This window comes from Melanerpes formicivorus, unplaced genomic scaffold, assembly GCF_026170545.1.
Source record: "Melanerpes formicivorus ecotype bairdi unplaced genomic scaffold, bMelFor1.0.p_v2 SCAF_95, whole genome shotgun sequence".
In the NCBI taxonomy this organism is placed as follows: Eukaryota; Metazoa; Chordata; class Aves; order Piciformes; family Picidae; genus Melanerpes; species Melanerpes formicivorus.
This window is the reverse complement of record NW_027142447.1, coordinates 883,778-1,096,797: the sequence shown is the minus strand read 5'-3', so window position 1 is coordinate 1,096,797 and position 213,020 is coordinate 883,778. Positions and strand designations below refer to the sequence as shown.

Below are 213,020 nucleotides of genomic sequence, written 5' to 3'. Positions count from 1 at the left end.
TTTTACATCTGGATAAACAACTGTAAACAAAACCAACCCAAAGCAAAAAGGTCACTGCTCTCAACCCCTGAGAGTGAGAGCTTTTGGACTGGAAATGCTAGTGGCAGGACACAAAGTGGATAGGAAGCTGTGATTGCAAACTGGATGAGTTGTCCCAGGAGAACAGAAACTGTAAGAGCAGTGTGAGCAAGCTCAGATATTGTACTCATTGCTCTGGGCCAGTGCAGTGCTGCAGAAACCATTGAAATATGTGAGATAGGAAAGGAAGGGAGACAAGAGACACATTTCTAGCAGTACAACTGACTGGAAGAGGCAAGCAAAGCAAGCCATGAGCAAAAAGAAAAGAGGAAAGCACAATCAGAGCACTTGGAAAGAGAGGCAGGCAGGTTCCAGATGAATGGCAGAGTCGGAGGGGCCTGCCTGTCAGTGGGAGGCTGAGGGAGGGGGTGAATGTGCAGCATCTCCTGCTTATAGCCCAGCTGGACGATCAGTGTTCACAATTTCATTGACTTTACACTAAAGCACTTCCACCCTTAGAAGTGGAGTCTGTCTGCTGTGTCTGAACCTCTGACTCCAGTTATGTCTGTGTCAATGAGTTCCCACAAGAGCTGCAGCCATTTAGCAATAGGTCTGGTAGAACCCAGAATGAGTCTCTCCAGTATTTTTCACAAGCTTGCATCAATCTCCATTTAGCAAGGCCTAATGTCATCTGCTCCAGGCAAAGCATCCAGCTGAGCAATTTTGGCTCCTGTGGGAACCTAGCTCAGTTTGGTGGGAGAAGCTTAGCTGACTGGTGACACAGGCAGGTCTGGATGGAGCCACTCTTGGTAACTGCCTCTATGCATCAGAAATAATGTGGCCAGCAGGAGCAGTGAAATCATTGTGCCCCTGTGCTCAGCACTGGTTAGGCCACACCTTGAGTACTGTGCCCAGGTCTGGGCCCCTCAGTTTAAGAAGGACATTGAGACAATTGAACGTGTCCAGAGAAGGACAACAAGGCTGGGGAGAGGTCTGGAGCACAGCCCTGTGAGGAGAGGCTGAGGGAGCTGGGGTTGCTTAGCCTGGAGAAGAGGAGGCTCAGGGGAGATCTTATTGCTGTCTACAACTACCTGAAGGGAGGTTGTAGCCAGGTGGGGGGTTGGTTTCTTCTCCCAGGCAACCAGCACCAGAACAAGAGGACACAGCCTCAAGCTGTGTCAGGGGAAGTTTAGGCTGGAGGGGAGGAGAAAGTTCTTCCCAGAAAGAGTAATTGGCCATTGGAATGTGCTGCCCAGGGAGGTGGTGGAGTCACCATCCCTGGAGGTGTTCAAGAGGGAATTGGATGTGGCACTTGGTGCCATGGTTTAGTTAGTCCTGAGGTGTTGGGTGACAGGTTGGACTTGATGACCTCTGAGGTCTTTTCCAACCTTATTGATTCTGTGATTCTATGCAAAGCTGTACATGACAGACAGGAGGTTGGGCTAGAAGCTCCAGGGCAGGGGGTGTTAGAGGCCTCACCCACCATCCCACGCCACAGGGGAGACCAAACCTGTCTCAGAGGTAGCGCTGAGCCTGGAAATGACAAATTAGCATGAGCTGTGAATTTACATACTTTTCAGCCACTTATGGCCTTGTCTGAGCCTAGTAAAAGCCATGGGCCCTGGAAAATTTGGGCTCATTTGTCAGCAAGGCATTCCAGAGAAAACATCACGTGTTGGATTTGCTAAGTGAAATAGGATCTTTGTTCTGCAGGCTTTCTTTGCTCCCCCCTTCTCCTCAACGAGGCAGTTTTGCCCTGGGATTACAAGCCAATGTTCCAATCCCTCACAGACGTTTCCCATTATCAGAGCTGCCTCTTGTCCTCCAAATAATTTTCCACAGGACTCCTGTTAACTTAGGCTGGGAACCAAAGCCAAGAGCTCAGAAGAAAGGACCCTGCTGACAAGACCGAAAAATGCTGCAGGGTATTGCTGGGACCACACAGCCTGAAGCATCCTCAGCAGGGGAGCAGGTGAAAAAGATACTAGTGGCAGCACAAAGCTCACTCTACTACTGTACAAGCTTTTAAGCAGGTTGGTGAAATAACTTTGATGAGGTATAATCACACTGTGTAGAACCGGCTGCAGAGCCTGTTGGTGGACAAGTGTGACAGATGATTAACTCTGTGGTGTGCTGCACAAAGGGCTTTTGTGTTGCAGCCTTAAGACCTACTCAGACTTTGTAAGATCCTCCTGTCTGGGGATCAAATTGCCTCTGCTGTAGAAAATTACCAAAGGGGTTGAAGGAAAGGAGAGAAAACTCAAGTGATGTTTTCTGTTTGGATTTCACTTCCAGCCCCTCTCAAAGCATCATCCTCTGCTGGAGAGAGCCACATGGAATCATAGAATCAATAAGGTTGGAAAAGAACTCAGAGATCATCAAGTCCAACCTGTCACCCAACACCTCAGGACTGACTAAACCATGGCTCCAAGTGCCACATCCATTCCCTTTTTGAACACCTCCAGGGACAGGGACTGCACCACCTCCCTGGGCAGCACATCCCAATGGTCAAGTACTCTTTCTGGGAAGAACTTTCTCCTCACCTCCAGCCTAAACCTCCCCTGGCACAGCTTGAGACTGTGTCCTCTTGTTCTGGTGCTGGTTGCCTGAGAGAAGAGACCAACTCCCTCCTGGCTACAACCTCCCTTCAGGTAGTTGTAGAGAGCAAGAAGGTCTCCCCTGAGCTTCCTCTTCTCCAGGCTAAGCAACCCCAGCTCCCTCAGCCTCCCCTCACAGGGCTGTGCTTCAGACCTCTCCCCAGCCTCATTGCCCTTCTCTGGACATGTTGAAGAGTCTCAATGTCCTTCTTAAACTGAGGAGCCCAGAAGTGGGCACAGTACTCAAGGTGTGGCCTCACCAGTGCTGAGTACAGGGCAGAATGACCTCCCTGCTCCTGCTGGCCACACTGTTCCTGATGCAGGCCAGGATGCCATTGGCCTTCTTGGCCACCTGTGCAAGCTATGACTTTGGCTTCCCAGAACAGCTTGATAAAACCCAAAATATAGCAATAGAAATGCCATGCCCTGACATCTCTTATACCAGGGCAGCCCCTGATCATGGAACAACAGAGCCCAACTCCTTCCTGGGTAGGGTGCTGACAGAGAAGCCCTGGCAAATCTTCCTGCAATATAAGGAGTGCTTATAAATATGCTTTACATCTTTGCTTTAAATTGATTTCAGTTTCTGGAGCTGATTTTGCTGGAAGAGGCCCCAAGTTTCATTCACTTCATTTCTGGATGATTCTTATCTAGTGGCTTCTTAAAAGCATGATATAAGGCACTGCAAGCTTTCCTTCTCAAGACAGATGAGATCATGATGTTTGGAGAAACACTGAGAGAAGACTCCAAGAACCAGAGTGTCAAAAAAGGGTTTTTGTCAAAATGATCTGGGGATGCTGAAAAGGGCTTCTTAGGTTCTTCAGATGGACCCTGCTGGCTTGGTAACCTCCTCTGCACCTGAGCTTGATGGGATGGGAAATCTACAGAGTAGAGCCTGATGCCATTCCAGTAGCTGTTTTCTGTTTGTAGGAAGGAGCTTCCTTGAGTCTGTGCAGTAAGTAGTTGCATATCTGTGTCCAGTTCTGGGCCCTCAATTTAAGAAGGACATTGAGACTCTTGAATGTGTCCAGAGAAGGGCAATGAGGCTGGGGAGGGGTTTGGAGCACAACCCTGTGAGGAGAGGCTGAGGGAGCTGGGGTTGCTTAGCCTGGAGAAGAGGAGGCTCAAGGGAGACCTCATTGCTCTCTACAAGTACCTGAAGGGAGGTTGCAGCCAGGTGGGGGTTGGTTTCTTCTCCCAGGCAACCAGCACCAGAAGACACAGTCTCAAGCTGTGCCAGGGGAGGTTTAGGCTGGAGGTGAGGAGAAAGTTCTTCCCAGAAAGAGAGATTGGCCATTGGAATGTGCTGCCCGGGGAGGTGGTGGAGTCACCATCATTAGAGGTGTTTAGGAAGAGACTGGATGGGGTGCTTGGTGCCATGGTTTAGTTGATTAGATGGTGTTGGGTGATAGGTTGGATGATCTCAGAGGTCTTTTCCAACCTGGTTAATCCTCTCCTCCTCCCCTCCCCTCCCCCTCCCCTCCCCGTCCCCTCCCCTCCCCTCCCCTCCCCTCCCCTCCCCTCCCCTCCCCTCCCCTCCCCTCCCCTCTTCTCCCCTCTCCTCCCCCTCTCCTCTCCTCTCCTCTCCTCTTCTCCTCCCCTCTCCTCCCCTCTCCTCCCCTCTCCTCCCCTCTCTGAACCTCTCTGAACCTCTCTGAACCTCTCTGAACCTCTCTGAACCTCTCCTCTCCTCTCTGAACCTCTCTGAACCTCTCTGAACCTCTCCTCTCCTCTCTGAACCTCTCCCCTCCTCTCCTCTCTGAACCTCTCCTCTCCTCTCTGAACCTCTCCTCTCCTCTCCTCTGTAGTAAAACCTATCAATTTCATTCAGACTAATGGTATACTGCTTCTCCTAACTGAATCCCTCTCCCCTTTGGAGGTCATAGATTGTTCTTTCTTTTCCTGCAAACATAACACTGCAATGGTAAGGTAAAAAAAGTTAAACCTATCTTAGTTGCATTATTTATTCAGAGCAAAGATCAGATGCTTTCTCCAAAGCAATGGTGATTCTTTCTTTGGCTGCCAAGAAGCACTGCCTGTGTAAAATCTGTTCTGTTCCTGGTAAGGAGGTGATAGATCATTTGTCTGTTTACACCTGTTTAAGGAGAGATACAGGACACCCCAAGGAGAGATACCAGCTCTTGCAACTAAGAAAGAAGAAGGGCCACGAGGATGATCAGAGGGCTGGAGCACCTCTCCTGTCAGGACAGACTGAAGGAGTTGGGGCTGTTCAGTCTGAAGAAGAGAAGGCTCCCAGGTGACCTAATTGTGGCCTTCCAGTATCTGAAGGGGGCCTACAAGAAGGCTGGGGAGGGACTGCTCAGGATCTCAGGGAGTGATAGGACTAGGGGGAATGGAATGAAGCTGGAGGTGGGGAGATTCAGGCTGGTGGTGAGGAGGAAGTTCTTCCCCATGAGAGTGGTGAAGCCCTGGAATGGGTTGTCCAGGGAGGTGGTTGAGGCCCCCATCCCTGGGGGTGTTTAAGCCCAGGCTGGATGAGGCTGTGGCCAGGCTGATCTAGTGTGGGGTGTCCCTGCCCATGGCAGGGGGATTGGAACTAGATGATCCTTGTAGTCCCTTCCAACCCTGCCTGATACTATGGTACTAATAGGAAAGAAGCAATAAGGGAAAAAGTGGGGAAATTCAAAGGAAAATACTGGTTTTAGAAGGAAAAGCAACAAACCAAGAGGGAACTGAAGCAGATAAACTGGGAGAATTCAGATCTGGAGGGATGCACCAGGGAGTGAATACAGGATAGGTGCTAAAAGCCATGGAAAGGAAAGAACTGAAATCAAAGGTGTTATCTGTCCTTCAGTGGGAGGGTGAGCACTAATGAAGCAAGAAAGTAGTTAAACAGAACTAGATCAATGCAACCTACCTGCAGGAGACCTTCTGTAAAGAAAGAATTAAAATGTGTTTCTCTCCATTTCAGTATCTTCATCACTGGTTCCTGTACAAGACCTCAGGGTTGGGGTCTTGCTGTCCTTTCAAGTTACATATGCAGGAGAGCCACGCTGCTACCCACTGAGCTCCGTGGTGAGGCATAACCTGCAGGTACCTGCAGCACCTCCCACAGCAGCTCTGAGCTAGGAACCTCCTTCTGCATTTTAGGACACCTCTGAGAACACGTTGCTGAGGAGGGGCAGGGACAGGGGGAGTCACAGGTGCTTCTTGCTGCCGGGCAGAGGCTCAGCTTCCGTAAAGCTGAGAAACATCGGACGAGACAGATAGCAAGACAGCAGAGGGCACACTGCAATCGCTGGCTCAGGAGCAGCCAGGGCTTAGACCACACAATAAGCACATGCAGATGTCTCCTGATACACCATCGTACAGGAAGGTGGTTCTGTCACCCAGAGGGAACAGGAATCGGCCCACAACAAAGGGAAGTGGGAAGCAGGGGTGTCCGAGCTCAGGTGTCAGCACAGAGGCTGGCAGGGGAGACATACAGCGCTCCTGGAGAGCAATGGTTGTGAGGGGGTGACTTGAGTTTTCACTGCAAGGAACCATAGTTTCATAGTTTCATAGTTTCATTCAGGGTTGGAAGGGACCACAAGGATCATCTAGTTCCAACCCCCCTGCCATGGGCAGGGACACCCCCACACTAGATCAGCCTGGCCAGAGCCTCATCCAGCCTGCTCTTAAACACCTCCAGGGAGGGAGCCCCAGCCATCTCCCTGGACAACCCATTCCAGGGCTTCACCACTCTCATGGGGAAGAACCTCCTCCTCACATCTAGCCTGAATCTCCCCACCTCCAGCTTCATTCCGTTCCCCCTAGTCCTATCACTACCTGAGATCCTGAGCAGTCCCTCCCCAGCCTTTCTGTAGCCCCCTTCAGATACTGGAAGGCCACAATGAGGTCACCTGGGAGCCTTCTCTTCTCCAGACTGAACAGCCCCAACTCCTTCAGTCTGTCCTCATAGGAGAGGTGCTCCAGCCCTCTGATCATCCTTGTGGGCCTTCCCTGGACACCTTCCAGCACCTCCACATCCCTCTTGTAATAGGGTCTCCACAACTGGAGGCAGTACTCCAGGTGGGATCTCACCAGGGCTGAGCAGAGGGGGAGAATCACCTCCCTCGACCTGCTGGCCACACTTCTCCTGATGCAGCCCAGGATCTGATTGGCTTTCTGGGCTGCAAGTGCACATTGAGAGCTCATTTGGGATGGAAAAGACCTAAAAGATCATCAAGTTCAACCACTATCTAACCCAACTGAGTCTGGTGCTAACCCATGTTCCTTAAGCAAACAGGTCTAAATGGGCTCCATCACTCATCTGACCTCTGTTATCAATCTACCTCATTTCTATCCATTCCAAGACAAAACATGTACTTCAGACACCTCACAGGCCTACCACGTTGGGATCTACAGAACAGATCACAGAGTGCATTGGGTTGGAAGGGATACTCAAAGGTCAGCTTGTCCAGCTCCCCTGCAGTGAGCAGGGACACCACATCTGAAATCCTCTTTGATGTCCTGATGGTTCAAAGCATTTTAACTTGGGAAGACTCTCATACCAATCATCTTCCAGAACAATAAAGTAAAACCCCACAAACCTAAATGCAACAGCAACAACAAAAGCCCATATTGCAGTATCACATGGACACCCACCAAGAGCAACAGTGGGGCCACAGCCTTTACCACTGGGGAGTAAGTGGTAGCCTCTGTAAATGGACCAGCAGGAGAGGATGCTGCCCATGCAGAGGACTGGTGCTGGAAGGAACAGAGCCCAACCATTCCATGTGACACCATAACCCAGCCCCATCTTCTCAGTCTGATTCCTTCACTCCTACCTTATCCTGGTCCTTCCTGTACCTAGGGCTGCTTTTTTGTCCCACTTCCCTTTTCTTTTCTGTCACTGCTTCCTGCTTGCTTTCTTCATTCAGCCCCCAAGGCACTTGCCATCCTTCAGCTTTGAAGCTCAGTCTCCTTTCTCTTGAACATCCATCTCCCATTCCCAGTCTTCTTCCTCCAAGTCCTTGTCTCACCTTTCACTCTCTTTCCTCAGGCTCTCCACAAACTCTCTACCTCAACTGCTTCTGTCTGTGTCTCCCCACTCCCAATCTGATCTCCCCCAGTAGTCCAGATTCTAATCACTCCTGTCCTACATATTCCTGGTTCTCTTTTGCCCCTCTGTTTCGGCACCAGGAGGCTTGTCTCAGTACAATCCCTTTTCTTCCCATCTGGTCCTCTCTACTCTGTTCTGCATTGCAGGTAAATGCCCTTTCTTCTCCAAGCTCCTTGGGCAACTGGCAACAGCATCAGAAAAGCACAGAAATAAAAGACTTCCTTCCTCTGGTTGGGAATCTAACCAGCAAACTTGTCCACCCTGGGAAGAAACTCATGCTGCTGTCACCACTCAAACCTATGGAGGTCAGAGCTGGTACCCATGTACCCACTCAGTGTGCAGGCTGTGCCAAATGACCTTCAGTTGATGGGATGCCATGGAGAGATGGACATTGTGTTCCTTTTCAGTCACAGCTCCTTTTTACTTTCTCGTGACCTTTCAAATCTGCTCTGTAGTGGAAATGTCTCCTTTTTAGTGTTTGTGTGTGTAAACATGGTAAAGCTAAACCCTCTTGTGACAACCAGCTTTGTATCCTTGGGAGAAGCAATAGAATGGAATGGAATGGAATGGAATGGAATGGAATAGAATAGACTAGACTAGACTAGACTAGACTAGACTAGACTAGACTAGAATAGAATAGAATAGAATAGAATAGAATTAACCAGGTTGATAAAGACCTTTGAGATCATCGAGTCCAACCTATCACCCAACACCACCTAATCAACTAAACCATGGCACCACGTGCCTCAGCCAGTCTCCTCTCAAACACCTCCAGGGGTGGTGACTCCACCACCTCCCTGGGCAGCACATTCCAATGGGCAATCTCTCTTTCTACGAAGAACTTCTTCCTAACATCCAGCTTAAACCTCCGCTGGCACAGCTTGAGACTGTGTCTTCTTGTTCTGGTGCTGGTTGCCTGGGAGAAGAGACCAACCCCCACCTGGCTACAACCTCCCTTCAGGGAGTTGTAGGCAGCAAGAAGGTCTCCCCTGAGCCTCCTCTTCTCCAGGCTAAGCAACCCCAGCTCCCTCAGCCTCTCCTCATAGGGCTGTGCTCCAAATCCCTCCCCAGCTTTGTTGCCCTTCTCTGGACACCTTCCAGTAACTCAACATCTTTCCTAAACTGAGGAGCCCAGAACTGGACACAGGACTCAAGGTGCAGCCTAGACAGTGCTGAGTACAGGGGCAGAATGACCTCCCTGCTCCTGCTGGCCACACTATTCCTGATGCAGGCCAGGATGCCATTTGCCTTCTTGGCCACCTAGGCACACTGCTGGCTCATATTCAGCCCACTATCAACCAGTATTATCTGCTGGGTCATTTCCTGATGGGAGATGGGAAAGGCTGTGGAAGCTGCTGGCTGCAATTTTGCATTCCTAATGATGGTACTTAACATCAACTGACCTTCCTCATAGGTAAGTTTGCATCAGAGCTTCCCATTGTGCCACAGACCTTCAGAGTGCAGACAACACAAGCTAAAGCCATTTGTTTCCCTTCCCACACAGCTGGCAAAGCCAGTCTGAACAAATTAAAGGCAGAGGGAAGTGGGCTGGAGGTGGTAAGGCTGACCACAGCAGGAGTAATTAAAAAACCAGTTGTGGCTAAAGAATTTGGCCAAAGCTGGAACGAGGGAAAGAGAGAGACAGAGAGGACAGGCATTTGGGGGGACCATACTGGACTCTGCCTGATAAAACAACTGCTACTTCTCCACTGCAACAGGCTTGCAGAGTTTTCTGCAGAAGAAAATACTTTCCAACAGACACACCTCTTTTTTTTCTCCCCCCCCCCCCCCTTAGAAATCTGCCTGTTGGTAGAGCCAAGGAGACAACCCCTCTCCTACAGCACATTACAAAACCTTGTCAGCTCCCAGCTGCCAAACATTCACCATTTGTTTGCACTGAAATTTTCCACCCGTGCTCCCCGTCTCAGACATGTATTTCCTTTTAAGTTCCTACAGAAATAGCATCTCTGCTTTCTGAAAAGGGGCTTGGGAAAAGGAGAGTTTTAAAAGTGCAGACTTGCTGGGTTTTGGTTTTTTTTTCCCCCAGCCATTCCAGAAAGGAGTAGAAATTCAGACAGCTGGAGCAAGAGCTGCAGACGAGAGAGAGGAGCTAGCACCGTTGTGGGTTTCTGTGTTCCTCAGCTGACCTTATCAGACTGCTCAGGAAGCTGTGTTTGTGTTTGGATTTATCAGCACAAATACCATTCTGTTTTGGGCTACAGCTAACTGGTAGTTCAAGAGAGGATTGGACATGGCACTTGGTGCCATGGTTGAGTCATGAGGTCTGTGGTGGTAACTGGTAGTTAGCTGTGGCTAACTGGTAGAAAAGAAAACCCTAATAGCCCCTGGCTGAAAACTGCAGATCCTGATTCCTGTGACTTTACAGAGGAGTTCACATGCTCAGATCTTGGCAGCCTGACATATTCCTTAAGACAAAATTTAAGAGCTCTTCCCTGACCCTTTTGTGCCTTTCCTTTTTCACAGAATCACACAGAATCACCAAGGTTGGAAGAGACCTCAAATATCACAGTATCACAGTATCACAGTATCACTTAGGTTGGAAAGGACCTCGAGGATCATCGAGTCCAACCTGACACCGCAGACCCCATGACTAGACCATGGCACCAAGTGCCACGTTCAATCTCCCCTTGAACGCCTCCAGGGTCGATGACTCAACCACCTCCCTGGGCAATATCATCAAGTCCAACCTGTCACCACAGTCCTCATGACTAAACCACGGTACCAAGTGCCACATCCAATCCCCTCTTGAACACCTCCAGGGATGGTGACTCCACCACCTCCCTGGGCAGCACATTCAATGCCTAACAACTCTCTCAGCGAAGAAACTTCTCACCTCAAGCCTAAACCTCCCCTGGCACAGCTTGAGACTGTGTCCTCTTGTTCTGGTGCTGGTTGCCTGGGAGAAGAGACCAACCCCCTCCAGGCCACAACCTCCCTTCGCAGTGCTGTGGCAAAGACTGTGAGATCTGGCAGGGTGCAGAAGTCAGGCAGAGAAAGAGAACTTCTTTCTTTTTTAATGTGGTCTCCTGAAAATCTGTTCAGGCTTTGAGCTGAAGTACAAACCATCAGGAATTTCCATTTCCCATCTGTGACTGGCATAGCACAGCTTGTGGTTCTGGCCACTTGCCATCACTCGCTGACAGTTTTACTGCCCTGTACAAGTCCTGGCCCTGTGTCCTGCCCTGCCACTTTCCAGAGAGCTTTGGTGTAACTGATCTATTGCCAACAGAGAATATGTGGCCAAATGACATACAAAAAACTTTTTGATGGGTGATGTTTGGGTGCATGCATATTTCTGCCCCCCCCCCACCAAAATGAATTGCTGGATTACTGGAATACTGGCTCATAGTATCCTTGCAGCCAGCACAGGGTGGTATGAACTGTATGAGTGGACTGCAAAGTGAGTGAAAACAGGTGAGCTTGAAGCATAAAGGTCAGCATTCCAATGATTAAAAGGAAGACAGTTCTGAGTAGCATTCCTCAGGTGGTCAATAACGAGGCCAGCACCATTGAACTCCCTCATCGACAGGAGGAAAAGCAGGCAGGCATCAAACTTACAGAAGTGGAAGCTATGCTGGTGTCTATGTTTAGTCCATATTTGAGGCTGAACTGTAGAAGTTCCTTCATCACCCAATGACCCCTGCCCAGCAGAGATGGGGACTCAGGAAAAGGAGAGAAAGCCCACAGGTGGAAATGAAAACAGGTTTAAACAGCCAAATTAATACCAACCCAAATACAAGAATAAACCTATATTTTTAGACTAAACCAAACCAGGTTGGAAGAGACCTTCAAGATCATCGTGTCCAACCCACCAACCAATCCAACCCACCTAAATAACTAACCCATGGCACCAAGCACCCCATCAAGTCTCTTCCTAAACACCTCCAGTGATGGTGACTCCACCACTTCCCCAGGCAGCCCATTCCAACGGGCAATCACTCTCTCTGTGTAGAACTTCTTCCTAACATCCAACCTGAACTTCCCCTGGTGCAGCCTGAGACTGTGTCCTCTTGTTCTGGTACTGGCTGCCTGGGAGAAGAGACCATCATCCGCCTGTCTACAGCCTCCCTTCAGATAGTTGTAGAGAGTGACAAGGTCACCCCTGAGTCTCCTCTTCTCCAGGCTGAGCAATCCCAGTTCCCTCAGTCTTTCCTCATAGGGCTTGTGTTCCAAACCCCTCACCAACAAGGTAACTGAAGTTGCCAGCAAAAGTGCAGCAGTTACAATAACCAGGAGGGCAGCCCTCAAGAGAAGGAAAGGGGTGATGAGGACCCAAAGCATGAACTTCTAACAGAGGCTCCCCTCTTCTCAGCTAACTTCCTGCTTTATGCTGAGTGTGATTGCCCCTACTACAAGAGGGATCTGGAGGTGCTGGAAAGTGTCCAGAGAAAGGCCAGGAGGATGAGCAGAGGGCTGGAGCACCTCTCCTATGAGGACAGACTGAAGGAGTTGGGGCTGTTCAGTCTGGAGAAGAGAAAGCTCCCAGGTGACCTCATTGTGGCCTTCCAGTATCTGAAGGGGGCCTACAGGAAGGCTGGGGAAGGACTTCTCAGGATCTCAGGGAGTGATAGGACTAGGGGGAATGGAATGAAGCTGGAGGTGGGGAGATTGAGGCTGGAGGTGAGGAGGAAGTTCTTCCCCATGAGAGTGGTGAAGCCCTGGAATGGGTTGTCCAGGGAGGTGGTTGAGGCCCCATCCCTGGAGGTGTTTAAGCCCAGGCTGAATGAGGCTCTGGCCAGGCTGATGTAGTGTGGGGTGTCCCTGCCCATGGCAGGGGGGTTGGAACTAGATGATCCTTGTGGTCCCTTCCAACCCTGAATGATCCTATGATACTATGATACTATGGTCTGGGATTCAGCTGTAGCCAACTCAGGTCACTCATCCTGGCTGACTCAGAAGTGCTAATGGCTTGCAGCCCATGGATGGCCTGGGATTCTTTCCCAGCAAAACCAGGACAGCTGGAAAGCAGTGCTGAGAGAGGCTGGGGAATCTCTTCCCTTGGAGATTTTAGGACTCATCTGGCCATAATCAACCTTATCTAGCTTTAGAATGACCCCTGCTGGGAGTGTAGAGTTTGATTAGAGACCTCCAGAGGTCTCCTCCCATTCATGTTGTTCTCTGACTCTGAATACATGCAACAGTAGGACCTCACAAATAACAGAACTGAGAGTTGCTTAAACAGACAGAGTTTCATAGCTAAGTTCTGGCCAGGGTGGGAGACTGGCACACAGCTACAGTTGGATAACTCATAACTCAAAGCCACAGGAACTGCACTCAGCTCCTGCAGTCCTGCCTGCTGTGAGAAGAGCTCATCACTGGGTCTCACAACTATTCTTGCTGGAGGGAGCTGAACAGAGTTCAACTTACAGTTTATAACCTGGAGTGGCAAGTGCATATTCCCAGACTCATCTCTCTTGTGTGACACTTGTTCTGGAGGTATGGACCCGCTTGTACACCAACTCAGACCCCTAAAACTAATGCTTGTGTTGCCTGAGCCCTCCCAGCAAAGTAACCCCACACTTCAGGAGCTCAGCCTGTAGATACCTGTCTGCTAAACCCTTTAAAGCCAGTGCAGCAGAACTGAAAGCACAGAATTTTGCTAAAGGAATCTTTTCATCTTACTAAGCACATTCCTCAGTGTCCTAAAATGCTCAAATTACAGGCCTTTGAAAATGGATGGGATGGAATGGAATGGAATGGAATGGAATAGAATAGAATAGAATAGAATAGAATAGAATAGAATAGAATAGAATAGAATAGAATAGAATAGAATTAACCAGGTTGGAAGAGATCTTTGAGATCATTGCACCCAACCTATCATCCAACACCATCTAATCAACTAACCCATGGCACCAAGCACTCCATCAAGTCTCCTTCTGAACACCCCCTATGATGGTGACTCCACCACCTCCTCAGGTAGCCCCAGTCTCAAGCTGCACCAGGGGAAATTTAGGCTGGAGGTGAGGAGAAAGTTCTTCCCAGAAAGAGTAATTGGCCATTGGAATGTGCTGCCCAGGGAGGTGGTGGAGTCATCATCCCTGGAGGTGTTCAATAGGGGACTGAAAATGGCACTTAGTGGTATGGCTTAGTAGTCATGAGGTGTTGGGTGATAGGTTGGACCTGGTGATCTCTGAGGTCTTTTCCAACCTTATTGATTCTATGACCTATGATTGATTCTATGTCCTATGATTGATCCTATGGGGAAAGCTCAGAGCATGACACATGCTGCCATTTGCTTCAAACGAGGGGCAGCTGGAGGAGGTAGTGGGCGGAAGACGAAAGCTTTGCTTTTGCATTTGAATGCTACTGTGTCATTTTGTGAGCATATCCTTTATGGCAGGAATGACCTCTCTGCTTCTGATGGTATTTCAGGGGCCAGCTCAGGAACTGTATTAACAGTACAGCAACTCTGTGCACGTCGCCATCGATAGCTGGCTCCCAGCTCCTTGCGGCCCCCCTCTGTGGCACATTAATCACACAGACAGCCCTTGACATCCCAGGAACTTCTCCTGCATTTCACCCCATTGTCTGTATCTGAAGGATTGCAGGAGTCACTGATAATGAGTTAATATTGCCTCAGCAGGATTTGACACACTGATGGGAGTTTTGTTAGCTAATGACAGAGCTAAGCAAACCCTACCTTCTAACGATAACTCATGGTAAGTAGGCTGTGCTATCTCTTCTCCTGAGTGCATCAGTTGTCTGCTGCTGCCAATAACACAAACCATGATTCATCTCTTGCAGTACAGCCCTGTATCAGGAACAGTGTGGCCAGCAGGAGCAGGGAAGTCATTCTGCCCCATTACACTGCACTGGTTAGGCCACAGCTTGAGTCCTGTGTCTAGTTCTGGGCCCCTCAGTTTAGGAAAGATGTTGAGTTGCTGGAAGGTGACCAGAGAAGGGCAACAAAGCTGGGGAGGGGTCTGGAGCACAGCCCTGTGAGGAGAGGCTGAGGGAGCTGGGGTTGCTTAGTTTGGAGGAGGCTCAGAGGAGACCTTCTTGCTCTCTACCAATACCTGAAGGGAGGATGTAGCCAGGTGGAGGTTGGTCTCTTCTCCCAGGCAACCAGCACCAGAACAAGAGGACACAGTCTCAAGCTGTGCCAAGGGGAGGTTTAGCCTGGAGGTTAGGAAGAAGTTCTTCATAGAAAGAGAGATTGGCCATGGGAATGTGCTGCCCAGGGAGGTGGTGGAGTCACCATCACTGGAGGTGTTTAGGAAGAGACTGGATGAGGTGCTTGGTGCCATGGTTTAGTTAATTAGATGACGTTAGGTGATAGGTTGGACTCGATGATCTCGAAGGTATTATCCAATCTGATTAATTCTATTCTATTCTATTCTATTCTATTCTATCCCATCCCATCCCATCCCATCCCATCCCATCCCATTCCATTCCATTCCATTCCATTCCATTCCATTCCATTCCATTCCATTCCATTCCATTCCATTCCGTTTCTGTTTGAGCAACAATGCCTGATATTTCCTTCTGTCTCTGTTTTTACACCATCTCAAAAAAATCATGTTTTCTTTTCCTATCTTTTTATAAAGTGCTAGAGCAAGATGCCCTTTACTCATCAATATCTTTTTTTCCACGTCCTCTGTGTCCATTTTGCTGGGAATCACTCTTTCTCCTTACCTTTCAGCCTTAGTCTTTTCTCTGCAGACAATGTTTTTCTCGTTCCAAAGCCTGCAATAGCCAAGGGAGCTTGTTATTTTTATGCAGGTCACTCTGCTCTTTTTGCTTCTTTTTTAAAATCCAGCACATCCCACACTCTCCTTTGCTTGCTATTTCCAGTAACTTATTTCTAGACACTGTGTGGACTATTACTGCGGATTCCTTCCTCAAACTGTTCCTCCTTTTTTTTTGTGTGGGGTCAGAGTGGCTGGAGAGCAGCCAGGCAGAAAGGGACTTGCGGGTACTAGGGGATAGTAGGCTGTACATGAGCCAGCAGTGTGCCCAGGGGGCCAAGAAGGCCAATGGCATCCTGGCCTGCATCAGGAACAGTGTGGCCAGCAGGAGCAGGGAGGTCATTCTGCCCCTGCACTCTGCACTGGGTAGGCCACACCTTGAGTCCTGTGTCCAGTTCTGGGCCCCTCAGTTTAGGAAAGATGTTGAGTTGCTGGAAGGTGTCCAGAGAAGGGCAACAAAGCTGGGGAGGGGTTTGGAGCACAGCCCTGTGAGGAGAGGCTGAGGGAGCTGGGGTTGCTTAGCCTGGAGAAGAGGAGGCTCAGGGGAGACCTTATTGCTGTCTACAAGTGCCTGAAGGGAGGTTGTAGCCAGGTGGGGGTTGGTCTATTTGCTGACGACACCAAGCTGGGGGCAAGAGTTGATCTGCTGGAGGGTAGAGAGGCTCTGCAGAGAGACCTCGACAGGCTGGACAGATGGGCAGAATCCAAGGGCATGAGATTTAACACATCCAAATGCCGGGTTCTGCACATTGGCCACAACAACCCCATGCAGTGCTACAGGCTGGGGTCAGAGTGGCTGAGAGCAGCCAGGCAGAGAGGGACCTGGGGGTGCTGGTTGATGGTAGGCTTAACATGAGCCTGCAGTGTGCCCAGGCAGCCAAGAGGGCCAATGGCATCCTGGCCTGCATCAAGAACAGTGTGGCCAGCAGGAGCAGGGAGGTCATTCTGCCCCTGTACACTGCACTGGTTAGGCCACACCTCGAGTACTGTGTCCAGTTCTGGGCCCCTCAGTTTAGGAAGGAGGTTGACTTGCTGGAACAAGTCCAGAGAAGAGCAACAAAGTTGGTGAGGGGTTTGGAACACAAGCCCTATGAGGAGAGGCTGAGGGAGCTGGGGCTGCTTAGCCTGGAGAAGAGGAGACTCAGGGGTGACCTTATTGCTCTCTACAACTACCTGAAAGGAGGTTGTAGACAGGCTGATGATGGTCTCTTCTCCCAGGCACCCAGTACCAGAACAAGAGGACACAGTCTCAGGCTGCGCCAGGGGAGGTTCAGGTTAGATATTAGGAAGAAGTTCTATACAGAAAGAGTGATTGTGCTATGGAATGGGCTGCCCGGGGAGGTGGTGGAGTCGCCGTCATTGAAGGTGTTCAGAAGGAGACTTGATGGGGTGCTTGGTGCCATGGGTTAGCTGTTTGGGTGGGTTGGATTGGTTGATGGGTTGGACACGATGATCTTGAAGGTCTCTTCCAACCTGGTTTGGTTTATTCTAATAAAGGTCTCTTCTCCCAGGCAACTAGAACAAGAGGACACAGTCTCAAGCTGTGCCAGGGGAGGGTTAGGCTGGATGTTAGGAAGAAGTTCATCAGAGGAAGAGAGACTGGTCATTGGAATGTGCTGCCCAGGGAGGTGGTGGAGTCACCATCACTGGAGGTATTTAGGAAGAGACCTGGATGAGGCGCTTGGTGCCATGGTTTAGTTGATTAGATGGAGTTGGGTGATAGGTTGGACTGGATGATCTCAAAGGTCTCTTCCAACCTGGTTAATTCTGTATTCTGAACTTCAAGAAGGAAGCTATGCTAGAAGAACTTGTTTTCCCCTGGTTTTATTCTCCAGTTCTGTTGGAATTTGCCTCATTTTAGAATTACCTACTAATGACTTGGTGGTGTAGGAGCATGAGGCTGTGGAGAACAATTCCTAGGAGACTGTGAATAGCTTGCAATGTTTGGTGTGATCCAGTGTGTGCCAGAAAAACCTCTTTGACCCCCAGACTATGGCAGACAAGTGATTTTCTAGGAATACAGTTTTGCAGCACTGGTTTCAGCTCCTCCATATGCTCCTTCTTGTTGCTCTAACTGTCTGATGTGGCATCTTCCTCCCTTTTGCTGATGTAGCCTAACTGCTTTGGAGGCCTTGTTCAAGGTTGCCCTCTTAGTCTTCCTCATTTATACCCTGCCCCTGTTCCCAAGCTGTGCATTTCTGCTGCTCATGGTATAAACCTTGATAGGTATGTCGATATTCCTGGTGCAGCAGCTGACTTCTAGAGGGAAGTGGCTGTTCATTAGCTGCTTGCTTCACTTTGAATCAGACCTGACACCTCCTCTTTCTGCTGCATGGACAAAATGATTCAGTTCCTCGCTGTGGATTTGCAATTTGCTGTGACTCAGTTTGAGGCTGCAGTCTCTGCTGCTGGTAGCTAATGCTGTTAGAGGTTGGGTGGGTTTTTGTGTGTGTGCTTTCTTTGGATCTCTCATGCATAGGCATCTCAACAAAAGTGATTCATACTTTCAGCAGTTCAGTGTTATTGTATGAATCTGGGGTGTACCTCCAGGAGAGGCAGTGTTTTAAGCTGAGTCCAAGGGCATGAGATTGAACACATCCAAGTGCCAGGTTCTGCACATTGGCCACAGCAACCCCATACAGTGCTACAGGCTGGGGTCAGAGTGGCTGGAGAGCAGCCAGGCAGAGAGGGACATGGGGGGACTGGTTGATAGTAGGCTGAACATGAGCCTGCAGTGTGCCCAGGGGGCCAAGAAGGCCAATGGCATCCTGGCCTGCATCAGGAACAGTCTGGCCAGCAGGAGCAGGGAGGTCATCGTGCCTCTGTACACTGCACTGGTTAGGCCACACCTTGAGTAGTGTGTCCAGTTCTGGGCCCCTCAATTTAAGAAGAACATTGAGACTCTTGAACGTGTCCAGAGAAGGGCAATGAGGCTGGGGAGGGGTTTGGGGCACAGCCCTGTGAGGAGAGGCTGAGGGAGCTGGGGTTGCTTAGCCTGGAGGAGGCTCAGGGGAGACCTTATTGCTGCCTACAACTCCCTGAAGGGAGGTTGTAGCCAGGTGGGGGTTGGTCTCTTCTCCCAGGCAACCAGAACAAGAGGACACAGTCTCAAGCTGCACCAGGGGAGGTTTAGGTTGGATGTTAGGAAGAAATTCTACACAGAGCGAGTGATTGCCCATTGGAATGTGCTGCCCAGGGAGGTGGTGGAGTCACCATCACTGGGAGTGTTTAAGAAGAGACTGTATGGGGTGCTTGGTGCCATGGTTTAGTTGATTAGATGGTGTTGGGTGATAGGTTGGACTTGATGATCTGGAAGCTCTTTTGCAAGCTGGTCTATTCTATTCTATTCTATTCTATTCTATTCTATTCTATTCTATTCTATTCTATTCTATTCTATTCTATGCTCTGCTCTGCTCTGCTCTGCTCTGCTCTGCTGTTCTGTTCTATTCTAAGAGGCAGCCACTTGAAATGCTGTTTTCTTAAAGTTACTAACTTTCTGTTTTCTTGGCCCAGCCTGAACCGCTCATGCCAAAATGGAGTACATGGACTGTACTTACAATCATAGAATCATTTTGCTTGGAAAAGATTATTGCGTTCAACCATTATCTAACTCGACCAAGGCTGGTGCTAAGCCATGTCCCTCAGCACCACATCTCTTAATCTCTGAAGCACCTCCAGGGATGGAGATTCCATCACCTCCCTGTGAAGCCTCTTCCAGTGTTTAAGACCCCTTTCAGTGAAGAAGTTTCTTCTAATATCCAGTCTAAACCTCTCCCATTGTGCAGCTTGAGGCTGTTTCTTCTCACTCTATCACTTGTTAGTGGGAAGACTTGCTGTAGAGTGCAGATAGGTGATCTCATCTTGGGTGTGTAAAGAGCAATAGCTTCTCTTATGCTTTCTTTGTGTCTCAATAGTCTGGGCAGAAACAGACTCCAATGAGGTTTCTCTCTTTCCCTATAATTATTGTGCAAAATCGTTTCAGTCCTTGGCTTGGCTCCTCAGCCATTTCTGAGTTGTGCTGGTGGCCAGTGGTCTCTTGCAAGTAGGTGTTCTGCTGGCAAGGAAGTCTCAAGGTAGCCTGGAAAGTCACCCTCAATAGTTCCTGCCAAATCAATTTCCCTGCAGCAGAGGAGAAATCATCCATCATCCCTGTGTGCAGCACAGCTCTGTTGTTTGACAAGTGCCCCTGTCCCACTCCTGCAGCCACAATGAAACCACAGCAGGCAGCAGCACTGCCAAAAGTGATGAGGCCAGCCTGAGGTTCATCTGGGGAGCTGACACCCCAGAGCAGGGTCAGGGCTCTCCAAACTTGTTAGAGTTAGAGAGTGGTTGGACTCTATGACCATTAAAGGTCTTTTCCAACCAAAACAGTTAGAATAGAATAGAATAGACCAGGTTGGAAGAGACCATCAAGATCATCATGTCCAACCTATCATCCAACACCACCTAATCAACTAACCCATGCAACCAAGCACCCCATCACGTCTCCTCCTGAACACCTCCAGTGATGGTGACTCCACCACCTCCCCAGGCAGCACATTCCAGTTGCCAATCACTCTCTCTGTGTAAAACTTCCTCCTGACCTCCAGCCTGAACCTCCCCTGGCGCAGCCTGAGACTGTGTCCTCTTGTTCTGGTGCTGGTTGCCTGGGAGAAGAGACCAACCTCTGCCTGTCTACAACCTCCCTTCAGGTAGTTGAAGAGAGCAATAAGGTCACCCCTGAGTCTCCTCCTCTCCAGGCTAAGCAACCCCAGCTCCCTCAGTCTCTCCTCACAGGGCTGTGTTCCAAGCCCCTCACCAACTTCGTTGCCCTTCTCTGGACACGCTCCAGCAACTCAACATCTTTCCTAAACTGAGGGGCCCAGAACTGGACACAGGACTCAAGATGTGACCTAACCAGTGCTGAGTCCAGGGGCAGAATGACCTCCCTGCTCCTGCTGGCCACACTGTTCCTGATGCAGGCCAGGATGCCATTGGCCTTCTTGGCTGCCTGGGCACACTGCAGGCTCATGTTCAGCCTACCATCGACCAGTACCCCCAGGTCCCTCTCTGCCTGGCTGCTCTCAGCCACTCTGACCCCAGCCTGTAGCTCTGCATGGGGTTGCTGTGGGCAATGTGCAGAACCTGGCACTTGGATGTGTTCAATCTCCTGCCCTTGGACTCTGCCCATCTGTCCAGCCTGTCCAGGTCTCTCTGCAGAGCCTCTCTACCCTCCATCAGATCAACTCCTGCCCCCAGCTTGGTGTCATCTGCACATTTACTGCTGATGGACTCAATGCCCTCATCCAGATCATCAATAAAGATGTTAAAGAGGATGGGGCCCAGCACTGATCCCTGGGGGACACCACTGGTGCCTGGTCGCCAGCTGGATGTGGCACCATTCACCACCACTCTCTGGGCTCAGCCTCCAGCCAGTTCCTAACCCAGCTCAGAGTGCTGCTGTCCAAGCCAGGGGCTGACAGCTTGGCCAGGAGTTTGCTGTGGGGGACAGTGTCAAAGGCTTTGCTGTTCTATGATTCTACGACTTCTATGATTCTACGACTAAGCAACCTGGTCCAGTAGGAGGTGTCCTTGCCCATGGCAGTGGGTTGGAGCTAGATGATCTTTAAGGTTCTTTCCACCCCAAACTATTCTATGACTCAATGATTGGTAGGGTACCAGCCTGGCATGAGCACAGCTGGAGCACAGCTGAGGCTGGGGCCAAGCATGAGAGAGTGATGACTTACAAGCAGTTCATGAGGACCCCTCATGAAAGCATCTCAGCAGAGCTGTGCAGGTCCACCTCCACAAAAGCTTCTTCCAGCTCTAGAAGGGGGAGAGTGTGCTCAGGGCCCTGACAGATTCTCATGAGTTGTGTGTCTGCCACTCCAGCCCATGCCTTGTTATTTCCAGGAAAACATTTGACTTTCTCTGTTGTGAGGGGGGCTTGAAGACTTTTCATCAGTGTTCTGGGACTGAAGGTGTTTGTTCCCAGAACTGTTTTTGCTGCTGTTTCTGTAGCACAGAACTGGAGATGCTGACATGTTGATGTGTACCTGCCTCAAACACTGCACTGCCCTGCTGTGCCAAATGTGTATCTCTGCAGCCCACCAGTCTCACAGGGGTGTTTAGCCTGGAGAAGAGGAGGCTCAGGGGAGACCTTATTGCTCTCTACAACTCCCAGAAGGGAGGTTGTAGCCAGGTGGGGGTTGGTCTCTTCTCCCAGGCAACCAGCACCAGAACAAGAGGACACAGTCTCAAACTGTGCCAGGGGAAGTTTAGGCTGGAGGTGAGGAGAAAGTTCTTCACCGAGAGAGTTGTTGGCCATTGGAATGTGCTGCCCAGGGAGGTGGTGGAGTCACCATCCCTGGAAGTGTTCAAGAGGGGACTGGATGTGGCACTTGGTGCCATGGTTTAGTAGTCCTGAGGTGTTTGGTGACAGGTTGGACTTGATGATCTTTGGGGTCTCTTCCAACCTTGGTGACTCTGTGATTCTGAGAACATTTAAGCAGGGGTTGCCAGCACCCCAAGCCATCCTGCTCCTCATTTCTCCCCATCACTGCACAGCAGGGCAGCCACTCAGACCAGCACAGTCATTTCCCAGGGGTAATTTCCAGCCTAGGAAGTGAGCTGTTTCACCAAACAGCCTTTCATGCCAGGCCCATGTTGGAGGATAAGAAGTGGCCAGAAGCTCCCAGGGGAACAGAAGTGGAAGAACTTCTTTTGTCAGCACTGCAGCATCAGGGCAGCTAAATGGGCCTGGGATAAATCAGCAACAAGGGGATGCTACTCAGTTTCTTTGAGCAGCCTGGTGACTGTCACAGCTCTTCTGCCTGGTGGGGAGAGCTTCAGTTATTTTCTTCTTTCTGAGCAACACTATCAGGGGACCAGCAAATGAGGCAGTTCAGAGGTAATTATGCTTTAAAGCACAATCAGGAGGAAAACAAAAGTGCCCTCTGGCTCTGCAGACATGAAGCCCAGCATTAGCAACATTGAACAAGGGCTCTGAGCCAGAACACAACTGACACATAACAGCACAAATGAGATCTGCTTCCCTTTTGTTAGCTGGGGGAAACTCTGCTGGTTTGATACCACCTTGGTAGGGGTGATGTAAAGTGGGGCCAGAGCAGAGCCCTAGGATTATGGTGCTTGCTTCATACAGGAAAGGCAGCTGAAGAAGACCAGAGGAAAGTCATTGTATTGCTTGGCACCTGCCCAAAGCAATTTCATTTTCTGCTCAGGATTAAGATGCATTAATAGCCTGAGGGCAGCACTTTCCTTGCCAAATGAATGCCTTCCTCCCCACCCTACATCCCCCAGCTTGTTTTAAATATGAGGGCTTGCAGGTCAGGAGTGAGCAAGCCAGTGAGTATTGCTTGAATGATCAAATGGAAGTGCAGGCAGATCTCTTTCCTTCGAGCAAACACTGAGTTAATTAAAATGTGCACTCTGGACTTGGCAAATTTCACATTATTCAGGGGAATGGTATGGGTCTGTCTACTGCAAAGGCAACCTAAAAATAGCCAGAGGTACAGCACCAGAACAGCAGCTGCTAAGGCTGAGCCACACTAAAAGTTCTTTTGGCAGAGCTTTATCTCTAAGAGTGTCGTTTACCCTCAGCCTGCTCTCTACTCCTGATCAATATAGCAAAGCTGGCAGAAGTCTTCATGTGAATGTGATTGTGCTGGCCAGAAAGTACTTCTGGCCAGAGAGCTGTGCTCTCACAGTATCACACTATCACAGGATAACTTAGGTTGGAAAGGACCTCGAGGATCATCGAGTCCAACCTATCAACACAGACCTCATGGCTAGACCATGGCACCAAGTGCCACATCCAATCCCCTCTTGAACACCTCCAGGGATGGTGACTCCACCACCTCCCTGGGCAGCACATTCCAATGGCAAATGACTCGCTCGGTGAAGAACTTTCTCCTCACCTCCAGCCTAAACTTCCCCTGGCACAGCTTGAGACTGTGTCCTCTTCTTCTGGTGCTGGTTGCCTGGGAGAAGAGACCAACCCCTTCACAGCCACAACCTCCCTTCAGGTAGTTGTAGACAGCAATGAGGTCTCCCCTGATCCTCCTCTTCTCCAGGCTAAGCAACCCCAGCTCCCTCAGCCTCTCCTCACAGGGCTGTGCTCAAGGCCTCTCCCCAGCCTTGTTGCCCTTCTCTGGACACGTTCAAGTGTCTCGATGTCCTTCTTAAACTGAGGGGCCCAGAACTGGACACAGTTCTCTCTTTAGGGAAACAGCACAACCTGTATGGGCCAAAGCACTCCTGCTGACAAAAGTGAGTATAGAAATAGATTGGGTCAGAGCAGTCCCAGGCACAAATCCCCCACATCCAATCCTGCCTCCAGTTCTGGTGTCCCCAGCAGGAGGACACAGAGCTGCTGGAGTGAGTCCAGAGGAGGACTACAAAGGTGATGGAAGGGCTGGAGCACTTCTGCTGTGAGGATAGGCTGAGGGAGCTGAGGGTGGGTAAAGACAGCACATACAGGAAACAAAACCTCCACAGTCTGCTTGGCCTGGAGAAGAGGAGGCTCAGGGGTGACCTTATTGCTCTCTACAACTCCTTGAAGGGAGGTTGTAGACAGGCAGAGGTTGGTTTCTTCTCCCAGGCAGCAAGCACCAGAACAAGAGGACGCAGTCTCAGGCTGCGCCAGGGGAGGTTTAGGCTGGAGGTCAGGAGGAAGTTTTACACAGAGAGAGTGATTGCCCATTGGAATGTGCTGCCCAGAGAGGTGGTGGAGTCACCATCACTGGAGGTGTTCAGCAGGAGACTTGATAGGGTGCTTGGTGCCATGGGTTAGTTGGTTGGGTGGTGTTGGATGATAGGTTGGACACGATGATCTTGAAGGTCTCTTCCAATCTGATTTTCTCTATCCTATCTCACTCACCCTAATCATGGGTGTTATTACTAAACTCATTTGGTCTGGGCTTTCCCTGCAAGCAGCAAAACTCTTCTGCTTGCTTTTGACGTGCATCTGGGAGGTGGTGGAGTCACTGTGCCTGGAGGTGTTCAAGAGGGGATTGGATGTGGCACTTGGTGCCGTGGTTTAGTAGACATGAGATGTTGGGTGATAGGTTGGACTTGATGATCTCTGAGGTCTTTTCCAACCTTACTGATTCTATGATTCTATGATCTATGTCCAAGTCAACATCTCAGAACAACTGTTAAAGGCATTTCTGTGGTGCTGTGTGACAGGCTGGTTGCTCTGAGAGACAGAGCTGGTAACAAAGCATTCAAGTGCCAAGTGCTCTGCCCTGCACTTCGGTCCAAGCAACCCCATGCCACACTACAGGCTTGAGTTAGAGTGGCTGGAAAGTTGCCCAGCAAACAAAGACCTGGGGGTGTTGATGAAGAGCTGGCTGAACATGAGCTCAAGGGTGCTCAGGTGGCCAAGAAAGGCAACAGCATCCTGGGCTGTATCTGGAGTAGTGTGGCCAGCAGGAGCAGGGAAATGGTGTCCCTGTACTCAGCACTGGTTCAGTTTTGGGACCCTCACTTCAAGAAGGGCATCGAGGTGCTGGAGCAGGGCCAGAGGAGGGCAGCAAAGCTGGTGAAGGGTCTGGAGCTGAGAACAGCTGAAGGAGTTGGGGTGGTTTAATGTGGAGAAAAGAAGGCTGAGGGGAGATATTCTTCCTCTCTACAGTTCTCTGTAAGGAAGTTGTAGCAGGGTATGTGTTGGTCTCTTCTCCCTAGTAACAAGTGACAGCAATAGAGAAAACGACCTCGAGCTGCACCAGGGGTGGTTTAGGTTGGATATTAGAAGAAGCTTCTTCACTGAAAGAGTTCTCTAACACTGTAGCAGGCCACCCAGGGAGCTGGTTGAATCCCCGTCCCTGGAGGTGTTTCAAAGACACAGCGATGTGCTGCTGAAGCACGTGGTTTAGTAGCAGCCTTGGTGGATTCAGATAATGGTTGGACTTGATGATCTTAAAAGTCTTTAGAACTGACAGAGTTCTGTGATACTTTGAAATGGTGATAACCTTGGCTGCATACTTGGGAGCTGTAATAGCTGAGCCGAGCAGTGGGAGTGGCAGGGGGATGGAACTAGATGATCCTTGTGGTCCCTTCCAACCCTGACTGATACTATGATACTATGATACTATGGTACTATGATACTATGAATGAAACTGCCATCCTGACTGGACAATGGCATGCTCAGGAACAGGCAAACTTTGGCTTGAGCACGGAAACAGGGAGTGCAGAGGGGGAGCTTACTGTATTTATGAGGTGCTTGAATGTCAAGGCCAAATATCAAAGCCTAATTTAAGGACAAATACTTTGCCGGGGCGTCAGGGTGTGCTGATCCTCCCTTGGTGCCCTTGGGCTGCACATGTGGACAGGTTTCAGACTTACTTCTCCCCTGTTCTGCCACCAGAGGGCACAGATCGTTTCCCTGCAAGGAGAAGCATCAGCCAGCAAAGGCAGAGGGACTGCCTGCTGGAGAAGTTTGATGTCCTTTTCCTCCCACCTCTCCTTTCACCTACTTTTCAACCCTTTGGCTGGACCTAAAGCCCTTTCTCAAAAGAAGAAGGTAGGTGAGAACTTTTGTTTTCACCTTGAAGTCACAGCCTTCTGCCTTATGCCCCAGGACAAACACCCCGCTCTCAGGCAGAGCCTGGGGCACGGGTCAGCAAGGCTTGCTGAAGCTCTTGACTTTCTGGGAAGCAAGGTAGGTGCTGAACCAGATGCTCAGGTCTTCACAGCTATTTCAGGAGCACAGCCATGCAGAGCAGCAAGTAACAGGACAGTGACTTTCTTCTGTAGAGAGCATGTAGTAAACAGCACATTTCACAGTGTCACAATATCACTAAGGTTGGAAGAGACCTCAAAGATCATTGAGTCCAACCTGTCACCACAGACCTCATGACTAGACCATGGCACCAAGTGCCACATCCAACCCCTCTTGAACACCTCCAGGGACAGCGACTCCACCACCTCCCTGGCAGCCCATTCCGATGGCTAACAACTCTCTCAGTGAAGAATTTTCTCTTCACCTCAAGCCTAAACTTCCCCTGGTGCAGCTTGAGACTGTGTCCTCTTGTTCTGGTGCTGATTGCCTGGGAGAAGAGACCAACCCCTTCCTGGCTACAACCTCCCTTCAGGGAGTTGTAGACAGCAATAAGGTCTCCCCTGAGCCTCCTCTTCTCCAGGCTAAGCAACCCCAGCTCCCTCAGCCTCTCTTCACAGGGCTGTGCTCCAGACCCCTCCCCAGCTTTGTTGCCCTTCTCTGGACACCTTCCAGCAAGTCAACCTCCTTCCTAAACTGAGGAGCCCAGAACTGGACACAGAACTCAAGGTGTGGCCTAACCAGTGCTGAGTACAGGGCACAATGACCTCCCTGCTCCTGCTGGCCACACTATTCCTAATGCAGGCCAGGATGCCATTGGCCTTCTTGGCTGTCTGGGCACACTGCTGGCTCATGTTCAGCTGGCTGTCAATCAGCACCCCCAGGTCCCTCTCTGTTTGGGAGCTCTCCAGCCACTCTGACCCCAGCCTGTAGCTCTGCATGGGGTTGTTGTGGCCAAAGTGCAGCACCCAGCACTTGGACCCATTGGAATGCCGAAGCATTTCATACTACCTCTTCTTCAGCAGGCACTGACAGCACAGTGTGACAAACAGCATATCCTTTGCTTTGAGGTGACAGCAGGAATCTAACCAGAGCAGCTATGGATTTGAGCCATTTTCATTTTATTCCTCCTTTTTTGTGTGCTTGGTTGGTTGGGTTTGTTTGTGGGTTGCTTTTGGGTTGGGTTTTGGCCATGTTGTTGTTGTTGTTGTTTTGTTGGGGATTTTTTTAAAGCCATAAATAAAACATAGACTAAAATCTAGGATGTTAATGATGCCTTTGGGAAGTCAGAGTAAGGTGAGTCCAGGAACAGCCACAGTAAAATGAAGAAGAAACACGACCTGCATGGTAATTTGCCCTAGCCTGAGGCTCAGCCCTGCTCAGTTTGCAGTGAGGCTTCCCAACAGCCACTGGGAAGCAAGAAATATTAGCTTGCAGTGAAGCTGAGCATCTTTCCTCTAACAAATGTATCTCCAAACCAGCAGGGGCTGTTTCTGCTGCATGAGGGCTGGGGACAATTTTCCCAGTGGTATTTCTCACTGATGAGTGCTCACCCAAGAACTTATGGAAATGTATTTCAGGTTGTGAATCGCTGCTAGCTTGTTTGTTGTGCCTGATAAGAGACATGTAGCTGGTCCCCACAGCAGTGGCATCATCATTTCTTTTGGGCTTGATGATTAGAATAATAACACTTCTTTTTTTCCTTCTTCTTTTTTTTTTCAGTGTGTGGTGGTGGAAGTTTTTCCCCCACAGCATTAACTTTGCCAGACCAACTCAATTAGAAGTAAATGAATAGAATAGAATGGAATAGAATGGAATAGAATAGAATAGAATAGAATAGAATAGAATAGAATAGAATAGAATAGAACAGAACAGAATAGAGTAGAACAGAATAGAAATTAATAGAATAGAATAGAATAGAATAGAATAGAATAGAATAGAATAGAATAGAGTAGAATAGAATAGAATAGAATAGAATAGAGTAGAATAGAATAGAATAGAATAGAATAGAATAGAATAGAATAGAATAGAATAGAATAGAATAGAACAGAACAGAATTAACCAGGTTGGAAGAAACCTTTAAGATCATCGAGTCCAACCTATCACCCAACACCATCTAATCAACTAAACCATGGCACCAAGTGCCTCAGCCAGTCTCTTCTTAAACACCTCCAGTGATGGTGACTCCACCACCTCCCTGGGCAGCACATTCCAATGGCCAATTACTCTTTCTGAGAACAAATTTCTCCTCACCTCCAGCCTAAACCTCCCCTGGCACAGCTTGAGACTGTGTCCTCTTGTTCTGGTGGTGGTTGCCTGGGAGAAGAGACCAACCCCCACGAGACCAACCCCCACCTGGCAACACCCTCACTGTATTTACATGCAAGAACTACACTCCATACTGGAATGCAATGAATATGTACAAAATATACAGGATCTACAATGTTACACAAACAGTTACAATTAGCAAACAACACAGAAGCCCTGGAATGGGTTGTCCAGGGAGGTGGTTGAGGCCCTGTCCCTGGAGGTGTTTAAGAGCAGGCTGGATGAGGCTGTGGCCAGGCTGATCTAGTGTGGGGTGTCCCTGCCCATGGCAGGGGGGTTGGAACTAGATGATCCTTGTAGTCCCTTCCAGCCCTGACTGATACTATGATACTACTACTATGATACTACGAAAAATCCCCCTGGTCAGAGACCAGGGAAGCTGCTCTGCTGCCTTGAATGTGTCCAGAGAAGGGCAACCAGGCTGGGGAGGGGTCTGGAGCACAGCCCTGTGAGGAGAGGCTGAGGGAGCTGGGGTTGCTTAGCCTGGAGAAGAGGAGGCTCAGGGGTGACCTCATTGCCCTCCGCAACTACCTGAAGGGAGGTTGTAGCCAGTAGGGGGTTGGTCTCTTCTCCCAGGCAACCAGCACCAGAACAAGAGGACAGAGTCTCAAGCTGCACCAGGGGAAGTTTACGCTGGAGGTGAGGAGAAAGTTCTTCCCAGCAAGAGAGATTGGCCATTGGAATGTGCTGCCCAGGGAGGTGGTGGAGTTGCTGTCCCTGGAGGTGTTCAAGGGGGGATTGGATGTGGCACTTGATGCTATGGTTTAGTTAGTCATGAGGTGCTGGGTGATAGGTCTCTGAGGTCTTTTCCAATCTTATTGATTCTATGAATTAAACAATATCAACCAAAGCCACCTGATAAACACCTTAATCTCCCCCAAGTGAAGCAAAACAGCAGAGATCAGGAAAGAAGCAGAATGAATTGTTTAGGTACAGCCCCTCCTTTTCTAGTTATTTACCCAGTGAATTTGTTGAGAAGAATCTTTTGTTTTCCTTTCTACACCCAAGAGTGATTTATTTATATGTTTCTACTTTTCTCCTCAAAATCTGTAACTAAATTTGAAAGGCATAGCCTGAAACCACCACACAGTGCAACGTTTTGGTTTAGTCTGATGAAAGACTGGGACTGGGGTCAGAGTGGCTGGAGAGCAGCCAGGCAGAGAGGGACCTGGGGGTGCTGATTGACAGTAGGCTGAACATGAGCCTGCAGTGTGCCCAGGCGGCCAGGAGGGCCAATGGCATCCTGGCCTGCATCAGGAACAGTGTGGCCAGCAGGAGCAGGGAGGTCATTCTGCCCCTGTACACTGCACTGGCTAGGCCACACCTTGAGTATTGTGTCCAGTTCTGGGCTCCTCAGGTTAGGAAGGAGGTTGACTTGCTGGAATGAGTCCAGAGAAGGGCAATGAAGTTGGTGAGGGGTTTGGAACACAGCCCTGTGAGGAGAGACTGAGGGAGCTGGGGTTGCTTAGCCTGAAGAGGAGACTCAGGGGTGACCTTATTGCTTTCTACAACTACCTGAATGGAGGTTGTAGACAGGCAGAGGTTGGTCTCTTCTCCCAGGCAGCCACTACCAGAACAAGAGGACACAGTCTCAGGCTTCACCAGGGGAGGTTTAGGCTGGATGTTAGGAAGAAATTCTATACAGAGAGAGTGATTGGCCATTGGAATGGGGAGGTGCCTGGGGAGGTGGTGGAGTCACCTTCATTGGAGGTGTTCAGGAGGAGACTTGATGGGGTGCTTGGTGCCATGGTTTAGTTGATTAGGTGAGTTGGATTGGTTGATGGGTTGGACGCAATGATCTTGAAAGTCTCTTCCAACCTGGTCTGTTCTGTTCTGTTCTGTTCTGTTCTACTCTAAAGAAGGTTTTGTTTCTCCTGAGCTACTGCTCATTTTTGCTCATGATGAATACAAGCATGGATGGAGTTATAACTAACTGTAATTTCCCATCTACATGAGCAGAACTCCATGCAATATAGGCAAACACAGCCTTACTAATGCAGTCACTTCATGATAAGGAAGAGCAATAGTGAACATTATTTTCATTTATATGGGGTGGGTTTATTTGCAGCTGCAATGGATAGGAGTTGGAATGTAGCCATCCACTGCTAAAAGCAAAGTAAAAGACACTCTAAGATATTACTGTGTCCCAAGTGCCAAGTATCAGAGCCTGTTGTGCTGGAAAAGGTTAGGAGTCTGCACATAACCAAGGCTGTGCTCCTAGGCAAATGACTGGGTTACTAAAAATACCAGGTGATTGAAAGGATCATCTATATCAGAAGCAGAACTGTGTGCAAACCAGCATTTCATGAAGGCTCAGCATCAGGCATCAGCAGGTCTTTCATGGGTGTCTCAAACATCTTTCCTCATCCTCTCTCCCTGACGAGTTGTCTCCGCGTGCACCAGATGCTTCTGACACTGTGGAGCTGCCAGGGAGCCAGCCCTGGAGAATGAGAAAGGCAAAGGCAATTATCATCAGCAAAGAGGAGCACAACACTGACTGAGGGGTGCCTTCCCAGGAGACTGGTGAAGTTTCTCCCAAAGGACACACAAAATTTGGGCACTGAAACTGCAGGCTGCAAAAGTGCTGCAAAAGCCCAAGACAGGGCCTCAAGGACACAGGAGGCAGATGCCCATGCTGCAATACAGCCACTGTGAGGCTGGGGAGAGGCCTCGAGCACTAGCCCTATGAGGACAGGCTAAGGGAGAGGCTAAAGCTTAGCCTGGAGAAGAGGAGGCTCAGAGGAGACCTTAATGCTGTCTACAGCAACCTGAAGGGAGGTTGTAGCCAGGTGGGGGTTGGTCTCTTCTCCCAGGCACCCAGCACCAGAACAAGAGGACACAGTCTCAAGCTGCACCAGGGGAAGTTTAGGCTGGAGGTGAGGAGAAAGTTCTTCCCAGAGAGAGTAGGGCCAAGAGAGAGTAGTTGGCCCTTGGAATGTGCTGCCCAGGGAGGTGGTGGAGTCACCATCACTGGAGGTGTTCAAGAGGGGATTGGATGTGGCACTTGGTGCCATGGTTTAGTAGTCCTGAGGTATAGGGTGACAGGTTGGACTTGACGATCTTTGAGGTCTAGCCTTATTGATTCTATGATTCTATGATACTCCTCCTCCATGCTCATTCTCTAGCCTGAGAGCTGTAGTCCCACCACAAGAAGCAACAGCAATGAGAACACTTCATGGTAAAATCCCCTGTGGTGTGAGCCATGATTTCTTTCTGTATCTCCTGCCCAACGCGAGGCAAGGAAGAACACTTGCTCTGTCCCCTTTGAAACCTGTATTCTCTAGTTGCCAAATGGCTCTTTCTGTTGTGCCAGTGGCACAATGTAGATGGTACTGAGGCACTTAGTTCTGGCAGCACTGAGTCCCACTGCATTAATTTTGGATGAAAATGTCTGGTGTTATAAGTGCTTCTATATGCATCCCCAAATATTAGGTGATGTGAGTAACTGGAAACATCCCTGGGCAAACCTTCTGAGTTAAGAAATCAGTAAAAGCAGAAGTGTCTCCTGACCTCCTACAATGAGGATCCAGATGACTCACTGGTAACATTCTCTTTCCACCCACAATTTTAGCCTGGAAGGACCTGCTCTAATGGTCCCTTTGGAGTCACCAGAGGGAATCCTTTACTGAGCTTCCCAGGGATGCATTTTTGCTTCAGCTCTTAGACATTTGGCTATGGTTCCCTTGTGACAGCAGGGTCAAACCTCAAGATGATTAGATAGAAACCATGACATTCCAAACATACTCATGGAAAACTGGACATGCAATCTCTGTTAAGAATGGAGATGTGGTCTGCTCATAGTTCCCCAGGCTGTCAACAAAAATGGATTAAAAAATATTGAGGAGAGGAGAGGAGAGGAGAGGAGAGGAGAGGAGAGGAGAGGAGAGGAGAGGAGAGGAGAGGAGAGGAGAGGAGAGGAGAGGAGAGGAGAGGAGAGGAGAGGAGAGGAGAGGAGAGGAGAGGAGAGGAGAGGAGAGGAGAGGAGAGGAGAGGAGAGGAGAGGAGAGGAGAGGAGAGGAGAGGAGAGGAGAGGAGAGGAGAGGAGAGGAGAGGAGAGGAGAGGAGAGGAGAGGAGAGGAGAGGAGAGGAGAGGAGAGGAGAGGAGAGGAGAGGAGAGGAGAGGAGAGGAGAGGAGAGGAGAGGAGAGGAGAGGAGAGGAGAGGAGAGGAGAGGAGAGGAGAGGAGAGAGGAGAGGAGAGGAGAGGAGAGGGTAGAATAGAATTAACCAGGTTGGAAAAGACCTTCAAGATCATCGAGTCCAACCTCTCACCCAACACCATCTAATCAACTAAACCATGGCACTAAGTGCCTCATCCAGTCCCCTCTTAAACACTTCCAGTGATGGTGACTCCACCACCCCCCTGGGCAGCACATTCCAATGGCCAATCTCTCTGTGAAGAATTTCTTCCTAACCTCCAGCCTAAACCTCCCCTGGTGCAGCTTGAGACTGTGTCCTCTTGTTCTGGTGCTGATTGCCTGGGAGAAGAGACCAACCCTCACCTGGCTACATCCTCCCTTCAGGTAGTTGTAGAGGGCAATGAGGTCTCCCCTGAGCCTCCTCTTCTCCAGGCTAAGCAACCCCAGCTCCCTCAGCCTCTCCTCACAGGGCTGTGCTCAAGGCCTCTCCCCAGCCTCGTTGCCCTTCTCTGGACATGTTGAAGCATCTCAATAAATGATGCAGATCTGCACAAGAGTCTAGCTTGTCACTGCAGCATTTCTCCCTGTGTGCAGCACCTCCTGTCAGCAACAGTGTTTTAAAAATCAGAGTACTTCTATCTTTGTCCTGCATTGCTTTATGCAAGGTTTCAACACTTACTGTTGCTGTCTTGGGCTTCTGCTGACCAATGCTGTTTTAAAGTCTATTATCTCCCTTCAGATATTTGTAGAGAGCAATAAGGTCTCCCCTGAAGCAATAAGGTCTCCCCTGAGCCTCCTCTTCTCCACCGTACAGGCAGGGAACCTGAAGTAGGCAACTGGAGAGTTTTCCCAAGGTCAGCATAAAGCCAAGAGCAAAATCAGGTGTCCCCTGCTTGTTGTTAAACACAACCCACTAGGATGCATCTGGTAGTGGTAAAGGATGAATGAGGACTCCCCACAAAGGAGATGGACAACCACTGTAAATGCTTACCAGCCACACTGGTTTAATGGTTAAGAATGACAGGTATCTCTGAACCTGACTGTTCCACTGGTAATGGTGATGGGAGCCATGGGCTGGATTGCATATCACGGGCAAAGTGCATCTTGCAGGCTGATGTTAACATCCTTGAATGCACCCTCAGCAAGACCACACCAAGCTGAGTAGTGCATCTGCCAGCTGAGGGGCAGAGCACCATCTAGAGGGACAAAAACAAACTTGAGAAGTGGGTCTGTGTGAAATTCTTGGGGTTCAACAAGGCCAAGTACAAGGTCCTGCACTTGGGTCAGGGCAATTTCCAGCATCAGTGCAGACTAGGTGATGAAGGGATTGAGAGCAGCCCTGATGAAAAGGACTTCAGGGTGCTGGTGAATGAAAAGCTGAACATGAGCTGGCTATGTGCACTCATAGCCCTGAGGACCAGCCCTGTCCTGGGCTGCATCAACAGCAGTGGGGCTAGCAGGTCAAGGAAAGTGATTCTGCCCCTTTGCTGTGTTCTGGTGACACTTCACCTGGAGTACTGTGCCCACCTCTGGAGCCCTCAGCACAAAAGAAGACATAGACCTGTTGGAGCAGGTCCAGTGGAGGGGCACAAAAATGATCAGAGGACTGGAACGCCTCTTCTATGGGGAAAGGGTGAGAGAGTTGGGGTTGTTCAGCCTGGAGAAGAGAAGGCTCCAGGGAGACTTTATTGCAGCCTTTCGATAGAATAGAATAGAATAGAATAGAATAGAATAGAATAGAATAGAATAGAATAGAATAGACCAGGTTGGAAGAGACCTTCAAGATCATCGTGTCCAACCTATCATCCAACACCACCCAACCAACTAAGCCATGCAACCAAGCACCCTGTCAAGTCTCCTCCTGAACACCTCCAGCAAATACTTAAAGGCCTATAAGAAAATACTCTTTCTAGCAGAGCCTGTTGCAACAGAACACTGGGTAATGATTTTAAACCAGAAGAGAGTAGATTCAGACTAGATAAAAAGAAGAAATTTATTCTGAGAGTGGAGAGGCACTGCTAAAAGTTGCCCAGAGAGGTGGCAGAAGCCCCATCTCTGGAAGCATTCAAGGTCAGGTTGGATCAGGCTCTGAGTGACTCAGTGTAGTGAAAGATGTCTGTTTCCCCTGCAGGGGGTTGGACTAGATGACCTTTAAAGGTCCCTTCCAGCCCACAGCATTTTGTGATTCTATGATTCCATGTACAAAGCCTCTTGGCATTCCCCAGCAGGCAGTAGGGCTGCACAGCCCTGCCCTGCTGAGAGCTCTTCTGCCTTGAAGGAGCAGTGCAGAACTCCTACTCACTCTTTTGTTGTGCATGGGCCTCTCAAAGCAGCCTTAAGAATGAGTTCTGACCCCATCATCAGATGGGGTTTTGACATGGGTTGACATTAATAACCTGCCAAGTCCAGGGCCTGGCAGTGCATTCTCTGCTGTTCCCAGCCCTCCCATCTGCTGCAGCTTTACAACAGGTATTGGCTCCCAGACCAAGCAGAGGGAGATGGCTTTTGGCCTTCTTACTTTGTGCTTTTTTGCAGGGCCAATACACCAGCTTGTCCTCTCTGGTGATATGTCCTTTATTGCACTTCTGATGAGATCCCAGCCTTTCTTTGTCAACAAACACCCACCAGAATCCTCTGGCAGGAACTTCTCTTCATGAATCCTCAGAGCTCTGCATCAGCTCAGCTGGAGACTTTATATATTCAGTGTTTCCTGCAGTGAAGAGAAGGCTCTGTGTAAGTAAGGATCCTGTGTTTTCATTTCCCCCCCTAGGTTGTTTGCTCTGGGAAAGTTACATAGCAGCTGGAAGACCTCTGCTGCAACCCCAATGTTATTGTCTGAACCAGATGCCTAACACAGAAGCAACAGGAATTTGCTCTGGAAGCAATGGCACTGCAGCTTCTTTCAAGTAATTAGTATTTTGGTAGCAGCTCAGGGTTAAGAATGAAGGTGTAGAAGCATTACTGATCACAGCCTACTCTGCTTAAGTGCTTCTATTATAAAGCTTTGGTTTTTTTTTCCCTCTAGGAATTTTCTTATTGGTTCAAAACTGTGGTGGGTTGAAAATTCCTCTCCCAACATTTAATTTGCCAGACCAGCTCAGCTGGAAGCAAATGAAAGCTGTATCCATAAGCAAAACTACACTCTACAATGGAATGCAAGGAATATGTACAAAACATACAGGAGTTACAGTGTTCACAGGTATTTACAATTAATAAGCAGCACAAGGACCCCCCTGGCCAAAGAGCAGGGGAAGCTACTAGCTTCTCCCTTCCCTGCATCCCCCTTAACCCCCTGTACCAAAGGGACAAGAGACAGAAGCAGAGAAGTTAATACCAATCACAACAAAAGCAGAGCAGCCAAAGTCAAGCAGAAGCAAATTGGTGTCTCCAAGCCCAAGGAAGAGAGAAGAGAGAGAGATTGCTTTGGTACAACTAGCTTAAGTCCTTTATGTCTTCCAATGGATAGAATAGAATATAGAATAGAATAGAATAGAATAGAATATAGAATAGAATAGAATAGAATATAGAATATAGAGAATAGAATAGAATAGAATAGAATAGAATAGAATAGAGAATATATAGAGTAGAATAGAATAGACTAGAATAGACTAGACTAGACTAGACTAGACTAGACTAGACTAGACTAGACTAGAATAGAATAGAATAGAATAGAATAGAATAGAATAGAATAGAATTAACTAGCTTGGAAAAGACCTTCAAGATCATCAAGTCCAGCCAACACCATCTAATCAACTAAACCATGGCACCAAGTGCCTCATCCAGTCTCTTCCTAATCACCTCCAGTGATGGAGACTCCACCACCTCCCTCGGCAGCACATTCCAAGGGCAAATTACTCTTTCTGGAAAGAATTTTCTCCTCACCTCCAGCCTAAACCTCCCCTGGCACAGCTTGAGACTGTGTCCACTTGTTCTGGTGCTGGTTTCCTGGCAGAAGAGACCAACCCCCACCTGACTACAACCTCCCTTCAGGTAGTTGTAGACAGCAAGAAGGTCTCCCCTGAGCCTCCTCTTCTCCAGGCTAAGCAACCCCAGCTCCCTCAGCCTCTCCTCACAGGCTGTACTCCAAACCCCTCCCCAGCTTTGTTGCCCTTCTCTACACTTAGTGGCTCCTCTGGAGGACAGACACCATGGACAAATCTCTCCCAGCTTTCTTCTTTCCCTTTGTTCTTATATCTGAGCTGACATCCCATGGCATGGAATATCCCTTTGGCCAGTTTGAGTCAGCTGGCTTGGGTGGGTCCCCTCAGCAGACTCTAAGGGTGGGGAAATGTTGGAGAAGCACAGCCTGGGGTTCAGGAGCAGCCAAAACACAGGTGTGTTATCAATACTCAGCTATGGCACTGCAAAGCACAGCACTAGAAGCATGCCTTGAGGAGAATTAACTCCAGCTCAGCCCAAACCCAGTACAGTTTGATGAAGGTTGGGCCAGGTGCAACACACATGCCTTTTAAAGATAGGGACAGTGGTATTCATAGGTGTCACAGTATGAGGAACTATGATCAAACCCCATGAAGTCTCAACTGAAATGATTTGCTTGACTGCTGTCAGCAGTGGGAGGGTAGAGATTGAGGTAACTCTGCTCTGAGAATGCTCTATAGGCCAGAAAGCCTTTTTCTGTCATTGCCTGGCAAAAGGGCAGCACTGTGGTCAGGAGGGGATGTCATCATATCACTTGTCTTAAAAAATATACAGGAGGTTCTTGACATTGGTGGCTCAGTTTTCCTGCTCTTCAGACAGTGAAGTAAAACAAGGAGTGGTCAAGGAGCTGATGCAGGTAGCCCCACAGGGCAAAGCAAAAGGATAGGAAATGGTGTCATGCTCTGTGCTGGGAGGAGTTAGTCCACAACTGTATCATAGTATCAGTCAGGGTTGGAAGGGACCACAAGGATCATCTAGTTCCTACCCCCCTGCCATGGGCAGGGACACCCCACACTGTAAATACAAAGTGGTTTGACTTTGGTGGTGTGGGCAAAGTGAGTGATTTATCACATTGCAAAACTTCATTTGGATTGGAGACAAATTGATTTGGGCATTTTAGCTTCTCCTGTGGGAAGGACTATCCTGGAAAGAATGAGGCAGGCTGGGTGGTGAGTCACTGCCCTTGTTCTTTCAGCTGATGGGATGTGTTCAGTCCCCAGGGAAATCATGGAGAAATGCAGGCTCCCTATTAATGGGTTCAGCAGAAGAGGCATCTGAGCCAGATATGAGAGACTGACACAGGCATGCCAGCACTAGGCTTGGCCATTTCCCTTGGACTCATTCAGTTTGTGACCACATGCCATGGGCAGCTCTAGTCACTGAAGTGACTGAGGGACCATGCCAGGAGGAGACTGTCTCTGTGGAGCAACTTGCAGCCAGATCAACACAGTAACAAAAGGTGGGGTAGCCAGGCCTGGGCCTGAGAAAAGGCAAACTCATTCCTGACAGTACAACGACACACAGAGTAAGGAAGAATTAGCAATGCAAGGCATTTCTGCAGAGAAGGATGTGCCTTCAATGTCACTGGCCTGTAAAAGTGCAAGGCTTGCTGCAGAAACTGAGTTCAATCAGCCCTCATGTGCTGAGCAGATGAGGGAACTGGGATTGTTTAGTCTGGGGGAAATGAAGCTAAGAGATCTTGCTCTTTACAACTCCCTGAAAGGAGGTTGTGGTGAGGTGGGTGTTGGTCTCTTCTCTGTAGTAAGGAGTGATAGGAGGACAGGAAATGGCTTCAAGTTGCCACAACAGAGGTTTAATTTGGCTATTAGAAGAAACTTCCTGACTGAAACTGCCTCCAGTTCTGGAGCCCCTATGACAAGAGGGATCTGGAGGTGCTGGAAGGTGTCCAGAGAAGGGCCAGGAGGATGAGCAGAGGGCTGGAGCAACTCTCCTGTGAGGACAGACTGAAGGAGTTGGGGCTGTTCAGTCTGGAGAAGAGAAGGCTCCCAGGTGACCTCATTGTGGCCTTCCAGTATCTGAAGGGGGCTACATGAAGGCTGGGGAGGGACTGCTCAGGATGTCAGGTAGTGATAGGACTAGGGGGAATGGAATGAAACTGGAGGTGGGGAGATTGAGGCTGGATGTGAGGAGGAGGTTCTTCATCATGAGAGTGGTGAAGCCCTGGAATGGGTTGTCCAGGGAGGTGGTTGGGGCACCGTCCCTGGAGGTATTTAAGAGCAGGCTGGATGAGGCTGTGGCCAGGCTGATGTAGTGTGGGGTGTCCCTGCCCATGGCAGGGGGGTTGGAACTAGATGATCCTTGTGGTCCCTTCCAACCCTGACTGATCCTATGATATTATGATACTATACTACGAAATGGTCCTCAAACACTGGAATAAGCTCCACAAGGAGGTGATTGTATCATTATCCCTGGAGGTGTTTCAAAGGTGCAGAGATGTGCTGGGGAACATGGTTTAGCACCAGCATTGGCAGTTACATAATGGTTGCACTCAATTATCTCTTTTCCAACCAAAACAATTCTGTGATTCTGTGATGGCTGCTTGCACTTCCCTTGGCTTCAGGCCACAGGAAGACTCTAAAGTACATGAAAACAAAGTAGTAAGAATATGAATACCTCTGCTCCAGAGACAAGGATAAAGGAAAGCAGAGTACCACAAGGTTGGCAATTGCTATCTGCTAAGCATTTTGCAAGTGGTTGCCACCATGGCAGGACCTTCTTGTGAAGATGCCTGGGAGAAGGTGTGTAGGATATGCTGAGGAGAGAGCAGGGAGAAGACTGAGCAGCAACTGAAGGCTGAGGAAGTTGAAGTACATTGAAGGAGTCCCTCAGAAGTGGTGGGAATGTGGGAGGAAAGGGTTGGGTAGGGCAAAAACATCTGCAGGTAAGCAGAGGGGAAGCATATGGCTGTAAGGGAATGGAGTGAGGGGCAGCAGGAGAGCAGGGAAAACAGTGTCTAAAGGGACTGTCTAAAGGAACTCTGTGTCACAACAGAGGTAGAAATCTTTCCTTTAGGGGCTGCAAATCACAGTTACTTTGGCTGGATCAGTGAGTCATGGCACTGTAAACAGAAATGGTTTATTCAAGGAGCAAGCCTTGCTCCTAAGAGGTTATCAAGAGAAGTATGGAGACGTTAATTTAGGAGGCAATTTTTAACCTTGCCAGCTGCCTTACCCAGGCTCCCCAGCAAGGCAGATGAAACCTAGCAGATACAGGGTTCTGCAGTGCTAAGGGATATTTCTTCTTCAGCTAATGTTCCTGATTTGTGCAATGATAGTAAGAGCCCAAAGAAAGAGCTGCTCTGATGCCCTGACATCCTATCTCTACAGGTCAGAAGTTTAAGGTGGGTGGGTTTTTCCCCCCTGTTTTTTGTTTGATTGATTGTTTCCTGAGCATTGAAATACCCAGGCTGGCCACTACCTATGTTTCCCCCTAGTTGGCATTCTGCAGCAACAGCCTCATTTGTATTCTGGCCTTTACCTGGAAAAAAGCCAACCCCCACTCTGCATTGCCACAACCAAGCACTTCCCCACTGCAATACACAGATTGCCAGAGAGTCACACTAAATTCAACATGTCCCTACTAACATATTTTATTCATACCAATGGTCTGCTTCACAGTGTGCTCCCAAAGACTTGCAGTAAAATTTGAGCTGCAGAATTCTAGCAAAATAAAGTGAGTATCTCTTTCTCTGTATGATAGAGTTGCCCCTCCTTCAAGGTTGATCAAGGCATAGTATCATAGGATCAGTCAGGGTTGGAAGGGACCACACGGATCATCTAGTTCCAACCCCCTGCCATGGGCAGGGACACCCCACACTAGATCAGCCTGGCCACAGCCTCATCCAGCCTGGCCTTAAACACCTCCAGGGATGGGGCCTCAACCACCTCCCTGGACAACCCATTCCAGGGCTTCACCACTCTCATGGGGAAGAACTTCCTCCTCACCTCCAGCCTGAATCTCCCCACCTCCAGCTTCATTTCATTCCCCTAGTCCTATCACTACCTGATATCCTGAGAAGTCCTTCCCCAGCCTTCCTGTAGCCCTCTTCAGACACTGGAAGGCCACAATGAGGTCACCTTGGAGCCTTCTCTTCTCCAGACAATTTTCCTGTACAAAGGAGAAATTTGTGACTTCTTAGGGAGTTATTGTTTATAAAGTCCTGTTCCTTTTCCACTTAAAAATTCATTTGAGGTTGTGAAGGAATTTTGGACTGGATGACCCCACAAAATGAGCAAACCCCTCCTGGACATGCTGAGTCCCTGGCACTTGGTGAACTGTATTCCTGTCATGAGGAGCAGGAGTGGGCATGTCAGTGAGGATTAAATTCTCACTGGCCCCTCCTGGCTGGATCCTCACACAGTAGGCTTTTGCTCACATTCTGATTTTGTTTGTGAGAGGAAATCCAGCTAAACCCATGAGAGAACTTCAAGTAAGATGTCACAAGGAATCTGATGGCTTTGGGGGCCAGAGCTGTTTTTCACAGGGCTCTCCTTTGCTGTCAGCAAGTCCAAGGTTTCACACATGGTTTTGGCAGAGCCTGGAGGAATGTTCTCCAGGTACAATAAAGCTTGTATAAGATTTGGCCCTAAGCTACATGAGCCATGGCACTATGACACATTACATACCCTGGGGGCTGGAAAGCATCTGGGATAAACGACTCTTTCCTCAGCTCATGAGGAAAGACAGGATCTCCAGGGGATGCCTCACATCCTCTTAGACATGTTTCATGGTAAGAGGACACACCTTGAGTTCTGTGTCCAGTTCTGGGCCCCTCAGTTTAAGAAGGACATTGAGACACTTGAATGTGTCCAGAGAAGGGCAATGAGGCTGAGGAGAGGCCTTGAGCACAGCCCTGTGAGGAGAGGCTGAGGGAGCTGGGGTTGTTTAGCCTGGAGAAGAGGAGGCTCAGGGGAGACCTTATTGCTGCCTACAACTACCTGAAGGAAGGTTGTAGCCAGGAGGGAGTCGATCTCTTCTCTCAAGCAACCAGCACCAGAACAAGAGGACACAGTCTCAAATTGTGCCAGGGGAGATTTAGGCTGGATGTTAGGAAGAAATTCTTCACAGAAAGTGAGATTTGCCATTGGAATGTACTGCCCAGGGAGGTGGTGGAGTCACCATCACTGGAGGTGTTTAGGGAGAGACTGGATGGGGTGCTTGGTGCCATGGTTTAGTTGATGAGATGGTGTTGGGTGATAGGTTGGACTCGAACTCAAAGGTCTTTTCCAACCTGGTTAAGTCTATTCTATGTCCCTAGCCCAGCTTAATTCTATCTGCACTTTTGCTTTGCTATCCTGATCCCTGGCTGTTTGAACCACCTCTTTGTAGTCCTCCAACATGGCCCATTCTGCCTTCCATTGCCTTTTTCCCCCAAACTAAGTCTGGAAGCATCTTGTTCATCATGCAAGCAGAGCTCACTGCTACTTTTCCCAAACTCAGACTCCCCTGAACCAGGCAGATCTGTCCTTTCTTTTGTGGGCAGAGTAAAACACCTTGGGAGGAATGGAGAAAAAGCCTTCTGCCAGTGATGTGTGTCAGGAGCAGCAGGCCAGAAAGGGTGCCTCCCCTTACCCTGTGTGAGACACTTCCTGCAACACTTGAGTTTCCTCTCTCTGATTCTTGTTAGCAGCTGCTTTTTGAATTTTTGCTGGCATCAGTACAAGTCCACTGTTGGTGCCACATATGCTCCCCATGGTCATGAGGTTGAGCACTGCTCCATGAGTGACAGTGCAGTCCAAGAATGGCAAGACTGGGCTGCTCCCCAGGGAAAAGAGAGCTGGAAGCCAAACAATGTGATCTGTACAGGTCCAGTGGAAACAACAACAATCAGCCACAGTTCAGTGATGTCCAGGCAAGGCTAAAGTGACAAGGAATGTCTGAGGTCAAGGTGGGAACTTGATGCACTGTGGTCCAAGGATAGACAGAACACAGAGCAGACAGCTTAGGCACAGCTAAGGCCAAGGGGCTGAGCTTCAACACTGTTTCTGGACCTAGAGGTGATGGAGGGTCAGGGCAATGACAGCTTTTTCATGCCCTCTGGCTCCTGACAGCCAATGTGAGGGGAAGCCTAGGAATAACATTACTCATTGGCTGGTTAAGCACTTCTAACACTTAGCCAGTAACAGGACTTACCCTCAGAAATTCAGCTTTCTAACTGCCACCACACTTGGTTCAAAGACCTCTTCACCTCTCCTGCTTCAGCACTGAGTGATTATTAATCACCTCTCCTGCAAGGAGCTGGAAGCAGAGGGAGAGCTAGGAAAATTATATTATGAAATCCTGACCTGCAAAGGAATGGAGAACAGATGGCTATGGCCAGCTTCTCCTTCTCCCACCAGAGCCTCCCAGGGAGCACCAGCCCCCTGGCTCAGGCAGCTCAGCCACAGCTCTAATTCAGTGCAAGAGAAAAAATGTATTTCATCAGGAAAAGCTGAGACAGCAGAGGGCTTCTTGTTACCATCGCTGGACAAGCCCAGGAGAGACAGGAATGGTTTGGTTAATGCTGTCTCTCATTATTCCTGGCACTTTTATGGCTCATTAAGTGTCCCAGTTTTGTAAGGAACTCCTGCTGAGCTCAACATTTGATACACATTTATGGGTGGCCTGTTGGCTGTAATTGGACTATTCATAATCCTCCTAACCATGTTAACTCCTTCCTTTGCATGCCAGCCTTCCTTTAAGCAACTGCAAGCTAAAGATAAAGAGGGACTTCAGCAGAATGAATTGCATTTAGAATAGAATAAAGCAGATTGGAAGAGACCTTCAAGATCATCGTGTCCAACCTATCATCCAACACCACCTAATCAACTAATCCATGGCACCAAGCACCCTGTCAAGTCTCCTCCTGAACCCCTCCAGTGATGGTGACTCCACCACCTCCCTGGGCAGCACATTCCAATGGGCAATCACTCTCTCTGTGTAGAACTTCCTCCCAACCTCCAGCCTAAACCTCCCCTGGTGCAGCTTGAGACTGTGTCCTCTTGTTCTGGTGCTGATTGCCTGTGAGAAGAGACCAACCCCCACCTGGCTACAACCTCCCTTCAGGTAGTTGTAGACAGCAAGAAGGTCTCCCCTGAGCCTCCTCTTCTCCAGGCTAAACAACCCCAGCTCCCTCAGCCTCTCCTCACAGGGCTGTGCTCAAGGCCTCTCCCCAGACTCGTTGCCCTTCTCTGGAGACGTTCAAGCATCTCAATATATGATGCAGGACATCTGCACAAGAGTCTAGCTTGTCATTGCAGCATTTCTCCCTGAGTGCAGCACCTCCTGTCAGCAACAGTGTTTTAAAAATCAGAGTACTTCTATCTTTGTCCTGCATTGCTTTATGCAAGGTTTCAACACTTACTGTTGCTGTCTTGGGCTTCTGCTGACCAATGCTGTTTTAAAGTCAGAGACATGGCTTGTTACCAATAGAAGAAAACACACAAACCCACCTCTGGAGGAGTGGAAACAACATATTGCCATGAACAGGCTTGAGAATCTGCTTCTCATGGAACAAGTGACACCTCTCAGAAAAGAATCCCTGTGGGCAACTTGATCCTTAGGGAGGGAGGAAGAGTTAGTGATTAGAGAGGAAATGCAAAGGGGTTTTCAGCATAGTGGCTGGCTGCTCGGGTTTCTAATATAGTACATTGCATTATTAATGGAAATGTAGCTTTGCACCTTCTGTTTCACTCCCAGTAGAATTAATTTCAGCACTGTTTGCAGGCTAAGCATGCACACCCGCAGCTGTGAGCTCCAAGGAGAGGGAGAAGGCACAGCTTGGACCTGCACAGATGAGATCGCAAAGAGTCTGCAGCAGGGCTGGGAGCTGAACCCACTGCCTTTGCCAAGTGGCTTCACCTCAAGGCCATATTTGCTTCTGCTCACAGAAACTATCCCACAGAGTTACAGACAGACTCAGAAGCCAGCAGCTTGTGGGAAAAGCCACTGGCTGTCTCAAAGTACTTTTGAAGATCTGCAGGGTCAGGAGTATTTCTGTTCCGTTCTGTGATGCAGCAAAGGGGAGGAAAATGCCCACCATTTCCCACAGAACAGCTATCCCTACCCAGTAAACTAATCCAAACTGCAACCCTGCTCCTGACAGGAATCTCTGTTTCAAGGCTGCATGTGTCTTCATCAGTAAATTTACAGAAGACAGCAAGCTGGGAGCAGGAGTTGATCTGTTAGAGCGTAGGAGAGCTCTGCAGAGGGACCTCGACTGACTGGACAGATGGGCAGAGTCCAACAGGATGGCATTCAACAAGTCCAAGTGCCAGGTGCTGCACTTTGGCCACAACAACCCCATGCAGAGCTGCAGGCTGGGGTCAGAGTGGCTGAGAGCAGCCAAACAGAGAGGGACCTGGGGGGTACTGATCGACAGCTGCCTGAACATGAGCCTGCAGTGTGCCCAGGTGGCCAAGAGGGCCAATGGCATCCTGGCCTGCATCAGGAATAGTGTGGCCAGCAGGAGCAGGGAAGTCACTGTGCCCCTGTACTCTGCATTGGTTAGGCCACACCTTGAGTTCTGTGTCCAGTTCTGGGCCCCTCAGTTTAAGAAGGACATTGAGACTCTTGAAGGTGTCCAGAGAAGGGCAACAAGGCTGGGGAGAGGCCTTGAGCACAGCCCTGTGAGGAGAGGCTGAGGGAGCTGGGGTTGCTTAGCCTGGAGAGGAGGAGGCTCAGGGGTGACCTCATTGCCCTCTACAACTACCTGAAAGGTGGTTGTAGCCAGGTGGGGGTTGGTCTCTTCTCCCAGGCAGCCAGCACCAGAACAAGGGGACACAGTCTCAAGCTGTGCCAGGGGAGGTTTAGACTCGAGGTGAGGAGTAAGTTCTTCACTGAGCGAGTTGTTGGTCATTGGAATGTGCTGCCCAGGGAGGTGGTGGAGTCACCATCCCTGGAGGTGTTCAAGAGGAGATTGGACGTGGCACTTGGTGCCATGGTCTAGTCATGAGGTCTGTGTTTATAGGTTGGACTCGATGATCCTCGAGGTCTCTTCCAACCTTAGTTATGCTGTGATACCGTGATACAACTTGTTTACTGGCAAGTTTGTTATCAGAAAGACAACTTCCCCAAATTTTTTTATGGCTCTGGAGAACAAAGCACTTAATTTTGATGGGGCAGAAACTTCCTGAAGCCAAAACCTTCAGGCCAGAGCTTGCTTTCTTCACCTTGTACTCATCTGCGGAGGGCAATTTGTGAACCTGTCAATAAAGTTTATCAGGGCAGTGAGTCACCGCACACTAATCCTGAAGGTTATCTGGCTGCCTACCCAAGCAGCCTGGCCTTGGTTAAAGAAGCAAAAAGATGATTTGAAGCTGAAAGTCAGGAACAGCAGGATGTTGCCACTTCCAGCCCATCTGTGACATGCCACTTAAGTAATATTTTGTTTCAGTGTGCACAGTCTGCATAGCAGCGGCCACCACGTCCTCCCTCAGCGCAGCACAATGCTCCTGAAACCTCAGCTCTGCCTTCCCTGAAGGTCCTTTCACAGAATGAAAGGATTTGGAAGGGGCCTCTGGAGATTACCTAGTCCAACCCTCTTGCTAAAGCAGGTTCACCTAGAGCAGGTTGAACAGTATCACAGTATCACAGTATAACTTAGGTTGGAAAGGACCTCGAGGATCATTGAGTCCAACCTATCAACACAGACCTCATGACTAGACCATGGCACCAAGTGCCACACCCAATCCCCTCTTGAACACCTCCAGGGATGGTGACTCCACCACCTCCCTGGGCAACCCGTTCCAAAGATGAATGACTCGCTCGGTGAAGAACTTGCTCCTCACCTCAAATCTAAACCTCCCCTGGTACAGCTTGAGACTGTGTCCTCTTGTTCTAGTGCTGGTTGCCTGGGAGAAGAGGCCAACCCCTTCCTGGCTACAACCTCCCTTCAGGTAGTTGTAGAGAGCAATGAGGTCACCCCTGAGCCTCCTCTTCTCCAGGCTAAACAATCCCAGCTCCCTCAGCCTCTCCTCACAGGGCTGTGTTCAAGGCCTCTCCCCAGCCTTGTTGCCCTTCTCTGGACACCTTCAAGTCTCTCAATGTCCTTCTTAAACTGAGGGGCCCAGAACTGGACACAGGACTCAAGGTGTGGCCTAACCAATGCAGAGTACAGGGCACAATGACCTCCCTGCTCCTGCTGGCCACACTATTCCTAATGCAGGCCAGGATGCCATTGGCCCTCTTGGCCACCTGGGCACACTGCTGGCTCATGTTCAGGCAGCTGTCGATCAGCATCCCCAGGTCCCTCTCTGTTTGGGAGCTCTCAGCCACTCTGACCCCAGCCTGTAGCTCTGTATGGGATTGCCGTAGCCAAAGTGCAGCACTCGGCACTGGGACTTGTTGAATGCCATCCCGTTGGACTCTGCCCATCTGTCCAGTCAGTCGAGGTCCCTCTGCAGAGCCTTTCCACCCTCTAACTGACCAACATCTGCCCTGAACTTGGTGTCATCTGCAAACTTCTGCCCCTCATCCAGATCATCAATGAAGATGTTGAAGAGGACAGGGCCCAGCACTGATCCCTGGGGGACACCACTGGTGACTGGCTGCCAGCTGGCTGTGGCACCATTCACCACCACTCTCTGGGCCTGGCCCTCCAGCCAGTTCCTAACCCAGCACAGAGTGTAGTGGTCCAAGCCACGGGCTGACAGCTTAGCCAGCAGTTTGCTGTGGGGGATGGTGTCAAAGGCCTTGCTGAGGTCCAGGCAGACCACATCCACAGGCCTGCCCCACATCCACCAGGCTGTCACCTGATCATAGAAGGAGATCAGGTTGGAGAGGCAGGATCTGCCCTTCCTAAATCCATGCTGGCTGGACCTGAGCCCTTGGCCATCCTTCAGGTGCAGTTATTGCCACCAGGATAATCTGCTCCATCACTTTCCCTGGCACTGAGGTCAGGCTGACTGGCCTGGAGTTTCCAGGTTCCTCCATCCGACATTTCTTATGGATGGGGACCACGTTGGCCAGCTTCCAGTCACCTGGGACCTCACCTGTGAGCCAGGACTGGAGGAAAATGATGGAGAGCGGCTTGGCAGCTCATCTGCCAGCTCTCTCAGCACCCTAGGATGGATCCCATCCTGTCCCATGGACTTGTGAGTGTCCAAGTGGCTCAGCAGGTCCCGAACTAATTCCTCATGGATTACCGGGGCATTACACACTCCTGACACCTCAGCTCTGCCTTCCCTGAAGGTCCTTTCACAGAATGGAAGGATTCAGAAGGGGCCTCTGGAGATTACCTAGTCCAGCCCTCTTGCTAAAGCAGGTTCACCTAGAGCAGGTTGCACAGGGATGTGTCCAGGTGGGTTTTGAGTCTCCAGAGAAGGAGACTCCACAACCTCTCTGGGCAGCCTGCTCCGGTGCTCTGTCACCCAGAAAGCCAACTGTCTCCTGGGCTGCACCAAGGGAAGTGTTGCCAGCAGGTTGAGAGAAGTGATTCTCTCCCTCTACACTCGGAGTGAGACTCCACCTGCAGTATTGTGTCCAGTACTGGAAACCCTGTTGCAAGAAATAGATGGACATGCTGGAAGGGGTCCAGAGAAGGGCCACGAGGGTGAGCAGAGGGCTGGAGCTGCTCTGCTCGGGAGACAGACTGAGAGAGCTGGGGCTGCTCAGTCTGGAGGGGAGAAGGCTCTGAGGTGACCTTGTTGTGGCCTTCCAGTGTCTGAAGGGACCTACAGGAAAGCTGATGAAGGGCATTTTAGGGTGTCAGGTAGTGATAGGGCTAGGGGGAATGGGCCCAAGTTAGAGGAGGGTAGGTTTAGATTAGACATGATGAAGTTGTTCCCCATGAGGGTGGTGAGACACTGGCACGGGTAGCCCAGGGAGGAGGTAGACACCCTAGCCCTGGAGGCTTTTAAGGCCAGGCTAGATGTGGCTCTGGGCAACCTGATCTAGTAGAAAGTATCATAGTATCATGGTATCAGTCAGGGTTGGAAGGGACCACAAAAAGTGACCCTGCTCACGGCAGGGGGGTTGGACCTAGATGAACCTTGCCTTGACCTCCCCTCTGCAAAGCGTAACACCGCCCTGCGCTCCCGACCCACCACCACCCCTGAGAGCGCTGCTGCCGCCGCGGGCTCTGCTGTCGCCCTCGCGGGCCGACAGGGGGCGCGGCGGCATCGCGAGGCTGGCACCGCCTCCCGCCGTTGCGCGTGGGGCGGGCGGCGCGCGCGGTGACAGGGGGCTAGCAAGATGGCGGCGGGGCCGCCTCCCACCGCCGCCCAGGCGTACCGGCCCAACCGCTTCGTCTCGCTGCCGGCCGAGCTCGACCCCGAGACCTACGACGCGTCGCCGGAGAAGCGCCGCGCCGAGGCCGAGCGCTTGGCTATTCGCGCCCGCCTCAAGCGGCAGTACCAGCTGCAGCTCAACAACCCCAAGCCGCCGGCCGTCATCGTGAGTGGGGAGGGGGCGCGGGCGGGGGGGGCGTGCGCACGCGGCGGGGGGGTTGTGGCTCGTGCTCGGTGCCCCCGCGCGGGGCTCGGCGCTGGGTTCGTGCGGGCAGGGCGCTGCGCTCCGCCTGACCTTGATGCCCTTCGCCGCCGCCGCCGCCGGGGACTCTGTGGGCCGCGTCTCCGTGGCAGGCCGGCCTGCGCCCAGATGCGGGGCCCCTGTAGGACCCCTGGGGCTTCACCGTCTTGGTTTTTGTTTCCAAACCAGGAAGATCCTGCCTTGATGCGCTGGAGCTATGCAAGGACGCACAACGTCTACCCTACGTTCCGCCCGACAGCCAAGACGTCCTTCCTGGGAGCTGTTTATGCTTTAGGCCCTCTCATTTTCTGGATTGCTGCCTTCAAAATCGATAGGGTAAGTTAGCTGACAGCACTGAACGTCGGTGAACACCCGCTGTAAAAGGTAGTTCTGCCCGGAGAGCTATCTTGTGTGATCTTCTGGCACCTGGAGAGGCTGAGGGAGCTGGGGTTGCTCAGCCTGGAGAGGAGGAGGCTCAGGGGAGACCTCATTGCTGTCTACAACTACCTGAAGGGAGGTTGTAGCCAGGTGGGGGGTGGTCTCTTCCCCCAGGCAGCCAGCACCAGAACAAGAGGACACAGTCTCAAACTGCACCAGGGGAGGTTTAGGCTGGAGGTGAGGAGAAAGTTCTTCCCAGAAAGAGAGATTGGCCATTGGAATGTGCTGCTCAGGGAGGTGGTGGAGTCATCATCACTGGAGGTGTTCAGGAGGAGACTGGATGGGGTGCTTGGTGCCATGGTTTAGTTGATGAGATGGTGTTGGGTGATAGGTTGGACTTGATGATCTCGAAGGTCTTTTCCAACCTGGTTAATTCTATTCTATTCTAATACCATTAAAGCCATAAGAGAAGAAAGGCTGATACAGAGCCTGCTGTCTCAGAGCCTCCTAACTGGTTGCAGAGTCCCTGTGTGCTAAGAGTACTGTGTTGCACCCAAGAGTATGGCCAGTCACAGTTTCCCCAGTCAGAATATTCTGCTATAATAAAGCTCTCAGCTGGAGGTTTCAGATCTTGGAAAGTTTATGTTGCTTCTGTGTTCACAGAAGGTGAACAGAAGGAGGTGGTGGAGTCACCATCCCTGGAGGTGTTTAGGAAGAGACTGCATGAGGCACTTGGTGCTATGGTTTAGTTGATTAGATGGTGTTGGGTGATAGGTTGGACTTGATGATCCCAAAGGTCTTTTCCATTCCATTCCATTCCATCCCATTCCATCCTACTCTGTCCTACCCTACTCTGTCCTACCCTACTCTGTCCTACCCTACTCTATTCTATTCTATGCTACTCTATTCTATTCTATTCTATTCTACTCTACTCTACTCTACTCTACCCTATCCTATCCTATCCTATCCTATCCTATCCACACCTGAAATATGGGCATCAGAATTTGGGCAATGACAGACTCTTCTGAAAAATATCTAACTACATATACAACAAAATGCTGGGTGACTGGCAGGCAGGGGCAGTTTTTTGCTAGTGAATCTGCAGCTCTTGTTAAACATTTTTGTTTCCTCTTTTGCCCCAAATGGATTAAGCCCTAAACCAAGAAGGGCAAAGACAAAATTAATAGGGAGTGTTGTTTGCTAGGATGAAATGAAAAGGGAGGGTTTAGGAAATGTCAAACTTGTTGATGTAAGTTTTAGAGACTTCAGCATCTCTGCAGTGTCTTGGCATGCAGGTTTTGTTTTTGTGATTAAAGACACACTTGAGCTTAGCCACCAAGTGTGGCTTAGCATGTGAGTGCCTGGAAATAAAACTCTGTGAGTGAAGTCCAGATGCAATTGCCTGGGAATATTTAAACTGAAGCCTTGAATGTAGTCTCCAGGACAATTTGTTTTCCTTTATTGCAGTTCTTTTACTGATGTTTCCTGATGTTTCATTGTTTTCTGGTGGTGTATAAAGCACAATAACTGTTACACTCTTTTCTGTGAGGAAGACTGAAAGAGTTGGGGCTGTTCAGTCTGGAGAAGAGAAGGCTCCCAGGTGACCTAACTGTGGCCTTCCAGTATCTGAAGGGGGCTACAAGAAAGCTGGGGAGGGACTGCTCAGTATTTCAGGTAGTGATAGGACTAGGGGGAATGGAATGAAGCTGGAGGTGGGGAGATTCAGGCTGGTTGTGAGGAGGAAGTTCTTCCCCATGAGAGTGGTGAAGCCCTGGAATGGGTTGTCCAGGGAGGTGGTTGAGGCCCCATCCCTGGAGGTGTTTAAGCCCAGGCTGGCTGAGGCTGTGGCCAGGCTGATCTAGTGTGGGGTGTCCCTGCCCATGGCAGGGGGGTTGGAACTAGATGATCCTTGTGGTCCCTTCCAACCCTGACTGATACTATGATACTATGAATATTTGTTGTATGTCTGGGAAAGCAGAAGATAAATTGCTGAATCTTTAGCTAGTCCTCTGGTTTTATCCAGCAGAAGGAATCTGGTCAGCATCTGCAGCAGCTGTGTACTGCAACAATACCTGTCAGAAAGGTACATGGCTGCAGAATGAGACACAAATGTTCTGGCAGTGAATACAGGCAGATGTAGGGAAGTTGTTAGGCTGTTTCTCCATAATTAAATCTTTGAAATGGATTATTCAACTGGAGCCAGGAGGCAGGAGCTGAATGTATAACTTAACTGGTGCATCTAGTTTGGTGAAAAATACATCACAGGAGTTGGTCTCTGCTGGCCTGAGAGAGCAGCTAAACGTGCAGAGAGGTCAAGCTCAGCATGTCTGCTGTAGCTGGTAGGTGAAGCTATGGAAAAGACAACAGCTTGCTCTTTTTTACTTTCTAAACTACAACAGCTGTTAGCAGAGCTTGAGCTTACAGTGTCATATAGATTGGGGAAGACTCTAATGATAGAATCAATGAGGTTGGAAAAGACCTCAAAGGTTATCAAGTCCAACTGGTCACCCAAGACCTCATGACTGCTAATCCATGGCTTCAAGTGCCACCTCCAATCCCTTACGTGGTGCTGCCTTCCTGTGGTCCATGCTGAGGACTATATATCACAGTCTCACAGTATCACCAAGGTTGGAAGAGACCTCAAAGATCATCAAGTCCAACCTGTCACCACAGGCCTCATGACTAGACCATGGCACCAAGTGCCACATCCAATCCCCTCTTGAACACCTCCAGGGATGGCGACTCCACCACCTCCCTGGGCAGTACATTCCAATGGCTAACAACTCTCTCAGTGAAGAACTTTCTCCTCACCTCGAGCCTAAACCTCCCCTGGTGCAGCTTGAGACTGTGTCCTCTTGTTCTGGTGCTGGTTGCCTGGGAGAAGAGACCAACCCCTTCCTGGCTACAGCCTCCCTTCAGGTAGTTGTAGACAGCAATGAGGTCACCCCTGAGCCTCCTCTTTTCCAGAGGCTAGACTGGTTTTCCCTCATCCCAGTCCTTCTCTAGAAGCTACCAGCACCAGAACAAGAGGACACAGTCTCAAGCTGCACCAGGGCAAGTTTAGGCTGGATGTGAGGAGAAAGTTCTTCACAGAGAGAGTTGTTAGCCATTGGAATGTGCTGCCCAGGGAGGTGGTGGAGTCACCATCCCTGGAGGTGTTCAAGAGGGGATTGGATGTGGCACTTGTTGCCATGGTTTAGTTAGTCCTGAGGTGTTGGGTGACAGGTTGGACTTGATGATCTTTGAAGTCTCTTCCAACCTTATTGCTTCTTTGATTCTCCTGTAATAGGCTAATGCTGAATGTTTGCTCTCTTCCACAGGACCGCCGAAAGAAGCGTATCGAGGAAGGTACTTACGTGCGACCATTCAGCGTATTTTAAGCTCCTGGAATTGCAGTGCTGCTCATGAGAGATAAATAAAATAAGACCTATTGTCTGCTGACCTTTCTCCTTCATAAGAGTAAATCTTAACTGTTTGCTGGTGATCTTGCATCTGCCAACAATGACCTTGCAGGTAGATACAGAGTGTCCTGAATTCGACCGTTGTGCTCCTTTGAGCTACACGCAGAGGCTCCTTTTATCTTGTGGGAGTTGCTGCTCTTAGGGCAGCACAGGCTTATGGCTAAAATGTTACACAAATCCAAAGTAGTTCCCAAAGAACCACTGCTTGCCTACTAGGTATTTCTTCCTGTTGTCACCTTGACTGTGTTGTTTGCCCTGCTCAAATAATAGGCAAGTTCACAGAATTGCTCAGGTGGGAAAAGACTTCTGGGATCATCAAGTCCGACCATTGACCCTACTCTGCAAAGCTCACTACTAAACCATATCCCCAAGCTCCACATCTAAATGACCTTTAAACAAATCCAGGGATGGTGACTAAACCACCTCCCTGGGCAGCCTGTACCAATGTCTGACTACTTCCTGTGAAAAAAACACTCCTGCTATCCCCTGTGAGCCTGTTGCAGTTTGAGGCCATTGCCTCTTGTTCTATTGTTAACTACCTGTGAGAAGAGGCCGGCACCAATGTTGCTGTGATGTCCTTTCAGGTAGTTCTGGAGAGTGATGAGGTCTCCTTTTTCAAACTAAACAGCCCCAGCTCACAGTATCACAGTATAACTAAGGTTGGAAGAGACCTCGAGGATCATCAAGTCCAACCTATCAACACAGACCTCATGGCTAGACCATGGCACCAAGTGCCACATCCAATCCCCTCTTGAACACCTCCAGAGATGGTGACTCCACCACCTCCCTGGGCAACCCATTCCAATGATGAATGACTCGCTCGGTGAAGAACTTCTCCTCACCTCGAGTCTAAACCTCCCCTGGCACAGCTTGAGACTGTGTGCCCTTGTTCTGGTGCTGGTTGCCTGGGAGAAGAGACCACCCCCCTCCCAGCTACAACCACCTTTCAGTTGCTCTTTGTGAAGTTTAATTCTCCACACCCATCAGCAGCTTTGTTGCCCTCTGCACTCACTCTGGCACCTTGACGTCTCTCTTGTGTTGCGGTGCCCCAAACTGGACACCATACTCGAGGTGTGGCCTCCCCAGTGCTGAGTTCTGTGACACAGTAACTTCAGGAGGCTGCCTGAGTGCTGTCTGCAAGTTGGGTTAATTTATGTTTTCCCTAATAGAAACCTGAACCCTGTGTAGGATTATTAGAATAAACCTCTGGATAAAATGACCAGAGCAGACTTGGAAACAGTGAGCTGAACGTTGTCATGCTGTGTGACTAGCATTTCCACACTGGTTCTGGTGAGTGGGCCACAAGAAGTCAAAAGACAAGGATTTTAATTCTTAGCACTGATTCCCTTCAAGAATAGAATAGAATAGACCAGACCAGACCAGGTTGGAAGAGACCTTCAAGATCATCAAGTCCAACCTATCACCCAACATCACCTAAACAACTAACCCATGGCACCAAGCACCCCATCCAGTCTCCTCCTGAACACCTCCAGTGATGGTGACTCCACCACCTCCCCAGCCAGCCCATTCCAATGGGCAATCACTTTCTCTGTGTAAAGCTTCCTTCCTCCTGACCTCCAGCCTGAACCTCCCCTGGTGCAGCCTGAGACTGTGTCCTCTTGTTCTGGTACTGGCTGCCTGGGAGAAGAGACCAACCTCTGCCTGTCTACAACCTCCCTTCAGGTAGTTGTAGACAGCAATAAGGTCTCCCCTGAGCCTCCTCTTCTCCAGGCTAAGCAACCCCAGCTCCCTCAGCCTCTCCTCACTGGGCTGTGCTCCAAGCCCCTCACCAATTTTGCTGCCCTTCTCTGGACACGCTCCAGCAAGTCAACCTCCTTCCTAAACTGAGGGGCCCGGAACTGGACACAGGACTCAAGGTGTGGCCTAACCAGTGCAGTGTACAGGGGCACAATGACCTCCATGCTCCTGCTGGCCACACTGTTCTTGATGCAGGCCAGGATGCCATTGGCCCTCCTGGCCACCTGGGCACACCTCAGGCTCATGTTCAGCCTACCAGCAACCAGTACCCCCAGGTCATAGGAGAGTTCCATTTCACTCCTGCAAATAGGCTCTGGTTTAAATCACCAAAATGCAACCACAAGCCTCACTGGACATCATGCCTGTGAAGATGCCTCCTCTCCATGTAAGAGCACATGTCTTCTGCCCAGGGCAACTGACACAGGGGGCTCTGGAGAAGATCAAGACTAGTGAAAGGCACAAGCCCTGTGAGGAGAGGCTGAGGGAGCTGGGGTTGCTTAGCCTGGAGAAGAGGAGGCTCAGGGGAGACCTTGTTGCTGTCTACAACTACCTGAAGGGAGGTTGTAGCCAGGTGGGGGTTGGTCTCTTCTCCCAGGCAACCAGCTCTGGGCCTTTCACAAGCCTTGCTGCCCTTCTCTGGAAGGTCTGACCCTCTGCTCAAGGAAGGCCACCTGGGTCAAGTTTCAGGATCATATTTAAATGGCTTTTGATGGATAGGATAGGATAGGATAGGATAGGATAGGATAGGATAGGATAGGATAGGATAGGATAGGATAGAATAGGATTAGAATAGAAGAGGATAGAATAGGATAAGAATAGAAGAGGGTAGAATAGACTATAGAATAGAATAGAGTAAAATAGAATAGAGTAGAGTAGAATAGAATAGAATTAACCAGGTTGGAAAAGACCTCCAAGATCATCAAGTCCAACCTATCACCCAGCACCATCTGATCAACTAAACCATGGCACCAAGTGCCTCACCCAGTCTCTTCCTAAACACCTCCAGGGATGGTGACTCCACCCCCTCCCTGGGCAGCACATCCCAATGGCCAATCTCTCTTTGTGTGTAAAGCATGCAAAGCCATGGCCTGCTGTGGCAATCCCATGTGTGCTCCCAGCAGCCCTCTTGCACCTGTTCTTGCAGCTTGTTCTGCTGTCTTAGCCAGAGCACAGGCAGAATATTGTCCCTGCAGCACAGCTTCTGCAGGACTGTCACAAATGATACTACAAGGTAGTGCTGTGGATCAGTGCAGAGGGGCATTGGCACATGGAGAGAGTGGTATTTAAGGAAGGAAAGAATTGCTTGTCTGAGCATGCTAAACGAACTGCCTTCGTGCTGCCACAACCTAATTTGATCTCCCAGGACCCATTTCCTCAGCTAATTGGAACCTGAGATGCCACACATGTAAATTCTCCCTCGCAGCTGCATTTGTTTCAGGCCAGTGGAGCAAATGGTTCGGGATGGACCGGGGATGAGCGCAGTGCCTCTGGTCCTTCAGGCCAGCCTCAGACTGATGCTGGCGGCAGTTGCCATGGCCCTTTCCTTTGCAAATGAGTGTCTGATGCTACATCCCTGTGGAGCTGAATGTGGTGCCTGGGGAAAGGCTGCCCTGCTTTTCTATCTCATTGTTTGCAGAATTCTCCTAGTTGTTTCCTTGCAGGAGCAAAGGTGCTGTGCTGCTGGAGGTGGTTTGAGGCAGTAGTGCTGGGTGTGCAGAGGGAAGAAAGAGGAGTTTCCCGTCAGAGTTGTAGGGTGAAGACAGAGTGAATGTGCCTCATGGAATTCCACCCTTGGCTGATGTGTTACCATCTGACTGATGTGTTTACAACTACCTGAAGGGAGGTTGTAGCCAGGTGGGGGGTGGTCTCTTCTCCCAGGTGGCCAGCACTAGAACAAGAGGACACAGTCTCAAGCTGTGCAAGGGAAGGTTTAGGCTGTATGTTAGGAAGAAATTCTTCCCAGAAAGAGAGATTGGCCATTGGAATGTGCTGCCCAGGGAGGTGGTGGAGTCACCATCACTGGAGGTGTTTAAAAAGAGACTGGATGAGGCACTTGGTGCCATGGTTTAGTTGATTAGATGGTGTTGGGTGATAGGTTGGCCTTTTCCAACCTGGTTAATTCTCCTCTCCTCTCCTCTCCTCTCCTCTCCTCTCCTCTCCTCTCCTCTCCTCTCCTCTCCTCTCCTCTCCTCTCCTCTCCTCTCCTCTCCCTCTCCTCTCCTCTCCTCTCCTCTCCTCTCCTCTCCTCTCCTCTCCTCTCCTCTCCTCTCCTCTCCTCTCCTCTCCTCTCCTCTCCTCTCCTCTCCTCTCCTCTCCTCTCCTCTCCTCTCCTCTCCTCCTCTCCTCTCCTCTCCTCTCCTCTCCTCTCCTCTCCTCTCCTCTCCTCTCCTCTCCTCTCCTCTCCTCTCCTCCTCTCCTCTCCTCTCCTCTCCTCTCCTCTCCTCTCCTCTCCTCTCCTCTCCTCTCCTCTCCTCTCCTCTCCTCTCCTCTCCTCTCCTCTCCTCTCCTCCTCCTCTCCTCTCCTCTCTCTCTCCTCTCCTCTCCTCTCCTCTCCTCTCCTCTCCTCTCCTCTCCTCTCCTCTCCTCCTCTCTCCTCTCCTCTCCCTCCCCTCCCCTCCCCTCCCCTCCCCTCCCCTCCCCTCCCCTCCCCTCCCCTCCCCTCCCCTCCCCTCCCCTCCCCTCCCCTCCCCTCCCCTCCCCTCCCCTCCCCTCCCCTCCCCTCCCCTCCCCTCCCCTTCCCTCCCCTCCCCTTCCCTTCCCCTTCCCTTCCCTTCCCTTCCCTTCCCTTCCCTTCCCTTCCCTTCCCTTCCCTTCCCTTCCCTTCCCTTCCCTTCCCTTCCCTTCCCTTCCCTTCCCTTCCCTTCCCTTCCCTTCCCTTCCCTTCCCTTCCCTTCCCTTCCCCTTCCCTTCCCTTCCCTTCCCTGTCTGCTTCAGTGATGAGTCTGTAGCAAGGGAAACCCAAGCAGGCCACTGGCTGATAATTTAGGTCCCAAACAGAAACCGAACTTTCCCCCTTTGCCAGTGAAACATTTAAACCTACTTTATCTTTGGATCAGACTGATTCAAGCAGCTTCTCTGGCACATTGATTGTCCTGAATGTCCTTTTCTGAGCTGGCTATTTTAGAGCAAACATCTCCCTGTAGATTTTACAATGTAATACTTTGCTCAAAGCTCGTGTTTTGCTGCTTTTTTTTCCCATTTTTTTCCCCAAGGATCTGGTGCAGATCCAAAACTGATGATGGATGTAACTGACTGAAGTTAGGTGTCACAGCTCTGTGTTTCCTTCCCTTTTGGAAAACTGAGTGTTTTCTCTCATGGGAAGTAAGAAACATGGATTCTGATGGCACCAAGCTGAGTAACTTTCACATGGGGAGATGAAAAAGTGCAGGCCTGAGGTGCCTGGGATAGAACAGAATAGAATAGAATAGAATAGAATAGAATAGAATAGAATAGAATAGAATAGAATAGAATAGAATAGAATAGAATAGAATAGAATAGAATAGAATAGAATAGAATGGGATGGGATGGGATGGGATGGGATGGGATGGGATGGAATGGAATGGAATAGAATAGAATAGAATAGACCAGGTTGGAAGAGACCTTCAAGATCATCGCGTCCAACCTATCATCCAACACCACCTAATCAACTAACTCATGGCACCAAGCACCCCAATCAAGTCTCCTCTTGAACACCTCCAGTGATGGCGATTCCACCACCTCCCCAGGCAGCCCATTCCAATGGGTAATCACTCTCTCTGTGTGAAACTTCCTCCTAACCTCCAGCCTGAACCTCCCCTGGTGCAGCCTGAGACTGTGTCCTCTTGTTCTGGTGCTGGGTGCCTGGGAGAAGAGACCAACCTCTGCCTGTCTACAACCTCCCTTCAGGTAGCTGTGGACAGCCATAAGGTCACCCCTGAGTCTCCTCTTCTCCATTCCACACCAACCACACATGGGAAGAGTCATGCAAGTTTTAGCATGTCACCAGCAAAACTTTTATTGCTACTTGAAAGTTAAGAACAATGGTGGGGGTTTTATTTCTTTCCCAAGTTCCATATTGATCACTTCAGTAGCTTGGTGGCTACTGGAAATACTCTTCTGTGCTGGAGCACTCTGCTTTGCTGGAGTCAATTGTGCCTCCACATGTGGGAATGCTGCACTTCCCTGCTGTCACTCACATACTGCAAGCAAAAACTACTTCCCTTTACTTGCACTTGGGGTTGAAATGGCTCTTCAGAGGTTCCCAGCACTGGTAGTAGCTTTTATCCAGGCGATTGCAAGTCTGGAGGCCCCACTTGGTGACAGCCAGACTGAGGGAAGTTTCAAACATGAAGGCCTGTTGGGAAGAGTGAAGGTAGGTTAGGGCAGGAGAGCAAAAGTGTAAATCCAGGCCAGGTGGCACTGCTCTACCACAAACAGGAGCTGTTTACATAGTCCAGCACTGCTCTCCAGCCTGATCAGCCCAGGAAGGAACTGCTTTTCAGAGCTGGCATTGCAGTGCTAGTATTAACCAGGTCTCAGGAGTGACTTTGGACTCCCTGAATGTCCACCTTGATCCAAAAGCTCTAATTCCAGGTCTGCTGATGATCATCATTAGATTTTAGGAGGTGGAGAAAGGAGGACAGTTGGGGGTTTCACTTCTTTGTCCATAGGCTAAGACCAAAATTAAATTAATCAGCATGAAAATTCCCAGCTTCCTGCTCAGGCAACAGTTTATGTGGGCAGATGATCAAAGCTGCCTGGCATTGCATAGCTCCAGGGGAGCTCCTGGTGCTGATCAGCAAGGGAGGGAAATGCTTTTCCAACTTGCCAGCAAGAAGCAAGGCTGTATTTTGAGAGTGACACAGCTGTGTTCTGCTGGGCTGTGTTCAAAGTCTTGCTGACTCCCTTGGCTTCTTACCATGGTTCCTTCTGCAACCCTCTCAGGCTCCAGCTTGGCTTTGCTTGCCTTCTCAAAACAGTCAGCATCTGGCCCATGAGGAGTCATCATGCTGTGCAAGCTGCCCCCTCCAGGCTGGAAGCCTTCCTCCTTTGCTTCATAGTGGCCTTTGATGAGCCCCATGAACTCACTCATGCAGTTCCCTGTGGGAGGCATAGAGAAGAGGTTTCAACACAGTGTGACTGGGAGGCATCACAGCTGGGCTGTGAGCTCCTTGAAACCTATGAACTAAGCTGGACCAGCAGTGGGGGTTTCTAAGCAGAGTATCACATGAGAGGACATTGTGGATCCTACAGGCCATGCTTGTAAAGCTGTGCAGGCTTTCTTCTACTCTTATCAGGATTCAGAAACAGAAAGGAAGGTACTTTCATGTTGGTACACCTATGCTTTTCCTACCACCTGGAGCTGTGTGATGTAACCTGATGTTTACAGACTTGGATAAGAGATCTTACAGTGCTGTAAAGCAAGTTCAGTACAGTCATCCCTGTGTTGCAGGTGCTTGAAGCACAAACCAGAGCAGGTTGCCTCATTCCCACCCTGGAAGGATAATCCCATGTGGAGAACTGGATGTCTAGCATCCATTCAATGCAACATGTGGCCATGCTTTGTCAAGAAGAAAGAAAGAAACAAACAAATGTCAAAAGTAAATTGACTCTGGTGATGGCAATCCTCAAACATCAACCAACTACTCTGCCTGAGAAGGAGTCCAGTTCCTGATTGCTGGCTTCTTAAATCATAGAATCACAGAATCAGTAAGATTGGAAAAGACCTCAAAGATCATCAAGTCCAACCTGTCACCCAGCATCTCATGACTAACTAAACCATGGCTTCAAGTGCCATGTCCAATCCCCACTTGAACACCTCCAGGGATGGTGACTCCATCACCTCCCTGGGCAGCACATTCCAACAGCTAAAAACTCTCTCTGTGAAGAACTTTCTCCTCACCTCCAGCCTAAACCTCCCCTGGCACAGCTTGAGACTGTTTCCTCTTGTTCTGGTGCTGGTTGCCTGGGAGAAGAGACCAATCCCCTCCTGGCTACAACCTGCCTTCAGGTAGTTGTAGAGAGCAATAAGGTCTCCCCTGAGCCTCCTCTTCTCCAGAGACACCACTCTCACTGTGCCAGAGGTACCTCTATCACTGTGCAGCAGGTAAAGAAGGGCTCAGGAGAGCCAGCTCACTGCTTTGCTGTGACTCTGATCCCACCTCCTGATGGCCTTGGGCAGTTCTACATCCCTCTGTATTTCTCACCACCTGTGCTACCATCATTTTCTCTCTCCCGTTCCTTTTCCACCTACTCTAATGAGGTATTAAGAAATTCACGGCTGGATGACAGGACAATTTCTGACAGATTTGTGCAATGCCAAGTTCAATATGTTCCCAGTCTCAGTGGGAGCCCCTTGAGTACAGATGCATCCATCTATGCAGGCACAACCAGCCCATCCCCTCTGATTGGTTTTGTGAGACGCTCTAAATAGGAACATCTTTGGTTTTGTGTGCTTGCCGAGGAGGCACTGACTGGCTCCAAGAGGCTGGCTCTGAGGCTGCCAAGGACAACAATTCAGAATGCCACATCCCTGTGTGTCCTCTCTAATAAATGGGGGCTGGCTTGCTTGGTTGTCTGTTTTTCTCTGTAGTCCTGTACTCAAAGAGCAGACATACGGTGGTAGTATGGTGGCCGGAAGGTGTTGTTAGCTACCCCCCAGCGTGGAGGAAATATCACAAAGTCAGCCAGGGCCACTCCAGGACGGGTTGTCTTGGCTGTCAGGACAGTGAAGATGGAAGGATCCTGAAAAAAAACACCATAAAATAAAAGGTGAAAGCATGAAACAGAGCAGGGCTCAGAGCTGCCAGCTCAGCTCAGCCTTCCAGTAAACCTGGCTGATGTAGGTCTCCCTTGCCAAAGGGATTCGTGATCTGGTGTGACAGTGCCCAGCATCTCAGTCCCATGCTGAATATGGCAGGAAAGAGATGGAACTGGATGGCTCTTCCTTTAGGCAGCCTTGGGGAGCAATGGAGACCTATGGAGCTGGCAGCATAGGTGTTAAGGAGGAACAGCTCTGCAAGAAGAGGTACTGCAATTGCAGGAGCAGTCTCCAGCACTCCTACACTGAACTATCACAGTATCATAGTATCATTCAGGGTTGGAAGGGACCACAAGGATCATCTAGTTCCAACCCCCCTGCCATGAGCAGGGACACCCCACACTACATCAGCCTGGCCACAGCCTTGTCCAGCCTGGGCTTAAACACCTCCAGGGATGGCACCCCAACCACCTCCCTGGACAACCCATTCCAGGGCTTCACCACTCTCATGGGGAAGAACTTCCTCCTCACCTCCAGCCTGAATCTCCCCATCTCCAGCTTCATTCCATTCCCCCTAGTCCTATCACTCCCTGAGATCCTGAGCAGTCCCTCCCCAGCCTTCCTGTAGCCCCCTTCAGATACTGGAAGGCCACAATGAGGTCACCTGGGAGCCTTCTCTTCTCCAGACTGAACAGCCCCAGGGAAAGAAGTGCTGGGTTCCTGCTGCTCAGGGAGGGTTTGAACAGCACCATGCATCCATGCAGCATTGCCCTGCCATGCCCGGCTCCAGAACTTACCGCGTGGTCAAAAGCAACAGCGTTAATGACCATGAATTTGTCCAGCTGGTACTTGTAGGGTGTGTAGTTCCCATGCCAGGCTACAACATTGAAGGGGGAGAATTCCTACCAAAGCAAAGAGACAGAGGGTTACCATGCACAACCTTCCAACCTGCTGCACGAGCGCAAAGTGGGCAGCTCCACATCCCTCTGTTCTGACATAATTTCCCTTCTCCTGTTCCTTGTCTGTGTACTTGAATGAGACATTAAGAAATTCATGGATGGATGACAGGACAAGTTCTGACGCATTTGTGCAGTGCCAAGTTCAATAGGTACCCAGTCTCAGTGCTGATGAGAGGTACACTGGCAGCCTGGAGCACAAAGTCCTTTAGGCAGAGCCCAACACTGCAAGGGAGTTGCAGAACTGTAAGGCATTTCCACCAGACCCACTCCCTGGGGTTTGGTCTCCAAGGGCAGACAGTAGTTGAACAAGGCCAGCTGCCACACTGGCTTTCTGGTAAAGAAACCATGTGTTTTTTTCCCACAGCAGCTCCTCTTTTCTACTCTGTCACTACAAATGTATGGAAACAGTGAGGCGAAGACCAGCATTGAGTCTTTGGGCAAGCACGTCTTCACCAACACTTATTTGCACCCTGAGGGGCCTCAGCTGGGAAGATGTGTGCCCCAAACAAGCAAAGGCTCAGTCTTGTCCCACTTAACCCAGCAGAACCTCCTGAGACTACATGCATGCTGCTGAGAACAAGTCTTATCAGGAGTGGCTGAGGGAAGTGGGATTGTTTAATCAGGGGAAAAGGAGGCTCAGTGTAGACCTCCTCACTCTCTGCAACTCCCTGAAGGGAGGTTGTAGCAAGATGCGTGTTGATCTCTTCTCCCATGTAACTAGCAATAGGATGAGAACAAATGGCCTCAACTTGCACCAGGGGAGATTTAGATTGGATATTAGGAAATAATTATTTACTGAAAGAGGGGCCAAGTGTTGGAACAGCCTGACCAGGGAAGTGGTGGAGTCATCATCCCTGATGGTGTTCAAAAACCATACAGATATGGCACGTCAGGGCCATGGTGTGTTGGGTTGACAGCTGGACTTGATCTTAGAGGTCTTTTCCATCCTTTATGATTTTATGAGTTGCTTATCCCAGGCCATGCACTAGAAGTTGCTGCACTTCAGGGTTACCTGTTCCCCAAGGGCATCCTCACCTGCTGGGCTGCAAACAGCTTGCCCTGGTACTTGCTGATCACTGTGTAACCTCCTGGCACTTGGCGGTCTTCATACCACGCAACGGGCACCAGGAAATCACGTGGGTTGGCCAGGCCATTGGCTCCTGTGGAAGAAAGAATAGAGTAGAGTAGAGTAGAGTAGAGTAGAGTAGAGTGGAGTAGAGTAGAGTAGAGTAGAGTGGAGTAGAGTAGAGTAGAGTAGAGTAGAATACAATAGAATAGAATAGAATAGAATAGAATAGAATAGAATAGAATAGAATAGAATAGAATAGAATAGAATAAACCAGTTGGAAAAGACCTTCAAGATCGTCAAGTCCAACCTACCACCAAACACCATCTAATCAACTAAACCATGGCACCAAGCACCTCATCCAGTCTCTTCTTAAACACTCCAGTGGTGGTGACTCCACCACCTCCCTGGGCAGCACATTCCAATGGCCAATCTCTCTTTCTGGGAAGAATGTCTTCCTAACATCCAGCCTAAATGTCCCCTGTGCAGCTTGAGATGCCAGAGCTCTTTGGGTGAGCTGCAAACACAGAGAGGCTGGCACAAATTCCTGGCTTTGTGGGTGCCCTTCTATATTTTGAATGATCTTACTGCTCCTTGCCCCACCACAAAAGCTGAAATAGTCATGTACTTCTTGTGCTTCTATGAGCAAGTAAGTGTAATACAGCCTAGTATTTAAATTTATCCTCACCTTATCCTCACAGAAGGTGAGGATAAGACAGGTCCCTTGTGAACAAGATTACTCCTCTAGGTCCCTTCTGAACAAGATCCATAGAATCATAGAATCAGTCAGGAACAAGATTCATAGAATCATAGAATCAGTCAGGGTTGGAAGGGACCACAAGGATCATCTAGTTCCAACCCCCCTGCCATGGGCAGGGACACCCCACACTAGATCAGCCTGGCCACAGCCTCATCCAGCCTGGTCTTAAACACCTCCAGGGATGGGGCCTCAACCACCTCCCTGGACAACCCATTCCAGGGCTTCACCACTCTCATGGGGAAGAACTTCCTCCTCACCTCCAGCCTGAATCTCCCCACTTCCAGCTTCATTCCATTCCCCCTAGTCCTATCACTACCTGAGATCCTAAGAAGTCCCTCCCCAGCCTTCCTGTAGGCCCCCTTCAGATTACTATGCCATCCTCAATTAAAAGCAGGGAACAAACTAGAACACAGGAGGTTTCACTTGAGCATAAGAAAAAAATCATTTCCTCTGGCCTAGAGCACTGGAAGAGGCTGCAGAGGCAGTTCTGGGCTATGCCTTTAAAATTTAGCTGCAGATTTCTAGCAGAAAAGTAGGAAAATATAAACAAATCACTGCTGGGTGTAAAAAAGAGAACAAAAGATTATTCTATGCAAATTCATTGGGTAGATGTCTGGGATAAGAGAAGCTGTATCATAACAATTCTTCACATTTCACTTCCCTTTTCATTCCTTTTCTCCTCTGATCTTGGCTGTTCTGCTTTGCCAGGCAGAAGATAATGCTTCTGGTTGACCTTGAGATAAGACTAATGCTGCTTTCTCCCAGCTTCTCTCTCTCTCTCTGATACAGGGGGATTTGGGAGGTTTGGAGGGAGGTATTGGAGCAGCTTCCCTGGTCTTTTGGACCAGGGGGGTTTCCATGTTGTTTGCTAATTGTAAATACCTGTATAATATTGTAACTCCTGTATGTGTTGTACACATTCATTGCATTCCATGGTAGAGGGTAGTTTCTGCTTGTAAATGCAGCTTCATTTACTTCTAACTGAGTTTGTCTGGCTCAAGTTAATGCTGGGGGAAACTTCAACCCACCACAGCTGCCCAGAGAGGCTGTGGAATCTACTCCTTTCAAACCCCACCTGGGCATCTCCCTGTGCAACCTGCTCCAGATGAACCTGCTCTGGAAGTGGGGGTTGGATTAGGTGAGCTCCAGAGGTCCCTTCCAACCCCTGCCATAAAAATGTAGGGTGGATTGCTTTCCTTTTCCTTTTGGACATCCTGCTGACTGGATACTTAGTCATGCAGAGGAGGCCAAACACATGTCTGAATGCTTGCATAAAGAGGGATAAAATGAGGGATACTGATACCTACAGAATCTTAGTATCATAGTATCAGTCAGGGTTGGAAGGGACCACAAGGAGCATCTAGTTCCAACCCCCCTGCCATGGGCAGGGACACCCCACACTAGATCAGCCTGGCCAGAGCCTCATCCAGCCTGCTCTTAAACACCTCCAGGGACGGGGCCTCAACCACCTCCCTGGACAACCCATTCCAGGGCTTCACCACTCTCATGGGGAAGAACTTCCTCCTCACCTCCAGCCTCAATCTCCCCACCTCCAGCTTCATCCCATTAGGGCCCACCAAGGGTGTTGGCAGCACCAGGGGTGCATTTTCAAGGTGTGAGACACCATGCAGGTGCTGACATGTTCTTTTCAGCATGAGTTATGAAGTGTTTGGGAATTTCTTGGATAAAAATGCAGACATTACTACCTGCTGCTGAGGTGTAACAGTTGATGCTTCTCTCCAGCTGTCATTTGCTCAAGTGAAAAGTGAAGCCAGAGTAAAGACAGACTGAAATACAAAGGATCTTGGTCTCTGAGGAGAAGGTGGGTAGATGGTGAGAAGAGGAGCTCTTATAATTGCCACCTCCTGGAAAGGTTTATAGGCAAGTGCACTCATTTTCTTTTCTCCAGCAAGTGAACCTTATAATAGATTCCTGCCTTCTGGAGACCAAGAGAAAAATGAAACTCCAAATCCAGCTCAACAGTGTCTGAAAAAAAATAGCTAATGGGAAACCTCATTACCAACAGGCTGAGACAGCAGTGTCAATACTCAAGTGGATCAGGCACAGAGTGCAAGCAGGTGAAGGCAGGTGACCTCAGGTGGCTGGAAGGAGAGCTGCTGAAAGAAAACCACTGGAGGCTTGATGTGGAAAGAGGTGTGCCCAGCATGTCACATGGGAAAGATGCTCAAGTGAGGTCCCATAAGTCCCATTATATAGCTGGAAATAGGACTGGTTCCCCACTGCAGGTACAAGAAGCTTTGGTTTCAGTATGGCTATGAGATGTTGGTAAAGGCCCCATAAATGTAGATGGGACATGCCAAGATTTTTACTGCTTGGTAATAGCTAGCTCAGTTTTCTTCAAGCATGCCCAGTTTTTTAGATCTACCTGAGAGCTATGAAACAAGTGCAACCCAGTGGGGGAAGAAAAATCACAGAATCACAGAATCACCAAGGTTGGAAGAGACCTCAAAGATCACCAAGTCCAAGCTGTCACCACAGACCTCACGACTAAACCATGGCACCAAGTGCCACATCCAGGCCCCTCTTGAACACCTCCAGGGATGGTGACTCCACCACCTCCCTGGGCAGCACATTCCAATGGCTAACAGCTCTCTCAGGGAAGAACTTTCCCCTCACCTCGAGCCTAAACTTGGTGCAGCTTGGCCAACCCAACCTAAAATCAAAACCAACCCATCCCAAACCACCCTTCTGATAGTGGAGAAATATTGGTGCCAGGTTTTGTGATTATTTTAGCTATTTGAATGGAAGCTTCACTTCCCTTCCCTGAGACAATCTTAACAGCAGTAACCAAGGGGTGTTTTTCTCATCAACAAAAGTTTGGAGGCAAGTATTCCAGGGATCATAGAATGGCAGAGGTTAGGAAGGAGCTCCAAAGATCATTCAGTCCATCCTACATGCCAAAGCAGCTTCACTTAGAGCAGGTTAGGATAGGATAGGATAGGATAGGATAGGATAGGATAGGATAGGATAGGATAGGATAGGATAGGATAGGAGAGAAGAGAAGAGAGAAGAGAAGAGAAGAGAAGAGAAGAGAAGAGAAGAGAAGAGAAGAGAAGAGAAGAGAAGAGAAGAGAAGAGAAGAGAAGAGAAGAGAAGAGAAGAGAAGAGAAGAGAAGAGAAGAGAAGAGAAGAGAAGAGAAGAGAAGAGAAGAGAAGAGAAGAGAAGAGAAGAGAAGAGAAGAGAAGAGAAGAGAAGAGAAGAGAAGAGAATTAACCAGGTTGGGAAAGACCTTTGAGATCATTAAGTCCAGTCCAACCTATCACCCAACACCATCTAATCAACTAAACCATGGCACCAAGTGCCTCATCCAGGCTCTTCCTAAACACCTCCAGTGATGGTGACTCCACCATCTCCCTGGGCAGCACATTCCAATGGCCAATCTCTCTCTCTGGAAAGAACTTCTTCCTAACATCCAGCCTAAACCTCCCCTGGCACAACTTGAGACTGTGTCCTCTTGTTCTGGTGCTGGTTGCCTGGGAGAAGAGACCAACCCCCTCCTGGCTACAACCTCCCTTCAGGTTGCACAGGAACGTGCCCAGGTGGGTTTTGAAAGTCTCCAGAGAAGGACACCACACAGCCTGTCTAGGCAGCCAGTGCTCTGCCATCCTCACAGGAAGGAAGTTTCTCTTTAAGTTCTAGTGAAACCTCCTGTGTTCTAGTTTGTACCTTCTGGCCCTTGTCCTATGACTGAGCACCACAGAAAAGAGCCCAGCACCATCATCTTGACTTCCACCCTTTAGGTACTGATAATATCCCTTCTCAGTATTCTCTTAGCCAGGCTAAAGAGCCCCAGGTCTCTCAGCTTCTCCACTGGATGCTCTCTCCAGTAGTTTTCTGTCCCTCTTGAGCTGGAGAACCCAGAACTCGACACAATACTCCAGGTTTGGCCTCACCAGGGCAGAGTAAAGGGTGAGGAGAACATTCCTTGGCCTGCTGGCCTCACTCTTCTTAATGCACCCCAGGATACTGTTGGTCTTCTTGGCCATGAAGGCACATTATTGGCTCCTGGTGAACTTGTCCAACAGCACTCCAGGTTCTTCTCCACAGAGCTGCTTTCTATCAGGTCAGTCCCTAACCTGCACACCCCAAGGAAGGTGAAATAACCTGAACTGAGCAGCTGCAGAGAGGTGGCAGTGAAATGACAGCAAGGAGGACGGAGCTTCAGCCGCCACGCTCCCGCGCAATATCTTTGTCACGGCAGCAGGAGGCTGTGCCTTCATGATCTGCAGCACTGCACACACCAGGAGGCAGCTGGCAGGGAGGTCTGTGATTTATGAGAGCTAGACCTGTGCTCTGTGAAAGCAGATCCACCCTGGCAGCACAACACGGGATGTGAATGCGTTGCTGATGCGAGTCCTCCGCTGCTCATTTTGTTGATTGCTAATTCTCCAAGAGGAACAGCTTCTGACACTGAAGCACTCTAGGCTCTGGAGCTCTAAGGTGCCCCTGTTAACACAGGTCAGGGGGGAGAAAACCCCCACATGATTAAACCTAAAAGGGGGCTTCAAGAATAACTGTTGCCTCTGAAACTTGCCTTTGTTTTACTGGGTAAATCATAGAATCTTAAAATCAATAAGGTTGGAAGAGACCTCAGAGATCATCAAGTCCAACCTGTCACCCAACACCTCATGACTAACTAAACCATGGCACTAAGTGCCACATCCAATCCCCTCCTGAACACCTCCAGGGATGGTGACTCCATCACCTCCCTGGGCAGCACATTCCAATGACTAATAACTCTCTCTCTGTGAAGAACTTTCTCCTCACCTCCAGACTAAACCTCCCCTGGCACAGCTTGAGACTGTGTCCTCTTGTTCTGGTGCTGGTTGCCTGGGAGAAGAGACCAACCCCCTCCTGGCTGCAACCTCCCTTCTGGTAGTTGTAGACAGCAATAAGGTTTCCCCTGAGCCTCCTCTTCTCCAGGCTAAGCAACCCCAGCTCCCTCAGCCTCTCCTCACAGGGCTGTGCTCAAGGCCTCTCCCCAGCCTTGTTGCCCTTCTCTGGACACCTTCAAGAGTCTCAATGTCCTTCTTAAACTGAGGGGCCCAGAACTGGACACAGGACTCAAAGTATAACCAGTGCTGAGTACAGGGCAGATTGACTTCCCTGCTCCTGCTGGCCACACTATTCCTGATGCAGGCCAGGATGCCATTGGCCCTCTTGGCCACCTGGGCACACTGCAGGCTCATGTTCAGCCAGCTGTCAATCAGTACCCCCAGGTCCCTTTCTGTTTGGCTGCTCTGCCACACCTGTAAGTCAGAGGCATCAGTGATGAGGGCCTTTTGAGTTTCTTTTGGTAAGAACAGGTTCAGAGACAGCAGACAGGGACTCTCAGACCAGAAAGGAAGAGAGAAAGTGGGAGAGAAGTGGTTCCTTTAGTCCCAGGGGACAATCAGCAGCACTGAGCTGGCATACTGTTCCAGGGGGATGCTTGCTCTGCTGGGGAACAGTGGTACTGGGATGAAAAGCATTTTTCTGCAGGACATCTGCTTGGAAGGATGTGTTACATAGGAGGTAAAAGGATGGGCTGAGGCTTGCAATTCCTGTCTCTTTATATAGAATTCACTGTAGGTCTGATGGGAGATTGTTACCAATGGGTCCCAGGTCAGGCAGCTCAAAATGTGCCCCATACACCTCCAGGATGTAGCCTCTGGTCTCTCCAAAACACCTCCACACTGAAGCGCATTCCTAGCTGGAAAACAAAGGGAGATAATGGCATCCTCCCAGGGCTGCCTGACAAACCATGAACAGCTGAATGCAGCAGCTGGCGTGCTCCAGTGTCAGGCTCTGGGCAGCCACAGGAAAGGTGCTGTCAGCCCTTACCTGAATGACACAGATTTCATTGGGCTCCACCATCATCTTCCCAAACTCAGTTGTGATGAGCAGCTTCCCTTGCTGGGGCACTGTGAAAATAAAGAGCAGGCAGAGAAGCTGAAGCAATGTGATGATTGCCACCCCTCCTTCCCCCCAAAGCACCCAGGCTCCAAAAAAAGAGCAATGCCTCCTGTCTGGCCCTGATTCACATCAGGACTGGGCTCCCTCTCCCATGCAGAACCTTGCAGCAGAGCTGCCCACACAGGTCTGGGGCTTCTAGACAAGCCCCACAGCCCCCATGTCACACCAGGTACCTGCAGGAGGTTAGGGCATCCTTCACTTTGTGCCTTGATACAAAGTTTATGCCACAGTCCAAAGGAGAGGCTGAGGGAGCTGGGGTTGCTTAGCCTGGAGAAGAGGAGGCTCAGGGGAGACCTTCTTCCTCTCTACAACTCCCTGAAGGGAGGTTGTAGCCAGGTGGGGGTTGGTCTCTTCTCCCAGGCAACCAGCACCAGAACAAGAGGACACAGTCTCAAGCTGTGCCAGGAGAAGTTTAGGCTGGAGGTGAGGAGAAAGTTCTTCCCTGAGAGAGTTGTTAACCATTGGAATGTGCTGCCCAGGGAGGTGGTGGAGTCGCCATCCCTGGAGGTGTTCAAGAGGGGATTGGATGTGGCACTTGGTGCCATGGCCTAGTCATGAGACGCTGGGTGACAGGTTGGACTTGATGATCTTTGAGGACTCTTCCAACCTTGGTGACTCTGTGATTCAAGTCTATTTTGGGCCATATCTGCCTGCCTCATGATCTTCACGTAAACCATGCACGTCCCCATCCTTGTTATGACTGTGGCAGCAGGAGATAGCTGGGAATAATTCATTCTCCCTGCTTCCTGAGAGCAAAAGCAACGCTTGACTAACATCTGCATTATTTTCTGTGCCTGTCCTGGCCCTGGAGAGCTCACATTTTGAATTGCAAAAGCAGCAGATAAATACAACCTGCCCCAAGTCTTTCACTTCACGGCAGCGAGGGAGGGGAGAGAGAGCAATTTAATAGCTATTTGATGAGAGGAATGTTTCTGTGGGTAACCTGAAGGCATGTTTGTCCCATGGTCAGGAAAGATACAAGCAAATGTCAGACTTCTGATATCACTCAGAAGCTTTTTCAGCATGTACACACTTTATGTGCCAGCCTCAATGCTTATCATGGCAGCCTGGCTGCCTGAGGCTGGCAGTACGTGGGAGCTAAGCTGCCGTGCCAAATGCTCTTGGACTGAAAGCAAGGAAGGCTTCTAGCTGTAAGCTGTTCAGAAATCCTCAGGTTTGTGTTTCCCAGAAAACTTCCACTGTGGTGTGCCTAATATCAGTCTGGGGAGCGCTGGGGAGGTGATCCCTGAGGAGCACACCGAGGAATCTGGGTCACTGCTCAGAAAACCAAAGCTGAGGTCTGGCACAGAGATGTGCTCTCTGCTGCACAGGAGTGGTGCAGCCCATCCCACAGCCCAGCTGCTGCCAGACCACCAAGTGTGGATGGCATGAGGGTGAACCAAGTGTTCTCTACAACTCCCCAAAAGGAGGGCTATAGTGAGGTGGGGGTTGGTCTCTTCTCCCTAGTGACAAGGGATAGAATGAGAGGAAATGGCCTCAAGCTGCACCAGGGGAGGTTTAGACTGGGTATTAGGAAAACTTTCTTTACTGAAAGTGGTCAGGCATTGGAACAGGCTGCCCAGGGAACTGGTGCAAGCACCATCTCTGGAGGTGTTAAAAATGTAGATATGGCACTTTGGGACACTGCACTTTGGCCACAACAGCCCCATGCAGTGCTACAGGCTGGGGTCAGAGTGGCTGGAGAGCTGCCAGGCAGAAAGGGACCTGGGGGTACTGGTTGATGGTAGGCTGAACAGGAGCCTGCAGTGTGCCCAGGTGGCAAAGAAGGCCAATGGCATCCTGGCCTGCATCAGGAATAGTGGCCAGCAGGAGCAGGGAAGTCATTCTGCCCTGTGCTCAGCACTGGTTAGGCCACACCTTGAGTCCTGTGTCCAGTTCTGGGCCCCTCAGATAAGAAGGACTTTGAGACACTTGAACTTGTCCAGAGAAGGGCAACAAGGCTGGGGAGAGGTCTGGAGCACAGCCCTGTGAGGAGAGGCTGAGGGAGCTGGGGTTGCTTAGCCTGGAGAAGAGGAGACTCAGGGGTGACCTTATTGCTCTCTACAACTACCTGAAGGGAGGTTGTAGCCAGGTGGGGATTGGTCTCTTCTCCCAGGCAACCAGCACCAGAACAAGAGGACACAGTCTCAAGTTGTGCCAGGGGAGGTTTAGGCTGGGTGTTAGGAAGAAGTTCTTCCCAGAAAGAGTAATTTGCCATTGGAATGTGCTGCCCAGGGAGGTGGTGGAGTCACCATCCCTGCAGGTGTTCAAGAGGGGATTGGATGTGGCACTTGAAGCCATGGTTTAGTTAGTCCTGAGGTATTGGGTGACAGGTTGGACTTGATGGTCTTTGAGGTCCTTTCCAACCTTGGTGATTCTATGACTATGGTGATGCTGGGTTGACAGTTGAACTTTAGGAAGGTAAAGTTCTTCTCCAACTGAAACAATTGTATGATTTTATGATTCTCCTCTAAATTGTGCCTGTGGGGCTCAGTGCTCTGGAAGAACAGGCAGGCAGTTGGCAACCCAGGTAGACCCTCATGGGGAAAAGGAAAAGCCAAATTATCTACTCACCAATTAGGAAGTCACCATCTGAATTATAAAGGCATCTGAAGAAAAAGGAGAAAAGGAAAGTCAAGGTGCTGTAAGCCCCAGGCACCTGTGCACACCATGACTCCAGCCAGGGAGTTTTGATCTTGGATACTGATGTGGCAGAGGTCTCCCCTTCAGCACCAGAGATTGCCTTTTGCAGGTCAGTGAATGCAGTATCCTGACTGGTGCAGATGAGGCAGGGAGCTTCAATGTGCCTGGTCTGGAAGCAAGAGGTCCTCCAGCCTCTGCAAGGTCCCTGCCTCTGTGGCCATGGCTGCCTCAGGTGTGGTAAACTGAGGAGCAGGGCTGCCTTTGCCCATGAGCTGCTGCAGAGGGGAAGCTGTGTGTGTGCTGACCTCCAGGGAGCAGCTCTGGTTCCTGTGACAAGAGCAGCTGGATCCAGCACATTCCCTCTTGCTTCATCCCCAAGTCTAGCTTCCTCCTTTTGATGGCTCCCCACTCACTCCCCCATTGGCTGGCCATGGGCTACAACCTGCTTCACAAACCTGTGCCACTGGCAGCACGAAGACCTCTGCCTCTGCACACAGGAGCACAGGGGCATGAAGACAGTGGCACTGGGAACTGCTAGGCACAGCAGTGACAAACATGCACATGCAGACAGACAGCTTGGGGCAGGCTGAGCCTGTGGTGCTGCAGTCACTGACCTGTTGAGCATGGAGGTGTTGCAGACATAAATATGGATGGCAATGCCGTTGCGTCCTCTGGGCTCACCGGCACCACACAAGGTGTGCAGTCCCTATGGACAGACCCACAGCACTGGGTGACTACAGCAAGCTGTGGGGCAGGGGCCAGGCCCCTCTCCTCCCCTTATCCCACACTCTCTCACACAATGGTAGGGGTTGGAAGGGACCTCCAGAGACCACCTAGTCCAACCCCCTTGAGTTTTGGAAGTCTCCAGAGGAGACTCCACAACCTCTCTGTTTGCCCTCAAAGGAAAGATGTTTGTCCTCAAGTTCAAGGCAAACCTCCTGTCTTCTAGTTTTCACCTGCTGCTCCTTGGTCTGTCACTGCCCTATCTCCACCTCCAATACTGCCACCAGCCTTTTGACAAACATGCTGGCTTTTTGTTTAATATATTAAGGGTTTCCTAAAATCCATGCAAGCTGGGGTATTCCAGCCCAGGGACTGGGGAGCAGTGGGAGTTGTTTGCCTTTTCTTAAGTTCCTTGAAGTTTCTTAGTCACAACAACCCCAAGCAGTGCTACAGGCTGGGGTTAGAGTGGTTGGAGAGCCACCAGCCAGAAAGAGACCTGGGGGTGCTGGTTGACAGTAGGCTGAACATGAGCCAGCAGTGTGCCCAGGTGGCCAAAAAGGCCAATGGCATCCTGGCCTGCATCAGGAACAGTGTGGCCAGCTGGAGCAGGGAGGTCATTCTGCCCTGTACTCAGCACTGGTTAGGCCACACCTTGAGTCCTGTGTCCAGCTCTGGGCCCCTCAGTTTAGGAAAGATGTTGAGTTGCTGGAAGGTGTCCAGAGAAGGGCAACAAAGCTGGGGAGGGGTTTGGAACACAGCCCTGTGAGGAGAGGCTGAGGGAGCTGGGGTTGCTTAACCTGGAGAAGAGGAGGCTCAGGGGAAACCTTCTTGCTGTCTACAACTACCTGAAGGGAGGTTGTAGCCATGTGGGGGTTGGTCTCTTCTCCCAGGCAACCAGCACCAGAACAAGAGGACACAGTCTCAAGCTTCACCAGGGGAGGTTTAGGCTGGAGGTGAGGAGAAAGTTCTTCCCAGAAAGAGAGATTGGCCATGGGAATGTGCTGCCCAGGGAGGTGGTGGAGTCACCATCCCTGGAGGTGTTCAAGAGGGGATTGGATGTGGCATTTGGTGCCATGGTTTAGTAGTCATGAGGTGTTGGGTGACAGGTTGGACTTGATGATCTCTGAGGTCTTTCCCAACCTTATAGATTCTACGACTCTATGAAAGGCAACAAACAAACCCAGACCACTGTCAGCTGGTTGAAATCTGGGATCCTCTCCCCTCCCACAGACGCTCTGCAAGCCCAGTGGTATCAAACCCACTGCAGTTCACCCAGTGCTGAGCATCCCGCATGCCCTACCAGCCCCCAAACAGAGATACCCTGGCCACCAGACTTACGCTCACGAAGTCCACCTTGTTCTGAGGGGCTTTGGGGATCTCAAAAGGTTTCCATCGCAGCTAAATTGAGGCAAACAAAAAGCAAGATAAATGATGGCAGTGGTTGTAACACAAACAGGGCTGATTGTAAAGCTCCCACCCTGCTTCCCCATCCTTTATTAGCTGAGGTAGCTTTCTCTTTCCTCTTTGCCTTGCTTAATTTGGCTTACAGGTTTCCTTTTTTCCCTTTTCTTATAGAGTTGGTTTTTTATTTTCCATTTGAATCAATTTTTTTTTAACAAAATAATGATAGAATAGAATAGAATAAACCAGGCTGGAAGAGACCTTCGAGATCATCAAGTCCAACCTATCAACCAACACCATCTAATCAACTAAACCATGGCACCAAGCACCCTATCAAGTCTCCTCCTGAACACCTCCAGTGATGGTGACTCCACCACCTCCCTGGGCAGCACATTCCAATGGCCAATCTCTCTTGCTGGGAAGAACTTCTTCCTAACATCCAGCTTAAACCTCCCCTGGTGCAGCTTGAGACTGCACCTAGTTCCAACCCCCCTGCCATGGGCAGGGACACCCCACACTAGATCAGGCTCGCCAGAGCCTCATCCAGCCTGCTCTTAAACACCTCCAGGGATGGGGCCTCATTCCCATTCCAGGGCTTCACCACTCTCATGGGGAAGAACTTCCTCCTCACTTCCAGTCTGAATCTCCCCACCTCCAGCTTCATTCCATTCCCCCTAGTCCTATCACTCCCTGAGATCCTGAGAAGTCCCTCCCCATCTCCTTGTTAGCAAGGAGATTATTTCATCTAAGCTGGTAGAAAATGACAGATTTCAGGGTTGTTTTCCTTTGCTTCCAAAGACTGCCTTCCTGACAGGAATCAGAGCCAGGGCAAAGCATGGCCAGAGGGTGCTCCAGAGGCTGCTGCAACCTTCCCTGCCTCCTGCTTATTTCATGGCAGGTGTGAAGGCCAGTGATGGCATCTCAACTTGGAAGTGCTCTTCTAATGATTGTTCTGAGCCTTCAGGACTTGGAATTGAGACCCAGTTGACAGAAACCACAATGAAATACTGACAGAAAGGACACAGAATCATAGAATCAATAAGGCTGGAAAAGACCTCACAGATCATCAAGTCCAACCTGTCACCCAACACCTCAGACATCTGAAGGGACAAAGAGAAAAGACCCTGAAGGCCAGGAGGAGATATATATAGAGAGAAAGATGTGAGAGAGAAATAATTGTTGGGTATAATGACAGTCTAAAGGGAAGGACATATTCTCACTGAGGAATAAGGAAGATGGCAGTAAGTCTACTGATGAAGGAACAGGTACAGTGTAGTTCCTGTGCAACAGCTTCATTTTCACTGTGGGACCTGCAGAGCTGTCGTTCATGTGGGACAAGCAAAGCATCCAGCCCGCTGGTCTCAGCAGAGAATGATGTCTGAGCTGAGCCCCTTCTCTGGGACACTTGCAAACTACAAAGTCACTGCAAGAAGAGAAAAATGAGCACCCTGAGACAGAAAAGGAGTCCAAGAAAGGCAGTGACAGCCAGCACCAGGTGCTTAAAATGGGGAAGATTTAGTGTTCTTTCCCTGCTGTATGGTCTGTGAGCCTCCTAAGACATGGCATCTCTGCACTTACTATTGCTTTATGGCTTTTATCTCCCCAAGATTTGTCCAATCACCTTTTGAATCCCTCTGCATCCTCTGGCAAGAAGCTTCACAGTTTATGCCTCTTTTTTTTCCCCCCTCCCTTCAATGTGACATTTGTTTTCTCCCTGCCTATCAATCACAGCTCCCTTTAGTCATCTCTGTTCCAGGCTGAAGAGCTTTCTTCTGTTTCAGCACTTCTTGCACAGGTGTCATGCCACAGAGTTTCACCACATTTGTCTCTTTTTCTCTTTCATCCCCTGTGCCTTTTTGTGATTCTGCCACTGTCTTTAGACAACATTAAAAGATATCTTCCCCCCCCCCCCCCCCCCCCCCCCCCTTTGGCTTCCATGGGCTTTGCATAAGGTGTCTCCATATGGCCATGCTTTTAGATGGATGATGACTGGGAAAGCTCCTTAAGTGATCTGGGCAAAACACAAAGCACCACAGGGGGAGAGTTGGCCTCATCCAATAAACTGAACCTGTCCCAGGACCTGCTTCAGAGGGGATGAGAGAAACCAAGAGAATTGGTTTGGTTGGAAAAGACCTTTAAGGTCTGTGATGGGTTAATGCCCATCCTGAAAACAGGGGGGGGAGAGTTTGAGAGTGCTTTGGCCTCCCTGCAGGGCGTTTTCCCCCTGGGAAACTGAGTCTGCTCCACTCCCCCTCCCTGCCCAGCTAGGGTATAAAAGGGAGGACACTGCAGCCATTAGCTCTCTTTTTGGCTCCTGCCTTTCCTGGACAAGAGTTACTGCAGCTGCCTTCCTGCTTCTCTGCCTCGTGGTCAGGCCTGATCCTTCTCCCCACTACATCCACAAGGACTACAAAGGACTCATTTTGTATTTGATTTTTTTTCCTCCATCCACCCTTATCCCTTACCCTTGTGAGCCCTAGCTGTTATTGTTACATATATAAGTGCTCAGCTACTGCATGGGGTGGGGAGAGAACTCAAGGCGCTGCAGGAGTGTCTCTGACCCCTGTTTCACTTTCTGCTGTTGGAGAAAACTGGAACTAAATCTGTCAGCACTGCCTGTATAAATCCTTCAGCTTTCTAAACCAGGAGATCTGGCCCACACACCCAGCTAACTGCACCTCAGCAGGGCAGCTCTTGGTGTGCAGCATCATCTGTAGCCCATGGCCAGCTGGACAGCCCAGGGAGGTGGCTGAGTCACCAACCCTGGATGTGTTCAAAGGTGGTTTGGATGTGGTGCTTGGGGACTTTGTAGAACAGGGTCAATGGTTGGACCTGATGATCCCAAGGGTCTTTTCCAACCTGGATGTTCCTGTGATTCTGTGAGATATATATATATATATATATATAAAAGAAAATTCTTTAGCTCTGACTCCAAATTATTTCTTGGTGGATTTGCTCCTTCCCTTCCTTTTTCCTCTCTGTTGGGCTGTTGGTCCTCTTGGCCAGCAGTGTGCCCAGGTGGCCAAGAGGGCCAATGGCATCCTGGCCTGCATTAGGAATAGTGTGGCCAGCAGGAGCAGGGAATTCATTATGCCCTGTGCTCAGCACTGGTTAGGCCACACCTTGAGCCCCTCAGTTTGGGAAGGACATTGAGACACTTGAATGTGTCCAGAGAAGGGCAACAAGGCTGGGGAGAGGCCTTGAGCACAGCCCTGTGAGGAGTGGCTGAGGGAGCTGGGGTTGTTTAGCCTGGAGAAGATGAGGCTCAGGGGAGACCTCATTGCTCTCTATAACTACCTGAAGGGAGGTTGTAGCCAGCAAGGTGTTGGTCTTTTCTCTCTAGCAACCAGCACCAGAACAAGAGGACACAGTCTCAAGCTGTGCCAGGGGAGGTTTAGGCTGGAGGTGAGGAGAAAGTTCTTCACTGAGAGAGTTGTTAGCCATTGGAATGTGCTGCCCAGGGAGGTGGTGGAGTCACCATCCCTGGAGGTGTTTACGAGGAGACTTGGTAGGGTGCTTAGTGCCATGGTTTAGTTGTTTAGATGGTATCGGCTGATAGTTTGGACTTGATGATCTCTAAGGTCTTTTCCAACCTGCTCTATTCTATTCTATTCTATTCTATTCTATTCTATTCTATTCTATTCTATTCTATTCTATTCTATTCTATTCTATTCTATTCTATTCTATTCTATTCCATTCCATTCCATTCCATTCCATTCCATTCCATTCTATGGAGGTGTGAAGCAATGAGCATTGCTTTGAGGGATGCCCTTCCTTTGATCACCCCCAGCATATGAACAACAAGTGGCAGTCAAGATCCAGCTCCTGTGTTGGCCAGATCCCCACCTCCTGACAGGTCTCCTCAGACCTCTTGCAGCTCAGCACATATGCTCAATATTTAACTGTCCTCCTGGGAGTAACAGGGTTCTTTCCAGCATGGTTACCTGGTTGGGGTCAGGCTCAACTTCATCCCAGTTGTGTGTCAAGTGGCCCTCCTGGAGAGGTTTGAAGGGTTTATGGCAGACTGAAGGTAGGATCCGATACAGCCAGCTACAAAGAAAGAAAAGACCTGGATTAACCTGGGGAGAGGTCACACCCTTTGGTGGGCTGCTAGCTGATTGAGCTCCTAAAGGCAGGTTTGACATTCCCACTGGTGACAACTGGGCCAAAATGTGTATTAAATATCAAACACAAGCTCACAGACAAAGACTTGCAGAGAGATGGCTTTTAATTACAGGCTCTGAATAGAAATACATGCTGCTATATGTAGGTAGAGGTCTATATGTGTTTGCATATAATTCCATATCTTTACATCCACAGACAGGTATATAAATGTATACAAGAAATGAATGAACCTGTAAAGGCTAAGAGACCTGGGGTTGTTTAGCCTGGTTGGACTTGGTCATCTCAAAGGTCTCTTCCAGCCTCAACAGTTGATTCTATGATCAGAATTTTACATGGGATGACACTTCCTACTGCTATAGGAGCTCTGCCATGCCTCCTTCCCTACCTGGGACTGTCATTCTCTTTCAGAGAATCATAGAATCAATAAGACTGGAAAAGACCTCACAGATCATCAAGTCCAACCTGTCACCCAACACCTCATGACTAGCTAAACCATGGCACCAAGTGCCACGTCCAATCCCCTCTTGAACACCTCCAGGGGCAGCACATTCCAATGGCTACCAACTCTCTCTATGAAGAACTTTCTCCTCATCTGCAGCCTAAACTTCCCCTGGCACAGCTTAAGACTGAGTCCTCTTGTTCTGGTGCTGGTTGCCTGGGAGAAGAGACCAACCCCCACCTGGCTACAACCTCTCTTCAGGTAGTTGTAGACAGCAAGAAGGTGTCCCCTGAGCCTCCTCCTCTCCAGGCTAAGCAACCCCAGCTCCCTCAGCCTCTCCTCACAGGGCTGTGCTCAGGGCCTCTCCCCAGCCTTGTTGCCCTTCTCTGGACACACTCAAGAGTCTCAATGTCCTTACCAACCTGAAGAGCCCAGAACTGGACACAGGACTCAAGGTGTGGCCTAACCAGTGCAGAGTACAGGGGCACAATGACCCCAGCTCCCTCAGCCTCTCCTCCTAGTGCTTATACTCAAGGCCTCTCCCCAGCCTCATTGCCCTTCTCTGGACACGCTCAAGAGTCTCCTTGTAGCCCTCTGTGTCCATGGCTGCAGCCTCTGCCAGCCTGCAGCTTCAGCAGCCAAAGTTGGGCTTTTAATCAGGTAGGAGAGGAGAGGTAACAAGAGGAATCTGAGCTAGGCAGGGCTGCCAATGCCTTTGATGTGTTAACAGCGGTGGTTGCAGTTGGGGTAGGTGGGAAATGGGAGGAGGGAGCCCTCCCTTGAGAGCTGGAAAATTTCCATCAAGGACATCTTCATGCAGCAAACAATGATTCATCCCTTTCCCACGCACACCACACGCTGGCACCGGCCTGGAGAGCAGCTAGGCAGCTCAGATGATGCATTTGCCTTTCATTTGAAGGAACAACAGAAGGGACAGAAAAGCCACTCTGGGAGAAGCAAAATGAGAGACTCCTCTTCTCCAATCTGGTCATGGCCAGAGCACAATGACCAAGACAGATCTCCAGGACATTTGCTGCCAGCTGGAACAAGCTGTCCCCTGCACTGCTGGGAACGTGGGGTGGCAAGCAGCATGCTGGCTGCTTGGTGCTGGTCTGAGCCCCTGACCAGCCTGAAGACAGGTACAGCCTGAGCTAGCACCTAACCTGCCCTGGTCAGTGTGGTGGAGTGTCCCTTAGGAGAAGGAGAAAATCCTGCTCAGCCTTGGTTCTGACACAGTCCATCAGGTGCTTGCCATAACCAGTCACAGCGGTGATCTTGCCAGAGCAGCATCAAGGCTGAGCCCTTGAGGTTGTTTCAAATAGCCCACACAACCCACTCAGAGCCATCTCATCCCTGTCCTCATGCAGAAACCCACTTTCTTTCCCATCCTGACACCTCCTTCCTCAGCAGTTTTGTATTCCAGTCACCTCACTGAAGCCTCCTCTCTTCCTCTCCATGGTTTCCTCCCTTGCCCTTCTGCCAGCGCACAGCAGAGGCTTTTCACCCACCTGGGCTCACAGAACATGCTGGTGGCACAGAGGCAACCTCCCCATCCCTCCCCAGTGGCCCACACCACCCACCCGCTCCTGAGGGTCACCATACCTCCTCTTGTTCGTGGGCCGGGGACAGGTGAAGGCAGAGCCTGAGAGCTGCTCAGCATACAGGCCATATGGGCAGACTTGTGGGTTATTCTGCATGGAAGAAGGAGGAAAAATAAGGAGTGAGAAAATTAAGGAGGGGCAGCAGCCTGGGATCTATTTATCTCTGGAGCCCCCAGCAGAGCCCCATGGCAGGTGCCCAGCACTCCACTGCTGTGAGGTAGACTGTGCTCCTAAGTCTGTTCATCAGCCCCAGTAGCTGTGTTCTTGCTCCCATGAGGCTGGGTGTCCCATGGGTACCACCTGGACCCCCCAAACCCCATTCTCACATGCCAGATACCACACACAAGTTCCCCAAGGAGTAAGCACATACCTGCTGCTAGAGCAAGCTTGGTATGGTCAGCAAGAGGAGCATCAGGGAAGAGGATTAATCCCAGCACTTACAGACTGCAAGGCACACCTTTATTATGCACATGTTTGTGAGGAGGCTAAGCAGTCAGGGAGGTTGCTCCAGAGTGTGTCTGCCTGGCTTTCCAGAGGTCTAATGAAGACCCACAGCAGCTGCACCTTTGCTTCTCCCTCCTACACTCTAACCTCCTCCTCCTGTCCTCAGCTCAGGGGAGAGGTGCCCGGCGTAGGCGTTTTGGTGGCATGCTGCTTCCTCCTGCCAGTGTTGCTTGCTGCCCAAGAGCAGGAGTGACCTGTGTGGGAGCCTTTGCTCTTCCACAGGGCTCCTGCAGAGTGCCAGTCCTTCTCTGGAGTACAAGGGGGACACTTTTCCCTTTGCAGAGCCATGGCTAGGAATAGCACTGGTTGAACAACCCCTGTGAGTTCACAACTGCAGAACAGGCTCCTTCCTTTCAGAGGACTGAAACTGAACAGTTTGATCTAAGTAGGCCAGCATCTATTTTTCTTTTGAGATCAGCAAGAAGCAAAGGTATCCAAAAGCTGCAGGAAATGCCCCAGTGGGACAGTCATACACCATCCCATCTCCCTCCTGCAAGGTCTGGTTTAGCATCCTGTTGTCCCGCTGGGGCTGAGTAGATCAGACATCCATATGGTATCAAGCACTGCCCTGGCTGGTGGGCAGAAGGAAGAAGTACAGCTCCTGGAAGGCACGTAGCTTCCAGCCCTCAAGCTCCACCTTGTTGTTATGGGTATAGAGTGAAGCAGGGGAATCAATAGCCCTTGTCATTTTTATCTTAGCCAGCACTACTGCAGATGCCAGTCTTATAAATACTGCAGAGGAGAAAGGATCCACCTCTGGGACTGGAGAATCTTGTGTTTGGGCTTTTTTCCCCTCTATCCTGTATTCTGAATTTTCTGTTAACTCTTTCCACACTGAGTCCAAACTCTTTCCAGATGAGGGGGAGAGGAGAGGGAGAGGAGAGGAGAGGAGAGGAGAGGAGAGGAGAGGAGAGGAGAGGAGAGGAGAGGAGAGGAGAGGAGAGGAGAGGAGAGGAGAGGAGAGGAGAGGAGAGGAGAGGAGAGGAGAGGAGAGGAGAGGAGAGGAGAGGAGAGGAGAGGAGAGGAGAGGAGAGGAGAGGAGAGGAGAGGAGAGGAGAGGAGAGGAGAGGAGAGGAGAGGAGAGGAGAGGAGAGGAGAGGAGAGGAGAGGAGAGGAGAGGAGAGGAGAGGAGAGGAGAGGAGAGGAGAGGAGAGGAGAGGAGAGGAGAGGAGAGGAGAGGAGAGGAGAGGAGAGGAGAGGAGAGGAGAGGAGAGGAGAGGAGAGGAGAGGAGAGGAGAGGAGAGGAGAGGAGAGGAGAGGAGAGGAGAGGAGAGGAGAGGAGAGGAGAGGAGAGGAGAGGAGAGGAGAGGAGAGGAGAGGAGAGGAGAGGAGAGGAGAGGAGAGGAGAGGAGAGGAGAGGAGAGGAGAGGAGAGGAGAGGAGAGGAGAGGAGAGGAGAGGAGAGGAGAGGAGAGGAGAGGAGAGGAGAGGAGAGGAGAGACAAGGTTGGAAGAAACCTTCAAGATCATCACATCCAACCTATCACCCAATACCACCTAATCAACTAAACCATGGCACTAAGCACCCTATCAAGTCTCCTCCTGAACACCTCCAATGATGGTGACTCCACCACCTCCCTGGGCAGCACATTCCAATGGCCAATCACTCTCTCTGTGTAGAATTTCTTCCTAACCTCCAGCCTAAACCTCCCCTGGCACAGCTTGAGCCTGTGTCCTCTTGTTCTGGTGCTTGTTGCCTGGGAGAAGAGACCAACCTCTGCCTGTCTACAACCTCCCTTCAGGTAGTTGTAGAGAGCAATAAGGTCACCCCTGAGTCTCCTACTTCAGAGTACTTCAGCCAGGAGCTGGAGGGGTTCTCCTCCTCTGGAAAGCGGTGCTAGTCTTTGAAATTGCAAGAGGCACATCCAGCGCAGCCTTGCTGCCTTGTCAGACCAGCAGCTACCACTATGGATCTCCCAGCCTGCAGGTGCCTCCTTTCTTACATTTTTCTTCTCCACCCATCTGCTATAGGCAGCCTCAGAAACGAGATGCTGCACCAGCTGAGCCATCATCCAGCACAAGCATTTGTCATCTTGTGGGCACACCATAGGCTGCAATGCAGACCTCGGGGACATATATTCATGCCTAACATCTCCTTGTGTTGTGCAGTACTGTCCACAGTGGCACACACATCTAAGCAGCAGAGCTGGGGAGATCTGAAAAAGCTACAGCACTGTGGGCTCCAGAAAACTCAGGGAAAATGAAGTGGTGAAGCTCTGTGTTTGACCTTAATCCTCCTGGCCTCTTTGCACAGAGGAAGGAGAGGAGCACCGAGGGACATCACTGACTGAGCATAAAAAGCTGCCATTCCAATCAAAGGAACTGTAGGAGATCCAGTGGAGGGCAGAGTCAGCTTCAGGATGTGTGCTGGTGTAAAGAAGAGCAGCACAAAGGGGATGAGAGAGCTTTAATTCTTCAGAGCTTCATTCTTGCCCCTGCAGACAGAGTGGCTGGCATCACACGGGCTGTGCTTCCTCTCTTCAGAAGAGAAGTATCCAACACTATTTATTTCCATCAAATGTGTTCAGAAGCTACTTACTTCTAAGAATGAATCTGTCAGTTTATGACAGGCATTCATGTCCTCTCTCTGCAAAGAAGCTGCTCTCCTGCCAAAGGCTTCTAAGCCAGCTTCAGTGAACTAAATTCCTATAGAAATTACAGGATCACAGATTGGTAGGGGTTGGAAGGGACCTCTGGAGATGGTCTAGACCAGCCTCCCTGATAAAGCAGGCTGTGAAAGCCACCTTCCCTGCTGCAGCATGCCTCTCTGCCAAGCTTCAAGCTTCTGCTCGCTGGAACAGGCTGAACAGAGAAGTTGTGGAGTCTCCTTCTCCAGAGATGTACAGGACCCATCTGGATGCATTCCTGTGTGACCTGCCATAGGTGACCCTGCTTTGGCAGGGCGCTTGGACTCGATGGTCTGTGGAGTGCCCTTCCAGCACCTGCCATTCTCTGATTGTATGATTCCAAAGGCAAAGGCTTCTTCCTTGGTGTGGCTGAATATTTAACATCTTTATTGATGATCTGGATGAGGGCATTGAGTCCATCATCAGTAAATTTGCAGATGACACCGAGCTGGGGGCAGGAATTGATCTGCTGGAGGGTAGAGAGGCTCTGCAGAGGGACCTCGACAGGCTGGAGAGATGGGCAGAGTCCAAGGGCAGGAGATTGAAGACATCCAAGTGCCAGGTTCTGCACATTGGCCAACCCCATGTAGTGCTACAGGCTGGGGTCAGAGTGGCTGGAGAGCTCCCAAACAGAGAGGGACCTGGGGGGTACTGGTCGATGGTAGGCTGAACATGAGCCTGCAGTGTGCCCAGATGGCCAAGAAGGCCAATGGCATCCTGGCCTGCATCAGAAACAGTGTGGCCAGCAGGAGCAGGGAGGTCATTGTGCCCCTGTGCTCAGCACTGGTTAGGCCACACCTTGAGTCCTGTGTCCAGTTCTGGGCCCCTCAGTTTAGGAAGGAGGTTGAGTTGCTGGAATGTGTCCAGAGAAGGGCAACAAAGCTGGGGAGGGGTTTGGGGCACAGCCCTGTGAGGAGAGGCTGAGGGAGCTGGGGTTGCTTAGCCTGGAGAAGAGGAGGCTCAGTAGAGACCTTATTGCTCTCTACAATTCCCTGAAGGGAGGTTGTAGACAGGTGGGGGTGGTCTCTTCTCCCAGGCAGCCAGCACCAGAACAAGAGGACACAGTCTCAAGCTGTGCCAGGGGAAGTTTAGGCTCAAGGTGAGGAGGAAGTTCTTCACTGAGAGTCATTTGCCATTGGAATGTGCTGCCCAGGGAGGTGGTGGAGTCACCATCCCTGGAGGTGTTCAGGAGGAGTCTTGATAGGGTGCTTGGTGCCATGGGTTAGTTGATTAGATGGTGTTGGATAATAAGTTGGACACAATGATCTCGAAGGTCTTTTCCAACCTGGTCTATTCTATTCTATTCTATTCTATTCTATTCTATTCTATTCTATTCTATTCTATTCTATTCTATTCTATTCTATTCTATTCTATTCCATTCCATTCCATTCCATTCCATTCCATTCCATTCCATTCCATTCCATTCCATTCCATTCTCCTTTTGCAAAGAAACCTGCTGTTGAGCAGTGGTAATTTGGACAAATCTTTTAAACCTCCCTCTCCACCCCCCAACATGAAACTTCTAAGCTCCTGAGTGTCTTAAAACTAGAAAATATGAATGGCAATCTTTCATTGTGATTTTTGCCAGCATCTTATTATTCCAGTCCTGCATAAAGAAGGTTGCTGGGAACTTTAGTGAAGATTAAAAGAAGCCCAGGGAACAGATATTCCCTCTGCTCTGTGTCATTTTAATGCAGCCCTTCTGAAAAGCCCAGTACCTGTCCCTCTGGTAAAGCTCCTGGACAGCGTGGATCCTCAGAAGCATGTTCATTTCCAAATCCTGACATGTACTGCAAAATAAACCACACAGCTCATTAGCATTTTGAAAAGGCAAGCAAAACCTCTCCAAACCCCCCCATCCATCACTTCCCCGTGCATCTTTCCAGGCTCTTTGTATGCACCGAGCCTTTCCCTGGTGCTCTGCTTGTGTATTGCCGCAGACCACTCGCACAGCTCCTGGGTTTGCTTCCTCAGCTAAATGCGTGGTGGGCTGGGAAGCACAGGCAGGATTTGCTCTTCTGCTAAATCTGCATGTTTATTTTGACCCCACTGTGCACCATGCACTGGAGAAATAAGCCAGATATCTGTTGCATATACAGCCAGACTCAAGAGCAATAGGGTGACGTTTAACACATCCAAGTGCCAGGTTCTGCACATTGGCCACAGCAACCCCATGCAGTGCTACAGGCTGGGGTCAGAGTGGCTGGAGAGCAGCCAGGCAGAGAGGGACCTGGGGGTAGTGGTTGATGGTAGGCTGAACATGAGCCAGCAGTGTGCCTAGAAGGCCAATGGCATCCTGGCCTGCATCAGGAATAATGTGGCCAGCAGGATCAGGGAAGTCATTCTGCCCTGTGCTCAGCACTGATTAGGCCACACCTTGAGTCCTGTGTCCAGTTCAGGGCCCCTCAATTTAGGAAAGATGTTGAGTTGCTGGAAGGTGTCCAGAGAAGGGCAACAAAGCTGGGGAGGGGTTTGGAGCACAGCCCTGTGAGGAGAGGCTGAGGGAGCTGGGGTTGCTTAGCCTGGAGAAGAGGAGGCTCAGAGGAGACCTTCTTGCTCTCTACAACTACCTGAAGGGAGGTTGTAGCCAGGTGGGGGCTGGGCTCTTCTCCCAGGCAACCAGCACCAGAACAAGAGGACACAGTCTCAAGCTGCACCAGGGGAGGTTTAGGCTGGATGTCAGGAAGAAATTCTACACATAGAGAGTTGTTAGCCACTGGAATGTGCTGCCCAGGGAGGTGGTGGAGTCACCATCCCTGGAGGTGTTCAAGAGTGGATTGGATGTGGCACTTGGTGCCATGGTTTAGTCATGAGGTCTGTGGTGACAGGTTGGACTCGATGATCTTTGAGGTCTCTTCCCACCTTGTTGATTCTGTGATTCTGTCATGTGTAGGATGGCTGCCACCATTATGAAGGCAGGGTAGGACCATTTCAGTTCAGGCTGACTTTGCTTGAATCATGGATGTTATGATACATGCAGGCTGCCTTGCCAATTCATACACTAAATCCTTCAGATGCTCAGGGATTGAAACTGGGAGCTGTTTGGTTGCCTAGTTCTTGCAATGCATCTCTATGACCATCAAGAAAAAGGTCAGGAGGTAGCTGAGATGTGGGAGGAGGGAAAAGTTGGCTGTGACTTAAACCATGCCACTGATTTGCTGTGAGTGTTGTGATTGCTCTCTCCCAGCTGAACCCTGGACATTAAGTATTGCCCATTTGAGCATGAACTGTCCACCATCACTGTCCCTGGAGGTGTTCAAGAGGGGATTGGATGTGGCACTTGGTGCCATGGTCTAGCAGTCCTGAGGTGTTGGGTGACAGGTTGGACTTGATGATCTCTGAGGTCTTTTCCAACCTATTGATTCCATGATTCTATGGGAGTGAGTAAGCAAGCAATAATCCACCAGCAGGTGATAATCTGGTGTTCTGGGTTGATGTATATCTGAGATACCCATGGATGCAGCAGACCTACATACTCTGCCATGCCTGCCCTGCCTGCAGCTGATGGCCTGAGCGTGACTGAAAGCCACAGGACCCCAGATGATGTGGCTCCCAGCTTTGCAGCACTGAGAGAAGTCCCCCTGCAAACCTGAGGCAGGCAAGGGGAGCAAGAATAATAGAGACCTTCACTTTGCCCTGACAGAAATGTCACACAGTCCCTTCCGAGCCTAAGGAAAGGCGTGAGGCAGCTCTGCTGAACTCTGTGTGAACGCAGAGGTGTTTTGGCAGCGATCAATAGTTCAGCTCCGTGGCCTAGGGAGAGAGTTAAATATTAATGCTCCCCTCTACCAGCTGCAAGCACAAGCTGGGCTGCTGGGCTGCCTTCAGACGGCGGCGCCGGGACGGCAAAGCCCAGGAGTGCCAACAGTTAGCTGACTCACCGGCGCTTGCTGCAACGGGATGGCTGCGGCACTGCGCTGCTGCTGCTCTGTGCCAGCAGCTGCCTCGGGGCTCCAGCGCTCAGAAACCTCAGCAGCTGACAGGCACCTTTCCCCCAGCGTGCTGTGACACCCTGGGAGGCAGAGGTGTGGTGTGAAGGCGGCAGGACAAATCCCCTCTATCTGCTTCATTGTCGTGCCTGCACTGTTTGCCCCCAGAGGGTCTCAGCCTTGTGCAGTTTGCAGCTCCCCCCTAGAAATGTCCCAGTTTAACAAACGCTCTGAGAGCAAGACTGAAACCTCCTGAAAATCCTTGTGCTTTCCTCTGGCACCTCTCAGTGAGCTTGCAAGGAAAGTCTGATCCCAGGGGCAGCTGGGCTGGCTGGAAAACAAACCTGCAAGCGTCTCTGCTACTGTCAGTTTAGGGAAGACAATTCTCCCCTCCTCACAAATGAACTTCCATTGCTAGGATTCTGCTTTCCACTGGGTTCTGCATGAGGAATATTGATATGCAGAGCAGCAAGTCACCTAAGCAGCCTTGGCAAATGTATTGTACTAGAGCAGAATTGTCCTTTTCCTTTTTTTTTCCATTTTCCTTCTTCTTTTCCCTCTCTCTCTCTCTCTTTTTTCTTCCCCCCCTCTCTTTTAAACAGAATTGCAGCAATATCTGATGGCACTGCAGCAGTTCCTGGCTTAACAGAGGCCTCTGCACTGAATCCTCCTCTCCCAGCAATAAAGAGATGGCTGGATCATTTGCCTGAAGGGCAACCTTGGTGAACAGGGGAGGGAAGGGGGAAGAAGGGCAGAAGGAGGGGGGTGGTTGAGGCCCTGTCCCTGGGGGTGTTTAAGCCCAGGCTGGATGAGGCTGTGGCCAGGCTGATCTAGTGTGGAGTGTCCCTGCCCATGGCAGGGGGGTTGGAACTAGATGATCCTTGTGGTCCCTTCCAACCCTGAATGAAACTATGAAACTATGCTTGTTGTCTGGAGGCACAGCAAGTGAGGCTCACCAAGCTCTGCCATTAGCACAGCCAGGAGAGTGTCAGCGCAGTGTGCAGGCTGCTCGGCTGAGCGTGGGCTGCAAAATGCTCAGGCGAGATGGTGAAGAACTGGGAGGGGAGAGTTCCTGGTTCTTGGTGGCTGTGTGTATCTTGCAAAGAGTGTGTGCTTCCTGCCAGCCTCCTGCCACAGTGCTAGGGGAAGAGGGAAGGAGGTGCCTAGATTCTGCAGGGAGAAACTGGTCTCCTGCCCTTCAGGTGACCTGCACAACTGTCCTGCCCGTCCACACAGAATCATGGAATCATTTTGGTTGGAAAAGACCTTTAAGATCATTGAGTCCAACCATTAGCTAACTCTTACCAAGGCTGGTGCTAAACCATGTCCCTCAACACCACATCTCTGCATCTTTTCAGCATCTCCAGGGAAGGGCATTCAACCCAGTCCCCCCAAATCCGCTTTCAGTATTCAGTATCACTAAGGTTGGAAGAGACCTCAAAGATCATCGAGTCCAACCTGTCACCACAGACCTCATGACTAGAGTAGGGAGGACACTACTGCCCACTGCAGGCTTGAACTCACAACCTTCCCATTAAGGGTCTTATGTGCTACCAACTGAGCCACATCCACCTGCTCCTGCTTGCTGGGCTGGGGGTAGGAAAGAAAAGCAGCCCAGCAATGAGCAGCTTGTGTGGGTAGCTGCTCCATGCCCACATTTGTGCTGTCAGGCTCAGACAGCTGGCCCTTGAGCACAACAACCCAGGCAGCTACCCACCTGGCTGGCTGGAGAGCTGTTGGTCATCCCCCAGCGAGGCAGGAGGCTGGGCAATCTGCAGCAGGGGAGCTGAGTCAGGGAAAAGGCAGTGTTTGGGAGAGGGTGGCATCACCCCACTGCCCTGAGAGCAGAGGGCAAAAAGCTGCTGCATCATTGTTTAGTCCAGTGAGTTCTTCCTTACCAAGGGAAGAAAAAAAATCCTCAGGTAGATGAGTGAGGGCTAAAAAAGAGAGAGATTGGCAGGAGTGCAGCTGCAGGAGGGGAGATGTTGTCCTAGCAATGATTTATCACCCCGAGCGTGGCTCCAAGGCTTTGCCTGGATGTGCAGCGTGGCTTTTCTCATTCATCCTTTTTGGTTTGCCTTTTCCTGTGGTAGACCTCAGAGATGGTTTTCTCCTCTCCATGCCCTTAGAGGTCAGTGTCATGCACTACTTGGGCTGCCAAAACCAGCTGCATAACACAAACTTCTCACATTTATTGGAAGTGGTGTGCCCCAGGGCTCTGAAGAGGCAAAGGAGGCACCTTGCTGATGCAAGTTGGTCAAGAGCAACAGCACCAGGGCTGTGCACACCACAACTCTTCTTCCTGCTGACCCTTCCCTCTGTGTTGCACAGGGTGGCCTCAAGCCAGGGGAGAAACAACCCCTTTCTGCCCAGCTGGCATCCACACCAGAACATCCTTTCTGGCATAAATATCTGGGCAGATGGACACCCATCTTTAAACAGAATAAAACAGAATAAACAGAATAAACCAAACCAGGTTGGAAGAGACCTTCGAGATCATCGTGTCCAACCTATCATCCAACACCACCTAATCAACTAACCCATGGCACCAAGCACCCTGTCAAGTCTCCTCCTGAACACCTCCAGTGATGGTGACTCCACCACCTCCTCAGGCAGCACATTCCCATGGGCAATCACTCTCTCTGTGTAAAACTTTCTCCTAACCTCCAGTCTAAACCTCCCCTGGCACAACCTGAGATTGTGTCCTCTTGTTCTGGTGCTGGCTGCCTGGGAGAAGAGACCAACCTCTGCCTGTCTACAACCTCCCTTCAGGTAGTTGTAGAGAGCAGTAAGGTCACCCCTGAGTCTCTTCTTCTCCAGGCTAAGCAACCCCAGCTCCCTCAGCCTCTCCTCACAGGGCTGTGCTCCAAACCCCTCCCCAGCTTTGTTGCCCTTCTCTGGACACCTTCCAGCACTTTCTTCTCCATGGCACAGCAATGGGACTTCAGTCCAAAGAGCCCTCCCTCTAGGTCCCCACCTGGCCTCCACCGTTCCTAGTCACAATGTCCAGGATGGGTAGGTCAATGGGAACTGGCTTGGCAATGGGGTTGGTGGTTTCTCCATGACACACAAAGCTCCCTGTGGCCCTTAACTTTCACCTCTGCTTTTAATTACTGTTGTTGTTTTGTTCGAGACCCTGTAGCTCTTTACGTGAACAGGAGCTCAGAGATTCATCTGGCTCCACTTTGTTTCCTTGTTTTGTCATTTTTTTCCACAAAGTGAGGCAGATGAAAGCCCAGCACAGCATAAAAAATTCAGCAGAGCTCATTGATTGGGCTGGCTGGGATGCAAAGCAGAGCGCTCCCAATGGGTGTCGTGCTCTGACCTATAAACCATAACCTTTTGTTCAGGGGATTAGACAGCAGGCATGGGGGAAACACATTTGAAGTCCAAACACATAGGCTGCAAAATAATTAAGGCTCTTCTTCAAACCTTGCATAATACATTTCCCTATCAACTGCTGCTGCAAGACACAGGGAAACAGCATCCACCTCTAGACTAAAGCTTGGCACCTGGTATCAGCTCAGTCAGCACCAGAGTAGCTGAAGCAAACCCACAGGAACAGGAACAGGAGCATTTAGGGCAAAGAGCAGAGCAGGACTTTCATCCTCTGCTATGAAGTCCACAACCTCCTTGTGGGCTAAACCCAAAGCATTCAAGCATTAGGAATAGTGTGGCCAGCAGGAGCAGGGAGGTCATTGTGCCCTGTGCTCAGCACTGGTTAGGCCACACCTTGAGTCCTGTGTCCACTTCTGGGCCCCTCAGTTTAAGAAGGACACTGAGATACTTGAAGGTGTCCAGAGAGGGGCAACAAGGCTGGGGAGAGGCCTTGAACACAGCCCTGTGAGGAGAGGCTGAAGGAGCTGGGGTTGCTTAGCCTGGAGAAGAGGAGGCTCAGGGGAGACCTCATTGCCCTCTACAACTCCCTGAAGGGAGGTTGTAGCCAGGTGAGGGTTGGTCTCTTCTCCCAGGCAACCAGCACCAGAACAAGATGACACAGCCTCAAGCTGTGCCAGGGGAAGTTTAGGCTGGATGTTAGGAAGAAGTTCTTCCCATAAAGAGAGATTGGCCATTGGAATGTGCTGCCTGGAAAGGTGGTGGAGTCACCATCCCTGGAGGTGTTCAAGAGGGGATTGGATGTGGCACTTGGTGCCATGGTCTAGTCATGAAGTCTGTGGTGACAGGTTGGACTCGATGATCTTTGAGGTCTCTTCCAACCTTGGTGACACTGTGATACTGTAAAGCTCTGCCCCAGTGCTGCAATGGTGCCACAGGGCCAATGTCCCAGCAGGAGATGCCCAAAGGATGGCCAACCTTCTGCTCTAAAAGTGCTGGAGATGGTCCAGGACTAGACTGTTCCTGAAAGGACTTGCCCACCTCTAGTGTGGGTGAGGGCACTCCATGAGGGAGGAAAGAGAGAGGCAGATGCTGGGAGGAGCAGAGGGGAAAGGTAAAGTGACAATTAAGTTGGTCAACAAGGTGTTGGGCTGATAGGCAGAAGCCAAAGCTAAAGATGGAAGATGTCACAGCCATGACATAAACCAAAATGGCCATTCACCCTGGATGAGTGCCAAGTCCAGAGCTAGGGAAATGTTTAGTAACAATGATAGAACTGAAGAATGATAGAAATAAATCATGCCCAAGCTCTTGAGATCCATTGTAGACCTGGGTGAGACCCTGCCACTCCTGCCTGCTGCAGTATTACTCACACTCTGAGGGTCCCTGGGTCTTCAGCCCCCTACAACAGCCATAATGTGCTGATGAGATGCAGAGCTGTGAGTCTCATATCCCTACCCCTGAGCCACAAACTCACCACATTCTGCCTCTCCCCAGAACTTCCTCATGCTCTGGAAAACAGTGGCAGGGAAAGCTCTGGCCAGCTGCCCCTCTCGAGGCTTGGAAAAGAGGCCAGAGCCAGAGCCCCGCTGTGACAGCATGTCCTGCAAGGGGTGCTGAGAAACCCTGGTGAAGATGACAGTTGGAGTTGCAACATCTGGGCAGGTGCTGCAAGACAGATTTCATAGGCTGAGGAGGAAACACCCCCCTGGCAGCCAGGGTGGGAGGAGGGGTGCACATGGAGAGCAGGGAAAGGACAAACCCTGCGATGAAGAGGTCCTGCCTTGGGACAGCCTGGCTGTGTACAACTCAGACCACATCTGGGGCTAAACTACAGCAGCTGCTCTGTCATGCAGTGATCCCTCCTCAGCAGAGACTGGGAAGAGAAGACCAATAGGTTGAAATAAAAATGGGTTTAATGAAATAGCCAAACTGATCCCTATGTCAATACAAGGTGTACAAAGTTATACTCAGCCCAGCAGAGGTGCAACAGTCACAGTATCAGAACACAGAACAGAATACAGAATTAACCAGCTTGGAAAAGACCTTTGAGATCATCAAATCCAACCTATCACCCAACACCACCTAATCAACTAAACCATGGCACCAAGTGCCTCAAAAGCAGGAAGGCAATCCTCAAGAGCAGGAGAGGGTAAGAGGAGCAGGGTGAGGCAAAGCCCAAGCAGGAGGCCCTAACAGAAAGCTCTTCTCTCCCCAGCAATTCCTCCTTTACACTGAGTGTGATGCTCATGGTCTGGGACACTCCTGTAGCCAACTCCAGGCAGCTCTCCTGGCTGACTCAGAACTGCTAATGGTCTGCAGCCCATGGATGGAGCAGGATTCCATCCCAGCCAAACCAGGACACTGACCTAGAATGATTTCCAAAGGAGTAGGAGAGGGAAAGAATAGACAAAATGCAGCAAGGTCCTTTATCCCCAGAGAGAGGTTTAAAACACCTTGAAACACGAATGAGGGCTATTCTAAACTGAAGCAAATGCCAAGGAACCAGAGTCAGTAGAGAAGGGGTGTCCACAGGCAGCACTGGTAGGTCATGGGCACCTGACCCCTTACCTGCAAGCCAGTCATTCTGCTCCTGGTTCTCCTCCTCTTGGAGAAGACACAAATTCCAAGCAGGTATCTAGCTGAAGCAGCCTGCCAAGCAAAGCCTGCCAAGCCGAGCCTGCTAGCTGGGTGACTGCGCCGGGTCTGTGGCAGGCTGACAGTGCTGGAGGTGAGAAAGTCCAAGGGAATTTTCAACCTGTTTGCTCAGCCCAGTCTGTGTTTAACCAAACACCAGCCCTTCTCCACAGGACCAGCCCCAGGGTCGACTCAGAGACAGCAAACAGGAGGGTGACGGGGACTGGGTTCCCTCACTGCTGCTTTTCCTCTTTAGATGTTGAAAAAGGGGCTGCAGCTCCCACAAATGGGAAGGGGGAATAAAAGAGCAAGATGTTTAATATCAAAGAAAGCCCATCCTTGTAACTGTCCTGTGACCTGGGGGTACTGGTTGACAGTAGGCTGAACATGAGCCTGCAGTGAGCCCAGGGGACCAAGAAGGCCAATGGCATCTTGGCCTGGATCAAGAATAGTGTGGCCAGCAGGAGCAGGGAGGTCATTCTGCCCTGTACTCAGCACAGGTTAGGCCACACCTTGAGTCCTGTGCCCAGTTCTGGGCCCCTCAGTTTAGGAAAGATGTTGAGTTGCTGGGAGGTGTCCAGAGAAGGGCAACAAAGCTGGGGAGGGGTTTGGAGCACAGCCCTGTGAGGAGAGGCTGAGGGAGCTGGGGTTGCTTAGCCTGGAGAAGAGGAGGCTCAGGGGAGATCTTATTGCTGTCTACAACTACCTGAAGGGAGGTTGTAGCCAGGTGGGGGTTGGTCTCTTCTCCCATGCAACCAGCACCAGAACAAGAGCACACAGTCTCAAGCTGTGCCAGGGGAGGTTTAGGCTGGGTGTTAGGAAGAAATTCTTCCCAGAAAGAGAGATTGGCCATTGGAATGTGTTGCCCAGGGAGGTGGTGGAGTCACCATCCCTGGAGGTGTTTAGGAAGAGACTGGATGGGGTGTTTGGTGCCATGGTTTAGTTGATTAGATGTTGTTGGGTGATAGGTTGGACTCAATGATATCAAAGGTCTTTTCCAACCTGGTTAATTCTGTGTTCTGTATTCTCTGACACTTTTCACATACAGCCCTCCAGAAGTGCAACAAGCACTTGCTCATCATACTGCTGAGCTGTGTTACAGTGGGAACAGAAAGGATCACATCCCCAGCCTGGTGAAGGCAGTGATAATGGTGAAACACCATGTTCAGGGATGAATTCCTGCCACTGGAGCTGAAATATTTATACTTTCAGGAAAGCTGTTGCTGAGGAAAGAGTGGCAGCAAAGTGGTTAGCTGCAGCATACTAATGAAAGTAGCTCAGCATTTCCAGAAGTTGCAGGAGGGGGGAAGATAAATTGATTTTATTGAATTGTTTTCCTTTGAATTCTCATTTAAAACAAAGGGCACAATATTTTTTCCTTTTCTTTGACTTGCTCTGCTATAAGTCCTCCTAGGAAGAAATCTCTGAGAGGCTCATGCTGAAATTCACACAGAATTGAAGCACAAGCACTATGAGGAGAGGCTGAGGGAGCTGGGGTTGTTTAGCCTGGAGAAGAGGAGGCTCAGGGGAGACCTTATTGCTGTCTACAGCTACCTGAAAGGAGGTTGTAGCCAGGAGGGGGTTGGTCTCTTCTTCTCTCTTCTCTCACCAACATTAACTTTGCCAGACCAACTCAGTTAGAAGCAAATGGAGCTGTATTTACAAGCAGAATCCACACTCTACAGTGGAATGCAATGAATGTGTACAAAACACACAGGAGTCACAATGTGATACAGGTATTTACAATTAGCAAATAACACACAGAATCACAGTATCACAGAATCACCAAGCTTGGAAGAGACCTCAGAGATCATCAAGTCCAACCTGTCACCACAGACCTCATGACTAAACCATGGCACCAAGTGCCACATCCAATCCCCTCTTGAACACCTCCAGGGATGGTGACTCCACCACCTCCCTGGGCAGCACATCCCAATGCCTAACAACTCTCTCTGGGAAGAATTTTCCCCTCACCTCCAGCCTAAACTTCCCCTGGTGCAGCACTGAAACCCCCCTGGTCAGAGAGGTGGGAAGCTGCTCCACTGCCCCCTCCCCACCTCCCTGTCCCAAGACAGAAAGGAGCAGAGAGAGAAGCAGTAGGTTAGACTTAGCCAAGGCCATCCAACAAGCAGATTGTCTCTCCCAAGCAAAGGAAAACCAGCAGAGATTAGAAGAGGAGAGAAAAAGGGGAAGAATTGTTATGGTACAGCTCCTCCTATTCCAGATATTTACCCAATGAATTGGTTTAGAATAACCTTTTGTTTTCCTCAATAGTGATTTCTTTATATTTCTCTACTTTTCTGCTCAAAACCTGTACCTCAATTCTAAAGGCATAGCCTAAACCCACCACACATGTCTACACATCTTTTATTTTAACGCCTCCAGGAGCAGTGACTGTGCCACTTTCCCTGGGCAGTCTGTTCTGATGCCTGACTACCCTTCCAGTGAAGACATCTTTCTTAACACCCAACTCCCCTGGCACAGCTGGATGCCATTTCTTCTCCTCCTATAATAAAGTATCCAGCACCTGTCATCTACCTGTGAGGCTCCTTTCCTGCTGCACAATATTTCATAGAAGCATAGAATCAATAAGGTTGGAAAAGACCTGAGAGACCATCAAGTCCAACCTGCCACCCAACACCTGATGCCTAACTAAACCATGGCTTCAAGTGCCACATCCATAGAATAGAATCATAGAATCAACAAGGTTGGAAAAGTCCAAACCCTATTTGAACACCTCCAGGGATGGTGACTCCACCACCTCCCTGGGCAGCACATTCCAATGGCCAATCTCTGTGTCTGGGGAGAATTTCCTCCTAACATCCAGCCCAAGCCAACCCTGGCACAGCTTGAGACTATGTCCTCTTGTTCAGGTGCTGATTGCCTGGGAGAAGAGACCAACCCCCATCTGGCTACAACTTCCCTCCAAATAGCTGTAGAGAGCAATGAGGTCTCCCCTGAGCCTCCTCTTCTCCAGGCTAAGCAACCCCAGCTCCCTCAGCCTCTCCTCATAGGGCTGTGCCCCAAATCCCACTCTCTGTGGAGAACTTTCTCCTCACCTTGAGCCTAAACCTCCCCTGCTGCAGTTTGAGACTTTAACTCACTTCTTTTGTGACAGAGAAGAATACATTTGACTACAGTTTTACAAAGGTGCAAAGTTTCAGGAGTTTCCATGATTCCCCCTTCTGCTGGGGATCTCCACTCAGCATGAGAGACAACATCACATTTTAGCTTACAATCCCCCTTGTGAGCCTACATTTCACCTTGCTCACACTTCTTTGCAGGCCCCATTCTCTAGTTTTCTTCCTGTGGGATAGGTGAAAATAAAGGTGTTGCTTGCTAGTCATGGGTAAGCCTTCCTAAGGCTTCCTAAGGTTGTCCTAAGGAAGGACACTGTTACACAGCTATGGAAATGGTTTAAAGCTTCTTAGGCTGCCTAGCCTTGCTTTTCCATTCCATATGGGGAAACACAAGGGCAACAAAGCTGGGGAGGGGTTTGGAGCACAAGCCCAATAAGGAGAGGCTGAGGGAACTAGGGCTGCTTAGCCTGGAGAAGAGGAGACTCAGGGGAGACCTTATTGCTCTCTACACCTACCTGAAGGGAGCTTCCTCAGCCTCTCCTCACAGGACTGTGCTCCAGACCCCTCCCCAGCTTTGTTGCCCTTCTCTGGACACCTTCCAGCAACTCAACATCTTTCCTAAACTGAGGAGCCCAGAACTGGACACAGGACTCAAGGTGTGGCCTAACCAGAGCTGAGCACAGGGGAAGAATCACCTCCGTGCTCCTGCTGGCCACACTGTTCCTAATACAGGCCAGGATGCTGTTGGCCTTCTTGGCCACCTGGGCACACTGCTGGCTGATGTTGGACATAGTCCTGGGCACCCTGCTCCAGCTGACCCTGCATGAGCAGATGGGTTAGACTGGATGATCTCCAGAGGTGAATTCCAACCTCAGTGCTTCTGTGATTGTCTTAAACCATCCCTTCAATTAGTTGCTGCTGCTCTTAAGTATAGATCTCATGAAACATTAAGTGTAGATGTACTTCATCAATATTTTAGCAACCCTCTTCATTATCACATAAATATGATTCAGAACCACAATGAATTAATGGAAGAATGAGCATTAAAAGCATTCAGTGTCTTCTTAGCTAACTTCCTGGGTTTATGACATCTCTGTCCAGAGCTTGGTTTTACATGGCCTTTGGTCCAAGGAGATTCTAGCTGAAAAATGTAATGAGACACAAAAGGGACATGTGATAAAGCATAAGACATCAAGGCAACTGTATTTATACCATGTGATGTATATGCAACTGTATGGTACCTGCATAACAGCAGCTTATTAAGGACAAAGAACAATGAATAGAATAGAATAGAATAGAATAGAATAGAATAGAATAGAATAGAATAGAATAGAATAGAATAGAATAGAATAGAATAGAATTAACCAGCTTGGAAAAGACCTTTGAGATCATCCAGTCCAACCTATCACCCAACACCAACTAATCAACTAAACCATGGCACCAAGTGCCTCATCCAGGCTCTTCCTAAACACCTCCAGTGATGGTGACTCCACCACCTCCCTGGGCAGCACATTCCAATGGGCAATCTCTCTGTCTGTGAAGAACTTCTTCCTGACATCCAGCCTAAACCTCCCCTGGTGCAGCTTGAGACTGTGTCCTCTTGTTCTGGTGCTGCTTGCCTGGGAGAAGAGACCAACCCCCACCTGGTTACAACCTCCCTCCAAATAGCTGTAGAGAGCAATAAGGTCTCCCCTGAGCCTCCTCTTCTCCAGGCTAAGCAACCCCAGCTCCCTCAGCCTCTCCTCACAGGGCTGTGCTCCAAACCCCTCCCCAGCTTTGTTGCCCTTCTCTGGACACCTTCCAGCAACTCAACATCTTTCCTAAACTGAGGAGCCCAGAACTGGACACAGGACTCAAGGTGTGGCCTAACCAATGCTGAGTACAGGGCAGAATGACCTCCCTGCTCCTGCTGGCCACACTGTTCCTGATGCAGGCCAGGATGCCTTTGGCCTTCTTGGCCACCTGGGCACACTGCAGGCTCATGTTCAGCCTACCATCGACCAGCACCCCCAGGTCCCTTTCTGCCTGGCTGCTCTCCAGCCACTCTGACCCCAGCCTGTAGCACTGCATGGGGTTGTTGTGGCTAATGTGCAGAACCTGGCACTTGGATGTGTTCAATCTCATGCCCTTGGAGTCTGCCCATCTGTCCAGCCTGGCAAGGTGCCCCTGCAGATCTCTCCTACCCTCTAACAGATCAACTCCTGCCCCCAGCTTGGTGTCATCTGTGAACTTACCCCTGATGGACTCAATCCCCTCGTCCAGATCATCAATAAAGATATTGAACAGGCTGGGCCCAACATGGATCCACTGAGTGCAGGAGGTTCCACCTCAACATGAGGAGACACTTCTTGATAGTGAGGATGATAAAACACTGGAACAGGCTGCCCAGAGACTTTCAAAACCCAGCTGGATACATTCCTGTGTAGCCTGCCCTAGGTGATCCTCCTTTGGCAAGGGGGCTGGACTTAATGTGGAGGTCACTTCCAACCCTTAACATTCTATGTTTCTGCCATTCTGTGTGACTTGTTCCCAAAGACATCATGATGGAGGTGTGCAAGGAGCTCCTCTGAGCTAGAGAGGCAGAATGAGAGAAAGTATCAAGAGGCTTGCTTGAAAACTTAACAGCTAGTGTTCATCACAGTGCTGAAGGAGCCATGAGGAGGATGGGAAAAGGCTTGCAAATAGAACATGAGGTACTTTATATCTGACCTACTTGTCTGTAGAGACTCAACTCTAATTCATAGCATATATATTAAAAGGCCTTTAGTTTACTGCTGAGGCACCTGCAAGCTCAGGTAGTGGAGCATTGCCTCGGTGAATGACCTGTGTCCCTGGAGAAAAGGGAGGGAGGGACATGGGGCAGCAGTCCCTGTGCTTCCCTACTCTCACCATTAGCATTTTCCTTTGCAAAGTGTATTTCATGCCACGTGGCAGAAGTAAGGCTGTATATCATGGAATCATAGAATCAGCAAGGTTGGAAAAGACCTCAGAGGTCATCAAGTCCAACCTATCACCACAGGCCTCATGACTAACTGAACCAATGCTTCAAGTGCCACATCCAAGCCCTATTTGAACACCTCCAGGGATGGTGACTCCACCACCTCCCTGGGCAGCACATTCCAAAGGCTAACAAGTCTCTCTGTGAAGAACTTTCTCCTCACCATGAGCTTAAACTTCCCCTGGCACAGCTTGAAACTCTGTCCTCATGTTCTGGTGCTGGTTCTTCCCTAGCCCTTTCTCTTAGGGTATGCACACTCTAGATCAGGTCTGACATCTTCATAACTTTCTACTCAAGGCTCAGCACAGTGGTCCCCAGCATGGACTGCAGTCTGCCATTGCTGCTGTGATGACTGTGACTGCTGCATCAGAGCTCACCATCACCTGCAGAGGATGGTTGTCCAGCCCCAAAAGTGAAGCTCTTCTTTCCTGTGCACAACATATAGAATAGGCAACAGAGACACAGAAACCATTTCTCATGTGGCTGTGGACCTGGTGCTGCAATGCTCCTCTGCTCTCCACAGTGATGCATCTTGTTTCCAAGAGGACCAACCTCTTGGGCAGTGACTGGCTGGAAAGCAGCCCTGAGGAGAGAGACTTGGGGGTGCTGGGGGAGGAGAAGCTCAACAGGAGCTCTCAGTGTGCACTTGCAGCCCAGAAAGCCAATCAGATCCTGGGCTGCATCAGGAGAAGTGTGGCCAGCAGGGCAAGGGAGGTGATTCTCCCCCTCTGCTCAGCTCTGCTGAGACCCCACCTGGAGTACTGCCTCCAGTTCTGGAGCCCCTATTACAAGAGGGATGTGGAGGTGCTGGAAGGTGTCCAGAGAAGGGCCATGAGGATGAGCAGAGGGCTGGAGCACCTCTCCTGTGAGGACAGACTGAAGGAGTTGGGGCTGTTCAGTCTGGAGAAGAGAAGGCTCCCAGGTGACCTCATTGTGGCCTTCCAGTATCTGAAGGGGGCCTACAGGAAGGCTGGGGAGGGACTGCTCAGGATCTCAGGTAGTGATAGGACTAGGGGGAATGGAATGAAGCTGGAGGTGGGGAGATTGAGGCTGGAGGTGAGGAGGAAGTTATTCCCCATGAGAGTGGTGAAGCCCTGGAGTGGGTTGTCCAGGGAGGTGGTTGAGGCCCTGTCCCTGGAGGCTGGCTGAGGCTGTGGCCAGGCTGATCTAGTGTGGTGTGTCCCTGCCCATGGCAGGGGGGTTGGAACTAGATGATCCTTGTGGTCCCTTCCAACCCTGACTGATACTACTATGATACTACTATGATGCTTTGCCTGGCTAGAATGCATTCATTGCTGTGCCTGTCTATTAATATATTAATCAATTCCTATTTCTGTGATCTCAGCTTCCCCAACCTGCTTTTCATCTCTGTTAACCCTCTGCATGCTGTCAAATGTGAGAGGAGCTCTCAGAGGAGCTGTCTTTGTTTATCTGCCAGTGCACTACTTCAAGCAGGGACTTCAATCTCGTATTATGATGAACCTTTCATCATAATATGAGAAAACAAAGCAATAATAGTTCTGCTGCTTTATCACTGACAACAGCTTTCTGGCAAAAGGAGCTCTTCTGAATAGCAAGCACTTTTCTGTCAAGTGGCTCTCATGAAATATGTCCTTGTCATTTTTCTGTGGCCACTCAGCAGCAGATGCCAGACAGGTTAATTATTATCATTTGTTCGTGCAGGAAAGTTCATCAAAGTTGTCTGCAGAGGAGAGCACGCACTCCTTGTTGGGAAAAAGCAGATGCTGTGTGAAAAGCGGTTGGAGAATCCACCTGCTCACTGTGATGTGATGCTTGTTTCCCCCACAGCAAACTGCTGGCCAAGCTGTCAGCCCCTGGCTTGGACAGCAGCACTCTGAGCTGGGTTAGCAACTGGCTGGAGGCTGAGCCCAGAGAGTGGTGGTGAATGGTGCCACAGCCAGCTGGCAGCCAGGCACCAGTGGTGTCCCCCAGGGATCAGTGCTGGGCCCCATCCTCTTTAATATCTTTACTGATGATCTGGATGAGGGCATTGAGTCCATCAGCAGTAAATTTGCAGATGACACCAAGATGGGGGAAGGAGTTGATCTGTTAGAGAGTAGAGAGCTCTGCAGAGGGACCTTGACAGGCTGGACAGATGGGCAGAGTCCAAGGGCATGAGATTTAACAAGTCAAAATTCTGGGTGCTGCACTTCAGTCACAGCAACCCCTTACTGCTGTTTGCAGAGTGTTGTTTTTGCAGAGGCAGCTGCAAACAGAAAGGGACCTGGGGGTGCTGATTGACAGCTGGCTGAACATGAGCCTGCAGTGTGCCCAGGCAGCCAAGAAGGCTAATGGCATCCTGGCCTGCATCAGGAACAGTGTGGCCAGCAGGAGCGGGGAAGTCATTGTGCCCTGTACTCTGCACTGGTTAGGCCACACCTTGAGTCCTGTGTCCAGTTCTGGGCCCCTCAGTTTAGGAAAGATGTTGAGATGCTGGAAGGTGTCCAGAGAAGGGCAACAAAGCTGGGGAGGGGTTTGGAGCACAGCCCTGTGAGGAGAGGCTGAGGGAGCTGGGGTTGCTTAGCCTGGAGAAGAGGAGGCTCAGGGGAGACCTTATTGCTGCCTACAACTCCCTGAAGGGAGGTTATAGCCAGGTGGGGGTTGGTCTCTTCTCCCAGGCAAGCAGCACCAAAACAAGAGGACACAGTCTCAAGCTGTGCCGGGGGAGGTTTAGGTTGGATGTTAGGAAGGAATTCTACACAGAGAGAGTGATTGCCCATTGGGATGTGCTGCCCGGGGAGGTGGTGGAGTCACCATCACTGGAGGTGTTCAGGAGGAGACTTGATAGGGTGCTTGGTGCCATGGGTTAGCTGATTAGGTGGTGTTGGATCATAGATTGGATGCTGTGATCTTGAAGGTACTTCTCCTCTTCCTCTCTTCTTCCTCTCTTCTTCCTCTCTTCTTCCTCTCTTCTTCCTCTCCTCCTCCCTTCCCCTCCCCTCTCCTCCCCTTCCCTCCCCTCCTGTCCCCTCCCCTCCCCTCCCCTTCCCTCCCCTCCTCTCCATTTAGGATAGGCTAGGATCACTTCTAGGAATCATGAGAAAGTTTCAGTCACCTTGCCCTGCTCAGTCCTTTCCCTCTGTGGTGCAGTGGCTAAAGAGGGTGCTAATTTTGGGCAGTCACTGAATTTTGTGATCTGACCTTTAAATCCGGGGCCAGACAGCCCATCGAGCCCAGAGAAGCACCAGCAGAACCAGCCTCAGGAAGAGAGGATGTCATCAGACAGCAGGATAAGAACTCTGAATGCAGTCCTAGCCTCCAAAGCTACTGAGCTGCCTTGACCTTTAATAAATGTTTAACCCAAAGGCAGCAGTGAATTTCCATTTTGTAAATGTTAACTTTCAGGTCAAAGGGAAGGGAGATGTGCATGGGTTAATCACACACACTGTGCCACCTTAAGCTCCTCCTAGTCAAAAAAAAACATGACTGAACTTTGAGTCGGATTGCCCCAAACCCCCCAGACTTTCATTCTGTTCATCTCCCAGGCAACCAGCACCAGAACAAGAGGACACAGGCTCAAGCTGTGCCAGGGGAGGTTTAGGCTCAAGGTGAGGAGAAAGTTCTTCCCAGAAAGAGGAATTGGCCATTGGAATGTGCTGCCCAGGGAGGTGGTGGAGTCACCATCACTGGAAGTGTTCAAATAGGGCTTGGATGTGGCACTTGAAGCCATGGTTTAGACAGTCATGAGGTGTTGGGTGATAGGTTGGACTTGAGGACCTCTGAGGTCTTTTCCAACCTTGCTGATTCTATGATTCTAAGTCAGGGTGTGCTTTCATTCATGAGCTTGTCTTGTATTTGACATCTTTGACAGAAGGGACAGGAGGTCATAGGGCAAAGAAAGGTGAAACACACTGAAGGAGGTTTAAATTGTGAGACAGAGAGGCTGTCTGGTGTCACAGCCCCAAGCCTGGAGGTGATTTCTTTTTTTGAGAGCTGAAAAAGGTGTGCCAAACAGAAAGGGATCTGGGGGTACTGATTGACAGACACCTAAACATGAGCCAGCAGTGGGCCCAGGCAGCCAAGAAGGCCAGTGGCATCCTGGCCTGCATCAAGAACAGTGTGGCCAGCAGGAGCAGGGAAGTCATTGTGCCCTGTACTCAGCACTGGTTAGGCCACACCTTGAGTCCTGTGTCCACTTCTGGGCCCCTCAGTTTAAGAAGGATATTGAGACACTTGAAGGTGTCCAGAGAAGGGCAACAAGGCTGGGGAGAGGCCTTGAGCACAGCCCTGTGAGGAGAGGCTGAGGGAGCTGGGCTTGCTTAGCCTGGAGAAGAGGAGGCTCAGGGGAAACCTTATTGCTGTCTACAACTACCTGAAGGGATCTTGTAGCCAGGTGGGGGTTGGTCTCTTCTCCCAGGCAACCAGCCCCAGAACAAGAGGACACAGTTTCAAGCTGTGCCAGGGGAGGTTTAGGCTGGATGTTAGGAAGAAATACCTCCCAGAAAGAGAGATTGGCCATTGGAATGTGCTGCCCAGGGAGGTGGTGGAGTCACCATCACTGGAGGTGCTTAGGAAGAGCCTGGATGAGGCACTTGGTGCCATGGATTAGTTGATGAGATGGTGTTGGGTGGTAGGTTGGACTTGATCTCAAAAGACTTTTCCAAGCTGGTTAATTCTATTCTATTCTACTCTATTCTATTCTATTCTAGCACCTGACCTTGAGAAAATCATTTCAGCTCTCACTGTCAAAGGAGCAGAGGGACATTGGTGCTGTCAGGAACTGCATTGCTCAGACATGGGTTATCTGCTATGATTATGTCTGTGCCTCATTTTCCCTGGTCATAAACTCAATGCAAACTAATAACCTACATCATTCAGGCATCTGAAAACTTCCTGTGCTCATGTTTGCAAATGGTGCAAGGCCTTGCTGGAAATGGCCTAAGGAAATGCAAAGTACCCATATTTTTAATGAGTTTGACTGGCTCACCTAGCTGTCACTTCTGTGCCTGATTAGTGGCAATAGGCAGTTTTCCATTCATTTCCAAGCAGCTGCTAGAGAAGAGCTGCAGGCAGATGTAATCTCCAGACTGCAGCTCCCTGTCAATTTCACACCAGCATGTTACTTCCTTCTATCCCCATCTGTTATTAATCTGTATTTATATCTAACTCCAGCTCTCAATTAGCCTTTGCCAGAAGCTTAACCATTAGAGATGACTGTGAGGAAGGAGGGGAAAGAAGCTGCCATAAATGAGGCTTTAACCACTCCATGCAATTAGAGTAGAATAGAATAGAATAGAATAGACCAGACCAGGTTGGAAGAGACCTTCGAGATCAAGTCCAACCTATCACCCAACACCATCTAATCCACTATACCATGCAACCAAGTGCCTCATCCAGTCTCCTCCTAAACACCTTCAGTGATGGTGACTCCACCACCTCCCTGAGCAGCCCATCCCAATGGCCAATCTCTCTCTCTGTGTAGAATTTCTTCCTAACATCCAGACTAAACCTCCCCTGGCACAGCTTGAGACTGTGTCCTCTTGTTCTGGTACTGGCTGCCTGGGAGAAGAGACCAACCCCCACCTGGCTACAACCTCCCTTCAGGGAGTTGTAGACAGCAATGAGGTCTCCCCTGAGCCTCCTCTTCTCCAGGCTAAACAACCCCAGCTCCCTCAGCCTCTCCTCACAGGGCTGTGTTCCAAACCCCTCCCCAGCTTTGTTGCCCTGATGCAGGCCAGGATGCCATTGGCCTTCTTGGCTGCCTGGGCACACTGCAGGCTGATGTTCAGCCTACTCTCATCCAGTACCCCCAGGTCCCTCTCTGCCTGGCTGCTCTCAGCCACTCTGACCCCAGCCTGTAGCACTGCATGGGGTTGTTGTGGCCAATGTGTAGAACCTGGCACTTGGATGTGTTCAATCTCCTGCCCTTGGCCTCTGCCCATCTCTCCAGCCTGTCGAGGTCCCTCTGCAGAGCCTCTCTACCCTCCAGAAGATCAACTCCTGCCCCCAGCTTGGTGTCATCTGCAAATGTACTGATGATGGACTTCTGGGGGGCTGAGAAATCATGCAAAGCCTGGGCTTTTAGGAAGAGAACAGCTTGCACAGTCCCTCAGACCAGGTCAAGTCCCCTTTACCCTTAGTACTAAATATGAAGAGGAAACATCCCTACCACAGAACTTGCCTTCTAATCAGGCTCAGTTCCTACTTTTTACAGAGGTCTGTGTAACTTTTGAGTTGCTACCCATTCTAATTCAGAGGATGTCCTTACATCTCACATTTTCTGAATATGCTAAGCCCTGAGGCTCAGTCAAACCATGTCACATTTGTCCTAAATAAGCACTGCACAAAACCCCATTTTCCCCATCAGCTTTCCTTGTGTTGCCTTTTAACGTTCAGGAAAGGACTGCACTGATTTCTGAACAGTTAAACAGGAATGGAGGTGGTGGAGTCAGTATCATTGGAGGTGTTCAGGAGGAGACTTGAGGGGGTGCTTGGTGCCATGGGTTAGTTGTTTAAGGGGGTTGGACACGATGATCTTGAAGGTCTCTTCCAACCTGGTCTGGTCTATTCTGTTCTATTCTATTCTATTCCTGATTCACTTTGTCCTCTTCAAAGCAAACATTTCAATTTAAGAAGCAGAATTAACACCACCTCTTTTCTACTCAAGACTTTTTATTAAGGCTTCAAATCTTTTCTTCACCTCTCTTGCCTACTTATGGTTATCCCTTTTGAACAGGTCTGAAGAGTGTGTCCCATGTGAGGCAACACCATTCATATTACAAAGGCTTCCTCTTATTTTCCAGACCATTCCTTAACACATCCTTACACTTGTTTTTTTCACTTTACTGCAGATTGGAAGCCCACTTGGTGTCACCTTTCCTTTAGAGGGAAGATGAATGCAATTCATCTCAGGGAGTGCCTGGAGATCCTCCAAACAGGAGCTGCAAACGTCACATACGTATTCACAGTGGATGAGGAAGCTTCCCATAGCAGTGTGAGAGGCATTCAATTTATTGCACACTTCCCCCCAAGTGTTCCCATCTATCCAGATGGCTTGCAAGCCTAAGGGACTCTCTAGGCTTCAGATTAGATTGTTCAGAAGTCCTTTCCAGCAAGAGCAGCGTCGGCAGCCTGCTCGGCCGCAGGATCGTTTTCACCCCGCTAGACATCAGCATCCAGTCAGAATGGGAATGTCCTTAAAAAGTCATCTGCCACCTCTTCATTTTTCACTCATAATGAAGGTTCTTCAGTGTTCCTCCTCCAAACCTTTTCCTTTCAGAGAAGCCAGGAATCTAGGGACAGGAAAGAGAAGTCATCATGTCAGAATGGGCGCGAGCTCCCCCCGGCCCATAACTGAGCACCACGTTACCAAGCCAACTGCAACAATGCCTCCCCCTTCCACTCCAACCCCAGCAGCAGGACTAAAATGCTGTTAGTTAAACAAGCTGCAAAGCTTGAGGATGGCTCATGTCTTACACAGAAATCCTTCAGGTTCTTTGGGGAAGGTTACAATGAAAGCCTGAATTGTTGGGGCAAATACTACACTGGTTCATTGCAGGTTTCAAAGGCCTCACTTCACCCAGATTCAAAGGCAAACAAGAATCTCTCCACTCATTGTTGAAACTACAACAGTATGACCAAGTCCTATCAAAGAGCTCTTGAGACTTTTATGCCTTCTAACCAGAGCTTGCAGCACTTCTCTGGGAGTTGAAAGGACAGTTTAACCCTGGTCTCCAAGCTGGTGACACGTGGGTGTGATGGGTGAACCACTAGATGGATACAGAACTGGCTTGATGGCTGCACCCAAAGAGTGGCTGCCCATGGGTCCATGCCCCAGGGGAGGCCAGGGACAAGCAGAGTCCCTCAAGGATCAGTTCTGGGACCAGGCTTGTTCAACATCTTTGTGGGTGCCATGGACAGTGGCACTGAGTGCACCCTCAGCAAGTTTGCTGATGACACCAAACTATGTGGTGCAGCAGACAGCTGGAGGGAAGGGAGGCCATCCAGAGGGACCTGGACAGGCTGGAGAGGTGGGCACAAGCCAACCTCAGGAGGTTCAACAAGACCAAGTGCAGGGTCCTGCATCTGGGTCGATGAAATCCCAGGCACAAATCCAGGCTGGGCAGGGACTGGCTGGAAAGCAGCCCTGAGGAGAGAGACTTGGGGGTGCTGGGGGAGGAGAAGCTCAACAGGAGCTCTCAGTGTGCACTTGCAGCCCAGAAAGCCAATCAGATCCTGGGCTGCATCAGGAGAAGTGTGGCCAGCAGGGCAAGGGAGGTGATCCTCCCCCTCTGCTCAGCTCTGCTGAGACCCCACCTGGAGTACTGCCTCCAGTTCTGGAGCCCCTATTCCAAGAGGGATCTGGAGGTGCTGGAAGGTGTCCAGAGAAGGGCCACGAGGATGATCAGAGGGCTGGAGCACCTCTGCTGTGAGGACAGACTGAAGGAGTTGGGGCTGTTCAGTCTGGAGAAGAGAAGGCTCCCAGGTGACCTCATTGTGGCCTTCCAGTATCTGAAGGGGGCTACAGGAAGGCTGGGGAGGGACTGCTCAGGATCTCAGGGAGTGATAGGACTAGGGGGAATGGAATGAGGCTGGAGGTGGGGAGATTCAGGCTGGAGGTGAGGAGGAAGTTCTTCCCCATGAAAGTGGTGAAGCCCTGGAATGGGTTGTCCAGGGAGGTGGTTGAGGCCCCATCCCTGGAGGTGTATAAGCCCAGGCTGGATGAGGCTGTGGCCAGGCTGATCTAGTGTGGGGTGTCCCTGCCCAAGGCAGGGGGGTTGGACCTAGATGATCCTTGTGGTCCCTTCCAACCCTGACTGATACTATGACACTATGATACTATAACATGGAGAGGTTCTACTGAACTCTCCAGTTCCAGCTTGCACTTTGGGGTCTTCTTAAATATGACTGTCCACTTCTTGAGATTTATTTTAAGCTTTTGAGTTGTCACTGAGGCAGAAGAAGGTAGTCAGCAGCAGGCTGTGATCTTGGGCACAGGGCCATAAGGAATATAAAGGTAATTGCTGCCTGGCCACTGAAAATGATTAAATAAGAAAAAAAACTTACATCATGCATCTAGCACTACCAGCACACAGGGAGATGTCTGCATTAAGCTACTGCTCATCTCCCAGGCAACCAGCACCAGAACAAGAGGACACAGTCCCAAGCTGCACCAGGGGAGGTTTAGGCTGGAGGTGAGGAGAAAGCTCTTCACTGAGAGAGTTGTTAGCATTTGGAATGTGCTGCCCAGGGAGGTGCTGGAGTCACCATCCCTGGAGGTGTTCAAGAGGGGATTGGATGTGGCACTTGAAGCTATGGTTTAGTAGTCCTGAGGTGTTGGGTGATAGGTTGGACTTGATGACCTCTGAGGTCTTTTCCAACCTTACTGCTTCTATGATAGTACCCCCAAGAAATGTTGACTTCCTTTTACTAGAATATGGAGAGGAAGGGAGAGAGGAGGGGAAGGGGGGAAAGGCATCATGCAGAACTGAAAGAGGGAACAATAAATTTCACAGAATCACCAAGGTTGGAAGAGACCTCAAAGATCATCAAGTCCAACCTGTCACCACAGACCTCATGACTAAACCATGGCACCAAGTGTAACATCCAATCCCCTCTTGAACACCTCCAGGGATGGGGACTCCACCACCTCCCTGGGCAGCACATTCCAATGACGAATGACTCTCTCAGTGAAGAACTTTCTCCTCACCTCCAGCCTAAACTTCCCCTGGTGCAGCTTTAGACTGTGTCCTCTTGTTCTAGTGCTGGTTGCCTGGGAGAAGAGACCAACCCCCACCTGGATACAACCTCCCTTCAGGTAGCTGTAGACAGCCTCCTCTTCTCCAGGCTAAGCAACCCCAGCTCCCTCAGCCTCTCCTCACAGGGCTGTGCTCAAGGCCTCTCTCCAGCTTTGCTGTCCTTCTCTGGACACATTCAAGAGTCTCAATATCCTTCTTAAACTGAGGAGCCCAGAACTAGACACAGGACTCAAGATGTGGCCCAACCAGTGCTGAGTACAGGGGCAGAATGACTTCCCTGTTCCTGCTGGTCACACTGTTCCTGATGCAGGCCTCTTTTTAAAAGGCATAAAAACATGCTTGAAGAAGTAAGCAGTCTGTGACTATTCTTCCCCCTCTCTCCCTAAGGGACTTTCAGCAAGGCTACATCTACTGAAACATTGGATTGTATTTCAGTGGTGCTGTTGACAGCAATTTGCAAGCACCTCACCGATGTGGTAAGTGGAACTTCACTGCTCTCTGCGTGAGACTGCATATGGGAAGGTGAGGGACACAAAAAGTTGAAGTGGCCTGCCAAAGCCACAAGAGTCTTTCTTCACCAACTGTCCTGAAAGCAGTTAATTCATTCCTTAACAGCTGGGTTAAAAGCTGGAATCATGCTGCCATTTTCCTTGGGACCTTGCTGGTGCTATAAAAACTGGAGAAGAAGAGACTCAGGGGTGACCTTATTGCTCCCTACAACTCCCTGAAGGGAGGTTGTAGACAGGCAGAGGTTGGTCTCTTCTCCCAGGCAACCAGCACCAGAACAAGAGGACACAGTCTCAAGCTGTGCCAGGAGAGGTTTAGGCTGGAGGTTAGGAGGAAGTTCTACATAGAGAGAGCGATTGCCCATTGGAATGTGCTGCCCAGGGAGGTGGTGGAGTCACCATAGTATCAGTCAGGGTTGGAAGGGACCACAAGCATCATCTAGTTCCAACCCCCCTGCCATGGGCAGGGACACCCCACACTAGATCAGCCTGGCCACAGCCTCAGCCAGCCTGGGCTTAAACACCTCCAGGGATGGGGCCTCAACCACCTTCCTGGACAACCCATTCCAGGGCTTCACCACTCTCATGGGGAAGAACTTCCTCCTCACCTCCAGCCTCAATCTCCCCACCTCCAGCTTCATTCCATTCCCCCTAGTTCTATCACTACCTGAGATCCTGAGCAGTCCCTCCCCAGCCTTCCTTCAGATACTGGAAGGCCACAATGAGGTCACCTAGGAGCCTTCTCTTCTGCAGACTGAACAGCCCCTACTCCTTCAGTCTGTCCTCACAGGAGAGGTGCTCCAGCCCTCTGATCATCCTCCTGGCCCTTCTCTGGACACCTTCCAGCACCTCCAGATCCCTCTTGGAATAGGGGCTCCAGAACTGGAGGCAGTACTCCAGGTGGGGTCTCACTGGAGGTGTTCAGGAGGAGACTTGATAGGGTGCTTGGTGCCATGGTTTAGTTGATTAGGTGGTGTTGGATGATAGGTTGGACTCGATGATCTTGAAGATCTCTTCCAACCTGGTTTATTCTATTCTACCTATACAGAAGATAAAATGCTGGCTCCAGCTGTGCACAAAAAGCCTTTTCATTGACTTTCCAGGCAGCATCTCAGCCTAAGTCTGCAATCCAGCAGCCTGAAGCTGACAGATCTGAAGTGAGATCTTATTTGCCCATTTACCTCACTCTTGCAACTTCTACTCTCTTAGCATACTTCATTATTTCACTGCCAATCACAAACACTGCAGCTGACAGAAGTCAGCCATTTCTTTTCCATGTCTCTCCAAACCAGCTGTGCTCCCACAGACTTCAAGGCTCAATTGCCAGCAGTGATTATCATACAAATCACATGAAACCCACGTTTGAAGAGGACTCTGTCAGCAGCTCACATTACACAGGCAGAAACAAAAGAAGAAGGAAAAAATGACAAACCTGATTGCCATCTCTTAAGAAGTATCTCTTCTCTATAACCTGGGAAAAACAGAGAGTGATCTCAGCAGGCACAGCATATGCAGAACCTCATCCTCCAGTCAACACTTCATATGTGAGTGGTGGAACTCATGGCTAACTGGGACAAGGTCTGGACCCACATTGTCTGCTCCAGGCCTATTGCTTTACTGCACATAGAAGGAGCTGCCCCTCCAGCTCTTCTTACTAAACCTGTGCTATCCTCAGCTTCTGCACAGCAAATCTATTCATCCCTCACTATTAATGGAGGTGATGGCTTGCATATCTCCTTACTGCATTCCCCTCCCTCTCTGCAGCTGCAGCAGTTCTGAGCACCAGATGAAGCTCATTCTGCAGGTGCATTAGAGCTCCAGTGGCTCTGAGCAGGCCCTAGGCACAGGCAATGCTTGAGAAGAGGCAGCTTGACTTGCTCACTGTGCTGAAGGATACATACAGAGGCAGCACTGTCAACCTAAGAATCAAAAAGTGGTTTGTATCACCTTACTGCTGTCTGCAACCTGTAGCCAGGCAGATGCTGGTCTCTTCTGCCAGGCAACCAGCACCAGAACAAGAGGACACAGTCTCAGGCTGTGCCAGGGGAGGTTTAGGCTGATGTTAGGAAGAAGTTCTTCACAGTAAGAGAGATTGGCCATTGGACTGTGCTGCCCAGGGAGGTGGTGGAGTCACCATCACTGGAGGTGTTTAGGAAGAGACTGGATGGGGTGCTTGGTGCCATGGTTTAGTTGGTTATATGGTGTTGGGTGACAGGTTGGACTTGATGATCTCAAAGGTCTTTTCCAACCTGGTTAATTCTATTCTATTCTAACCTAATCACCCAACACCATCTAATCAACTGAACCATAGCACCAAGCACCCCATTCAGTCTCTTCCTAAACACCTGCAGTGATGGTGACTCCACCACCTCCCTGGGCAGCACATTCCAATGGCCAATCTCTCTTCCTGTGAAGAACTTCCTCCTAACATCCAGCCTAAACCTCCCCTGGTGCAGCTTGAGACTGTGTTGGACTTGATGATCTCAAAGGTCTTTTCCAACCTGGTTAATTCTGTATTCTACCCTATACTATCTATACCCTCCTCCAATGAAAATCCAGGCCAAACCTCCTCTGAAGTGTGATCTGTTACAGGAAGTGATCTGCTGCACTATGATGGTATCTTTGTTCAGGCAATGCTTAAATCAGAGCATTCCTCCTGTTATTTTCACAGCAGACCCTGATGCTTGGTTGCAGGAAGGGAGAGTAACATCCCAAATTTCTTGATTCCCTAAATGCTTTAACTGGGATGAAGAGAGCTAACCACAGGCTTGTAACTCCACACATTGCTGCCTTAGCACACTGCAAACCTACCAAAGGGCTCCAAAAGCACACTCAGAGTGTCTTTGCATGTTTGTCAGCTCTTTGTCATTGCTCTCTGCAGATCAAGAATCAAATCTTGAAGCAGATCAGCTGTTTCCTGGGGGTGTCCAAAAGCAGACCAATATTTGGCCTCTCCACAACTGGCTTGGATCAACCCAAAAAGCAGAATGTGAAAGGAGCAGCTAGTTGTTTGATGTTCAGCTCACAGACAGGACTCAATATATAGAACAATAAAACTTAATTGTCTTGACCTACCTTATCAAAAAACCTGCTTAGTTTGACAGCATTGGATGAACCTGCAGCCAGGTAACGAGGATTGGTGCAATCCTGGAACACAACAACAAACCAAACACAAGGAAATCAATGCAGGGAAGTCAACAGACTCACCAGACACAGCCAGAGAAAACACACCTGCTGACTTCTGCTCCACAGTCTTTTTAGACAGAAGGCCAACTTCTGTTTGGTGATCAGCTGAAGAGTTCCAAATAGCCCTGTATCCTCCAGTGCTTCCTGTGTTCCAGTTTGTACCCACTGCCTCCTGCCCTATCACTGAACACCACTGAAAAGAGCTCAGCCCCCACTGAAAACTGCCAACCATCAGCTCTGAGCTTTGGGAACCTTATCCAACACCCCCTACATACCTCCCTGAAGGGAAACAAAGGCAAATTGTTTTGTCAAGTAAGGGAGAGCCATTCAAAATGGGTATGACTCCAACATGGCCCAGGAAGCCAAGAAGGCCAATGGCATCCTGGCCTGCATCAGAAAGAGTGTGGCCAGCAGGAGCAGGGAAGTCACTGTGTCCCTGTACTCAGCACTGGTTAGGCCACACCTTGAGTCCTGTGTCCAGTTCTGGGCCATTCAATATAAGAAGGATACTGAGACACCTGAATGTGTCAGAGAAGGGCAACAAGTCTGGGGAGAGGTATCAAGCACAAGCCCTATGAGGAGAGGCTGGGGGAGCTGGGGTTCTTTAGCCTGGAGAAAAAGAGGCTCAGGGGAGACCTTATTGCTGTCTACAGCTACCTGAAGGGAGGCTGTACCCAGGAAGGGGTTGGTCTCTTCTCCCAGGCAACAAGCACTAGAACAAGAGGACACAGTCTCAAGCTGTGCCAGGGGAAGTTTAGGCTGGAGGTGAGGAGAAAGTTCTTCACTGAGTCGTTCGTCATTGGAATGTGCTGCCCAGGGAGGTGGTGGAGTCACCATCCCTGGAGGTGTTCAAGAGGGCACTGGATGTGGCACTTGGTGCCATGGTTTAGTTAGTCCTGAGGTGTTGGGTGACAGGTTGGCCTTGATGATCACCTGAGTGATTCTATGTTTAGTGAGACAATCTCTAAGTTTCAGCATACCTTCATTGAGAAAAACCAGGCCTTGCCCCCATCTGAAAAACCCCAAGCAGTTATGCCAAGGATACTCACCAGATTTATCTCTTCAGCATTGAAATCCTCAGCCAAGAAAGCCGTTCTGGTCAGAACCTCATTCCGCTTCGTTTCTGGGATCTGGTCCAGCTTAGTGCCTATCACCAGCAGTGGAATCTGGTTGTCTGCAAACTGCTCACGGTCATAGTCACTGATGAGGAAACAAGCACAATGCTGAATGAGGCAATGGTCCTGCTAAGTGGGCACAGGGGCACCAGCACGATCCCTGTCCCTCTCAAATGTCCATGTCCAGCCAGCATGGATTTAGGAAGGTCAGGTCCTGCCTCTCCAACCTGATCTCCTATGATCAGGTGACTGCCTGGTGGATGTGGTCTACTTGGACTTCAGCAAGGCCTTTGACACCGTCCCCCACAGCAAACTCCTGGCCAAGCTGTCAGCCCATGGCTTGGACAGCAGCACTCTGAGCTGGGTTAGGAACTGGCTGGAGGCTGAGCCCAGAGAGTGGTGGTGAATGGTGCCACAGCCAGCTGGCAGCCAGGCAGCAGTGGTGTCCCCCAGGGATCAGTGCTGGGCCCCATCCTGTTCAATATCTTCATTGATGATCTAGATGAGGGGATTGAGTCAGTCATCAGCAAGTTTGCAGATGACACCAAGTTAGGAGCAGATGTTGGTCAGTTAGATGTCAGAAAGACTCTGCAGAGGGACCTCGACCGACTGGACAGATGGGCAGAATCCAACTGGATGGCATTCAACAAGTCCAAGAGCCAGGTGCTGCACTTTGGCCACAACAACCCCATGCAGAGCTACAGGCTGGGGTCAGAGAGCTCAGACAGAGAGGGACCTGGGGGTGCTGATTGACAGCCACCTAAACATGAGCCTGCAGTGTGCCCAGGTGGCCAAGAAGGCCAATGGCATCCTGGCCTGCATCAAGAACAGTGTAGCCAGCAGGAGCAAGGAGGTCATTCTGCCCTGCATTGGTTAGGCCACGCCTTGAGTCCTGTGTCCAGTTCTGGGCCCCTCAGTTTAAGAAGGAGATTGACACTTGAAGGTGTCCAGAGGAGGGCAATGAGGCTGGGGAGAGGCCTTGAGCACAGCCCTGTGAGGAGAGGCTGAGGGAGCTGGGGTTGCTTAGCCTGGAGAAGAGGAGGCTCAGGGGAGACCTTCTTGCTCCCTACAACTACCTGAAAGGTGGCTGTAGCCAGGAAGGGGGTTGGTCTCTTCTCCCAGGCAACCAGCACCAGAACAAGAGGACAGAGTCTCAAGCTGCACCAGGGGAGGTTTAGGCTCAAGGTGAGGAGAAAGTTCTTCCGAGAGAGAGTAATTGGCCATTGGAATGTGCTGCCCAGGGAGGTGGTGGAGTCCCCATCCCTGGAGGTGTTCAAGAGGGGATTGGATGTGGCACTTGGTGCCATGGTTTAGTCATGAGGTCTGTGGTGACAGGGTGGACTCCATGATCTTTGAGGTCTCTTCCAACCTTGTTGATACTGTGATACTGTGATCTAATTTCAAGTACCCTTAGGTATGGACAAAAACTGCCCAAACACCTTGGAGTTATTGCATCTTAATTGTTTCTCAGCATTCACATTGTTTTTCACTCACCCATTTGTCACAAGAACTCCTGTTGGAGCAACATCTCTGTTGAGTGCCTCCAGAGACCAGCGGTACAAATTCTGGGATGACTTCTTGTTGGTTAAATCATGCACTAAAATGATCCCTGCAATGAAAGGGAAGGCAGCAAGATGCTATTTAATGACTTTTAAAAACATATCTTACTTAAACCAACATCTGCAGGCTCCTACATATCTGGGAATGAAGAAAGGGAGGTACAGCCAGTTCAGCCACAGTGAATGAGTAAAGCTGAAAATGCCAGGATGCAACAGGTGTAATGCTGCTTAGCAGGAACTGGAGAAAAGCCATGAGAAAAATCTCATGGAGGAACAGAGTCAGCTCATCTGCAAGAGGCTTGCAGGCCACACCTTGAGTCCTGTGTCCAGTTCTGGGCCCCTCAGTTTAAGAAGGACATCGAGACACTTGAATGTGTCCAGAGAAGGGCAATGAGGCTGGGGAGAGGCCTCGAGCACAGCCCTGTGAGGAGAGGCTGAGGGAGCTGGGGTTGCTTAGCCTGGAGGAGGCTCAGGGGAGACCTTATTGCTCTCTACAACTACCTGAAGGGAAGCTGTAGCCAGGTGGGGGTTGGTCTCTTCTCCCAGGCAACCAGCACCAGAACAAGAGGATGCAGTCTCAAGCTGGGCCAGGGGAGGTTCAGGCTGGAGGTGAGGAGAAAGTTCTTCCCAGAAAGAGAGATTGGCCATTGGAATGTGCTGCCCAGGGAGGTGGTGGAGTCACCATCCCTGGAGGTGTTCAAGAGGGGACTGGACATGGCACTTGAAGCCATGGTTTAGTTAGTCATGAGGTGCTGGGTGACAGGTTGGACTTGACTATCTCTGAGGTTTTTCCCAGCCTCCTTGATTCTATGATTCATTGCCTGATTCTTCTACATCTAGTCCTAACAATACTGGACCTGTGTTACTGCAGCAGAGAATTCATCCTTTCTGTTTTACCTGGATAGTAAACATGATTGTCATTTTGTCATCCCATCCAAAAAGTCTGAGGGCTGTTTCTTTGTTTGAGTGAGCTTAGAGAATGCCTTTCTGAGTGTTCAAGAACTAATGGTCCATATACCGGGGGAGATATCTGACAGGAGAAACAGATTCTGACAAACTTTCTCAGTCCACCACATAGCTGCTAGAAACATGAAGTAGTAAGATTTTATGTACTGAAGAGTAAGCTTCCAGCAGTTTTCATTACCATGATCCTTCAAAATGTATATTCTGAGACAAAACCAGCCAGGCAAACCTCCTAGCTGTGCCACTAAAAGACACCCACTTCTCCGGTGGGTTAGGAACTGGCTGGAGGCTGAGCCCAGAGAGTGGTGGTGAATGGTGCCACAGCCAGCTGGCAGCCAGGCACCACTGGTGTGCCCCAGGGATCAGTGCTGGGCCCTGTGCTCTTTAACATCTTCATTGATGATCTGGATGAGGGCATTGAGTCCATCATCAGTAAATTTGCAGACAACACCAAGCTGGGGGCAGGAGTTGATCTGCTGGAGGGTAGAGAATCTCTGCAGAGGGACCTGGACAGGCTGGAGAGATGGGCAGAGTCCAATGGGATGGCATTCAACAAATCCAAGTGCCAGGTGCTGCACTTTGGCCACAACAACCCCAGGCAGTGCTACAGGCTGGGGTCAGAGTGGCTGAGAGCAGCCAGGCAGAGAGGGACCTGGGGGTGCTGGTCGATGGTAGGCTGAACATGAGCCTGCAGTGTGCCCAGGCGGCCAGGAGGGCCAATGGCATCCTGGCCTGCATCAGGAACAGTGTGGCCAGCGGGAGCAGTAAGGTGATTCTGCCCCTGTACACTGCACTGGTTAGGCTACAACTCGAGTCCTGTGTCCAGTTCTGGGCCCCTCAGTTTAGGAAGGAGGTTGACTTGCTGGAAGGTGTCCAGAGAAGGGCAACAAAGTTGGGGAGGGGTTTGGAACACAGCCCTGTGAGGAGAGGCTGAGGGAGCTGGGCCTGCTTAGCCTGGAGAGGAGGAGACTCAGGGGTGACCTTGTTGCTCTCTACAACTACCTGAAGGGAGGTTGTAGCCAGGTGGGGGTTGGTCTCTTCTCCCAGGCAGCCAGCACCAGAACAAGAGGACACAGTCTCTGGCTGCACCAGGGGAGGTTCAGGCTGGAGATCAGGAGGAAGTTTTGCACAGAGAGAGTGATTGCCCATTGGAATGTGCTGCCCAGGGAGGTGGTGGAGTCACCATCACTGGAGGTGTTCAGGAGGAGACTTGATAGGGTGCTTGGTTGCATGGGTTAGTTGGTTGGGTGGTGTTGGATGATAGGTTGGACATGATCTTGAAGGTCTCTTCCAACCTGGTCTGGTCTATTCTATTCTATTCTATGTACAGCTCCTAACTCAATTACCAACTGCTGCTGGCAAATTTCTTCTATTCATTCACACCTTCTGCAACCTGTGGGATCCTCCTCCTTCCTCCAGGTGCCAAACCATTCAGGGGCAATATGGAATCACACCCCTTCTTTGCATCAGGACTCCTTCTCAACACACTTCACAATCTGTAGATGGAGAAAGCTTATCAACTTGATCCTTCATCTTACCTCCCAGAGGTGCCACACACTACAAACCAACCACATTTTCCACTCCCCACACAACTGTGCACACTCTCCTATGAGAGTTCCCAACATATCACCACCATAACCCTATTTCAAAGCATTTATCTCAGTAACAGCATAAAAAGGCAACTCAACTGTGTGTCCACCCCCAGCATAGGGAAAAAAAGCCCTGATACAACATAGCTTGGCCTACAGGAACAGATTCATGCTGCATAATCTTAAGAGAAACACTCTCCACCTCCAGCCACTCTTCACAGAATAGCAGGGGTTGGAAGGGACCTCTGAAGATCATCTAGTTCAACCCCCTTGCTAAAATCAGAGGCACCTGAAGTAAATCCCAAAGGAACACATCCAGGTCCATTCTGAAGGCCTCCAAACTCCTCAACCTCTCTGGGCAGCCTGTTCCAGTACTCTGCCACTCTCCCAGGGAAGAATTTCTTCCTTATCTTTATGTGGAGCCTCCCCTTCCACAGTCATGTTTTTGCCTGGTCAGCCCCCTTACCTGCCTCCCTGGAAAGTTAGTTCCAGCAGTAGAAAAAAGGACTGAGTCAAGATCAAAAAAGAGCAGGCAGGACCAATGACTGCTACAGGAAATTCTCCTCCCCCACTAAGGTCTGCAAGCCACAGTCCTACTGTCCAGTCATTCTTCTAGACTATCACAGTCCACACACCAGCTGCAGGGCCACCAAAGCAGAACTGTGGTCAAACCCCAAGCAAACCATACCTAACTTTGTCAAAAACTGTCTCTCCCTGACAGCCTTTGCAGGTGCTGCCACAACCAAACATTAAAATGTCCTTTGATCTCAGGCTTTCAGACCACTTGCAAGCCCAGAATGCAGAAGCAGTCAGGCAGAAGGAACACATTCATATGCTCCTTTGAAATCAGGTCAAACAGAGGCAATTTGGGAGACATGATCTAATGAAGGAATTAATGGAATGAAAGAAACCAGAGCCAAGGCTAACTACTAAAGTCAACAGGTTTCATATGTGAGCTGCCTAATATCTTTTGGGCAGTGGAGATAAATAATTCTATTCTAGTAACATAATCAATTATAGTTCAGACACATAAAGCCAGTACCTCATCTCCTAAAGTGCTGTTGTAGGATATTTCCAAGTCTGACCTACACTCACTGGCATACTGTGGCCTTGGAGTCAAAACCCATCTTTTCATATACCAAATAGACTTGCTTTGAAGGCACAGCCCAACTGAAACCTTATTTAGAGAGGTAAACATAAGCCAGAGGTGGTGGAGTCACCATCACTGGAGGTGTTTAGGAAGAGACTGGATGGGGTGCTTGGTGCCATGGTTGAGTTGATTAGATGGTGCTGGGTGATAGGTTGGACTCGATGATCTCAGAGGTCTCTCCTCTCCTCTCCCCCAGTCTCCTCCAGTCTCCTCTCCTCTCCTCCAGTCTCCTCTCCCCTCCTCCAGTCTCCTCTCCCCTCCTCCAGTCTCCTCTCCTCTCCCCTCCTCTCCTCCAGTCTCCTCTCTTCTCCTCCAGTCTCCTCTCCTCTCCTCCAGTCTCCTCCCGTCTCCTCTCCTCCAGTCTCCTCTCCTCTCCTCCAGTCTCCTCCAGTCTCCTCTCCTCTCCTCCAGTCTCCTCCAGCCTCCTCTCCTCTCCTCCAGTCTCCTCCAGTCTCCTCTCCTCTCCTCCAGTCTCCTCTCCAGTCTCCTCTCCTCTCCTCCAGTCTCCTCTCTTCTCCTCCAGTCTCCTCTCCTCTCCTCCAGTCTCCTCCAGCCTCCTCTCCTCTCCTCCAGTCTCCTCCAGCCTCCTCTCCTCTCCTCCAGTCTCCTCTCCAGTCTCCTCTCTTCTCCTCCAGTCTCCTCTCCTCTCCTCCAGTCTCCTCCAGTCTCCTCCAGTCTCCTCTCCTCTCCCCCAGTCTCCTCTCCTCTCCCCCAGTCTCCTCTCCACCCCTCCAGTCTCCTCTCCCCCAGTCTCCTCTCCACCCCTCCAGTCTCCTCTCCTCTCCTCTCCTCCAGTCTCCTCTCCACCCCTCCAGTCTCCTCTCCACCCCTCCAGTCTCCTCTCCTCTCCCCCAGTCTCCTCTCCACCCCTCCAGTCTCCTCTCCTCTCCTCTCCTCCAGTCTCCTCTCCACCCCTCCAGTCTCCTCTCCTCTCCTCCAGTCTCCTCTCCGCAGATTTCTTCCTCCTTTCCCAGGAGGAAAAGACAGCTAATGAAATAACCACAGAGCAAACTGTGCCTATTGTATGGCTGAACACACTCTTGAAAGGCCCTCCAATGATTTGGCACAAGAGAAGAGGAGAATGAAACAGAACACCTGTGACAGGCTTGCAGAAGCAGTTGTTAACCTTGCATACACCTACTTTTAGTGAACAACCCTTGGATGCCAAGAAGTAACAACTGCCATACTGCATTGTTAAGGTTTGCAATCTCTTATTAGTGGCAGAGATGGACTAGTAGGCCTTTAAGTCTCAGCTGAAGGTACAAAATACTAGTTTCTGTATACAGCCAGGTTGTAAGATTCAATTCTTTAAAGTAATTTGGCAAATTACAGGAGCAGAGAAAAGGTGGTTGCCAGCCTACTGCAATCTGATGGGAGAACAGTTCAAATTTGCCAAGGCAGGACTGAAAGTCATTGAATTATAGAATCAATAAGGTTGGAAAAGACCTCAGAGATCATCAAGTCACCCAGCACCTCATGACTAACCAAACCATGGCTTCAAGTGCCACATTCAATCCCCTCTTGAACACCTCCTGGGATGGTGACTCCACCACCTCCCTGGGCAGCACATCCCAATGGCCAATTCCTCTTTCTGGGAAGAACTTTATCCTCACCTAGATCCTAAACTTCCCCTGGTGAAGCTTGAGACTGTATCCTCTTGTTCTGGTGCTGGTTATTTGACTGATGTGTACTTTGGAACTGAACAGAGTAGAAAGTATACATCATACTTAGACACGTTGTCCCAGCTTAAGGCAGATCCTCCCTTGCCTGCCACCGGGGCACAACAAATGAGACTCACACAAATGGATTGCAGCAGTGATGGAAAGTTCAAATGGAAAAGTAGTGGGTGTTTTACAGAGAGCTACAGGCACAGTGACCAAAAAGATCCCAAAGCATACAGAGTCCCTTACAGCACACCCAAAAGCCTCCCAGCGCTCCCCTTCTCCCTACCTGAGGGCATACCCAAAACCCCCAGGGCTCTTTCTTTGCCCACTCCACTGTTAGGCTAATCTCAGCTGGCCAGATCTGAGATTGCCCTTCCCTCTTCTCCTCCTGGCATTAGGCCTTGAGACAACTCCCCTTCCATTACCAGATGTGGGGTGGTAGGGCAAAGCCCTTGCAAGCCCTCCACCCTGTTTTCAGAATGGGCATTAACCCACCACACCAGATAGGGAGCATCTCCCACAGCAGCAGTGAGGGAAGAAAGAGGAAGTGAGAGACCCTGCTGATAGATTTATAGGGCAGAGGACATTGTGGGTATGAAATACACAGCTTCCTGTGTCCCCCCCACTGGGCTGGAGCCTCAGGACACTGGAGGTGTATCTTGTGTGGCAGTGACAGGAGGCAGCCAGCCTAAACTGCCACACGTGTATCTGGTGAGGAAAGGTGAAGACAAGTGTAGCTGGAAGGGACAACACTGTAACTTCAAAGACTCCCTCCTGTGCCAGCTGCACAAGACTTAAGTCAAAGGCAGACAAAACACAGCTGCACATGTTGATCTAAACCAGCTTTCAGTTCAAAACTCAATCCATAAAACTATGCTTCCAAATGGCATTTCCCCCTCCCCCCATATAAATGTACTGAAATCAGGACAACACTACAGCCCTCAGTAAGACCCACACAGCTCCTGCCCCAAAAGCAGGAGACAGTGCAGAACAGAAGCAGTGACAAAACCAGGCTTCTGCAAACAACATTCACACCAAGCAAGCTTACCATTCAGCAGGTTGTAGAACACTGCTCGTGTGCTTTTCACACTAGTGGCACTACCCACTGAGCCTCCAACATCCCACAGCTCAATGTAGTAGGTCTTCTCCTCTGGAGTCCCTTCCTTGTAGTCATGGATCTGAGGAAAAATTCACAGCATACATGACCAGAGCACCAGCTCACAGGAGTTAACCCCTGCAACACTTAAACATTCATCATCAGTAAATTCATCATGACACCAAGGGTACTCAGCACTGGTTAGGCCACACCCTGAGTCCTGTGTCCAGTTCTGGGCCCCTCAGTTTAGGAAAGATGTTGAGTTGCTGGAAGGTGTCCAGAGAAGGGCAACAAAGCTGGGGAGGGGTCTGGAGCACAGCCCTGTGAGGAGAGGCTGAGGGAGCTGGGGTTGCTTAGCCTGGAGAAGAGAAGGCTCAGAGGAGACCTTCTTGCTCTCTACAACTACCTGAAGGGAGGTTGTAGCCAGGTGGGGGGTGGTCTCTTCTCCCAGGCAACCAGCACCAGAACAAGAGGACACAGTCTCAAGCTGTGCCAGGGGAAGTTTAGGCTGGATGTTAGGAAGAAATTTTTCCCAGAAAGAGAGATTGGCCATTGGGATGTGCTGCCCAGGGAGGTGGTGGAGTCACCATCCCTGGAGGTGTTTAGGAAGAGACTGGATGAGGCACTTGGTGCCATGGTTTAGTTGATTAGATGGTGTTGGATGATAGGTTGGACTTGATCTCAAAGGTCTCTTCCAGCCTGGTTAGTTCTGTTCTATTCTATTCTATCCTTTAGTCCAACCCCCTTGCCAATGCTGGGTCACCTAGAGCACGTTGCACAAGAGCATATCCAAGCAGGTTTTGAATGTCTTCAGGGAAGGTGACTCCACAACCAGACTGGGCAGCCTGGTCCAGTGCTCCAGAACCCTCAAAGGAAAGAATTTTCACCTTAAGACCAAGTGAAACCTCCTGTGTTCCAGTTTGTGCATTTTGCCTCTAGTCTTATCAGTGGGTGCCACTGAAAACTGCCCTGCCCCATCTCCTTGACCTCCACCCTTTAGATATTCATAAGCATTGTTAACTTCCTCCCTCAGTCCTCTCTTTTTCAGGCTAAAGAGCCCCAGGTCCCTCAGCCTCTCCTTGTATGAGATCCTTCAGTCCCCTCACCATCCTCACTGCCCTCCAATAGACTCTCTCCAGTAATTTTTTGTCCCTGTTGAACTGGAAGCCCAGAACCAAATAAAATACTCCAGGTATGGCCTCACCAGAGCAGAGGGTCAGGGAACAACCTCCATCAACCCATCTGTCACAGTGTTCTGAATGTACCCCAGAATACCATTGGCCTTTTTGCCCATGAGGGCACATTGCTGGCTCATGGTGAACTTGTCCACCAGCACTCCCAGGTCCTTCTGTACTGGTGCAGAGGGTTACTCTTCCTCAGGTGCAGCAGGACTCTACACTTCCATTTCTTGAACTTCATGAGGTTCACCTCTGCCCAACTCTCTAGCATCCTAATTTGCTTTAAAACATTAAGTCCTTAGCAAAAAGAAACCCACTCAAAACCTAAACCAAACCCAAACAAAACCAAATATCACATTGTGAGGCACCTCTTTCTTTGGCCATAAGCTATGGAAGAGTACAAATAATTAAACAAAAAAGCCCAGGCCCTTCTCTAGGCTTAGATGTTAAGCCAGGGCTATAAAGGGGTCAGGCATGTCACCTACTCGAACATCCACCGAGCAGCCCACTGTCCACGACGGGTTTCCCAGCACCTGGTTTTGGCACAGGAGGTGAACAAGGGAAGACTTTCCGACGCCTGCAAATACACACAGAGAACAGTTCCTGGCAGATCACACAAGGGCAGGTGAGAAGCCCCCGGGCTGAAGCACTACCTAAAGGCTCGGCAGGAGCGGGTAACAGTCGCTGGCCAGCGCCCACCGGCCAGGGAAAAGCTATCATAGTATCACAGTATCAGTCAGGGTTGGAAGGCACCACAAGGATCAGCTAGTTCCAACCCCCCTGCCATGGGCAGGGACACCCCACACTAGATCAGGCTGGCCACAGCCTCAGCCAGCCTGGGCTTAAACACCTCCAGGGATGGGGCCTCGACCACCTCCCTGGACAACCCATTCCAGGGCTTCACCACTCTCATGGGGAAGAACTTCCTCCTCACCTCCAGCCTGAATCTCCCCACCTCCAGCTTCATTCCATTCCCCCTAGTCCTATCACTACCGGACATCCTCAGCAGTCCCTCCCCAGCCTTCCTGTAGCCCCCTTCAGATACTGGAAGGCCACAATGAGGTCGCCTCAGAGCTTTCTCTTCTCCAGACTGAACAGCCCCAACTCCTTCAGTCTGTCCTCACAGGAGAGGTGCTCCAGCCCTCTGATCATCCTCCTGGCCCTTCTCTGGACACCTTCCAGCACCTCCAGATCCCTCTTGGAATAGGGGCTCCAGAACTGGAGGCAGTACTCCAGGTGGGGTCTCAGCAGAGCTGAGCAGAGGGGGAGAATCACCTCCCTTGCCCTGCTGGCCACACTTCTCCTGATGCAGCCCAGGATCTGATTGGCTTTCTGGGCTGCAAGTGCACACTGAGAGCTCCTGGTGAGCTTCTCCTCCCCCAGCACCCCCAAGTCTCTCTCCTCAGGGCTGCTTTCCAGCCAGTCACTGCCCAGCCTGGATTTGTGCCTGGGATTGCCTCCACCCAGCTGCAGGACCCTGCACTTGCTCTTGTTGAACTTCATGAGGTTGGCTTGTGCCCACCTCTCCAGGTGCGAGCTGGTTAAGGAGCCTTTAAAGCCCCGAGGGCCGACAGGTACCCCCGCACTCCCTGCAACAGGTGAGGCGAGGGCAGAGGAGCACAGCCCCGGGCGACACGGCTCGGAGAGTGGGGTCCCGCCGCACCTGTCCCAAGCGCAAAAGGGGCGGAGGGAGCGACGGCGGCAACGGCGGAACGCGCATGCGCCGCCAAGTAGCGCCGGGGAGGGCACCCTCCCGCGTCCGTGGTGTGAGGGGCGATGGCGGAAGGGGACATCGCCAGCTCTCTCACGGCTCCGGAAAGCGGGGATGGTGGGAAATGGAGGGACACTCACCGGAGTCACCCAACACCAGTACCTTGACCCTGTCCAAAGCTGCCATCTTACTCCACCTCCCAGCAACCCCGGAAACCGCTTCCCTTCCCAGGGCCGCCAATCTCAGCGCACGATTCTCTCCGCCTATTGGCTGTCTGCTCGAGCGTAGGCGTCATTTTCAGTGTTGATTGGCTTAAACTTCCGTGAGGGCAGGAACTCTGGGGTCCCTGCGGGATACTGATTGGCTTGCTTTTCTGTCACTCATCGCTGACGCAGTGAGTCGGGCGCGCGGTGGGAGAGGAGGGGGTCTACTACGCATGTGCACTACAGGGAGCCCCGTTGGCCGCGATCCCCCGAGCTGCGTGACGTCACAAGAGGGCGCGGCTGTGTGACGTGCTCTGGCGGAGCCGCCGGAAGCGCTGCTTGGAGCGGCGAGAGCTGGAGGCGGCGGCAGGTCAGTGCCGGCTTCAGCGAGCCGGGGTCGTGCCCGCCCTGCGCTGCTGGAGGGGTCCCGCCGGGCTTCGCCCCTTCAGGCTGTGCCATCCTGCAGCCGGCGGCCGTTCCGGGCGGGGACTCAACGTGGTGCTGCCAGGGGAGATTAATGGCTGGGAGACCCCTCTGCCCCTCCCCCCTCCACTCGCTTCCCGGGAGCCCAGCGGCGGGTATCCGTGGTCCTCAGAGGCCCGGCACTACGTCCCCCACTCTTCCCCTAGTTCTTTTGGGTGCTGCTGACGGGCTGGGTGTGCAAGCAGCGCCCATGGGGGTCCGTGCGCCCCTCAAGTTGTCTGGCTGGGCCGCTGCTCTAGGCGCCTACTTCGCCTTTGGCTCCAAACCACTCTCGGCCTCTCCTTGTACGTTTTTTGTGGGGCTTTCCTTGCTTGGGTTTTTTTTTGGAGGTGATGCGGCTGAGCCCCTCTGGTTGTGGTACAGGAGCCTATGCAATTGGCTGTTTAAAAACACATGAAATGGGTAGGGGATAGGAAGCCGTGCAGATAGCAGTAAGGGGCTCTCCACTCCACGTGGTATTAAAGCTGAGTCTGCTCCTGTAGGAAATATGCAGTTTGAAGGAAGGTGAAAGATTATGGGAACCTGAGGAGTAACTAACACTGCAACAAATCTAGCTACTTTTGTTTTGCCAGGTTTGACCTTTGGTTGAGGCCATACAATGAATCCCTTCAATTCAGCATAATACTTCCTTTTGGGGTGTAAGTTTTCCTCTGCCTTCCCAAGCTTGCTGGTTCCCTGAAAAGCAACTAAGCATCCCATTGCATAAGGGCACTAAGCTGTTGAATTGGTTTGACTTGTCAAACATGTATCATTGCAAGTGACTCAGAAGGCATGAGGAGGCTCAGCAGTCTGCAGAGGGTGTGCAGCAGTGCACAGTTAATGCATGTTTTCATGGAATCCAGGCCAGTTAGCATATCTTCAGCCATGGAAGGTAGTTTCTTCTCTCATCTTCTCCACTGGCATCCTTTCATGTTTGCTGGTTCAATAGGTTGTTGGACTTTCCCACTAGACAATTCAGCTGTTGAAAAACCCAGTGGAGTTGGGGAGGGAGAGAAAGAAGGTATTGTTTTGCCTCTTGGTGATAGAAACTGGTGCACATGCAGGTCTCTGTGTGTGCCAGAGTTGGCACAGGAGAAGGCAGAGCAGGGGTGATGGGAGTTTCATTCCCATTTTCTGCTTCCTTTAAGATACCAGCACTTACAGGATGGCCAAGGGATCAGGTCCAGCCAGCATGGATTTAGGAAGGGCAGGTCCTGCCTGACCAACCTGATCTCCTTCTGTGCCCAGGTGACAGCCTGGTGGATGTGGGGCAGGCTGTGGATGTGGTCTACCTGGACCTCAGCAAGGCCTTGGACACCATCCCCCACAGCAAACTCCTGGCCAAGCTGTCAGCCCCTGGCTTGGACAGCAGCACTCTGAGCTGGGTTAGGAACTGGCTGGAGGCTGAGCCCAGAGAGTGGTGGTGAATGGTGCCACATCCAGCTGGCAGCCAGGCACTAGTGGTGTCCCCCAGGGATCAGTGCTGGGCCCCATCCTCTTCAATATCTTTCTTGATGATCTGGATGAGGGCATTGAGTCCATCATCAGTAAATTCGTGGATGACACCAAGCTGGGGGCAGGAGTTGATCTGCTGGAGGGTAGAGAGGCTCTGCAGAGGGACCTCAACAGGCTGGACAGATGGGCAGAGTCCAAGGGCATGAGATTGAACACATCCAAGTGCCAGATTCTGCACATTGGCCACAACAACCCCATGCAGTGCTACAGGCTGGGGTCAGAGTGGCTGAGAGCAGCCAGGCAAAAAGGGACCTGGGGGTACTGGTTGACAGCCAGCTGAACATGAGCCAGCAGTGTGCCCAGGTGGCCAAGAAGGCCAATGGCATCCTGGCCTGCATCAGGAATAACGTGTCCAGCAGGAGCAGGGAGGTCATTCTGCCCCTTAACATTGCACTGTTTAGGCCACACCTTGAGTCCTGTGTCCAGTTGTGGGCCCCTCAGTTTAGGAAGGAGGTTGAGTTGCTGGAATGTGTCCAGAGAAGGGCAACAAAGCTGGGGAGGGGTTTGGAGCACAGCCCTGTGAGGAGAGGCTGAGGGAGCTGGGGTTGCTTAGCCTGGAGAAGAGGAGGCTCAGGGGTGACCTTCTTGCTGTCTACAACTACCTGAAGGGAGGTAGTAGCCAGGTGGGGGTTGGTCTCTTCTCCCAGGCAACCATCAACAGAACAAGAAGACACAGTCTCAAGCTGTGCCAGGGGAAGTTTAGGCTGGAGGTTAGGAAGAAATTCTTCCCAGAAAGTGATTTGCTGTTGGAATGTGCTGCCCAGGGAGGTGGTGGAGTCCCCATCCCTGGAGGTGTTCAAGAGGGGATTGGATGTGGCACTTGGTGCCATGGTTTAGTTAGTCATGAGGTGCTGGGTGACAGGTTGGACTCAATGATCTCTGAGGTCTTTTCCAACCTTACTGATTCTGTGATAAATTTGATGTTTTTCATGTCCCTCCTACCCAGTGTGCTTTATCTTCACTGCTGCAGGTTGTTACTGTGCAGTGGTTTGTCTTGGCCATTGTTGTCCTTTTGTTTCTTCCCTGCCAGTGTCTCCTGATGCTCATAAATGATTAAGGTCAGTGCAGACATCATTATGAAGCAGATGCACGTCCATTAAAACCTTATTAGGAGATGTTATCTTCTTTCTTTGCACAACTAATTAATTCAGCTGTGACTTACTCCTTCAGTGGAAGGTGAAATCACTGCTCAAGGATACCCCAGTGAAGTCCCCTGCTTTTGAATTTCACACTGATAGTCTCATGGCACTGGGTACCTGTTGTGAGCTGCTTCACTGTCTGACTTACCTGATGAAAGCTAGTAAGGATTTGGAGCTCATATGCTGTAGCCTGGGACTCCTCATGGCAGAGTGGCCAGATGTCAGCTTTTCCTAGAGAAACTAGCTTTTCCTAGTTGTGGCAGTGGTGTATGCATGCTCCCCTCATGCCTTTGTTCTGCATATCCTCACTGACATGAGAATGTGATTATCAAAGGTGATACTGCAAAATATGTCCTTCATCCAGCCAGAGAATCATTGAATTGTTAGGATTGGAAGGGACCTCAAGGATCATCCAGTTCCAACCCCCCTGCCATGGGCAGGGACACTCCACACTAGATCAGGTTGCTCAGAGCCACATCCAGCCTGGCCTTAAAAACCTCCAGGGTAAAGCTTCCACCACCTCCCTGAACAACCTGTGCCAGTGTCTCACCGCCCTCCTGGGGAACAACTTCTTCTTAGCATCCAATCTGAATCTCCCCACCTCCAGCTTCATTCCATTCCCCCTAGTCCTATCACTACCTGAGATCCTGAGCAGTCCCTCCCCAGCCTTCTTGTAGCCCCCTTCAGATACTGGAAGGCCACAATGAGGTCACCTGGGAGCCTTCTCTTCTCCAGACTGAACAGCCCCAACTCCTTCAGTCTGTCCTCATAGGAGAGGTGCTCCAGCCCTCTGCTCATCCTCGTGGCCCTTCTCTGGACACCTTCCAGCACCTCCAGATCCCTCTTGGAATAGGGGCTCCAGAACTGGAGGCAGTACTCCAGGTGGGGTCTCAGCAGAGCTGAGCAGAGGGGGAGAATCGCCTCCCTTGCCCTGCTGGCCACACTTCTCTTGATGCAGCCCAGGATCTGATTGGCTTTCTGGGCTGCAAGTGCACACTGAGAGCTCCTGTTGAGCTTCTCCTCCCCCAGCACCCCCATGTCCCTCTCCTCAGGGCTGCTCTCAAGCCAGCCATACAAATCTTGAGTTGTTGACTTTAGGCCTCAATTTAGTTGATTAGATGGTGTTGGGTGATAGGTTGGACTTGATGATCTGAAAGGTCTTTTCCAACCTGGTTAATTCTGTTCTGTTCTATTCTGATGTAGGATAAAAATTGGTGTGTGATGAACATATGCCTATTCTTCTTTTCATAAGTAAGTTGGTTGTGTTCAGTGTTGTTGACCACTCTGCACCTAGCTGAAAGGAGGTGTAGCAAGGTGGGTGTTAGTTTCTTCTCCCTAGTAACAAGGGATAGGATGAGAGGAAATGACCTCAGGTTGCACCAGGGGACATTTAGATTTGACATTAGAAAAAAATCTCTTGACAGAAAGGGTTCTCACACCCTGGAATAGGCTCCCCAGGGAGGTGGTTGAATCCTCATGAAGACCTCTAGGATTGCTGAGTCCAACCATCCACCTCAGACCACCATGGCCATTAAACTATGTCCTGAAGCGCCACGTCCACATGTTTCTTGAACACCTCCAGAGATGGTGACTCTACCACCTCCTTTGGCTCTGTGGTGCTACAAGTTGTGGTTTGGTACCAGCCTTGGTAGAGTTAGATAGTAGTTGGACTTGATGATCTTAAAGGTCTTTTCTGACCAGAGCCATTCTATGATAGAACAGAATAGAATTAACCAGGTTGGAAAAGACCTTTGAGATCATCAAATCCAACCTATCACCCAACACCATCTAATCAACTAAGCCATGGCACAAAGCACCCCATCCAGTCTCTTCCTAAACACCTCCAGTGATGGTGACTCCACCACCTCCCTGGGCAGCACATTCCAATGGCCAATCTCTCTCTCTGTGTAGAACTTCCTCCTAACATCCAGTCTGAACCTCCCCTGGCACGGCTTGAGACTGTGTCCTCTTGTTCTAGTGCTGGTTGCCTGGGAGAAGAGACCAACCCCCACCTGGCTACAACTTCCCTTCAGGGAGTTGTAGACAGCAAGAAGGTCTCCCCTGAGCCTCTTCTTCCCCAGGCTAAGCAACCCCAGCTCCCTCAGCCTCTCCTCACAGGGCTGTGCTCCAAACCCCTCCCCAGCTTTGTTGCCCTTCTCTGGACACCTTCCAGCAACTCAACATCTTTCCTAAACTGAGGGGCCCAGAACTGGACACAGGACTCAAGGTGTGGCCTAACCAGTGCTGAGCACAGGGGCACAATGACCTCCCTGCTCCTGCTGGCCACACTGTGCCTGATGCAGGCCAGGATGCCATTGGCCTTCCTTGCCGCCTGGGCACACTGCAGGCTCTTGTTCAGCCTACCATCAACCAGTACCACCAGTTCCCTGTCCGCTCTCCAGCCACTCTGACCCCAGCGTGTAGCACTGCATGGGGTTGCTGACCTGAGGAATCACAGCATGGTTTGGGTTGCAAGGGATCTTTCAATGCCATCTAGTCCAGTTCCCTTGCAGTAAGCAGAGACGTCATCAGCTAGAGATGAGAGCCTTGTCCAAGCTGACCTGGAATGTTTCCAGGGGTGGAGCACCTACATCCTTTATAGGCAACCTGAACGAGTATCTCATCACTGTCAGTGTATAAACATTGGCTCTTCTGTCTAGTGTGAAGTGCCCTCTCTATTGGTTTAAAGCCATCACCCTTTGTTGTGTTGGCCTGCCCAGGGAGGTGGTGGAGTCACCATCACTGGAGGTGCTTAGGGAGAGACTGGATGGGGTGCTTGGTGCCATGGTTTAGTTGATTAGATGGTGTTGGGTGATAGGTTGGACTGGATGATCTCGAAGATCTCTTCCAACCTGGTCTCTTCTGTCCTCTTCTGTCCTCTTCTGTCCTCTTCTGTCCTCTTCTGTCCTCTTCTGTCCTCTTCTGTCCTCTTCTGTCCTCTTCTGTCCTCTTCTGTCCTCTTCTGTCCTCTTCTGTCCTCTTCTGTCCTCTTCTGTCCTCTTCTGTCCTCTTCTGTCCTCTTCTGTCCTCTTCTGTCCTCTTCTGTCCTCTTCTGTCCTCTTCTGTCCTCTTCTGTCCTCTTCTGTCCTCTTCTGTCCTCTTCTGTCCTCTTCTGTCCTCTTCTGTCCTCTTCTGTCCTCTTCTGTCCTCTTCTGTCCTCTTCTGTCCTCTTCTGTCCTCTTCTGTCCTCTTCTGTCCTCTTCTGTCCTCTTCTGTCCTCTTCTGTCCTCTTCTGTCCTCTTCTGTCCTCTTCTGTCCTCTTCTGTCCTCTTCTGTCCTTCTAATATGCTCCGTCTATGTACTGAAAGGTCAGAATAAATTCTCCCTGAAGCCTTCTCTTCTGCAGGAAAAGAAGAAATCAATGTGTAGAAACTTTAGCTGAGGGGGGAAAAAATAATGCTTTAGTAATTGAGATTAAGAAGCATTCCTGAGTCTCTAACTGTTGCTGAAAGCCAAAGGCACAATGCATTCCCTTGGTGGTGGTCTTATCTATTAGTCCTGTGTAGGTCTCCTTTCTTAAGCTGTTTGAGTGTGTTTTTTCAGGAAATGGTGCCTTAAGTCTGCTTTGAAAGCTGCTGTGGATATCTGCAGCTGTCTTCTCAGTGAGATTCTTGCAGTGGGAATGCCTTCCATCAGCTCTCAGATGAGATGTCTGGAGTGAGAGGTGCTCATTGAAAAGCATTTTTCCCTTTCTCTCTGTTTTTTTTTGGTTACAGCTGCTGTTTTGAAGGTCACTGCGCCCCCTGCAAGTCTCCTTCCCAAGTGTTTGCTAAGGAATTCTTAGGAGACAGTGAACTGATGATGAGAGAAGGGTTGGGTTGGTTGGCTGGTTTTGAGAGCAGCACTTAAAGCAGCCTTTGACTTGAAAAGTTTGACTGTTTAAAATCTCTTCTGGAGTGCCAGGTTGGCTTTTACAGTGGGTCTTTTACATTGATGATATACTGTGCTTAAGCTCTGAATAAGAGTTAATCAATTTGAATAAAGAAAGGCTTCTAGCCAGCTTCTGCCTTGACATTGATTTATGGTGTCAGTATGCTGCTGACAGGTTCAGTCAAAAGCAAGATTTATCTTTTAGTGACTGAAAGCCTTTACAAACTCCCCACAGAATGAAACTGATTCTCAGAGACAATGTCCTGTGACAACAGGCAGATTGGATCTGACTTGCAGATTCACACGTACTGGATGGCAAACTCAGGATGGGATATCCCTCACTGCTAACCCTTTTACTTGTCATCCAAAGCTCTGTAGTCTAAACTGTCCTTTGTGTGAGAGTCACAGCTAATTCACTTTGACCACTGTGAATACCACTTGGCCCTAAGAGGGGGGAAAAAAGAAGCTTGGGCGGGGAATCACCCTAAAGGAATGAAAGTGTTGGGGTTTTTCTTACCCTAAAGGGTGGAAAGACAGGGCAATACTGATTTACTCACTGTTAAGCTCTGAAAACCCACAACCTGGTTTCTGTGCAGTTGTGCTGGCTGTAACCCTTGAGAGGAACATACCTTCTTGGTTGCAGGAGAGGGTAGGGGTTAAAAGGAAGCAAAGCTTCAGTGAGTAGTGTTACTTGAGTTGTGTGAGAGGATAGGGTTAAAAGGAAGCAAAGCTTTAGTGGGTAGTGTTACTTGAGTTGTGTGAGAGGGTAGGGGCTAAAAGGAAGCAAAGCTTCAGTGAGTAGTGTTACTTGTGTGAGAGGGTAGGGGCTAAAAGGAAGCAAAGCTTCAGTGAGTAGTGTTACTTGGGGGTTGTGTGAGAGGGTAGGGGCTAAAAGGAAGCAAAGCTTCAGTGAGTAGTGTTACTTGTGTGAGAGGGTAGGGGTTAAAAGGAAGCAAAGCTTCAGTGAGTAGTGTTACTTGAGTTGGGTGAGAGGGTAGGGGCTAAGAGGAAGCAAAGCTTCAGTGAGTAGTGTTACTTGAGTTGGGTGAGAGGGTAGGGGCTAAGAGGAAGCAAAGCTTCAGTGAGTAGTGTTACTTGAGTTGGGTGAGAGGGTAGGGGCTAAAAGGAAGCAAAGCTTCAGTGAGTAGTGTTACTTGAGTTGGGTGAGAGGGTAGGGGTTAAAAGGAAGCAAAGCTTCAGTGAGTAGTGTTACTTGTGTGAGAGGGTAGGGGCTAAAAGGAAGCAAAGCTTCAGTGAGTAGTGTTACTTGGGGGTTGTGTGAGAGGGTAGGGGCTAAAAGGAAGCAAAGCTTCAGTGAGTAGTGTTACTTGTGTGAGAGGGTAGGGGTTAAAAGGAAGCAAAGCTTCAGTGAGTAGTGTTACTTGAGTTGGGTGAGAGGGTAGGGGCTAAGAGGAAGCAAAGCTTCAGTGAGTAGTGTTACTTGAGTTGGGTGAGAGGGTAGGGGCTAAGAGGAAGCAAAGCTTCAGTGAGTAGTGTTACTTGAGTTGGGTGAGAGGGTAGGGGCTAAAAGGAAGCAAAGCTTCAGTGAGTAGTGTTACTTGAGTTGGGTGAGAGGGTAGGGGTTAAAAGGAAGCAAAGCTTCAGTGAGTAGTGTTACTTGGGGGTTGTGTGAGAGGGTAGGGGCTAAAAGGAAGCAAAGCTTCAGTGAGTAGTGTTACTTGAGTTGGGTGAGAGGGTAGGGGCTAAAAGGAAGCAAAGCTTCAGTGAGTAGTGTTACTTGAGTTGGGTGAGAGGGTAGGGGCTAAGAGGAAGCAAAGCTTCAGTGAGTAGTGTTACTTGAGTTGGGTGAGAGGGTAGGGGCTAAAAGGAAGCAAAGCTTCAGTGAGTAGTGTTACTTGAGTTGTGTGAGAGGGTAGGGGTTAAAAGGAAGCAAAGCTTCAGTGAGTAGTGTTACTTGAGTTGGGTGAGAGGGTAGGGGCTAAGAGGAAGCAAAGCTTCAGTGAGTAGTGTTACTTGAGTTGGGTGAGAGGGTAGGGGCTAAGAGGAAGCAAAGCTTCAGTGAGTAGTGTTACTTGAGTTGGGTGAGAGGGTAGGGGTTAAAAGGAAGCAAAGCTTCAGTGAGTAGTGTTACTTGGGGGTTGTGTGAGAGGGTAGGGGCTAAAAGGAAGCAAAGCTTCAGTGAGTAGTGTTACTTGAGTTGGGTGAGAGGGTAGGGGCTAAAAGGAAGCAAAGCTTCAGTGAGTAGTGTTACTTGGGGGTTGTGTGAGAGGGTAGGGGCTAAAAGGAAGCAAAGCTTCAGTGAGTAGTGTTACTTGAGTTGTGTGAGAGGGTAGGGGTTAAAAGGAAGCAAAGCTTCAGTGAGTAGTGTTACTTGAGTTGGGTGAGAGGGTAGGGGCTAAGAGGAAGCAAAGCTTCAGTGAGTAGTGTTACTTGAGTTGGGTGAGAGGGTAGGGGCTAAGAGGAAGCAAAGCTTCAGTGAGTAGTGTTACTTGAGTTGGGTGAGAGGGTAGGGGTTAAAAGGAAGCAAAGCTTCAGTGAGTAGTGTTACTTGGGGGTTGTGTGAGAGGGTAGGGGCTAAAAGGAAGCAAAGCTTCAGTGAGTAGTGTTACTTGAGTTGGGTGAGAGGGTAGGGGCTAAAAGGAAGCAAAGCTTCAGTGAGTAGTGTTACTTGGGGGTTGTGTGAGAGGGTAGGGGCTAAAAGGAAGCAAAGCTTCAGTGAGTAGTGTTACTTGAGTTGGGTGAGAGGGTAGGGGCTAAAAGGAAGCAAAGCTTCAGTGAGTAGTGTTACTTGGGGGTTGTGTGAGAGGGTAGGGGCTAAAAGGAAGCAAAGCTTCAGTGAGTAGTGTTACTTGAGTTGGGTGAGAGGGTAGGGGCTAAAAGGAAGCAAAGCTTCAGTGAGTAGTGTTACTTGAGTTGGGTGAGAGGGTAGGGGCTAAAAGGAAGCAAAGCTTCAGTGAGTAGTGTTACTTGAGTTGAGTGAGAGGGTAGGGGTTAAAAGGAAGCAAAGCTTCAGTGAGTAGTGTTACTTGTGTGAGAGGGTAGGGGCTAAGAGGAAGCAAAGCTTCAGTGAGTAGTGTTACTTGAGTTGGGTGAGAGGGTAGGGGCTAAAAGGAAGCAAAGCTTCAGTGAGTAGTGTTACTTGAGTTGGGTGAGAGGGTAGGGGCTAAGAGGAAGCAAAGCTTCAGTGAGTAGTGTTACTTGTGTGAGAGGGTGGGGGCTAAAAGGAAGCAAAGCTTCAGTGAGTAGTGTTACTGGGGAGTTGTGTGAGAGGGCAATGTTGCTCATTAAAACAAACAAAACCCCCAAAGAAACCAAATCCATCAGGCCACTGTGATGCATGATCACAGATTTTGGAGTAGCCTTACCTGATGGAAGTGAGTCAGGGGCCAATCACTCTTTCTGGGAAGAATGTTCTTCTCACCTCAAGCCTAAACTTCCCCTGGCACAGCTTGAGACTGTGTCCTCTTGTTCTGGTGCGGTTGCCTGGGAGAAGAGACCAACCCCCTCCTGGCTACAACTTCCCTTGAGGCAGTTGTAGAGAGCAATGAGGTCTCCCCTGAGCCTCCTCTTCTCCAGGCTAAACAACCCCAGCTCCCTCAGCCTCTCCTCACAGGGCTGTGCTCGAGTCCTCTCCCCAGCCTTGTTGCCCTTCTCTGGACACATTCAAGAGTCTCAATGTCCTTCTTAAACTGAGGGCCCAGAACTGGACACAGTAGCAGTTGAGGGCTTGAGAAAGAGAAATAGAAAACCCCCCCATTCTTTTAGCTGTGAGTAAGGTGAATGTAAACTTCTGCAGTCAGAAGGCCTGCTAAGAGCCCATCTGCTTCTTCTTCCGTTGCAGTATACATGAAGCTTGGGATCTGAACCTGCTATGACTGACCCGGACGTCCTCACTGAGGTCCCAGCCGCTCTCAAACGCCTTGCTAAATATGTGGTGCGTGGCTTTTACGGCATTGAGCACGCCCTGGCGCTGGACATCCTCATCAGGAACCCCTGCGTGAAGGAGGAGGACATGCTGGAGCTGCTGAAGTTTGACCGGAAGCAGCTGCGGGCCGTCCTCAACACCCTGAAGGGAGACAAGTTCATCAAGTGCAGGATGAGGGTGGAGACGGCGCCCGACGGCAAGACCACGCGCCACAACTACTACTTCATCAACTACCGGCTGCTGGTCAACGTGGTGAAATACAAGCTGGACCACATGAGGAGGAGGATCGAGACCGACGAGAGGGACTCCACCAACCGCGCCTCCTTCAAGTGCCCCATTTGCTTCAGCACCTTCACCGACCTGGAGGCCAACCAGCTCTTTGACCCCCGGACTGGTAAGGCTGTCGCGCACAGTGTCGCGCGCGGTGTCGCGCAGGTTGGAAGAGACCTCAAACATCATCGCATCCACCCTGTCACCACAGACCTCCTGACTAAACCATGGCACCAAGTGCCACATCCAATCCCCTCTTGAGTCCCTCCAGGGATGGTGACTCCACCACCTCCCTGGGCAGCACATTCCAATGGCTAACAACTCTCTCAGTGAAGAATTTTCTCCTCACCACAAGCCTAAACTTCCTCTGGCACAGCTTGAGACTGTGTCCTCTTGTTCTGGTGCTGGTTGCCTGGGAGAAGAGACCAACCCCACCTGGCTACACCCCCCCTTCAGGGGAACAGAGTGCTCCTGCTCTTGCCTTCATGGCGTCAGTGCTGGACTTACAGGAAACAGGATTTTAGGCCGATTGGAAGGTCAGGTCCTGCCTGACCAACCTGATCTCCTTCTGTGCCCAGGTGACAGCCTGGTGGATGTGGGGAGGCCTGTGGATGTGGTCTACCTGGACCTCAGCAAGGCCTTTGACACTGTCCCCCACAGCAAACTCTTGGCCAAGCTGTCAGCCCCTGGCTTGGACAGCAGCACTCTGAGCTGGGTTAGGAACTGGCTGGAGGCTGAGCCCAGAGAGTGGTGGTGAATGGTGCCACAGCCAGCTGGCAGCCAGGCACCAGTGGTGTGCCCCAGGGATCAGTGCTGGGCCCCATCCTGTTCTATATCTTTATTGATGATTTGGATGAGGGGATTGAGTCCACCAGTAGTAAATTTGCAGATGACACCAAGTTGGGAGCAGGAGTTGATCTGTTAGAGGGTAGAAGGGCTCTGCAGAGGAACCCTGCCAGGCTGGACAGATGGGCAGAGTCCAAGGGCATGACATTTAACAAGTAAAAATGCCAGGTGCTGCCCTTCAGTCACAGCAGCCCCATGCAGTGCTACAGGCTGGGGTAGGAGTGGCTGGAGAGCAGCCAGGCAGAAAGGGACCTGAGGGTACTGGTTGACAATAGGGTGAACATGAGCCAGCAGTGTGCCCAGGAGGCCAAGAAGGCCAATGGCATCCTGGCCTGCATCATAATTAGTGTGGCCAGCAGGAGCAGGGAAGTCATTGTGCCCCTGTGCTCAGCACAGGTTACGCCACACCTTGAGTCCTGTGTTCAGTTCTGGGCCCCTCAAGAAGGACATTGAGACACTTGAACATCTCCAGAGAAGGGCAACGAGGCTGGGGAGGGGTTTGGAGCACAGCCCTGTGAGGAGAGGCTGAGGGAGCTGGGGTTGCTTAGCCTGGAGAAGAGGAGGCTCAGGGGAGACCTTCTTGCTGTCTACAACTCCCTGAAGGGAGGTTGTAGCCAGGAGGGGGTTGGTCTCTTCTCCCAGGCAACCAGAACAAGAGGACACAGTCTCAAGCTGTGCCAGGGGAGGTTCAAACTGGATGTTAGGAGAAAGTTCTGCACAGAGAGAGAGAGATTGGCTATTGGAATGTGCTGCCCAGGGAGGTGGTGTAGTCATCATCACTGGAGGTGTTCAAGAGGGGATTGTTTGTGGCATTTGAAGCCATAGTTTAGTCCTGAGGTGTTGGGTGACAGGTTGGACTTGACTATCTCTGAGCTCTTTTCCAACCTTATTGATTCTATGATTCTGGCAGCTTTGCAGTGTGACCTGATCTTGCTGTTGAATTGTATGACTTACTGGTAGGATGATACATATATGTGTGAGTGTGTATATATGTAAATATATATGTAGATGACTTTTATATGCAAAAAAATTGTTGTTTAGTGATGGTCATGCAAGGACAAGAGGACACAGTCTCAAGCTGCACCAGGGGAAGTTTAGGCTGGAGGTGAGGAAAAAGCTCTTCACTGAGAGAGTTGTTAGCCATTGGAATGTGCTGCCCAGGGAGGTGGTGGAGTCACCATCCCTGGAGGGGACTGGATGTGACACTTGGTGCCATGGTTTAGTCATGAGGTGTTGGGTGACAGGTTGGACTTGACGATCTATGACGTCTTTTCCAACCTTATTGATTCAATGATTCCAATAATACACAGAGGAGGAGAAAGTGCTTCACAGAGAGAGTTGTTAGGCATTGGAATGTGCTGCCCAGGGAGGTGGTGGAGTCACCATCCCTGGAGGTGTTCAAGAGGGGATTGGATGTGGTGCTTGGTGCCATGGTCTAGTCATGAGGTGTTGGGTGACAGGTTGGACTTGATGATCTCTGAGGTCTTTTCCAGCCTTGGTGGCTCTGTGGCTGAGTTGTCACTGTTTCATTTTCTTTTAGTCAGTTCACAGGTTGGACTTGATGACCTTTGAGGTCTTTTCCAGCCTTATTGATTCTATGGTTCTATGGCACATCCTTGCTTTCCCAGTGTAAAGCAGTCCCAAGGCAGTTAACAGGAGTTAATTCCAGCCTCTCTGTGGCTTGGAGTAAACAAGATTCCTTTTCAGTGTGTGTCTCAGTGGAGGTGTCTCTCCCTCATGCATATGAAGTAAGATTCTTTTCTGGGAGTCATTGTCTACAGGGGCAGTGCAAATACTTTGTCTCCTGTGCTTCTGGCCAAGGGAAGAAAAGGAAGAACACCTGCACCTGGTCCTATTTTGCTAGTCTCACCTAGGGCTGGGGGGAAGGCAGGTGGCAGGGGGTGGGTGCTAGGCTTCCATCTTCTGAATTTCTTTACTTTTTATTTTTGCCTTTGAATTGTTTGTCCTGATCCTGATTTTTCTTGAGAAATGGTAGAATGCACTGGGTTGGAAGGGACCTCTAAAGGTCATCTAGCCCAACCCCCCTGAGTAAGCAGGGACATCACCAACTAGTTCAGGTTGCTCTGAGCTCCATCAAGCCTGACCTTGAATATATCTGGGGATGGGGCCTCAACCACCTCCCTGGGCAACCTGCTCCAGTGTTCTATCACCCTCATAGTAAAGAAACTGTTCTTAATGTCCAGTCTAAATCTATGCTGCTCTATCTTAAAACCATTGCCCCTTGTCCTAGTGCTATAAGGCCTTGCAAACAACCCTTCCCCAGATTTCCTGTAGGCCCCCTTCAGGTACTGGAAGGCTGCCATACAGTCTCCTTTATAGCAGCAGTGATCTCCCCTGAGCAAAAGTCAGATGCTCTTAGGAACTTTGGAGTGTGGTGCTTTGTGTTCAGATCTCTTGAATCTTTTAATCTGGGATTACATCAGATGTCTGATCTGCTTTGGAGGAGGGGGTCTGGGGGGAAGACCAAGCAAATGTTGAGGCAATTATTTTCCCTCTTTGCTGCCTCCAAAGAAGAAGAGCTGTGAAACTCCTTTTCCTTGAACAACCATGTGCCATGGCCCAGTGTCCTGACCCAGCCCTGGGTGGTAGTGGGTTGTGTTAAGATTCAGACATTTTCCTTGGAGTAAATGAAGGTGAACTGACACCAAATGGCTGATGAGTTAGGTTTATTAGAGCAGATGAAAACTCTGTCACTTGCACCTTAAGGATGCTTGGTTGGACTGGAGCAGGGGGAAAATGGGAAGAAAAAAGAGAGAGGTGAGATCACCACCCTTGGTTCCCACAAGGTCTCACAGGTGTAGTCCAAGTTCTTGGGGGTGGGTGTACACTCCAGCAGGGTCTTATGTGGTAGATGCAACACATGCATGCTGGAATTTGCTGTCTTTTTGTACCCTTTTGTCAGGGGCTGGTCACGGTCTCCCCAAAATCACAGAGAGCTATGAATAGAATAGAATTAACCAGGTTGGAAAAGAGCTTGGAGATTGAGTCCAACCTATCATCCAACACCATCTAATCAACTAAACCATGGCACCAAGTGCCACATCCAGGCTCTTCTTAAATACTTCTAGTGATGGTGACTCCACCACCTCCCTGGGCAACACATTCCAATGGCAAATCTTTCTTTCTGGGAAGAACTTCTTCCTCACCTCCAGCCTAAACTTCCCCTGGTGCAGCCTGAGACTGTGTCCCCTGGTTCTGGTGCTGCTTGCCTGGGAGAAGAGACCAACCCCCACCTGGCTACAACCTCCCTTCAGGGAGTTGTGGAGAGCAATGAGGTCTCCCCTGAGCCTCCTCTTCTCCAGGCTAAGCAACCTCATCTCCCTCAGCCTCTCCTCACAGGGCTGTGCTCAGGGCCTCTCCCCAGCCTTGTTGCCCTTCTCTGGACACATTCAAGAGGCTCAATGTCCTTCTTAAACTGAGGGGCCCAGAACTGGACACAGGACTCACGGTGTGGCTAACCAGTGCTGAGTACAGGGCCACAATGACTTCCCTGCTCCTGCTGGCCACAATATATGCAGACGTCTGTTCCGTGGAGTTCGAGGGGAGGGAGAGGAGGAGCTGCATTGTCTCACCCAGCAGAGGGAGCTGTCCTCTTTGTACAGATGGGTTTGAGTTGAATCCTTTATTGAATGTCACAGAAGTGGAGCCTGCATTCAGGGGGATGCGTTCCGTAGCGGTGATTAATTGGCTCTCTGTGGGGAATGGCTCTCAGGTGTACCTCATACCTGTTAATCACATTTGGAAATCTAGTGTAGTGTTAGGGTTCCACTGTCAAAGTCAAGGTCAGTTTGAAGGAAAGTGTGTGACTAGAAGCTGCCAAAGGGAGAGAGTGGCTGAAGTTGAAGGACTGACAGAAATGAGGTCCCACAGTGCCTCACATTATTCAGCTCTGGGTTTCCTTAGATACTCTAAATGCCAAACTGCATCCAGGATATTCACCAGTGTTGCAGGTGAGTTTAAGGCTAGAAAGAAGATGAAGCAGTTTTTCCTCTTGTCTTTTTCCTACCTTTGCAGTGTAATTTTTGTGCAGTCTTGTGTTGCTCTTCTGTTGTTGTGAAGAAAAACCTTGCTGTAACTAGGAAATTGTAGTTACAGTTGGTCTCTCCTAGATGCATCAGTGCATGGAGTGTCCTCACTGTAATATTCACTTAGATAAGACATGAATAAATAGTGGAAAGAAAAGGATGGAAGAGAAATGGGCAATGTGAATCAGGAAGTTCTTCCCCATGAGAGTGGTGAAGCCCTGGAATGGGTTGTCCAGGGAGGTGGTTGAGGGCCCATCCCTGGAGGTGTTTAAGCCCAGGCTGGATGAGGCTGTGGCCAGGCTGATCTAGTGTGGGGTGTCCCTGCCCATGGCAGGGGGGTTGGAACTGGATGATCCTTGTGGTCCCTTCCAACCCTGACTGATACTGTGATACTAAGATGATGCTGTTGGGATGTTCTTAATTGCAGCTGTCATCACTGGAGACTTTTGTTGGAAATCATAGCAGCTAATTACTTGTCTGCTCTTTGCCCTCCCACAGTTTATTCTTGGTTTGGTAAATATTTTGGATATCACTCTCCTACTGTTCCTGGAGATGCATGGTAGTAGCAGCAAACTGCCTGAATCCCTTTCACATCCTGTGTGCTGATAGGAAACTGATTTTGGGAAGAGCAAATGGAAGGTGGCAGTATCAGTTTTGTAGGAGGGAAGACAACACCTTGACTTTCAGTTTATCCCCCTTTGTTTTCCTGCCAGTCTTTCACATGTCACTTGTGTGCCTCAGAGCTGCACATAACGTGTTCAGAGGCTGATTTTCTGTACCTGTCACAGGGCACCTTGTATCCCATTCAAGCTGCCTGTGTGCAGCTGAGCATTTGTGTGGTTGGGGCCCTGTTATTGAGGTTGGAAGTTTGACTAGCCTTTGATTTATTGACTTTTTTGCTCCATTCTTATGTGTTGACTTCTAGAGCTGCTGCCTTTTCTTCTGAGTGCTCAGCTTCTCACATCATCCCCAGTGAGCTATTCAGAACACATTTGTCTTCTCTTCTTGTTCTGAATTTCCACTTCCTCAGGCAAGTTCTACACTAGCTTTGAATCTTCCTCATTTGATTCAAATTACTTTTGAGCCTGTCCTATCTACTTGGTTAATCTTTTTTCCCCCTATGTTTCCCCTTTTCCCTGTGTTTTTGCTTTGCCTTTTCTGGTGGAGCTCTTGTGTCCATTTCTGGTGGATCTCTTTTTGTATTCTGTCCCTCCTAGTTGTTAGGAAAAATAAATAAATCACTTGGTGCTATTTATTCTCTATATAGAATAGAATAGAATTAACCAGGTTGGAAGAGACCTATGAGATCATCAAGTCCAACCTATCACCCAACACCATCTAATCAACTAAACCATGGCACCAAGCACCCCATCCAGTCTCCTCCTAAACACCTCCAATGATGGTGACTCCACCACCTCCCTGGGCAGCACATTCCCATGGCCAATCTCTCTTTCTATGAAGAACTTCTTCCTAACATCCAGCCTAAACCTCTCCTGGTGCAGCTTGAGACTGTGTCCTCTTGTTCTGGTGCTGGTTGCCTGGGAGAAGAGACCAACCCCCACCTGGCTACAGCCTCCCTTCATGTAGTTGTAGAGAGCAAGAAGGTCACCCCGAGCCTCCTCTTCTCCAGGCTAAGCAACCCCAGCTCCCTCAGCCTCTCCTCACAGGGCTGTGCCCCAAACCCCTCCCCAACTTTGTTGCCCTTCTCTGGACACCTTCCAGCAACTCAACATCTTTCCTAAACTGAGGGGCCCAGAACTGGACACAGGACTCGAGGTGTGGCCTAACCAGTGCTGAGCACAGGGGCAGAATGACCTCCCTGCTCCTGCTGGCCACACTGTTCCTGATGCAGGCCAGGATGCCATTGGCCTTCTTGGCCCCCTGGGCACACTGCAGGCTCATGTTCAGCCTGCTAGCAACCAGTACCCCTGTTTACATTATGTAGTCAATCCTGTTTGATCTTTATGCTGTCAATTCTCGTTCTGTAGATTCAGTGATCTTTCAGAACAGACATTCTGACAGCTCTGTCTGCCATGTACTCCTGTGCATGTGCAGCATGATGTTGCTACCACAACAATTTGCAGCTTTTTACCACCCAAAAAATCAGGTCTCAGGAAGTCTGTGTACATTGAGGTGTCAGAAGTTCCCCTTGACAAGGACTGGGAGCAGTTCTGTACTGAGCAACTTCAGGCTCTGTGAGGATTTCGGTTTTCATTGTTGTTAGCTCTCCCAGTGTATGTAAACACAGCAGTATGATTTATGGGGTGTTTCTTTGCTTGCCTTCACAGGCACATTTTGTTTGTCTGTGCTGCCACTGAGAGCTTTTGGCACACACCAACAGAAGGGAAGTGCCCGTGCTCGGCTTCCTTTTTCTGCTTCTATTCAAATCTCTGGCAAAAGCTCCAAGAGTGTTCCTGTCAGCTTTACTCTGCTTCAGCTTGATAAGGCCTGGAGCCCCAGGAAGGGAAAAACTGAGAAAAACAGATCAGAATTAATGCAGCTTTTTCTAAAAGTAGGAATGCTCCTTCAAATGCCTTAAGAGGGAGGTGTGTGTTACATCTGTAACTTGAACTCGCTCCCTGGAGGTTGAAAAACCTGGCTGGAAGAATGGAATAGAATAGAATTAAGCAGGTTGGAAAAGACCTTCAAGATCATCAGGTCCAACCTATCACCCAACACCATCTAGTCAACTAAACCATGGCACCAAGTGCCACATCCAGGCTCTTCTTAAAAGTGTGGCCAGCAGGAGCAGGGAAGTCATTCTGCCCCTGGACTCAGCAGTGGTTAGGCCGCACCTTGAGTCCTGTGTGCAGTTCTGGGCCACTCAGTTTAAGAAGGACATTGAGACACTTGAATGTGTCCAGAGAAGGGCAATGAGGCTGGGGAGAAGCCTTGAGCACAGCCCTGTGAGGAGAGGCTGAGGGAGCTGGGGTTGCTTAGCTGGGAGAAGAGGAGGCTCAGGGGAGACCTTCTTGCTGTCTACAACTCCCTGAAGGGAGGTTGTAGCTGGGAGGGGGTTGGTCTCTTCTCCCAGGCAACCAGCACCAAAACAAGAGGACACAGTCTCAAGCTGCACCAAGGGAGGTTTAGGCTGGAGGTGAGGATAACGTTCTTCACTGAGAGTTGTTAGCCATTGGAATGTGCTGCCCAGGGAGGTGGTGGAGTCCCCATCCCTGGAGGTGTTCAAGAGGGGATTGGATGTGGCACTTGGTGCCATGGTTTAGTCATGAGGTCTGTGGCAACAGGTTGGACTCAATGATCTTTGAGGTGTCTTCCAACCTTGGTGATACTGTGATACCTCCAGTGATGGTGACTCCACCACCTCCCTAGGCAGGCCAACACAACAAAGGGTGATGGCTTTATACCAATAGAGAGGACACTTTAGACTAGGTAGAAGAACCAATGTTTTTACACTGACAGTGATGAGACCTTTGCTCAGGTTGCCTATAAAGGATGCAGCTGCCCCATCCCTGGAAACATTCCAGGTCAGCTTGGACAAAGCTCTCAGCAACTTGCTCTAGCTGATGATGTTTCTGCTTACTGCAAGGAAATTGGACTAGATGGCATTGAAAGATCCCTTCCAACCCAAACCATGCTGTGATTCCTCAGGCCAGCAACCTGGGCAGCACATTCTAATTGCAATTCACTGTTTCTGGGAACAATTTTTTCCTAACATCTAACCTAAACCTCCCCTGGTGCAGCTTGAGACTGTGTCCTCTTGTTCTGTTGCTGGTTGCCTGGGAGAAGAGACCAACCCCCTCCTGGCTACAGCCATGAATCTCAGCTTGGTGGAGAAAAAGGTAAAGGCAGAGGTAGAGCCTGTGCAGATTGCAAGGCACTGGAGTAACTCTGAGGAGCTGTTGCCTGTAGAGTGCTGGCTTCCCTGTGTTCCACATCAACCACAGGCTGGTGTGCTGTCTCTTAGATTACAAAAAAAAAGGTATCTGATAAATGCAGAGCCTGGCTTACAATATTTCTGCCCACAAAGGACATTGTATTCTTAAAAGTGCAGGAAATAATTGCCCTTCAAGTAAAGGTTATCACCTCAACTTTTCTCTTGGCTTTGCAAATTGAAATAGATAAGAGCAGGAAGATCTCTCTGAAACCTGTGCATATTGCTGAGCCTTATGTAGTGATGAATGCTGGGCTGCAGCATTCCTGTCTTTGTACTCTAGCAACTTGCTCTGCTTTGGGAACTGCATCCTAGGTAATAGGATGCACAAGATGTGTAATTCTTTGAGGCACAGGTATCTGTAAGTCGAATCAGGAGCTCAAGGAGAATCCTATTGCCTGTCTTGCAGCCTCGCTGCTGTTGGATGCAATTTGAGGTTATGATGCATTTGTTCACTTGGTGTTTTGGCACAGGCTTCCTGGTGGAAGCTTAAAGTAAAAGTTGAAAAAAAAAGGTTCATTAATTCCTAAAGAGTTACTTCATATTGTTATATCCTTTGGATATTAGAATAAACCAGGTTGGAAGAGACCTTCAGGGTCATTGTGTCCAACCCATCATCCAGCACCACCCAATCAACTAAACCATGGCACCAAGCACCCTGTCAAGTCTCCTAAACATCTCCAATGATGGTGACTCCACCACCTCCCTGGGCAGCACATTCCCATGGGCAATCACTCTCTCCATGAAGAATTTTCTCCTCACCTCCAGCCTAAACCTCCCTTGGTGCAGCTTGAGACTGTGTCCTCTTGTTCTGGTGCTGGATGCCTGGGAGAAGAGACCAGCTCCCTCCTGGCTACAACCTCCCTTCAGGTAGTTGTAGACAGCAAGAAGGTCTCCCCTGAGTCTCCTCTTCTCCAGGCTAAGCAACCCCAGCTCCCTCAGCCTCTCCTCACAGGGCTGTGCTCAAGGCCTCTCCCCAGCTTTGTTGCCCTTCTCTGGACACCTTCCAGCAACTCAACATCTTTCCTAAACTGAGGGGCCCAGAACTGGACACAGGACTCAAGGTGTGGCCTAACCAGTGCAGTGTACAGGGGCACAATGACTTCCCTGCTCCTGCTGGCCACACTGTTCCTGATGCAGGCCAGGATGCCATTGGCCTTCTTGGCCACCTGGGCACACTGCAGGCCCCCAGGTCCCTCTCTGCCTGGCTGCTCTCCAGCCACTCTGACCCCAGCCTGTAGCACTGCATGGGGTTGTTGTGGCCAATGTGCAGCACCTGGCACTTGGATGTGTTCAATCTCCTGCCCTTGGACTCTGCCCATCTGTCCAGCCTGTGAAGGTCCCTCTGCAGAGCTCTCCTACCCTCTAACAGATCAACTCCTGCCCCCAGCTTGGGGCAGGTGTCCCTCTGTCCAGTTGTGTCTCTCTCTGCTTATTGTCTGGCTTAATTCATCCACCTTAGGACAGAAGAAAGAACTTGTCAGCTCAGAGCTGCTGAGGTTGTGCATCTGAGCAGGAGCAGAAAACAGCTCTTAGTGAGAATAGGAGCAATTTCTTCTCTTCTTTCCCAATTTAGTATTGAATTGCCTATTAAATCATTGGGTGTTTCTGACCAATCAATAACTGGATGTGTGTCTCATTCAGTCCCTGATTTACCTGCTCAAGATGAATGTGTTGGATGCTCAGAAATTCTGTTCCTTTTTTGTGTGTGTGTGCTAAAAGTGGTCTGCACCCTGAGATGAATGGGCAGCTCAGTGTTCCTCTGGATGATATCAGATGCTTCTGAAGGTGCTTCTCTTTTTCTTTCCCTCCCCTCCTTTTCTAAGACATTAAATGTTAAGTTGCTCCTCTTCTCTAATTGCAAATGCAGGTTAGCAGGAAGGGGAAAGTGCAGCATGAAATGTTGATTAATGTTGTTGTGAAATAGAAAAGGCAAAATCAGAATAGAATAGGACAGAATAGAATTAACCAGGTTGGAAAAGACCTTTCAGATCATCAAGTCCATCCTATCACCCAAACCAGTTGATATCCTCTGAGTTTTCTGGAGTTGGCTACCTAGGCTATGCCTAAGGAGTCACAGGATCACAGAACTGAACAAACACATAGGGGCAGTTCTGCTTATGTTAGGCTGGAGGTGAGGAGAAAGTTCTTCACAGAGGGAGTTGTTGGCCATTGGAATGTGCTGCCCAGGGAGGTGGTGGAGTCACCATCCCTGGAGGTGCTCAAGAGGGGATTGGATGTGGCACTTGGTGCCATGGTCTAGTCATGAGGTCTGTGGTGACAGGTGGGACTTGATGATCTTTGAGGTCTCTTCCAACCATGTTGATTCTATGAACAAGAGTATGGCCAGCAGTAGAGGGAGGTTCATCTCCTCCTCTAACCTACCCTGGTGAGGCCTCATCTGCAATACTGCATCCAATTAGGGGCTCTGCAGTTCAGTAAGAACAAGGAACTACTGGAAAGAGTCCAGTGGAGAGCCACGAAGTTGATGAGGAGACTGGAGCATCTGCATTGTGAGGAAAGACTGAGAGACCCTGCGCTGTTTATCCTGGAGAAGTAGAGACTGAGGGGAGATCTCATTAATGCTTGTGTGTAAGGAGGATGCAGCCAGGTGTCCAGGGACAGAACAAGGAGCAAAGGACACAAATTGGAACACAGGAGGTTCCACTTAAACCTGGGCTGCATCAGGAGAAGTGTGGCCAGCAGGTCAAGGGAGGTGATCCTCCCCCTCTACTCAGCTCTGCTGAGACCCCACCTGCAGTACTGCCTCCAGTTCTGGAGCCCCTATGACAAGAGGGATCTGGAGGTGCTGGAAGGTGTCCAGAGAAGGGCCAGGAGGATGATCAGAGGGCTGGAGCACCTCTCCTGTGAGGACAGACTGAAGGAGTTGGGGCTGTTCAGTCTGGAGAAGAGAAGGCTCCCAGGTGACCTCATTGTGGCCTTCCAGTATCTGAAGGGGGCCTACAGAAAGGCTGGGGAGGGACTGCTCAGGATCTCAGGTAGTGACAGGACTAGGGGGAATGGAATGAAGCTGGAGGTGGGGAGATTGAGGCTGGAGGTGAGGAGGAAGTTCTTCCCCATGAGAGTGGTGAAGCCCTGGAATGGGTTGTCCAGGGAGGTGGTTGAGGCCCCATCCCTGGAGGTGTTTAAGGCCAGGCTGGCTGAGGCTCTGGCCAGGCTGATGTAGTGTGGGGTGTCCCTGCCCATGGCAGGGGGGTTGGAACTAGATGATGCTTGTGGTCCCTTCCAACCCTGAATGATACTATGATACTATGGAAAGGCAGACATTCTTCACTGTGAAGGTGGCAGATCAGTGGAAAGGCTGCCCAGAGAGGTTGTGGAGTATCCTTCCCTGGAGGCATTCCAAACCTGCCTGGGCATGTTCCTGTGTGATTTACTCTAGGTGCTTTTCAGTTTAGACTGGGTGAGCTCCAGAGATCCCTTCCAACCCCTTCCATTCTGTGATTGTGTGTTATGTCAGTATTGGATTGGCAAAAATGTAGGCACAGCATTTGTGAGATCTCCAGAGCTTTGAGTGGATTACAACATCAGAAAGAGAGGTAAATGTATTTTGCTTCAGTTAGCCTTCTGCTGAGCTATGAGAGCTCTTGATCTTCCATTGTGTCTGAATCTATCCTGCATTTCAAAAAGGTTAGGTGTTTGATTTTAATATTGCCTCAGAAATACTCTTTAGGAACCTGGACACATGGCTTACGTGGCAACCAACTGGAGGGATCTACACTTTGGGTGCTTCTGGAGAAGAGGAGGCTCAGGGGAGACCTTATTGCTGCCTACAACTCCCTGAAGGGAGGTTGTAGCCAGGTGGGGGTTGGTCTCTTCTCCCAGGCAAGCTGCACCAGAACAAGAGGACACAGTCTCAAGCTCCACCAGGAGAGGTTTAGGCTGGTTGTTTGGAAGAAGTTCTTCCCAGAAAGAGAGATTGGCCATTGGAATGTGCTGCCCAGGGAGGTGGTGGAGTCACCATCACTGGAGGTGTTTAGGAAGAGCCTGGATGAGGCACTTGGTGCCATGGTTTAGTTGATTAGATGGTGTTGGGTGATAGGTTGGACTTGATGGTCTCAAAGGTCTCTTCCAACCTGGTTAATTCTATTGTATCTGCTCCAAATGAAGAGCATGAACAGACCTCCAGACATCCCACTTCTTCCTCAGTGATGGTTTTTGCTGTTGCCTTCAAAGAAGCAATATCAGTAACATTTAGAGGCAAATCCTTTGGACACAGTGTGCTTTTATTTTGCAAAAGGTTGCTGTGGCAATCTGTAGCAAACCTAAGAAGAACTTAGTGGTTGAAGAGGTCACAGACTTGCTGTTTGCCTCTTCCCGTGGCAGTGCCTTTGATGGGAATTGTTGCAGGCTGGGTTGTTACAGACTATATGGACTGTTCTTCCCTACTTTTCTGAGGGTGAGAGAGGAAACCACTAATGCTGTCTGAATGAAAAGTGTTACTTCTAGCCTTGTGTTTCAGAGGTTTAGTTGATTTAGTTGATTAGATGGTGTTGAGTGATAGGTTGGACTGAATGATCTTGAAGGTGTTTTCCTTCCCCTTCCCCTTCCCCTTCCCCTTCCCCTTCCCTTTCCCTTTCCCTTTCCCTTTCCCTTTCCCTTTCCCTTTCCCTTTCCCTTTCCCTTTCCCTTTCCCTTTCCCTTTCCCTTTCCCTTTCCCTTTCCCTTTCCCTTTCCCTTTCCCTTTCCCCTTCCCCTTCCCCTTCCCCTTCCCCTTCCCCTTCCCCTTCCCCTTCCCCTTCCCCTTCCCCTTCCCCTTCCCCTTCCCCTTCCCCTTCCCCTTCCCCTTCCCCTTCCCCTTCCCCTTCCCCTTCCCCTTCCCCTTCCCCTTCCCCTTCCCCTTCCCCTTCCCCTTCCCCTTCCCCTTCCCCTTCCCCTTCCCCTTCCCCTTCCCCTTCCCCTTCCCCTTCCCCTTCCCCTTCCCCTTCCCCTTCCCCTTCCCCTTCCCCTTCCCCTTCCCCTTCCCCTTCCCCTTCCCCTTCCCCTTCCCCTTCCCCCTCCCTTCCCTTCCCCTCCCCTCCCCTTCAATGTGAGTCTTCATGTGGATGCTTTGCTCCCTGGGGAGGCTCACCTTACTTTTTCTCTCCTGTGTTGGATTATTGGCCTGGGTGCTTCTCCCTCATTCTAATTGCACTGCTTTTAAAATAAAATGTTGTTCCCCTGCCTACACTCTCCAAAAAAAAAGTGCAGAGGAAGGTTTTTTCCTCTTAATAGCCTGAAAAGCAGCATTTGGACTGACTGTTTCTTCTGTTAAGGTCTCAACAGGTAACAGAAATAGCTGTTACTTGAAGGGAGAAATTCTACTGAGCCATATTGGCTGTGTGGAGAATTAATGATTGTGCTGCTGGAGTACCAAGGGGGTTTGCCATCTAGAGGTAACAGGCTCTGGAAAAATGGGAGGTTTGGGGAGGAGTAAAGAAGGCAAATGGATGTGGAGACATTAGGGAGTCCCAAATGCAAAGACAAAACTCAGTTTAGGAGGCAAGAAGCAGTCCAGTGTTCACTGTTCCACCTAACTTGCTCTTCAGGGAGAGGCAACAATAGCAAGAGGCATGGAACCTACATGGTGAAGATTTGCACTACAAAAGGCTTTTAATTCCCTCCACCAGGGATAGCCAGGAAAGGCATTTCCTCAGAGCACAGCATCCTGTCTTCAATGATTAAAGGAAATCTGGGTGTAGGAAGGAAATGGGCAGCTGCTTTGGCAGCAGGAAAAAGCTCAGCAGTACAGAATCACTCAGATAATGCCAATGCCAGTCTAGAATTGCATCATGGAAGAGTAGTTCCTCTTTGCAGTCAAATGTTTCATTCTTCTGGGCTGTTTAATGATTTCAATCTTACACTCCTGCTTGTTGCTGGAGGCTTATCTGTGGCTAAGACAAGTTCTTCATTTGTGCTTACAGGTGGAGTTCAGGCAGGATGGTTTCTATCAGGAGCAGTGTGGCCAGCAGGAGCAGGGAAGTCATCCTGCCCCTGTACTCAGCACTGGTTAGGCCACACCTTGAGTCCTGTGTCCAGTTCTGGGCCCCTCAGTTTAGGAAAGATGTTGAGCTGCTGGAAGGTGTCCAGAGAAGGGCAGCGAAGCTGGGGAGGGGTCTGGAGTACAGCCCTGTGAGGAGAGGCTGAGGGAGCTGGGGTTGCTTAGCCTGGAGAAGAGGAGGCTCAGGGGAGACCTTATTGCTGTCTTCAACTCCCTGAAGGGAGATTGTAGCCCGGTGGGGGTTGGTCTCTTCTCCCATGCACCCAGCAACAGAACAAGAGGACACAGTCTCAAGCTGTGCCAGGGGAGGTTTAGGCTGGAGGTGAGGAAGAAGTTCTTCACAGAAAAAGAGATTTGCCATTGGAATGTGCTGCCCAGGGGGGTGGTGGAGTCACCATCCCTGGAGGTGTTTAGGAAGAGACTGGATGAGGCACTTGGTGCCATGGTTTAGTTGATTAGATGGTGTTGGGTGGTAGGTTGGACTTGATGATCTTGAACTTGATTTGTCTGGTTAGACTGGCAGCTTCAGAAAGAGCATTTTTCTTGCCAAGTATTTCTTTTTTGTAGGTCTCCAAATCTGTGTATCTCTGAGCCTCAATATCCCATGTGAGCAGGACTGATGCCTTAGAAATACTAATGAGTCTCTGCTAGTCTTCAGCACTGTTCCAGAATTTCATCTTTATAGAACAGAATAAACCAGGTTGGAAGAGACCTTCAAGATCATCACATCCAACCTATCACCCAACACCTACCTAATCAACCAAACCACGGCATCAAGCACCCCAGCCCATCTCCTCCTAAACACCTCCAGTGATGGTGACTCCACCACCTCCCTGGGCAGCACATTCCAATGGGCAATCACTCTCTCTATGAAGGATTTCTTCCTAACATCCAGTCTAAACCTCCCCTGGCACAGCTTGAGACTGTGTCCTCTTGTTCTGGTGCTGGTTGCCTGGGAGAAGAGACCAGCCCCCTCCTGTCTACAGCCTCCCTTCAGGTAGTTGTAGACAGCAATAAGGTCTCCCCTGAGCCTCCTCCTCTCCAGGCTAAGCAACCCCAGCTCCCTCAGCTTCTCCCCATAGGGGCTGTGCTCCAAACCCCTCCCCAACTTTGTTTAACTGGAAGACAAAAGTATAAACAAGTAAACACACATTTCTGAGGTTCTTCTGCCTGTCTTCTCTTGGCTTTAAAGAGTCTTTATCATCTTTGGCAAAAAATTGATCTTTTATACCTTGCTTCTCACCCTTCAGATTACAGGGGATGATGATGTCTATCACAAACTCAAGTTCATTGGTGCTCTTCGCACCTGCGAAGGCAAGCAGTAAGAGCTTGGGGAGGGGTTTGACCTCTTTTCATTTTAATTGTAGCTCATTAGCTCACTTTACATCTGGTAAAACCAAACCTTAAATCTGGGCACAGTGCATTTCTAGCAGCAAGATGGCAATTTAGCTTGGAGCCGCGCCAGTTCTGCTTGTCTGACAGAAGCACGAGTGCGTGCTCAAGGAAAGGGAAAGCACAAGCAAGTAAACAGCACGGTGGGCATTCTATTTGCAACTCCCTGTGAGGGCTGAGATGTTTGCAATTAATGTCTGTGTTTGTTTATAATCACTTTTGAAACGAGCATGAAGACCCCTGGAAGCTTCTGAGTGCTGAGAGGCAGCAAATGGGGTTTGGAAATCTGTGGCTGAGGACTCGTTTATGTAGGGAGCTGTTGGGCGGTTGTTTTTTTTTTGCCTTCTTGGATCCTTGCCTGTATCAGGATGGATGTGACAAAAATGTTCAAAGATCTCTTTCATAGTATCACAGTATCAGTCAGGGTTGGAAGGGACCACAAGGATCATCTAGTTCCAAGCCCCCTGCCGTGGGCAGGGACACCCCACACTAGATCAGCCTGGCCACAGCCTCAGCCAGCCTGCTCTTAAACACCTCCGGGGATGGGGCCTCAACCACCTCCCTGGACAACCCATTCCAGGGCTTCACCACTCTCATGGGGAAGAACTTCCTCCTCACCTCCAGCCTCAATCTCCCCACCTCCAGCTTCATTCCATTCCCCCTAGTCCTATCACTGCCTGAGATCCTGAGCAGTCCCTCCCCAGCCTTCCTGTAGCCCCCTTCAGATACTGGAAGGCCACAATGAGGTCACCTCAGAGCCTTCTCTTCTGCAGACTGAACAGCCCCAACTCCTTCAGTCTGTCCTCACAGCAGAGGTGCTCCAGCCCTCTGCTCATCCTCGTGGCCCTTCTCTGGACACCTTCCAGCACCTCCAGATCCCTCTTGGAATAGGGGCTCCAGAACTGGAGGCAGTACTCCAGGTGGGGTCTCACCAGGGCTGAGCAGAGGGGGAGAATCACTTCCCTTGCCCTGCTGGCCACACTTCTCCTGCTGCAGCCCAGGATCTGATTGGCTTTCTGGGCTGCAAGTGCAGACTGAGAGCTCCTGTTGAGCTTCTCCTCCCCCAGCACCCCCAAGTCTCTCTCCTCAGGGCTGCTTTCCAGCCAGTCCCTGCCCAGCCTGGATTTGTGCCTGGGATTGCCTTGACCCAGATGCAGGACCCTGCACTTGGTCTTGTTGAAGCTCATGAGGTTGGCTTGTGCCCACCTCTCCAGCCTGTCCAGGTCCCTCTGGATGGCCTCCCTTCCCTCCAGCTGTCTGCTGCACCACACAGCTTGGTGTCATCAGCAAACTTGCTGAGGGTGCACTCAGGAGGAGAAAGGGGAAGGACAATCTCAGATCTGGCCAGCTGAGATTAGCCTAACAGTGGAGGGGTGGGGAAGAAAGAGCCCTAGGGGTTTTGAGTGTACCCTCAGGGAAGGAGAAGGGGAGTGCTGGGAGGCTTATGGGTATGCTTTGGGATCTCCTTTGTCACTGTGCTTATAGCTGTCTGTAAAACACTCACTGCTTTTCCATTTAAACTTTCCATCACTTCTGCAATCCATTTGTGTGAGTCTCGGTTTTCTGCCCCTGTGGGAGGCAAGGGAGGATCTGCCTTCAAACTGGGACACGGGTGCAGGTGCCAGCAGAGCAAGGTTGTGCGGTTTGGGGTTTTGCTTTTGTTTTTATTCTGTTTGCCTCATTTAGTCGTAGCTCTGAGGCAAAACATCCCCTGGTCCCTGTGTGTTCAAATGGAACCAGAACAAATTGTTATGAATGAGGGAAGAGGAATGTGGAAATACTTAGGAAAGCCAGAGTTTTTTGTTCAAAGGAAAGATGATGCAAAAGTGGCAGAGAGGATCTTGGATTGTGTAAATAGGGACCTTAGATCTGGGAATTCTTGCTGCAAACTTGCTCTAAGGAAAAAGAATAGGTATATTTAATAGAAGCATGGAGAAATACTCAGAGCATTGTGGCTGTTAGACTTTTTTCCCCCAAACCTTACACATTCCAGGAAGAAAAGCATGTGGGGCAGGCTGTGGATGTGGTCTACCTGGACTTGAGCAAACTCCTGCGCCTCACATCAAACTCCTGGCCAAGCTGTCAGCCCCTGGCTTGGACAGCAGCTCTCTGAGCTGGGTGAGGAACTGGCTGGAGGGCTGGGCCCAGAGGGGGTGAAAATACTTAGGAAAGCCAGAGTTTTTTGTTCAAAGGAAAGATGATGCAAAAGTGGCAGAGAGGATCTTGGTTTGTGTAATTAGGGACCTTAGATCTGGGAATTCTTGGTGCAAACTTGCTCTAAGGAAAAACAAAAGGTATATCTAATAAAAGCATGGAGAAATACTCAGAGCATTGTGGCTGTTAGACTTTTTTCCCCCAAACCTTACACATTCCAGGAAGAAAAGCTTGTGGGACAGGATGTGGATGTAGTCTACCTGGACTTCAGCAAGGCCTTTGACACCGTCCCCCACAGCCAACTCCTGGCCAAGCTGTCAGCCCCTGGCTTGGACAGCAGCTCTCTGAGCTGGGTTAGGAACTGGCTGGAGGGCTGGGCCCAGAGAGGGTGAAAATACTTAGGAAAGTCAAAGTTTTCTGTTCAAAGGAAAGATGATGCAAAAGTGGCAGAGAGGATCTTGGATTGTGTAAATAGGGACCTTAGATCTGGGAATTCTTGGTGCAAACTTGCTCTAAGGAAAAACAACAGGTATATCTAATAAAAGCATGGAGAAATACTCAGAGCATTGTAGGCGTTAAATTATTTTCCCCAGAAAACTTAAACATTCTAGGAGGTAACGCAGAGCAGAAAAGAAAATGTATTGACATGAGACCGTGGGGGTTGCTGTAGTGAAGAACAGAAAAGATCTAAACAGAGCAGTCCTGGGGCTTTCTGGCTTTCAGTGGAAAGGAGTGGATGATTCTCAAACATCAGCAAATTAACAATGTCAAGGTAGATTTGCAACTTTATTTCTTGCTTCTGTACATAGGTATCTGACACAATATGCACACACCCTTTCCTCTCAGAGGAAAATCACAGCGTGCATGCAGGCTGGCCAAGGGATCAGGCCCAGCCAGCATGGATTTAGGAAGGGCAGGTCCTGCCTGACCAACCTGATCTCCTTCTATGATCAGGTGACAGCCTGCTGGATGTGGGGAGGCCTGTGGATGCAGTCTACCTGGACTTCACAGTATCTCCAAGTTTGGAAGAGACCTCAAAGATCATTGAGTCCAACCTGTCACCACAGACCTGATGACCATAGCACCAAGTGCCACATCCAATCCCCTCTTGAACACCTCCAGGGATGGGGACTCCACCACCTCCCTGGGCAGCACATTCCAATGATGAACGACTCTCTCAGTGAAGAACTTTCTCCTCACCTCCAGCCTGAACTTCCCCTGGTGCAGCTTGAGACTCTGTCCTCTTGTTCTGGTGCTGGTTGCCTGGGAGATGAGATTGAACCCCTACCTTGCTACAACCTCCCTTCAGGTAGTTGTAGAGAGCAATGAGGTCTCCCCTGAGCCTCCTCTTCTCCAGGCTAAGCAACCCCAGCTCCCTCAGCCTCTCCTCACAGGGCTGTGCTCAAGGCCTCTCCCCAGCCTTATTGCCCTTCTCTGGACACCTTCAAGTATCTCAATGTCCTTCTTAAACTGAGGGGCCCAGAAGTGGACACAGGACTCAAGGTGTGGCCTAATGTTCAGCAAGGCCTTTGACACTGTCCCCCACAGCAAACTCCTGGCCAAGCTCTCAGCCCCTGGCTTAGACAGCAGCACTCTGAGCTGGGTTAGGAACTGGCTGGAGGCTGAGCCCAGAGAGTGGTGGTGAATGGTGCCACATCCAGCTGGCAGCCAGGCACCAGTGGTGTCCCCCAGGGATCAGTGCTGGGCCCCAACCTGTTCAATATCTTTATTGATGATCTGGATGAGGGGATTGAATCCATCATTAGCAACTTTGCAGATGACAGCAAGCTGGGGTCAGGAGTTGGTCTGTTAGAGGGCAGAAGGGCTCTCCCAGAGGGACCTTGCCAGGCTGGACAGATGGGCAGAGTCCTCCAGGATAGCATTTAACAAGTCAAAGGTCTCCCCTGAGCCTCCTCTTCTCTGGGCTAAGCAACCCCAGCTCCCTCAGCCTCTCCTCATGGTGCTTGTGCTCCAAACCCCTCTTCAGCTATGTTGCCCTTCTCTGGACACCTTCCAGCAGCCCAACATCTTAAACTGAGGGGAGAAAGCATTTGTTTGTGAACCAGAGAGATGTTGCACAATCAGCTTTTCAAGGAAAGCAGTTGTTAGTAATCTTATTTATTAAACAGCCCTCAGCTGTGGGAGGGAAATTCTGCTTGAATTTTTCTTTCTGGCTTGTCAGTTTTATGTTTGTTTGTGGCTTCAAAATTGTTCTGTTTGTTTCTGCTTTGAAAGTAGGTAGGAAGGTGGGGAGTGAGTACCCAATAAAAGAGATCTTGTGTTGAGAATATGCTGATGGCTATTTTCAGACACAGCACAGGGCTAGAAGAGATAGCCCGTCATCCTGTTCTGAGGCAGGATAAATTTAACCTCCATGCCTAGCATATTCCAAACTTCTTATCCTCTGCTTTTCTTAATACCCTAACTTAAAGTTCTTTTACCCCAAATTAAAGCTGTGAGTAATCTTTTGTTGTGTATGTGTGAAACTGAAGAACAGTTTGTCACCGTTTTCCTTACTGTAACATACTAAATACCAAAGATTTTCTGTTCCCTACCACCACCACCACCTTAAAACTAAAGTCTGTCTTTCCAGTTTTTCCCTCATGGAATATGTGTAAGGATGTGTCATTTTATTCCTTTGGTCTCACAGTACCACTAAGGTTGGAAGAGACCTCAAAGATCATCAAGTCCAACCTGTCACCACAGACCTCATGACTAAACCATGGCACCAAGTGCCACATCCAATCCCCTTTTGAACACCTCCAGGGATGGGGACTCCACCACCTCCCTGGGCAGCACATTCCAATGATGAATGACTTGCTCAGTGAAGAACTTTCTCCTCACCTCCAGCCTAAACTTCCCCTGGTGCAGCTTGAGAGTATATCCCCTTGTTCTGGTGCTGGTTGCCTGGGAGAAGAGGCCAACCCCTTCCTGGCTACAACCTCCCTTCAGGTAGTTGTAGAGAGCAATGAGGTCACCCCTGAGCCTCCTTTTCTGGGCTGTGCCCAGAGAGTGGTGGTGAATGGTGCCACAGCCAGCTGGCAGCCAGGCACTAGTGGTGTGCCCCAAGGATAAGTGCTGGGCCCCATCCTCTTTAACACTTTGGACCATTTAACATCATTAAATTTGCCTGAAGAACTGGAACAGCAGTGGGCACAGCCTATCATCTGCTGCAGAACAGGCAGTTGTCTGCCTCTATGGCAAAGCATCAGTTTTTCTTTCCTCTGATCCTGCCTCTATCCATCTGTTTCCTATCCCATCCTGAGGCTTGGGGCAAACGACTGGACATTTCCCCCTCACCCCCTGCCACCACCTCGCAGCACAGCAAGTCCAGGGGGCAGAGTGCCACTCCTGCCACACTCACTGTGCTAGAGGGAGCAGTGACTGGTTAAAAATAAATCTGGGAGCAGATGGCAAGGCAGATTATTGTTCATCCTAGAGCCATGAGGATGATGTGCCAGCTAACTGCTGGTTGTCGATCAGAATTAATCAGGAGCTGGTGTGGCGCATGATCAGTGAAGCCTCTTGTGCTGGTTTGAGGCCAGGCAGATCCTCTCTTGCCCTATGAAAGGGGCAAAAGAATGACTCTCACACAAATGGATTGCAGAGGTGATGGAAAGTTTAACTGGAAAAGCAATTGGTGTTTTACAGAAGCTACAAAGCACAGTGACAAAGATACCCCAAAGCATACAGAGTCCCTTCTAGCACACCCAAAGGTCCCCAACATTTCCCATCTCCCCACCTGAGGGTACACCCAAACCCCTCAGGGCTCTTTCTTCTCCCCCCCACTGCTAGGCTGGTCTCAGGCTGGCCAGGTCTGAGACTGCCCCCTCCCCTTCTCCTCCTAGCATTAGGCCTAGCCAGGCCTATGAGGCTGAGATACTCCCCCACGGTTACCCAATAGGGAGCATCTCCCAAGGGAGCAGAGAGGGAAGAAAGAGAGAAAAGGATGACTTTGTAGATGGATTTGTAGGGTACAGGACATTATGGGTATGAAATATGCTATTTCCTGTGTCCACCTACTGGGCTGGACCCCTGGGACACTGGAAGTATAACTTATGTGGAGGAACAGGAGGCACCCAGCCAGTAGCCAGGTGGGGGTTGGTTTCTTCTCCCAGGCAACCAGCACCAGAACAAGAGGACACAGTCTCAAGCTGTGCCAGGGGAGGTTTAGGCTGGAGGTTAGGAAGAAGTTCTTTCCAGAAAGAGAGATTGCCCCTTGGAATGTGCTGCCCAGGGAGGTGGTGGAGTCACCATCACTGGAGGTGTTTAGGAAGAGACTGAATGGGGTGCGTGGTGCCAATGTTTAGTTGATTAGATGGTGTTGGGTGATAGGTTGAACTTGATGATCTCAAAAGTCTTTTCCGGTCTGGTCTGGTCTGGTCTGGTCTGGTCTGGTCTGGTCTGGTCTATTCTATTCTATTCTATTCTATTCTATTCTATTCTATTCTATTCTATTCTATTCTATTCTATTCTATTCTATTCTATTCTATTCTATTCTATTCTGCCACACCACTGCTCTCTCTGGGAAAATCAAAGGGAGAGTAGAGAAGCAGCTCTGTAAAAATGAGTTCTCAGAGAAGCACTTGGGTTTGAAGATATGAGAAGTTTCTGATGGAGAAAAGACTCTCTAGGTTAAAGAAAAGAAAAAAGGATTGTTTTTAGAGTGTTGGTTTGGGTTTAGTTTTTAATGTACTCACACTCTGTGTGTCTGCAGGTAAACCCAGCTCCTAAAAAGCAACAGGGAAAACTTGGCCACTTCATTCATGCTGCTGTCTAAGTGGAATTGTAGGTCATCAGAAATAAAAGCATCTAAGAGGTTTACAGGACCTTTACAAGCATTGTCTGTATGGACTTGATCTTTGAGGTCTCTTCCAACCTTATTGATTCTATGGTTCTATGACAGTATGAAACGTTATCCATGGATGTGTGCCGGCTTGGGTTTGTGGTCTGTCTCAGAGGAAAGGGCTCGACACCTGCTGTGCTTAAAACACCTCACAAACATGAATTCTTTATGCACTCATAAAACAGACCAGGCAAAAGCTGCCACAACCCACTGAGCTCAAAGGCAGTACAGCTCCAGAGTTTTGATGCTTTAGCAATTTAAAGGGTACTTTACATGTCCAGAGAAGGGCAATGAGGCTGGGGAGAGGTCTGGAGCGCAGCCCTGTGAGGAGAGGCTGAGGGAGCTGGGGTTGCTTAGCCTGGAGAAGAGGAGGCTCAGGGGAGACCTTCTTGCTGTCTACAACTCCCTGAAGGGAGGTTGTAGCCAGGAGGGGGTTGGTCTCTTCTCCCAGGCAACCAGCACCAGAACAAGAGGACACAGTCTCAAGCTGTGCCAGGGGAGGTTTAGACTGGATATTAGGAAGAAATTCTCCATAGAGAGAGTGATTGGCCATTGGAATGTGCTGCCCAGGGAGGTGGTGGAGTCACCATCACTGGAGGTGTTTAGGAGGAGACTTGATAGAATGCTTGGTTGCATGGTTTAGTTGATTAGATGGTGTTGGGTGATAGATTGGATTTGATGATATCAAAGGTCATTTCCAACCTGGTTAATTCTATTCTATTCTATTCTATTCTATTCTATTCTATTCTATTCTATTCTATTCTATTCTATTCTATTCTATTCTATTCTATTCTATTCTATTCTATTCTATTCTATTCTATTCTACCCTACCCTACCCTACCCTACCCTACCCTACCCTACCCTACCCTACCCTACCCTACCCTGCCCTACCCTACCCTACCCTACCCTACCCTAATACTTCTTATCTCAGACTGCCAGTCTCTGCAGTCTGTCTTAAGCAGCACATTCTCCACAAACATACCTTGTAAAACACAGAAGGTGGAATGGAATTTGCTATTTCTTCACATTTTTAAACCACTTCTATACTTTCTTTCCAAAGGGCAGCACTGTCTTTAGGTTGTTAAAGAGGTGTTTCCTATGGAAAATAATCTGAGGGCTCGCTCTGTGTGTAACAGTGAGTTGGAAGCTGAGGCAGGGCTGAATTGAGCTGCTTCAGCTCTTTCTTTTTGGGTGATCTAATTTGAGATGTAAGCAGTAAGAAGAAATTAACTTACAGCAGAAATAAGATAGAATGACATCAAGAGAGGTGGTCCCTCTGGACTCTCAACATTTGCAGATGTCAAGAAAGCTTTTTATTGCTTTGCCTGGCATTACTGTAAGCTTCATCAATATCTCTCTTTAACAGTTCCATGAGTAAAATGACAAATCACTGGAGGGTTATCTGTAGGTCAGAAACACTGCTGAAATACTCTTGATGCTACCAAGTCCTTTTTTCTTCCTGGTGCTGCAGATGATGAGAATGGAAATAAATGACTTTGCTGGCTGATTTCTTCTAATGCATAGGTCAGGCTGAACAGAAAAACCAGTCTTGCTGGCTTTGCTTTGAGTCAGTTCTCCTGCATGCCACTGCACAAAGGTCAGACTTAGTATTTTACACCTGAAATGGCCTGTCTTATTTTTTGCTTTGTTTTTACTATGTGAACTAATTGTAGGAACCAGTTTATTTTCATTGCCCTTGCCCTTCCCAACTGCTTTTGGCATGCAAGTTGGTGGAGTGAGGCAATGACCCATATCAGGTTGAGCAGTTCTTGCATGGAGGCAAGAGTCCTTCTGTCTCACACTTCAGGTCACTTACTGCAGTCAGCTCCTCTTATCATAGAATCATAGAACCAATAAGGTTGGAAAAGACCTCAGAGATCATCAAGTCCAACCTGTCACCCAACAGCTCATGGATAACTAAACCATGGCTCAAGTGCCACATCCAATCCCCCCTTGAACACCTCCAGGGATGGTGACTCCACCACCTCCCTGGGCAGCGCATTCCAATGGCAAATTACTCTTTTGGGGAAGAACTGTCTCCTCACCTCCAGCCTAAATGATGATCTCTGAGGTCTTTTCCAACCTTATTGATCCTATTCTAGTCTAGTCTAGTCTAGTCTATGCTATGCTATGCTATACTATGCTATGCTATGCTATTCTACTTTATCCATGTTATCTTTGTCCTGGTTTGTTGTTGATTCTATGATTCTATTCTATGATTATAAACTTCCCCTGGTGCAGCTTGAGACTGTGTCCTCTTGTTCTGGTGCTGGTTGCCTGGGAGAAGAGACCAACCCCCACCTGGCTACAATCTCCCTTCAGGGAGTTGTAGAGAGCAATAAGGTTACCCCTGAGTCTCCTCTTCTCCAGGCTAAGCAACCCCAGCTCCCTCAGCCTCTCCTCACAGGGCTATGTTCCAAGCCCCTCCCCAGCTTTGTTGCCCTTCTCTGGACAGGCTCCAGCAAGTCAAACTCCTTCCTAAACTGAGGGGCCCAGAACTGGACACAGGACTCAAGGTGTGGCCTAACCAGTGCAGTGTACAGGGGCAGAATGACCTCCCTGCTCCTGCTGGCCACACTGTTCCTGATGCAGGCCAGGATGCCATTGGCCTTCTTGGCCACCTTGGCACACTGCTGGCTCATGTTCATCCTACCATCAACCAGCACCCCCAGGTGCCTCTCTGCCTGGCTGCTCTCCAGCCACTCTGACCCCAGTCTGTAGCTCTGCATGGGGTTGTTGTGGCCAATGTGCAGAACCTGGCACTTGGATGTGTAGAGAAGGCAAAAATTGCCCTTAACTGTAGAAGATATTTTTCCTCCAAAAAGAGCAGTGACTGAAAGCAGTACCTCTTTTCAAGCAGGTAGTAGAGGTGAGTGCTGGGAATTTGTCCTTGAAGGGTTTTTAGCAGAAATGTTAGTGTCTGACATGTGCCTGTGGCACTATGTCTAGCTAAGCCGTGCTGTTGTTTTAGTCCCTCTCATCTCCACTGGCCCTTGTGGTTCCCGTTGCACAAGTCAAAATAAAAGGCATAGCTAAGGCCATTCTCTGGGAAGGTGAAAAATAAATCTCCATTGCTTCTTTTTCTGAGGCAGTGTGGGAGAGTCCTCAGTCCCAGCTTCACAAGAGAACCTTCCCAGTGCCATGGGCCACAATTTGAGCAACCTCAGCAATTTCTCCTGCCCATTTGTTCCTGGTGCCCTGTTATTCCCACCCCCTATTTTCATTTTCCAACATTTTTATAGGCCTAATGTGCATTAGCTTCCCTTTCTGTTCCATGTTAACTCCTGGCATCTGTGCAATTCTGCCACTTAGAACCTGCCAACTTTTTCCTCTCCACGGCAATTCTGGCACCTTCCCACAGTTTGGAGCTCAGCTCGGTCCCAGGAAGCCTCTCTTTCCATTTGCTCTCTCTTTTCTACTTAATGAGAAAATAGGGTCCTTCCTGCCAGCCTCTGTCTCAAGCTGCTAAGCACTGCCCAAGCTTTCACTGCTGCTCCCATCCCTCTAATGGCTCCATATGGACAAAGAGGGAAGATGGGAGGTCAGGTACTGTATTCACAGGCTTTGGAAGCTTCGCCATCACGCATTCGACTTCACTACCTGCTGCCAGCTCTGGCCACAGTGGGGAGCACCAGGTTAAGCCACTCTCTATCATTTTTCAGCAGTCCTGGCTCACTGGAGAGGTCCCAGGTGACTGGAAGCTGCCAACATGATGCCCATCCACAAGAAGGGCCAGTTGGATTAACCAGGGAATTCCAGGCCTGTCAGCCTGACCTCAGTGCCAGGAAAGATGATGGAACAGGTCATCATGAGTGCAATCACACAGCACTTACAGGATGGCCAAGGGATCAGGCCCAGCCAGCATGCATTTAGGAAGGGCAGGTCCTGCCTGACCAACCTGATCTCCTTCTGTGATTAAGTGACAGCCTGGTGGATGTGGGGCAGGCTGTGGATGTGGTCTACCTGGACTTCATCAAGGCCTTTGACACTGTCCCCCACAGCAAACTCCTGGCCAAGCTGTCAACCCCTGGCTTGGACAGCAGCACTCTGAGCTGGGTTAGGAACTGGCTGGAGGCTGAGCCCAGAGAGTGGTGGTGAATGGTGCCACAGCCAGCTGGCAGCCAGGCACCAGTGGCGTCCCACAGGGATCAGTGCTGGGCCCCAACTTGTTCAATATCTTTATTGATGATCTGGATGAGGGCATTCAGTCGATCATCAGTAAATTTCAGGTGACACCAAGCTGGAGGCAGGAGTTGATCTGCTGGAGGGTAGAAGAGCTCTGCAGAGGGACCTTCACAGGCTGGACAGATGGGCAGAGTCCAAGGGCAGGAGATTGAACACATCCAAGTTCCAGGTTCTGCACATTGGCCACAGCAACCCCATGCAGTGCTACAGGCTGGGGTCAGAGTGGCTGGAGAGCAGCCAGGCAGAGAGGGACCTGGGGGTGCTGGTTGACAGTAGGCTGAACATGAGCCTGCAGTGTGCCCAGGCAGCCAAGAAGGCCAATGGCATCCTGGCCTGCATCAGGAACAGTGTGGCCAGCAGGAGCAGGGAGGTCATTGTGCCCTGTGCTCAGCACTGGTTAGGCCACAGCTTGAGTCCTGTGTCCAGTTCTGGGCCCCTCAGTTTAGGAAAGATGTTGAGATGCTGGAAGGTGTCCAGAGAAGGGCAACAAAGCTGGGGAGGGGTTTGGAGCACAGCCCTGTGAGGAAAGGCTGAGGGAGCTGGGGTTGCTTAGCCTGGAGAAGAGGAGGCTCAGGGGAGACCTTCTTGCTGTCTACAACTACCTGAAGGGAGGTTGTAGCCAGGTGGGGGTTGGTCTCTTCTCCCAAGCAACCAGCACCAGAACAAGAGGACACAGTCTCCAGCTGCGCCAGGGGAAGTTTAGGCTGGAGGTGAGGGAGAAGTTCTTCCCAGAAAGAGAGATTGGCCATTGGAATGTGCTGCCCAGGGAGGTGGTGGAGTCACCACCAAAAGGGAAAAGCAGTCTGAAGAGCAGCTTTATCTTCTTGGTGTTGGGCCATCAAGTGATGCAGTTGAAAATCAGGCTGGAAACAACACTCTGGTTTGGAGCTTTCTGCCTCTGCCTTGCTTCCTCTTTCTTACCCATTTCTTGCTGCTGCCATCCCAAGACTCACCACAGCTGGAAGCACTGGTATGGCATGCATGCTCTGACATTGCCCCCATTAGCCTTTCAGATACTGCCTTGGGAGGATGGTTTAAGGATTTTGTTCTTCCTCTTTGTTCTTCAATAGATTTCCTGTGTGTACATGAGCAGATTTGCATGAAATGCAAAGTCTCAGCATACACAGCACGTTCCCTTGGGTGCCCTTCTTTTTTGGCTGGAGTTTGTTATCTTGAGGAGAAAATGACATTTTAAAGTTGTTTTATTAATCTGTGTTGTTCTCTGGTGGTGGTCCTGGTAGCCTTGTGGAGGAAGCTCATGCAGCAGGGAATTCTTCTTGCTGCACATTACCTCTGAATTCAGAGAATTTTGAAAGTAAAGGACTGAAGGTCCTAGGGTAACAGCTGTTTCTGAGCAGTCCAAGTGCTGGGTGCTGCACTTTGGCCACAACAACCCCATGCAGAGCTACAGGCTGGGGTCAGAGTGGCTGAGAGCTGCCAAACAGAGAGGGACCTGGGGGTGCTGATTGACAGCCGCCTAAACATGAGCCAGCAGTGTGCCCAGGTGGCCAAGAAGGCCAATGGCATCCTGGCCTGCATCAGGAACAGTGTGGCCAGCAGGAGCAGGGAAGTCATTGTGCCCCTGTACACTGCACTGGTTAGGCCACACCTTGAGTCCTGTGTCCAGTTCTGGGCCCCTCAGTTTAGGAAAGATGTTGAGTTGCTGGAAGGTGTCCAGAGAAGGGCAACAAGGCTGGGGAGGGGTTTGGAGCACAGCCCTGTGAGGAGAGGCTGAGGGAGCTGGGGTTGCTTAGCCTGGAGTGGAGGAGGTTCAGGGGAGACCTTACTGCTGTCTACAACTACCTGAAGGGAGGTTGTAGCCTGGTGGGGGTTGGTCTCTTCTCCCAGGCAACCAGCACCAGAACAAGAGGACACAGTCTCAAGCTGTGCCAGGGGAGATTTAGGCTGGATGTTAAGAAGAAGTTCTTCACAGAAAGAGTTGTTGGCCGTTGGAATGTGCTGCCCAGGGAGGTGGTGGAGTGGTGGCCTTCAAAAAGGGCTTGGATGTGGCAATTGAAGCCATGGTTTAGTTAGTCATGAGGTGTTGGGTGCTGGGTTGAACTTGATGATCTCTGAGGTCTTTTCCAACCTTAGTGATTCTGTGATTCTATGAACAAGTGGATTTCAGGCATGGGAATCATTTAAAACTTCCTATTGCCTTAAACAGGAGGTCTGGAATGAGCCTCTGAAACTTTCCTTTCCCCTGTCCCTAAAGGTTTGAGAGATTCAGGGAAGGAAACTGCTGTCCTTATGTATTCAGAGTTGTTGCCAAGGGTGCCTTATCTCAGCAGTTTTTACTTTCCTTGTTAACAGCAGGGTTCATTTTGTGCCGAGAGGGTTCAGAACAAGTGCTGGACACTATTCTTGGCCATCTGTAATAACATTCCAGCCCCAGCCTTTTGCCACATTATGCCGGGGATAATGTAGCAGCACAACAGAGTGCAAGCCGCTCTGCAGATTACCAGAGAGACCTTCTGTTTCCAGGACTGCCAGTCCCTCAGTTTTTATACATTTACCCACTGCTCTCAGGGAGAATAAATAATACATGAACATATGCACTGGCTAAGTGACATTTCCTCCTGATTACAGCGAGACACTGCTTAATGGCAATGATAAAAGAGATTTCTTCCCTCTTTTGTTACTCTTCCTCTGTGTTTAAGAGTAGTTTGTTCTTCTCGTTGTTATGAGTTGCTGTCTTTTTCTTTTCTTATCATAGTATCATAGTATCAGTCAGGGTTGGAAGGGACCACAAGGATCATCTAGTTCCAACCCCCCTGCCATGGGCAGGGACACCCCACACTACATCAGCCTGGCCACAGCCTCAGCCAGCCTGGGCTTAAACACCTCCAGGGATGGGGCCTCGACCACCTCCCTGGACAACCCATTCCAGGGCTTCACCACTCTCATGGTGAAGAGCCTCCTCCTCACATCTAGCCTCAATCTCCCCACCTCCAGCTTCATTCCATTCCCCCTAGTCCTATCACTACCTGAGATCCTGAGAAGTCCTTCCCCAGCCTTTTTTTTTTTTTTTTTTACTAATTTGTTTTGATATTTTTTCATCTGCTGCTAAGTTTGGACCCTCCTGAAGATATTTCTGTCAGAATTGCTTCATCCGAGTCAGAAATAGTGCCACTGCCAAAGTGCCCTTAGAATTGTAGAATCAATAAGGTTGGGAAAGACCTCAGAGATCATTGAGTCCAACCTGTCACCCAACACCTCATGACTAACTAAACCATGGCACCAAGTGCCACATCCAATCCCCTCCTGAACACCTCTAGGGACAGTGACTCCACCACCTCCCTGGGCAGCACATTCCAATGACCAATCTCTCTTTCTGGGAAGAACTTTCTCCTCACCTCCAGCCTAAACTTCCCCTGGTGCACTTGAGACTGTGTCCTCTTGTTCTGGTGCTGGTTGCCTGGGAGAAGAGACCAACCCCCACCTGGCTACAACCTCCCTTCAGGTAGTTGTAGAGAGCAAGAAGGTCTCCCATGAGCCTCCTCTTCTCCAGGCTAAGCAACCCCAGCTCCCTCAGCCTCTCCTCACAGGGCTGTGCTCCAGACCCCTCCCCAGCCTCATTGCCCTTCTCTGGACACATTCAAGTGTCTCAATGTCCTTCTTAAACTGAGGGGCCCAGAACTGGACACAGGACTCAAGGTGTGGCCTAACCAGAGCTGAGTACACGGGCAGCATGACCTCCCTGCTGCTGCTGGCCACACTGTTCCTGATGCAGGCCAGGATGCCATTGGCCTTCTTGGCCACCTGGGCACACTGCAGGCTACTGTTCATCCATCTGTCAATCAGCACCCCCAGGTCCCTTTCTGCCTGGGTGCTCTGCAGCCACTCTGTCCCCAGCCTGTAGCACTGCATTAAATGGTATGTGTACCACATCCATATTACAATGATACAAGCTTTGAAAAAAAACTGGTGGACATTAATCCCAAATGAAGTGTTTGCTCTCTGTTTAATACCTGGTGGGCAATTCAGTGCTCTGAATCTGTATTTAAAAAAGGAAAATGGTTAAGAAGCATTATTAAGGCACAAAATCAGGTACTCAAAAGTCAGAGCTATATCACAGTATCACCAAGGTTGGAAGAGACCTCAAAGATCATCGAGTCCAACCTGTCACCACAGACCCCATGACTAGACCATGGCACCAAGTGCCACATCCAATCCCCTCTTGAACACCTCCAGGGATGGATACCTTGGTGTGCATATGTTATGAAATGGTGTTGAGTGTATGATCAAATACTGAGTTTTGCACTTAGGAGAATTTATATTATCAACCTTTTCTGTGGGGTGATTTGAAGGATAGAAGTATACAAACCTGCTTCTCAGATCTGCTACACGTGAGCCAGGCAGCTGAATGCTGTGCTGAAGACCTCAACCTTACAGTCCCTGTTAGTCAGTGCAAACAAGCTGCTTGCAGGTGAAACTCTAATTTGCAGCAACCTGTCTTAAAACCTTATGGTGTGATACTGAAAAGTATCACTCTCTTAAAGCTGTTGATTCAGTGGAATTTATGCTAGAATATGTGCAGACCTGGGAGAAACTGGCTCCTCAGGCAACGAGGCTGGTCTGAGGCCTTGAGCACAGCCCTGTGAGGAGAGGCTGAGGGAGCTGGGGTTGCTTAGCCTGGAGAAGAGGAGGCTCAGGGGAGACCTTCTTGCTGTCTACAACTCCTGAAGGGAGGTTGTAGCCAGGAAGGGGTTGGTCTCTTCTCTCAGGCAACCAGCACCAGAACAAGAGGCCACAGTCTCAATCTGTGCCAGGGGAGGTTTAGGCTGGATGTTAGGAAGAAATTCTTCACAGAAAGAGTGACTGGCCATTGGAATGTGCTCCCCAGGGAGGTGGTGGAGTCGCCCTCACTGGAGGTGTTCAAAAAGATTTGGACGTGGCACTTGAAGCCATGGTTTAGTTAGTCATGAGGTGTTGGGTGACAGGTTGGACTTGATGATCTCTCAGGTCTTTTCCAACCTTATTGATTCTATGGGTCTATGAGTCTATGTCTACAACTACCTGAAGGGAGGTTGTAGCCAGATGAGGGTTGGTTTCTTCTCTCAGGCAACCAGCACCAGAACAAGAGGACACAGTCTCAAGCTGTGTCAGGGGAAGTTTAGGCTGGAGGTGAGGAGAAAGTTCTTCACAGAGAGAGTTGTTAGCCATGGGAATGTGCTGCCCAGGGAGGTGGTGGAGTCACCATCCCTGGAGGTGTTCAAGAGGGGATTGGACATGGCATTTGGTGCCATGGTCTAGTAGTCATGAGGTGTTGGGTGACAGGTTGGACTTGACGATCTTAGAGGTCTTTTCCAACCTTGTTGATTCTATGATTCTAATGCTGGTGGGCAGCAAGTTCATCATGATCTGGGAATGTGCCCTCATGGCCCAGAAGGCCAACAGTATTCTGGGATGCATTAAGAGGAGTGTTGCCAGCAGGTTGAGGGAGGTTTTCCTTCCCCTCATCTCTGCCCTGCTGTGGCTGGACCTGGGGTATTGTGTCCAGTTCTGGGCTCACCAGCTCAAGAGGGACAGGGAACTACTGAATAGAGTACATTGGCGAGCCACAAATATGAGGGAATTGGAGCATCTCTTAGGAGGAGAGGTTGAAAGACCTGGGGCTCTTTTAGTTTGAAAAAGAGAAGTCTGAGAGGGGATCTTATCAGTGCTTACCAATATCTAAAGAGTGGAGGTCAAGAGGATGGGGCTGTGCTCTTTTCAGTGCTGCCCAGAGATAGGGCAAGAGGCAGCAGGTACAAACTAGCACACAAAAGGTTGCACTTGAACTTAAGGGAAAACTTCTTTCCTGTGAGGCTGCTGGAGCACTGGAGCAGGCTGCCCTGCTGGAGTCTCCTTCTCTGGAGGCTTTGAAAAGCTGCCTGGACATGTTGCTATACAACCTGCTGCAGGTAAAGCTGCTTTAGGAGTCAGGTTGGCCTAGATGGGAGGCTCCTTCCCAACCCTACCATTCTGGACTTCTAGCATTCATACACAGTGAAAAGGAAGCAGATTTTTTTCCCTTCATTTTGGGGTCTTGATCCCGTTTGTAAAGAGTAGATAACACAGCTTATGAGTTCAGATGCTGCTGAAACATTCATAGAGAGATTAAAACCTCCCTTTAGATAGCAGTCTTAGTTACATCATTTGCTCCTAGCTCTGTTTCTAGCTGAGCTGCTGTGCTTGACATTTGATAAACAGGCACTCCACAGGCTTCCTCACTCATCTCAGGCAGAATGGTGAGGGAGAAGATGTTAGAGTAAATTTCAGGCCAGGATCTGATAATAGGCTGCGTCAGACAACCTTTAGTATTGGATGTTGCTATGCTTCCTGCCTGTAATTCTAATTGTATTTAGCTGGTAGTACCTCTTCAGGAAAGGAAGCAAGGGACAGAGGAGATGCTGTACTTTGTTAGCCTGTCATGAAGAGAGCTGTCGGTTCTGGGGGCAGGATGCTGCATTGAGCAGTTCACATCTGCACAGGCTTCATCTGGTGAGTGTCATGATTTGGTTGCACTTCTGTTCTTGGGGGTGCTGGTTGATGGTAGGCTGAACAGGAGCCTGCAGTGTGCCCAGGCAGCCAAAAGGGCCAATGGCATCCTGGCCTGTATCAGGAACAGTGTGGCCAGCAGGAGCAGGGAGGTCATTCTGCCCCTGTACACTGCACTGGTTAGGCCACACCTTGAGTCCTGTGTCCAGTTCTGGGCTCCTCAGTTTAGGAAGGAGGTTGAGTTGCTGGAAGGTGTCCAGAGAAGGGCAACAAAGCTGGGGAGGGGTTTGGAGCACAGCCCCGTGAGGAGAGGCTGAGTGAGCTGGGGTTGCTTAGCCTGGAGATGAAGAGACTCAGGGGTGACCTTATTGCTCACTACAGCTACCTGAAGGGAGGTTGTAGCCAGGTGGGGGTTGGTCTCTTCTCCCAGGCAGCCAGCACCAGCACAAGAGGACACAGTCTCAGGCTGCGCCAAGGGAAGTTTAGGCTGGATGTTAGTAAAAAGTTCTACACAGAGAGAGTGATTGCCCATTGGAATGTGCTGCCCAGGGAGGTGGTGGAGTCACCATCATTGGAGGTGTTCAGGAGGAGACGTGATGGGGTGCTTGGTGCCATGGTTTAGTTGTTTAGGTGTGTTGGATTGGTTGATGGGTTGGACGCGATGATCTTTAAGGTCTCTTCCAACCTGGTCTATTCTATTCTATTCTATTCTATTCTATTCTATTCTATTCTATTCTATTCTATTCTATTCTATTCTACTCTACTCTACTCTACTCTACTCTACTCTACTCTACTCTACTCTACTCTACTCTACTCTACTCTACTCTACTCTATTCTATTCTACTCAGCTTCAAACCACTGCACTGACCATCTCCTCTGGGCAGTGTCATCCTGTGTGCTTTTCAGGTCGCTCCTTCCAGACAGCAGGGACATGTTCTGGATGAGCGCTATGGCTGTCTCTGCCCAACGTCACGAATCTCACTGGCAATGTGCTCTCTATAGACAGACATTTTAAACCAAGATCTTTCAGACTACTGGGACAAAGTCTGATGCATGCAGCTGATACAGGGAGCCTGGCTTGCTTTGCCTGGAGAGGAGGAGGCTCAGAGGAGACCTTATTGCTGTCTAGAACTACCTGAAGGGAGGTTGTAGCCAGGTGGAGGTTGGTCTCTTCTGTGCCAGGGAAGCTTTAGGCTGGATGTTAGGAAGAAGTTCTTCACATAAAGAGAGATTGACCATTGGAATATGCTGCCCAGGGAGATGGTGGAGTCACCATCACTGGAGGTGTTTAAGAAGAGACTGGCTGAGACACTTGGTGCCATGGTTTAGTTGATCAGATGGTGTTGGGTGATAGGTTGGACTTGATGATCTCCAAGGTCTTTTCCAACCTGGTTAATCCTGTATTCTGAACACTTCCTTAGTTTGCAACTAAGTGAGGGTATTGGTCAGTTAATTACCACTGTGATGTGGATGTGCCCACAAAAACATTGTCAATGAGAAAAAGGCATGTTTTTCTGCAAGCTGGCTAATCCTGCATACATATCTGGAAGGGGGCAGGGATCTTAACTTGCTTTGTGAATACTCATGGATAGGAAGAGGCCACAGGGCAGAGAAAGTCACCAAAGCTGGGGAGGGGTTTGGAACACAGCCCTGTGAGGAGAGGCTGAGAGAGCTGGGGTTGCTTAGCCTGGAGAAGAGGAGGCTCAGGGGAGACCTTGCTGTCTACAACTCCCTGAAGGGAGGTTGTAGCCAGGTGGGGGTTGGTCTCTTCTCCCAGGCAATCAGCACCAGAACAAGAGGACACAGTCTCCAGCTGCGCCAGGGGAGGTTTAGGCTGGATGTTAGGAAGAAGTTCTTCACAGAAAGAGAAACTGGGCATTGGGATGTGCTGCCCATGGAGGTGGTAGAGTCACAATCACTGGAGGTGTTTAGGAAGAGACTGGATGTGGCACTTGGTGCCATGGTTTAGTTGATTCGATGGTGTTGGGTGATAGGTTGGACTTGATGATCTCTGAGGTCTTTTCCAACCTGATTAATTCTGCATTCTGTGTTTTGGGTTTCAGGGGCAAAGCTGTGTGTTTTATTCCAGAAGGGGGGTTGGGTAGCAAATCTTCCCAAAATGCTGACAGTTCCTACATGTGTTCCAGTATTTGTCCTTAGACTCATGGAATCAGTAAGGTTGGAAAAGACCTTGTATCATAATCTCTGACAACAGCATCTGCTCTGGACTATCCTAAACAGGACTAGGAGAAAACCATGGAATGGAATGGAATGGAATGGAATGGAATGGAATGGAATGGAATGGAATGGAATGGAATGGAATGGAATGGAATGGAATGGAATGGAATGGAATGGAATGGAATGGAATGGAATGGAATGGAATGGAATGGAAGAATAGAATAGAATAGAATAGAATGGAATAGAATAGAATAGAATAGAATAGAGTAGAATAGAATAGAATTTACCAGGTTGGAAAAGACCTTTGAGATCATCAAGTCCAACCTATCACCCAACACCATCTAATCAACTAAACCATGGCAAGATACAGTGCTGTAGTCAGGGCTGCAGAGTGTCCTTAAGAGCTTGAGATCCAGTGGACCATGAAAGCTGTCTCAGAAAGATGAGATGTGGCACCATGTTTTATGTAACACACTGTGCTCTGTAATTGGCTCTTTTGATGTGTGTGTAGACACACTGAAGTACTTGCAAGAGAGAATGGTATTGCCATGGTGTTCTAGAGACAGGCTTTATTGGGGGCTTTCTCTGGTTTTTTTTTGCCTGAAACAGCTGAGGGTTTGGAAGTCAAATGTGAATACAAATGTTCTTGGGACTATGGAACAAGGAGAAAAGGGCAATGGGGTAAGGGAAAACTATCTGATAAAATAGATGGCAGTTTTGGTGGGGCAGGGATGGGTTTCCCACTCAGACACACTGAGAGACTTCCTCATTGAGATGCTGAGGACAGTTTAATGAGGGCTGAGAAGTCCGTGTTAAGTCTGGGAGTCACTAAAGATCAACTGCTTCTGCAATCTAATCTGCTTTATCATTAATCCACTTAATCAGTTCTTTTAACAATTAGTTTTGGTACTAGCTCTGTCCATTAAAGTCATTAAAGCTCTCTTTGGTTCCATTTAACCCCTCAGGTTGCTACTTCTAGCAAGCAAGTATCACCGAATTATAGCATGGTAGGGGTTAGAAGGAACCTTGGAAGACCACCCAGTCCAACCCACCTGCTACAGGAAATCACTCAGAATGTCCAGGCTGGTTTGGAATGCTTCCAGAGACAGAAACTCCACAGCTTCCCTGCACTGCTCATCCCAGTGCTCTGCATCCCTCAAAGGGAAGACTTTTTTCTTTCTGTTGATGTGGAACCTCCTGTGTCCATTGTCCCTTGTCCTGACCATGTACAAGACTGGCTCCATTGTCTTGACACTCAGCCTTGAGATATTGATAGGCATTAAGTAGAATAGAATAGAATAGAATAGAATAGAATAGAATAGAATAGAATAGCATAGAATAGAATAGAATAGAATAGAATTAGCCAGGTTGGAAGAGACCTTTGAGATCATCAAGTCCAACCTATCATCCAACACCATCTAATCAACTAAACCATGGCACCAAGCACCCCATCCAGTCTCTTCCTAAACACCACCAATGATGGTGACTCCACCACCTCCCTGGGCAGCACATTCCAATGAGCAATCACTCTCTCTGTGTAGAATTTCCTCCTAACCTCCAGCCTAAACCTCCCCTGGTGCAGCTTGAGACTGTGTCCTCTTGTTTTGGTGCTGCTTGCCTGGGAGAAGAGACCAACCCCCACCTGGCTACAACCTCCCTTCAGGTGTAGACAGCAATAAGGTCACCCCTGAGCCTCCTCTTCTCCAGGCTAAGCAACCCCAGCTCCCTCAGCCTCTCCTCACAGGGCTGTGCTCCAAACCCCTCCCCAGCTTTGTTGCCCTTCTCTGGACACCTTCCAGCAACTCAACATCCTTCCTAAACTGAGGGGCCAAGAACTGGACACAGGACTCAAGGTGTGGCCTAACCAGTGCAGTGTACAGGGCACAATGACTTCCCTGCTCCTGCTGGCCACACTGTTCCTGATGCAGGACAGGATGCCATTGGCCTTCTTGGCTGCCTGGGCACACTGCAGAAAGAACAGAAAGTTCTTCCCAGAAAGAGGAATTGGCCATTGGAATGTGCTGCCCAGGGAGGTGGTGGAGTCACCATCCCGGGAGGTGTTCAAGAGGGGATTGGATGTGGCACTTGAAGCCATAGATTAGTCAGTCCTGAGGTGTTGGGTGATAGGTTGAACTTGATGATCTTTGAGGTCTTTTCCAACCTTACTGGTTCTATGATTCTATGTCTGTTGTAGCCATTCAGCCTACTATTTGTGTCTGTAATGATTCAGGAGGGAAATGCCTATAGGTGCTGTTGTAAACAGTCCTCTAAATCTTGAAAAATCAATGAGAAAGGAAAGAGAGTTAATTATAATTCATGCTGACAGCAATGCCTTTTACTTAGGTTGCTAAGTATTTCCATTACATGAGCTGGGATCATTTGTGGAGGGCAGGCGTAGGAACTGCTCTGTGTTCCAATTTTCCATTCAGAACTTGTCATATAATCAGTCAGGGTTGGAAGGGACCACAAGGATCATCTAGTTCCAGCCCCCCTGCCATGGGCAGGGACACCCCACACTAGATCAGCCTGGCCACAGCCTCATCCAGCCTGGGCTTAAACACCTCCAGGGATGGGGCCTCAACCACCTCCCTGGACAACCCATTCCAGGGCTTCACCACTCTCATGGGGAAGAACTTCCTCCTCACCTCCAGCCTCAATCTCCCCACCTCCAGCTTCATTCCATTCCCCCTACTCCTATCACTACTTGAGATCCTGAGCAGTCCCTCCCCAGCCTTCCTGTAGCCCCCTTCAGATACTGGAAGGCCACAATGAGGTCACCTGGGAGCCTTCTCTTCTCCAGACTGAACAGCCCCAACTCCTTCAGTCTGTCCTCACAGGAGAGGTGCTCCAGCCCTCTGATCATCCTCCTGGCCCTTCTCTGGACACCTTCCAGCACCTCCAGATCCCTCTTGGAATAGGGGCTCCAGAACTGGAGGCAGTACTCCAGGTGGGGTCTCAGCAGAGCTGAGCAGAGGGGGAGAATCACCTCCCTTGCCCTGCTGGCCACACTTCTCCTGATGCAGCCCAGGATCTGATTGGCTTTCTGGGCTGCAAGTGCACACTGAGAGCTCCTGTTGAGCTTCTCCTCCCCCAGCACCCCCAAGTCTCTCTCCTCAGGGCTGCTTTCCAGTTGTCAAACACTTTATGCTGAGTTTTTCCCATTCTGTGCACTGGACTAAGTTTAAATTGCTTAGGAAAATTTAATTAAAAACCCCAGTTTGGCCTTATTGAAGAATGGGCTGATAAGAAAATGAAAGAGAAGAGCAGAGAAATGTATATTCCTTTGCTTGTGTTACATTACTCTGAATGACAGGTTGTGCTGTGAAAAGGACTTCCACCTCTCTGGCTTAACACAGGAAATTAATCTGATGACCAGGGCTCAAATTAAGAAGCAGAATTAGCTGATCAAAGAGCGTGGGGCAGGGAGGCATGGGAGTGGGAAACGGCCGCATCTGGGAAAAAAATGCCCAGGAAAAGAAGGATATGGACAGAGAATACTGAGAAGTGAGAGAAACCCGGGATGAGAAAGCAGGGCAAGATACACCAAGGAATCAGTCCTGAGACCAGGCTTGTTCAACATCTTTGTGGGTGCCATGGACAGTGGCATTGAGTGCACCCTCAGCAAGTTTGCTGATGACACCAAGCTGTGTGGTGCAGCAGACAGGCTGGAGGGAAGGGAGGCCATCCAGAGGGACCTGGACAGGAGTGACTGGCTGGAAAGCAGCCCTGAGGAGAGAGACTTTGGGATGCTGGTGGAGGAGAAGCTCAACAGGAGCTCTCAGTGTGCACTTGCAGCCCAGAAAGCCAATCAGATCCTGGGCTGCATCAGCAGAAGTGTGGCCAGCAGGGCAAGGGAGGTGATTCTCCCCCTCTGCTCAGCTCTGCTGAGACCCCACCTGGAGTAGTGTGTCCAGTTTTGGAGCCCCTATTCCAAGAGGGATGTGGAGGTGCTGGAAGGTGTCCAGAGAAGGGCCAGGAGGATGAGCAGAGGGCTGGAGCACCTCTCCTGTGAGGACAGACTGAAGGAGTTGGGGCTGTTCAGTCTGGAGAAGAGAAGGCTCTGAGGTGACCTCATTGTGGCCTTCCAGGATCTGAAGGGGGCCTACAGGAAGGCTGGGGAGGGACTGCTCAGGATCTCAGGTAGTGCTAGGACTAGGGGGAATGGAATGAAGCTGGAGGTGGGGAGATTCAGGCTGGAGGTGAGGAGGAAGTTCTTCCCCATGAGAGTGGTGAAGCCCTGGAATGGGTTGTCCAGGGAGGTGGTTGAGGCCCCATCCCTGGAGGTGTTTAAGAGCAGGTTGGATGAGGCTGTGGCCAGGCTGATGTAGTGTGGGGTGTCCCTGCCCATGGCAGGGGGGCTGGAACTGGATGATCCTTGTGGTCCCTTCCAACCCTGACTCATACTATTCTACGATACTTGCTATCAAGGGAGAATAGGGCCCTGCAAGTGGGGAAATGCCAGAGTGGGAGCAAATAGGAGGAGCTGGGTAGGAAACCTTAGGCTTGGAGCTCTCAGGTAGGATAATAGGTTCACAGAGCACATCTCTTTCTAGAAGACAGAGCAAGATGCAAGGTGTATGCTTCTCATTCTCCTTTTGTTGCCACTGAGCGAGCTGGCAAGGCATTCTGCTCCCCATGCAGCACTAGCAGGTTGTCCTTTTTGTTGAGTCAGATCGTAGAGGCTTGCACAGAAATGAGGGCTTCAGGTCTGCAGATTAACCACGTGGCTGTCAGCACAACTTCACATGAAGGAACACATTTGTGCAGTTTCCTGTTGGTAGGCAGCTAGGAAATGGAGAATTAGTAAGTCTCTGGAATGAAGCACTTTGGGCTAGGAAGTGCTGAAATTGAAGCTGCTTGTGCATCCTGTAACTTTTTCTCTGGAACACAATTGGAGGCTCAGGGAGACCTTATTGCTCTCTACAACTGCCTGAAAGGAGGTTGTAGGCCGGAGGGGTTGGTCTCTTCTCCCAGGCAACCAGCACCAGAACAAGAGGACACAGTCTCAAGATGCACCAGGGGAAGTTTAGGCTGGATGTTAGGAAGAAATTCTTCATAGAAGGAGTAATTGGCCATTGGAATGTGCTGCCCAGGGAGGTGGTGAAGCTCCCCAGTTCAAGATGGACAAGAAAGTACAGGTGAGAGTCCAGCAGAGCGATGGACTAAGATCATGAGGGGACTGGAACATCTCAAGCTGTGCCAGGGGAAGTTTAGGCTTGAGGTGAGGAGAAAGTTCTTCCCAGAAAGAGTAATTGGCCATTGGAATGTGCTGCCCAGGGAGGTGGTGGAGTCACCATCCCTGGAGGTATTCAAGAGGGGATTGGATATGGCACTTGAATCCATGGTTTAGTTATCCATGAGGTGTTGGGTGACAGGTTGGACTTGATGATCTCTGAGGTCTTTTCCAACCTTACTGATTCTATGATAATTGTTGGTTTTCCCACCAAAAATGTGCTTCAGTGAGAGAGAGGAGCTGGACACACAGGATTCACTTTCTGTCTGGCATGCTGCAGAAGAAGGAAAATCATACAGGGTAGTACTGAATGAAGTTCTTGAAGCACATGGCTCTAATAGTCACAGGAACATAGGATAGGATAGGATAGGATAGAATAATAGAGTAGAATAAACCAGGTTGGAAGAGACCTTCAAGATCATCGTGTCCAACCTATCATCCAACACCACCCAACCAACTAAACCATGCAACCAAGCACCCTGTCAAGTCTCCTCCTGAACACCTCCAGGGATGGTGACTCCACCACCTCCCCATGCAGCACATTCCAATGGGCAATCACTCTCTGTGTAGAACTTCCTCCTGACCTCCAGCCTGAACCTCCCCTGGTGCAGCTTGAGACTGTGTCCTCTTGTTCTGGTACTGGCTGTTCAGGAGAAGAGACCAACCTCTGCCTGTCTACAACCTCCTTTCAGGTAGTTGTAGACAGCAAGAAGGTCACCCCTGAGTCTCCTCTTTTCCAGGCTAAGCAACCCCAGCTCCCTCAGCCTCTCCTCACAGGGCTGTGCTCCAAACCCCTCCCCAACTTTGTTGCCCTTCTCTGGACACCTTCCAGCAACTCAACATCCTGCCTAAACTGAGGGGCCCAGAACTGGACACAATATTCAAGGTGTGGCCTAACCAGTGCTGAGTACAGGCCCAGAATGACCTGGCCACACTGTTCCTGATACAGGCCAGGATGCCATTGGCCCTCCTGGCTGCCTGGGCACACTGCAGGCTCATGTTCTGCCTAACATCAACCAGCACCCCCAGGTCCCTCTCTGCCTGGCTGCTCTCCAGCCACTCTGACCCCAGCCTGCAGCACTGCATGGGGTTGTTGTGGCCAATGTGCAGAACCTGGCACTTGGATGTGTTCAATCTCATGCTGTTGGATTCTGCCCTTCTGTCCAGCCTGCATGACATGATGAACCAGGCCAGCTGAGTTTGTGTGTTGTGTTGGACTAGTAATTTTGATCTAAACTTCTCCAAGGTTCTTAACTGTTGTGCCTCACTTAAGCTGCTTGATTCTAGCATGGGGAAGAGATTGGTAAAAATACTAATGTGCTCTTTTATGAAGCAGGAGCTACAGAAGAGCATTTCTTAGGCATCTCAAATCAAGTGCTGCTCAAATCAGCAGATACTTCTCAGATTGTGCCATCTGTGCCTGAGCTCACTCTCCCTGTACTGGTAATAATGCTACTCCTGGAAGGAGGTGGTGGGAGAATTTGAAAATAAATTAGCTTAATGTTTGGTGACGCAGTCAAGAATGAAGAATTGGGTTAGGACAAGGGCTGGAGGAATAAAAATGAGCTGCAAGATTAGAGTGTTCATGCACCTGGCATCTAATACAAATGGCTCCTATAAAGGTGGAGTTCATCAGCTGGAAACTGTACAGTGGAGGAAGATTATGAGTTGCTGGAAGGTGTCCAGGGAAGGGCAACAAAGCTGGGGAGGGGTTTGGAGCACAGCCCTGTGAGGAGAGGCTGAGGGAGCTGGGGTTGATCAGCCTGGAGAAGAGAAGGCTCAGGAGAGACCTTCTTGCTCTCTACAACTCCCTGAAAGGAGGTTGTAGCCAGGTGGGGGTTGGTCTCTTCTCCCAGGCAACCAGCACCAGAACAAGAAGACACAGTCTCAAGCTGTGCCAGGGGAGGTTTAGGCTGGATGGTAGGAAGAAATTCTTCATAGAGAGATTGGCCATTGGAATGTGCTGCCCAGAGAGGTGGTGGAGTCACCATCCCTGGAGGTGTTTAGGAAGAGACTGGATGGGGTGCTTGGTGGCATGGTTTAGTTGATTAGATGGTGTTGGGTGATAGGTTGGACTTGATGATCTTGAAGGTTTCTTCCAACCTGGTCTAGTCTGGTCTGGTCTGGTCTGGTCTGGTCTGGTCTATTCTATTCTATTCTATTCTATTCTATTCTATTCTATTCTATTCTATTCTATTCTATTCTATTCTATTCTATTCTATTCTATTCTAGAAAGATGGGAATATTGCTAGACCTTGTGATAATTGAGGCAGCACTTTGATGATATGTTACCTTCTCATCTTAAAAGATCTCAGTGGCTCTCAGAGTAGCACTAATGCCATTGGGCTTTTGGGAGAGCTCATCTGGACACTTGAATGTCTTTCCAGCTTTACAGCAGAAGGATGAGCGCAGACTGGGGAAAGTGCCCAGCAAGGCTGATAGCATGGCTGGAGGAATAGGTGGACAGTTTTAAAAGGCAAAGAAATATGTGTGGCTTATTGAGCCTTGCAAAAGGCAGAGTGGTGAGTGTGACAGCAGTTTCTAAATATGTCTGAAGGATTAAAGGGCCTCAAGTTGTGCCCAGGGCAGTTCAGGTTGGGTATCAGGAAAAAACTTCTTCACAGAAAGGGTTACCAGGCATTGGAACAGGCTGTTCAGGGAGGTAGTGGATTCATCACCCTAGGGGTATTTAAAAGATATGTGGATAGAATAGAATAGAATAAACCAGGTTGGAAGAGACCTTCAAGATGATCGCGTCCAACCTATAAATGTTGTGCTTAGGTGTGTGATGTGGTGCTTAGGGGCATGGCTGTAGTGGTTTAAGCCTTAACTGGGAGTTAAGAGCTCAGATGGGGGCAAGGCTAAGAATCTCTCCCCTGCTTCCCCCTCCTCCCTCCCAACAGAGAGGGGAAAAAAAAAAAAGGAAGGAGCAAATCCACCAAGCAATAATTTGGAGTCAGCTTGGAAGTAGAGAGGTAGAGAGTTTTCTTTAAACAATATATATATATAACAATAACAGGTAAGGTTCACAAGGGTGAGGAACAAGGATGGATGGAAGGAGGACAAGGAAGAAGAATACAAAACCAATCTCTCTCTGAAGAGGTGCAGAGGCAGCAGGGAGAAGGGTCAGGCCCAACCACGTGGCAGAGGAACAGGAAAGCAGCTGCAGTAGCTCTCATCCAGGAGAGGCAGGAGCCAAAAGGAGAGGCAATAGCTGCAGTGTCCTGCTTTTTATACCCTAGCTGGGCAGGGAGGGGGGGAATGGAACAGACTCAGTTTCCCAGGGGGAAAACACCCTGCAGGGAGAGCAAAGCACCACCCTGCTTTGGTTTTGTTTTCAGAATGGGCGTTAACCCACCACAATGGCTTAGTGATAGTAGCTGAGCAGAAGTGATAGGATTGTGAGCTCTAGGCAAGCAGTTGGATTTGATGATCTCAGAGGTCTCTCCCAACCTCCACAGTTGTTTAATTCTGTGCTTCTACGATTGACAGCAAGATGGAAGCCAGCTGAGCTGAGGTACAGCTTGTTGGCACAGCACTAAGTTTGGAATGGATAGAAATCAGCTTAGCTTGAAGATTAGTTTGCAGGTATCATAGCAGTGAGTCTGGGGCAGTGACCAAAGGACAGAGTGGAAGGAAGACGCTGTGTTGAGATGGAGATAGGGCTTGAACCCTTTGAGAAAGGTGTGAGCAGGACCTGAGCTCAGCTGTAAGCAGTTAAATGTGTTAATTATTCATAGTATCATAGTATCATTCAGGGTTGGAAGGGACCACAAGGATCATCTAGTTCCAACCCCCTTGCCATGGGCAGGGACACCCCACACTAGATCAGGCTGGCCAGAGTCTCATCCAGCCTGGTCTTAAACACCTCCAGGTACGGGGCCCCAACCACCTCCCTGGACAACCTATTGCAGGGCTTCACCACTCTCATGGGGAAGAACCTCCTCCTCACATCCAGCCTGAATCTTCAGTATTCAGTGTTCAGTATTCCTAAGGTTGGAAGAGACCTCAAAGATCATTGAGTCCAACCTGTCACCACAGACCTCATATTATAGCCGGTGAAATGTGCACGCTTGGACATTGTGCACTCAAGGCACAATGTGTGGGCGGTTGACCTTTTCCTTCTCTCAAGTGAAATCAAGTCATTAGGAATTATCTCTAGATATTCTAGCCCTGTGCTTCAGAGCTTGAGCTGCTTTAACTCAGTATGCCTTGGGGAGCCAGATTACCAGCATATCTGCCCCAGAGAGTCCGAGAGCAAATGAGGAGATCTTTCAGATGGCTGGTTTTTAACACGCAGCCAAAGTGGTCTGTGAAGTGCTTCGGCATGTGTGGAAAGGAGAGGATGTATGCCTTCTCCATTAGCATTTCCAAGATGCAGGAAAGCCTGATGTCTCCAGGATATCTGCTTGTCCTGGTTTATGCAGCCTGTTCGAATGGAACACTAGGAGTTGTGTAAGGGCTGAAGGCAGAAACACATCGCTGGAGTGGGAACGTTGCCATTTTAGCCTTCGCGTGGCCTCCGCTCCGTGTTTGTCACATGCAATTCACATCTGTACGAAACATGTGTCACTGCTGATGTGATGTGCCATGTCATAAAAGCTCTGGTGACATTCTGTGACCCCTTAAAGTCTAATGAAAATGCTTTGCAACACAGATATGCCATCTGCCACGGCACAGCAACTTCCCAGTTCTCCAATCACATATGCCTCTTCTGAAGTGCTGCATCACCTCGAAAGAAATCAGCATATTAATGAAGGAAGCTTGTCATTTCACTCATTCCCAGATTCTTTACATAATTCATCTATTAACTTTTCTCTCTCTCTCTCTTTTTTTTGGTTATTATTAAGAACCCTGAGGGGTAGAAGATGCAGCAAATCCACGGTGGCTTTAGGGGTTCCGTTTCATTAGAGCTGTGCTTACGCTCTGATTTTTTGGTGCTCTGAATTGGAACCATTCTCCCTAGGATCTTAATCTTTCTGCAAATACTCTTGTGGTTTAGAGGTGGAAGCGTGAGAAGTTTGAGCTGTCTCAGAAAGATGCAACAGGACTTGGAGTGGGGGGGGGGGCAGGGAGTGTAAAAAGAGAGGAGTTTTTAAACGTTAACCTGTGCTTGTTCACTTAGTCCATTGTGGGATCTGGGAGGCTCAGGGGAGACTTTATTGCTGTCTACAACTACCTGAAGGGAGGTTGTAGCCAGGTGGGGGTTGGTCTCTTCTCCTAGGCAACCAGCACCAGAACAAGAGGACACAGTTTCAAGCTGTGCCAGGGGAGGTTTAGGCTGGAGGTGAGGAAGAAGTTCTGCATAGAAAGAGAGATTGGCCATTGGAATGTGCTGCTCAGGGAGGTGTGGAGTCACCATGACTGGAGGTGTTTAGGAGGAGACTACATGGGGTGCTTGGTGCCATGGTTTAGTTGATTAGAATCATAGAATCAATAAGGTTGGAAAAGACCTCAGAGATCATCAAAACCAACCTATCACCCAACACCTCGTGACTAACTAAACCATGGCTTCAAGTGCCACATCCAATCCCCTTTTAAACACCTCCAGGGTGGTGACTCCACCACCTCCCTGGGCATTAGATGGTGTTGGGTGTTGTAGGTTGGACTTGATGATCTCTGAGGTCTTTTCCAATGTGGTTAATTCTATTCTATTCTATTCTATTCTATTCTATTCTATTCTATTCTATTCTATTCTATTCTATTCTATTCTATTCTACTCTACTCTACTCTACTCTACTCTACTCTACTCTACTCTACTCCGCTCTACCCTGCTCTACTCTACTCTATTCTATTTACTTCAAATTGATTCAACTTGTTTGCCAGTGTGTCAGGCTGATAGCCTCTGATGTGGGATGAGGAGACCAAACTTTGGCTTCAGTTTTTGCCAGACTGACTGCTCATGTAATGCCTGGGGTTTTGAAGCAGTTGGGGCAGTTTTTGCAGACTGGAAAAAATAAACACTGCTTCATGCTTGGATGGGGGAGAAGAGCACTTTATCCATTTACCCTTCATTTTACGTACTGTTGTTGTTGAGTGCTCTAGATTTCACTTGTAGATAAGACAAACCTTCTTGGAGAGATGGTTTAAGAAGGACATTGAGACACTTGAAGGTGTCCAGAGAAGGGCAACAAGGCTGGGGAGAGGCCTTGAGCACAGCCCTGTGAGGAGAGGCTGAGGGAGCTGGGGTTGTTTAGCCTGGAGAAAAGGAGGCTCAGGGAAGACCTTATTGCTGTCTGCAACTACCTGAAGGGAGGTTGTAGCCAGGAGGGGGTTGGTGTCTTCTCTCAGGCAGTCAGCACCAGAACAAGAGGACACAGTCTCAAGCTGTGCTAGGGCAGGTTTAGGCTTGAGGTGAGGAGAAAGTTCTTCACCAGGAGAGTCATTCGTCATTGGAATGTGCTGCCCAGGGAGGTGGTGGAGTCACCATCCCTGGAGGTGTTCAAGAGGGGATTGGATGTGGCACTTGGTGCCATGGTCTAGTCATGTGGTCTGTGGTGACAGGTTGGACTTGATGGTCCTCGAGGTCTCTTCCAACCTTGGCAATACTGTGATACTGTTTATTGCAGGAAATGTGTGCATGTTACAGGCCATGTATAAAATACACTCTTATGAGTAACAATCAGCAAAAGCTGATTCAGGTGGTGTTGTGGTAGAAAACTGCTTCTCTGCAGACTGTGGTGAGAGGCAACAGATCTATCTCCTGTCATAAATACAGCTTTTGTGTGTTTTCCAAGAAGCATGGAAGCTTTGTCTAGCCCTCACAGCCATCAGTGAGGAAGCTGGGTCTGTTTTTATCACTGTATTACAGGCGGAGAAGGAGGTATGTTGAAAACTGAAGTGACAAGACTAGCAAATCTGTGTTAGCAGCAAAACAAGATACAAGAAGCCCTAGCTTGCCAGCCTGTCTCATTACATCATGCCCTTGTGCCCTGGACAAGCCCCATTGTTTTGACTGACAGTGCTGGTTGTATAGCAGGCCTCACTACTGATTTTAATACTGACTTCATAGGATCATAGAATGGTCTGGATTGCAAGGGACATCCAAGGGCTATCTAGTCCAGCCCCCTCAGCAGTAAGCAACTGGATCAGGCTGCCCAGAGCCCTGTCAAGCCCCACTTTGAGTAGCTCCAGGGCTGGGGCCACAACCAGACATAGTCTTATCTAGATATAATCTTGGCCATTGGAATGGGCTGCCCAGGGAGGTGGTGGAGTCATCATCACTGGAAGTGTTTAGGGAGAGACTTGATGGGGTGCTTGGTGCCATGGTTTAGTTGATTAGATGGTGCTGGGTGATAGATTGGACTCGATGATCTCAAAGGTCTTTTCCAACCTGGTCTATTCTATTCTATTCTATTCTATTCTATTCTATTCTATTCTATTCTATTCTATTCTATTCTATTCTATTCTATTCTATTCTATTCTATTCTATTCTATTCTATTCTATTCTATTCTATTCTATTCTATCCTATCCTATCCTATCCTATCCTATCCTACCCTATCCTATTATTTGTATCCTATCCTATCCTATCCTATCCTATCCTATCCTATCCTATCCTATCCTATCCTATCCTATCCTTTGTATCCTATTCTTTGTGTCCTATTCTTTGTATCCTATTCTATTCCATTCCATTCCATTCTATCCCATCCCATCCCATCCCATCCCATCCCATCCCATCCCATCCCATCCCATCCCATCCCATTCTTATCATTTCCCTGACAGGACTCCTCAGGCTCCCAATTGGTAAAGAGATCTTTTCCTTTCTCCACTGGGCCATCGAGAGTTAATGCTAGATGTGTATTGGTGTCACAGAACAGATGAATAAAGAAAATCACCCAGGGCCAAGGGAACTTGAGAAGCCTGTGAGCATTGCTCTGGGTGTCAGTGTTCTGAGGAGACAGGGGTTCGTTCTCAGTCCAGCACTTACAATGCTAAGTCATTACACCGCGCTGCTCGCCTCGCTGTGGACCATATGGTGAGGTCCTACTGTGCATGTACTGCCCCAAGGGTCTTGCTCACAGATGGAGTGATGAAACTGAAAAGCCTGCTGTGCAGGAGTTCAGTAGGGTTTTTTTTGTAACTGCATTGCTATGCAGCCATTTCAGTTGCCTGTATTTCTGACCTATTTTTTCTAGACCCTGATGAGGTCTGTATAACGAGTTCATTCTCAATTGCCATCCACACGATCCTTATGCTGTCAGTCTGAATTTCAGGAAGCTCATGTGGGGGTTAGATGGGATAGGGTGGTTTTTCTTTTTCATTTGCTGTCTTCATTTGCATGTTTTGGCCCTGAAACAGAAGGAGAAAGCATCTTTTCTGCATCAGTTGCAGAGTGGAAATGGTTGTACCAGCAGTTACTGCAGAGTGGTTGGTGCAGTGTAAAACTACACTCAGTGTGGAATTAGCCTGTTCATGTGAGCGGTGAGATACCAGTGCAAGCACCTGAAACAAATGACATTCAAACTCCTGTTCAGCTTTTTGTCGCAGAGCAGTGGTAGCTGACATTTCAAATGTGCAGCAAGGAAGAGGGAGTGAGATTAGGAGATGTCTCAGTGGAGGTACTGCAGCCCATCTGGGCTTTTCAGAGCGAGAAACCGTACCCAGCTGGGTATCACTGGATGGCATCGAAGTGTTTGCTTTGTTGTCTGCTTAAGTGATAAGCAGGTACACTGTGTGTGGGAAGGGATTGTTCAGGGGGAGAAAAGCTATTTGGTGTGGAGCTAAGAACACAGTAAAGCAGGGCTGCTGGAGAGGCTGCATGGAAAGCTGAGCCTGTTGCTCTCCTCCCCGGTGCTCAGTAACTTTTCTCGTTGTAGGCACCTTCCGCTGTACTTTCTGTGAGACCGAAGTGGAAGAGGATGAGTCGGCGATGCCCAAAAAGGATGCAAGGACGCTCGTGGCAAGATTTAATGAACAGATTGAGCCCATCTATGCTCTGCTGCGTGAGACAGAAGATGTTAACTTAGCCTATGAAATCCTCGAGCCAGAACCTACAGAGATTCCTGCCCTAAAGCAGAGGTGGGAACACGCCTGCTCTCTCACTGTGCTGCTTCCTTGTAGTGCATTCATCTGCTCTGTGAGGCTTTCCCACACCTTAGAATCATAGAATCATTTCAGTTGGAAAAGACCTTCAAGACCTTGGTCCAGGTGGCCAAGAAGGCAAATGCCATCCTGGCCTGCATCAGAAACAGTGTGGCCAGCAGGAGCAGGGAAGTCATTGTGCCCCTGTACTCAGCACTGGTTAGGCCACACCTTGAGTCCTATGTCCTGTTCTGGGCCCCTCAATTTAAGGAGGACATTGAGACTTTTGAGCATGTCCAGAAAAGGGCAGCGAGGCTGGGGAGAGGTCTCGAGCACAGGCTCTATGAGGAGAGGCTGAGGGAGCTGGGTTTGCTTAGCCTGGAGAAGAGGAGGCTCAGGGGAGACCTTATTGCTCTCTACAACTACCTGAAGGGAGGTTGTAGCCGGGTGGGGGTTGGTCTCTTCTCCCAGGCAACGAGCACCAGAACAAGAGAACACAGTCTCAAGCTGTGCCAGGGGAAGTTTAGGCTGGAGGTGAGGAGAAAGTTCTTCCCAGAGAGAGTTGTTAGCCATTGGAATGTGCTGCCCAGGGAGGTGGTGGAGTTGTCGTCCCTGGAGGTGTTCAAGAGGGGATTGGATGTGGCACTTGGTGCCACGGTTTAGTAGTCATGAGGTCTTGGGTGAGGTGACAGGTTGGACTTGATGATCTCTGAGGTCTTTTCCAACCTTGTTGATTCTATGATTCTATGATCTTCAACTCCAACCCTTATCTAGCTATACCATATACCAAGTCTGGTGCTAAACCATGTCCCTCAGCACCACATCTCTGTGTCTTTTCAACACCTGCAGGGATGGGGGTTCAACCACTTTCCTGGGGAGCCTGTTCCAGTGTTTGAGAACCATTTCAGTGAAGAAGTTTCTTCTAAACCTGCCCTGGTGCTACTTGAGGCCATTTCCTTTGTTATGTCATTTGTTCCTGGACAGCAGAGACCCACCTCACTACAATCCTCGTGCAGCCTGTGGCTGCTTTGAGGACATCCTTGTTCAGCACCAACTATGCAGGCAACTGACAGGTTACCCAAGGAATGTGTGGCTGTAAGGAGACAAAGGGCCATGACCATTTTTCACTCAAAAAGGCAGATGAATGTTCTTTTGGTCAGCCTCCTAGGGGTAGATTTCTGTGGGGTGAGGTGCTCAAATTACCTGCTGCATGCTGTTCTGTACCTGGTCTGTATCACAGTATCACCAAGGTCGGAAGAGACCTCAAGATCATCGAGTCCAACCTGTCACCACAGACCTCATGACTAGACCATGGCACCAAGTGCCACGTCCAATCCCCTCAAAAATACTTCGTCTGCCTCCTCATCCTGGTTGGGTGGTCTATAACAGACTCCAACCAGGATGTCAGATTTAACCCACAGGCTCTCAATCCCTTCATTCTCCACCTCAAGCTCTGCGGCAGGGAGTGACTCCCTACTATACAGAGCCACCCCTCCTCTTCTCTGTCTCCTGTCTCTCCTAAAGAGCCTGTAACCCCCCAGTGCAGCACTCCAATCATGTGTGTTATCCCACCATGTTTCTGAGATGGCAACTATATCATAGTCATCCTGGTGGACCAGGACTTCCAGCTCCTCTTGCTTATTGCCCATGCTGCATGCATGGGTGTACCTGCACTTCAGCTGGCCTCCCGACTTCTCAATTTCCCCTAATTTGTGTCCCACTCTCTCCTCTTCAGAGAGACTGGTTTCCTCACCCACCCCCTTCAGCCCTAGTCCTAGAATCATAGAAATCACAGTATCACCCAGGTTGGAAGAGCCCTCAAAGATCATCAAGTCCAACCTGTCACCACAGGCCCCATGACTAGACCATCACCGAGTCCAACCTGTATACCAAGCCTTTGCCTCAGTGTTTAAGAAACACAAACTGCAGCTGTTTGGCAAAGCTCTGAAGGTGCCATCTACACTGTTTTGCTTTTTTTCTCTTTCAAACCCTTGTCTTTCAGCTATTCCTCTTGCTTCTGCCCAGCTTCTGAGACTGAGCTATCTGCATTCTAGGCTTTGCATTCTAGTTCATAGACACTCACGGTCATAAGGGTATATTTTTCCTTCTGCTTTTGTCATACTTGCTGCACACCTCTTCTTTTTGGGATGAGACCATGTGAGAGTCAAAAACTCTTTAAAATGTTCCTACCCAGGGGAAATGACACTTTCTTTCTGAACATTTCTAGCTGTGCAAAAACAGATGATGTTTAAATAATGCAGAAAGATGTGGGGAGCTGTCAGCTTTGTCAGCTGTGGTGAAATGTGATGCACTTCTCTATGTTGGAAAAAAGATTAATTAAACACAGAGAGGGAAAGAAAAAGCTTTATGAGGGGAAGCATTCCCACAGTGCCTTGGAGTGCTTGGCTTTAGTTAATGGGAGAGCAAGCAGGATACAGGATCTTCTTTTCTCTCAGGCTAACCTTGAGAGAGAATGTTCCTCATGTATTCATTCCAGACACTTTCTATTTCATGTAATAAAGTATTCTTTGTCTGTCCACAGTCATTTTTCTAGCTAAGAAGGTAGCTAATTTTCATCATCATTCTGATAGAAAAACAGAAGCAATGGAGAGAGGGGAAGAGATTTTTTTCAAGGTCACTCAACATGTATTTGGTGATATGGGGAGTCTTTGAAGCCTTTATGCCCATGCTGAATCACTAGCCTTTGCTTTCAAAACCCTTTTCTGTAGCTTGAGTAGTGGAACTGGGATAACCTCACCAGTGTCAGCATCAGTACATTTGCAGATGACAATAAGTTGGGAGCAGGAGTTGATCTGTCAGAAGGTAGAAGGGTTCTGCAGGGGGACCTTGACAGGCTGGGCAGATGGTCAGAGTCCAGTGGGATGGCATTCAACAAATCCAAGTGCCAGGTGCGGCACTTTGGCCACAACAACCCCATGCAGAGCTACAGGCTGGGGTCAGAGTGGCTGGAGAGCTGCTGAACAGACAGGGAGCTGGGGGTGCTGATTGACAGATGGATGAACATGAGCCAGCAGTGTGCCCAGGTGGCAAGAAGGCCAATGGCATCCTGGCCTGCATCAGGAATAGTGTGGCCAGCAGGAGCAGGGAAGTCATTGTGCCCCTGCACAATGGTTAGGCCACACCTTGAGTCCTGTGTCCAGTTCTGGGCCCCTCAGTTTAAGAAGGACATTGAGACACTTGAACATGTCCAGAGAAGGACAACAAGGCTGGGGAGAGGCCTTGAGCACAGCCCTGTGAGGAGAGGCTGAGGGAGCTGGGATTGTTTAGCCTGGAGAAGAGGAGGCTCAGGGGAGACCTCATTGCTCTCTACAACTACCTGAAAGGAGGTTGTAGCCTAGAGAGTGTTGGTCTCTTCTCCCACGCAGGCAACCAGCAGGACACAGTCTCAAGCTCTGCCAGGGCAGGTTTAGGCTGGAGGTGAGGAGAAAGTTCTACACAGAGAGAGTGATTGCCCATTGGAATGTGCTGCCCAGGGAGGTGGTCAGTCACCATCCCTGGAGGTGTTCAAGAGGGGATTGGACGTGGCAATTGGTGCCATGGTTTAGTTAGTCATGAGGTGTTGGGTGACAGGTTGGACCTGATGATCTTTGAGGTCTTTTCCAACCTTATTGATTGTATGATTCTATGAAAAAAAATCACTTCCCCTTCTGGCACAGGAAGTTACTGCAGCAGAAGCCTGGTGCAGTCCCCTCGTTAAATAGCAGCACCCACTTCCTTGACTCCTAAATACTTTAAAAACCCTGTAAATGATTAATTACTGCATGCAAGGAGTGACGAAATAAATTGGTGGCTTTTTAAATGCTTACTTGAACGCAACTTGCTTCAGCACATACAATGATTGAATTATTCATTCACTCTTATTAATTCAAAGCAGCTAATTGCATGAAAGGGCTGCTGTGAGGTGGAGTTTTTCTTTTAAAGTGTCAAACCCTGGGTTATGACAGTATCACTAAGGTTGGAAGAGACCTCAAAGATCATCCAGTCCAACCTCTCAGCACAGACCTCATGACTAGACCATGGCACCAAGTGCCATATCCAATCCCCTCTTGAACACCTCCAGGGACAGCGACTCCACCACCTCCCTGGGCAGGTTATCTGTTCCCTCAATTTTGTCTGAAATCATTGTGGAGTGGGTTGAATTTCCCCCCCCAGCATTAGCTTTGCCAGACCAACACAGCTAGAAGCAAATTAAGTAGGATAGGATAGGATAGGATAGGATAGGATAGGATAGGATAGGATAGGATAGGGTAGGATAGGATAGGATAGGATAGGATAGGATAGGATAGGATAGGATAGGATAGGATAGGATAGGATAGGATAGGATAGGATAGGATAGGATAGGATAGGATAGGATAGGGTAGGGTAGGGTAGGGTAGGGTAGGGTAGAACAGAATAGAGTAGAATAGAGTAGAATAGAATAGAATAGAATAGAATAGAATAGAATAGAATAGAATAGAATAGAATAGAATAGAATAGAATAGAATAGAATAGAATAGAATAGAATAGAATAGAATAGAATAGATTGTGTGGTGGGTTGAAGTTTCCCCCCAGCATTAGCTTTCCAGACCAACTCAGTTAGAAATAAATAAAGCAGGCTAGGCTAGGCTGGAATGGAATGGAATGGAAAGGAATGGAATGGAATGGAATGGAATGGAATGGAATGGAATGGAATGGAATGGAATGGAATGGAATGGAGTGGAGTGGAGTGGAGTGGAGTGGAGTGGAGTGGAGTGGAGTGGAGTGGAGTGGAATAGAATTGAATAAACCAGGTTGGAAAAAACCTTTGAGATCATCAAATCCAACCTATCACCCAACACCATCTAATCAACTAAACCATGGCACCAAGTGCCTCAGCCAGTCTCTTCCTGAACACCTCCAGTGATGGTGACTCCACCACCTCCCTGGGTAGCACATTCCAATGGTCAATCTCTCTGTCTGGGAAGAACTTTCACCAAATATCCAGCTTAAACCTCCCCTGGCACAGCTTGAGACTGTGTCCTCTTGTTCTGGTGCTGGTTGCCTGGGAGAAAAAACCAAACCCCCCCAGGCTGCAACCTCCCTTCAGGTAGTTGTAGAGAGCAATAAGGTCTCCCCTGAGCCTCCTCTTCTCCAGGCTAAGCAACCCTAGCTCCCTCACCCTCTCCTCATAGGACTTGTGCTCCATTTTTTACAAGCAGAATCTACACTCCACAGTGGAATTCAATGAATATGTACAAAATACACAGGATTTACTATATTTACAGATGTTTACAATTAATAAAGAGCACAAGGACCCTGCTGGCTAAGGACCATGGGAAGCTACCAGCTTCTCCCTCCCTGCCTTCCTCCCCCACTTTGTACAAAAGGGACAGGAGGAAGGAGCAGAGAAGTTAGACTGAGCCAAGGCCAGCCAAAGCACACAGATTATCTCTCCTGAGCAAAGCAAAACCAGCCAAGGTCAGAAGAGAAGAGAAAAAGGGAAGAATTGTTATGGTACAGCTCCTGTTATTCTAGATATTTACCCAATGTATTTCTTTAGAGTAATCTTTGGTTTTCCTTTTTACACCAAGAGTGGTTTATTTGTATTTTTCTACTTTTCTGCTCAAAATCTGTTAACTAAATTTTAAAGGCACAGCCTCCAAGCACCACACAGTGACAAAAATGACATTTCGTGATTCTGAAGCAAACAGAAAAGGTCACAAAGTGCCTGCATCATCTCTTTGCACTCATGCAGGCAATTGCTTGTGTTTCCAGGAGGGTTACAGCTCTAAGCAGCCACACTGATGTTGCATAACTGTCATGAAAGACCTTGACAGGCTGGACAGATGGGCAGAGTCCAGCAGGATGGCATTCGACGAGTCCAGGTGCTGGGTGCTGCACTTTGGCCACAGCAACCCCATGCAGTGCTACAGGCTGGGGTCAGAGTGGCTGGAGAGCAGCCAGGCAGAAAGGGACCTGGGGGTAATGGTTGACAGCAGCTGAATGTGAGGCAGCAGTGTGCCTAGAAGGCGAATGGCATCCTGGCCTGCATCAGAAATAGTGTGGGCAGCAGGAGCAGGGAAGTCATTCTGCCCTGTACTCCGCACTGGTTAGGCCACAGCTCGAGTCCTGTGTCCAGGTCTGGGCCCCTCATTTTAGGAAGGACATTGAGACACTTGAACGTGTCCAGAGAAGGACAAGAAGACTGGGGAGAGGCCTTGAGCACAGCCCTGTGAGGAGAGGCTGAGGGAGCTGAGGATTGTTTAGCTTGGAGAAGAGGAGGCTCAGGGGTGACCTCATTGCTGTCTACAACTCCCTGAAGGGAGGTTGTAGCCAGGTGGGGGTTGGTCTCTTCTCCCAGGCAGGCAAGCAGCACCAGAACAAGAGGACACAGTCTCAGGCTGTGCAGGGGGAAGTTTAGAATCATAGAATAGAATCATAGAATCAGTAAGGTTGGAAAAGACCTCAGAGATCATCATTTAAGCTCAAGGTGAGGAGAAAGTTCTTCCTAGAAAGAGTGATGGGCCATTGGAATGTGCTGCCCAGGGAGGTGGTGGAGTCACCATCCCTGGAGGTGTTCAAAAAAGGATTGGATGTGGCACTTGAAACCATGGTGTAGTAGTCCTGAGGTGTTGGGTGATAGGTTGGACTTGAGGATCTCTGAGGTCTTTTCCAACCCTATTGATTCCATGATTCTATGATTCATTCACTTCCTGTGGCGAGCTGCGCTGATCTTCATTTACCTCTTTCTGGGAGGCCATTCATTTTCTTAGTCTTTGGCAAAGCATGAAGGAGCCCCACAGGTTTCAATATAAATCTGCTTTACCTGAGCTCCTCTCTGTGGTTTTCTGAACCAGGTAGATTTTAATGCCCTCTCCCAGCTTCTTATGTCAGAATTGCTTGGTTTGGTATGACAAAGATCTTCACAGACTGATTTTCTGTGGTCATGCTATCAAGCACTGTGGGTTGTCTGTTGTGAAGCTGAAGCTCTTAAGAGCAGCTGAGGGAAAAAGTGCCTGATTTCAAGCACAGCACAAAAGGAGTTAGCCCCATTATGCAAGGCCTTTTCTTAATGGTCTGGGCAGGACTGAAATGAAAATTTCAAGTCTCTTCCACATTGCACAGTGTGGTTTCTGTGGGCCATACCTCAGCTATGGCAGGGATTATTTATGTCACCTTTAAAGGCTAACCACTCATTAAGGGATTTCCATCAGGGAAAAACAACCAATGGGTGACAGAGCAAATGGAGCCTCATCTAGGCAGCTGAGCTGCTACAGACCCTGGCTGTGAGGTGGCTATGTGAAGTCTAGACCTAGGTGAAGAAAAAGCAGTTCCTAGGATCTAGGAGAGAGAGATTAAAGAGTGTGCTAACTTCATCTGCTCTGTGGTGCCTGTAAAGCAGCTTGCTCACTTGGCTGATGCCTGAAACATGGTGTTTAATTCTGTACTTTGGAACAGTGCTGCCAAACAGTAAGATCACAGAATGGTAGGGGTTGAAAGGGACCTCCAGAGGTCATCTAGTACAACCCCCCTGCTAAAGCAGCTTTGCCTGGATCAGGTTCCTGAAGTAAGGTTGTAGCCAGGTGGGGGTTGGTCTCTTCTCCCAGGCAACCAGCACCAGAACAAGAGGACACAGTCTCAAGCTGCACCAGGGCAGGCTTAGGCTGGAGGTCAGGAAGAAATTCTTCCCAGAAAGAGAGATTGGTCATTGGAATGTGCTGCCCAGGGAGGTGGTGGAGTCACCATCACTGGAGGTGTTTAAGAGGAGGTTGCACAGGAGCATGTCCAGGTGTGTTTTGAAAGTCTCCAGAGGAGGAGGCTCCACAACCTTTCTGGGCAGCCTGGTCCCATGCTCTGTCACCCTCACAGGAAAGCAGATGCTCCTTAAGTTGAAGCGAGACCTCCTGTGTTCTAGTTTGTACCTCTTGCCCCTTGTCCTTTCCATGGGCACTGCTGAAAGGAGCCCAGCCCCATCCTCTTGACCTCCACCTTTTAAATATTGATAATCATGGATAAGGTCTCCTCTCAGTCTTCTTTTTTCCAGGCTGAAGAGCCCCAGATCTCTCAGCCTCTTTCCTCTTTACAAGAGATGCTCCAGTCCCCTCATCATCTTGGTGGCCTTCCATTGTACTTCTCTCCAGTAGTTCCCTGTCCCTCTTGAGCTGGGGAGCCCAGAACTGGCCACAATACTCTAGGTGCAGCCTCACCAGGGATGAGTAGAGAGGGAGAAGGTGTATTAGGATAGGATAGGATAGGATAGGATAGGATAGGATAGGATAGGATAGGATAGGATAGGATAGGATAGACCAGGTTGGAAGAGACCCTCAAGATCATCAAGTCCAATCTATCACCCAACACCATCTAATCAACTAAACCATGGCACCAAGCACCCCATCCAGTCTCTTTCCAAACACCTCCAGGGATGGTGACTCCACCACCTCCTCAGGCAGCCCATTCCAATGGCCAATCTTTATTTCTATGAAGAACTTCTTCCTAACATCCAGCCTAAACCTCCCCTGGCGCAGCTTGAGACTGTGTCCCCTTGTTCTGGTGCTGCTTGCCTGGGAGAAGAGACCAACCCCCACCTGGCTACAACCTCACTTCAGGTAGTTGTAGAGAGCAATAAGGTCACCCCTGAGCCTCCTCTTCTCCAGGCTAAGCAACCCCAGCTCCCTCAGTCTCTCCTCATAGGGTTTGTGTTCCAAACCCCTCACCACCTTCGTTGCCCTTCTCTGGACACCTTCCAGCATCTCACCATCCTTCCTAAACTGAGGGAGGCATTCAGCAATGCTCCAAGGAACATTCCCCCTGCTCTTGTAATCTTGAGGGGCTGCCGGCTCCTACCAAAACCATCACAGAAGATGCGGTTCCACAAACAAGGGAGCAAATGCAGTCACGTTTGCACGGCTCAGGGGGGGTCCAGAAGCAGGCAGAGACTGTCCACGTGTCTTCAAGCCATGAGCTCTGTAGGTGTCTCTTGGAGTTGTTACTTTCATTTCTGAGGCGCTCCTGACGTCACGGGGCAAGTGTTTTGCTGCTCGGTGATGCTGCGTAGGAAAGAAAGTCACATCCCAGGCACACTTAGGGGGAGCTGTGTGCAGAAGTGTCATTAGGCAGCTCCTGGCAGCAGCCAGCGTTTCGCTGTCAGCGCGCGGCGCGGCGGAGGGGAGGGAGGGCTTGGGGGAGAGCCGCATTGTGTGTCTCGGGAGGAAAGTGGATTACATAAAATCGTCAGGGAAACGCTGGGTAGAGACTTCTATTGTGTGGGAAGCAGGGTGGTGATTGCACAGAACACACGCCTGCCTTGGAGAGCTGCAAGGTACCGGCACTTGAAATAACGTGCTGGGAAGAAGGGCTCCGTGTGGTTTCTCGGGTTATGTAAGCGATACATGTGCGTGAGGCTCCTGCCCCGAGATTCAAGGCTGCTGTGGAGCTTTGCTAGTGGGGCTGGCTGCACCACAGAACCTGTCAGCATCCATGCTGAAATGTCCTTTCCTAAAAGACCCCTGCAAGCTGTGAGTAGCCCTCAATCCAAACTGGAGCTGAGCACACCAATATGAGGAGAGGCTGAGGGGGCTGGGGTTGCTTAGCCTGGAGAAGAGGAGGCTCAGGGGAGACCTTCTTGCTGTCTACAACTACCTGAAGGGAGGTTGTAGCCAGGTGGGGGTTGGTCTCTTCTCCCAGGCAAGCAGCACCCGAACAAGGGGACACAGTCTCAAGCTGTGCCAGGGGAGGTTTAGGCTGGATGGTAGGAAGAAGTTCTTCCCAGAAAGAGAGATTGGCCATTGGACTGTGCTGCCCAGGGAGGTGGTGGAGTCACCATCACTGGAGGTGTTTAGGAAGAGACTGGATGGGGTGCTTGGTGCCATGGTTTAGTTGATTAGATGGTGCTGGGTGATAGGTTGGACTGGATGATCTCAAAGGTCTTTTCCAACCTGGTCTATTCTATTCTATTCTATTCTATTCTATTCTATTCTATTCTATTCTATTCTATTCTATTCTATTCTATTCTATTCTACTCCATTCCATTCCATTCCATTCCATTCCATTCCATTCCATTCCAATCCAATATGTTTTATCTGAAGAAGAGAGATGGTCACCTGCACACTTATTTTCCCCTCACTGCTCACTCCTAAATACCCAGTAGGATTAGTTCATCAGCAGTGGTGAAGTCCTTGCTGAATTACACAAGATGACACATGATGCAGGTCTTCTGCAGCTGCAACCTTATTTTAAGTTTCTTAGCTGGAGGAAATGTTGTTGGGTAGATAGCAGTGACTGAACCGTGCTCACTGACAGCTTCTGGCAGCTCAGCTGGCAGCAGAGCAGAGACACTGTGACTATCCTGGTTGGATCTGCTCTGGACAAGGGGAAAAGTCCAGGCAGGGCTGTTAGCTGTGATGACTGAAATTATGTGGCTGAGGGTGGGTGCAGTCTGCAGCAGATCTGTTTCTCTGAGAAGATTAAATACAATTTTGAGGCAGGGAAACAGTCATGTTTGGCTTTTGGCACCCAGAGAGCAGTGAGCTTCCATTCAGCTGCTTGTTCTCCTCAGTGCATGTGTAGCAGCACAGACCAGAGAGTATTTTAGGCTCGTTGCCATTACTGTGCAGAAAATACTCCACCTGATGTCCTCTTTCCATCAGATGCAAGCAGGAATGTTTCTTCTCTCCCTCAGTCTCCTGAGCTGGAAAGGAGCCTGGAGGAAAATGTGCTGGCTGCAACTCAGAGAAAAAGGAGGGCTGGGCTTTGAGTACCCTACCCTTCACAGAATCACAGAGTGGTAGGGATTGGAAGGGACCTCTGAAGACCATCTAGTCCAACCCCCCTGCCAGAGCAGGATCACCTAGAGTAAATCACACAGGAACAGATCTTGAGAGAGAGAGGCTCCACAACCTCCCTGGACAGCCTCTGCCACCCTCAAAATGAAAAAAATGTGTCTGCTGTTTACATGGAGCCTCCTGTGTTCCACTTTGCATCCATTGCCCCTGTCCTGTTTCTGCACACCACTGAGAAGAGTCTGGCTTCATCCTCCTGACACTCACCCCTTAGATATTGATGAGATCCCCCTCAGTCTCCTCTCCTGCAGGCTAAACAGCCCCAGCTCCCTCTCATAAGAGAGGTGCTTCAGTCACCTCATCATCCTAGTGGCTCTGTGCTGGATTCCCTGCAGTAGTTCTTTCTTCTTCCTGAACTGGGAAGCCCAGAACTGGACACAGTATTCCAGACAAGGTCCTACCAGGCCAAAGAGGGGGAGTCATCATTTTTCTTTCTCCAGCTTTTCCACAATGAAGATAGTTCTGCCTGGCTTCCTCCCACAAACCATCAGCACACAAAGCCCTTAGGCCAGCCCTACTCCCCTGGTTTGAAGATGCCCTCTCATCTTTTATTCTCTTCTACCTGGACTCCCCACTTCTTCCAAGGCTGTGTCTGTGGATAGTACAGATCTCCTGTGTAACACAAGAGCTGTGCCTTGCCACTGTCATTGTCACTCACAGTCCAAGCAAGGGTTTGAACTGTGTTTTACATGGTGAGTTAACTCCTGTGATTAGCAGGGACGTGTCTCTGGGCCCTATCATTTGACTTGCTCAAACCTCAGTGCTTTTTATTAATGCAGTGTTAAAACTGCTGTGAAAAAGTGAAAAGGAGAATACAACAGAATACTCTTCAGCTGTGTGTTGCTGCTGTGACCCTAATTTCAGGATATCCTGGGAATTCATGTATGTTTTTTCATGTGAGAGCAGCAGCAGCTTTAGTGCTACCGCTCCTTTTTCGGTGTCTGTTGTGGAAGTTGTGATGGCCACACGAAGGGTTTCCCACTGGAGATCCCCAAGCTCCCCAAACCAGCACACCAGGGTAGAAATTCCTGGCACCATGTCTGGGCCCCATCCTGTTCAATATCTTTATTGATGGTCTGGATGAGGGGATTGAGTCCATCATCAGTAAGTTTGCAGATGACACCAAGTTAGGAGCAGATGTTAGTCAGTTAGATGTCAGAAAGGCTCTGCAGAGGGACCTCGACCGACTGGACAGATCGGCAGAGTCCAACAGGATGGCATTCAACAAGTCCATGTGCCAGGTGCTGCACTTTGGCCACAACAACCCCATGCAGTGCTACAGGCTGGGGTCAGAGTGGCTGGAGAGCAGCCAGACAGAGTGGGACCTGGAGGGACTGGTTGACAGCCAGCTGAACACAAGCCAGCAGTGTGCCCAGGTGGCCAAGAAGGCCAATGGCATCCTGGCCTGCATTAGGAACAGTGTGGCCAGCAGGAGCAGGGAAGTCATTGTGCCCCGGTACACTGCATTGGTTAGGCCACACCTTGAGTCCTGTGTCCTGTTCTGGGCCCCTCAGTTTAAGAAGGACATTGAGACACTTGAATGTGTCCAGAGAAGGGCAACAAGGCTGGGGGGAGGCCTTGAGCACAGCCCTGTGAGGAGAGGCTAAGGGAGCTGGGGTTGCTTAGCCTGGAGAAGAGGAGGCTCAGGGGAGGCCGAAAAGGAGGTTGTAGCCTAGAGGGGGTTGGTCTCTTCTCCCAGGCAGGCAACTAGCACCAGAACAAGAGGACACAGTCTCAAGCTGTGCCAGGGCAGGTTTAGGCTGGAGGTGAGGAGAAAGTTCTTCCCAGAGAGAGTTGTTAGCCATTGGAATGCGCTGCCCAGGGAGGTGGTAGAGTCACCATGCCTGGAGTGTTCAAGAGGGGACTGGACGTGGCACTTGGTGCCATGGTGTAGTAGTCATGAGGTGTTGGGTGGCAGCTTGGACTTGATGATCTCTGAGGTCTTTCCCAACCTTGTTGATTCTATGATGTTATGCAAGTTCTCAGTGCAGACCACAGGAGATAACTAATCACCAGCCTGGGAAGGGCTTGTTCTGAGCGCTCTGCTTTTCTCTCCTTGGTTTTTACGCAGCAAGGAGCGTGCAGCTGGTGCTGGCTCAGGAGCTGCAGCTGGCCTGGCAGGAGGACACCATCGGGAAGCATGGACTACGAAAGGACCGTCGTACGAGGACTTGTATACCCAGAACGTTGTGATCAGCATGGAGGACCAGGAGGATCTGAACCGGCCTGCAAGTGAAGGCAAGCCGGCCAGAGAGAGACCAATCTGGCTACGGGAAAGCACAGTGCAGGGGGCTTATGACCCCGAGGAAATCAAAGATGGTAAGGAAATTCCCAGAGCAGAAATTCTGCTCTGCTTCTGTGAGGCTCTTAGACTGCTGTCAAAAATATGTGTGTACAGCTGCTGCTCCCTACACTCCAGATTTTGTCTGCTCCACTCTGCTGTGCAAAGCACCTGCCTGTGGGTAAATGTAACCAACAAATACTGACTTCATAGATCCAGGATTGAAACCTAGATAGCAGTGTGCCCAGGTGGCCAAGAGGGCCAATGGCATCCTGGCCTGCATTAGGAATAGTGTGGCCAGCAGGAGCAGGGAAGTCATTCTGCCTTGTACTCAGCACTGGTTAGGCCACACCTTGAGTGCTGTGTCCAGTTCTGGGCCCCTCAGTTTAAGAAGGACATTGAGACACTTGAACATGTCCAGAGAAGGGCAACAAGGCTGGGGAGAGGCCTTGAGCACAGCCCTGTGAGGAGAGGCTGAGGGAGCTGAGGTTGTTTAGCCTGGAGAAGAGGAGGCTCAGGGGTGACCTCATTGCCCACTACAACTACCTGAAAGGTGGTTGTAGCCAGGAAGGGGTTGGCCTCTTCTCCCAGGCAACCAGCACCAGAACAAGAGGACACAGTCTCAAGCTGCGCCAGGGGAGGTTTAGACTCGAGGTGAGGAGAAAGTTCTTCACCAAGCGAGTCGTTCATCATTGCAATGTGCTGCCCAGGGAGGTGGTGGAGTCCCCATCCCTGGAGGTGTTCAAGAGGGGATTGGATGTGGCACTTGGTGCCATGGTCTAGTCATGGGGTCTGTTTTGATAGGTTGGACTCGATGATCCTCGAGGTCCTTTCCAACCCAAGTTATACTGTGACACTGTGATTACTAAAGCTGAGTCACCCACAGACATGTTTGTGCCTCACAAATGGTAGCTGTCTTCCACCTGGAAAGTTTGTTGCTTTGGGACAAAGGGATTGGTCATGGCACTTCAAGCCATGGTTTAGTTGGTCATGAGGTATTGGGTGATAGGTTGGACTTGATGACTTGTGAGGTCTTTTCCAAGCTTATTGATTCTATGATGGGAAGCAAACAGAAAGTAATAACCACTGCCCTGGCCTGGTGGCAGACCTTCCTACTGCATTCCCAGCAGCTTTATTTCTGCCATGTTCTCTGTATAAAACACCTTTTGGAAAACATTTGGCAAGAGGACAGCTGGGAGCACAAAAATGCTGCTGGTAGAATAGAATAGAATTAGAATGAGAATAGAATAGAATTAACCAGGTTGGAAAAGACCTCGGAGATCATCGCGTCCAACCTATCACCCAACACCATCTAATCAACTAAACCATGGCACCAAGCACCTCATCCAGTCTCTTCCTGAACACCTCCAGTGATGGTGACTCCACCACCTCCCTGGGCAGCACATGCCAATGGCCAGTCTCTCTTTCTGGGAAAAATTTCTTCCTAACATCCAGCCTAAACTTCCCCTGGCACAGCTTGAGACTGTGTCCTCTTGTTCTGGTGCTGGTTGCCTGGGAGAAGAGACCAATCCCCTTCTGGCTGCAACCTCCCTTCAGGTAGTTGTAGAGAGCAATGAGGTCTCCCCTGAGCCTCCTCTTCTCCAGGCTAAACAACCCCAGCTCCCTCAGCCTCTCCTCACAGGGCTGTGCTTGAGGCCTCTCCCCAGCCTCGTTGATGTGATAGCCATGTGGCTACAACCTCTGTTCAGGGAGTTGTAGAGAGCAATGAGGTCTCCCCTGAGCCTCCTCCAGGCTGAACAACTCCAGCTCCCTTAGCCTCTCATGTTGGGATCAGATTGTCCATAGAAAATAGTCAAGCTCTTGTGACCACTGGTAGCAACTCTCTGCTTTGGTCAGTGTGCTGCTTAAGCTTAGCTACTAATGATAGGAAGCGGAGAGCTTCCATTCTTTGTTCAAGAGTGAACCAACAGGTGCAATCTTCCACGTCACTTGAGGATTATTGAGTGAAACTGTTCATGTCCTAGGAAGAGAAGATGGCATGTATGAGCATAAGACCCTGGAACCAGTGCAGGAGAGGAGTATTTGGGTGTAGTGGGAGTGAAGAAAGTGGATGTGAAGCAGTAGTCAAAGGAGAAAGTCTTCTTTGCAGGAAACGCCTCTCAGGCGTACGGATCCCAAAACGTTTTCCAAATCAAATAAAGTGAGGCAATTGAAACAACCTCCTCCTGCAGTCTGTGGCAGATGTTGTTGTTATTCACCAGCTACAGGGAGTTCTCACCCTGGTTTTCTGCTAGACACTCAGTTCACCTGTAGTTTTAAATCCTCTCCTGTGGATGACTTTCAGTGCGCACCGCAGAAATGTTTCCCAGGTGCCACCGAGGAGCACGGGGCAGGGAATGTGTCTCCTTGCAGCACCATGTCATCACTGCTTAACCTCCACTGCTAGTGGAGATCATTGAATTGTTAGGGTTGGAAGGGACCTCAAGGATCATCTAGTTCCAACCCCCCTGCCATGGGCAGTGGCACCTCACACTAGATCAGGTTGCCCAGAGCCACATCCAGCCTGGCCTTAAAAACCTCCAGGCATGAGGCTTCCACCACCTCCCTGGGCAACCTATTCCAGTGTCTCACCATGCTCATGGGGAAGAACTTCCTAACATCCAATCTGAATCTACCCATTTCTATTTTTTTTCCCATTCCCCCCAGTCCTATCACTCCCTAACACCCTCAAAAGTCCCTCCCCAGCTTTCCTGTAGCCCCCTTCAGATCCTGGAAGGCCACAGTTAGGCCTCCTTGGAGCCTTCTCTTCTAAAGAGAGAAGAGGGGGTTGTGGAAACAGCCTGAAATTGCTGCTGCAACACATTTCTCCAGCTCTTGGACAGCATTAACAGGAAGGACAAAAACTTGGGACCACAGACAGAAAAGATTCACTGTTTAGACCTGGCAGGAGAAGTTCATGCAAGAAGGAGACAGCCCTGCCCCTCAGCCACCAAGTCAGACTTTGTGGAGCTATCCCAGGCTGTTGTTGCTTTGCAGTTCTCAATGTGATGAGCTACAATATTATTGCATAGAGATGCTCTCCAGTAACCTCTTAGGCTCCACAGTTGCAAGCAGCAAGCTGAACACGAGGCTGCCAACACAACACCTTCATTCTTCCTCTAAGAACTTTGCCACTGCAGTACCAATAGCAGTTGCAGCCATCACCCATTGCTACAGCTGTATTTACAAGGAACACACAAGTCCAGCCAAGTTAGAAGTGAGCCCTTTGGGCCTTTATTTTACCAGAGGAAAGGAGCTAACTACAGACTCCCCTGGATTTTAGTCTGAGTACTGAACTTACTTCCTTACTTCCCCTGTTTCTCAGCTTGGCTTTCACATCTCAAGCTGAAAACAGTAACCAGTGCATTTTTGACCCTGGGGGAAGTGCTTGGCTACCAGCTGCCTGGATGAGGATCCAGGTCTTGGAGCAGCAGGCAAGTGGCAATCATGTATGAAGGCAAAATACCATCACCACAGCTTCAGCAACTGTTCATAGGCATCATCTTTAGGTGCAAGGAAGTTTCCCACTGGGAGTCTGTCCTACTTTTTAGGCCTTGTTTTTAAGTAAGAGTCTCTGTATTTAATTGTTTCAGTCTGGTTTGTCTCTTTTTTCCATACTGTCTCGGTTTACTGGTGCTGGGTAGGCTCACATTCCTCTCATCAAATTAGGAGCAGGATTAGGAGAAGTTCACTGCAGAATGCCACTGTTTGAACAGGATTTTACCCTTTTGAATCTGTGAGCTACAGACACCCTGCCTACCCAGGTCACATCAAACCCTCCCAGCTATTGTACAGCCAAGCTTACTGAAAGAGGAGCACAGACCATGTGTCTGTGAGCTGGGAAGCTGCAGTCATCTTCAAATGAGAGGTTCAGGTAGGGAGCCAGAGAGACTGGCTGGGCTGCATTTCAGCTTGGAGAGCAGGAGTTGTTTTAACAGAGGCTTGATGCTATGCTGCACAGCTTGGCTGCAGGCTGTAAACTGCATCTGCTTCATGAGATCCTAGCTCAATACCAACACCATGTTCCTGTAATGAGCTTTTCCCCTCCCTGCTTGACAGGTAGCACCTTTGAGCTTACTGAACACAGCTACTTTAAATCATAGAATGGTTTGGATTAGAAGAGACCCTCAAGATCATCTGGTTCCAAGGCCACTGCCCACAGGCAGGATCACTTAAACTGGGCCAGGTTGCTCAAAGCTGGCCTTGAACACTTCAGGGACGGGATAACCACAGCCTTTTTGGGCAACCTGTTCCAGTACCTCACCACCCACACTTCTTCCTTGCATCTAATCTAAATCTACTCTCTTTCAGTTTAAAGCCATTACCCCTTGTCCTATCACTACATACCTTGCAAAGAAATATCACAGTATCACCAAGGTTGGAAGAGGCCTCAAAGATCATCGAGTCCAACCTGTCACCACAGACCTCATGACTAGACCATGGCACCAAGTGCCATATTTCCACATGGTTTCCACAGTCTGCCTGGATTCATCTGATTATTTGTCTTAATCCTTACAGATGGGGAGTTCAGCAGGGCAGGGCCTGGTTTAGGGCCTGTATTTGTGGTCTGTGCTGAGGACATCCTGTGGGCTTGGTCATCACCAGGAGTCCTCCGGGCTGCGGTCATACAGTCTGGAAACAAAAGGGCAAAAGGAAACAGCCTGTGCTTGTTGACCTCTGAAACAGTACTGAGGTACCTGCTGTGTCTCTCAGAAGTGTCATCATTAGCTGCATAGTCTGGGTATCTGGAAGGCCAGATTTAGGGCCCAAGGACTGCTTTCTGCCCCACAGTATGGAAAGTGAATCATCCCAGCTGAGAGGTGCCCGAGTTGGATGCCTCCTTGGGGTGGTCTTTTCCAAGTGCCTGCCCATCGTGGGTTTGTTGTCTTCTCTTGTGATGTGCTCCTGGTCACAAATGAACTCCAGGCCTCCCAGAAAATGCCAATGCTTGCTCTGCTGTTAGGAGAGAAAACATAACTGTCTCTTTGTATTTTAAGGGAGAGGAGGTGGTGACATGGAGCAAGGGTGTGACTTGGCCAAAGGTGCTCACTGACTGTAACTAATACAAGTCATTCGTCGTTGGAATGTGCTGCCCAGGGAGGTGGTGGAGTCACCATCCCTGGAGGTGTTCAAGAGGGGATTGGACGTGGCACTTGGTGCCATGGTTTAGTCATGAGGTCTGTGGTGATAGGTTGGACTTGATGACCTTTGAGGTCTCTTCCAACCTTGGTGATACTGTGATACTGGGTCCAGAAAGCCATCAGGGCCATCACGCAGGCCTGTGAGGGAATGACCATTCCCCTGTGTCTCTCTGCAGGAGGCCGGGATCTGGATGCCTTCCAGGAGCGTGAGGAGGGCCGGGCGGCTCTGGATGACAACGAGGAGGTGATGCGTGCCCTGCTTATCCACGAGAAGAAGACTCCTTCTGCTTCCACTGTCACGGTGGGAGGGGCTGCTCCTCTCTCCAGCGTCAACGCCAGCGACTCTGAGAGCGAGACGAGCGAGTCGGAGGAGGAGTCTCCTCCTCGCCCTCCCGCCGTGGCCACCACGACCTATGGGCTGGAGGATGAAGAGGAGGACGAAGAGTTTGAGGTGGTAGCAGAGGACCCCACTGTCACGGTGGCTGGGCGTCCGCACACGTACAGTCAAGTGAGCCAGCGCCCGGAGCTGGTGGCCCAGATGACGCCGGAGGAGAAGGAGGTTTACATAGCCATGGGGCAGCGCATGTTTGAGGACATGTTTGATTAACAGCTTCCCGCCATGGCATTTGTAAAAAGTGACTTTTAAAGCCAGAGTCTCCCTAATAAAAGAGCAGATGAGGCACATCTTTCCTCCCCTGCGTGCAGGGACGCTGGGGCTTGGGACTGCCAACCTCAGGGGCATCTTGCTCACCCCGGGTGGGGAGCTCGAAGGCTGCGTGTGCCAAACAGGGAGAGGAGGACAAGTCTCAGAAGTGATCATGCTTGCAAGGTAAAAATTGGCTTCAGGGTGCCCTTCATGGGCATTGCTTTAACCTTCTCCCAGGGCCCAGCAGCTGCCACCCCCTGATGTCTTTTGAGTTGATTGTTTTTTTGGTAGATCCCAGTGAAGTCCACATCCCTGCCCTCAGAGGACGCAAGGGCTCCACAGCCTTATGAGAGTGCTCTGCAGTCACATTACAGCTGCCCTGTGTTCAGTGAGGGGAGAGGAAAAGGAAGCAGTTGTCTGCTGGTGGCATACCTCCTGCCGCTGGCCACTGGCCTGGCTATTTCTAAGGAGGGCTGTGGACAGCAACCTTTCTGTTTTTGCTCCCGTTTAGTCCGTACTGGGTCTCGGCACCTGGAGGTGAGATGTAACTCAAAACATGAAGAGTGCCAGCCTGGGCAGGCACACACAGCCAGTCTTTGTCAGCAGAACGAAAGGCCTCTGCAGATCTGAGCTTTTGGAGTGCTCTGACTGACCAGGAGATATCCCCAGTGCTGCTGCCTGTTGCTTCTGCCTAGCCCTGCGTCAGCTCCGGTGTTGCGGACAGCTCATCCTAAGCAGGGCTGCAGGCAGGCAGTGCCAGGGAAAGGGCCCAGGTAGTTTAGCTTTGCAGTCACAGCAGGGCTGGACCATTTTAACAGGAATTATGCCACTCTGAATTCTGCTTTGGCACACTGATTACCACAGGCAAACATTGAGCAGTGCCTACGGAGCAAGTCCGGAGTTTTTAATGGGGGGGGGGGGTGGGGGGGGGGGTGGGGGGGGTGGGAGGGTGTTTCTGTCTCAATTGAAAATGGGTGGGTTCTTTAAAAATTATGTTTTCCTATCCAGCCCTGCAGGAAAGCAAAATGATGGCAGAATTTTGTGTTCCAGAGGACAGGGGCAGTGTTAAGGCACTGTTCCGTTGACATGGGCAGCATGAACTTGCTGCTCGCTGAGACTGTAAATCCCTTTTGTACTGACTCTGCTTCCTGTGTTCTCCTAACCCTGTAATGCCTCCTTTGTGGTTTTACTTTCAGCTTCCTGATGTTTTGAATCCCCTCCTTTTCTTTTCTTTTTTTTTCAAGTGTTTTAAATCTGCTTTTAAGTCATTTTAAAGGGGAATAAATAAAGAGAAACTTCTGCCCTTTGTCGTCTTCCAATTTGTCACCAGCCTGGTGGAGAATGCTGCTTGCTTATCATTTTGATTTACTCGGTTGACATAAAAGAACACAAGCTGAGGCTTTCCCTGGAGGGAAGGACTATTTGAATCACAGAATCAACAAGGTTGGAAAAGACCTCAGAGATCATCCAAGTTCAAACTATCACCCAACACCTCACCCTATCAAGTCTCCTCCTGAACACCTCCAGGGATGGTGACTCCACCACCCCCCTGGGCAGCACATTCCAATGGCCAATTACTCTCTCTGGGAAGAACTTCCTCCTCACCTCCAGCCTAAACTTCCCCTGATGCAGCTTCAGACTGTGCCTCTTGAATCACACAGAATCACCAAGGTTGGAAGAGACCTCAAAGATCATCGAGTCCAACCTGTCACCACAGACCTCATGACTAAACCATGGCACCAAGTGCCACATCCAATCCCCTCTTGAACACCTCCAGGGATGGTGACTCCACCACCTCCCTGGGCAGCCCATTCCAAAGTGCCTCTGTACATCATTTCTCCTCGCCAGAGTGCTTCCTTGAGCATCTCCTGGAATCTCCTGCACCTCCAGGAAGCTGCTACAGCAGTTATTTAATAATTAATGGGGCAAATATGGAGATTAATAAAATATTCACAACTTTTTATTCATATGAAAGTTTGCCCCAAATGTATTAAATAGGTTTGATGTGGGGGTAGAATGTAGATTTACAATGGGACTGTACTGTATTTAGGCAACTATAACAATTTTCACAGAATCAGTAAGGTTGGAAAAGACCTCAAAGATCATCAAGTCCAAGCTGTCACCCAACACCTCATGACTACCTAAACCATGGCACCAAGTGCCACGTCCAATCCCCTCTTGAACACCTCCAGGGATGGTGACTCCACCACCTCCCTGGGCAGCACATTCCAATGGGCAATCACTCTCTCAATGAAGAGCTTTCTCCTCACCTCCAGCCTAAACTTCCCCTGGTGCAGCTTTAGACTGTGTCCTCTTGTTCTGGTGCTGGTTGCTTGCCTGGAAGAAGAGACCAACCCCCTCCTGGCTGCAACCTCCCTTCAGGGAGTTGTAGAGAGTAATAAGGTCTCCTCTGAGCCTCCTCTTCTCCAGGCTAAACAACCCCAGCTCCCTCAGCCTCTCCTCACAGGGCTGTGCTCAAGGCCTCTCCCCAGCCTCGTTGCCCTTCTCTGGACACATTCAAGTGTCTCAATGTCCTTCTTAAACTGAGGGGCCCAGAACTGGACACAGGACTCAAGGTGTGGCCTAACCAGTGCTAGGCATCACTTTGTGTAGATAGATCTCCAAGATCTGCTTATCAAGCTCCTAGACTTCAAGCTACGGAGCCTCTAAGTCAGATTCTGTGATCAGCTAACAGAAAGTAATAAAGTGTTGTACCAGTTTCATCTAGATTTCATCTAGCTGAGTTCAAGACATCAGTTCTGAGGAAGGCTCCAACCATTTCCTCTGGCTGCTGCACCACATGTGGTGCATTAATGCTAACCCAGTAACATTGTGAGCATGGTTGAGTGCTGAAGCCCTCCTTGTTGAATGTTCTAACACCATTCAGACCAGTTTCTGTGTCTGCTTTCAGCCTAAAGAGCATTTTATCTGATGAGTGCATTTGAGGCCAGAGCACTGCAGCTTAGGCCAAAGCACTGCAGCTCAGGCTGGAAGGAAAAACAGATTTCTCAAGCTGCTCACACTCCTCTGACCTTTGCATCATCTCCCAGCTAGGCAAGAGCTGCCTTTGTCCCTGCTCCCATTATTGTTGTACATGGGAAGGTTTAGGTTGGCAAAGACTGGAACAGGCTCCCCAGGGAGGTGGTTGAATCCCCCTCTGTGGAGGTGCTTTAAACTCAGAGATGTGATGCTGAGGGATATGGGTTTGCACCAGCATTGACAGTGGTTGGACTTGATGATCTTAAAGGTCTTTTCCAACTGAAATGATTCTGTGATTCATTGTGGGTCAGGGAAACTGCACTGGAGTGATGTCCTCCCTGGCCCAGCATTGAAGCTTTATATGGAAGGGCAGAGCTCCATTGATGCTTGGAAAACAGGAATGTTTTAATCCTTCCTACTAAACTCCCCCAAACTGGCTCGCTCCATCCAGCTCTTCTTTTCTTGTGCTTTCCTGCTGCCTTCAAACAGACTCAGATTAAACAGCCTATTGCTCTGTGAGAGATGAGGAATTTGAAGATCCCCTGGAGGAAGGGCAGAAAAACAGCATCACATCCTCCCTGAGACATCTCTGCCTCAGGGATGCCTGCAGTGCCAAGGCATGCTGCAGGGAAGCTTGACAGGGCCTGGCAGGGGAAGCAGCTGGCTGTGCTTGGGTCTCTGCCTCCTGCCGTGCCCCCATGGGATGAGAGAGAGAAGGTTGTCTCAGGAATCAGATGGAAGACAAAGTCTACACAGAAATGGAAAGTTTATGAGGAGGTGAAAGGAAGGATTGGCAGCAGGGCATGTCAGTGGGATGTCCAGTATGCTCTCCTGGGTGAGTTGAGGAAGAGAAGCAGCAGCAGCAGCCCTGTTCCTCCGCTCTGGTATGGAATCATAAAATCCTAGAATAGTTTTAGTTGGAAAAGACCTTTAAGAGCATCAAGTGCAGCCACTATCTAACTACCAAGTCTGGTGCTGAATCATGTCCCTCAACACCACATCTCTGCAGCTTTGAAGTGTCTCCAAGGTTGGGGACTCAACCACCTTCCTGGAGAGCTTGGTGCAGGATTTGAGAGCCCTTTCCATGAAGAACTTTCTTCTAATACCCAGCCTAACCCTCCCCTGGGGCAGCTGGTGCACTTGTTACTGGGGAGAAGAGACCAATACCCACCTTGCTCCCATCTCCTTGCAGAGAGTTGTAGAGCAAGAAGGTCTCCTCCTTTTCTCCAGACTACACATAGTATCATAGTATCAGTCAGGGTTGGAAGGGACAGCACCTCCAGATCCCTCTTGGAATAGGGGCTCCAGAACTGGAGGCAGTACTCCAGGTGGGGGTCTCAGCAGAGCTGAGCAGAGGGGGAGAATCACCTCCCTTGCCCTGCTGGCCACACTTCTCTTGATGCAGCCCAGGATCTGATTTGCTTTCTGGGCTGCACACTGAGAGCTCCTGGTGAGCTTTTTGTCCACCAGCACCCCCAAGTCTCTCTCCTGAGGGCTGCTTTCCAGCCAGTCCCTGCCCAGCATGGATTTGTGCCTGGGATTGCCTCCACTCATCTGCAGGACCCTGCCCTTGGTCTTGTTGAAGCTCATGAGGTTGGCTTGTGCCCACCTCTCCAGCCTGTCCAGGTCCCTCTGGATGGCCTCCCTTCCCTCCAGCTGTCTGCTGCACCACACAGCTTGGTGTCATCAGCAAACTTGCTGAGGGTGCACTCAATGCCACTGTCCATGGCACCCACAAAGATGTTGAACAAGACAGCTCCCCCCAGTTCCTTCACCTGCTCCTCACAAGACCTGTTCTTCAGACCCTTCACTAGTAGCAGCATGAACAACTGAGGCTGTGGGTTCCATCCCTTCAGGGAGGGAGGTGTCATATGGTGGTGGAAAAAAATTGCTGTGGTCTGTTCTAGGAGTGGTATTGCCCTATCCTGCTGGAAGCCCTGAGCAAGGTAACCATGTCCCTGCCTTGTTCACAGGAGGATTTAGAGTATTGATCGAAGCATGGCCAGCCAAGGATCCCAATGCATCAGGATGCGCTCCAGTTTAAAGCTGGGCTGACTGTGAGTCAACAGAGCTCCTGCTCCATGAGCACAGGAGTTGGGGCTGAAGAGCAGCTTCTATCTGCTGAGCTGCTTCCAGACTAATGATCAATATTTATGAAGCCCAAGGAGATCATCACTCACACAGCTTTGACAGGAGGCGTAGCCAGATGCGTGAAGCTGTTTAAGTTGTGATTGCACCAAGAGTCATGGAGAGGCCACTGCCTAAATAGAATGGCAGCTCAAAGCATGGGGAGCAGTGTCTGACTGCTGGTGCTCCTGGAAAGCTGCCCACCTGCCTGCCTGCCTGCTCCCTCCCAGCAGAGAGCTATTTTTTCTCTCTTTCAGTTTCATCCATGGACATCTGGGATGTTTTTGTCCTGTTTGGGATACCAAACGGAGCTGCCAGAAGGTGGTCTCTTATTTACCAGCATTAATTTCTTGGGGAGAGAGAATGAAGCTAACTCATATTTAAACAAAACACCCAGATTTTGGAAGTGCCTGCTTAAAGTGCCTGTTAAAACAACATCGTGAGGACACTGGGTGTGTGTGCAGCCACTCTGAGAGCAGCAGACAGAGAGGGCTCTGCACAGGATGCTTTAAATGTAATAGGTATTTCTGCTTAAAATACATGTCTGACCTAAATATAATTGAATTTCCATCCCTTTGAACAGTCTGATGCTAATGAAGCAGCCAGGGATGGCAGAGAGGAGGCTGAGCCAGCCGCATCGGAAGCGACTCGGTTCCACCGCAGTGCGTTAGAGACCCTGCCTGAGCTTCACCCCCAGCTGCAGGCAGCCAAGAATGCACAAATCCCACCCAGAGCCGGCCACAGCAGCAGGAGGAAACCTTGGGCTGCTCAGCTGGAGGAACAGGCAGGGATCCAGACTTGAAAAGTGAGGGCTGATCAAGTATTGTAGCGGGAGCATTGATGTCTGTGCACAAAAACAAGGTGCATCTGGCGAGGAGGAAAAACCACCCAGAGGTGGTTACAGCCCTGAGATGCTGCTTCTGCTTCTCCTTTCACCTGGAATCTGTATTGCAGCCTCTGCCATCCTGTTACTTGCTGGAAGAAGGAGGGTGAGCAGTGACCATTTTGCAGTGAGCTACAATTGTGCATAGAGCTGAGAAGCCTGGCTCAGTTCCACCTGGTAAAGGGATCCTCCTAGGCTTTATTTTTTATATGCTTCTGACAAAGCAAATCTGCCTGACCTAAGCCAAACTGGCCAAGCACTGTTAGCAGAGTCCATGTTTTCCCTGGGTCACATTATGGGGGCCAGACAGCCATTTGACTGTGCCAAACACCATCTCATAGAGTCATCGAGTGATAGGGGTTGGGAGGGACCTCTGGAGAATATCAAGTGCAACCCCCCTGCCAAAGCAGGATCACCTGGGGTAGGGCACACAGGAATGCAGCCAGATGGCTTTTGAAACTCTGTAGAGAAGAAGACTGAACAACCTCCCTGGGCAGCCTGTTTCAGTGCTCCATTGCTCTCTACAACTACCTGAAGGGAGGTCATAGACAGGAGGATGTTGGTCTCTTCTCCCAGGCAACCAGCACCAGAACAAGAGGACACAGTCTCAAGCTGTGCCAGGGGACGTTTAGGCTCGAGGTGAGGAGAAAGTTCTTCCCAGAGAGAGTTGTTAGCCATTGGAATGTGCTGCCCAGGGAGGTGGTGGAGTCACCATCCCTTGAGGTGTTCAGGAGGAGACTTGATAGGGTGCTTGGTGCCATGGGTTAGTTGATTAGGTGGTGTTGGATAATAGGTTGGACTCAATGATCTTGAAGGTCTCTTCCAATCTGGTCTATTCTATTCTATTCTATTCTATTCTATTCTATTCTATTCTATTCTATTCACCTTGACAGGAAAGAAGTTTTTCCTTATGTTGAGGTGAACCATTCAGTGGTTGCTACCAGCTCACCTGGATATGCTTGAGTTGCAGGGTCTGAGACAGCCCTGTCTGTATAGGAGAACAGTAGTTTGGGCCATTTGGGTCAGATCATCCATGTCTGCTGTTTGCAAAGCTGCTGGTTAGTCTTCTTCCAGTCAGTGCTGATGGGCTGTCAGAAACTCACAGTCGCTCTGCCATCACACATAGGTG

General features: G+C 49.9%; 4 protein-coding genes across 4 annotated transcripts; 2 read left to right on the top strand and 2 right to left on the bottom strand.

The window, feature by feature from the left end:
• Nucleotides 1-48,495: 48,495 nt before the first annotated feature.
• Nucleotides 48,496-52,638, top strand: NDUFB4 (NADH:ubiquinone oxidoreductase subunit B4). Its single transcript, XM_068165959.1, has 3 exons — nucleotides 48,496-48,744; nucleotides 49,009-49,155; nucleotides 52,518-52,638. Exons 1-3 carry the CDS (start codon nucleotides 48,544-48,546, stop codon nucleotides 52,575-52,577), a joined length of 408 nt encoding a protein of 135 aa, XP_068022060.1. The 5' UTR covers nucleotides 48,496-48,543; the 3' UTR covers nucleotides 52,578-52,638.
• A 5,746-nt stretch (nucleotides 52,639-58,384) lies between these two features.
• HGD (homogentisate 1,2-dioxygenase) lies at nucleotides 58,385-93,955 on the bottom strand. Its single transcript, XM_068165913.1, is given in 15 exon segments — nucleotides 58,385-58,749; nucleotides 59,314-59,495; nucleotides 61,013-61,139; nucleotides 61,953-62,057; nucleotides 63,150-63,274; nucleotides 69,554-69,626; nucleotides 69,628-69,654; nucleotides 69,786-69,865; nucleotides 72,492-72,526; nucleotides 73,175-73,266; nucleotides 74,622-74,681; nucleotides 78,629-78,734; nucleotides 80,851-80,939; nucleotides 85,697-85,768; nucleotides 93,815-93,955. Coding segments are annotated over 15 exon segments (1,320 nt in total). The 5' UTR covers nucleotides 93,830-93,955; the 3' UTR covers nucleotides 58,385-58,617.
• Nucleotides 93,956-106,561: 12,606 nt separating this feature from the next.
• RABL3 (RAB, member of RAS oncogene family like 3) lies at nucleotides 106,562-125,643 on the bottom strand. Its single transcript, XM_068165912.1, has 8 exons — nucleotides 125,535-125,643; nucleotides 124,169-124,260; nucleotides 122,458-122,587; nucleotides 115,979-116,093; nucleotides 114,419-114,569; nucleotides 113,259-113,330; nucleotides 111,616-111,654; nucleotides 106,562-107,211 (listed from the first exon to the last, which is right to left on the bottom strand). Exons 1-8 carry the CDS (start codon nucleotides 125,578-125,580, stop codon nucleotides 107,146-107,148), a joined length of 711 nt encoding a protein of 236 aa, XP_068022013.1. The 5' UTR covers nucleotides 125,581-125,643; the 3' UTR covers nucleotides 106,562-107,145.
• A 251-nt stretch (nucleotides 125,644-125,894) lies between these two features.
• Nucleotides 125,895-206,812, top strand: GTF2E1 (general transcription factor IIE subunit 1). The gene is made up of 5 exons (XM_068165925.1): nucleotides 125,895-125,967; nucleotides 136,386-136,863; nucleotides 186,813-187,014; nucleotides 199,906-200,153; nucleotides 205,433-206,812. Exons 2-5 carry the CDS (start codon nucleotides 136,416-136,418, stop codon nucleotides 205,861-205,863), a joined length of 1,329 nt encoding a protein of 442 aa, XP_068022026.1. The 5' UTR covers nucleotides 125,895-125,967; nucleotides 136,386-136,415; the 3' UTR covers nucleotides 205,864-206,812.
• The last annotated feature ends 6,208 nt before the right edge of the window (nucleotides 206,813-213,020 follow it).

Excerpts from the sequence above, each read along its gene's own strand:
- NDUFB4 (XM_068165959.1), top strand. The coding sequence starts at position 48,544 with ATGGCGGCGGGGCCGCCTCCCACCGCCGCCCAGGCGTACCGGCCCAAC. Across the intron at positions 48,745-49,008 it reads CCAAGCCGCCGGCCGTCATC|GAAGATCCTGCCTTGATGCG; the intron begins GTGAGTGGGGAG and ends TTTCCAAACCAG. Across the intron at positions 49,156-52,517 it reads CTGCCTTCAAAATCGATAGG|GACCGCCGAAAGAAGCGTAT; the intron begins GTAAGTTAGCTG and ends TCTCTTCCACAG.
- RABL3 (XM_068165912.1), bottom strand. The coding sequence starts at position 125,580 with ATGGCAGCTTTGGACAGGGTCAAGGTACTGGTGTTGGGTGACTCCG. Across the intron at positions 124,261-125,534 it reads ACTGGTGTTGGGTGACTCCG|GCGTCGGAAAGTCTTCCCTT; the intron begins GTGAGTGTCCCT and ends GTGTATTTGCAG. Across the intron at positions 111,655-113,258 it reads TAAGCAGGTTTTTTGATAAG|GTTATAGAGAAGAGATACTT; the intron begins GTAGGTCAAGAC and ends TGTTTTTCCCAG.
- GTF2E1 (XM_068165925.1), top strand. The coding sequence starts at position 136,416 with ATGACTGACCCGGACGTCCTCACTGAGGTCCCAGCCGCTCTCAAACGC. Across the intron at positions 187,015-199,905 it reads ATTCCTGCCCTAAAGCAGAG|CAAGGAGCGTGCAGCTGGTG; the intron begins GTGGGAACACGC and ends GTTTTTACGCAG. Across the intron at positions 200,154-205,432 it reads CCCCGAGGAAATCAAAGATG|GAGGCCGGGATCTGGATGCC; the intron begins GTAAGGAAATTC and ends GTCTCTCTGCAG.